This window comes from Microcebus murinus, chromosome 17, assembly GCF_040939455.1.
Source record: "Microcebus murinus isolate Inina chromosome 17, M.murinus_Inina_mat1.0, whole genome shotgun sequence".
Taxonomy (NCBI): Eukaryota; Metazoa; Chordata; class Mammalia; order Primates; family Cheirogaleidae; genus Microcebus; species Microcebus murinus.
Window position 1 is genome coordinate 7,949,582 of NC_134120.1, and position 250,050 is coordinate 8,199,631.

Here is a 250,050-nt window from a genome sequence, read left to right on the forward strand (position 1 = left end):
TTATATGACATGGGGAGTAGGAAAAGCATATAATATAGAAATTGAGGATATAACAGCAAGAAAAGCATCTGACATATTTAAGAGCGGCTATCTCTGAGGCATAAGCCTTTGAGTAAAATGAAATTTTATGAGGTCAAACACATTATAGTTTATAGCTTCTGAACTTTGTGTTTGCTTAAAAAGGACTTCTCTAAAATGGTGACCAAAATAAATCTCATTTTCTTATAATACTTTCACAGTTTACTTTTGTTTTCACTATTATCTCTTTAATCTGCAGTTTAATTTGTATGGTTTGGTGCTGATTTTTAAAAATTTTTATCTGATTGTATCTAATTTCACATATTTACTTATTTTTAATGTTACTAATTTAAATAAACTTAGATAGAGGGCTCACAAACTCATGCTCTCTCATGTTATTTAATTCCATTATGTTGTAATAAGGAAAACAAATAAAACTTAGTGTTTAATATTTTAGACACCATTTTATTAGTGTCTTAAATATCACAAATGTCATTGTCACCCATCCAAAATAGAATTTAGACAAATCAATACACACTTTTTATATTGTATTTTGTACTTTTTGTGGTTTTCATAAACTTTGAATTTTAAAAACATAAAAGCATCAGCAAATTTGTATTAACTAATCAATACCTAAGTGGACATATAGGAATAACATTTATTCCTATATGTCCGGCAGGTGGGGGGGAGGGGAGAGTATATACATACATAATGAGTGCAATGTGCACCAACTAGGGGGTGGACACGCTTGAAGCTCTGACTTGAGGGGGAAGGGGGAGCAAGAGCAAGATATGTAACCTTAACATTTGTACCCTCATAATATACTGAAAAAATAAAAAGTAAAAAATAAAAGAAAAACATAAAGGGACTTTCATGTGACAGGAATTAGTAATTCTTTCTAAATCAAAGGCATACTTATAGTCTTCAGTAAACTACTATACAAGTTCCTCACATGGATCAAGTGTCAGGAGAATAATGTATAGAAACCAGTGTTATTTATACCGTCTCTCTAGACCTCGTCCAATATTTGAGATTGGAACATTTGGCAACATTGACAAACCATGGCAATGCTACAGTTATTGATAGCCAAGCAAAAGAGGAGTACTGAAAGCAATCCTATCCTCAGTGACGCTTGGCAACAGAAAATGTACATTGCTATTATGAAAGCATTTGTGCTTTTCAATTCCGAAATTCCTGTTTTTAAATGTTACTTAACACTTTTTTTAAAATGCTCTTATAAATCTCTGGAAAAAGAAGCACTGAACTACCACAGCATGATTCAACACATTTGTTGACCTGTCTCCCAGTTGCTAAATATTTATAGTAACTATTGCTGCTTTTAGTGATGTTGAGATAAAGCATCAGCTTATAATAAGCATTACTGAGTTATTGGAGTCCCTGGAATTGTTTTCACTCCTACACTGTATGAAAAATAAGTACCACCATTCTTATACTTCCAGTAATTATCTCATCTGTTGTTACTAATATCTGTACAATGCCTAAGCTCAATATGGAGGGATAGTGGTATGCGTATATGTGTGTGTATTTTGTAGCCTTCAATAAACATTTTACAAATCCTTTTTCTAAATAATAAGTCACATTATGGAAACATTAACCCTATTTCATGATTGTAGGACTTGCCACTAAAATAAAGTATCAAAGTACTAAGTGCTCAATAGTTCAAGTAAAACAGTCATTTCTTAAATACGACATTTAAGATCAGAGAATTTAGTCCAAAATATATGTCACATCTAGAGTAATTAAGTTAATTAAGAATTTATGTAACAGAGCTGTATTCCCATTCAACCATAATATCCCCTGAACTACTACCCATCCATTCAGAGAGAATAAATAACAGACCTAAAAGCAAGCTAAAAGGAACTCATATAATCGGCTTTTATGGAACTGAATGAATAATATGTCTGAGAGGATAATGATGTGTTCATTCATAAAATTACAATTTATAGATCTGAATACCATCATCTCACTCTTTATCCTAACATATAGCTTAAGTTTAAAATGACATTTTTAAACTTTTACTTTTAAGTTATGTACTTCCACTTAGTCATCTCTTGCCACAGAGGACTGCTCAACATCTTTGAACAAAATTTTTTATGTTTGATATTAATAGTCAAATTGTAGCAACTATTAAGAGTAACAGAACCATAATTCCTTCTAATATATGCTTATGGAAAATATTCTGAAACCTATGCCTCATTGTCATTCTTGACATTCTTGTCATTCTTTTTCTTTTTTTTTTTTTTTTTTGAGACAGAGTCTCACTTTGCTGCCCAGGCTAGAGTGAGTGCCATGGCGTCAGCCTAGCTCACAGCAACTCCAAACTCCTGGGCTCAAGTGATCCTCCTGCCTCAGCCTCCCGAGAGGCTGGGACTACAGGCATGTGCCACCATGCCCGGCTAATTTTTTCTATATATATTAGTTGTCCAATTAATTCCTTTCTATTTTTGGTAGAAACGGGGTCTCACTCTTGCTCAGGCTGGTTTTGAACTCCTGACCTTGAGTGATCCTTCCGCCTCGGCCTCCCAGAGTGCTAGGGTTATAGGCGTGAGCCACGGCGCCCGGCCTCTTGTCATTCTTGAGATCTTATTTTCATTTTGGTGAGCAGAACTGGAAAGCATGGCCAATTTTAAATATTAAAGAAATACATACCAAATTAAGTAAATAAATTTTAAATGACTGATGAATTCATGGTCATTGGGAAATATTTTAAAATGTGCATTTCTCATATCTTTGCTGAATGTATTCTTTTAAACCTCATGAAACAATCATGAAACATATTGGCCTTCTTCAAAATGGCACAATTAGCATACACTAAATTATGACCGCAAGCTTATAATTATGACAAGTATTATCTCCAAGTTACAGGTGAGAAGACAGAAAATTTAAAAAATTGAACGATTTGCTTAAATGTCTTATGCATTTCTGAAGGTTTCCAAACTCTATCTTCTATAATTCTGGCAGGTTAGTAAAGTAGGGGCCTTTTCTAATCCTCAGATATGCATGGGACACTTAAGCAAATCAGGTACTCAGGGAAGCCACTGTTTCTTACCTGTAAAGTGGAGATGGCAATTTCTATCTCATAAAGCAGGTAGGATAGTGTCAGTCACACAGGGAAAAAATGAGATCCATTGTTAATATCATAGTGCGTCAGCAGTCTTTTCTTATACCGTTAGATTTTACTATGTGAGTTATTATTTCATATTTTTTCTAATAAATTACATTCTCTTCCTTTGGGATCATTTTTCATTTCCAATCCTCTTCTGACACAAAATAATTTAGAATTATAGATTTTCTGTTTCTCTGTTTCTTTATCCAGGTCATCAATGTGGCTACTGAATAGCTCACTTAGAACAAATCTCTTCCTACCGTTACTTGTTGCCACAGATTGGTGCTGGACCCAATAATTACAGTTCAAGTGGGACTCAGTATTATTTTCTCCCAATAGAATGTATTCAACTATAAGACACATTCCTCTTGTGAATAGATATTTACAAGTCCACATAAGAATATTACTAGATTTAATATAGAAATTATTTTCCTATTTAAACTTGCCAAATCATTATTGTGAAAATAATTATACAGATCTAGTAGAGTTTGCTTTTGAAAAAAGTCTCATTACTAGTTTCTTTGGTAAATACAGTGAATGTAAATGTATTGAGCACATCTTTAAAAGTTACTCTCTTTTAACCAGTGGAACTGTCCCCAACGAGATTAGGAATTTTCAAATTTCCATGCATCACTTATGTCTATAAATGAACAAAAAATTTAGCCTTCATTTGAAGATATAGAAACCAAATATTTGGAGGTGATTTCAGAAAATAGTACTAACTTTGCTACAATATATAATGAGGAGAAAATATTATGTTTTTTAAGAAACAGATCATAGGAGCAAGAGAAACATGAATTAAAATCACAAATAACCATTCCCATGCCTTCCACTCCATTTGGTATAATATACCCAAAATTATGTCATGTAAGGAAAGTTACACACCTACCAAGGCAAGAATGCTTTTGCGATTATCACCTTTTTCACATCAATCACAGAGTACATTTTTATTACTGGAGATAGGGTACAGGCTAGGTTAGTCCAGGACAGTGAAGGCCTTTCCATTTTGGATGAAAATATGCACAGTATATATGTTAGTTTTCACTAATTTTTAAAGTCTGTGTACTGATTCCTCTTTTGATATGGAGACAACAGTATTTTTTAACAGTTTGATTTAAAATCAACTAACACTTAATTTCTTTTATATTTTTTATTAACCTCTATAAGAGCTGCATAAAAGGATAGACATTACTGGAAACATAAGAATAAACAAAAGTGAACTTTTCTGTATATATTGCTTCAATTTTTACATCAACCTGTGGCATTTTGCAATAAAATATTAATTAAACTTTTCTAGTTGCAATATATATTCTTCACATTGATCAATATAAAATACCCTTAAGTTTCTATAATTCTATTTTGAAATGTGTATATTTGGAAGTTAGTTGATATAACAATTAAGTAGTTAACACAAAATGGTATTTTAAGAACATTATAAGAGGTTCTTTAAGGTGGTTATGAGTATTAATTCTTAATTCTGAGTGAAAGACAATGTTTCGATTCTAATTTCCTTTTATTCTGAGAGTTTTCCAACATATATAGTTCTAACTATTTCCTTAAAATGACAAATGAGAACATTTAAAGATATAAATTCAGCTGTTGAATTTGCCAGCTGATGTCTATAGTTTCGTATCACAATGCTGTGTACTGACATTTTTTAAGTCTAATATACAAGCGTCTACTGTGTAATGTCTAGATTGGTAGTATAAAATGAAGTTTTGTGGAAATGTAAGTAATTTTTTGAGATATTCCAATAAAATAAGAAAACCTATCCAGTGTTTAAAGTTTTAAATAGTCGAAATTGAGGGCAAGCATCATTACAATTTTAAAATTTTCTGTGAGGTATTTCCAAGATTTCTTTAAAGAGAGTATTTTCTTTATGCATAGAAATTTCATTTCCTAAATTTATTTGTTCTGAAGGAAATTATCTCTTGAAAAGTAGAATGAGATGAATAAACAAATATTTGTTGAATATTTATTAATGCCAGGTGCTTCATTTATTATTTCACTCAGTCTTTGGGGGAATATTATATAATTTTAATGTAAGTAGACTGCTCAAGGTCACAGAGATAAAAAATAACAAAGCTAATCTTCTGATTTAGCTAGAGAAATATGTGTAGAAGTAAAAGGCTATCAAAAACTTTTCTAAACAATCCATATGTTCTCATCAAACTAAAAGTCAATACAAGTTGCTAAAAAATGTAAGAGACCTACATATACATATCTGTATACTTCAAAAGTGTAAAATAGTTAATTTAATGTTGTGATTTTTACCAAAATTAAAAATTTTTTAAAATATATATCTATATCTATATATATATATAAATTAAGATGCCTCTGCTTCCCTAGTATTCCACAGACAGGATGTGTGAGAAAAGAGCTACTCGGCAGCCAACGTGGCCATTTCTTCTGAAGGAAGAATGTGTGGGAGGGTGAGCAGGGATCCAGAGGGTAAAGGGAGAATTCATTTTTACACTCTTGGAAACCAGTTGCCATTTAAGTAGCCCAGGAAGTAATACCGAACGATGACTAACTAAATGGAGGGAAAGGCCTAGGACACAGACATCCCAGCCAATGCAGACATATGATTGAAACCATCTTGGACATTCTAGCCCCAACTGAGCTCTCAGATGAATGCAGCCTCAAGAGTGATTCCAGCCAACAGCACAAGGAGCACACGAACCACCCTTTTGAAAACAGTAAACTTTCAGAATAAGAAATCATTGTTGTTCCCAACCATTAAGTTTTGGGTTAGTTTGTTACTCAGCAAGATACAACTGATACAACATTTTAGTTTCCAATATTTGGTATGAAAATCATTGAGGCAAAGATCTTTCTTAATCCATTATCTGTATAAACCAAATGTTCACTAAGCAACCTCATCCTTGAATGAGGATTAATCTTCTTCCAGTGTTTTCTTCTGTAATCTTGTCCACTTAACCTACCATGTCTCAATCTCCTCATCCAAATATGAGGATAATGATAGTCTCCATCATATATATCTTATTAATATTAAATTAGTCAATATACCTGAAGCATCTGGAATAATGCTTTGCTCATAGTAGAACTGTAACTGGTAGTTATCAAGAGCTGGTATTGAGATCAGAGAGGAGCTGCCTTATTTGCCTGTCACAATAGTTGAGCTCCAGAGTAGAAAAAGAATATGATGTAACATGACAATATAAAAACCCACTACTTTTTGGTTCTGAGATTGCAAGGCAAACTCATCTTTCAAGGAAGAGTCTCAATTTCCTTTTTATGTGCTTTGATCTGGAGATTGGTTATGTGCAAGAAATTGTTATAGAAGTTAAGTCAAGTGTTGAGGGATGGTGGCTGGGAGACTGTTTTCCACTTGTATTCGGGATCTGGAGAAGAAGATGCCTTGTAGGCTGGAAGGCCACATCCACTTGGGGCACAGCCACAGAAAAGCAGAGAAACATGGTCAGGCAGTGAGAGCTCTCTAATATTTAGCTTCTCAGATATGCACCCAGTGCTCATCTGGGGTTGTGGCTGAGATGAGACCACACCTGGGGCCCATCCTGAAGGCGCCAACTGGGTGAATCCCTCAGCCAGTGAGCTGATAGGGGATGTGATGAGAGAGAGGAGGTTACACCAGAAGTAGCTAAGATGGAGCCGGTTCAGCAAGATGAATGTCAAGCAAAGAGAAGGGAGTTCACATTTCAGCATCGGAACCCAGCAAGGGTACCAGTGACAAAATGGACTATATTACTACACAGACCAGCAAACACTCACCAATGTACATTCGAGGCCAGTCTTGGGCCAGTGGATGGCCTCTTTACCCCCAGTACTGAGAGCACCCTGTCCCCCATGATAGAGAAACAGGGACAAAAGTGGGGGCTCAGCAAACAACAAAGCATTTTACAAAGAGATTAATTTATCAGACAAAGTAATCTTTACTCAATAATGAATTCATAAGATTTCATTTTTCTTTATAGTCAATGAAGGAATGAAGAAAACTATAGACTGAGATAAATTTTGCAAATGAGTTTCATTTAGAAACAGCTATGTAACATTATATAATAATGTCTTTTTTAAGCAATTTTTTTACATTTAAAACAAAATTAAATACAAAGAAGTAAACTAATATATAAAAATGTTTTAAATAAATATTCATCTAAGTACAGTTTTATACTTTCCTTCATTCCTACCACACAAAGGGAAACCACAGCTTTATTTCAGCCTGATTTATACCTAGCTACTACTTCCTAATGCTGACAGTTTCTTGTATGATTTTGCTGCAGAAATGTCTACCCAGATAAAAGTCAAAAGCCCTCTAGTTTCTCAGAGATGTTTGTAGCTTTGCCTTAACTCCAATCTCAGGTGATCTATTACTTTTTCTAAAGATATTTGTATTAGTTAGAGTGCAGATCTTAGCTGTCCTTCAGTCTCTTTATAATACAAAACATTTTGTCTGACTCCTCTGCCCACCTCTGTTTTGTATCAAGCATTATATAAGAATTATAAAGGAATTATACAAGGAGTTTAGTTACCTCTCTAGAGTTATTTTTTCACACAACCTGCCACTTCCACTGCATAGAGAAAAAGCACATACACACCAGACTATCAATTACTTAACCAACCATTACTTTTACTTAAATGCAATAGTTCTCTTATCCACCACTTAGCAACTTGCATGGTTTATACTTACTTTTTTCTTGCAGATATAACTCTTTCAGCTTTTATGTGAAATGTATTCTGAAAACTCCTTTGTCTTTCAAAAATTTTACACCTTTTAGAGTAAAATTGTTTTTAAATGATATTTGAATTGTATTTACCATAACATGCAACATCTATTAGGCAAATAAATAAATAATAGAAACTAAGTAGACCATCAATTCAAGTATTGAGTATCTGTTTCTTTTATTAATATTCCTAGTTAGTGAAAATAATGTTGATGAAATTTAAGAAAATATGAAAGAAGAAAAGGATATCAAGATTTACTTACCTAAGGTCCCAATCTTGAATTCACCATATTTTGTGAAATAATTACCGGTTTTGTAAGTGCCTGAGTTCAAGCTCCAAGTTTTCATTTGTTTCTTTCTGTTCATCCAGATATCTCTGGAGCTTACGGATCTGATTCAGGGAATCATCAAGCTGAAAGCAAAGTAGAAAAATGCTCAAGTTAAGTTCAGGAGATCTATTGTACACCATAGTGACTACAGATAATAACAAAGTATCATATACTTGAAGATTGCTAATAGAGATTTTAAATGTTCTCAACACAAAAATATAAGTATGTGAAGTAATGCGTGTATTAAATAGCTTGATTTAGCCATTCTACAATGTATACATATATCACAACATCATGTTGTATATCATAAATATATGTAATTTTACTTAGTTTAAAAATGATACAATTTAAATAAATATGAGAACCTATGATATATAAGACACTTTTCCTATCTCCCATTGAATAAAAAAAGTCCTTAATGAGAAAAATATTGAAATGAATTAATCCTTTCAAAAACAAGGTTTATTATTTGTATGACAAATAGTTAATACTTATCAGTAGCTCATGTGTGAGATTCTTTTATATACATGTATGAATATATGGACATATCCATTTATTTTCAATAACAGAATAATTACATATTCAGTAATAAAATAATTACATATTCAGTAATAAAATAAACATCAAAGTGAACACTACAGTGTTTAACAAACTTTTTTCTATATGTCACTCTTCTCCAATTTTTAGCCTTGTCCCCTACCTATATAAGTCACTGTACTGTAACTTGTGTTTATTATTCCAGTGATACAGTGGTGGCCATGTGAATAAGACAGAGTGGGCAGGTTTGGAGAAATATTGTTACTAAATCGTCTCCAATTGTAATTTAATATGAGCAGCAACTTTGGGGTATCAAGGTAAAGCTGATTTTGGTTTTTAGAAATCTAAACTTATCTCTTAAGTTTTGCTTCCTTCAAAGTTGTTTATCTGCTAGTATTATCTGGTGTAAATTCACTCCTGTATTTAAAAATTTAAGTCTTTAATATATAGTTCAACAAATTATAATAACAATATTTTAAAATTTCCTTATTATGTGATTTTTGAAAAATACAATTTCCCATCATATTGCTTCTTCTTCTTTCATTTTTTTCCTCCATTATTTTCTTCCTTTGTTCTTTTCATATCTGGTTAGAAAATGTTATATGCCAAATGATTGATGCAGCTATAAATAAGTCAGATGAGGCCTTTGCTGCATTAGTTCTGACATTCAAGTTGAGGTGGTCGGAAGGTAGAGAAAATAAAACATAACTGGATGAGGTACTTTGTGATAAAGTGTAAGGAGAAAATATAGAGAATGGTGAAACAGGGACTGATCACCTGGCTTGGAAGTACTAAATTAAGTAGGGCTTCTTAAGCTGAGATTCTAATGACCAGACTGCAGGCATGCAGCAACCTGGAGGGCCCAGGAAATGGGGATTCCATTTTAAGTTGAATGGAAAGGTGTTAAGTATTAAACAAACCACTCTGTCTACAGACTGAAGAAGGGGGAGGTCAATAGTGGAAGCAGGAAGACTAAACAGTAAACCTTTGTAGAAATATAGGAAAAGATAATGGGAGTAGTAATCTAGAGTGAAAGAAATGGATATATAATATAGCAGGCAAATCTATATGCAATAAGCATATGTCATACTAACCATATGTCCTAGATATACTGTCAGGGTAACTATACTAGGTATTAATAAAGAATTATAAATAATGAAACAGAGTAAACCTGATAAAGAATTATGAGAACAGGACATCTGAGTAAGCTCAATGTAACTGATGCAAATTGAATACCTGCTGAATGCATACTAAAAGTAGGATGATATAGAACAGCAGAAGCTTTGTTCTGTATTAAGGGAGCTAAAATCCAGTTCAATATTCTCATTGGCTACCTGCATGCATTAGGGGATCTGTTTTGCTCAATAATAGAAACAGCTAATTCCATATTTATTTATAAATTTTCATGTTCCTTTGGGTTTTATTTTTTTTTTCTCCAACACTTTAGCCGGCTTTTCTCTCCTTCCTAATGGCAACAGTTAGGACTGGGACTGTTCAGGCATTTCCTTTTGCTGTACCTTTTGCAGTCCAGCCTCCAGCTTCCTCTCTGCGGTCTCTCAAATCCCTCCTACCTCACCCAGGTTCAGAGAATTATAATAGATTCAAAAGGATAGAGAGAATACTGATACTATTTTCTTTTAATGTACTTTAACCTGTTAGGGGAAGATTTTTTTAAAAAAAGTTTAATAACATAGCAGCCAGTCTTGAAAGACATATACACTAACTGAAACTAACATTTTAATATTATCAAATTGATCAAAACCGTAATCAGAGTCAAACTTACACAGAGAAAGTCATCACATTAAAAAAAACTACATCTAATCTAAAGATATAATTTTTAAATGTACCTCAAAGATTCAAAAATAAAAATATAAGAACTAAATATATATGTATATAATTTAATTTTGATTGGTGAATATTGATATAAAAATAAAATATACAGTATTAGTTTAATAGGAATAATGAAATGGATAATGCCACCAGATAGGCCTAATGGGATGAATAATAATAAAATATTAAGGGTAACTTTTTCATAAAGTTTTACAGTTCAAAAATAAACTTCAGTGTACATATATTATTCCTCATTTATTTAATAGAGAAGTTTATTTTCTGGTCAGTGAAATGAGAATACTTTATAATACAGCCTTCCCTCATAAAAGTTTTAAGATTTATCTAAAGGAGTAAATGAAGAAAAGTGAATTAAAATATAAGGAAGATAATTTAATGGCAAAAGTAAGTTAAGGCTGATTCCAGATTTGAAGGAAAAATTTCAGACAATTTTAGAATTAGAGACTAGATAAAATCTATACTATCATATTACCTAATATATAACTATTATCCTATGATTATTCAGTGCTATATTTTCCTATCCAAAGATGTGTTTCTGTTCCTAATAATAATTCTTTAAAACACAGACTAGTACGGCCGGGCGCTGTGGCTCACGCCTGTAATCCTAGCTCTTGGGAGGCCGAGGCGGGCGGATTGCTCGAGGTCAGGAGTTCAAAACCAGCCTGAGCAAGAGCGAGACCCCGTCTCTACTATAAATAGAAAGAAATTAATTGGCCAACTGATATATATATAAAAAATTAGCCGGGCATGGTGGCGCATGCCTGTAGTGCCAGCTACTCGGGGGGCTGAGGCAGAAGGATCACTCAAGCCCAGGAGTTTGAGGTTGCTGTGAGCTAGGCTGACGCCACGGCACTCACTCTAGCCTGGACAACAAAGTGAGACTCTGTCTCAAAAAAAAAAAAAAAAAAAAAAAAAAAAAAAAAAAACACAGACTAGTAGTAATGAATGGCAAAATATGTTTATTAAGTATTGCATAACTAAATTTCAAGTAAATAAAGTGGGAGAAAAAATATATAATCATGGATTCATGGCCAGTTCAGACATTACAACACATCAAAATATTAAAGAGTATGTAAGAAAGTCAGCAGTCTAACATTTTTGGCACCAGGGATTGGTTTCATGAAAGAAAATTTTTCCATGGACGGGGGTGAGGTGATGGTTTCAGGATGATTCAAGCTCATTACATTTATTGTGCACATTATTTATTTCCATTATTATTACATTGTAATATATAATAAAATAATTATACAACTCACCATAATGCAGAATCAGTAAGAGCCCTGAACTTGTTTTCTTGCAACTAGATGGTCCCATGTGGGGGTGATGGGAGACAGTGACACCCAAAGTGTGTTGCTTATGTCCAGTCTACTCGGAAATCTTGTTTTGTTTGCTGTCATAGCAGAAGACTCTGCTTTACAAAGATAAGATGTTGGAAATGGAAGCAGGCTTTTCAGTGCTTTTGTGGCAATCTCAGGATATTCTGCCTTGACTTTAATCCAGAACATATGGCGATTTCAAGTTTTCTCAAACATACTTTTAAGGCCACCTTAAAGATCACCTTGAAATCATTTGCTATCTCAAGCAGTTGATCCTCTTCTAGCAAGGACAAAATTGATTCACCTGGCTTATTCACAAATGGCTAGTAGATCCATTCCTTCCCAGTTCAGGGGTCTTTTGTGGTTGGGAAGTAATGCCCAAACACTTTTGAAAGCTGAGATAGGTGATTATGCACCAGCTGGGAAAAAGAAGGCCCTGGATCAGTATTTTTCAAAATCTCTGCTAATGTTTGAAACATGTCAAAAATCCCAATATTCACTCATTGCCCCATAATTCGAGTTTGGCTTTGAATGCAGCCACTTTATCTGCCGACTTGAACACAGTTATCATTCTCCCCTGAAGTGACAAATTGAGTTCACAGAAGCAGGTTGAATATGTCACACAAGTAAACAAGTTTTGTGACCCATTCTGTGTCACTGAAATGTGCTGCCAGTGCTGACTGTTTTTGTAAAAGAAATCTCTGGAGTGGCTCTCATAACTCAAAAACTGGCCAGTGATATACCTTTAGAAAGCCATCTCACTTCCTTATATAAGAGAAGACACGTGTGCTCTGTGTCCATCTTGTCACAGAACTGCACGAATAGATGTAAGTTAAGGGCATATACTTTAATGTGGTTGATGATTTTAATCACATCCTGCAAAACATTTAGTTCAGGTCACATTTTTCAGCTAGTTAGCATTTCTCTATGGATGACATACTGCATAGTAGACTCACATTCAGAAGTGACCTCCTTGACCCATGTAGTGAAACCAGAAAGCCAGCCAGTGAGGGCAGCCTGTCTGTCTGTGCGTATACTGATGTAAAAAGACCAATTCAGTTTTCCTGATATGTAGTCATGCAAAGACTTGAACAGTTTTACAGCTGTGGTGTTGATTGGCAGCAAAAGTGCACATAACATATCCTCATGCACATCCTGCACACCCTCCTGAAAAACATGTTACAAAAACTAGCATTGTTCCCTTGTTTCAACATTACCAATAGACTCATCCACCTCTCTAACAGTCATGCCTCAACATTCATCAATGTTGCTAGCTGAAAGAGGGACACGTGCCACCTTTTGAACTGCAGCCTCTCCTGAAAGTTCACAGCAAATGTTCTTAGCAGCAGGCAAGATCAACTCTTTACCAATAGTAAAGGGCTTCTTAGCTTTAGAAGTGTGGTTAACCAGTAAGAATGACGTTATTGGTGCAGCCATATCTGATGAAGTGGTGGCCTCCAATAATTGCTTCTGTTCTTTGTGTTCAAGTTTTTTTCTTTTGAAAAACTCCAAAGGCTTGTCTTTTTAATGCAGGGTGCTTGGTCTCCATGTGGTGAGCAGTTTTGAAGGTTTCATGGCTTCATTGGATAGCCGGTTGCCTAGTATTATATAAAATGTGCTAGAAAAATGTGAATCAACTGTTTCAATGAATGTAATTTAAGTAGGACTTGGTATTTTCTTTTAAATATAGCTTTCATTCTGTTGGCAGTTTTAGAGTCTTCTGCTGTCTCATCATTGAGTCTGTCTCCTTTTACAAAGAAGCTCTTCAGCAACGTTTGTTTTTTACTCATTTTTGCTAGGGTTAGCTTGGGCGCTTACCAAAGCTGTGACTGAGATAAGTGCACAATGCAGGAGAGGGACGCCGACAGAAAAGGTAAATAAAATAATGGGCAGGCCACACCTGGACTAAAATACTGTTGGATTCTGATTTAAAGCCTGCCACCAGAATCAGCTTAATTGTCACTTGCCACTCACTGATAGAATCTTGATATGAGTCTGCAAGCAATTGATTTATTATGGTCTCTCTGTGCAGTCAAACCTCTCTGCTAGTGATAGTCGGCATTTGCAGCCACTCCCCAGCACTAGCATCACCGCCTCAGCTCCACCGCAGATCAGGAGGCATTAGATTGTCATAAGGAGCCACAACCTAGATCCCTCCCATGCGTGGTTTACAGTAGGGTCCCACTCCTATGAGAATCCAATGCTGCTGCTGATCTGACAGGAGGCGGAGCTCAGGCCGTGATGCAAGCAATGGGGAGGGACTGTAAGTACAGATGAAACTTTGCTTGCTGGGATGCCACTCACATCCTGCTGTGTGACCTGGTTCCTAACAGGCCACAGACAGGTACTGGTCTGGCCCCAGGGTTAGGGACCACATGTTTAGATAATTACTAAACCCACACATGTAACTGATAAGAGTACAGTCATCTAATTAAAATAGCAACAAATATAAAACTGCAATATATTTTCTAAGGTTACTAAGAGTGATAGAAATAATCAGAGATGCAGAAAACTTACAATAAACCAAAGATGTCCATTTTGGTGTGGACACAGAAACAAGAACAGAAACAATGCACACATGTCCCAAATTGGTGAAATAATTAAAATAAGTAATAGTATACCTATGTGTTAAAATATTATGCAGTAAAGAAAACAATTTGAAAAAGTGTAGTTTACTATACAATGTTAAGAAAAGGAAGCTCTACAATTTCACATAGGATAGGAGCTAAGTATTGTAAAATATATACATGTAGTTCCCCTAAGGCATTTGCTTATCTATTTTCAATTAGATATTCTGGATCTAATAATTAGAAAATGAATTTTGCATGATGGAGGACATATACAGTTGCAACATGCGGTTCCCAAGCACGGGAAGCCCTCTGCTGGATAAAGCAACTGATAAGAGGAAGAGATCGGCCTTCATTTAATTAAAAAGTGTGGTATTATCAGTCATTGAGTCACTTAATGAAATTTAAAATTTATGGATATACACTTATGAAATAGCTAAAGAAATAATTGCCTCCATTTTCCATTGAAAGAAGTTTTATATAGTACCTTTAATCCATATTAATTAGGAATACAAGGACCATGTTGTTGCAGAATATGTGTATAGGTGTGTATGTATTAATAAACATATATAGAGAGTATGCAAATCAGTGGGTAAATGCATATATAGATGCACACATATAGAGATGGATATAAAATATGTGACTGCATAGACAAAGTTGAAAGGCAATAATAGGGTAAAAAGTTGGAGTTAGTGGAGGTTATCTCTGACAGGCAGGCTTAATGGGTATTTTTTATTTTCATCTTTACATTTGTTTTGCATAATTCATTTTAAATAAAGGTCATGTACTTTTTGGGATCAGGAAAAAATTTACAGCACTAAAATGATGAGGATGGTGAGAATATAAATTGGAGCAAATTTTTTAAGGCATTTTGAAATCAAAGTCATATCGAAAGTCCTAAAATATTCATGTTTTTATTCATCATGAATTGAAATGCATGAAAAATAATATCGGTAGCACATAAAAGCTCTTTTTGCACAAATATACTCCATTGTGATCATGAAAGTTCAAATTGACTTAAATGGTTACTGAGAGTATTATGTTTAATTATAGTCTGCAGACATTAAAATGGAAAATTGTGAAGACTTTAAAATGCTTATTTAGATTTCATAATGCCATTTTATGTTTTAAGTTGAGAAAAAAATCCTCAAAAAATTATGAATAATTTATGACATTTATTTAGTAGTATATATAAAAAGAAAATAAAAACAAAAATACTTCAAAATACAGATTGAGTTGACTGTATTATTATTGTTATTATTCATTTTGTTTAAATATTTTGATATTTTCTAAATCTTTGCCAAGCTCTTATAAAAGTTAAAATAAAAAAATAAATAACATTTAAATTAATTTTGAGGATATTTTATGAGCAATGGAAAGTGCCCAAGGTGTAATCCAGGTTTTTACAATCTCATCTGGTCCACCTGAAAGACCTGGCTAAAACTCAACTGTGACCATTTCAATGCACTTGACAAATTCATCAAGAGTCCCCGTTGCCTACAAGATCAATCTCAGTACATAAATCCTCCTCTAATTTTCTCTCTCCTATCACTTCCCATCAGGGTAATCTCAGGGTTTGTTGTCTTCTGAATTTTCCATAGTTCTCTGCACAAGCAGTGTAGATTTGCTGTTGGTAGTGGTGGCATTTGTTCTTTTTTTCTCTTCCCCCCCTCCCCAAGCCTTTGCTCATGTTCTCTCTTATTTTAGTAACATTTTGATGAATCGCCTTAGGATCTTTTTAAAATGCAAATGATGAATGAGTGGGGCTCAAGATTTTTGCATTTCAACAAGTTCCCAGTTAATACTGATGCTGCTAGTCCTGAAACACACCTGAAGTAGAAGTCAATACAATTGCCCTGGCCTGAGTGTGAGCCTTCTGATAGTGCCATAACTACATATTTATATGTATAAGACATGCACATATATACCTATATGATATATGACATATACATTATATATGTCATATATCATATAATTTATGCATATTATATACTATGATTTTATGTATAACACACATATATGTATATATAAACTTAATATGCCGCCTGTTTGGGCATCAGCCTCCATTCACTTTCACCTACTCAAGGACACACACAGCTTCATCAATATGCAGTGCTCTATCGTATATCATCTGGCTTCTTCCTCTATTTGATTATTCCCTTCAAGGATCTGTACTGACTGTTCCTTCTGCCTGGATTCTTCCTGCAACAGAAATCTGAATGATTCACTTTATCTTCTTTTATGTATTTACTAAAAGCTCAGGCCAGACACCATATTTAATACTGCCACTTGTCCTCAATGCATGAATTCTGAGATTTTCTTTCTAACAGTTGTATGATTTATATATTAATGTCCTCTGTCTCTCTCCACTGGCATGCAAATTCCATGCAGCAGGGATATTTGTTTTATTCATGTATGTACTTCAAGTTCCTGGAATAGTGTTTGCTTATTTAAGAAGAATAAAAGGATGCTGTATGGGCTAAAGCAACAGATGCCCTTCCACTGTTGTTAAAAGCCTTTGCCAAGCAAGTAGGCCATAATTTGAAAAATTTTATGTAAATAGTATCCTAAAGCTTTGCATATGCCAGATGAATCCAATTCAATATTTACTGTGAGTACAGAATAATTGCTTTGTTCCGATTGCTACTATAGTATGGCCCCAGGCAGTCTTCCTGATATCTGGGTAGATTCCCAAAAATTTATGACTCAAGAAAAATATACTCCAACTACATCGTAGGATCTGATCAAACAGACAATATAACAATGGCCTTTCTATAGTCTAAACCTTGGTGATATGGAGATAATTATTTAAGCTAAAAAGGTATTACAGTTATTAGAACATCTTAATTTCTGTAATTAAAAAGAAAAGAAAAATATAATAAAACAAAGAAAAGACTAGAAAAAATTCTGTTAGATACTATAGACTATGGGACATAAATCCCATTTTTATTGGAGTTATAAATCTTTATCTAAATCTCAAAGGAAATATTTGATAATCTGTTTTGATACATTAGCAATAGAACAGGCCCAATTTTTGTCATAGAACTTGAAGTGACAAGTTGAGCATCGGGGATTCTGGCAAGTGCTTTTAGACAATCTGCTCCCATTCTGCTCCAAGGCGCCCACAGTGGGGTGTCTTTATACTCTGTCCAGCTTAGAATTTGATTAAGGTAATGAGGAATGATGGCAAAAATTCAGATAAGTCTCCTATTCACAAATTCCCTAAACCCAGCTCATGTAATGCAGAGCCTCTGTAAGGAAGGAGCAGGGATGGATATTTGCTATCTTCAAATAATTAATACAGAATGAGTTTTGCACACATATTTATAATCAGAATTGAAATATTCTAAGCCACTTTTTCAAGGACTATATCTTAATAAACTCTTCAGTTGGGGAAAAAAATCAGTAAAATCAATGGGGACACTTTACTAAAATGTCTTGGTGATCTCAGGTGGAGAGTGGTGGGTTGCCTTTTGGGAAATTCACAAAGTATATAGTTTGTGTTACATGATTCTACATACTTTTCAATGTGACAATCAACTTCAGGTCCTCCAATATAATACATTTTTACTGCCTGTATGGAAATTATTGAATGATTTCAATTTAGTGAATTTATTATTTCCTGTGTCTTATAAACCCATGATGATTTATAAGATTTATCCAATTTAATTATTGACCTTCTTTCATATATACATATACCACTGAATTTCACATAGATTTCAAGGTTTTATAGAATTGGCTACTAAATATCTACTAAGAACTTTCTTTTTAAAATAAGTGGCATCATTGTCTACTAGATGATTGTTAAAATGTGGAAGAAATCTCAAACAAGCTAGCATTGGATAAACACATTGCTGAAATAATTTATTGACCTTTGAGGTCTATAAGCTATAACTTTTTTAATAAGCTATACTAACAATGCAATTGCTGTAGATATAGGGTTAATGAAGCTAATATGATGGTATCTCAGCTGAATCACTCGATCTCTGAATTAAATTCTTTAGAGCAAAAGGTATAATGTTTGCTTATAAGAGAATTGGTATAATTGAGTAATTCCATATGGATGACAAAGACTCAGATTTGAGAGAGTTCCATCTTAAAGATATTACATTTTTGGAAACAGTTTGGAGATAGTATTCTCTAATTGGCCCATTACAGTGATTGGGTTGATGAAAAACTATATTTCCAATATTTTGAACCAATTTTTTTTCCCAAAAGGCTTTATTGTCATACATGACAAAAAACCTAGAATAACCTTGCAAGTGGCTGCACTTTTGTGCCAGTATTCTTTTTTTATCTGAGAACACATGTGGATAAGACTGTGCTAAACTCAACATTCTTAACAACAACAGAAATGTAAGTATAAAAACAATCATACAAAAGAAGACTAAAGTTAGAGAACTTACATTTGCTGATTTCAATACTTAGTAAAAAAGCTATGGTAATCAAGACAATGTTTTACTGGCATAAGGATAGACATATATATATCAATGGAATAAAATTGTTCAAAGTCCAAAAAGAAACTCTTACATTTATGGTAATTGTTTTTTGGCCTGGGTACCAAGACATTTCAATGAGGAAATCATAATCTTTTAAGAAAATAGTTCTGGAATCTAAATATCCACAAGCAAAAGAATGAAGCTGAACCCCCACCATATACCATTCATTAAAGTTAACCCAAAAGAGGCCATAAACCTAACTGGAAGATGTAAAACTGTAAAACTCTTAGAAGAAAGCATAGGAGTACATATTTATGACATTGGATTGGACAACATACACAATGCCAAAAACACAAGCAACAAAAGAAAAAAAAGTAAAATTGGGCTTAATCAGAAATTTAAAGAAAGTTTTATGCTTCAATGAACACTATCAAGAAAGTGAACATACAGTCCACAGAAGGATAGTAATAAGAGAAAATATTTGCAGATCATGTCTCTGAGAAAGGACTTGTATCCAGAACAGATAAAAAACATAGCTCAATTATCAAAAGACAAAACAACTGAAGAATAAAGCAAAGGATGTCAATACGTATTTTTCTAAAGAAAATATACAAATGTCCAATTAGCACATATAAATATGCTGAACATCATTAATCATTAGGAAAATTCAAATCAAAATCACAAGAGATACCACTTCATACCAACGAAGATGGCAATTGTCAAAAAGATGGACTCTAACAAGTGTTGTTAAGAATGTGGAGAAATTGGAACCCTCAAACGCTGCTCATGAAAATGTAAAATGATACAGCCGCTTTGAAAAATAATTTAGCATTTCCTGAAAAGTCAAACATTCATAGAGTTACCATATGACCCAGCGATTCCAAGAGAAATAAAAACATAATCTACACAAAATAATGCCAAAATGTGGAAACAATCCAAATACCCATTAATTGATGAATAAAGAAACAAACGATGGTATATTCATAGAACAGGATATCATTTAGCCATACGGAGACTGAAGAATTGATCCGTGCTACATCATAGAAAAACTTTGAAAACATTATGCTAAGTAAATAATAGGTCACATATTCTATGATTTCATTTAAATAAAATGTCCAAAATAGGAAAATTTATAAAGGGAGAAAGTAGATGAGTGGCTGCCAAGTACTGGGACAAGGGGAGAACAGGGAATGTGTGCTAATGTGTATGGGGTACTTTTTTTGAGATGCTGACAATTTTTTAAAAATTAGATTGCGGTGATTGTTACACAACTCTATGATGATATTAAAAACTTTTGAATTCAACTGAACACTTAAAATGGGTAAATTTTATAGTATATGAATTAGATCTTCATAAAGCTATTAAAATAAATTTTAAAATAATATGACATGCACTTTCAGTTGCCATAATTTTTATTTATTAAGCCAAATCAAAATTAATTCTAGGGTATCTACAAAACATTAAGTTAATTGAACATATCCAGTGAAGTTCTTAATAATGTTGTCTTAAATAATTGTGTCACTTGAATCTATAACACGACATTGCTTTATCTCTCTACGATGAACTTTTGAAATCTTTAAAAATTGATTTGATAAATGGGCATTGATGCCTTAATAAGTCTAATAAGTATTGGCATTGCTTTAAATGTATTAACCTAGATACTCTTGTATGATTATTGATATTTATATACAAAGCATTCTATTAAGCAATTTATTCCAGCTCAAAGTTATTTTTCTTTTCTTTTTTTCCCTCTTTTTTTTTTAAATAAATTATGCCAGCTTTATGGCCAGTGAGAGTGAAACACTTGGCATCCTGAAATGCTAGTGCTTCTTAATTTATGCCTTGAGGGACTAATATTGAGTATTTTTTCCGGGTACCATAGCAACTGCGGAATCAAAGCCATGATATCATGTGGCAAATTTGCAGCTGAGAGAACACTTCAGCATCCCATTAGATCACTCGGGGTGGCAATATTATAACGGTTTATACAGCATCATCATGATAAGAGACATTTATCCAATTTTATTGAAATTAAAGACAACTATAGAGAATTTCTTTCAAAAGAGTAGAATATTGTGATCTATATGTGAGACAACAAAATGTTAAGGGCATTTAATTTGCAACCAATGTCTCTCAAGGGTTTTGATATGGAATGTTATTAAAACTGACTTCAAGTTGCTAAGTAATATGCTAATTATTTGTGTGGAGAATAACAATATTTTGTCCAACACCAAAAAAAGACAAAATATTGTCAAATAATTTTAATATTAATTTACATGACAGCAGCACTTGTATTTGATCATCACAAGATATACATATTTCCCACTTACCCCTCTTGGGATATGAATAGTAGAGAGCACTAATAAATCACCTAAGGAGACTAACATTCCTTCCTTCACCATTTTATCTTTGCTCGATTAACACACAACAGATGTCTGCTTTCAGAAGGAATCTTTTTCAGAGCACTGGGCTAACTGCCTCTTTGCCTTTGGACATTGGGATGAAATCCAGCATCATGAAACTCAATGAAAGAAATGGAATTGCCATTTTTGTCTCAAGTTTCAATTCGTTATCACACATTATGAACCACCAGGTTTAATCTCTCCAATAATGTTGGATCTAGGTACAAAAATCTAGTTATTTCTCCTTGCTATTTTAACCAAAATAAAAGAATATTGTAAAAAATTCAGTTATAAAAATGCAAATATTAAATGTGACTAAAATTATAAAATGTTATTAAAGGAATTTAAACTTTAAGAACAAGAGAATTCAGGGTAAACCTACTTGATTTTACTTATTATAACATGAGTTGGTAACTCTTTCTCATGGCTCTATACACTAGGAATTTAGCCCAGTTATTAAGAAACCACCTGCCACCACCATAGGCTGTCTGCACAGGTGACAGTCTACTAGTGAGTTAGAGAAATCTGCTTCTACAAAGGGTAGTGAAACTTCCGTAAAACACTAAAAATAGCAATTTTATTAAGAGCCACGTGATCTTCATCCAAAAACACAAAAACAAAGAAAAATCAGTATAAATGGAATCTATTATTAAAATAAAAAATAGTTATCCTAAATTAGAAAGAGAAATGATGTTGTAGCAAAATAAGTTCATGAAAAAAGTAGAAAAAAAAATTAAAAGGTCTCCACAAAGCTTCTTTATAAACAGATTACAAGAAATAATATAGTAAGATACACAATTATGTGAAGAAGAAATAAGCAACAGTTTTATGATTGGTTTACAAATCAAAGGACTAATATTTAATTTCCCACATAGAAAATGGAGGACATTATAATCTAATTTTTATTTCTTTTAAATTTAGAAGAGAATTCATAAGTCTCTAAAAAAGACTTACATGATCAGAAAGATAATATTAATAACAGGAAGAAATGTCTTCTTCTACAATACAAATACCTTTTCAAATTATAATTTTTAAAATGAAAAAAACACACACATGGAAAATTATATCATCCTGCATCCTCTCCTCATTCATGCTGACAAGACAAAGTCAGACAACTGATATTTAAATCACATTCCTTAAAGGAGAATTCCAATTTTGTATATACAGCAACTGATGAGAAAATAGTAAGTATTCTTTCAGTAGAGTATATTTCAAAATATTTCTTAACTTCCTTTTTCTTTGAAAGAAGACTCAGATCACTGCGTACAAACCATCTGTAAACAATTTTACCTGCAATTTTTGTAACTGTCAATGCAAAGTCAATATGGTGAAAAAGGCAATAACATATTAAAGTTATTATTATTATAAAGTAGTTTTGACCTATGGACTTCCAGAAGTATTCTCTGGGACCTCCAGAGGTGAGAACTACCGATTTGAAGAATGTTTTCCAAATGGAGTATATCTTATTGGATGAGCTCATAACATCATTACTTTATTTTGCATTTGGCCAAAAGTTTCTTGTAGCAGAATAAAAAATATTCTCACATATCTACATATACCTCCTCGGATATAGTTTACATATAAATGGGGAAGCACGCCATCCAACCTGATGAAGAATGGCTTCTTGTACTTATAACGATATGTGCTTTAAAAGATACTAATCTTGCAATACTGTTGTCTGATTCATCTAAGATTGTTGTAAATACTTTTGGAGAATTCTTCCACTGATAGTGCACAAGTTCTGACACATTTAGCCTCCAGATAAAGAACTCTGGATAAATGAATAAATGAAAGTAATCATGCATGTCTATAAATGCATATATATAAGTTAATGAAGTGGGAAATGAACTGGAAAAATTCCTGACTACTATTGGGGGTTGGGCAGAGTAATTGCTGCTGTCTTTACAACACATTTATTTTGCCCTCCACACACAGACCATCAAGTGAACACATTCTATGCAGAGACCAATGTGAAACTTTCTGCATCTATGTGGTGAGATAAAGATCACACACATCCTTGGAGTTCTAATTGTCCCCAAATTCTGGGAAATATAAATTCTTGTATCAAAATATTTAAATATATTAAAATGACCATGAATTTTTCATGTAAAATAAAGGAAATTCTAGTTTTTAGAAAAAGAACTGTGAACATCAAAAAAAATATTACATTAGCTAAGGACTACAATTCAGAATGTTCTGGGGTATTTGCTCACTCTTTGTAACTCAGGCAATTTTGTGAAAAATTGCCATTACTATAGATCACCAGTTACTCTACTTGCATAAGAAAATCCTATTTATTATGTACCTCAATTTTGGAATGCCATAATATTTTTCCTTTTGAAGATATTTTTTCTTCAAAGAAGACCCTATTCTTCAAACAGACTATAAAGCATTTAATTTTGTTTATTTAGTACTTAAAAGGAAATGCAGTTTGTTAGTATAAATACTGAAGTTAAGTGCTGTAACATTAGAGATGTTTGATTGACTATAAATTTAATAGATGCTTAGCATATAAGAATTTTAAGATAATTTATGTTCTAGAGCAATTTTAAATTTATTGAAAAATTGACAGAAAGGGAGAGTTCTCATGTACCTCCTCTGGCCCCATCGTCCTTGTTTCAGTTTTCTTCATTATTAATATTAACATTTTGCATTAAGGAAAAACAGACAAAAGATAATGGTGTCAAGAGCAAGGCTGACAGTAATAAGGGAGGTGATAAGTGGTTATATTTGGGAAATGCTTGAATATAAGGAACATAAGGATGTGAGAGTTGATTTAATATGGGGTGGGAAGAGAAAGAAGAATCAAAATTGAGCCAACTGTTTTCTTGAACAACTGAATAACTAGGAGCAACTTTAAAGATTTAAGTTTGGGAGTTTTCAGCATATAGATGGCATCTAAAGCCACAAGCTTAAAGATATTATCTTCAAGGTGCATGTAGATAGGCACAGAGGGGGTGGAAAAGTAGCTTTGGGGACTCTTTCACATATAGATTTGAAAACACAAAAAGAATCAACAACCACGTTGAGATCAAGAAGGTGGAACCCCAAGAAACACTGGTTTTCTAGCATCCTTGTGAGTGAATTCTTGTAAGAATGGAAGTGATTTACTGTGTGAAATTATTATGATACTTTGAGGATGAGAACCAAGAATAAAATATTGGCTTTGAAAATATGGAGAATATTTGTGACCATGACAACTTCTCTTTTGTCATGCAAAAAGACAGTAAAGAGGTGGTCACAATTCCACTGGTGTTATGAGAAAAAGAATGAAGGAAGTAAAGATAAGAAGTAAACAAATTTCTTTCAAGGATTTTGTTGTAAAATGAGGCAGTAAAATTTTACAGTAGCAGCAGTGGGAGTGGAACTAAAGAAAGTTGGTTTATCTTAAAGATTATATATATACACACATACACCCTCTCATATATACACATATATATATAAAATGTTTAGATGTATATATATATATATATATTAATACATACTTATGTATATATGTGTTTTATTTCTTTCTATGTATCTATGTCTAATCTACACCTATCTATATATGTCTGTGTATTTTTCGGCAAAAGTGAAGAGGCTGACTACAATAGGCACTCAGATATTTCATTCATAGATAGATCAGTAATGTAGGCAAAATATAATGGTGCCAACTGATCTAGGTAGTTTAACAGATGTGATTGTGGGAATGTGTGATGAATATTCTGTATTCTGTAATCCTGTATTTTTTGTTTTTTTTTTTTTTTACTTCTCAGTAAAATCAGAGGAAAGATTATTCAGCTGAGAGTCTGAAAGAATGAAGGATTATAGTCCTGAGGGGAGAGAAGAAATGAAATAGTCATTTAGAAGAGTTAATAAGCTGGAGGACTAAGAAGCCACTTGAGATGAGGTTGGTCATGAATTTAAGCCAGTCCTGTCACCATGGTGCTGGTTTTTCTATTGCTACATGCACCCACAGCTAAAGCCAAGGATTGCATTTAACCAGAGCTGGAGTTTTACAAATGAGTATCTGAAGAGATATATATGGAGCCAGGAAATGGAGGTATATGCAATGGAGTGATTACAATGTTAAACTATCACATTTATAATGCATAAGGAATGAAATTAGATATGGGAATGGATAAATGACAGTAAACAGGTGGTAGCATTAACAAAGCATATGCCCCAGTGGGTTGTAATCTTGCTACACTTAGGGTACTAAAGGGAGTTAGCTTATCTTATTAAAAATAAGAGATTATATTTGTTGAGTGGGGTACTTAATTTGAGAACTTAGAGAAATAGAGTAATTCATAAAGACGGTATCTACCAAATTGAATGTTTATAGCAGCACAATTCACAATTGCAAAGTTGTGGAAACAACCCAAGTGCCCATCAATTCATGAGTGGATTAATAAAATGTGGTATATGTACACCATGGAGTACTACTATTCAGCGTTAAGAAACAATGGTGATATAGCACCTCTTGTATTTTCCTGGATAGAGCTGGAATCCATTCTACTAAGTGAAGTATCTCAAGAATGGAAAAACAAACACCACATGTACTCACCAGCAAATTGGTATTAATGGGCATATAAGTGGACATATAGGAAAAACATTTATCGGGTATCAGGTGGGTGGGAGGGGGAGGAGAGGATGGGTATATACAAACACAATGAGTGAGATGTGCAATGTTTGGGGGATGGTCACGCTTAAAGCTCTGACTTGATGGGGGAGGGTGGGCATGGGCAATATACGTAACTTTAACATTTGTACCCCCATGATATGCTGAAATAAAAAGAAGACAGTATCTACCATATGACTTTGAGACTGGGTTGCTAAGGTGAAATGGAGGATAGATAATTGGCAGAGAAGAATTTGAGGAACAGAGTAAAGAGTACTGAAAGTTGTCTTTTTGGATATTGGAATCACCAAGTGGTCAGGGGTTGTTGAGGAGAATGGCAGTAAACCAGGTGCTAAAATCTCAAGGAATGATGGAAATTGATCAGAGATGTGTAAATGATGCAGGTAGGGTAGTGAATGCCATACATATAAGATGTTTAAGTATGTAAGATGTAAGTATGAGGGTGTATCTTTTATACATACACACACACAAATGCATAAATATGGGGAGGAAGAGATTGAGACAGAGAAAGAAAGAGAAGGACAAAGGTCTGGAGCAATGAGCAGACAATGCCCAATGAGCAGATGTAAGGACAACTGCCCTTCAGGCCCAGGGCACAGGGCCATTTGGGAAGATAGTCATTACGTGCGAGTTGGTAACCAGTCATATCACTGTACTGCCAAAAATACTTCTGTGATTTACTATTCCTTCCAAATAAGGTTTAAATTCCCTTATGGCTTTCAGGGCTTTGTGCTTCTGCCCTAAGTTCCTTTTTCAAATTCTCTCCCCACTAACCGCCACAATCTGCTACATTTCAGCTGTGCCAAATCTCATTCCCTTCTTGAAATTTACCAACTTCTTATTCATCTTTTAGCCTTAACAGATGCTCTTTCTTCTTCACTTCTTTTATTTCCTCTTGTCCTGGCTAAAAGCTAACTCGTATTTATCCTTAAATTCTCAGTTTCTTCCTCAGTTTCTTATGTTTCTTCTAAGAAGCTGCCTAGACTAAACTAGTTGTCCCTAGTTTGCCCTTTATAGTACTAAACCTACCTTGGGATATTTGCTTTTGCAATTGTTTTCTCAAATGGACCCTAAGGTCTGTGAAACCAGAGACCATGCATTCATTCAACACATATTTGGGAGTTTGTTAAGTGGAAGCTGCTGTTCTTAGCATTTTTGTATTATCATTATATCACCACTGCCTAATTAAGGACTTGGGCACAGTAATAAATCAGGACACTATATTCCTTCACTCAGAGTTTCACATGGAGGATGAATGACTACAATTCACTCATTGTTATTTTATGCAGCAGTCACTTGTTAAATAGTCACTCATAGCAATATCACAGGTATGCACTGCTCAAGGAAAAAGCAGTTCTGTATTTCTGACTATGAAATAGTTCTACTGTGAAGTAATTTTAATTTTCCTAAAACTTTAAAAAGGTTGTCTTCTCCATCACCATGTCAATAGTCTAAAATTTCACTGATGTCATAAGGCATAAAACTGAACATTAAACACGATTTTAAACTGACTGAGCTTTAAAGAAAAAATGCTAATATACCAAATGATTTGCACCTGGACATAGCATACAAGTCCATCAAAATGAATCTTGCCTTTGCATATGGAAAATTCTATTTCTACAAGGACACGTGTTGACATGATACAAATTGAGTGATTGAAAAACGAAACATATGTACTGATCTTATGCCAGTCAAGAAAATTGGGAAACGTGCTTTAGAGTGTTTTATGGCTTATTAGAAAAACCATTTTAATAAAGTCAATAAGCAGAGTTTCCATGGTTATGTATATAAAAATCACCCCCTGAGGTCATCAAAACCATCACTTTGCCTCAATTAATGGGTCCACCTCTAAGGAAGGTACACTGTTCTTAAGGATCTTAATGAACCCTGTTTAACATCTGTGAGGGGACATTACAAAACAGGCATCTGTGCAAAACTTGGTTTTTAAATCTTGGGCAAAATGGGTTTCTATTATATTAGCTCTGAATAACAGTCTTGAATAATAGTGTTAGAAGTGAAAATTGATCCTCATTTAATCCTACTCCCTCAATTTATGATGAGGAATCTGAGGAACAGAACGACTGAGTCATTTTTCCAACATTATCTAGCAAGGTGTGGGGGGGATTTTCTCAGGCCACTTTTCCACACCTCCCTCCTATGCTGTGTGCACTGTACATTTTTGTGTGTTCTCTATTTCTATAAATGTATTCTCCTTTCCTGGAATATAAGTTCTTAGAAAAATTGGGACTGTGGATATATTTTCCCTGCTGAACACAGAGGGGACAAAATAAAAGAAAAAACACAGCAGAAAAAATAAACATGACATAATTGTTTGGGGTCCATAGTGTCATCTCAGAGAGCTTTACTGAGTCTTAGGCTCTGCCTTATTCCTCTCTCCCCTACAGAACTATAATATTACATCTCCAACTCTGTTCTCTTGGGCTTTTCCTGACCTTAGTGAGGATGATGTTAAAGGGCCCATGCTCAGCACTCTGGGACTCATGTTGATCATCTAACTGACTTTATGTGGAGCCTCTGAATCATGACAACATCCTGCCTCCCAGCTTTGAGATGAGATTCCTCTTTTGATATGCTGTTTTTTTTGTTTTGTTTTTTTTTTTTGATATGCTGTTGGGTGTTCCAGTTCCTTTTCACCTGAGACCCTGAAGGAATCATAACAGTTATCTCCCTCAGAAGGATTTCTGCCTTAGGACCCATTAGATGACTGGTAGAGAGTTTTATAATGACAACAAGAATGGTACACACACTCCAAGGACTACCTGCTCCAGGATTCTCCAGAATCAGGCTCAGAACACACATTTTGGAGCTCTCTCCCATACACTGTTTACCAAAATGGTTTTGATGCAGATTTGAAATCCTGGCTCTGGTTTATCTCTATCCCAGAATATAGAACTAGTTCTGGATCTCAACTCTTACTGATGTCTGTAATTCTATTGTTGAATAGAGCTATGTCCAGGTATATTATGAAATATGATGGTCATATCTAGAGCATACAGGTCTGACATTCAATGCACTAATGTAACTACTAGAAAGTGGTTTCTTCCAATCAAATGTGCTATTACCAAGTAGTGACAGAAGTATATTTTCCCCTTTTCTGAGCTATTCATGTTCTTGAAACTGAGAACAACCAGAAATTTGATTGTGTTATTACATGTAACTCTCAACAAAAATAAAATATGGTCTGCTTGTTAAAAGCAATAAAATGTGTACATTTAATAAGAACATGGGTTTTCTATCTCTAGGAGATGACTCTAGAAGCAAATACACACATGTGTAGTAGTGTACCTGCTCTCAACACTGCCAAATCTTAACAGCACTGAACACTCATATCCATAGCAATTTTCTTTCTCAGCCTTAATATAGATGCCAAAGTCTCCCATGGCAACTTGCCTCTGAGCTCTGGATCAGATTACTTCCATTGTATTTCCTACCAAAGGACATCAGTCCCCTTTGCTTTCCAAAGTAGTCTTTTGTTCTGGTTTAAGATTTCTGCTAATGCCTTTGTCTAATTCTATTCTGTTTCTTTAAAGAAAATGAGTGCACATATGTTCTTTTGACAATTATATTAATTTATTCTAAGTCTCTGGGTCTTTTCTCTTTCTCTTTTCATACTATTACGATTTTTCCTTATTTATCAATGCCTGTTTTTCTGTACAAACCAGATTTGTACAGAACCCATTTACCTCAGTGGTATATGTAAGAAAGGATTAACGACTGAGGCCATTGAGTATGAAATCTCCAGTTTCCTAAGTTTGACAGTTGATATCTCTGACATTTCACTTTGACACTTCTTGCTTTATTTTTACTGTAAAGGTAAATCCTCAGTCTTGCAGAATGTTTGACTTGTGATTATCTTTCACATTTTTTTAGAGCAATTTTTGTGAAACAATGGATAAGTCAAAAATTCATGTTATTCTTGAATATGAGTTCCATTGTGGAATCAATGCAATGTGGAAAGCTCAAAAAATCAAAAAACTAGGAAGGATGTGGCTAATGGACACATAGAACATGGATGGTTTGAGAAGTTCTGTTACGGTGTTTTAATCTTGAAAATGAGCCATGTGGGCAACCTGAAACCAAGGTGAATAATGATGAGCTGAAAGCTGTAGTGGAAGCAAATCCATTCCAAACTACTGGTCAAGTAGCAGTAAGGTTTGATGTTACTAATCCAACAATATTGGAACATTTGAAAAAAATTGGCAAGGTAAAGAAACTGTATAGATGGATACCACATAAATTAAATGAGTGACAGGAGAGAAATTGTCTCAAAGCTTGCCTTTCTTTGCTGTCACGACATAAAGGCAAACCATTTCTACACCGTATTGCTACATATGATGAAAAATGGATACTTTTTGAAAATCACAAGCATTCAGCACAATGGTTGGATAACAATGAAGTGTCAGAACACAGTCCAAAACCAAATATTTATAAAAAAAAAGCTAATGGTGTCTGTTTGGTGGTCTAGGTCTGGTATCATCCACTACAGCTTCGTGAAATCTGATCTATCGATTATGGAGGATGTCTACCCAACATACTTCATAATCCAACACAGAAGTAAGGATCTTAAATAAAATTCTTCATTTTTAAATTTTAATTTGCAGGGAAAAGTAGTTAAATCCACATAATTATTATAATGGTATAAATAACATGATAATATATAAAAAAAGAGGTTTGTTTTCAACATATATTTCAACACCTGGGATGATATCATAACTCTTTCTCTCCAATCTGTGACAATGTTCATGTCATTTACTTATTTACACTATCGAATTTCAAGGCTGTGATAAGGCTTCCATGAGATAACAATGTGATTATATTAATATGTATTATCAATTATTACAACATTACTATAATAACTGCCATAATTATAGGCTTATAATAAAGATTAGATTAAATTTTATAACATATTATAACATTATTATATGTTAAATACTGGAATATTAAATTAAATGTGGTTATATAACAGAAAATATACATACTGTATATTAAATGCTGAACACTGGACTCAAGATCTAGTTAGATTAATTATGCATAATATTTCTCATTTTAAGATATCTTATTTCTTTACTTTCCTTAAAGGTTTCATTAAATCAACATATGTTTCAGTGATTAAAATTATGCAATCTCACAAATTATTCTTCATTTTTCAGATAAGGAAAGTGTAGCCCACTGAGACTAAATGACTATTCCAAGATCATACAACTAGTAAAGACATTGGTCAGAATTTACTTCCCAAGCTGACTCCATTTTTCTTAATCTTACCTAATATACCATACATGGTGTTGAAACTTTAGAAGCTAGATTGAGTTTATATTTTTCACCCACCTTTTCTAACACTGCTCATTTACAATCACGGATCAGAAAGATGATTACTTTTCAAAAAAATTTCCTGCTTTTCTATCTCTTTTCTCTAAGCATGGTTGTTAGGATCCTTTGGCATTGTGATTGTCCTCTAGTGGAAAGTAAAGCACTCGATGGTGTACAACCACCAGATTTTACCTCTCCACTCTCCCAGTGGCTGCCTCCTCCTCTCCACCCTAAGAGATAATGTTGCAACAAATACCCTGTACCTATCCCCTCATGGATCAGTGTGAAAATTTCCCTGTAATATGGGACCAGGAACAGGGTTATGATAAATCAAAATACATACACACAAAACAGAGGACATATTGTGAAAAACCAAATTTGTACAAAAAGATACCCCAAAACCAAATTTAAATGGCTTTACATGGAGGGAGGAGAATGGGAGTAGGATGTGAGGGTAAAAGGGAATACATAAATTAAGAGAATATATTTGCATGGGATAATGAATATGCCAAGAAATAACTCAACAGTGTGCCAATATTAATTCAACCCTGAAAAGAGAAAAAGAAAAGAAGGAAAGAAAAATAATTGCTTTTTGCTGAGTCATTATCATTTTTTTTTCTAATGTAATGAGGTCTCTGTCATTTCCATTATCTCTGGTGCCCATTCATATATGAATGGACAATAATATGTCTGAATGAGGAGAGGGAACAGAGTCACAGATATTCAAAAGAATATATATATGTGTATATATACGTGTGTGTGTATATATATATGTATATATATATATATACATATATATATATATATATATATATATATATATATATGTTAAAGGATGGTAGACTTTAAGCACTGCCTAGAGTTAGAGGGGAGGAAAAGCAACAGAAGATCACGGTCTAAATCTTTCCATATAACCTGCCCTTAAAACATTTTGATTGTACTCAGACTCATCTCAGGCTACATTTTCTACTCACATAAAACTCAAAAGTTTTAGCTGAAACTATGCCACGCTTGATGAGTTTGGATTTTCGTCAAGTTATGGGGGGGCAGAAGTACTGGACCGTGGAGGTGTTTGCCGAGAGTAATGAAGAACAAGAGCAAGATAAATGATTGCAGGAAAATGGTAACCTTCAAATTACCACTGAAGGGGAAAGGAAATTATTGGAATGATTTAGATGAAAAATTAATGGAAACTGAGTCGCTGGACTTCTGTTCACATTGTTCTTTTGCCTCTGATGTCTTCATTTTAGAGACGTCTGAAACATCACTAGTGAGTGTTGGTACTGATACTGACACAGGGCGCTCTGGTCCTCATCCATCTACTCCCGTCGGAGTTAATAATTAAAAATTTAAATATATAAAACAAATACTTGCAAACAGCCGTTGAGTGTTTGAAGGAAAAGGAGCACCACAAATTGTTTCTGCTGCATCCTATGAATACCCCATAATGACGTTTTATTTTGTTGCATTAAACCTTGCATATTTATGGTTGGATATCTCTCATTATATTAAAAACTTTTTCTTGGGAAGAAATCACATATATTCTAACATCTAACATAGAGGTTAGGAAGTAACGAGTATTAAACAAACTGGGCTGGTTTTTATACTTCGGTTATGGAGTCTGTGGTGATCTCATTAGCAACTATCTGTGTCCCTATGTGAACCTGCAGATGGCCTCTTTCTTTATTATTTCTTTTTAATTTTATGTGAAACTCTTACTTAGCACATATTTTTCATAGATAAATGTGAATTTCAGTCTAACACTATTCTCACAATCTTAAAATCAGCAGGGTGTAAATTAATGAGATTTTACCTAAATAGATTTAGGGCTATAAGAGAATGTCTGTGTCCTTCCAAATAAAGACTTCTTTAAAAAATGGATATTAATTTAGATAATTAATGTTCTGTTGGTTTAAACAAAGTGTCTCTCACATTCATCATCGCTGATGATATCAGAATTTTGAAAAGCTTCACATTTTTGACATCAGGAGGTATTAAAATATGAAGCCAGAATTAGCTAAGCTGTAATAATAAGGTGATAATTGCTAAGTGTAGAGCCATACCAACAATACATTTAGCAAAACACTAATGCTTTGAGTGTGAACCGACAGGGCACAATATTATCTTGTATCTTAGATTTTCCATCTGTTTAAGTGTTTTTTCACCTTTTGAATTTGTCTCAAAACTAGAAGACTTATTACATTAATTAATTTTGCATATTACAGTGTTAACAAGTACAGACTGCAATAACTAGTGGTTCTGACATTTGGCTATATGTTAGAATTGTTTGGGAAGCTTTTTAAAAGCACCCATACACAAGCCCTACCGCTAACAATTGAAGTGGATTTTCTGGAAGTAGGACTTGAGTATTAGTATTTTTTTTTTTGAATCTTTCAAAGTGGTACTGATGTACAGCTGGTTTGAAAAGCACTGTATTAGACTTTAATCTTTATACCAGGAATATATTTTATTTATCTCTATTCTTGCACCAGAATTGTGTGGAGCACCTACATCACTAAATCTTAGTTCAATGAAGAAAATAACAAATTTCTTAAAATAAGAATATCATCTTAAAGTTAGGTGATTTTGCCTCCCCTTACTTACTATAGAACTATTATTCTTTTAATTACTATACACTAACTCTCATCCAGTGCAGCTTTGTTTGTGAATTATGAGCATATAGCAGGTAGGAACTAGTTTACCGCTAATTTATACTTTTTTTAACACAAAATAGTTCACTGAATATTTTGAACATCTCTTATTTACAGAAGCTTATTTTTTAGACAGAGAGGACAAGTTAAGGGTAAATATGGAATTTTCACTAAGAGAAAAGATTTCATTTCACAAATCAATAAATATGATATGCTAAATTACCAGAATAAAAGGCAAAAAATAAATGATTATTTCAATATATTCAGGAAAAAAAGCCTTTGACAAAGTTTAAACCCATTCTCGATAATAAATCTAAACAAAATCAGTATATAAGAAACTTACCCCAGCACAATAAAGGCCGATTATGAAAAGTTGAAAACTATCATTATAATCAATGGGGAAAAACTGAAAACTTTTCTTCTAATATCTTCTACAAGACAAGGATGCCCACTCTCACCATTTCTATTCCATATAGCACTGGAAGTTTTAGCTAGAGCAATTAGACAAGGGAAAGGAGTAAAAGACATCTAAATACACATGACATGATCCAATATGTGGACAACTATAAGACTCTACCAAAACCATTTTTAAAAATAATGAATGAATTGGCTAAAGTTGCAGGGTACAAAATCAACAAAAAATCAGTATGGTTTCTCTGCACCAACAATGAAATACATGAAAAAGAAATCAAGAAAACAATCCCATTTACAATAACATTCAGAAGAATGGAACACTTAGAAATAAATTTAACTAAGGAAGTGAAAGACTTGTACATGGAAAACTATAAGACATTGATGAAAGAAATTGAAAAAGAGACAAATAAATGGAAAAAAATACCCAGGTTCATGAATTGAAAAAGTTAATATTGTTTAAATGTCCATACTACCCAAAGCTAACCTCCAGATTCAACACAACCTCTATCAAAATTCCAATAATATTTTTCAACAGAAATAGAAAAAAATCTAAAAATATGTATGGAGCCATAAAAGACTCCAAATAGTCAAGGTAATCTTAAATAGAAGAACAATGTTGGAGGCATTCCTGATTCCAATTATATTAAAAAATCTATAATACTCAAAACAGTATGATTTTGGCACAAACACACACACATAGACCAATGGAATTGATAGAGAGCCTAGAAATAAACCAATGCATATATGGTCATCTAATTTTAGAAAAGGGCACCAAAAATACAAAATGGGGAAATGATAGCCTCTTGAACAAATAGTGTTGGGAAAACTGGATATCTACATGAACATTTGTACCCCCATAATATGCTGAAATAAAAATAATAATAATAATAAAAAGAATGAAATTGGACACATCTTGCACTATATACAAAAATCAACTCAAAATAAATTAGACTTAGACATAAGATCTGAAATCATAAAACTATTAGAAGAAAACATAGGGAAAAAGCTTCTTGATATTGGTCTTGGCAATACATTTTTGGATAGGACACCCAAATCACAGGTAACAAAAGCAAACATAAACCATAAGAATTCTAGAAGAAAATGTTGGAAAAACTCTTCTAGCTATTTGTCCAGGCAAAGAATTTATGAAGCAGACTCCAATGGAAATCACAGGAACAACAAAAATTAATAAGTGAAAATTGATGAATTTAAAACATTTCTGCGCAGCTAAAGAAATAATCAACAGAGCAAATAGACACCCTACAAACTAGGTGCTGTACATGTTTCTGTTTCTAACAACTTTGCTTGCATTATTACACCTTGCATAGATTGCTTTTCATACCATATTTATTAAGGTGGTCAGTTATTTTGATATTTTAATATAGATATATAAATGACCCTGCACTATGGTAAAAAAAAGTCTCAATTAAATTTTGTCATTTTATGATGTAATATAAATTCACAGAAAGACTTTAGTAAAATGATGAGAAATGAATGTTTACCTTCTAACAAATATATTTTTAATTAGATTTTTTTGTAAATTTGCTTAAAAAAACAACTCACCAGAAAAAGGATTTTTAAAATTTGCTCATTTATTTATTCAGACCCTGGATTTTCTCCTATGGGCCCAGGAACATCTTATTTTCTCTACAGTACAGAGGATTAATATCTCATTTTCATTTATTTAAAATCTGTTGACTTGTGAGAGTTGAAAACTTTGTATTTGACAGTTCCAATTAAACGTTAATTGCAATTTGAAGAATTTGGTACTATAAAATTGAAAAGCTTAGCACTAAAACTGACATAATTTTCTTTGCTTCTCAATTAAAAGTCAAATTGTGGAAACGTTGACAGCTATTTAAAGCAAAATCTTATTGCCATGATGGATATTTTCGTTCTCACCCACCCAAACTAGTAATGGCCTCAGAAAAAATGACAAATTGACAACTGTAATCAAATAATCCAGATTACAATACCAGTATGAATCAATTGTGATCAATTGATTAGATTATAGGTGCAGAATATTGAGATATTTTGCATGTTGAACATATATTTTAATGAATCTATTTCTAGGCTTCAAATATGAACTATACCCAAATCCTTCCCTATGTGGAACTATGATTCCTAAAGATTCTGTTGGAAAGCAGTACAATTCCCTTTTGCCAAACAAGTCACAGGACTATGCTTGGAAACTACAGCAAAGGGTAGCAAATACTCACTCACATACACATGCTCATTCACAGAAAGTATGACATAGACCACTCTCTTGGCCACAAACTGCTTTTCTCCTTACTTCACTCAAAATTTTTCACCCCCGCCCCAAGGAAAATTACCCAAGCATAGCATTAGTCTCAAAGTTCAAGAATTTATGATAATCTCTATAGCAGATCTCAGTATGTTTTCTCTTGCCCCAGAGATCCAGTTACTAAAAAGGCAAGTAATTTACATACACCCTTCCCCCACACACATACTTGCCCAATTTACTATAGTGAAAGTAAGACAAAATTCCTATAAATATTTCCGTATAGAAAAGGGAGATAGAAAACATTAATGAAATCTAACTTGGCAGATGTTGCAAGGGGCACCTACATTGCACATGGGGTATGTTCCTTTATTTGGCCTGGGTTCTGCTCCCTAAAAGTAGTTGTATAAGGCTGGGCGTGATGGCTCACACCTGTAATCCTAGCACTCTAGGAGGCCAAGGCAGGAGGATTGCTTGAGGTCAGGAATTTGAGACCAGCCTGAGCAAGAGCGAGGCCCTGTCTCTATTAAAAATAGAAAGAAATTATCCAGACAACTAAAAATATATAGAAAAAAATTTAGCCAGGCATGGTGGTGCATGCCTGTAGTCCCAGCTACTAGGGAAGTTGAGACAAAAGGATTGCTTGAGCCCAGGAGTTTGAGGTTGCTGTTAGCTAGACTGATGCCATGGCACTCTAGCCCAGGCAACAGAGTAAGACTCTGTCTCAAAAAAGAAAAAAAAAAGGAGTTACATACCGTGTTTCCCTGAAAATAAGATCTAACCATAAAATAAGCCCTAGCAGGATTTCTAAGCATTTGCACAATATAAACCCTACCCCGAAAATAAGCCCTAGTGATGAGCGTGGCGGTGTATCTGCACAATCCATGCATTTTGTCGTGGAGCGGTAAAGAAGAGGAACAGCCATTCTCATCTGCCCCATGAGAGCTCTATTGCTTGACATGAGAGACTGGGGCCAATGGTTCTAAAGGAAATAGAGTTGCAAAAAATTCAGAATGGAATTCGGGGTTTGGAGAGTTATGATGATGTTCCAGAAGAAGACGACTTAACTATATTTGAATAAATGTAGATTTGTACCGTACTGAAAAAAAAAAAATAATACATCCCCTGAAAATAAGCCCTAAGGTGTCTTCTTGAGGAAAAATAAATATAAGACCCTAGCTTATTTTTGGGGAAACACGGTAGTCTGTAGTTTCTATGCTTCTTAGCTCTCTGGAAAGTCCTTCTTTTTTTAGTATATACTGTAGCCATATCTGAGTTTGTCAATGGAAAATATTCTCTTGCTGGGTGTTAGCCTGCTTAGCTGGCTTCATTCTCACCAGTTTGGAGGAACAAAGGATTATTTTGTACCTTGAAAAATTACTCTTGTTTAGCCCAGGCTAGAAGCTCATATGCCAATATAACTTTCACAAAAAAAGCTGTCTCTTTTTCTGTTTGATTCCAGTAAATTGCACAGGTTGATATTCACATCTGCTATTCTTTTAGAGGAATTCCTGTCTCTGAGCTACTTATAGTTACCTTGAATTGTGAGATGTTCCGGTAGAGGCACAATCTTACTCGTTTCTCCCTACACTTTCTTCAGCTTAAAAAATTTATAAGAAACTACCTTAATAGATGCAGAACTTTAATAACAAACTTGATGGAAATACTATTGATTTAGTTCTTGCCACAAAACTCAAGTTCAATTGACATTTATCATTCAAATCCAACCTCGGATTTATATTTTATCATTTGGAAATGAAAATCAGATACACCTTACAACCTGTAAGTTACAGAACTACTTTAATTTCTGTATTACCTTATACACCTCTTTGAAAAATCTATAATCCTTTTATTAGTTCACTTTTCTTTTTGGAATTTTTCAAATATAACAATAACAAACAAACAAAAAAACAGTTCTTATCATTTCACCTAAAAACCACAAGCTCATTATGTGCATTATCTGCCTTCCAAGGTATTACTGGACACTAATGTATAAGATGTTTCACCACTTCATGATATGGGTTTCTATCTATCATTCTGGCCTATAATACATTTTTTTACTACCTACTTCTGACACTGGAGATACATTTTAAGATGTGTTTTAGCTTCAACTAAGTTTGTCTTCCTTCCTTCCTTCCTTCCTTCCTTCCTTCCTTCCTTCCTTCCTTCCTTCCTTCCTTCCTTCCTTCCTTCCTTCCTTCCTTCCTTCCTCCCTCCCTTCCTCTCTCCCTCTCTTTCTCTCTTTCTCTCTTTCTTCTTCTTTCTCTCTTTCTCTCTTTCTCTCTTTCTCTCTTTCTCTCTTTCTCTCTTTCTCTCTTTCTCTCTTTCTCTCTTTCTCTCTTTCTCTCTTTTCTCTCTTTCTCTCTTTCTTTCTTTCTTTCTTTCTTTCTTTCTTTCTTTCTTTCTTTTTTTTTACAGTAAAAAAACAACTTCCAAGTACCAGTGGCTTACACTAATAATGGATATTGATTTTTACCTATGTGGACTTCATTGTGGTTCAACAAAGACCCTGCTCCATGTTTTCATCATTTCAGGATCCATGCTGAGAGAATAATGTATACTTTGGACATGCTGGCCTCAAGACATGAGACGTGATAGAAAAGACACATGGGAAAAGAGGCATGACAGCTCTGTGTTGGCTCTCAAAGCCTATGATGGCAACAGGAATGCATATCTTCTCTTCATAAGGCATTGGCGAAGCAAACATCATATGGCCAAGCCTGACACTGATGATGTGGGAAGTGTAATCCTACCAGAGGAGCAAATAATAGGGTCATCCTTATGATCACAGCTCATTTTTAAATCACTCAATTAGATTGTTGAATCAGGTCTTTGGACGCTAATACTTCATTAGCCCACAGACCTTAGGAGATATTACCATTTCCTTGCCACTTTTAGTCCAAAGTGATTTCTTAAAGCCTATATTGACAGAGGTTTATTCGTCACCTCCCCCCAACAAATATTGCCTGTAAAACTATTTACAGGAATAATGGCTATGATAAAACACAAACTTAAGAAGATTCTCTTGAGCCTTTGCATATCATTACAAAGTACATATATATCTTCACAGAAAGAGACATATTAAGGATAAAATGCCTGCCAACAAGATGGTATTAGTAACAGCAGAGGAAGATGTATAAGCCTCATTGATGGAATGATTCTGTTTTCATGTAGCGTTATTGGAAAAGAAAATCTCATCTGCTTGATTAGAATAGTTTTGATTAAAAACTAAATCTTAAAATGTAAAATGTGTTCTGTTATTAAATTACTCCATGGAAAAAATAATTCAGCTTTTTGTTTTGTTTTGTTTTAGATTTCCAACTGTTTGGCATTATATGGAAACAGTCTTTCAAATCAGGGAACTAATGCTTTTTGCCTCAAATTTGTTCAACAGGAGCAGATGTAGTTACTGGAACACCATCTGAAATTATGCTGCCATGTGGTGACAATCCCACAATCATACTGACATTTGAGACTGTGTTTCTTTCAAAAATATTATCTTTGTTGTTTGTAACTGCCAGTAAAATCACTCCACAGACACAGGTGTGCTATCTGGACATTATACTGAGATGTCTACTTTCCAGAAACATCTGAAATATTCCATAAACCACTAGCGAGTTGACCTTACACAACCAAATGAGATGCAGAAATTCTTCTGAACACCAGAGAGCACTGGGGAGAATACATACCACAACATAAAATCACAACATATATCATATTTCTCTGAGAAACATGCTTATATCAAAGCTTAAAACACCGAGCTTTAATGATCCTGTGCTCATATTTAAACGCACACATACACACAAACACATTCACACACAATGGACCATGCTGAAACATTGAAGCTATAAAGCACTTGTAAAAAAAATATCATAAATGTGCACGTTGTCTATGCAACCTTTTGGTTTTTTTCCTTAAAAATTTTAATTGGTTTTGGCCATAAAAATGTAAAGGCTTTTATCCCAGTGAATGCCATATGTTAATAAAGAAGAAAACGCCACATATGTGCTATAAAATGCTATTTTGAAGCTATGTAGCATGTGTTTCTGTATACAGTAGTACCTCATCTTCCTTTTGGTTGAGTCCCTGTTTCAGTTCTTCCACTCGTGATCTCAGTTTCTTTACTTCTGCCTCATCTTGAGCCGCACGATGGTTTGCGTGAGTCAGTTCTGCATTTGTTGTCTGGTATTGTCTGCTTAGTTTATAGTAGGCATGTTGAAGATTCAAGAGTTCCTTTCAAAAGAAAACAGAGATTCCATTATTTATAATCTACTTTGAAAGTCAGGAAATGGCAGCTTCTTTTGACAAAGGAGAAAAGCATGTTAGGAAGAATTCAGATATCATCCCTTTTATTTGGAACTCTGCATTGCTGTAATCAAATATTATGATTAGCATATAACTATAAATGAGAGATATGTTTGTGCATGGCTAAAAATGGCTAAAATATAAACTCTTTATGTTGTTGAGTCAATAATCCATTGTCCACCTCATGCAAAAGTACTTCATATGCATGCTTTCCAAAATAGGAAATCACAATCTACAAATGAAGAATAAAGTAAATATAATAAATGCAAAAAAGAGTTGTTCATCTACTAAGTCGGCACATGTATTAACCAGCAAATTGGTATCAACTGATCAACACATAAGTGTACATATAGGAATAACATCTATCAGGTGTCAGGCAGGTGGAGGGTAGAGAATGGGTATATACAAACATGAGTGTGATGTGCACCAACTGGGGGGATAGACGCGCTTGAAGCTCTGACTCTAGGGGGGAGGGGGAGCAAGGGAAATATATGTAGCCATAACATTTGTACCCCCATAATATGCTGAAAAACATAAATAATAAAAAAAAGTCAGTGCACTACCATGTTTCCCCGAAAACAAGATTTACCCATAAAGCCCTAGCAGGATTTCTAAGCATTTGCACAATATAAGCCCTATCCTGAAATTAAGACCTAGTTATGGGCGTGGCTATGCAGCATATCTGCACAACCCGTGCATTTTGTCCCAGAGTGGTAAAGATGGGCAGCAATTTTCATCTGCCCCATCATGACAGCTACTATCCCAGAGGTGACTGGAAAGGTGTGGGCAGCCCTACCAACAAGGTTGGCTCCCCCTGTCAGGTCCCAGCCATCCTGTGCATGCTGCAAGCTGAAGCTTTAAGGGGAAAATAACACATCCTCTGAAAATAAGCCCTAGGGTATCTTCTTGAGGAAAAATAAATATAAGACTCCATCTTATTTTCAGGGAAACACGATATATGCTTTCAATTATTTTTCCAGAGAAAAAAGGTTTTATGCTGCTGCAGTTATGTTGTCACCTGCTATCCTTTCAGAAACCACATGAATCTGGCTCAGAGACCTGGAGCAAGGGACCCATCATGTGGTAAATAAACAGATGAATCTGTCATAAAGTGATTGAACTGCAAGTCAATCTTGTTACAACACCTCACACATATGAATTAACAGATTACATTAATTGGCCTCAGATTATTAATGTTGTTTCTCATGTTTAGTTAAAATTTGCAGTGCAAAATTAATAGTACCGTCATTATAGAAAACATTTTTATTAAAAATATAAAGAAAAAAGTAAACTCTAGTACCTCCTAAAGTTACAATACTATAGGAAAACCCAAGGATACTTCTTTAATTTCCTGAAACATACTGTCAGAGTATTTTATATCTGAAAATCATAATGAATAGCACATGTTAAAAATGCATAGTTAAATTTTCTTAGGACGACTAGATAGACAATTGGAAACAGAATCTTTTTTCACATTTAAACCAATAGGAATCCTAATAATGATGACTCAGACATTAAAAAGTTTTTTAAAAGCCATAAAACATTGAAAAATATTGGAAGAAAAATTTGGACATATAGGGGTTTTTCTATAATTAAGTAGGGGAAGTTTTCCTAAGTTTGGTCCCAAATCCTGAGATCATAAAATGATCAATTGAATTATAATAAGTATACAATTTGTGTATATCAAATAAAACAGTACATCCTACACAGAAGATGTAACAGGAGACAAGTCCTTTATTATATGAAGCGTTATATCAAGTCCACATAAATTAACTGGATATATGAAAGAACAGAGTTCACAGGAAAGAGAATATCTCTTAAACATTGAAAGATATTCAACTTCATTTAAAATAAAGAAAAAAATTATGACAATTTATACAAAATTATAGAAATAGGGAACAGGGTAATGGCAGCCAGGAAGATAAGAGTGAAGTTGGAGGGGATCCAGAAGATGTGGGGTGTCTATATAAAGGCAACATCAGGGACCCTTGTTGTAATGCAAATGCTCCCTCTTTTGACTGTATAGAAGCCAATATCCTAGTTGTGCTACGGTGCAATAGGTTTGCAGGATGATGCCATTGGGGAAAACTGGGTAGAGGGTTCCCAGCTCTTTCTGCATTATCTCTTACAGCTGCATATGAATCTATAATTATCGAAAATAAAATACTTAAAAAAACACATCAAGATATTATTCTCATGTTTTCAAACTGGCAAAAGCTAAGTGTTATATTCTGTGGTAAAATGCAGAAAACCAGGGATTCACTCATGAAGAAATATTGGCAATACTCTTTTAGATTAAAAATGCATATCTACTCTGACCCAGCGGCTCTTTTACTAGGAATATATTCTACAAATATACGCATAGTTGCATGCAATGTTATGTGTGTAAGGATGTGTATTGCAGTGTTATTTTTGCTGTTGTTAATGAATGTTTAAAAACTAAATATCCATCGCATGAGGCTGATTAAATTTAAAAACAAGCCATTACATATGATATTGCAGTCTTTTGTACAGTGGTATGGAAATATTTCCAAACTAATCTACTATTTAAGGTAAAATGCAAAACCATGTGAAGTATATGGTATTATAGGAAAAAGAGTGATAGAAAGTGACTGTTGATATGACACAATTTCCTGATCCCTGTGACTCCCAGCACTCTGACTAGAACTCCTGAGGAGGTAGGATGAGGGTGTGGGCTGCAGGGCAGGCAGAGAAACTGCTGGTCATCACTCTTTGAAAGCCTGGAAGAGGAAGAAGGCCCGCCTCCCCACCCCCACCCCCACCTACCAGCCCCTGCCATGGACATCCAAAGAATGTTTGCCTCTTGGTATCTACTAAAACCCTGAGCACCAAATGAAGGGGAAAGTCTTGGCAGAGGTGTCCTACAAATCCCACACTCTCCCCTTTCATAGGAGTCAGAATCACAGCCATTGATATTTAAACCCGACTGATGCCAACAGGCAGCAGAGAATAGACGGATTTGCATTGGGCAGCTAGAGCCTGGGCACTCAAGCTGGCTGTCCGATGGGCTTGCCATGGTCATTCCCAGGAACACTGCAGTTTATGACAACATCGCAGTGTTTTGCTGAATTACATCACAAATCACATTTAAAATGCAAACAGATTCCTCATTTCTTCTCTTCAGAACACAATTTTTAAATGTCAAATTATATACCTCATTCTTTTACAAGGAAACATGTACTAGAGAACACAATTCTATTATTCAGAAAGACAATGGAACATTTAAAGAGAGATCTTTCTTGATCTGTCAAACATAAGTAAAAATTATGCTGCAAAAATAACACAGAGCCTAATGGAAAGGTTATAACTTTACAAAATGGTGGCTTTTTCTCAGGAAAAATGGTGGAATTATGCACCCAGTTTCAATTACTTAAATACTTTCGTGACTTAGCAAAATTATTTCTCAGTCAATGCTTTGTCATTAGGTTTGTAAAATTTACTTAAAGGGATTTAAAAGGAATTAAGTAAGCAAAAACCTTGAGATGCACATATAAAAAAGGGGGAAAAAAAGGAAAAGAAGGAAAGAAGGGAGAAATGAAAAAAAAAGAAAGTAAAGCACTGTTGTTTGGCAACACAGATTTTACCCTAATCATGGATCACCCTTCTAAGTAGAGCCCTAACATTCATACTGTAATGTCTGGCCATTTTCTCAGGGAAGGACAACTTATGCTCAGGTCTAGGAGGTAAATATTACTCAGTTTATTCTCATGAGTGTCAGAGTGTTAGCCAAGACAGCAGCAAGAGCAGCATTTGAGAACTTCATTCAAGACATACTAAATCTGAAACTCAGGGGCTGGAGGCCAGCAATCGTGGTTATAGCAAGCCCTTCAGATGTTTCTGATTCGGCTTAAAGTTTGAGACCATTGTATAAGCCAATTCCAGTAAGCTTTGCTCCTATCAGTGACTATTGTAGAGAGGTAGATGTAACATAGCTGAACAATGAGGCATGAGGAGAAGTCTCCTTGGGTGGGAAGAAATGTTCTAGAATTTTTGTCACTTAAAAATATGCAAAAAAAGATACATGTGTAGAGTTACAACTGCAATCTGAGCCGATAGGGGAGTCCTGCTTACACCTACGGTTGGAAGATCCTGGGTATTTCTTGTCATGTGAGAAAATACACCTAATTTTATCATAGCCAAGTATATCCTAATTATGTTCATAGGGTACCTATTAATAAAGAAGAAAACTGGATTTCTCATTAAGGAGAAAATCATATGTTTTCATTAATACAAAGTTATTTTATTTTATTTTATTTTATTACAAAATCAGCTTAAAATGAAAGGGATTGTGTTTGCCAGGTATACCTACTATGAAATAAATTCTTCACATACCTTTTCTCACTTAATCCACATGACAATTCTTTGGTGAAGGTAATATTTTCCCTAGTCAGTCTCAGAGATGCTATGCAAATTGCTTATCACCAACCTCACTGTAATTAATCCTATACTTTCATTTCATCAAAATGATATCACATGGCTGGATTTAATCTTGTTGTCAAGATTTATCTTCAAGATTTGATAAGTTCTTTGACATTTTGATTCATTAATTCACACCCTCTCTATTTTACTTTCAGGGGAAGAGATGAATTCTTTAATTCTCAAAGCTATGGCCTTTGCCGCTATCCATTCACTTTTTATTAATCTTGTGATAAGAAAATGATGGAAATGTCGCCACACACTCAATTCTTTCTTTCCATACATGTTACAGTAAATGATGATGGTACACAAGATCACACACTATAATTCCATGTATATGTTTGATACTATTATCTGGAACTTCAATATCCCCTGTAACTTGCTTGTAGATGTGCAATTGGAAGGCATCCAAAATGGATGTTAATTTGAAGAGTTTAAGGTTTGCAATTGAAAAGGGAATTAGGTAGATAGTAAAGATTTATATAGACCTTAGAGCAAGTTTATTCTAATATACTTTAATGGTAGAAATACATAATGATGAGATATATTTGTATTTTATTTTGGAAGAGAAAAGTTTGAACAGAAATTAAAATACGTATAAAAATATATAGTACTATAGATTATTTGTTAGCATGTAAATCTCTATAAATCCAAATCTATACAAATGAACAGTAAATATAATTCACAGTCCTTTTGTAAGTGGATCTGAATGATGATATCAGATCTTGATATAGAAAAGAAACACATATAATGTATTTGCATAGACATGTATTTGAAATAGTAACACAGCATTACTTTCTCAAATAGATTAACTCAGTTTCTACTGATATATTTGATGGAATGTTGTAAAATGTGTATATTGCTTATGAAGTGATTCACTAAATTATTCTCCTATAAGTAAGGATATTGCTTTCTACTTAAAATTAATTGTGTATCATATATATCCTGAGGCTTACATGATTTTGGTTGTAGCAAACTGACAAAACTAAACTACATTTTCTTATAACTTAAAATGATGTAATGAAAGGCTGGCAAATACAAATCAAATCACTTTATATGCATCTATCCGAAGGAAAAACAAAATGGAGGAATGTCCTGAATATAGGAAATTTAGAAGTATTATACATGTTACTTCTATCCACTCAGTATTTTAAAAATGCATAGAAATCAGAAGTTTCTGTATTTGTAATTTCACAGGTATATAATAATAGTGTACCAATTTGTAGATAACATGAAGTTCACAATATAATGTATGGTTCAATTATATTCAACAGATAAAACACCTTGGAAAATTGGAAATAAGTTACTCATAGTCTGTCGAAAGCCTTGGTATACTCCAGTTGCTCATAATAATGCTATCAATGAAGGCAGATTTTCTCTTCTCAAAAGTTGTCTTAGATACATTGGATTGCTATCACAATCAAATTCATCTAATTAAATACATAATAACTCATAATCCCATTCAAATTAAGCATATTATAAAAATATCTTGTACACCTACCTACTTTTTAAGGATAAGTATCACTATATCTAATTATTACCTCAGAAAATACAGAAATCAGAGGAACATATATCTTCACAAAGAATATATTCAATGTTATTCACAAATATATGTATGCTTCAGGGTGACATGATAGCTTTAAAATAAAAGCATTTTACTTAAGGTTCCTTTGGCTATTTGGGCTCTTTTCTGATTCCATACGAAGCATAGAATTATTTTTTCTAGTTCTGCAAAAAAATGTCATCAGCATTTTGATGGGGATTACATTGAGTCTGTAAATCACTTTGGGTAGTATGAACATTTGAAAAGTATTGATTCTGTTGATCTATGAGCATGATATATATTTTTCCATTTGTTTGCATCCTCTGCAATTTCCTTCCTCAGCAATTTGTAGTTCTCCTTGTAGAGATCCTTCACCTTATTGGTTCAATGTATTCCTAGGTATTTTATTTTCTTTGTTGCTATTGTGAAAGGTATTGAGTCTTTGATTTGATTTTCAGCTTGACTGCTGTTGGTGTATAGGAATGCTACTGATTTCTGCACATTGATTTTGTAACCTAAGATTTTGCTGAATTCATTTATCTTTTCCATTAGTCTCTTGGAAAAATCTTTGGGGTTTTCTAAATATAAGCCTATATTGTCAGCAAAGAGCAATAGTTTCCCCATTTGGATACCCTTGATTTCCTTATCTTGCCTGATTGCTCTGGCTAGGACTTCCAGCACTATGATGAATGAAAGTGGAGACAGGGGCACCCTCATCTTCTACCAGTTATAAGTGGAAATGCTTTCAACTTTTCTTCATTCAGTATGGTGTTGGTTGTGGGTTCATCATATAGTATTGAGATATATTCCATCTGTACCTTTTTTGTTAAGAGTTCTTTTTTAAAAACATTTATTTCAGAATATTATGAGGTTATAAATATTTTGGTTACATAAGTTGCTTTTCTATCATTTGAGTCAAAGTTATATGTGTGCCCATAACCCAGATAGTATCATAAAAGGTGATGAATTTGTCAAAGACTTTTTCTGCATCTATTGACATGATTACATGATCTTTGTTTTTGCTCCATTTATGTGGTGAATCACATTTCTGGATTTATGTATGTCGAACCATCTTTGTAGCCCTTGGATGAAGCTTATGTGGTTAGGGTGCATTATTTTTTTGATATGCTGGTGAATTGGGTTTCCTAGATTTTTTTTGATAATTTTTGCATCTATATTCATAAGGGATATTGGTCTATAGTTATTTGTCATTGTTCTATACTTTCCTGGCTGTGACAATCTGAAAATACCACAAACAATCATAATATCATTAAATAATAAAAGGATTATAAATTATAATAAATTAATAACAAAGTTTAAGAACATAAACAGCAGATTTGGAAAAAAGTAGAACTTTTTGAAGGTCAATGGATGAATGAAATACAAGCATAGATAATATTGAAGAGTAAATTATCCAATAGGTCAAAATTAAATTATACAGAATGAAGAAAAAAGTTCTGAAAAAAGCATAACATGATGGAAAGATTAACAGACAGATACTGAGGTCCAGACATCGATATTCAACAGACTATTTGATTTGTAAACTACAATGACATTTTGTAAGTGCACAACAGCCAGCCCTGAAGTCATAGTCACTACTTTCACCAATATTTCTTTGGCCACAACTCCTACATACGATCACCTATAAATAAAGAGTGACTGGGAAATTTACTGTATGTCCAGAAAATGAGGAATAGATTCAATATGCACCCACTAATTCTCTGGCAAAAGAACAATCAAATTATACTAGTAAGTATACAGAAAATATAAATTAAAAATTGAGAAATTTGATCAACCATAAAATATATGTGTAGATATAATGATGTGTCTCTATACCTCCCAAACAAGAGCCAATTAAAAAGAAACATATTCTCTTTTTAAGTAAACAATGGATATTTACAAAATTGACCATATACTTCACAAAGGAAGTGTCAACAAATTCCAAGTTTTCACTTCAACAAATTCAAAGAAATATAGATGACATTTGCAGTCAAGAAGCAATTAAAGTAGAACCCAATTTTTTCAACATAGTTTAAAAATTCTTCAGAAACTTAAATGAGTAAAAGGAAATAACAATGAAAAGTACAAACAAAAGTCCTACACATACACTGTGCAGTAGTCAGCTAGACTGGAATTTAGAAAATGATTTATAGCATTAGATATGTTTATTAAATAAAATAAAGATTGAAAATAAATGATTTAAACTAGCATGAAACATGAGGTATTGTAACAGAGTAGATTTTTTCAAAACCTAGAAGCACAAAAAATACTTATAAACTAATAAAAATAAAGAGAAAATGGTTCTTTAAAATTACATATGAATTTGGTAGTACACTAACATGATCATTAGAAAAAAAGACAGAAGGAAAAAGTAACTTATATGAGGAACAGTTAAAGATAGATATTTATAAAATGATTTGGGAATACTATTAAGTACATTATGTTAATATATACTAAGACATAAAAATGAACAATATTTTAGAGAAACATAACCTTAAAAATTGAACTGAGAAAGACTGGTAAACTAGAATCAGCAAATGACCATTTAAAAGTTGAACAAATGAGGCTTAGAAAACATTTTAGACAAGTTTTACCAAACTTTAGAGTAATAGAAAACTTACTCTTATTTAAATTATATCTATAACAATTATATTTAAAATGCACTTATTTTATATATAGCATATAAATATAAGATATAATGTTATAAATATTTATAGATATAGATATTTATATAGATATAAAATATTCATAAAGTTATATTTAAATATATCCCTAGCACAGTGTGGACATATGCTGTGGGAATGTCAATTTTCATAAACACTTGGCAGAACAATCTGATGACATCCATCAAATCTAAAGTGGTCCATACACAGTAGTTCTATTTACTGGAAATATAACCTAGAAAAATTCATTATGTTTTTTACAAGGATTTTCATATGGCATAGTTTGTAAATGAGTAAATATGTACACCTATCAATAGGGGATTGATAGATAAATTCACAAAGGTTTCTATAACATTTAAGGTGAATGAATTATATTCCTATTTATCAATATTCATATATCTATAAAATAATTTTAGCATAAAAAGCAAGTTGCAGAATTATATAGGAAAATATCAGTCATTTAAAATTTACATAAAGTAGAAATATATTGTCATGAATACACTAACATGTAGTAAAAGAGTAAAAACATACACATAAATAATATGTGTATAATAAATAATTCACCACTGTGCCTCTTCATTACAGAAGAAGAAAGGAATGAAACGGAAGGTGGTTATTTAGCTATAACTATAATTCTCTTAAAAATATATAAAGGATATGTGACAATCTGTCACTATAGTTAAATCTGGGCAGAGTATATTTTATAATTTTCTGTATTTCTAACTTTTTGAAATATCTCATTCTTTTTTAAATGATAAATTCAACCAAAACAGGGGTTTCAAAATTCACCTCAAAATTGTCTTCTACCTATTACTTACAGCTGTGGTTCTGACTCATGCTTGACTCCTTGCTTTTATGTTCCTCCCACATCCAATACTGGAAAAACCCTGCTGACCCTATCTTCGACATATTGGCAGAAAAAATATAGTGTTTGCAGAGCATATTCTCTCCATGTTCCCCCATCCCCGATGCCCCCTCTCTGTTCAAGGCACCAGGTTCTTTAAACTGGGCCACCCAGAGCTTCATCTCTATCCTAACTTCTCCCCTTTCCTATCTCCATACAGCAGCCCAAGTGAACTTTTGAAACACAATCAGATAATATTACCCCTGAGTAAAACTGTTCAATCATTTTCTATTATGACTGTGATGGCACCCAAACTCCTCAAGACCTATGAGACTCTGCACACTCTTGTTTCTGACACAGTTCACCTCCTCTCTGTCCTTCTCACTGGACTGAGCTCCTGGTGCTGTCCCAGCCTTGGGCATTGGCAACTCCACTGCCTGTCACTTTGCGCTGAGATCAACACTTGAACCCTTATTTATTTATTTTGTTGTATCTAAACTCTTACTAAAGTTTATCTGAACTCCTTGACTAAATAAACAATAGATGCACAAATAGATAAGATAATCATTAGATAAAGTGTTTCCCTTGCCAATTGTCTATCATATCTATCACATAACTTGTTTAACTTGCTCCATACCCTTTTACTACCATACTATCTTGCAACTTTATTACTTTATTTCTTTTTGTCTTTCTTCCATACTTACCTCACAGCCTACTATAATGCATATTTCATGCAAAGACAAGGACTTTTTCTGTCTTGTTCACTATTTATAATATAGTGATAAAGTTTTGACTGACTAACCAACCAACTGAATGAATGGATGAATGAAAGAATACAATGGACGAGTAGGAGTCAGCCAAGCTTTGGGTATAGGAAAAGCCTTCCAAGGAAGTGAACAGCATCAGGCTATGAAAAGAGGAAGCCCACAGAGTAGTCTTTGTTGAAAGCACAGCAAGAGATAGATTGAAGTGGAATCATATGCAGGTAAGATATTGACCTGGATGAGAGAGCCAGAACCAAACAGAGCAAGGAATACTGAAGGCATGTTACAGAGATTAACTTTTCCCTGAGGTCAGAAGAAAACTAAAGAGTTATCATCATAGCAATAATCAGAATGGACTTGTACTCTAGAAGGTCTCTTAGTCATAGCCAAGGTTCAAAATGTTGATTAGTCCCATCTCCAGAGATTCTGCTCTATGGGTATAGAAGGTGACATATGAATCATTATGTATTAAACATCCCCCATGTGATGCTATTATGGCAGCAAAGCCATTAGGCCCACTAGGCCCAAGTAAAAAGAAATGGAGGAGGCAGGAATGGCCATGTGGTGTCCAGAGAGAGGCTACCAAGGTCATTAAGAAATAACTTTGACCTTCCCCTGAGCTCACTGTCAATATATTTTTTTGTTTGAATTGGCTTAAAGGTAGTGGTCAGAATGGCAAACAGATATAAGACCATATTCCTTCACTATCTGTGTGAATGAAACAATGAGTGAGCATGATGAAGGTTTCCAGGGCCCTCTTCTCTTCTCTATAATGGAATCCAAAGGAAAGGTCCAAATTCCTTTCCCAGACAATTCTTTAGATTACGTAAATGTCTATGCATAGTGACTTCTGGTTATTTCCTTTTAGTCAGAGACCCAAATGAAAAGGAAAAGAAAAAGAAAAAAAAATCAATATATCCTAACTGGCAAAACTAATCCCTCTAGGTTGGTGTTCAAATGTACCTGGAAATGTTACAGAGAAAAATTATAGGGCCTAAGCAGCCAGATTATATTTATTTTTACATCGCTTTATATATGTGTTTCCATATGTATATATCTTGGGTATATCTCATATGTACCACATGAATAGATGTAAATTAATTCTTATAACGTAGGCTAAATAAAAATAACATATCTTTAGACTTGTTTTCTTTAATAGCATGCATTAATCACCAATTAAATCTACAAATAATATGGCTGGTTTTATAATAATAAAACCAGTAGGCAATACATTTTCATCTATTATAAAACATATCCTGACTGTGTGATATTTAAAGGTTACTAAAGAATTACAAATATGACTATTAATCCTACAGCTAAACCATAACTATAACAAACATAATTTAGTATTCATGCATCATTTTGTGTCTCTAGAGAACACACATATTTAGTTAAGCCATTAATGGTTAGTCATCCAAATTGTAGATGGAATCACAAGTTCTTTTTCTATTTTCCATGCCCGCCTGGGGTAGAGAAAGTGAGATAAGTGACTCATATGCAGTGGGGAATGCATTACTCCCACGCAGTTTTTCTTAAAGCCATGCACACTTAGCTAAATAATGCTTTATGACTAAAGTGTCCAACATTCTCTCTACCCACACTCAGAACCCTGTAATTCACAAAGCTACAAATGTTCAGAGAAAAATACTTTATTTTGTTGCTGAAAATGCTTAATTTTATTTGACAAATCAGGCTTTTACAAGTCCCCCTATATAGTCCCTTGTGTGTAAAAGTGGCTCTGCACAGAGTAAATTCTCCTGATAGATGAAGCTATTGCTTTTGCTCACAATTTGAGAGAAATAATAATTTAAGTAAAATATATTGAGTTTTGCAGACCTACTTTTACTTATGTAAGAGAAAGAGCATAAGGGCCAAAGTAGGAGCTAATAGGGAAGTGGTCAGAAAGGCAAATAGAAAGAAAACCATATTATGTGTTCATAAAAATTAGAAAGAAATAATCCAGAGGCCAAGGCCAAGGCCAAGGCCAGGGACGAGATATACAAAGAAAAGAAAATTCACAGGTGAAGGAATAAAATAATTTTAAAAATTAAAATATATTACTAAAATCATTGATAGAGAAGTGGTAAAAAAGACACTTTCATACACTAATGAAGGAAAATGTAAATTTTCATGACATGTTTGGGGGAGATGATGATTTACCAAAATTATTCAATGGTTCTTAAACCTTTTTTATAAAATACAAAGATATATACAAAGTTTTATGCTCCAAAATAGTGAGCATTACTTCTAACAATAAATATTGTAAGTAACCTCTATGATTAGACTGTTATTTAATAAGCTATAATTAATAATTATAATATATAATTATTATAATATATAATTACCTCTTACAATGAGACATTATAAACCTTTAAAACATGTAAGAAGAATTTTGATGACATAAAAATAATGAGTCCAATGATCAAACTACAAAGTTTCTGCACAGCCAAAGAAATAGTCATGAAAGTAAACAGACAACCTACAGAATGGGAGAAAATTTTTGCATCCTATGCATCCGATAAGGGACTGATAACTAGAATATACTTAGAACTCACGAAAATCAGGAAGAAAAAATCAAACAACCCCATTAAAAAGTGGGCAAAGGACTTGAACAGAAATTTTTCTAAAGAAGACAGAAACATGGCCAACAAACATATGAAAAAATGCTCAACATCTCTAATCATCAGGGAAATGCAAATCAAAACCACAATGAGATATCACTTAACCCCAGTGAGAATGGCCTCTATCAAAAAATCTCCAGGCCGGGCGCAGTGGCTCAAGCCTGTAATCCTAGCTCTCTGGGAGGCCGAGGCGGGCGGATTGCTCGAGGTCGGGAGTTCGAAACCAGCCTGAGCAAGAGCGAGACCCCGTCTCTACTATAAATAGAAAGAAACTAATTGGCCAACTAATATATATAGAAAAAATTAGCCGGGCATGGTGGCTCATGCCTGTAGTCCCAGCTACTTGGGAGGCTGAGACAGAAGGATCTCTTGAGCCCAGGAGTTTGAGGTTGCTGTGAGCTAGGCTGATGCCATGGCACTCACTCTAGCCTAGGCAACAAAGCGAGACTCTGTCTCAAAAAAAAAAAAAAAAAAATCTCCAAACAATAAATACTGGCGTGGTTGCGGAGAGAGAGGAACACTCCTACACTGCTGGTGGGACTGCAAACTAGTTCAACCTCTGTGGAAAGCAATATGGAAATACCTTAAAGCGATACAAGTGAATCTACCATTTGATCCAGCAATCCCATTGCTGGGCATCTACCCAAATGATCCAATGACACTCTACAAAAAAGACACCTGCACTCAAATGTTTATAGCAGCACAATTCATAATTGTAAGGCTGTGGAAACAGCCCAAGTGCCCATCAATCCAAGAATGGATTAATAAAATGTGGTATATGTATACCATGGAGTACTATTCAGCTCTAAGAAACAACGGTGATATAGCACATCTTATATTTTCCTGGTTAGAGCTGGAACCCATACTACTAAGTGAAGTATCCCAAGAATGGAAAAACAAGCACCAGATATATTCTCCAGCAAACTGGTATTAACTGAGTAGCACCTAAGTGGACACATAGGTATACAGTAATAGGGTATTGGGCAGGTGGGAGAGGAGAGGGGGGCGGGTATATACATACATAATGAGTGAGATGTGCACCATCTGGGGGATGGTCATGATGGAGACTCAGACTTTTGGGGGGAGGGGGGGAAATGGGCATTTATTGAAACCTCAAAATCTGTACCCCCATAATATGCCGAAATAAAATAAATAAATAAATAATGAGTCCAATGTAATGTGGAATAAAAAAGCAAATGGACAGTTGTATATACATAATTATTCCAGTTATGTATGGATATACTCTATGCACATACAAACACGCAAGAACAAGAACAAGATTTAGATACCTAAAATGCACAAAACTTAGGGCTTTTCATTTTGTCCGGCTTTACCTAAGATCTCAAATTAGGAGAATGGATTCTTGGTCTCTATACCTTCCTAAACAAGAAGGCACAACAAACATAAAGTGATGACCAGAAAAAAAATAAAAACGAGGGAGGACAGGGAAGTCCTGTTCCCTTTGTGCACCCCACACCAAGGGGTGCATATGCACAGGGAGACCTAAGAGGGGTGCATGTGCACAAGGAGACACTGGAAGAGCCTGTTTTCTGGGTCCTTGTGAATCTATGGGTTATCCAACAGCAGTCTACTTAGCTTCCCACCTCTTCCATTCTTGTATAAAGTCCCCTGTTTGTAGACTCAGGGTATTTTCTATTTACTTGACTAGACTCTGACTGATACAGAGTATATGTTTCATGAGGAAAGTGGTTTTCTCTTATTCATATTTATATCTCTGAGAAGAAGTATGTCAAAATTAAAATATAAACTGATGTTAAAAAGACCAAAAAGTGTTTCTTCCTATTGCATTGAATTCAAGCATTCCTAAAAATATTGTGCAATTTGTTATTAAGTAAATATCATCCTCAAAAACTTCACTCTTACACAAACTACCAAAATATACCATCATTTTTGACAGAGCACTTGCTTTGGAAACAAGATGGAGATTACAGGTATACAAATTGAGTGGACCTCTCAGTCTTTTATTTTCTGTTCAAATAAAACTTAGATATAGAACCACAAAGCTAACTGAGTTCTTTAACCTAATATAAGAAAGAGTATATATTATTCACAAACTCAGATTATCTCTACAACATAGGAACTAGACCCCTATTCATAGTATTAATTAAAATTTAATTCTCTAGATGGCATCCATATTCAGAAATCAATATCTATTACCTAATGAAATTATCAAAAGCATTATATAGGTCAACTTAACTAGTGCATTAAAATGCTCTCACAGAGAGTCTGGAAATATAAAACAGTTTAATGTGGGTGATAAATTAAGCCACATAAATAAATCCTTCAATGTGGAATATTTGAGTTTTTTCTCTCACTCTGTTGGCATTGAAGGCCAAAGTTAGGCAAATCATTAAAATACAATTGGAAAAATAAGTACCAGTTTGTCTACAACTAAACATATCCACATATCAAATTTATATGGGTCACCTGTTGTGCAAGGTGGGTCCAGCTTACTACAGAGCTAGTAATGAATTAAGCAGTGTGATATTACATGGGTTAAAAATAGGGTTTCTAGGGATAACAACTCAGTTAGAGAGCTTGGGTCATCAGAAAAAGAAAAAGCATAGATTTCACACGTTTCAAAGTCCCCATGGGAAAAAATGCCAGAGCTAGATGTTGCTCTGGAAGCTCTGCATGGCTTGTCTTCAAGTCAATTAACATGCCCCTCCCTACAGATCTACTCTTTAGGACCTGGCATTTTGAATTTATGCACTAGTTGCTTATACGAATAATCTGCAAATGCCTGGTGTCCAGAATTTGGAAAGCTTAAGGGCTGTGAGAAGACAGTGGCATGTTGGAATTAAGCTGTAGTGGCTCAGAAGAGAGCCAATTGTAAATTATTTTGTGAGCTTCTGTGTTACAAAAGTAACGCACTCCTGGCCTGGGAATGATTACTATAGATAAACAGAGTAGAGAAAAATCATAACTTTCCTGCATGGGGTATCTAGTCTAACCGCTGTTATTCATGTCAATTTTACCTATAGGAGTGGTGGCTATAAACTCTCTCCTTTAATGTTAAAACCTAGTAATTTAAATGATTTTAACATCTTCTGTCATTCCCCAATAAATGACCTTTAATGCTAAAAAAAATTCAGTAAAGATATTTTTTCTGAGTTTATTCACAAATAATAAATGCTTTCTCCTAGTAAATGGGGGTACCTTTAATAAACAAAGTTATTTTTTCAGACTTTGCACTTCAAGTTCTTAAAGGCCATGGTTGAACATAGTGGGCCATTATTGTATTGTTATATATGTAGTTGAGGAAAAAATCTAACCTATTTTATTACTGTCTTGTAAAATAATGAAATTTGAAAACATTTGCTTGAGTTCATATGTCCAACAAGTCCAGCATTCTGTGAATTTTATTGTTAGTTTATACAAGGTAAGGAAACTATCCCTGCAGTTGGATCAAACCATTTGGTCCATTAAGACCTCAATAAGCTGCCAAGTTACATTTTTTCCCGTATAATATTGTTTGGCATCTGCATTGATCAAATTAACTGGTCACTTGCCAAATGTCTACTTCACTTTGGCATACAGTTGAAGATTATGAGAGTAAGAAGATGATTTGCTAAATATCTGAAATTCACTAATATCTGAAAGAGTTCATATGTTTGTCCAAATTACATAAATTATGCTCAAAAATTAACCTAATCACCCCTCAGGATTCCTCTCAAACTAATACATACTTTCAATTATAGAAGGAAAATTATGCTTCTAAAAATAGATATTGAATAATATGAACACAAATAATCTGATGATAAAAGCATTCATTTTAAAACCAATATTTTATTTATGGTACAAATATTTATGGTTTGTGATGCTAACTAAAAAAATGTATGAATATATTTTAAACTTTCTATCCACAGAAAATTGTATGTACAATTTTGCAAGAAAATTATATATGAGATACATTACTTTATAAGATTAAGAAATGTTATTAAAATTTTGCTATAATATTTCACTAGGTTCTTAGCCATTTACCAAGTATTTTCATTGGCTCCTATTATCAAAACACTGCTTAATTTTTATGAAAGTAGGTTATAGTTTAGAAAGAAAGATAATATATATTCTAATGACTAAAGTACAATGAGGAAAGTGGACTGACATAGTAACAAAAACTGGAAACTATTTTCTGGTCATTCAGATATAATTGAAATGTAATCATTTAGTTTTTATTTTAAAAATGTTTCAAAATGTACTAAAATTTTCCTTGCAAGCAAGATTTATTCCCAATTCCCTTGTTCCTTTGATTCAGTTTCCTTCCTTCTATCCTTTCCTTTCAATGTAAAACATGAAACAAAACTCTGCCATCCAGTGATAACACTCTCCTTCCACAGCTGTCATTCCCTCTTATATTCCAAGCTACTGTTCTCTTCTGGACTGCCGCAACAGCCTACTTATAGAATGTATAATCTTGCCCACCTACAGTCAATTCTCAGCAAGGGTGACCCTTGCTCCTTCTAAAACATTAATCAGGTGGTGCACTACTCTGCTCAAAATTCACCATGCTCCTCCTTTCTCTCAAAGTAAAATCCAGCATCTTCATGATGACCTACAAGTTCCCAAATGACCTGATTGCCTGTCAACTCTTCGATCTCCTCCTCCACCACAATTGGCCTCATTGATGTTTCAGCCACAAAGCCTGCCATGCTAGTTCTCAAACATGTCCAGCCTGCTCTGCCATCTGGGCCTAGCTTGGTCCTTCCCTCTGGCCCAGATACCCACTTGGCTTGTTACCTGACCTCCTACCAATCTTTGCTCAGTATCACCTCCTCCATGAGACCTGGTGTGCCCACCCTATTTAACACTGTACACTTTGCTACCTGTGTTCTCCTAGCTGGCTCTCTATTTTATTTCTTTTTATAAAACAAAACAAAAAGTAACCTTTGTCAGGTATGTATTATACAGTTATGTATCAAGTTTAGTTTTTCTTGACTGACTACCTTTGCTAAAATATGAGCGGTTCCAGGGCAAAGATCTTTACCTGTTTTGTTTACTGATGTATCCAGAGACCTAGAGTGGTGCCCTAAGTAAGTATGTGTTGTATAAATGAATGAACCTATTTAAGTTTGCTGTATCATTCTGTGTTCAATGCAGGAAACTCTAGGTATCTTAACAAAAGGGATTTAATACAAGGAATTAAGTGCTTTTGAAATGTTTATGATTCTAGAGGAGAGAATTTCATCCTGGATCTCCAAGAATGGCACTGGCTGCTGCAGAATTTCCTCTGCCATACCAGGAAGGAGGGGTAGTCAAGGTATAACGAGGGATAGAAAACTGGAACCTGAGAAATGTATTAACTGCCCTTGATGGGCTGAAGTCCAGCTACTGCATTCTGGAATGAAATACCATCTCAGTAACAGTTGCCTCTTGAGCAAGAGGCTCCTTTGCCAACTAACGACAAAAACAAAACAGAGCAAAAACAAAACCACAGTGGGGGTCTCTGCTTCACTTCTGTATTCAAGTCTCAGGAATGTGCCTGTCATTGGTAGAACCTAACCAGCATCCACACCTCATGGGCAAGGAAGCCCAGACCATGGCTATCTAGGCTTTGCAGCCTCTATCATAAAGGAAAGGCATGGGGAAGGGGTGAAGGAGGGGGAGAGGAGAACAGAGGTGGAACCTGACAACCTACAGGAGCCACCACAATCTATTTCATCTGTGATTTTGCATACTTACTATAACCATGTCTTCATGAAAGTGAACAAATAAGTCTTCACAAATGTCCTTTTAAAGACTATGTAACAATTCATTATATAGTTTAGCCATTTACTATTCCTCTGCTGAAGGAAATTACATTTTATTCTGTCTTTATCTTTTCTGTATTCCATCATATATAGTATTCTCCAAAAAATTCTAATAAATATCATTTTCTTCATTTCATCCCACTTTAAGAGTGCTGTAGTTCCCCATAAAGTTGAGGCTAAAGGCACTAGCTTGGCTAGTTTGTATTCTTTTCTTTTTTTCTAATTGTCTTAAGCTTTTGTTTCATACTGTGAAATGAACTAGAGAGATTTTCATTTTATTCCAGAGTTTATATTTCTCCAGAATTACTAGACATACATATCATTATGATAATTTTCTTCAGAATATGCCAATCTGCATGCCTACTAGAATGTGCAACCCTACCACTGAATAGCACTATGAACACATTATAAACTTTTGATTTATTTATAAAGTATAACATAGATAAATGAAGTGCACAAAGACTACACTTTTTAAAAAAACTATTAAAATGTTGAACATGCTTGTGAACCCAACTCCTGTATCAAGTTACAGAATGTGGCCAGCACAGCAGAAGACATTAGCTTCACATGAGCTGCTATTCTGACCCCTGTCATTATAAGTCAGATGTGTTTGTTTTTGAATTTTCTAGAAATAAAATAACACTGTATATAATCTTTTGCATCTTCTTTTCTCATTCAACCTTATATATGTGAGATGTAGTCATGTTCTTGTATGTTTTGCTGTTATGTTTATAATTTCTATATAGTTTTCCATCCTAGAAATATATCATAACTAAATTAATGATATTGTTTATGAATTTTTATACTCTTTCTAGACCAACAGATTTTGTCTCTTATGAAAATTGTTGCTAACTTCTGCATCTTTTGAAATAATCATTTGATGAATACTTATCTTTTCTGATATGATTATTTAGAACTATTTTAATGTCTACTTCAAAAGTTTTATTGTAGGCCGGGCGCGGTGGCTCACGCCTGTAATCCTAGCACTCTGGGAGGCCGAGGCGGGCAGATTGCTCGAGGTCAGGAGTTCGAAACCAGCCTGAGCAAGAGCGAGACCCCATCTCTACTATAAATAGAAAGAAATTAATTGGCCAACTAATATATATATATATATAAAATTAGCCGGGCATGATGGCGCATGCCTGTAGTCCCAGCTACTCGGGAGGCTGAGGCAGAAGGATTGCTTGAGCCCAGGAGTTTGAGGTTGCTGTGAGCTAGGCTGACGCCACGGCACTCACTCTAGCCTGGGCAACAAAGTGAGACTCTGTCTCAAAAAGAAAAAAAAAAAAAGTTTTATTGTATAAATACTTGTGGTTAAATTTTGCCTGTGTAGGGCTTATATAAATTTGGATTGGGAAAATTATTGAGATTGTATTTGGAGGAATATTTGTGCTTATGATTGCCTTTTTTGTGTCCAATGACTTTATTCTTAGATCAAAGTAAACATTTTTATATATGGTTACAATTATAAATCTTAAGTATAAACCAATATATTTTAACACCTAAATCTTAGCCTACCTTGATTCCCTATTCTTTCATTTTCATGTTTCTTATCTTCATTAATTAATCTATCAAATATTAGATACTAATAATTATTTTTTATAATGGAGTTTAAAATTTATCTTTTACATTTGTGTCAATGTTCAACATATTGTATTTTTTTGTTGGAGCAACACAATTATCTCTATAGACAAAATATAGAAAAGAAATCAGTAATTATTAGACTAATGTCATAGTAGAAAAAGCTGCAGAAAGAATATATTAACCACAGAAGAGGTTGACATCTCCCTGAGAGTTCAATAGTCAATATGGTGAGCAGGGCTTGTCCCATAAAAATAGGATAATAACAATAGTATTGATATGAGCAAACATTTATTAAACAGTATGTGCTGGTATGACATTATGTGCTATAGTATGAGTCCAAGGATTGAGTTGTTAACTCTACATTATACTTCTGGCAGTGGACTAATTCAGAGATTTTTATAGGTAGGGAATAGACTAATAGATCGCAAGGCTTGGTTCTCAACAGCTTATAATTGTACACAACTGTGTCTGCAAGGTTATAGCTTTTAATACATCCATTTGGGCTGATCTAGACAAAACAAAGATTAATAGACTTTAAGACAGTCTGTTTTCACTGGATCTACAAATGATACTGCCCCTCAATGCTCATGTTTGAGTTTTATACTATTTCAAGGAGTCTATCTGCATCTATATTTTTATCCATACTAATTTTAATTTCCAAAGGCATATAGCTAATCACAATAGGGTCTAAAGAAAGCCATATTACTTTAATTCATTGATTTAAATGAAATCAAGTCATAATTCTCCCTTTCAAAAGTAACCATGTACATTAAGGGGTCAGTATTATAAATAGTGTCTTACATATTTCCACATCCAGAGTAAATTTGGCTTGTAATGTGATGATAAAATGCAATTTCTAAGCTATCAAAATTAATAAATATTTTAAATAAAAAGTGTTTTCAACTGTATGTGAAAGCAAATTAAGAATAAGTTGATAAATCCTAAGTAAAATAGTAGAAAACTGAATTCAGCAGCAAATTAAATGAATAATAAAACATGACTAAGAAGTGCTTATTCTAGGATGACAGAAATGTTTTGTTATTAGGAGACTATTCATATAATTCATCTCATAAATTGCTAAATGGAAAGGGAAAAAATAAACCTAAAACATTTCAATAAAAGCCCAAAGAGAATTTGATTAAAACTCAAAAATCTATTTTTAAAAAATAAAAATTCAATAAGTTACAATGAGCACGATACTCCACAGACTCACCTACGGTCTCCATAATTAATCATCATCATCATCATAGTTAATGGTAAAACATTGCACCACATCTATAAAATCAGGCAAAAGCTTAGGATGCCTGGTTTCTGTTCTTTTTCAAATTTAGTCTTATCATTTAAATTTTGGCCAAATCAACATTTTAAAGTATTTAAAAATTATAAATATTATAAATACGGGGACAGTATCATCATTCTTTGCATAGGAGTATAAACAAGCTAACCCCAAGAGTATACATTGAAAATATATGAAAACAACTCACGATTAATCTGTTTGTTTGTTACAAATAAACATATACAAACCAATATTATTTCTTATAATCCAGAATTGACCTGAGAGGAACTATAACATTAATAAAAAGAAGATCCAATTAATATTAGCAAAAAAATTATATAAAATATCTAAGAATAAACTGAATAGGGAATTTATAAGCTATATATGAAGAAAACAAAGGCAGTTTTCTAAAGTGATAAAAAGAAGATCTGAATAGTGCAGAAATATTCCTTATGATATAAACAATTATCACTGATATAAAAGGCCAATCTCTAAATTAATTCACAAATTTAATGCCATCCAAATCAAGTAGATAATAATGGGATTCTCTTTTGGAACATAGAACAATAATATGGAAAGTTTCTGGAAAATATAAGTGTAAGAAAAGAGCCAAGAAAATCTGGAAAAAAGAAATATTCTGATTATATTGTGTTAAAGTAACAATACTTAAAACCAAGTGGTGTCATGACAGAAATAGCCAAATAGATGATAAATTTAAAGAAGGCAAAAATCCAAAAACATGTCTAAATAGTCATAAGATTTATAGTCATCCATCGCTAATGAAAGTAAATTAATATAATTTTTGAGACAATATTGGTAATGCAATAGAATAAATAAAAATGTGGGCAACTTTAGACCTAGTGATTGCCAAAGTAATAATTAGGTATGTGCTAAGATAACCTAAATATCACGTCCTGGTCTTTATTTAAATGCATTATTCCATATGCTTTATAATGCATCTATTAAAATATTTTGCAGAAGAAAATTTAATAATTTTATAAAATATTATTTTCCCTATTTTTAATATTTTCCATATTTTCCAAAATTTCTACATGTATTCACATCACTTTATTAACAAAATAAGTACATTAATAGCTGTTTTAAGATAACCAATTACTATTTTGAGCATAATTAACTAATTTGCTAATACTAACACAAGATTTATGAAAATTCATTGGCTATATTTTAGTGAAATTTTGAACTAATTAGTCAAATAATTTGCAGTATGAATAAATAGGAATCTATCAATTACTTGAAACCTAAAATAAACTCAAGATAAAATATTTGGTTTTCTTAAACTTTGGTATAATTCTAGCAATAAAAAGAAAATGCCATTTTACTGGGAAAATGGAATTTTCTGTGGGTAATATCTCTTCAAAGCAAATTTCTCTGAAAAGCATTTATATTTCTATTGAATCTTACAAAGACAAAGCCTTAATTATTGCTATATGTACTAATAAAGGCTAAATATACAAGGAATTAGGGAAAATATTGATTGCAAAGGAATCTGAGGTTTTAAATGCTGGTCTACAAAGATTTTATGCAGATAAAAATTTTTTAAAAATAAAAGAGCCATTATCAGAGTGTGAGGTGTTATCTCTCTGTACATAATAGGTACAATGTTTGTAGAGAAATTTTCTCTACAGAGGCTCTTTTATTTTTTAAAATTTTTTATCTACATAAAATCTTTGTAGATCAGCCCCTAAGAACCTCAGATTCCTTTGCAATCAAGAATGTCTGAGATTGAGTGATTTATAAAGAACAGTTATTCTCTCATAATTCTGTAGGTTAGCTCAGGATGAAGGTGGTGGCAGATTAGGGCCTATCTCTCTACTTCCACAATGGCACACTGAGCACTAAAGAGAGGAACACTACATTCTCACATGGTAGAAGAGCAGAAGAGAGAGAAAGTCCACTCCCACAAGCCTTTTTTATAGCTTTAACCCATTCATGAGGGTGGAGCTCTCATGACCTAAATAGCTCCCATAAGGCCCCACCTCCCAATGCTATTGTGTTAGGGATTAAGTTTCAACATAAAATTTGGAGGGGAAAACACATTCAAACCAAAGCAAATAATTAAATCACTGCAAGTGCTAGCAAATATTAGCAAACTCACCAATGGTTTTTATTTCATTGCTTTATATTAACTTGAGTACTTTTTATATCATTCATAAAAAGAGTGGCTTAGCTTTTGCAAAGACTTGATGTTGCAGCAGTTAAGATACAATGTATTCAGTGTTTATGGATTTTACAGAACAGTGAAAAGCAAATCTATGACTATTTTGGATTAAAAATATAAATAATAAATAAAAATAATAGTTAGCATTTAAAATTTTAGTTCCATTGCAATCAGCATCTACACCATAGTTTTGAAGTCCCTTTTACTGAAAAATGTTCTTTGTGAAAAAAGTATACTTTTTGTGCAAAAGTAAAAGGGCTTAAAGAATCATAACATCATATATTTGTGATAACTAGCAATTTAATGTCTTGTTAAATAATAGTAAACATGCTTTTAATGATATTCTATATTAAAAAGAGTATTCATGACTGTTTCTAAGCATCATAAACTGATAGCAGTGCACTGTGCCCTTGGTTGCTAAGCTGCCTATTTATTATTTATTTCTTAGATTTAAATCAGAGACACTGCTGAACAAACAAGTATGACAGCTTTGGGAGTGCTGTAGGTCAACCTCAGTCAACTACATCCTAAAATGTCATGATTGTTGCAAAAACAAAAGTGATTTACTATTTTGTATTTAGAATTAGACAAAGTCCGAATCAATGATGTTGTTTGCTTTCAATTATATTGCCATTATATGACAAACACTAGAAGAGCTCTCTCTATCAAACAAGGAACTAAGTGAAATGCAATACTTAAATTACCAAGACATTCCATTAACTATGTGGTCAGGCTATTTAAGTATTAAGGACTCTCATGCATACTGCAGCAATATGCAAATTGACAAACAGACTGAATGATTTGAGTGTTTTACCACTAGACTATCTACAATTCAAATCTCACCAAAAGAACACTAGAAATCTACTGCCTACACAAGTGTCCTATCTAAATCAAAGTGTCCTATGATTAAATAATTCATGATTATTCTACATGAAATTGCAAATATATGTTCCTTTTCATTTACTATTACATATCCTCAGAAGTTCTCTATAAGCTTTAAACAAAGAGAAAACATTTTGACTGAAAATGTAAGAAAATTACACAAAGTAGAAAAATAGTACTTTAAAAAATAAGAGCAAAAATCACCATGGTATTGCTTTTTAGTTAAATTTGAATAGAATCATTAAAGAAGAATCAGTAAACTTTTCATCATTATTAAGTTCAGTTAAATTTCTAGTAGTACACATTATGTCAATCATACCTATTGTGTTTCTATGCAAAGTTCTAAAACCAAAGGCCAATTTATTGAAATCTATTAATTAATTTATTAAAAAATATTTACTGAGCACCTATGATATGTAAACTATCTGTTTGGATTTTATGGATCCTAAGAGATAACAAACTTTTCCCCAACAGTTTTGTACCACTTGAGATAGACAGATGTGAAGAGATAGAAATCAAAACATTACAGAGAATGCTGTTAGGCAGTCTGGTTTAGTTGCAGGGCAATAATGGATTCCCCAATATTTGCAGAAACACAGGAAGACACTTACAGTCAGACAAGTGTGTAATTATGCCCCTCAGCAACATGACTGAGAACTCTTGAGAGTTCTACAGGCCAACCAGCAAGATAAGGCAGGGCAGGGACACTGCCTTCCTGATTTCTGATGCCCAAACTATCCACCAGATAACTTTCTCCTCTTCTTCCATGGTTGAAGAAGCTTAAATGGAAACATGAAGCCAGGATGAATAGCCCTGATCCCAAACTCTAATGTTCTCTTTGAAGGAAAGAATTCTGGATACAATTCCAAAACCTAGTGCTTTGAATATTATTTTAAGTATTTACCTTCCAAACAACTATTCTGATATTTCTAGTGATTTTATTCTTGTGATTAAAGATATCTTTTTCATGCATGGTGCCTTGCCTTGGCCTCAGGCATTGGGCATTAAATTCACCCGGTATATTTGCCTGAGATAACATTCAGACATTGAAGGGAGCAGAGAAGGAGAGAGGAAAAGGGAGGAAAGTAAGAGGAAAACAATTTACAAACACTATGTTTTACCTTTTTCATTCTAACAGATCCAATTCAATGTAATTAAAATATATTTGAATAGATAAGTGTACAGTCTAGCATAGAAGTCAAGCACACAAATTAATAATTGTGACACATTATAATGCATGCTAAGTTATTAATAATTACTGGGTGCTCTGTGGGAGCATGAAAGAAAAACCTCAATCAAAACAGAGAAAGATACAAAAAGGTAAAAGCTTGTTGTTTGTTCTTTTAGTGTACTAGACAATTTTCTCTACTGAGATACAAAATGCCCGGTGGTTTGAAAAACGAAGAACATAATATTATCTCGTGATTTCCTTTTCACCTTACTTTCGGTGCACAGACAAGTTTTGTTTCACACTACATTCACAAAAATCATAGCAATCTCCAGAAAGAAGAGACCTAAAAAATCAGCAGGGGGTCATATAGTCTAATAATTGAAGTGAATCAAATGTTGAAGTATCGACATTTTTGTTCCTGAAGAAATAGGTATCTATATATAAGTGTAACTTCACTAGATAATTGCTAGGCAGGGAAGATAGAACAGATAAATGTGTAAAAGAGGAAAACTGTAAAAAGTTAGAACTGACATAAATCTGCAAAGTAACAATACATGACAAACAGGTGCACAATGCAACAGTAAAATGGAGAAGTGGTACTAAGCATATATAATTTGAAAATATTTTTGCAAGCACACTTAGGTCTACATGCCAGGAACAAAAATAAAAGTGGAAAAATTAGAGATAATCACAATGAATTTGATTAAAAGCTCATTAAGAATAAATTGTGATAAAGGGTATTTTAATATGATTAATTAATATTCCTAAGGACAGCTATCTCAAAAAATAATGATTTTATATTCTGAATACTTATTTCACATTGTTCTTGAGAATTGCTACCTTGACAGTAACCAAATACTTGTTTTCATATATTTATATGTAATATATGCATATATATATGCTACACAATAAAATCACATTTCATTATCCTTTATGTCAAATTATGAAACTGATGTTCATAGAAAAACAGTTTTCAACATAGCACCTAAACTCTAGAGTGCAAGCATTAGCCTTGTTACCTACTATCCAAAGTAGCACAGATTCCATGTATCATATTTAATTTATTGGAGTGTTTCAAGTTAGAAGACAATGTTATTCAAAAAATATTAATGGAAGAAGGTGGAGAAAGATGGCCAAATAGAATCTGGTGATTGTCCCCCCACTCCAGGAACACCAAAGTAAACAACTATCCACCTAAGAAATTACCTTCATGAGAATCAAAACCAGATGAGTGATCACAGTACCTGGTTTTAACATTATATCAAGGAAAAAGGCACTAAAAAGAGTGAGGAAAATAGTCTTATATTGCCTACACCACCTTTCTCCCATGCCCCAGAAGCCCTGTGGCAGCACCTGTAGGAAACAGAATCTGTGTGGTTGGGTGAGGGATGGAAAAGTGATTGCAGAACTTTGCCTTGGAACTCAGGACTGCTCTGTCACAGGGGCACATGACACAGGGCAGAATTCTTATACCATTTCTGGGCAGAAGGGAATCCTCTGCTCCAGAGGTAGACCCGAGTTCCGGTTATATATTATCAGAGCTAAAAAGGGAGTAATAGACCCCAATACAATAATCTCTGGAGACCTCACCATTCCACTTTCAGCACCAAACAGATCATCCAGACAGAAAATCAACAAAGAAACATTGGAGTTAATCTGCACTATAGACCAAATTGATCTAATAGATATTTACAGAATGTTTCATTCAACAGCTGCAGAATACATCTTCTTCTCATCAGCTCACGGGTCATTCTCAAACATAGACCATATGTTAGGCCATAAGACAAGTCTCAAATAATTAAAAAAACTGAAATCATACCAAGTATTTTCTTTGACAACAATGGAATGAAACTAGACATATATAACAAAGGAAATATTAGAAAGTATATAAACATATGGAAATTAAACAATATGCTCCTGAATGATCAGTAGGTGAATGAAGAGAGCACAAAGAAAGTTAAAAAAATTCTTGAAACAAGTAAAAATGAAAATATAACATATCAAAACCCATGGGATATACTTAAAGCAGCACTAAAGGGAAAGTTTACAGAAATAAATACCTACATCAAAAAAGTAGAAAAACTTCAAATAAACAACCTAATGATGCATCTTAAAGACTAGAAAAACAAGAGCAAACTAAACTCCAAATTAGTAGAAAAAAAGAAAAAATAAAGATCACAGTATAAATGAAATTGAAATTAATAAAAAAATACAAAAGATAAATGAAATGAAAAGTTGGTTTTTTGAAAAGATAAACAAAATAGACAAATCCTAGTCAGACTACAAAAGAAAAATAGGAAGACCCAAATAAAGTCAGAGATGAAAATGGGGACATTATAACTGCAAGCTGCAGTAATCATTATAATTATCATTAGAGACTACAATGAGCAACTATATGCAAATAAATTGGAAAACCTAGAAGAAATTGATAAATTTTTAGACACAACCTACCAAAATTGAACCAGGAAAGAATTCAAAACCTTGATAGATCAATATAACAAGATAGAAGCAGTAATAAAAAGTCTCTCATCAAAGAAAAGCCCAAGACCCAATAGATTTACTGTTCAATTCTACCAAGCATTCAGAGAAGAACTAATACCAATCCTACTCAAACTATTCCCCAAAATTCCCAAACGCATTCTATGAAGCCAGTATCTTCCTAATACCAAAATCAGACAAAGACATTGGAGAAACACTCCAAAACATTGGTCTGGGCAATATTTTTTTTGAGTAATACTTTAAAAACACAGGCAACCAAAGAAAAATTGTATAGACTGGATCACATCAAACTAAAAAGCTTCTGCACAGCAAAGGAAACATTCAACAAAGTAAAGAGACAACCCACAGAATGAGAAAAAATATTTTCAAACTATCCATTTGACAAGGGATTAATAGCTTGACTAAATAAGGAGCTAAAAAAACTCAATAGGGTGAAAAATCAAACAATCCAATTAAAAAAGTGGGCAAAGGATATGAATAGACATTTCTCAAAAGAAAACATACAAATGGCCAACATGTATGTGAAAAAATGTTCAACATCATTAGTCAGAGAAATGCAAATCAAAATTATAGTGAGATATCATCACACCATGATAAAAATGACTTTTATCAAAAAGAAGGCAATAACCAATGCTGGCAAGGATGTGGAGAAAGGGGAACCCTTGTACTGGGTTGATAGGAATGTAAGTTACTGCAACCACTATGTAGGACAGCATAGCGGTTCCTCAAAAAAGTAAAAGTAGAACTACCATATGTCCCAGCAATCTCACTCCTAGGTATATATTCAAAATAAAGGAAATAAGTATACAGAAAAGATATTTGCACTCCCATGTTTATTGCAGTGCTATTCACAATAGCCAAGGTTTGGAGTCAACTTAAGTGCCCATCAATGGATGAATGAATAAAGAAAATGTTGTACATGTATGCAATGGAATATTATTCACCCATAAAAATGAATGAAATCATGTCATTTGCAACAACATGGATGGAACTGGTGAACATCAAGGGAAATAATCCAAGCACAGAAAGAAAAATTTCACACGATCTCATTCATATGTGAGAACTAAGTATTAAAACAATTGATCTCATGAAAACAGAAAGTAGAATGATGATTACCAGAGGCTGCAAAGGGTAGTGGGGGAGGGGGAAAGTGGGGATGGTTAATGGCTGAAAAAATATAGTGATAAATGAACAATATTTGGTAGCATAACAAAGTGACTATGTCAACAATAAATTATGGTATGCTTTAAAATATTGAAATGAATGGAATTGGAATGGTCCTAACACAAAGAAATGATAAATACTTGGGGTGATGTAGATTGCAATTACCCTATTTGATTATTACACATTGTATCAAAACATGACATGAATCCTACAAATATACACAACTACCATATATCCATAATAATTAAAAATTTAAAAAATTAAAAATATTGATAAAGTGTATTGCATTTGAAAATAATATCAGTATATTTATTAGTTATTTATGTGCTAAAGTTTGTTCTAAGTTATTAATATATATGAAATCATCTAATTCTTCAAACAATCCTGATACTATCCTATAACCATTTTACAAAGGAAGAAACTGGGGGCAAAATAAGTTAAATGTTCTGAAGGACATGCTGCAAGTACATTGGAAAGATGAGATTAGAAATCAGTCAGAAGAAATAAAAGTAACTTATGCAATGGGTTAATGAAGACTGTATGGATATTTTTAAAGAGTAACATAAGAGTAGGTAATTCTCTAAACATATTATTTCTCCAAGTTTAGCATGAAATGGAAGAATCAGTTGTTTTTATAACAAGGTATGGGCAAATATTTTTAAATAAAGAATTATGCAAGATATAAAAACATGAATATTTATGCTACTTCTAATTTGTAGTAGTTCTTATTGTTTATATTTTGATTTATTTCTTCTAATACAAATAATATTAACTATAGTCTTTCCACAGGAAATGAGGGATATACAAAGAACTTGAAAGATAAAGAAATAAGTGTGGTTTAAAGATTTAATACTAATATTGTGTCTCTGTTTACTATTGAAATACAGCCCATTTATGATTTTCAGGGCAATAAATATGCTAAATACTTCTCATTTGCTAATATATTTTATGAAACTCTCTCATTCTGACAGCTTAAAAGGAACCTAAATTTATCATTCTCAAATTCAATAAGGAAAATAACCATGGCTGATGGATTTACATGATGTAAGATTTGCTGAAAAGTAATGAAATTATAATTCAAGGCTATATAATTTGTTCTTACCAGAATAAATATGTATATGTAATTACAAAATATTTTTACTCCAGGGCAACTAAATAATTTTAAAACCATTGATAATTTGGTCTGTAATATTTTCAATGATTACATACCTCTGAAATTCTTGATTAAAAATAAGGAGAAGGTCATTCATCAAAAAAAATGTCTTGTAATACAAATTGATAATGCAGCAAAAAAAAAAAGATCATAGTTTAGAATACAAGAACATTTTTTGTCAATCTATAAAGATGGCAGAAAAAATAAGCCCCTGAAAAATAACACCAAAAAATGAATTTTGTGGCACATATTTTATCACTTTGTATATATTATAGTAATTGTTACACATTATTTACTGTGTGAACAATTATTCTTTGAGCATCTACTCTGTACTAGGTCTGCTATAGTTATGAGCAAAATACAGAAATTGACTTTGCAGAACTTATGGTTGCCTATAGGATATCAGAAAATCAATGTGGAAAAAAAGAAAAAAGAGTAATATGCTAAACTAGATAGTTCAGGCGACTTTCCTGATGCAAAACTTCCAGAAAACTGCAAAAATGAAGCTTTGATTGCTGGGCTCATAGGAATTAAGAAAAAACTCCAGCTGTGGACAGGCAGTGGGGAAGCATGGAAAGACTGTGATGTCAAAGCTGATTGGGAGCCCTGCAACACAGCACGATAAACCGCAAGTCTGTTCTGAGTAGTGGAGGTGAGGGTGGGATGTCTGGATTAAGTCTGGTACCTGGATGGGGCTGGCCTTGTCCTAGCTCATTACCTTAGCATGGCTTGGTTTTTGGTAGTGAAAATGTGCATTCTCTCTAGCTGGCAGTAGACATTCCAACAATAGGTTTTCTACAAATCACAGTGATCTACAATGAACCCACAATCTACCTATACTGTTAGACTTTTTAATTTTTGCTAATCTAGCAAGTGTGAAAAGGTCTTGAATAGTCTTGAATATATTTCAGATAATCACTGATGTTAGGCATCTTTTCATGGGCTGATTATTAGAGTTGCATGTTCAATCATTTCACTTTCCAAAACACAATGAAAAGGCATTTATTATATGGATTATATAAATGTATTGGTAGCTCTAAGATATGAAAAATAAGTTTTGAATTAAGAATTTACACAAATTTCATGTATCTCTGAATACCAGATTACTGGACTTCAAGCTATAGTTCATAGCAGCATCAAAAATTTTCTAATGAAACTGTTTGTTTCAGGTTACATGCTCCTGTTGGCTAAAGGATTTTTTAATCCTGTGTAAGTTATACTACAATCTGTGATTAATAATCTTGAAGAAAATGAGGTGCTACCACTAAGAAAACAACAAATAGATGGTCTAAGCATGCCAAATAAAAAAACAGATAGTTTTGGATTGCTTATAAAAATATGTCCCCAGTATATGCTATTTATAAGAAATTCACTTTAAATATAAAGAAATAGCGTGAAAAAGAAAGGATGGAGAAAAAGTGTCATGTAAACACTAATCAAAAGAAAACTGAGTTTATCTACATTAACTTTATTCTATAGATAACATAGCTGGAAATCTGAAACAAAATCTAAACTCAAAACCAAGATTCAAGAAATAATTGAGAACTGCCAACCATGTAAAAGAAGCACCAAATCCAACAAAAACTTTTCTGTGCAAAGAAATAGAGCCAAAATAAAAGAAAACTTTCGTAACCTCAGAGAGATGAAAATAATTTTATATTTATAAAAAATTAAACTAGATTTTTGAAATTAGAATTTGGTCATTGATTAAAATAAAGTAATAGATGAGTTGAATAGCAAAATTGTCACAGCTGAAGAATAAATTTTCCCAATCAAAAATGATCCAGGAGCTATCCCAGAATATACTGTAAATTATAATTTAACAGGAAACACAAAATAAAATTTAAAAGAAACAGAGAGCATATCAAAAACTTTAAATATTTGAATCATTGGATTTCTGGAGGAAGTTACATGTGTGGTTATGCAATATGTAAAGCAATAGAGATGAAAAATTTCCAGACCTGAACACAGACATTATTTCTTGTTCTGAACAGATCCTCCAGGTACCAGATTTGACATCTCTGCCACAATATACTTGATGAAATTAGCTGTCCAGCAATACGTGAAAGATTATGGCTTAAGGAAGAACAGGAAGACATTTAGACATACATTTTACCACCCATGGTGATATTATCCATGAACATTATCTGGAAGAATTATTAGAAGATTTATTAAAATAAGCACAATGCATACATACATATATACATACTATAAAGAATGCAGGAGTGAACCATTGGATACAAAATTCCAGTCATCAGCAGAAAAACCATGATAACCCGCAGTAACATCTGAAGTTGTTAGATATTACCGCAACATTTGCCAGTTATTGGTTATAAAAATAATAATAATAAATTATCTAAGTAGGAGATGATCCCAATATGGAAAACTGCATAGAATGAATGGAAACAGGGAGGAAACATGGAATGGAAACAGGAATGGAAACATGTGAAAGTTGTCTTGATGTGTAAGGAATACATATTTTAATTAACCTGGGTAATAAAAGTAGACCTGTAAATAAATGTTAAATTTAAGGGTAAATAGCCTATAGAATAGATATAGGACATATTATTTGCCTATTTTTTTTTGTCTACTTTTCCTATCATTTATCTGGATGATTTACAGGAGTTTCCTGTTTAGTATAATATATAGGGACTTTTTCTCACTAACTTCAGATTTACAAATACATTCTCCCAATCCATGAATAACCTTATAACTTTTAATGAAGTGTCCTTCATCAAGCAGAAATCCATGATTTTTATTCAAACAGACCCATTTTTTCTTTTGATTTTTACTTTCAGTTTTAAGAAGTTCTTCTCCATTGCAAAGTTATAAACATATTCTCCTCCTAGATTTTAAAGCATTATGGTTTTGCTATTCATATATAAATCCACAATAAATCTGGATTTATCTTTATATATAGTACAACATATTTTTCTCCACACCATCTACTAAAGAAAGAATTGCTTCTTTCCCCATGTAAATTGGATTGCAACCTAAAAAATGCAATGTAATAAATGAATATATGAACACATAAATAAAAGAGTGAATCAATGTAGCAATGCCTTAAAAAACAGGAAGAATACTTTAGATTCTCTGGTAGAATAGGAAATGGGGAGTCATTAAAATGTCTTTGATTCAGGGAAAAACAATTCTAAAAACCCGCTGAGGCCATTGTGTAGCAATCATTAGAAGCAAGACTAGACTGCCACAGTGTATATGCCTGAATTACTGATGAAAATATAGTAGAAGTTTAGGTGATAGCTATCAGACATATTTAAAAGGAAAACATCAACAGAATTTGAATTTTATTTTCCTGCTTACTTGACTTTAAGCTCCATGAAGGCAATGTTTTTGTTTGATTTACTATGATACATATAATGCCTCACATAAGACCTCAATATAAGTGCTCAATATATAATTATGGAACATTAAGTGGAAAAATGGATGATTAAATAACAATTATTGCTCAATAAAAATTCTATCATTTTATGAATGTAACCAATTATATTAAAAGATAGTACAATAATAAGCAATATATTTTGAGTATGAAATAAAAGAAATTTTACTGCACTGAAAAGCATGGTTTGTCTGGAAATAGAAATATGGAGTGGATGTTGTATTGACATGTCAGTGAGTTACCCAACCAAAGGTATTCACTTCTTGGAGGGTTGCAGATAGAAGGTTCAGGTGAGTATAAGAGAACCAGACCCAATATACAGATTTCTAAGTTATCTATGTAGAATACAGAACTAAATTCAAAGGAGATTCCAGAGAGTAAATGAAACAATGCTTTATTTACTTTTGAAAACTAAATTGCAAAACTGAGAAAACATATTGCTGAAAATTAATTAAAAGGAAACTAAACTAAAGCAAATCAAAGGATTGAATATATGCCAGAACACTTAAAAATATTATGATTCTTTTTTAAAATTTTTTATTTCAGCATATTACGAGGGTACAAATGTTTAGGTTACATATACTGTCTTTGTCCCACCTGAGTCAGAGTTCCAAGCATGTCCATCCCCCATAGGGTGCACACCACACCCATTAGGTGTAAATAGACCCATCCACTCCTCCCCACCTGCCTGACAGCCAATGAATGTTACTACTATATTTATGAAGAAGACCCCAAAGGCAATCACAGCAACAACAAAAATAAAGAAATAGGACCTGATCAAATTAAAAAGCTTCTGCATAGCCAAGGAAACTATCATGAGAGCAAATAGACAACCTACAGAATGAGAGAAAATATTATGATTCTTATGACATTTCTAAATACCAATTTGGCTACTTTTTGAAAAGCAAGAACTAATTCTCCAGGATACATTAGCAAAAACATCTAGTGAAAGAAATGTTTGTGTAAGTCATATACTTCACATATAAAAATAATATCTGTAGGAAAATGTTCATAGATCCTATGCCTTATGAAATTTTAAAATAAAATAAATTTACAGAGTCCCACAGAGGATGAGTATATAAAAGCAAGTACAATTCTATTAAAATCCATAAACTATTATGTTACTTGGTATCTAATTGTACCTTTTGGAAAACTTAAATTTCCATAATGTTTCTACGAAATGCTATTTTATATGAGCATGCATATAACAACACAAGCACAGAATATTCAATATTTTTTAAAAGATGCAATATAATTTATAGATGGAGAAAGTATAAGATGAATTTCAAAACCTCTTTATGCTTATCAAATAACAATTCTTTTGGCAGACTAGCATGACTATTTTATAGGTGCATTCTAACATTTTACAATAAATGATATCCCTAAAATTTCCTATAAATTTATTAATGTACTAAAAAAATACTTTGCATATGAATATTCATAAGAATATTATTGTAAATCTATTTTGAAAGGAATTTAATGCTTTGTCTTACTACCAAAGGAATATACGAACATTTTACAATATCTAAGTTAGAAATTTTTTTTCACAATCCTATATTTCTTAGGAGTTTTGTTTGAAAATATAATGCTGGCTAAGCACAGTAACTCATGCCTATAATCCCAGCATTCTACGAGGCCGAGGTAGGAGGATCATTTGAGGTCAGCAGTTTTAGACCAGCCTGAGCAAGAGTGATAACCTGTCTCTACTAAAACTAGAAAAAACTAGCTGGGTGACTAAAAATAGAAAAAAAAAAATTAACCCAGCAGAGTGGTGCGCACCTGTAGTCCCAGCTCCTCAAGAGGCTGAGACAGGAAGATCACCTGAACCCAGGAGTGTGAGGTTGCTGTGAACTAGACTGACACAATGGCACTCTCTAGCCTGGGCAACAGAGTGAGGATCTGTCTCAAATTAAAATAAAATAAAATGCAAATAATTTTTGCCATGCTTATTTCCTTATTATTATGAATGATTCTGTATATAAATAAAACACTTTGGTATAAAAAATAATCAATTCCTTCATACATAAAGATTCTTCTGAGAAAACAAAATTTTGCATTTATCAAGAAAGCCTACATATGCCAATTTATTTAACCTATCCCTTTTAAGTTAACACTCTGGAAATGCTTCAAGAAATCAATTCAAAGTATGGGAACATTTCTCATTTAAATGAAAACTTAAAATGGAAAAATCTAAATAATTAAATAAAATGTCCATTATTTAATATATTCAACTATATGTTTCTGGGGCAGAAACATGGAAGGAAGGAGGAGTCAATCCTTACTAAGCAGCCAGTTATAACCCTTATATTCACTACAGGAAACTTACATTTGTAGCTCACTGTAACTAATAATACATAATATAATTTCTTTAAGTGTATGCCTAAATTTTTTAATTTTAGTAATATAAAAAAGATACTATCTTTAGCTCATAGTTTAAAAATACTTCTCATTGAGTTTAGATATATTTCCCCCATTATTCTTGGCAATGCATCCATCTCCTCAAGTACCTATAAAGCATTACAGATATAGAATCCATACTTCTTCTGAAATAACATGACAGTATTGAAAATAATACATTTAGCTCCATTATATAATAGCTCAAATTTACTGAGTATTATCTTTACAGAGACATAAATTTTCTATTTTCAAATAAGAAGACAATAATTCTAACCTGCCAATAGAGAGACAGGGTTAAAGTGGTTAAATACAATATATTGAGAGGAAATAGAATTTCTCGGAGCCTAAGAATTACAAATATATTAAGAGATTCAGCAGCAAGAAAAATAGACCTCCCTCGCATGAAGTTAGTAGTTCACCTTCAGTGTGGGCAAGGTCTGTAAGAGGTCATGGGCCAACCTTCCTAGTTATGTAAAATATTAAAGAAAGAAAGAAAGAAAACTAGTACTATTGCTTTCAGCATTGGAGGGGTACAGTGGATCCCAGTGAGTGGAGGGGTAGACAACTAGTAGAAATGGAGAGGCAAAAACACAAGGAATATTTTTCACTAGCACTTAATGCACTTAAGTACTCTGATACTGAAATACACTCCATTGACTTGCTTACATACACTTAAAAATGCAAAGTAAGCTCTTCTCTGCCCCTCATGCATTCTTTTGAACATATACAGATTTTCAAGTCTTCCTTAATTGAAGCATACCTCTGTGTATGGGTATCTATCTACAGTATTTTTATGCAGTGAACTTATTTTAAAATAATGTTGATTAATTGATCAACACCTATGTGCACATACAGTAGTAACACTTGTCAGGTGGTAGGCAGGTGGGGGTGATGGACACACTTGTAGCTCTGACTTGGCGGGGCAAAGGCAATATTTGTAACCTAAACATTTGTACTCCCATAATAGTCTGAAATTTAAAAAAAAAAAAAAAGGAATTTGTAAAGTAGCAGCAACATGTGCTTTAAAAGTAAGTTTCAAAGTCAACATTTCCTTAGTGACTTTTCTCATTCCTAATTCAAAGCTTTGTGCTATACGTATTGCTTTGCTTATGAAAAATAAGTGAGAGATACTTTGAAGGCCTTTGAATTTGTCTTTGCAGGAGGAATCTTGTGTTTAACATGAACTGACTTCAAGTAAAGATTCTGGAAAGTATTCTCTGAAGCAACAAAGGTGTCTCACAGTATTCACAAAGAAGATATAAAATCTTTGATCACTAATATTGCAATCTCCATAGATAAATTATAAGGGCTTTCTTTCATCAGCAACATTTGGAAATGCTGAGATTTAACAAACAGTTACCATGGTAGGCCAGATGGTAATTAAGGCAAAAAAAAAAATGCTGAAAAAATTTAAATTTCCGAATTCCTTAATCAGGCATGAATTTCAACAACTTATATGTCATGCTTATTTAAATGGCTCATTTGTTATTTGTGCTCACTCTCTTCCCACAGTGGCACTAATATGCAGAATCATAATGAGTTTTAGTCAGAAATATTTAATTTAAATTATTGTTTTTCACTATGTGAGTGCTGTTGGTGCAGGTTATTTAATGCTTCCAAATGTCAAGTTTTCCCTTTGTAAATCACACTATTAATAATATATCTACAGTGTGCTTCTATATTCATGAATACCTCCCAGCACAGAATATAGAAAATAATGTATTTCTGAAATTGTGATTTTCCTATTCTCCTTCCCTTTTTCCATTTCAACATTATTTCTGTATTATCAGAATGTAAATTTGACTCGGTGATAGCCCTCATGAGAACAAGAGGAAGAAATTAAGATTGGAATTTTAACCAGTTTTTTAAACTAAGTGTAAATATAGATGTACACATCACTTCAAAGTAATAATATTCAATCATGTTTAGGGCTGTAGCCATCATTGTCATTTGATAGTTTTCAGGCAAGGGGGAAAAGTGAGACAAAGCTGTGATAGTCGTTCTATTCTTTAACAGCTGGCACCATATTTCTGTGGATCAGCATTTCTCGTAGATGTTGTGTCACTCTTGTAAGTCAGCATATCATGTAGACTCTGTGTCACTGATGTTATTGTATTCAAGGGTTCGGCTGTTTCCATACTGAAAAGTGCATAAGAGACTGCAAATATTCAAGTCAGGAACACCGATGATGAGGCAATGCAATTATCATTCAGACATTAAGGAAAAAGCAATTCAATGAAAATCACTTGAGCATTTTAATGCCATGTAAATAGATTCAAATAATGCTCCAGAAGTTATAAAATAACCCTGAAAGCTAGTTTTGTCTTTAAAGCTTCAGGAAATCTCAATGATAATGATGGTAGATATTCACAGGAAAGTAAGTTTTCTTCAGGTGTCATCTGGTACTTCTACCCTCCTCCACATGTAATCTTTGAGTCTCCTAAAGAAGCATTGTTACATTCATTTAACTATTTCCACAATAGCAAGTGAAGGAATATAAAACAATTGTTAACAAAATAATAAATTCAATCTAAACAAAGCCTATAATAGATCCCAGAATAAGCTTTCTAAATGCTTATTTTTATCCTATTTCTTTATAAAACAGGATAATTGGTCATTTAAGCCAAAGTCAATTCCTAAATATAAATATGACTCCTCTTTAGAAAAAAGCTATTACTCAGTAACTAAAATTCTCCTTCCATCATGTAAAATGATGCATGGACAAACATGATATAATCTCTCTTGTTACAATTATTGTGGTAGCCACTAAAAAAACATTTGCTTTGAGCTCATGTGATTTTTCACATATTTTTCAGTGTAATGTTAGATTCATTCAAAATATTTGAAAGATATGAAGCATATAATGAAATTAATACTCACAAGCCCAACTACAAACTTAAGAACTAGAACATAACCAATACAGTTCCATCCACTTGTGTGCTTGTCTCATATCCCATCTGCTTTCTCATAGAGTAAACACAATATTGAATTTTATGCTTATCATCCTTAAGATTTTTTTCATTTAATTTTACTGTGGTAAAAACATTTAACATGAGATGTCTCTCAACAAATTTTCAAGTGTGCAATACAGTATTGTTTAACTATAAGCACAATGTTGTAGATAATATCTCTAGAAATTATTTATCCCGCATAATTGAAATTTTATTTTTCCTTCCCACCTTCCATGTGTCCCAGAGAACCACCACTCTACCCTCTGATTCTATAAATTCGACTATTTTAGATACCTCATATAAGTAGAATCAAGCAGTAGTTTCTTTCTGTGACTGGCTTATTTCACTCTGCATAGTGTCCTCAAAGTTCCTTCATGATGTTGCATATTACAGGATTTCCTTTTTTTTTTAAGGCTATAGTATTCCATTATGTATATATGCCACATTTTCTTTATCTAGTCATTCATCAATGAACGTTTACAGTATTTACATATCTTGGTCATTGTGAATAGTGCTGAAATAAACATGAGAGTGCTAATATCTCTTCAAGATCCACATTTCAATTATTTTGGATAAATGCCTAGAAGTGGGATTGCTGTATCAAGGCTAGATACATCACACTTCCTGATTTCAAAATGTTCCAAAGTTATAGTCATCAAACAGTATGATACTGTTATAAAAACAGACATACCGACCAATGAAACAGAATAGACAGCCCTGAAATAAATCTATGCACATACAATCAATAGATCTTTGACAAGGACACCAAGAACACACAGTGGGAAAATGATAATCTCTTCAATAAATGGTGTTGGAAAACCTGGATATTCACATGCAGAAGATTATCACACCATGCAGTAAAATTATGTTATATTACACACTAAAATCAACTCAAAATGGATGGAAAACTTAAATGTAAGACCTGAAACTACAAAATTCCTAGGAAAAAACATAGGGAAAATCTCTATAACATTGGTCTTGGCAATGATTTCATGGATATGACACTAAAAGCAAAGGCAACAAGAACAAAAATAGACAACTGGGACAACATTAGGGTATAGGAAGAGGATTAAATATGTAAAATAGAAATAAAATAACACAGGGACAAGATTTCTTAGTAGAAGGAAATTAGATACTTCTAATGGAGGGATTGTCTTCTGATAGGAAAATTATTCTTCTGCCATTGTAGCAAAAGACAAAAAAGAAAAAGAGATGCAATGATGTAATTATATCATAAAATAATGATTACATACTCATCTAAGGTATTTTGTTTCTTCTCTGAAATATAAAATAATGCCATATGCTTGTTCCTCAGATAAAACAAGGATCTTCCTATCTCATAATATTAGCTCTTGTTTTCTCTTCTACATGATACTTCACTTGCCTGGGTATCTGTGCGGATCACTCCCTCATTTCATTCATGTCTCTACACAAATGTTAGATGTTCTCCCTAAACACCCTATCCAAAAGGCACATTAGTCACTTTAATTGCTAATAATTTATTTTAATTTCCACGAGCTTATCATTATATAGCACGTTGATTATTTATCTGTAGACCACAATCTATATGAAAGAATAAACTGTTTTGTTCACAGTTACACCCAGCACCTAGAACCACCTGTGCATGTTCAGTAGGTATATTCAATAAACATTCATGGAAGAAAAGCTGCTGAGTCTGCTAGTAGTACACTGTTTCCCCGAAAATAAGACCTACCTATAAAATAAGCCCTAGTAGGATTTCTAAGCATTTGCACAATGTAAGCCCTACCCTGAAAATAAGACCTAGTGATGGGCATGGCTACGCAGCGTATCTGCACAACCCATGCATTTCGTGGCAGAGAGGTAAAGAAGACGAGCAGCCCTTCTCATCTGCCCCATCGTGACAGCTACTATCCCAGAGGTGACCAGAAACATGCCAGCAGCCCCACCAACAAGGTTGGCTCCCCCGTCAGGTCCCGGGCATCCTGTGTGTGCTGCAAGCTGAGGCCTTGAGGGGAAAATAACACATCCCCTGAAAATAAGCCCTAGGGTGTCTTCTTGAGGAAAAATAAATGTAAGACCCTGTCTTATTTTGGGGGAAACACGGTAGTATAGAAATGGAGGGAGGAGGAGAGAGAGTAAGCATGTTAGAGGCTTCAAAAGAGTTGAAAGAGTTTGAAATGAAAAGGTTGACAGAGAGTACCAAAGCTCTCATAAAGTGACCAGAGCTCCATTGTCCATCTCCCAGGCAATTTATGCACCCATCTGAGGACTCATGATGGTTTGGTGATCATGAATTTATAGTGGTGTCATCTTCTACCATAATTTCATTAATTTCTCCAAAAATACTGCAGTTATTTGGCTTGTCAGAATTTGAAGAAAAATGATATGAAAATGATAATAAAGATAGCATATTTTAGATGGCAAATAAAAGAAAAAGGTGATATTATTGAGCAATAAAAGATCCAGAATGAGTGCAAATTAAGTAGTCTTAAAAGAAGTTTTGAGTTTTAGTTAAAAGAGAGGGAAAAGATTGATATTCTATGTTTACAAAAACAGATATGAAGAAATTACCCTGTATGTTAACAGTGTGCTTTAATTCTAATTCTAATTTATTTTCATTATTGTTACCATGAAAACAAAGATGCTAATTTCTTTCATATTATGTGACCTATCAGAAGCCATAAAGTTCTAATTAGCCTGAACACACACTCACTCACACAGGTGCTAATTAATCAAAAATAAGTTAAAAACCTTTTCGCAAATGGAGTATATATACTGCAAAAGCATTTCAAACTATGGTAGTAATTATGATGCACAATATAGAAATATTTGGACTATTACAAAACTTGATCTAGCTAAGGCAATTACCATTTATGTTTGGCCTCTTTTACATAAGAAAAATCTTTTTTGTTTCCATTTCTTACTTTTGTACAACTCAATGCTGGATCAAACAGAAATACCAAATATCTCAAATATCTCGTACTAAAATAACCTGCTCTGAGGGGAAACACATTGCCAGAATAAAGAAAGGAATTGTATTTGAATTTTTATTTAAAAAAATAACAATTTGTCATATTTTTTTTCTGTTACAACAAAAGAAACTTTATTTAAAAATATTTTTTATAGACATGGGTGCTTGAAAAAGCTCTTTAGTTAACTGTGTATGGAAATGAAAAAATTAATAAATAACATTAGTATAACAGACCTCTAAACATTAATACATTGGCAAAACAAAATGGACTTAAAATGAAAATGAATCTTAAAGCTCTGCTATTCTCTGTAAGAATATTTACCTTCTGTTTTTCTTATTCTTTACAGGTGAGAATGATTAAATACTGCTAATATAAATTTTTTTATATTAATGACACATTTTTAAAATAGTCCATGAAAATCTCATCTAAGTGTTTGTTTTGTTTTCTTAACACTTACATACAAACTAGGACTCTTCATTCTGGAGAAAGCATCAAGTTCTCTCCAGCCCCACCCAGGCCAAGAATGTCAAAATCTTGAATAAGGAGGACTTTAAAAAGAATTGTTTCTCTCGCCCAAGTCTTTGATTAGTTAAAGGCAGGGGAAAACTGAGGAAAGGGTAAGAGATAAGTAAAATGTCATTATATAGAAAACTTTTTTCTTTTTTGTTAAAACCTATTAGGGTCACAATACTGAGGACAGGCTTCTGGTACGTGCTCCTTGCTGCCCTTCCCTGGGGAAAACCAGACCCTGCAGAGGGCAATAGCTGCTTAATGCTTTAAGTATGAAGACTTCAAGAGAAAGGAAAGCCACATCTGCTGAAAGGAGGCAGGAGGTCTAAACCAGTGCAGGATCCAGCAAAAAGAAGACAGACAAAGGAACCACCTCCCCTTCTCAGGGAGTCCATCCTATACTTCTCCATGTAGCTGGGTAATAACATGATCAGGAGGCTGGGATGCTGGAATGGTCCAGAGTATACCTGGAAACTGGGAACACACGTCTCTTCTTGCAAGAGACAAAGCATTCAACCTGATAACTAAGCTTCTGACTGGGAACCACCCAATGGTCCCAGAGTACAATACTTCCTTCTTTCAATGAAGCATCATGGCAGGGAAAAGGGACCACTGACACACTGTACCTGTGTGCCACCTCTCCAGTCACAGAAAGCACTCCTTTCTGTCCTCTAGACTCTAGGGACCAATGACACTCAAGGTAGAGGAGCTCAGACTCTGGTATTACCATATTAAGTCCTAAAATGCAGCCTGGGATACAGTGCTGCCTTAGAAAGGCACAAAACATTTGGCTTTTTTTTTTTCAGCGTGCTAAAAATTGTTTTGTTTTGAATAAAGGAAAAAGATATATAAGGTTAAAAATCCCGAGTCACCACAGCCAGAAAGCAGATGTAGGAGGTACCTCATAGCTGCCATGCCCCTACCACGTGTTTCAGCAGGAAGTCAGACTTTTCTTCCAAGGCCTAGAATGGTGCTGAGTAGGGTGGGTCAGGAGACACCCACTCTCACAGGCACTATAGCTCACTCACCCAGACAGCAGGACAGAGGCCATGGAAGAAAGCACGTGGCCTACAGACTCAGAAGTAGTTCTCTGCCTTTTTAGTTTTAAGACAGCCATGAGCATGGCTACCCTCACCCATAACAGGGTCAGAGGTGGCTGACACACTGGCAACCAGCACACCCACTTCTGGGCCGGAGCATGGAAATGGTGCAAGGCCTAAGGAGTTACACACAGCACGTATTGAGCAATACTCCTCTCCGGCCTCCCGTCTGGTTCAGGAGTTGAAGGAGAACTTGTGAGAAGCAGTGTGGAGAGCCTCTCTTGTTCATTTTTGGGACTGCGTTGGGATATGGGGCTAGGCAATCAGAACTCTGATCTGTTCTGCTGCCCAAACAGTAGGAGATCTGAGGTTGGCTTAGGCCTTTGCTCTGCATAAACACAGGGAGTGGTCAGCCACATTTTTCTCAAACACTGTAGTAGGGAAGGGGCAGCAAGATCTCCAAACAGCTGTTAGTCAACAGCTGGCCCTTTGACACTGTTTCCATCAGACTCTGAATGAATGCGCAGGGCTTGCACTTCCATCCCTGTCTTCCCATCTCTTACTCTTGTGCTACTTCCCCGAACCTAGAAACACACTGGTACTTCCCCTTGGAACCAACCTAGATTTCCTGGGACACTGTGAAGGCACATGGCACTGCTGTCCCTCTGCTCCTTAATTCGGGAGCCTAGACTAGAATATCAAATGCAAAGTCAGATGACCCACCCTCCCTCGTGTGTCTCAATGTGTATCTTTGGATTATTAGGTTACTTCTGTGTGTATCAAATGATTAGTAGCTTTTAAAAAGTTTTAAGTAAGGCAGTATGAAATGCCTTACAACTCAGGGCAGGACCTAGGATGAGAGAAATATAAAAGATTTAGGCAAGCAGAAGTGTTGTTTCTAAAAAAACAAAAAATAAAAGAATTAAAGTTTTAGCATAGGACTAAAATGAAAGCAACTGGCCAGGAAAGACACAAGTATCTTGGCTAGTTCTGAGTAAAAACTCTACTCTAAAAGGAAATCTACATTTAATTTCTATCCTGGCAACTGCTCTAACTATCGTATATCCTTGCTAGCGCTGGCAAAGTAGTTTCAGAGGGACCCAGGAAGGCTCGTCCAAGAACATTACTGCAAAGCTCCCCTCACATAGGGAGGGGCAAATGAGAGGGCGAGGAGGAAGGTATGGAAGAGACAGGCCCCGAGCCCACAGAATGAATGTATTTTCAGCATTAAAACCTGAAGAGAGGCCAGAAGCATGTAGGTAAGTGACTACAGTGGAATCTGTTATTAGATTCTGCTCTCTAAAGAACACGAAAGAAGGCTAAAGACCTGAGGTTGAATGGAGGCTAAGGAATGCCACCCAGGAACAGACTTGCTCCAGAACAGGACAGACTGGTCCTAAAGACGGAGGTAAGAAATCTTGGATGCCAAGACTGGTAATGGGAAGAAAAATAGGGAATAAGAATTTCCTCAATGTCCCAGACACACTCCCATGCCTGCCTTTCCACTCGCAAAAAAGCAGGACAATAGCAGCTCTACTTCTAGAGTAGAAGTCTTCTTAGGGGATCTATGGAATCTCTATTTTCTTCTCTGGGAAATTCCCCCTCCCCTAGCTGAAGGAGCCGCTGCTGCCCACACTGTGCCTGTCGTGTCTCTGCACTCCTTGGCAAGGCCGACTGGTCGGGGAGGACACCTAATCAACGTGCTGGGTTGAGTGTTTTCTTTCTCAAGAATATGAACTACGAGCAAATGGGAATCTGTTCATGGTAATCCCCAGAGTTGGAAGGTTGTGTGGACCTGAGGATCGGGGTGCTTATTTTGGGACCACACATGCTGATAAACACGCTATGAAGCAGGAGAAAAGAAAAGCACAGAGTTTTGCACCATGCAAGAACCCCTGTACTTCCCATCTTGGGTGCCATGAGATATCCTGCGTCCTTGACTTCTGCCCCCATCCCCCACCTTTTTGTAAGCTTTAATATTTCTGATTCTTGTATCCAAAGGATCCCTAACCAGGAAAGCCAAAACTCAACCTCAACCTTCTTCCACCCTTTTCTGTGCATTAAGTGGTTATATGCATTCCTAAAGAAAGATTGCTAGTGTAGATTGAGATCAAGTAGGAACAGTAATGGTTTATGCTGAGTTAGTGGAATACTTTAGATTGAACTTCTAAAGCTTTAAGGTCTAGCAGAATGATGTGTTGACACTATGCTTTAGGGTCTTTAAGCTCCCCACTCTGGGAGGTAAAGACATTTAGAGACCTGAATGAGTTCAATCTCTGTTACTGTTTGGCTCTTGGAAGACCAAACAATTGATTAAAGATCAGGACCCAAAGGCAGATGCCCACCCCTCCCCCACACTTCCAGCCCTTCTGAAATACAGAATTAGCTGCAAAGTTTGTTGAAGGATAGGAAAACAAATTCCAAATAGTATGGAAGATGATGACAGGTCCCAGAAGGACAGTAAGGAAACCTGCCCAACTGGGGGATCAGGGACACAAGCAGCTCAGTAAAAAAATCAAGGAAGGCACTCAACTGGAAAAGGGACTGTGGGCAGACACACAGCTCCAACATTTAATGCCCTACTGTGTGACTCTTGAGCCAACCAATCCCTCAACCCACTGAACAGATTCCACTGAGATACGTAACAATGGTGGGCACCCATGAGCTTTACACCAAGGAATCTCCCAGACACCATCAAAGCTATACGGAAGAGAGTCTTGGCCTGATTCTAATGAGGACAACTCTATAAAGAAAGGTAAGTCTATAAAACAGAGCTGTGAATAGAAATTGCACAATCTTATTGGGAAGAGTTATTTTAGGGTCAAATGCAAATGCAAGGACAGCCCAAGTAGAATCCCCCAGCATCAGTAAACTACAATGTGGTGGCAGGGAAGAACACAGCTAACATTTCTGGCACATGGTAATCACTCATAATCATCTGCTGAATGAACAAATTTGTCATATTTTAATACCTTTTAGTAAGACTCTAATTAAAAATTCCTGGCCAAAAAAGCTAAAATATGTCAAGCTCCCCTCTTGCAAAATGAGAAAAATAAAATGTGCTCAGATTTAGGGGATGAAACTAGCAGAGGAAAGGTTGAAAATTGGAAATTTCCTAGTACTTAAGAGAAAAAAAATCACATCAGCAAATATATCATACTTAATTTCCTGAATTTTATGTGGATAACATGTAACTGTTAAATGAACATATAGCAAAGAAACTAGAGATCCAGTTACTCACACTGGATCTATTACAAATTAAAGTATTGTAACCATCTCTTTCCTTCCATATCTTCATTTTTAAAATAAAAGGTTGAACTGGAAAGTAGCTCTCTAAAGTAACAACAGTATATGTGCAGCCGTTATATTTTGGCCTCCATATATAAGTACTGGGACTGTGGCCAACATAATTTTCAAATTTTGTTGAAAGTATCGAACATTAAATCTCTTTACTTCTTGTTATTCAAAGACTTGATCACCTATATCAAAAAATGTATGTAAATGATAGGCCATGAATTAAATGACACAGCTATTTGAGGAACTGTAGGCCACTATCACCCTCCTTTTTCTAAGGAGATGCAAAAACAGATTCTCCCAAGGTCATGGGAGAGAATAAATGCTTTACCTCCTGTAAAAGTGTCATAACCTATACTCAATTCTTAATTCAAATGGTTTTGAAAATCAATGTGAAGGCCTTGCTAATATTATGGTTATATAATATTGTGATTTTGTCCTAGAACATACATTATATATCAAAATATTCATTTCCCATGAAAACATTGCATCTTATATATTATAAGACCTTCGCTCATCCATGATGCCTCAATTGGGAATTATTATTGTAATAATTAAATGTAGAAATAATAATAGTGGTTTTGTCTAGATGGTAGAACTGTGAATGAGTTTTAGTTTTGTTTAAACATATTCTGATTTGTCTTTTGTTATAATTTTAGAATATGAAAAATAAATCTACAGAACAGCTACAAAGTACTTAATAGCAAAAGATACTTAAAAACAACCAAATGTTGTAGTATCAGCAATAACAGGCCCCAATATTAAAATTAAAAAGGACAATTCTTAGAGGGTCGTATCATAGGAACAAAGCATATGGATATGCTCTCCTAGGGATAAACAAGGACAAATTGCTTTACAGATGTCCTACAAGAGATTTTTCTTCAACATTTATGAGCAATACCTTGAGGTTACAATGTAACAGCATGCTTCAGTAACCACCACTATTAAAAACAGTTTCAGTCTATTATGTACTGGAAATCAACAAACTATAAAATATTCTGCCAACCAGCAAAATAAAGTCAGATCAAATCAACTAGGTAGCTGACTTATACGTGAGTATTTGTTGATTATGAAATTGAAATTGTCAGTAAGAAACTATTTTTCTATATCAAAGACAGGGATGGAGAAATGCAGATTTGTTTTAAAATGTTTAGTTACTCATGGTAAGAGAATAACATCTCAAATGACTTTGAAAATATTAATTTTGCAACTTGCATTTGATTAAGATGACATTTGTTTTCAATTAAATGAGGGTTTACAATGCAGACTATTTACTGATACTATTTGGCTCAGTAGTTACTGAGTAACTTTTCATAAAAAAGAAAGCAATTGTATTACATTTTCCCATGATATGTAAAAGAAAGGAGTAATTATGATTCATATATTTGTAAAAATCATATAAACAAATAAACATGTAAATATATCCGTGTATGGTGGGGCAGCTGGATGAACATGTATGGGGAGGGAAGAGACATTGAGAGAGAGAAAAAGAGAAACACGTTGGCATCTTTAGCATGTGTCTCACTATTTGCCAAAACCAAATCTTTCTGTAGCCAAGAAACCAAGAAAATATCTCTGACATTATCAGAGACATCTGGTAAAACGGAAATAACTAGGATTCACTAGCACAGTGACTCTTATAAAGGAGAATGACGGGAGAAAGGAGAATTCTGTTCTTTTTGAGGGCAACACTACAGGCTTTGGAGTCAGATATGGTTATTAAACTGAGGCTAGAATATGGCAGCTCAGTGATTATAGGCAATATTCCATCCTAGTACTCTAGTAATGCGTTGATACTGATCTCATATTTATTATTAATATTATTTGCTATGACCTGAATATTTGCCTCTGCCCCCCCACCAAATTCATATATTGAAACCTAATCACCAGTGTGAAGGTATTAGGAAGTGAGCTTTAGGAGTTGATAAGGTCATGAGGGCAGAGCCCTCATTAATGGGATTAGTGCCCTTATCAAAGAGACCCCAGGGAGCTGCCTTGCCCCTTCCAACATGTGAGGATACAAAAACATGACCACCTACAAACGAGGAAGCAGGCCCTCATCAGATATTAAATCTGCTAGCTCTTTGATCTTGGACTTCCCAACCTCCAAAAATGTGAGAAATAAATGTATGTTGTTTACAAGCTGTCTAGTATTTTGTTATAGAAGCCTGAACATGTTAAGATAGTATTAATATTAGATAACTGAATCTATATAAAGTACTAATTCAGTCACTGGTACTCAGTAAACTATTGGATGAACAACAGCTTTTATTGTGCATAACTCAAAATTTTCCATTTTGTTCAAATTTTTGAATGAATCTATATCATGCTAAAACATAAACATTTCCCCAAAATTGTTTAATTATTTATTCACAATAACTATAAAGTAAACATAAAAATGTGTTCTAACAGTGTATAAATAGTCAAGAGTTTAGAAAGGTATCATAATAAACATTCAGTAAAAGATTGAAATGTGATGATAAAATCATTTGTTTTCTCAAAATGTAAATAATATCTGCCCAGTAATACAACAGAGAGAACCCTCAATTAAAAGTTAACTTAATACATCAATTTTAATTCTATCAGAAACTATTTAATTTATTAAGAGGTACATGGACTCAAAGTTGAAATTCTAGCGAGTTTTATAGTATTTGGTACAAAAAGTCTGTGTCTATAAAATCAATACATCCACAACAGAAATTTAAATTAATTTCTGACTTATAAATTTATGCCTAGAAAATCATTTCGTGCCCATATAGATCACTCCACTATGATTGTATAATTATTATTTTAATCAATAGTAAATGAGCTTTTCCAGTATGAGCTGCCAAGTTTAGGGGTCTTCTTTGGCAAAAGGCAGACGATTAACAGGACATTATCCTTGCCTTGAAGAGCTCACAGATCAGTGGGAGAAAAGAAAGCATATAAACTATTTGATGCTCTATACAGTTTAAATAAAGACACATTACAAAAAGGAAATATGAAATAATTTTTCCTTTCATGAATCATCCTGTTGAATATAAAATACTGTTAAGTTTGTTATACTGGATTCTCAGAAAATGAATAGTTTCTCTGTATTTCAACTTATGTTATGAAAACATTTTGATGTATTTGCATCTAAGTCACTATCTCTTAGAAATATTTGTGCTTTCTAATCAATAGTGAAGGAATAAGTATTAATATGTCAATGTGGAACATTTGTTAAAATTAAAACTAACTTAAAGCAGTAACTTAATCTCACATTCGTCTCCATTTACTTTCAAATCCTATAGTTAACAAAGTGTCTTGCCACCTTGTAAATTAATGCAAGAAATAAATAGCAAAAGGGAATTACATTATAGCTAACAGATAAATTTTTAAAGTTTTTTTTTTTCTCATATACTGGTTATAGTACAGAAATGTTTTTGGAAACAATGAATTTAGCTCTCTAGATTTAAAAAAAATAAGTGGCATTATATTTGCCATTATAAAGGTTAATACATATTCTGTTTTAAACACAATGAATTTAGCCCTCTAGAATTTTTAAAAAAAATAAGTGGCATTATATTTGCCATTATAAAGGTTAATGCATAGTCTGTTTTAAATATGGGCTTACCCATAAAGCTCTTTTTCAGGTTTCTAAATGAAATAACAGTTAAGAAAATTCTTATATAATGAGGAATGTGATCACTCTACTGAGAATTCATTAACTCGTATATCACAAGCTTCTTTTTTGAAAATTTCAAGAGCAAATGAATACATAATCAAAGAATTAGTACGCATTTCATGTAATGGACTATGAAAAACTGTTGACGGTCATAAGATGATTTCCCATACATTTAATGTGATTCGTCAATGTAAAGAAACAGCTGGGCTTAAAGGTGGAGTTATTTGTGTAATCCTTTAGGTTATTGCTAAATAAACAAATAAAATAAATGTAAAACAAGTATGTTTCCTGCTTTACTTGTAATAAACTTGAAAAGCTAGAGTCATATATTTCCAAGAGACAGATATTGATTACAATTGTTTAATATCTGAAAACTTTCATATGTCAGACAAATATGCAAAAATTCATCATTATATATAGTTAGGCTGAAATATTTATGCTTCTTTGTAGTAGAATTATTATTCCATTATTTTTATTTCAAACATTACTAAATTTCCTTAGTATTATCTGATACGTCATCTCTATCTGTCTAGTTTCAAGAAAGACCTTACTATCTCAAAGTTGCAATACTGAAAAACTGGTGTTTGAATTTTTGACCTGGAAAGAATGAAAATCAAACTTACCAGATTATGTTAGAAATAATGTTGTCAATATGGTCACTGAATAAACAGATTTATTTTGTGGCAGGCAAAACCATACAGCAGAATTATCAAGCCTATATGCTCAAAGGATTCAGAATTAGTCATAGATTTATGTACTTTTGTGGAGTGAATTATCTAATAGTGCCACTTAATAAAAGGATAGTAAGAGTCTTCATGTTGAGTGCATTGGAGTAATTTTATTAGAATTATAATCTTTTGAAAAGAAAATGTAAAACATGGATAAGATGAGGAGATGTTTTACTTAAATGGAAAAACAAAGCTGTAATGTGCCTTAGGAATAATTATATGATTATAGTGCTATATGGAATTCATTCCATAAAGGAGAAATGTACTTATAATTCTCCATAATTTTTCAAAAAGTCACCGACAAGATCTACAAAGCTGCAGTACAGGTTATGTTAGAAGATGCTGACACAGAGATCCATACATCAGTTCAACAAACAGTTCAGGAAACATTCACTAAATACACATTTTGTGATAGGTACACATCTATGAATTAGAATTTAAAGATACTAGATAGTTAACAGAATGTCTTCCTCTTGTTCCTGGACCAACAGCTGGACTACATTTCCCAGAATCTCTTGCAGTTAGCTATCGTCATGTGACTGCATTTTAGCCAATGAATTTGAGTGGGAGTTTCCTACTATATCCATGCTTGGTCACAAAGCCCTCCTAAGGATACATTCCTATTTCTATCATCTTCTGCCAGATGCAAGCAAAAAAACAAGAACAAAGACCTAGAATAGTGTTTCTCAACACCCCTTCCCCCTTATTATCTTTCCCAAGGAGTCTTTTTAGACATCTTTTTTCCAAATCCTCCTTCCCCATAAAAATTTTAATATCATAGGTACACTGTATATCTGTTTACATACTGTGGTCATTTGGAGGACCACAAACTATTTTAACATCTAAAATTGTTTTCAGCCTCCCCACCATCAACACACAAAAATAGTCTTCATCCTCACATTGAGAATGCATGCCCTGCGAAATCATAAAACAACAAAATGTGGTCTCCTGGTCTAAGACTGCTATATGAGAACAATATTAATTTCAATTTATTGAGCCATTACACATTTTGGATCCAATATGTTTAGAAGTTTAGCCTATCCTAAGTACAAATGTCTTAAAGTGTATTTATATAACGTGCAATAAATGCCTTTCCTTCTTAGCTAGGGAATCCAACATTTAGACAAAATCAATAGTAGATGGCAAAGCCCTCATTTTATAATGGAAAACAAAACATAAATAATTTTTCCAGACAATAGAATAGTGACTTTCAGATCATATTTGCCTTGGATAAAACAAAATCTGACCACAATGTCATCATGCTGTAAGTTTATGTACTCAATTATAGAATTCCCTCCAAAACAAATATACGGGGTTGGTGGGGTCTGTAATGCTGAGCTTAATTATTACCTGGAACCTCATTATCTCACTGCCCTCAGAGTTGACTCCACAAACCATTCAGCACGTCATAATATATTCAAAGAGCAGATATTGCTTACTTTAAACACAGAGTAAATAAACATAGTAGTAAATATATTCTGCAATCCAAATAGTCTACTTTTGAGTTTGCACAAAAATGCAGAAGTCTATCCATATTAAATAAACTTAGAATCTTTCAAGTTCGCATTTACCATTAATTAGTTTTAGAATATAAAATGCAGCATTTAATTTAGGTTACATAAATGTAAAATAACAATTATTATTTTATAAATTTAAATTTAATTATGTTATAAACAATGAATACTTCTTGAATAAAAATTGTCCTCTGATAAATTTATTAAGTAATGAAATATTATATATTACTTCTTATTACTTTGGCCAGTTAAAATCTGTTATTAATGTTTTCCTCCAATTGTTTTAATTTTTGAAAAATGTAGATAACTGAATGTTCAGCTGAATTTTTTTCAATTAATGATAATTTATATCATGTTTTTAAATGGAGGAGAGGAGTGGCATATTTCCCAATTCATCTATTCTGGCTTCATGGGTGTGAAAAATATATTCAGCTCTAATGCATATGTTCCTGAAGGAAAAAATTATTGAAGAAAAATGTTTTTTGATTTTCTAAGTATACAAAAATGGTGTTAAATTAAGTATAAGAGAAATCTCTGCAAATAATTTGCATTATGACTAAGGAAACTGTGATAACCTAAAAAAACAAAATGTAAAATCTACCTTAAATTTTAAGATGTCTGCATTATTTCAATGTAAATAAACTAAATTTTCTGATAATGCCTCTAAATGGGGCATGTTATAAAAGTAAAATCAGAATGATTTGAGTGTTCTCTAATAGTTTAAATAAAGTAGACCTTTCAAATAAATCACTTGTTCATTTGGAAAAATGTGTGCATGTGTGCACGTAACTGCTATCATGACCTTGTGTTTGCTATAGGTTTCCTGACATTGCACCTTATTCCCATCTACTTTTAAGCAGTCTTTTCTAATACAATATTCCTAAGTAACCATAGAGCGATTTGTGATATATAGAATATTAAAGCAACCATCCTAAATGTTGATTCCTGGAAATTTTCAAAGGAAATTTTTACAAGCAGTGCTAACATTTTTTGATCCTCACATTTATTCAATTTGCCAGTTATGCAAATAACTGGCTTCGTGTAGTTTAAAATAGTTATTCCCCAGCAGAGATGGAGCAGAAGACCAGAGTCCATGACATAAGGAATTCAGCAGATCCTTAATTTCAGCCCCATTCTTACCTGGGCCATGTGTTTCTGCACAACCCAACCTGCACAACCAAATATTGCGCACCTGACTGTGTGTCATCCACTCATTACTTTTCTACGACGGTGCCATTCACTGAATTATTCTCCTTGTGCTACTTACTGTTAATGATATGTTGAAATATATCTATATATCATTTGATATATTGAAATATTACCAAATATATTGAAAGATTACCACATATTGAAATATTAAAAGAGTAAGTCAGTGACATTTGCCTCTGCTAGTATCCGGAGAACACCTGTAATAAAGAAGAGCCGACAAATATAGGTATACACATCTTGCATGCTTTTATCAAATAACTGTGAATCAGAGTATCTGGATCCTTTACAAATTGCATTGCCCTTTGTTTGCTTGTAAATATTTCCAGAAAGATCTATGTGATTATCAAAGTTCAGTCCCAGGAAACTTCTGGTGTTAGGGGAGAAATAAAAAAAACTGATGCTAGTATAGATGGCAATACAAATACTTTTACTTTTTATTCTTAGTATTGTGTGATAATTTACTATTTTCTCCTCACGATAATAAATTTTATCATAAAAATGTTAAAGATAGGGTAGATTTGGGGTTTCGAAATATATTACATATATTTACATATGTATATTACATATACATACACATAAATACATATAGTATGTGCATATATATATGTATAAGCCATACCATATTCCTCTTCTTCATATAACAAAGGTAAGTTCCAAGAATATTTTAGCAAATTAGTAAAAATTCATTGTCCAAGAAACACTTAAAAGTTATTGAGATGGTTAATGTTTGAAAATTAAGAATGAAATCAAGTCAGTGAAATGGCTGGACACACTAACTGCCAAGAAACTTTAAGCAAATTGAAAATGAGAATATTAAAATTCCACTTTAAATTTTGTACTGTTTTTAAGGTTTACCAGGCTCAGACCTCCTGTTGTTTCCGCCTCCCCAGTGGAGAAAGTGAAGCTGAGAGAGTGCAGCAGCAGCAGGGGCTGCCATAAACGCTGTTTTCTTTCCTCAGTAAAACCAATGCAAGGGCAGTCTTTTGGAAAACTGATGCTTTGCTAAAGTGGAAAACTCAGCAGAAGGATAAAATTTTTCCATTTCAGGTAGAAAATTCTATATAACCTTTCCATCCCTTTGGTCAAAATTGAAGATTTTAGTCTTAGGAGACACTGAAGGGTGAAATTAAGCCTTTACTAACTTTGACACTCCTGCTGTGTGGAATTTGGGAGAGAGGAAAGGCTTCTGTTAGGCCCCATTTTCTGCTCAAATTACTGAGAATTCTGCTCCAATCTAATAAAACTGATACTGAGTTTTCAACATCCTTTCCATGTCCTTTACAGGTATAAAATATATAAGTTATAACTCCTGACCTTTAGTTGTGATGATTTAAAGTTTATTTGATTCCAATCCTAAGTAACTCATTGGGCCCAAAGTCCTGACCAATCTTCCAGCCCATCTGCGTATCACCTCCATAACCACCACTGAAAAGCGGACCTGTTCTGCCACGCCCTCGTGACCTCCAGCCTATCCACCCTATAATTTCTCCACTACTTCTTTTATTATTGAGCTAAGATACCAAGACTCATCATTTCAACATTTCAACTTTCTTCCCCTACAATAATCTGTTGTTCCCCTTTATTCAAAATCCACCTGTTTAGAAAAACATCAGTTTAACTCTGCTCACCAGCATTAAAAAAATGCTCAAGTCTCTCTAATCAAAAAACAAAAACAAAAATCACCCTACTACCCAATTACAAGTATTATTGTATTTGTCATTTTTTTGAAAATCTCATAATCAAGTATCTTAAAAGAGTAGTTTATAACAGTTTCTTCCATTTCTTCTCCTTCTGCACCCATCTATCCCTATTCCACTCCCATCTGGTTTACTCTGCCTATTAATCCTCAGACAAGCTCTCACCAAGATCACCATCAACTTGCATATTATAAATCCAAAGAATATATTTTATTCATCATTTTATCTTTTGGCAGGGTTTGGCAGAAGCTACCACTTCCTTCTGCCTGGAATCCGTAGTTTCAACAAACATCACATTTGTCTGATTTCCTCCTATTCCTCTGGATGTCCCTCCTCAGCTTTCTCAGTTCTACCTTCTCTAATTAATCATCAAATATTATTGTATTTCTGTAGGATCGGTCTCAATCTCTTATTTGCTCTTCCTCCACTGTTAATTAACAGCCTTTCAGTTTCCCATAGGATTGTCACTTGTGAGTCTAATTTCTTAAATCTATACTTATAATCTAGAAGATGTTTCTGATGCCCAGATCCATTTAATGCTCAAATCTAGAACTTAATAACTGAAATGTTTTCACTCCAATAACTGAAATGATAGTGTCCAATCTTAAGGATAACAAGTTTTACTTAATTATCTGTTAATCCTCCTGAATGCTCTATAAAGTAGGCATAATTATTATCACCATTATATAAACGAGGAAACTGAAGCTTAGATAAAAAAGGTGCCCAGGATTACACTTAGCAGTTGGAGAAGTAAAAATTCATACTAAGTCACAAGTTTTAGTTATTAACTATTACCTAACTGCTCATTGAATATTGGCAAATTAGGTGTTTTGTGTGTTTCAAATCAAACCCACTTGAAAGTGATTTGATGGATTCTCCCTTTCTCCCACCAACACACAAACACTCCCTCTGCAAAAATCCATTGCATTTCCATTGTATATAATCTCATTTACTTCTGTAAAAAGTGCCACTTTCACACAGTCACATAAGCAACCCTCCCTTTCTTCTCTCCCTGAATACTCCTTGCTAGTCCTTCAGTTATCTGCAATTATGTAAGATCCCTCCCCTCCTGTGGGCTTTACAATGCATTAGGGTATTTTTGTCTTGGTTACTACCATATCCCCAGAGGCAAAGAGAGTATTATTTGACTTACAAAAAAAGTTTACTTGGGTGATGAACTAACTGTATTAACTATCTATCTTATATATGTAACATTATTGAAATTTTAAAACTACAAACCACTTGTCAATGTCATTTCTGAGAATTATTTGGTCACTTCTCAGGTAGAAAAATTTCAACAAATATGATATCATATAATGAGTAAAATAGACCAAGTATATGAAGACAGGAAATAGAGGAGTTAAAAACCATTGAGCATTAAGTCTAAACACTACTGGACAGAAACTAAATTTATTTCATTAACATAGTATTTTTGTGACTACCAGAGTACCCTCACATTATAGCTGTGATTAAGATACTTGTTAAATTAATAAATGCTTAAATAATTAAATGAAGTAACTTTAATGTGCTAAGAATTGTCAATGTGTTATATGCATATTATTTAATGCTCACAATATTCTTATGAAGACTTTTAATCAGGAATGTTGGACTTCATGATGTTAAAAAATTTATCCAGATTCTGGAACCAATCTACATTTGAACCTGAAGCCCACACTCTTTCTCCTGCGTCGTGCTACTTTCCACTACAACAGACTCCATTATCTTAGGCTCAAATATTTCCCAGTAATATAAACGAAGTTTCAAACAAACTCTAAGCGTTTTCTCACTGATTATATGAGCTTTGTATCAGGCCTTGGCTAAAGAATATCATCAGACATGTGAAAATCCTAAAGAATTAGCTAAAATATAGTATTTTCTTGATTCATTTATACCTAATTTTCCAATTTTTTGCTCAAGGTAATCGTTTGTAAATTTTAATTAGCAACAAATTTTCTGTATTCTACTTTAAATAAAGAGTAAAGAATAATGATGAACACAAATTAAGTTTGTTCAAACCCTGAAAGGAAAATTATTTTAAAAGTATCTTCAAAGGGATAAGTAAAAAAAACTCAATGCCACCAAAATATTCACTACATAATGAAACTTAATAATAATAAAAGCCATTTATGGAAACAATAGCAATAATAGTCACTTTGGAAATACTTTTAAATTGCCATTGATATTCACGACTTTTAATGTATGTGAATAATACTTAGACATCTCCTAACTTCACATCAATTGAACAATTATGTCTATTATAGTTGTTTCTAAAAGAGAATTATAGTCTATTTAGCTCCTACCTCTAAGATAATATCATTTTTTAATTTAAAAAGTAGATACCAAGAACAAGTCAAAGAAAAAAATGATAATAGAAAATTTCAACTCTTTCTTGTCTTAATGGATGTTTTATAAATCTTTATAGGTATTTGATCTCATAATCTTATTCATCATTGCTGGCACAAAAACATAATAGACATTTTAAAAGGCAGAAGTAGTAGTTAACATAAAATTGTAAATATTGAGATTGTATTTGATTAAACAGTTTAAAATATTTTTAAAATGTATTGATCTTTTCTCTTAATTACCTTTCCAGTTTACATTTTGACATTTATTTTCCTTGGCCTTTCATATTTAAAAATAATCTCTATTCCTCTAGCTATTTTTATGATATCCAATATTAAGAAAGGATCATGAAATATTCCTCTATCACTTTTCTTACTGAATGTTAGAAGAAGCCATCACCTATCAATCTTGGCTTATTTTCTTTCCATTCTTAATCCAATTTTAACAATATTTTACTAATTTATTATTCTTGCCAGAAGAAACTCTAAATTAATTTATAAATATAATATTGATTGCAATATTTCTGTCTTGAATGATTTGTTTATAAAAAGCAAAGAAATGTCAAATAAGTTGGTCTGTTATTAATTCTTTAAAAGTGTCTCATAAATTGTTTATAGATAATATGCTACCACAAAAAACTGTGTTATTAGAACTAGTGTATGTGTATTTGATGGTGTTCCTAATTCAGTGTTCATCAGCGGGCTTTGTGGCAGGTAGAATGATACTGATGTGTCTACTCATGGACCAGTGTGATATCTTCCCATAGAATACCTCAGAGTAGCATCTTCCTTCCAATTTTTAAAAATTAATACTGCTCATCTGAATTATTAATAATAGCCACACAAAAATATAAGATGAAATATAGGTTTTATTTTATATAGGATGAAAATAATTTCTGTCATGGCTTAAGAAAGCATTGACACACAGTAAGTAGATATTCGTGAAATAAGAATACAAACGTGTTACTAACCTTGCAAAAGAGGGTAGGCTTTATGGTCAAGAATGTCATGAATAGAAACAGAGATAAAGGAAGGCAAAACCAAATCCCTGACGTGGCACTCCTTTTTCTGACTTGCTGATGCCCCTTTTGAGCTTGCCATGGTTCTTGGCCCTTGCTGTATATTAGAACCACCCAGAGTGAGAGGTCAATAAAAAATGCTAATTCCACCAAAGCAGGCCAGATTGATTGAATTAGTTTCTCTGGGGAGTAGTATCTGAGTATATCTTACTAATCTCTCCAACAATTTTAATATGAAGCTAGAGTGGAGAACTAATGAAAAATACAGTTTTCATATATTTCTATGTATTTTACAATATAGAAAATATAGTTTTGTTAGAGAAGCTGTGAAGGGTGATAGGATAGGAAGATTTAATAGAATGCTTCTCTATAGCATTATCAGAGAACTATAATTGAGAACATTCGTCCTTCCTGATATTTCCATGCTTCCTCTATGAGTACCTTAGTGTTTAATATATAGAAGTGGTTCCTGAGGTGTGGTCTTTAGACCAGCAGCATTAGCATCACCTGGAAACTTGTTAGAACTATTTAGTCCACTGGACATCTGTCCAGTCAGCGAATCTGGGGGCAAGGAGTAGCAATTTCTGTTTTAACAAGCCCTTTGGGCGATTTGGGTAGCTCACTCAAACTTAAGAACCACTGGGTATAAGTGTTTGTACAATTCAGCTAAGCTAAGCGAAATCAAGAAAATAATCAATTTACTTCATGGTTGACCAGAGCCTTGAGTGAGAACTAGCACAGGCTTACATGCAGATAGCAGTGGGAGTCAAAGTCAGAGGGCAGTAGGTGGGCCTGCCAGTCAGAGCCCCTTCACCTGCCTGCCTCTCTGCCCAGGACGTAGGGATTTTATTTCCAGTTTGAAAAGGGAAGAGTCCAGAGTGTTTCAATGTTACTCTTTTGTTGACATCACCAACCAACCAAAGCTAGATATGCATGGCTGTATAAGGAAAAGGTGAGAAACAGATACCTAAAAATAGATCTGATGAGTGCTGAGAGGAAGCAGGGAGTGGAGACAGAGAGAGAGTGACTGTAACACAGGATCAAATATTTTAAGACAAATTACTATAAAATAGGTAATTCAGTAACTTCACTCCCAGGGGAATTCCTTGGTTGGCAATGATGGCACCTACAGCAACAAACATGGAACAAAACAAGCGCTGCATGGAAGTAGCTCTGGGACAAACAGCAAGTTTTGCTGCTGATCACAACAGATCCCTTGCAGTTAGCAAAGTAAAAGCATTTCCCCCAGGATCCACACCCAAGTGCAACCTCACCATGTCTCAGGATGGGACACAGTCTGTGTTAGAGACTACTCATGTGTGATACTGTTTTCTAGGCGATATAAAGACAATGAGCTTAATACAACTGTTACCAAGGTCCCCTTAAAGTCTTTTTAATTTCTGGTTTGCAGGAAGGCAACATGACTCAAACAGTGCTTTTCTTCATTTTTCAGTGCTAACTCATGTTGGAATGCAGGTTCCTTTACTTCCTGACTGTTACTCAACCTCAAAGGTGTTTTCGTTTCTCAACTATAAGATGAGGATGAGGAAAAAACCACCTCTGTACAAATTTTTGTAATTCCATGTTTGTACTGTACCTAGCACAAAGCATTGTACACACTACATGTGAAAGCTATTTTCTAATTTTTTTTTTTTTTTTGAGACAGAGTCTCGCCTTGTTGCCCAGGAGAGAGTGCCGTGGCATCAGCCTAGCTCACAGCAACCTCAAACTCCTGGGATCTAGCGATCCTACTGCCTCAGCCTCCAGAGTAGCTGGGACTACAGGCATGCGCCACCATGCCCGGCTGATTTTTTGTATATATATTAGTTGGCCAATTAATTTCTTTCTATTTATAGTAGAGACGGGGTCTTGCTCTTGCTCAGGCTGGTTTTGAACTCCTGACCTTGAGCGATCCACCTGCCCTGGCCTCCCAGAATGTTAGGATTATAGGCATGAGCTACCACGCCCGGCCATGAAAGCTATTTTCTTATTAAATAATAAATTGTTTAATATTATTTATAAAAATTAATTATTAACTAAAATAATAAAACTCATTTTAGCATCATATACACTTTGCAGTTTGCATGTGTATTTTATTATAGAGATAAAAATGCATATATAATTTTATATAGGTTGATTTATGTATTGCACAATAAATATGCATTTTATATACATGGAATACATATTTTTAAATCTGGAAAAATTATCTTGGGAGTCTAATAATGGTTAAATGATCCTCTAAGTTTTTATTAGAATAGAATGGGAAAAAAGAAAATACTCTGTGTGTCTTCATATATATTTTAATTTAACACTCTCTATTGGCCTTTATTTGGAGTAGAAGGCAGGATGGTATAAGGGGTAGAACATGGGGTTTTGAATCATACTGACTCATTCAATTTAATATATTGAGTATTTCTTGATTGTAAACCATCTGCAAAGGCAACAGAGATTGGAAGACTTAGTAATGTCAGGCTTGAGCAAATCACTAAACCTCTTTCTCAGCTTCCACAATTGTAAAATATCAATAATGAAATTTATATGACAAGATTATAGTTGCAATAAACCCATAGAGCCAATATAAGCAACTGGTTCATAGCAGGTGCTCAGTAAATAACTTATTCCCCCATGGGAACCTTGTTTGTGTCCCAGCTTCATATACCCTGACTCACCTGGCAGACAAAATGTCTGGGTGCAGGTGAGGGATAGGTTTAAGTAAATAGACCATGTGTTCATGGAGGAGCAACCTGGGAGAGCAGCAACCCCAGCACCTGAAGAGGAAACACTTGAGACTTCAGGTGGCATGGAGAGAGAGGGGTGATTAATATCAGCACCACAGCTTGGAAAAACAATCACCTGGTTCACCTGAGTTAAGCAGCAGAGGCAGCTGAAGATATGACTCACTGCAGTGTTTGTCTTTCCCATCTTGTTCCTACAAAAACATAAAAGCTATATGGGCACATCTTATTGTACTGTGCCTTATACTATCAACCATAGCTCATAAAGACAAACTTCCCTGTGCATGTATAGACACAAAAACTGAGACAACCTTATTTCATTCATACTGATGCAAATTCATGTTTCTGCGGGTCCCCAGTTGGCCTTGGGTTATGCTATGCATGGCTATTGAAGCTGCAAATATGTGGTGATTCTATTCATGTGAGCTTAAGCCAATCAATGTAATACTGACCCAAAGCAAGATCATCAACAAATCCTAAACTAGAGTAATCTGTGCCCTCACTAAGACAGCACAAGCCCTAGAAGTTCAGCAACCCTTGTATAGGTCGTAATAAATAATCAATAGGATACATCCTAGCTGAACAAGGAGGAGAATATATGGTCACCAATACTTCCTGTGTTGTCTGGATCAATACAGGGCAAGTGGAACAGTGCATATATACTATGAAAAAACAAGTGCAAATGTTTACATGAAATAAGACCCACTACTCCCCTTGGGGCTTAGCCTCAAGGACTAAGTAGAGTGAGTCCAGGATTCTGGGGTGCATGGCTAAGGTCAATAAGGCTGACTGGCCTTATCTTACTAATTGGAATTCTATTTATAATGGGACTAATCAAGATAGTATGAGACAAATCGAATGGCATTGGACCCAGCCACCATCAGAGAATCAAATCCAAGTCTCAGAGTAGTGGCCTTGTATTAGTTTTTGCTGTGGCAAATGATGACAAACAGTGATTTAAGCAAAATAAATTTATTTTAGGATTATGGAGGTTGGAGGTTTGACATAACTCTCATTTGGCTAAAATTGTATTTTTATAGGCTCTAGGAGAAATTTGCTTCTTTGATCATTCAAGTTGTTAAAAATTAGTCCCTTGCAGTTTTTAAGACTAAGGTCCTCATTTCCTTGGTGGCTGTCAGTTAAGCCTTTCTCAGCTTCTAGAAGCATCCTGAAATCCTTAGCTCATGCCCACTATCTCCATCTTCAAAGCCAGCAACCATCTTCACACAGCAATAGCAGATCAAGTCCTTCTTATTCTGCATCTCACTGACCAACTCTTCTGCCTTACTTTTCTACATTTAAGGACACTTGTGATTACACTGGCCCCGTGAAGATAATCTCCCTATTTCATGTCAACTGATTAGAGGCTTTAATTCCATCTGTGAACTCCTTTCATCATATAAAGTAACACATTCACAGGTTCCAATGACTAAGGTGTGGATATGTTTGGGAGCCATTAATCTGTCTACCATAGGCATAAACACTTCTAATAAGTGCCACGTCATTCATTTTTTTTAAAGGTAAGGTTTGTTTTAAGGTTGTTTCCCAATAAAAATAACTCTTTACAATGCTATGATAAAGTGGAAAATAATGACTTTAGTGGAGAATGTTCGGAATAAAAAGAGACAAAGATATAGAGCAAAATGTAGCACTTCTTAGGTAAATAAGTAATCTGCAAGTATTTTGCAGAGGATGTTAAAAACAAACATCCAAAATAACAATTTGATGCAGGCTTGATAATTAAAGAAACTGAGATTTTTCATTAGCATACACCAAGAATAATCTGAATTGATGGATAAAGTCCTTAATACAAAATAGAATGTACTTTAATCCCAGTGCAAGTAAATTTGGAGAGAGAGAAACAACAAAATCTAAAGTCACTAGGAAAGGTCATAACATGACAATTCCTTTAGCTACACTAGCTCTGTATAACAGCCAGATCCTTCCCAAGGAGTAGTCTGGAGGTTTATTTAGAAGATCACATGACTCTTTTCTCTGTGCCTTCCCCGCCATTTCCACAGCACATGAACTTTGCTGAGTGTGGCAGCTCCCCAGGCTCACCAGCAATTGCAGAATCCTGGAAATTCTATCACCACCCAGGGTATGGTAAGGCAGTGGATGCAGATTGGACAGCCCCAGAACCTATTCACTTCCAAATATCTCTCTCTCAGAGCCACAGCTCTCCCTTCAAGCTGAGACACTTAAAAAAGTGTCGGAGTGGAATAAAAAAAGAAAGAAAGATGGTGATGTTGTGAACAGTGGGAGGTTGACACACAATTCTGCTGTATCTGGATTCCTGATTTCAGAAAAAAATAATTATTTCAAAATTCCTGACTATACCATCTCTTTGCTTCCTACTGGTTTCTGATGAACAGAAATATTCCACATGGCTTGGGAAGCCAGCTGAGGCCAGTGCCTCTGCCCTTCCAGACTCAGCCTCACCATGTCTGCACTGCTCCTCTCTCCAAACATGCAGGGCTCCTTTCAGGAGCTTGGGCCCCCACTGATTACAAGGAATACCCGCCCCCAATTCAGCCCATTTGGGATGTGATGCTCTTACATCACTCTGTTCCATGTATCCATGTCCATTCATTTCTCTGATCTCAGTCTGAATCATTTCCCAGAAGGAAGCAATGCTGTGAATCTACTACTCTGTAGTATTGAACAGTGTCACCACTATAGGCTTATTTGTTGATAATTTGATTGGTTGTAGTCCTCTCCACTTGACTGTAACTCTCACGAGGACAGCAGTTACATTGCACATTTTGCCAACCCTATAGCCCCTATCTACACTGTGTATGCCTGAAACATCCCTCCACAGTTGTTCCAGATTCCTTCTAGTGTTCTCTACTGTAATTTGGAACATCTACATTTCCCCAAACCTCCTGTAGCAAGAGTTCCAGATAAGAGACAGCTCCAGATGCTGGAAAAGAGATGCACTCAGGCAAGGCCTGGGTTGGGAACTGATTGGAGTAGAAAGAGGCAACAGGAGTCAGAGGGCTGGCAGGCCTAATTCTGTGGGAAAGTTCCTCATTCCCAGGTCATAGGTAAGGTGTTGCCGTCATGGAGCCAGCAGATGGAACGGTGGCATCCTGAGCCCTGTATCTTCCTGCTGTTTCCCAGAGGGTACCCATTCTTTAGGCCCACCCGAGATAGTTCACAGGGAGTTACGCCAACATGACCAATGAGGACTTGGCTCCCCCAGGCCTTCCAAATCATCCAATTCCTGATATTTTATACATTTCTGTCATAGATCTATGCTCTCTTTTCTGCAACCTAACTCTGAGTGATTCATTGTTAAGGAAAGATTTGCTGAATATATTAATAAACAAATGAAAGAGTAGATGGTACCTGAAATTACATGAAATTTCTTCTACCTACAATAGATAAGATGAGATAACTTGCACCTTTTTAAAATATGTCTTCTTCTTTATTTGTTCATATGGTAGAAATGCATGGGAAATAAGTAAGGAGATGCACTGCAACATTCCCAAAATCATATTGCCTGTACATCATAGAAAAAAAATGAAAATCGTTTACCTCAGTTTGAAAAAAAAGCTTTATCCATACTTCCTTTACAACTACTGAAGCTAAAATCTGACTGAAATTGATTTTTTAAAATGGACTACATGCCTAATAAGCAAAATGTGGACAAGACAAATCTAATACAAAGAAAGAATGAGAGAGGCATTGCTCATACAGTACAAGTTAGGCTAAAAAGTAATAACTCATTCAAATAAAACTAGAAAACACTAAGATTCAACTAATTCACTGGAGAAAAGGACAAATTTGGTTTTTGAAAATTTGTGAACTCATATTTTATGTCTTTTTTTCTACATTGTATATATAGCCAAAGGGCAAAGTATAATTATGAGATATTCATTACTGTGAGCAAAAAACACTTCAACTATTAATACATCCATCCAAATTGTGCCAAATAAACCTTTTATTTGGAAAAAACTGAATTAATTCTGTCTGGCATAAGGTAAGGTAGAATAATTAATTTTAACTGGCTTAAGGTAGAATTATTCTTGCAATACAGACTCAGCCAATTAATTATTTGTCCATATGCTACTACTCTCCACACCTGCCTCACCTTGGCTTGGGAGACTTCTCACATTTCACTGCTCTTCCCAGACACCATCAAGGACAATGCCGCTAAACAGCCACCAACTTGTCTCCAGTGCAAAGAGAACCAGAGTTTCAAATATGAGAGCAGCAGATTAGAAAAAATACTTTATTTGTAATATCTATTTAAATATAGCTAGAAAGTATATAAAATATCCTTGAAAATATATTATCTGAGATTGCCATTAATAAAAGATGTGCATCACAATCATTGTCCTTTCTAAAGTTGCACAAACACACACACCACCACACTATTTAATAATGCCAAATCAGAACTACAATAAGAACCCATCTTGTATGGGTTCTTAAAAACCATGACTTAATTGAAACAAAGTATAATGAAACCAATTTTACCATAGGCTCATTGATATGAACAAGCTTTAAGTTCTTACAGCATATTTCTGGCCACAAAAACATCACCAAACTTCTAAATAAATACCCCAAACATTTCAAATATGAAACACTGAAATAAAGGTGAGCTATATAGACATTTAAGAAAGAGTAATAAAAACAAGGAAGATAATTATTTCCTCAATTTTTGATGAATCAGTTAGTGACAGTGGTCATACTGGTGGGGGTTTTAATGAAGGAATAAATGTTTACAAAGTGGAAATTGTAAAGAGCACCTCCTCCTACCATGCAGTTTGGAAACAATCACAAATATGGTGGGCTCGCTGAGTGCTTTTATAAGTCATAGTTTATTGCAATGCACCTACATGTCTATCCTATACTTTATGAATATTTATTTTACAATAATTTGTATTCATTCATTTATTTGTTTTCCAACCATCTTATTCCAGGTCAGAGTTGTGGGTGGCTGGAGCCTATCCTGACAGCTCAGGGCACCAGGCAGGAACCAAAAAAACACTGGCCAGGAAGCCCTTCCCTTGGAGGGAATGCTCACATACTCACCAGCACTCACGCAGACTAGGACAATTTAGACACACCAACAAACCTAACCTGCACAGCTTTAGGATGTAGGGGAGTAACCTGTGTAGACAAAGGGAGAGTATGCGAACTCCACACTCCACACAGTGACCCCATCCAGAAATCAATTTCTTTCTCATCAACTTTACAATAAAATGACATTATTCGAGGACCTGCTATAACCTAAAGTCATTTATAATTATTACAACGGGTATTATAATGTACATTGAAGACATTGGTGTTGACTTGTGGTTTTCCAAATTTTATTGCACATAAAATTCACCTATGTATTTGTTTTAAAACATATATACTCCTGGGTGCCAAGTTATATCCCTATTAATTCAGAATTTTAATTTTGGAAAGCTCCCTATCTGGTAGAGATAGGACCATGATCTGACTTTAAAAAACATCACTGTAGGAGATAAGAATATCTAATGAAAGCACACTGTCTCTATTTAAATTCATTCTTCTACTGGAAGCACATAGAATAATATGATTCAGAATAATAGAAGAGGAACTGAATGTGAAATACAAATGTGATTTATAATTACACTTTCTTTAACTTTATTGACTTCCTATTCACCTTGTGTTATAGTAGAACCACCCTCACATACACACAAAGGAACCATGTAATAGAAAATTAAATCAAAGTTGGTTAAAAAGCAAAGAGATGAATCTTGCTAGCTACTGATATATTGATGCTTCCTCTCCTCTGTTTTCCTATAATTTAGAGAGAATTAGAAAGGCTGCCAAATGCTGTGGGTATTTAAATACCATTAAATTAAGCATAATAAAATGAAGGAGAAACAGAAAGCAATGACCAGTAGCAGAGAAATATGAAATGAAAAATCTCTCAATTATGTCAAGAACATATTAAATTCAACTTTGTGAATTAAAAAGAAATAAATACAGAAGTGGAAAGAGTACACTAAGCTATATCAGAAGCCAATAGCCATTTTAATAAAAATAAACTGAAATTCTGAGGAAATATTACACTGTATTCATGAATCCAAATTAGTGACATTTATCTAAATTCCATAGCTCAATTTTGGAAAGCATAATAGGATTGTGGAATTTTGGGGTTGGAGGGATCTCAGCTATTTATTCCAAACTCTTCTTTCAAACATTATGAAATTGAAGTGCATTACAGAGTATTCCTTGGCCAAAATCACTCAAATATAAAGTATGGTTCTATGATAAGAGATTCATTCTTTTGTTTTCCAGCCTCTGGTCCCATTTCCCTGTTACATATAAGTTAAACCACACATTTGCAGTTTACTGCTTTTATTGGATAATAAAATAACAGCCAAAATGATGGTTGAAAAGTGTGTATACTGACAGCCCATTCAAGACACTGTCATCATATCAATAAGTTCATAGCAAATGGAAAGGCTAGATTCGAAGTTTTCAATTTCTATAGGGTGACAGATTCCACCTGAAGTGCTTGTTAAAACAGATTTCTAGGCCCCACATTTAAAGCTCCTGATTCAGTGGGTCAAGGGTGGAGCCTGAGAATTTGCATTTGCTGCTGCTGCTGGTTTAGACACCACATTTTGAGAAATAGGGGGCTAAATTGCTAGGTGAGTGCAAAGCATCATACAGAGCTTAAATGTTTTCAAACATGTTTTCCTTTATATCTAATTGTCTAAAGCATTAGTTCGGGAGTAGTGTTTTACTGATTATCAAAATATGATACTTTAATAAAGTTTTATTTTGAATAGAATCAGTTATCTGCTGCTTTTTTCTAACCTAGAACTGCCACTGTACAGAAGAATTAACTTGTAGAAGTCCTTCTCTCCAGGACCAAATCGTAAAATTGAACTTAATCAAGTAGACACATGAAGTAAGTAAATGAGATAAATGGACTGCTTTGTGCATGCAAAGAAAAATATAGTGAGTTTGGTTTATGTCATATTACAGTTCTTGTAGAGATTTACAAAATATTTTTTTCAGTTCAGTAACAGCTTTCACAGAACGAAAATGGTATTTAGTTAATATTGCTACGTAAATTTATGCTGACATTTTGGTTCTTAGAGCAAATTTTCATTTTTCATCTTCAAAAATCTCAAAATATTAACCATTGGCTCTCATGCCACAATGCCCATCCTGGCTCAAAGTGAACATAATGCCTGAAGAAGAAAGGGTTTTAAGGATGCCAAAGACAGCACTAAAAACAACATAATTTGGATGAAGAGACTATTATTAACTTCATGGTTGTTTTCAAAATTCTTGGGATTTTAGTACTAAGCATTAATTATTTATACAGTAGAATTGGTCTTGTTCTCCTACTTTACTACTAGGTAGTAGCAAACTTGCTCTTGGGGAGCCATATATTCCCTGTGCCTTCAGCATAAACCCCAACCTATGTCTATCAGTCCAGACACTCCTCATGACCCATGGTCGTCTTATATTTTCTATGGTCATTCCTAAAACTTTATAACTTTGGGGGACAGTATAAAATTACATCATTCTGTCATGCCTTAATAGGTCTTATTACCATGATGAACTAGATCTCAGGCAAGTTAATTTAATTCTAGTCATATGTCTGCCAATTCTGCTGTACTATCTAAAGATCCTAAGGAGAGTTACTATCCATTTCTATTTCCCTGTCTTTTAAATAAAACATTTTATAGAAAATAATCTACTTGCCAACATCCCCCCAAGGACTTTTTTCTGGGATTTTTGCAATTAGGTCTTATTTAATAAGTCAAAATAAAACACCAGATATTATATTTTGTAGACTTTGAGTCAGAATTTTTCTTCCACAATGTTATTTCCTATTGAAAAATATAATTAGTGACATCCCTTTACTGACAAAATCATTTGAGATACCTCCACATCTAACGTTTACTGAAATGTATATGCTTTTACCTTTTGACCTGAAATGTGTCAAAATACTTAGTGGAATCTGACTCCATAAATAACCAATCTTTTTTGGTAATCCTATATATAAGTGATTAGACCAGTAAATCTAGAACTTTAGTTAACATCTGGAAAAAATATAAATAACTGCATGAAAGGAAAATAGTAGTTTAGGATCTTTCTAAAAACAGCTCTTTCTAAAAAGAGCTTTTAAAAACAGATTCCATAATGTATTCCTACCTACAACTAATTGCTTTAATGTTTCTTTTGTTCATCTTTCCTTATTTGTTGATGTTTTTTACATTACAATTAATGTTGACAATTTAGTTTCATATAAATCAGGCATAGAAAACAACAAAAAATAACAAATTTCTCATTAAATTAGAAAGGATCTTTTCTTTTAAGTTGTTATTCTATTTTCATAATAAAACACTGTGGCCCAAGGAAAATTTTTCTCTAGTATGGCAGTCAATATATTAACTAATTTCTATTTCACAACAGCAAAAATGTATGTGATTATTGTTTATTCTTAAATTAACTAATGATTTTATGAGTAACAGTAGGATTTAGAAGAAGAATAATAAATGGAGAAAACAACCAATCCATAAATTTGCCCACTAAATCACTGAATGAAAAGAAAATATTTCTGAAGCCAAAGTTACTAAACAAAATAAGCATAATGCCATTCCCTGAATCTGGACCACTGTCAGTAATGCAGATTCATTAGGAATTGACTTTGATGGCTTTTCAACTTTTAGATTAATTCATCATTTTCCTGAGACACATCAATTATTGCTCTGTCACATTAGCTTTCGGAAAGTGACCCATTATGTGACCTGAATGAAGGTATTCCATTGCCAGAATGATTTAGGAAAACGAGCTTCCAAAACACTTCAACAGAGGAGTGCTGACTGCTTTAAGGGCCTTTACCCAAAAGAACACGAGCCACTTTTCCCAGTAACTTCATTTGAAAAAGTATTGTTTGCAATAGCAAATACATAGACTGCATATCAACAGAAGAATTAAGTCATTACAAAATGGAATCTAACATTTGTACCCCCATAATATGATGAAATAAAAAAAATAAAAATAAAATAAAATGAAAAGAATCTGTGCCATATGTGTTGGGTGAAGCAAATCAGCATTTCTATGACAGATATCATATAAAAAATAATAGCTGGGAACTGCAATTCTACTTTTCTCCATTATTACAAAATCAGGACTTGTCTTGATAAATATTAAGGTCTGTGTGTTTGTTCTCTTTGGTTTTCATGTCTTCTCCTTTTATAGTGGGTAGAAACCCCACTTGTCATTTCCCTTCCTCCCACATGTCTTCTCATATCTTTTCTCTGTCTTCCTGAACATTCAAAGACATGAACCAAAGGGAGAAAAGGGAGGGGTAAGAGCATAAGAAAGGATCAAGATTAAGAAGGTACCTACAGTTATTTTTCTTTTTCCCAAACCCTGGAGAAGATGTTTTTTCTTTAACTTAAGGATTATCCTTTTCCTTGAAACTCCTTTCTATCTGCACATCCCTTGCATGTTAATATTAGATATATCTTCATACTGACTTCTAAAGTATAGTTTTCTCCCTATTAATGCATCTATGAAAATTAATAATTCACTCTTAATTTTCTAATATTATGACTCATGTGGACAAATTATTGCTTATATTATACTACATATCCCTCCATTTTTTTTTTTACATTCGTTCCTTTCATCGTTTTTGAAAGCCTAGTGTGAGAAAGGAAGCATACTAGGTCATAGGGATATATCAGTTAGCAAAAGAGAGGCAATCCCTCATCAATCTCCTAGTTAAATGCATAGAGTTACTAAACAAATGATCTCACTAACAGCTAAGCAATTTCAAAAACTGCAAGAGCTATTTGATCTAGTCGGGTAGATCAGGAAATGATTTTCTAAAGAAGTAAAAAAAAATAAAGTCTAAAAAATAAAAGGGAACTGGGGAGGACAGTCACAGGCTTCATGAGAATGGTGCCACCAGGTATTCTCTTAGTTTTGAGCTTCATTAACTTTAGGCTGTTCTCACTAAACACTTGTAAAATAGTGTAGGATCAATTATAATCATTATTTCAATTTTAATTTTTAGTATAAATATCATCAATTATTTCCCATTTTTCTTTCGTTTATTTCACCCATATTAGAGGAGACATACTATATTAGAGATTCTTTTCAGTGTTAAAAATTCACTTAAACCTTTTAATCTTAATGTAAAACTTTCTTTATTTTTACCCACATTTTAAAAACCTCTCCTGAAGTAAATATTATGTAAAATGACTAACAAGCATTTTATGTTACATAAAATTATAAGTTTACCCATTTTAAATGACCTTCTAAAATATACTGAATTATGTTATATAGATATGCTATTCTACTAATGTATATTGTAAACTATAAGATGGATTTTCTAACAGCAACAGCTAACAATATATTAGTAGTTTCTTTCCACACCACAGTGTGACATGTACACCCCACTTTTGATAAGACTATAATTTTTAATACACAGATTTTTTAGCTACCTTGGTCTTATAAAAGAAAACTAAAAATGTTTTATAGCAAATAGTTCAGATTATTGAATCCAAATTTTCTGAGTATATGACAATTAAAAAAAATCTAATCATATTAATTATTCTAATATTTATATATCTGTATATTCATAAGTATAGGTGGATTTTTAAAAAGGGGTGGATAAAAAGGGTAGATGAAAATATACATTCTAACCATCAAGCATAACCAATATAATTTACTCGTGGCTGTAGAATCAGAGTTTCAAATGTAGCTTCATTTCTCCTCCTTAAAACATACACTGTGATTTACTGATGTTTTCACAAAGCTAGTTCTCAAACAATTTTTTCATCATTTAAAATACAGGCTTCAATCTGAGAGGAGCACTCAATACTGCCACTGAAGTTCTATTGTTTGATGTTGTTTTGTCAGTTATGCTGATGCCATGGAACCATGGAACAGTGCCACTATTTTCAAAAACATCCAAAAATAGAAGGATTTGCATGCAGAGGTTGTTCTAGAAAAGTCTATGATAGTGGTTTATGCTTTAAAAATAGTTACCACAGAGTGGTAATTTTCCAATCTGTCCACAAAAAGTTCAAGTGTACTACTGAATTTTTTTAAGTTGTAAAAGATTGATGTGCACATATCCTTAAACATAGTATATAAAAGCAAATACTAGGTGGAGATTCACGTTATTAGATCACTCACGTGAAGAATATTCTTTGTTTTTGGATTAATAGTGCAATTTAAAATTGAAAGCCATTTTCTTTAAAAATGTATTCCCTAAAACACTAAAGTCAAAAAAGCAAATGCAAAGCCATGTGAAAAGTCCTCCCTCCTTGAATAATAGGGATTTATACAAATTTTATTGAACAAGAAGATTACTAAATCTTAAGATGTTTTAAAAATCTATTGATGTGGGGATCTCTATGTGTAGCAGGTAGGTTTGTGTCTGCCATGAACAGTTGATAAATATGATTCACTGCAAGTGTCATGTGGTAAGAGATCTTACATTTCTTTTAGAGACTAATAATTGTGGAGCATTTTCAGCACCATCCCTTACCACCTATTTCCACTGCCTCAGTCATATATGGATTGTCCATACATATATAGACATGATACTCATATACGGTACTTATATACATATAAATGTGGTACTCATATGTGGTAACATATTTATTTGGTACTCATATATGGTACCTAAATACAAATATAGACATGATATTCATATATGGTACCTATAAACAAATATATATATGTGGTACTCAAATATGAGACCTATATACATATATATGTGGCACTCATATGTTGTACCTATGTATGCATATATATGTGGTAGTCATGTATAGTACCTATATACATATATGTGGTACTCATATATATATGTACACATGGTACTCATTCATATATGGTATTTATATATAAACAGATACGATACTCATATATGATACTTATATACATTTATTAATCCTTATTAAAGTAATGTTAAAACTACAATATGGTTTTGTTATTATGAACAAATCTAGATTATTTTCTGGACTTTGACATGTTCTATACACAGCTCTGATTCATTTGGTACTTGAGGGCATCAGAATCTTGACATTTTGAGATTCTGTGAGGGTCTCTATGGCACCAAAGATTTTGACCTACAGCTGTTCCATAGAAAGTAATTATTTGGGTTTCAGTAGTGATTCTGAATTATCAAAGAAAAGGGTAATAATCACCAACTCTACCCCATCATCAAAATATGATTTATACCTAAAGAATCCTATAGTCTTCTACCCAAAAAAAGCATACCACCTATTTGGTCAGATCTTCCAGAATCATCCCACTTTCCAAGTTCTGCCTAGTCCTAGGCAGAAGAACCATATAGATCTCAAAGAGCCCAGGTCTGGTCTTAGTGTACCCTGCTTATAGGTCATACCAATTAGTATATATGCTAGCTCCCAACAGGCCCAAATTAACCCTTGTTTTTCCTGATATATTTATATTATGATATTTTAATTTAATTGGAAAGGTGTCAAAATCAAATAAAGTGAATTACTTATTCATTGTTGTTCCCATTCCACTACATTCTTAGCAATCATCACAATGTTTTATTGATAATAATGTATGTGTTTGTCTTCCTATAAAGACTGTAAACCCATGCTGGGCAGAAATAATGATTCTTTAATCTTCACATTATCAGCATCCAGATCCATGACTGACAAAGAGAATAATATAAATAAATACTTGTCTTATTCAAAGAAATCAAATAGAAAGATGTATTTTTATAATCAAACTGGATTCCACAATTGAGGTAATTCTGTGCTTTTAGATGTAGAAAGCTCTAAAAAATGTTTTGTATGGATTTATCAGTTATATGTATGTCAGAATCAAACATGCTATTATAGATGGCTTATGAATCTGTATAATAGGAAATTATGATCACTGACTATAACATTTAACTTTAAATATTTGCATTGCCAAGTCATGAAACACTAATGCAATTAATCTTGCATTTGCAATAAATTCCTAGAATCACAAAATAATAAAGTGATATGGAATTCAATTTTTCTGTCCATTTAGATTCTAGAGCTCATATGAGTATAAATGACTTATATAACTAAAAATATGAACTTATCAAATCTACCTTTTCAAACTGTTACAGGAATTGAGGGAAAAACAGAATTGTGCATTAAGATGCTATATATACTTTAATGGAAAAAGTAGAACGATGTATATATTTTGCAGTGTACTGACACCTAACCACACAAATTATAACTATAAGTCAGCCAATAAAAGCACATTTAAGAATCTGTAAACTATTTATAAAAATAAAATTCCATCTACAGCATGGAATTAACTATGGTTTGAGGATAAGACACATACAAAACAGCCTAAATTTCCCGGAGTCAAATTTTGAATTTAATTCTAGTTTTAACAAGTGCCATTGCCTGTAAAAGCTGTTTGAAAAAAAAATGATGCATTTAATAGACTCAAAAATAATTGTTCTGAGACTACATAAAAAAGAACCAGAAGACAATGAGCCTCAGCTGAATTTGAATGTTTACACTGATACTTACCACAGTTACCAACAAATGTTTATTGTATAGCTGCTCAAATTAATGGAAAAATATGTTTATTGAAAATAAGATCAATTGCTTAGAAAAGGCTGAGACAGACCTATAACAGGAAACAAAACCCACAAAGGTCTCTTTCTCACTTCATTTTTTTTCCTTCCTTTTGTAAATATTGAAACTGAAGGTTTGTCATATTCTAACATGTTTAGCCCAAATTTGACACACTTTGTTACAGATGCATAAACAATATTATTTTGCGTCACAGTGGAACAAAGAGCAAGCTCTCCCAGTTATTAGCAAGTACAAAAGGAAATATTTAGATTTGGAGGTGTGTGAAAGTGAAGGGAGCATCCACCTAGATGCTGGGTAGGGAATATACAGTTAGAGAACACGTGCTCCAAGGAGCAACCGTACCTTGTTTTTCTCTTGCAGATCAATTTGTGAAATCTTGAAATCAGGATCTTGAGAGTTTTCACTTAATCCATCTTTCCTATCCAGGAGCTCTTCCATTTCTTTTACCCGGATCTTGAGCCTTCTATTTTCTCTCTCCAGACCTTGTTTTTCTGTTTCAAGTATTTCCCTCTTCTCCCACTCCAAGGCATTTTCAGCCTGCAATCTCTCTAGCTAAACACAGAAAGTACAAAAAATAAAAAAAATTAAAAAGCAGTATGTAATATTTGTAATTCTCCAAAGATAAGGCATCCAGCACACAGGTCCCATTAAGCAAGGTTCATGGAAATGTCTATTTATATAATTATAAAAAGAAAATTTCTATTTGTTTGAAAACTTCAGAACAACACAAAAGTTCTAAAGCCAGAACACATCCTAGATAAATATAACTTTCCTCTTGGTTCATGTGACTATCTCTGTAACCATGTGGACTATATTAATCAAATAAATATGTAGGTACAAAACTGCTGATTTTTTGGCAATAATACCCACTCTCAACTGGTGAACATGTATCAGTCGAAAAGACACAAAATCATTTCTAGGGAAATTTTGATTGGTTATAGTTCATTTATTCACTCACTCCTTTCTCTGGGGAAGAAAAAAACATATATATGTTTGTATATATCTCTTTGTCTTTCAGGTTCCAAGTACTGTGCACTATGCTAGCACTATGGGTAAAGACAAGTGAATATAATAGAATATAATACATTCCATGATTACACTATTATAAAATATAGTCAAATGCACAGGAGTGGGGGGCTGATTTGATTTTCAGGGAGTAGAGGTTAGTGAATCATGTCCCATAGGCCAAAATTGGCCTGCCTATTTTAGTATGTCCCATAGTATGTCCCATGGTTTTCACTTTTTAATGGTTAGAAGAAATCAAAGGAAGAATATTCTTTTAGGCACATTAACATTATATAAAATTCAAATTTGAATACCATAAATACAGGTGTAATGGAAAACAGTCATGCTCATTTGTTCACATGTTGTCTATGACTGCTTTCACACACAATGGCTGAGTTGCACTGTTGAGACAGAGACCATATGTCTAGGAAAACCCAAAATATTTCCTATGTGGTCCCTTACAAGAAGAGTTTGTTGACATCTGCTCTCGTCCTGTGGTTCTTAACCAAGGCTGCATGTTAGATTCACTTGGGGCAATACTATAATTACCAGTGACCAGAAGCCACCTTTAAAAGTTCTGATTTAATTGATTTAGGATAATGTTAATGTCTTCCTTGGTAAATTTTTATTATTTTAACTGTTTCTATATTTCATGTTTAAAAAGGCAATATCAAATATATTAATTTACTGTAGTTTTATTACATCTGAATATTTGCTCATTATTATAATGAGGTTAAATTATATTTGCCTGCTATGATTTTCTTTGTTGTTCTGGATATCATAGGTAGAAATGATTAGTCACTTATTAGCTCTGTAATGAATTCTAATTCAGAGCTATGAATTCTAATCCTGACTTCACCATTTAGTCTCTGGATAAATTTAGTCAGGTAACTTCATCTTCTTTTAAATGTGGACAATTTATTCTCTAATCTGATAGGGTTTTTGAGAAGTGAAATTAATCAAATGTATTGGAAAGTACTTTCCATAGTAATATACTACTTAGAGGAAAAATATTAAGATGGTAAAAATTTCAGGAAAAATTATATATGTATTTCTTTCTCTCATGTGTTTGGGCATATATATGCACACATGTCAAGTATTTATTGCACAAATCTGTGCAGTGAAGAAAGTTTTCACAATAGAAAAACTATCAGAATATAGTCCTGGTTCCATCAGTTACACATTGGCTAATTCTGAACAAGACACTTATTTTTCTATGTTGCTAAGTTTTCTTTTTGTTTTTCTTTCTTTTTTTTTATTTCAGCATATTATGGGGCTACAAATGTTAAGGTTACATATATTGCCCATGCCCCCTCCCCCCTCAAGTCAGAGCTTCAAATGTGACCATCCCCCACACATTGCACATCTCATTCATTGTTTTCTTAATAGTAAAATTAGCATGAGAACACCAGCACCACCAAATTTGTGGTATTGTAAAGACTGAATGAGACTAACTATTCAAAATGTTTTGTAAACTATATAAGATGGTTAGAATATGAGACATTTTAAAACTATTTGTTAAGGATAAAAACTGTAAATTACTTCTTTTTACATTATTGGTTTTAAATGGCTTGATTGCAATGTATTGTATAGTATTACACTGTTATAAAATATGTGTCTGTGACATTTTAAATTCTAAAAAAGTTCCAACACAGTCAGCATTAAGAAAAATATTGGGCTTCAATACTATCATTTGAAATGAATTTTGATATAAAAGTCTAAAAACTGCTTTTTCATATCCTTATAATTGTACCATTATTGTAGAAAATGTTCTGTTCCCGAATCTAAGAGATGTTCTGGCTTCTAAAATGCAGGAAACCAAAATTACATTCTTGGCATTAGACTTCATTTACCAATTAAATGTAATAAACTAAGAGATCAAATATTAGATGATGTGGTTTGACATTTGGGGTGCCTATTTGGGGATATAAGGTGAAAATAGTATTTTACAATCTAATTTAGAACATTACATTACTTTCATTGTTAAGATTAATGCTTAAACTTTCTATCATTGTATCACTTATCAGAATGAAAATAATAAAGTTGCAATAAAAAGTCAGCAACTTAGTGATGAAAAATTATTTTTAGGAGAGCAAATATATTTTTGGACAAAGACAAATATGATGTTATGTCAAGGCTTTGTAAAGTTGTAGGGTTTAAAAGAAATTGCTTGACTACTTTATAACAGATAATGGGTAGAACTAAAGTTTTAAACAAGTAGTAGATGGTGGGAATGAATAAAAGCTAAATCTTACATTTTTTTCATTTTCAGTAAACTTTTATTAAAGTATAACATGTGCACAAATAACGTGTTGAGTTTAAAGAATTTTCACAAACTAAACCTACTCATATAATCAGCACTACAGAAAGACCTTCTCATTTACTAGTAGACCCTCTCTTCCCACCTCCCCCTCTCAAGTGTAACCGCTATCCTCAAATCTAATGCCACATTCAATAAATGGTGCTGGGAAAACTGGATAGTCACATGTAGAACAGCACTGTTATTTCTCCACAGTAAGAGATGGTTGCCCATACTTTCCTGAGAACCTAATGTATTCCTGGTAAAAAGTCATATAAGTGATTTCCTATCCTTACAATAATTCAGCAAGTTTGTGTTATACATGAGGGAACTGGGGTTTCAAGAGTAGAAGAAACTCTCAAAGTGAGCAAGGATTCCAAGCCACGATTAATTCACCTGAAGTTCTGTGATCCCATTCCTGAATGCATCCCACCCACATCAAGTTAACAAGATGGTGGTAAATGTATGTATATCCTCTTGCAATATTAACTGTCACATTCTGAATCCATGGCATTGTATTCTAGCAAAGGTTTGTTTATGTTTTTGTTTGGTTTGATAGATTTTGGAGTTCTTCCTCCTCCTCCTCCTCCTCCTCCTCCTCTTCTTCTTCTTCTTCTTTCTGTCTCTCAGAAAATTCAGAAGAGAGGAAATTTCTGTAGAATCACATTCAAAAGTCTGGCAACTCAAATTTAAATGCGCTCATATTATTGATGTCACAACCTGGATCTTTTAACAGTCTTTTTCTAGAATGTCCTGGAATCACAAATAAGAATTGCAGGAACTCCCCCCTAAATGAAAGTCTATGTCCAATCTGTCCATAGTTAAATATAGCCCAGTGATAACTTAGTCCCTGTTTGACCAAAAGTCAACAGCACAATGAATGATTTTAGTAATATGCAATGCCACATACATTTTAGTTACTTTAATTTTTTATTTTAAATCTTTTGAGAATTTCTAAGACTACAAATTCCTTCACTATTTTGAAAGAAAATGTATGCCGATGTCATATGAGAGAAACCAAAATGCATATCTCAGATTGAATGTGAATCAAAAGCAATGTAAGCAATATTTTTAAAAATGTGTGTCTATGTCTAAATAAGTCAGTGTTGTATATTAGAATGGCAAGAGAAAGGGGACATATAAAGTTTTTGGTTATGCTCTGATAGAAAAAACTTACAGACCCCAGAAGTCAATGTGGGTATTTTAGACCCCTGATTTTGCAACAGCCAGGCACTGTCTCAAAAATTCTTAATGGTGTTACAAAATTTAATGCCCAAATATATTCTCCATTACAATGTAGAAGTCAATCATCATCTACACATACCCAAGGAACTATTAAGATAAAAATACAAATAAACATGATGCTTTTATCCCCAAAATAAGAAAATTGTTTCGTGTGTTATAGTACAACCAGAGAAATAGCTTTGAGCTAAAACTGAAACAGTAAAAAAGATGCTTTTCTGCAAGTCTCCTGCCAAACATTGATATGCTACAGTGGATTTCTTATAAACTCAGGAAAGTGTGACACTTTACAGAATGTGAGAAGTGAAATACAATGGAGCTCATAAATGTGCATCTTGTTTCAGCGATAATAGGAACCAGGGGTTTATATAAGGTATTTATAATAGAACTTAATTTTACCAGGCACTAACTACATCCTCAAGTGTACTCTATTACTAGGAAGAAACATGCAAATACAAAATACTTAACAAGATCTATTTTGGGAAAATGAATATAAGACTATTGTAATTAAGTATAAGGGGTAAGCACTCTGTTTCCAAAATTTCTCCTAAAAATGATTTAAAAAGTAAATAAATTCTCTTGGCACAAGAGTTGCCAGACAGGTCTTCTCAGAAATTTTGGCACCAGAGTTGCTAGACAGGTCTTTCTCAGAGGTTTTGATTGCTCTCTATCAAAAAAAATATAAAAGGTGCTGACACTGTCTAAAGCATGGTTTTCTGCTCAACTGAGACGATGACTTGTGAGAACCCATATGTTTGTTTTTTCTAAGGAATTAACAACCATTTTACTTACAAGTTATGTAAGTACTCTGATGGTTCAAATAAAATAGCAAGTTATATTTAATTATTAATATTGAATTGTAAGAAAGAAAAAAGTTTACAAAAATTTACAGGGAAAAATTCGTGGAAAAGAGATGGTAAAGTGAATTAGAGCCAGAGAATGATGCTAAAAGAAAGAATGAAATCATGGCAAACGTATTAATGAACACCTCCTAATTCATCACCTTGTACCTTACATCTGTGCTAAGAATGGTTTGGCATAACAATTTTATGTTTTAAATATGTTGCTTTTCTAATATCTGCTTTTTTGTAGGGAGAGTATTTTGCAAAAGAAATATATTAATTAACTCTTTCACAAAAGCATAGTGAAGAATAAAAATTAGTGTTTCTTGTTAATCCTAACAGAATTACACAAGAATTTTTAACATTAAAATTTGGTCATTTATAAAAAGCATTAATATTATAATTGAGCCAGTTAATTCCTTTCATTCATTTTTAATATAGAGTCAGCACTTTTTAATAGCTTCTCTATTCAGCAATAAGTTACACTAACAACTCTGTTGATAGATCAACTGCCCCTAAGTGTATGACTCTGCTTCTGGTCTCATATTACGTTATTTCTTTGTACTTCCTATCATTTCCTAAATACTACTGTGTTTGGTTAATATATATATATATATACATATATTTTTATTTGTTGGTGGTGGTGGTGGTGTAGACACATGCAATTGATCTTATATCCACCAATATCTCTAAACTCTTATGAATTATATTTTGTAGATTAACTTGTATTTTTATAAATAGATAATTACAACATTTTTATAATTGCAATTTGTATCTTTCTAATTCTGATAATTTTATTCATTTGTTTTCTTTTGTTGAACTGGCTGGGACCTGAAATACAATGTTAAATTAAAGTGATAGCATGCTTCTAATCATCATTACATAAAACATTTGTTCTAAAATTTTGCTACTCTCTATCAGGTTTTAACAGTTCACTTTTATTCCTAGTGTGCTAAAGTGTTTTTCCCTATAACCATGAATTGAATTTAAGCAAATGCTTTTTAAGCAAACTTTGACATAAGCATGTAATTGATTTTTGCTTTTGCTCTTTACTGTGGTGATTTACATAATGGATGTTCCAATACTTTAATATGCCTTCCATTTCTGTGACAAAGCAGTTTTTTAAAAAATTTACTAGATTTAGATTAATATTACTTCTATTTGATCAATATTTTTCCACTGAATTTATCTGTGAGATTGAGTGTAATTTTCCTTTCTTATATTGTCCTTCTTTGAGTGCAATATTAGAGTTAAACTAATACAGTGGAAAAAGTTGGAAAGTTCCTTTTCTTTTCTCTTCTTTGGAAGATTTTCTATAAAATTAGAATTATCTACCCCCAAAAGGTACAGCTTAACCATAAGCCATTCTGATCCCAGAGTTTCATTGCAAGATTTTTCATTTATTATTTTTAAGTTTAATTTATTTACTATTATTTCATTCAAGCTTTCTGTTTGTACAAGAGTCATATTGAGTAAGTTATATTTTTCTGGTCAATAATTCAGTTTGTGTGAGGTTTTACTCTTATTAACATAATCTCTTTGTAGTGTTATCTTTTTAAATCTCTGCTTTATCTAACGCTATGGCTCTTTTATTACTAGTATTTGCTTATTATACCTTCTTGATTAATTTGTCTAAATTTCATTTTAATTTTTTTTCAAAGAACAAAATTCTAGCTTTGCTATCTCTATGAAACTTTTTTTTTTTGTATGTTGTTAATTCCCAATATCATCATTCTTTTTATCTTCCTACATGGTTTGGATTTTTCCCGTTACCCTTTTACTGACATCTTAAGTAGAATATTAGATCATTAATTTATTTTGTTTTGGCTATTTTTATTATTCTGGGTGCTCCAAGAAGCAATTGTATAATGAGATTAAAAATGTAATAGACTTATTAGGAGGAAGACCTCTATGAGAAAATAGGAAGGGAGCCAGGGGAGACAGAGAGCACTCAAACTGTGATGTAGGCTTTGAATGAGGGAGAAATCAGCAGAGAAAGGGGGATGGGTTGAAGCCTCTGAGACTTCAGTGCAGTTTAAGCAAAGTTAGAGAAGGTCATTGAGTTCTTGAGTTAAAGTCAACAGCCAGAGGAATGTAACATCTCCCAGGAATAGGGAGGCCTCTCTTAGGCTGGGAGTGGCCTGTGGAAAGGAGTGTCTCATTTCTTAGATTTGAGAAGACAGAAGCTGGCATTCTTGGTTGGCAAACTCCCTGTAATTGAGATAAGAGAGGCACCATCTAATGCCAGACACAACTATTTCTAATACATATATTGATGTTATAAATATCCTTGAGCTGCATCCCTCAAGATCCCAGTGCTTTTATCTTTCAGGCTTAAATTGCATTAAATTTCTTTCTTTGACCCATGAGTTGCTTAGAGGGTCTGTTTTGAAATATCCAAATAAACCAGTTTCTTAAAGTAATATTTTTGTAATCAATACAAAAATAGGAGACTGTCTTTGGACAAAGAATAGTATCCTTAGAAAATTATATAGTTTAGAACATGACTACAGCCTAAATCTCAATCTCCCAACACAGCCTCTAAAGATCAAAAAATGAGAATAAATACAATTACTGGAATCTCATACCTACAAACATAATAAAGAGAGTTTGTCTAACAGAAACCTTGACTCATTATGAAGGAGGAGCAATAAATAACTGAGAGCAGCACAGTATTCTCTGGAGACCACGTGGGAGCAGAATCAGATGGGAGTTGTGCAGAAAAGAAAACATAAACCAGGGTGGACTTCCTGTAAGAGAAGTCTTATCATCCTAGGGAGGGAAATGCTGGAAACAGGCTCCAGACCTAGAGAATCAGAGTACAAGCTACTAAAAGAAATGTAACAAAAGAGCTTAGAAAGTACAAGGGATAATAGTTTTCAGTCTTGAGAGGCGGGTACCTCTTTTAGGTGACACAGGGTACCTCAAAAAGCAGGGGTGTCATTTGTACATTTCCTGAAATAGGAAAATAGGAAAGCAAGAAGGGCCCTGTGAAAGAATTATAATATTATTATATTAATATTATTATATTAAGGGCCCTGTGAAAGAATTATAATGCAGATTGATTTTATTCCTCTACCCAAAAGTTTCAATTAAAAAAAAAAAGAAAGTCCTTTCACTATATCAATAAAAGAGGGCACTGGTGAACTAAGAAATTAAATATGCAATTTATACTCTTCCTTCTTCCACCTCTCCCACAGAATGTGCCTGTTATCACTTAGTCCTACTGTTGTAAGAAAATCTTACCCAGTTGCTGTGGAGTGAATTGTGTCACTCCAAAATTCATATTTAGAAACCTTAACCTCCAGTGTGACCATATTGGGAGACAGAGCCCATAAGCAGGTAATAAACGTTTGATGAGGTCATAGGGTAGGACCTTAATTCAATAGGCCTTGTAAGAAGAAGAAGAGACATGAGAGATCTCTCTTTCCAAATGAGCACAGAAGAAAGACCACGTGAAGACAGAGAGAAAGCAGCCCTCTACAAGTCAGAAGAGGCCTTACCAGAAATTGAATTTGCCAGCACCTTGATCATAAATTTCCAGCCTGAAGAACTGTGAGAAAAGAAAATTTTATTGTTTAAGCCATTCGGACTATAGTATTTGGTTATGGCAGCCTGAGCAAACTAATATACCACTTTATCATGAACAGAGAAAGGAAGGCCACATCCATACAAAGCTACTGTAAGTAGAAAAGAAAATGAGAATCAAAACCTACCAGCTTCTGAAAATATTTGTCATAAAATCACCACAAGACAGAGAAAAACTATAATGTCACCTTCCAACATGAATTAAATTACATCAGAAAAAGGGAGGGGGGAAGTAGGCCTAATATTGGACACATATACACTAACTATATATCAAATTGATTACATAATCACAGAATATAGGGTTTTTTTCAAGTGACTTTTGAACACAGAACTCTGATTTAATATCCTGTGGGATAGTTTCTCAGAATAGAAAGGATTACACAGAAATTTTAAAGTTCACTTAAGAGGGTTATCATGGGTATTGATGGGTAGTGATACTGTTATAAGTTTGTAACAATTTTAGGTACATTTCAAGATAAAGCAAATAACCAGGTACAGTAACACTGTTCAAAAACAAATTTGTGGGGGAGGAATTGCAGGGACAATATATGTAACCCTAACAATATTTGTACCCCCATAATATGATAAAATAAAATAAAAAAAACAAATTTATAAGGGAAAAGAGATGAAAATTTAAAAATTGTTAAGAAAAATGAGACAATCACATTAAAAAATTGTTTACAGTTTTCTAAAGAATTACATTTATACCTACATTATAAACTAGCAATTCCATTCCTAGAGAAATAAATCCCACTCTCAAGATTAATAAAAATATGTCCACACAAAACAATTACATAAGAATATATTAACTTTAATAATTATAGTCAAAATCTGGAGGGGAAAACAAAACAAATGTCCGTAAACAGGAGAATAGAGACAAATTTAATTATATTCATATAATGGAATGCTAGTCCATTGTTACTTAATAAAAGAGAACAATCAATACATGAGACACTATGTATGAATCAAAAAAATAATATGAGCAAAAAAACAAGGATGACACCATAGAGTATTTATGGTATGTTCCCTTTGTATGAAGCTCTAGAACCAGCAACATTTATTTATGGTACCTTTGAGGCAAGGAATTGATCAGGAAGGGGTATGAGAACTTTTTTTGCAGGGGAATGTTCCACATCTTGATAAAAGTATGTGTTATACAGGTGCTTATATATTCCATGATGCATCACCCATTATCACTTAGTATCTGTGCATTAAACAGTATAAGTTATACCCTAGGTAAGAAAAGGTAATCAATAAATACTTAATGGTAAATGTAGATGAGAAATTAGAAATATAAATATAGTTTTATATCTCTGTCCACTGAAATGACATGGAAGAAATTACATTGCAATGGAAATGATGTGCCTAACACCTAAACTTTTCCAATAAGATAAACCAGGGATCTGTGAAGAAATGCTACTAATTATAGCAATTATAATCAGTTCATATAAAGATCATCATATGGGTGCCCAAATTATTGGATAAAAAGGTTTTGGAGGAATAAAAATGTATCCCATACAACACTTATTAATCTCAAGGGGAGCATTATATAGGAAAAAGTTGGCAGTTTACACCTTAACCAAATGATCATATTTAGCATCAGTAATAGTGGAACAATGTGGCATTGTGTTTCTCTTAATGTGAAGCATTAAGAAATCTATTTATAATATTTATATTATTCCAATTAAAAAATTAACTTGAGTATAATCTAGCTGTCAGTTAGTGGTTTTCAACCGGATGATTTTGACCCAAGGAGACATTTAGCAAATTCTGGAGACATTGTTGGTGGTCACATCTAAAGAGGTGCTACTGGCACCTAGTGGGTAGAGGTAAGGAGTACTGCTAAAGACCCTACAATGCACAGGACAGCACCCTACCGTATGTCAATAGCTCCAAGTTTGAGGCACCCTGTTCCAGGCCTACCTTCTTGTTTGTAGAAAATACATGACATAGAAAAATAAAGGATACCATTAACACTCAATTAGACATATACAGAATATGGCATATTCTACCAAAAACCAGACCTGATTGTTTAAAACATCAATTTTATAGGGAAATAATGGGAGAAGCTATTCTAGAGTAAAAGGTGATTAACAAGACATAACACTTGATGCCTTAATAAAACTAGATTGGATGCTGCTTTAAAACAATAGCTATAAAAGACATTCTTGGAAAAATGGTATCTGAATACTAATTAGATATTAATGATATTAATAATTTATTAATTTCTTCAGTTTGGCCGAGGCGGGTGGATTGCTCAAGGTCAGGAGTTCGAAACCAGCCTGAGCGAGACCCCGTCTCTACCAAAAATAGAAAGAAATTAATTGACCAACTAAAAATATATACATAAAAATTTAGCCGGGCATGGTGGTGCATGCCTGTAGTCCCAGCTACTCGGGAGGCTGAGGCAGTAGGATTGCTGAGCCCAGGAGTTTGAGGTTGCTGTGAGCTAGGCTGACGCCACGGCACTCACTCTAGCCTGGGCAACAAAGTGAGACTCTGTCTCAAAAAAAAAAAAAAAAAAAAGATGAAATACAGTGTTGAGTTTAACATTTATTGATGTTTAAAATATATATTTTTGAAGAACATATACAAAGAAAAGCAACATATTGCAATAGTTGCCTATGTAGGGAATGGTATGGGGGAGAGAGATGCAGAAAATAGAAAATGAATGAATGAATCAAGGAAGGAAAAAATGAGTGCAAAGAAGAGAGTAACTTTGTAGAGACCAATGGTGATAGTGTGCCATGAGCTAAGGCACATTACCTAAGCAAATGTTCTGGCCCTCTGGCAAAGAAACTGAAAGGGAGAGAAGAAAGAAATCTATTTTCTAGACATAATCAAACTAAGAAAGATGTATTAATATTTGTCCTAAAAAAATAGATCTACTGGATGTAGTTCTGATAGTTTAATGCCTTATGGTAAAATGCGAACAAAGACCCCATTACCACCATGCATATATAGAATCCATGCATCTTACTGATGGTGGATTGGGATGGGGTTGAAGGGGAAGCTTGGAACTTAAGGGGAACTGTTTAATGCTGTAGCTCTAGCACTTACATAATACAGAGGCAATGGTTATTATACAGATTTGGGACTTAATAGATTTTACTAAATGACTTGGAAGCCATAAAGAAAATGACAGACAAGATAAGGTCAGCCAATTTTCAAATCAAGGAATGCTGTTAAAGCCAGAAGTTGCCCATGACAGTGTTTAAAGAGGCTCTTACTTCCTGAATCCAGAGAGTAGACTGAGTATGCACAAGTCCAGGATTTGGTCCTATGTGGAACAGCCACAGAGAGACTGAACACTCAGTCTTTACAGGTCTCCTGTGTTAAGTCAGGGCCCTGAGAAGAAAGTAGTGGAACCCTGGAACCTGGGAAGAGCGTATTTGAGTAAATGCACCTGAACACCTGAAGCAATATCCCATTCCAGTGGAACTACAGAAATGAGTGTCCACCCTCAAAAATCATATAAATACAATTTGTATGGTGCTTAGAAACACCACAGGAATAGTGGCTGATGAAGGCCAATTATAAATGTAACCACATAGTAGTAGCCCAATCTCAGCCTCCCTTTCTGGATGTAATATCCTTAGTGGACCTTAAAGGTTGTGATGATATTCAAAATATCTTATTGGTCCTTTACATTAAAGACATCATGCTAAGTAGACTTGATGAACAGTAAGTGGCAAATGCTCTTTATGCCCTAATAAGTCATAGTTGTATCAGAAAGTAGGACATTTTCCATACACAGATGAAGGATTCTGTCACTCCAGTGAAATGTTTAGGGGCCCAATTTTCTGGAGCATACAGAATAATCACCTCTAAAGTAAAGGACAAGTTATAGCAGTAAGGAAAATGCAGGGTGCTTGGACAGCCTTTTTTTGGAGGCTGGTTATATAACACTTGGAAATAATTTCATGACCCATATATGGGGTGTCTTGAAGGTATAAAATTTTTAGTGGGGCACAGATAAAAATATGGCTATGGCAGCAGTTTCAAGCTGAAGGACAACATGTCCTGATACTCAAAGCACTTGACCAGCAAATCCAATAGTACTGGACTATGTGGTAAATAAGAATGCATTGTGGAGACTTTAGCAAGCCCCAATAGAAGAGTTACAAGACAGACCCCTAAGGTTCTTCAACAAGGATATGACATCTGTAGGACTGAACTATTTTTTATTTGCAAACCATCTTCTCATATGCTAAAATAAGCTCCTTCTAGAGAATGAGCTCCTGACCATGGAATATTAAGTGACTATGTGTCTGGAGCTGTCCATTATGATCTGAGTATTACACATCTACCAAGTTATAAAATTGAGCAGAGTTAATAGCAATTCTTCATAAAATGAAAATAATATATTTAGTATCATATTCAACAGGTCCAGAAAACACCCTTAAATAACACAGATGAATAGACTAAACCCTCCAGTTATGTATCTATGTTAAATGGATAGCCCACTCTCAGCTCACACCCATGGCTGGATAGGCAGTATCTTTCACTGAGCTAATATAAAGGGACAAGAACTCAGGTATGATCCATGAGTGGGTCATCTTGTTATGTTGTCAGGAACTGAAAAATGGATGCTGATTTATTACATGCCTACTCAGCAGTGGCCCTGAGGGACAGCAGTGAGAAGAAATCTTCCCGGTGCTTGGAGAAGTTACACTGGCCATTAGTGATGAATGAAGATATAAGTGGCCTGAGATGAGGATAGATACAAACCACAGGAACCAAATGAATCATTTTGTTGCTTCCAGTGGCCTTGACAGAGCAAGAACAAGAGACTAAAGACAAAGAGGTATGTGCAAGAGGCATGGGGATGCATATATGGGTAGGGGCATAAAAAGGGTGGATCTGTGACTTCCATATCATAGTCATTGAAGAGTTCCCATCACAGCACAAGAAGCATTTGGCAGCCAGATGGACAGGAAAATGCTTCCAGTGACTATAAGTCTCTTTGGTTTTCCACCAGTCTATGGCTTAAATAAGGGATCATAAATAGAGTTGTCATAGTTCTAGGGTTGAAAGCCATGCATGAATCTAATGGTATGGCCTTCCTCTAAGCAAAGCTCATCTAGCTCTTCTTCTGCTGAATGTCTGACCCATGAGTATCAGAACGGTTGCCTTTTGGTGACAAGTTCAATTCATCAGACCCTTTGTTCAGGAAGCAGCCCTTAGATTTCACTGGAATTGAAAGGGACCCTGCATGTAAGTCTGTCTTCTCTTTACTTGTCTCTGCCAGCATCATGATCCTACAATTACGGAGTATTTCATCACCAGAGGTTCCCGAAAAACATCACCTAAAGCCTAGGACACATTTGACAGCAAAGGAGGTAAAACAATGGGTGCATTACCAGTCCTCCAAATAACAAATCACATGTGAGCACCAAGCTGGATAATATGAGAATGGTTTGTTAAAGAACATCTAAGGTTTTCAACTTGATGGACACACTCAGCAGAGGTGGGACACTGTCCTCCAGGTTGTAGCATATACATTAGACCAACAGCCAATAATCAGGGCTGTGTCCCAGTACACTGAATATATGTATCCAGGAACCAATGGATGAAAGTAGGATGGGCTCTTTTCACCATCATTCCAAGTTCCCTGCTTGAAGAATTTTATTTTTCCTCTGGCATAGATAGATTATATTCTAGATAAAACATGCTTTTCCATTGTACACCGTAAATATGTAAAGATTTCAATGTGCTTCAAGGTTTTTATTCAGGTAGTAAGTTTAGAAATTTAGGATGCTGGACAAAAATATTGTTTTAGTTTCGAAAGTGATATTAAAGGGTGCACTAAAGTGCAGCTTTACATCTGTAGTTTAAATTTTCTCTTCTAGGAGAGAAAAAAAAATATCTCAAGTATGAGTCAGTTAAAAGGATCGATTACTCAAATATGTCAGTGAGCCAAAGTCCAACGTGAACATTTGTCCAAATTCAAAAACAAATGTCAATGCCTATGGATCGATTACATAAGAATCTTCAACTCATCTGACCTTTTTACTGAAAAGTTCTAAGACATTTATGGTAGAGGAAAGAATTTCCCAAACGATTTGATAAAGGTCAAAGTATACACTTGAGAGTCATTTGAAATTTAGTTTCCAATAATTATTTATGACCAGAATTAAAAAACATTCCTAAGGAAAATTTCAAGTGGTTCCTGTCTAGAGCCAGGCAAATGTCCTCTGAGTTCCCTAATATACTTGTCTTTACCTCAACTCTCGATCTCAAAGCTCCACTTCCCACCTCCTCACCCCCACAAAGTAGAATAGATGGGAGAAGGAAGAACCTCCTCCCCTCTCATGCTAGGTGTAGTCACAGTGACAAATGAAGGAAGTTAGAATGACAACTCTTTCTATTAAACTTGGATATAGCATATAAGATGAAAAACCTTCATGTAGGTCAGGATGTTTGACTCTCAGAAGAAGAGGAAATGTAGAGTAAGAATATAAGATGGTTATGACCTAAGGGCTAAAAAAACCCCAGTGGTCAGGATTGTGGGATAACCTTTATAAAAGTCACCGGTATCAAAAAAACAATAATATAGTATTCAACACCAAATATCAGGAAAATGACTAGCTCATGTGAACAGATTATTAAAGGAGCATAGAACCAGTTTGCTGGGATCATGTGAAACAAGTGAACATCAAACTAGATACAGGAAACAAACACCAGTACCAATAAGAAAGATAGTTGAAAGGATATGATGAAGAATTCCTTTGACCAATTAATATGGTTTCTATGTAGTGGCAGGATATAAATGTCATCCTTTTGAGATATATTATTAGCTACCTAATATTCTTTCTAGAACAAGAATTTCTATGTGGAAAATAATAAGTACATTCACTTAATTTAAAAAACAAGTATTGAACACATAAAATGATTCAAATATCCTTAAAATATATCAAGAATATATTCAAGCCTATTAAAGAATTTAAATTGTTACTCAAAGTCCAATTGAAGATTTTCTTTCATTTGCAAATTAATTTTGACAATAGGTTCAAGATCACTTTTTGGTTGTTGTTAATGTGAAAATAATTTATTTCCAAAATTAATAGATGCCTCTGTTGAAAATGTAATATTTGTATATAATTTTTAGAATCATTACATTTTTTTAAATGTGAAGATCCATCATCTCTAGACCCTAGATGAAGGTAACATAGTGTATTATTTGTGCTATCATATAACATTTTATCAATTGTAATGTCTAATATTAATTGACAATATTCAATAGGACAGGCACTATCCTAAGTTATTTGCCTAAATTATTTCTTTCACTCCTTGCCAGAGTTTATAAGACAGGTACTATTGTTCATGTATTCAGACAAGGAAATAGATGGGGAAGTTTCAGGTCACTGTTTGCTGATTCAATAACTTGATTAAAGTCAGGATACTAAAATAAACTTTTAAAAATACATGAATATCTGACTTTACTAAATATATTATTTACTAATACTATCAGCTAGAAGATACTGATGATGGCAATGGGAATGGCTATATGTAGTTATATCAATGCAAATTTGGCAAATAGATATTAATAACATGAAAATATTTTACATAAGAAGCTTGGAATTTTTCTTATAACAGGAGGCCATCTGCTCCCTACATATATTTTCTCTTTTTTAATAATAGAGTCACCTTGTGTTAGAAAAGTTGTATTGAAATTAGTATATGGATCCATGGCATGGAAATGGGAATAACATGTTTTGAAATTAGTTTAATGATACATTTCAAGCATCATAAGAATATCCATAGTCTTAGATACATTTTCTCATTTTTGTACAGAAATTCATTCAGAAGACCTAATTTCAAGTGTTATATATAAGATATGCATATTTTTTCAAGGGCATTTATGATAATGAATGACAGGAAACAGCCTAGTTGTCTGACAACAGTAGAGTTGATGGGATACGATGCCATTTAAAAAATTATAGCTGATGAAATTATATGAAACATTAAAAATTATATCAATGCTTAGCAGCATAGCAGGATTGGAAAACATACAGTCTGCTTTCAGGTCCCAGTTTCACCACAAACCAGATGGAAGATTAACTCTTTATACCTGGCAGATTGAACATAGACATTGCTGTCTGAGGATCTGGAGGGTCACATGTGGCCTTGAGGCTGCAGGTTTCCCAGCCCTGGATAGCCTTGCCCAGCTCCCACTGCCACCACTGTGAGGAGACCCAGGCAGAGCAATCTCCCGCAATGGCAGCCTCCATGGAGAGGTAATCTCCTGGGGCCCAACAGTGGCCTGGGGAGCAATGCACCCATCGATTCATGAATGGGTTAGATAGATAGATAGATAGATAGATAGATAGATAGATAGATAGACAGACAGACACACACACATACATACACACACACACACACACGTGCACACACACACACACATACCATGGAGTACAACTCAGCCATAAAAGGCATGAAATAATGTTTTTTGCAGCAACTTGGATAGAACTGGAGACCATTCTTCTAAATGAAGTATCTAAGAATGAAAAAACAAACACCACATGTGCTAACTAATAATTGGGAACTAAATGATGTGCACACAGGGCACAAAGAGATGTAAAGGACATTGAAAACCAAGAAGGAGGAGGGGGAGGGGAGTGAGGGATTAAAAACCTACCTATTGGGGTACAACAAATACTATTCTAGTAACAGGCATACTGAGAGCCCCAACTTAAGCATTATACCAGATCTATGTGACAAAAACATTTGTATCCCCTTAATATTTTGAAATAAAAAATACCCAGTGATAGTTAATATGAAAGAAAATCATATTTTAATAGATATTTATGCACTTCTATTATTTTTCAATATATAAGGTAAGGATGTACATATAGTAAATGCCTTTTCTTCTTCCTTTCTCTTTTGGCCTATTTGTTTTCCTTCTATGTCTGCTTACTTCCAAATGGTATCTTCCAATCTTTGGTTGATAAAATAATAGAGAAGCATAATTGTCTTGATTCAGCACCTGAGTTATTTTTTTAGTAAAGCAATTATTGTTGTGGTGATTTCTATTAATAAAACCTAAAATCAGAGATGCAAATAAGAACTGAGGAACATACCCCCTCCCTGGGCATTTGAATCATTGCCAACTACACAGAAAAAATTCATCATATTAAAGGACAATGCCAGAACATATGTGTTTTGAACTTGAATAGATAAATACTGAAAACAAAAACCAATATTATGTATAACTGACAAAAATAATTGTTCTATTAACACCTGTGACTATCATGAATCAAAATACATCAAGCAAAAACTTTTACTAATATGTACATTTATCAAAGCAATTTAATTAAAAACATTTTTCATTCAGGAGAATTTCTAATGATATTTGAGAGAAAAACTTAATCCATTAAAGAAATAACCCAATTCAATGGGAGATTTAGAGGGCATTGAATTTCTTCAATTAACTCCTTCAAGAAGAGTTAATTTAACTATCTTAATCCATTTGAGATGTTATAGCAAAATATCACAAACTGGGTAGCTTATAAACAATAAAAATTTATTTGTCACAGTTCTGGAGCCTGGAAGTCCAACATCAAAATGTCAGTAGATTTGGTGTCTGGTGAGTACCTGCTTCCTGGTTCATAGATGATAGGAGGGGTTAGCTAACTTTTTGGGGTCTCTTATATAAGGGTACTAATTTCATTTGCCCTCAGGATCTATTCACCTCCCCAAGGCCCCACCTCCTAACACCATCACCTTGGGTGTTAGGATTTCAACATATGAATTTTGGGGGAAGACACAAATATCCAGATCATAGAAGTGACCAATGTGTTTTGAACTCATCAAATGTAGTAAAATATGGAACACATCAAATCATATTTCAAAGAAATACAGACAGCTTTGTTTTCCCTCCATTTTGATTTGATTTTTTTCTTTCAACCTCATAAAAGGTTAAAATAGAAGGCTGTCTTCTTTTTGATATGTGCTTTATCTTCATCTCTCCCTTATTCAATCAATGCCCATTTGTTGAACACCTATTATGAGATAAGTGCTATTGCAGAATAAAGCTAAGAACTCTGCCATCTAAACTGATAAGCCCTTTCTTTAGCTAATACTGCCATATTCATATTAACCTGGGATTTTGAAAAAGAGAAGTATGTATAATTGCTCATTTAGCTCAAGGAATGAGTTTCCAGACAATCTCTGTTCATGTGAAAACATGTTTTCTAAGGCAAACTTTTTGAGGATAATAAGGGAAAAGTTCTAAATCAGTGACTTCTAGTGTAAAATAGAATATTTCTCTTTACTGGAAATTAGAATACATGTTAAACACAACTATACTCTAACAGTGTTAGTAAAGCAGTTTTTAATTTTATGCATTGAGAGTAATAATTGATATGATGACATGAAAGTGTAATTAGCATATTAGTACAAATTTAATAAGATTACTTGCGGCCCCCATGGAAGACATTAAACAGGAGCCTGGAAGAATTGTGCAGAACATATGGCCAAATGGTGAAAAATCAAAATCCAAATGTGTGTGTGTGTGTCCTAAAGAGGACAGGACCTAGAGAGCATCACACTAAAAGCCTTCCACAGCTGGAAGGCATCAAAGAAACACTAGGTGCCTTGAGGTTGGCACTAAAATGTGAAGAAGAGACTTGGGCTGATCCTAAGGCAAGCTAACATTTACAGTTTTAAGTAATACAGTTCCTTCTATTCCCACCCATATCACAATCTTCTTTGAACTATTCCCTATCAAATAGAAGACAGTAAGAAACTCACTTCCAAAGGAAATAAACCTCAGATTGTAATTAAATCATCAACCTAACTTAGAAAGATTTTGTGAAAACCTGGCTACCAGAAAAAGCTACTACTGATGGGATATCTAAAAAAAGGAGTTTTAAATACTTTATTCCAACCTACACAATTCAAAACTTTTTCAAAGAAATATGTTACTCAAGGCACCTGCTATTTCCTGGATAAATGATTATAGGCTTTCATCTGTTATTGAATTTCCTATTTATCAGATTTCTATAAATGCAGGATAAGTGACAATTTTAGTCTTGAATAATTGGAGTGTTTAGACTTGTATTTGTCTAACTGACCAGAAAGCATATCCATCTGTGACAGTTTCATTCTGAGTTTTCCCAGGCTGTTAATTTTCTCTAATGGTATACTCATATCAAATATCATTTTATAGATTCTGTTTCCTGAGTTTTGTCAATATGAGCACAGAATGTTTAAATCCATGTCACTAACAGACTTATGAATTAACCCGCTTGCAACCATCAATATCCTGTTTCAAAATCATATAACCATTTCTGACATATTCATAATATTCTCAGCAATCTAAATCTATTTTCTACAATGTGTAAAGTCAATAAGAGGTATTGAGATACAAGATATTTAAATCAATTCACATCAACACTTACTCTGTCAGTCTCAAAAATTTAGATTATGATGACACTGTATTTCTAATTATTCAATATCCTTCTAGTCAGGGATACTACTATTTAACTATGTCAGTAAACAAAATCTCTGGTGTTTTATTCAATATTCCTGACTAGGTCAAACATCCCCCTTCCCAAATCATGCTTATCTGCTATGTTGCTCCATACAGTTGAAATCAGACACTTACCTGTATGATTTCTGATGAATATCACATCCCTTCCCAAAGGCAGTTCTCTGAGGCTAAGTCCATTTCTAGGCTAAGTCCATTTCTACATCACATACCACTGAATTACCAGATCTTAGCACAGCAGGTACTATACAGTATTTGCAGAATTAAAGATTAAATTTATAATTGAAGAAAATATCTTGAAAATCAAATTTTCATTTTTAACACAAAACAAAAACATTTTCTGCCCTCTGCATTTTTCATCTTACCCTAAAAAACCTGGTGATGGATTGCTCCCAGTTAGACTACATCACTCTTCTGGTGAACAAAATATTCCCTACATCAACACACTCCCTAATATCTACAATCATGTAAGAAGGAAAGGGGAGATTTTTTACCCTGGGACTATAGGTGCATGTCATGAAACATGGCTAATTTTTCTATTTTTTAGTAGAGACAGGTTCTTGATGGTCTTGAACTCCTGAGCTCAAGCAATAGCCCTACCTCAGCCTCGCAGAGGGCTAGGATTACAGGAGTGAGCTAATACTGCATTCTCTCCCTGGATGACCTGCTTCCTTTTCATATAAAGTCCTTACCTTTTTACCTGTTCTCACATTTTACTTGGCTAACTGCTCTTCAGCTTAAACATCTCACTCTCTATATCTTCTGTTTGTATTCACATAGATCACCATGCTTCACCTATCAAAGCTGGTAACACACTGTCTCTAACTGTCTGGGTGGGTTGGTTGGTTTCCACCTGTGGCCATTACTATATCACTCTGTAGAATCCTCAGAGCTTAATCCCAGTGCCAAACACATGGGAGAAAGTTGATAAATATTTGTTGAATAAGCAATTGAGTTATATAATGAATAAACATGTAAACTACTTATTTTTGTTGTTGTTTGGTTTGGTTTCTTACTTCATTATTACTTCATTTTACCAATGCAGACAGAATTCAGTTAGCTCTCCCATGAAGAAAAGTCCTGTTCCTAAGCCCCTATCAATAACACAATATTTCTGGTGTCAAAAAAAATTTTGTAACAAAATGTTTATGTTTTATGTTGCATAAGCAAAATAAAAAGAACTACTTATATAATCACTAGTTAAATTTAACATTTTATCCATCTGGGCCTTTTGTTTTCAATTCAGAAGCAGCATTTTAAAAGTGACTAAATATAGACATTCTGAAAGTGAGGAAAAAAGATACCTTTGGTCCCTTAAGTTTCTATCATATTGTATTCATTTAGGATTAGGAAGAAAATTAAACCATTTTAAGAGCACTTTTACATTATATGGAAAGATTTTAATCCTAACAGAGTATCACAGACAATGTACTTTATTAAGGAAACATTAAGCTAGAGTCAAGAAAGCCTACTGTGGAAAATCATTAACATCAGAAAAGGAATCAGTGAAATGAGGGACTAGAATGTATCTTCAGGTTCTTTCCAGCTGTGAACTTTCAGTCTTTGTCCATATAATCCTCAAATATTCACTGCAGGGTCTAATAATGATGAGATATATACAAGATTCTAGGTGAATTCGGCAGGGGAAAATATTCTGCTTCTCTTGGAAAAATCTTACAGTCTAATTTTGGAGACAGATTAATCACATTAAAAGATGCATTCCCCCATCAAACATTTATTGGAAACTTACTTGGCACCAGAAATTGTGATAGATGCACTTGCTGTAAGACAGTATCCTTAAGAGCTTTATACTTGAGCAGAGGGGAAATACATAGATGTGGAAATATTCTGGAAAGTTTTATGGGATACTACAGAATTGCGTACAGTGTTACTAACATCTAAAAATCTGGATGGTCAGGCCAATATAGGATATCCTAAATGAAATTTGAATGGCAAGGGAGGAAACATGTATTTATTGAGTCCTACCATATGTAGTGTACAATTTTTAGTACTTTACATACATAAATGAATTACTCCTTTAGATAAGCTGTTAATTAAACACCATTTTGCAGATAGCCAAACATGAAAACGTATGTAATTGCTGGGAAGCCAGACACCAGATAGTGTCAGGATAACTTATACCCAGGTATTTTAGACCCCAAAGTGGTAAGAACATGAGGGATGCTTATGTTCAGATGAGTATGTAAAAGGTAAAACTTGGTATACATTTTGAAAGAGGATTAGGGTGTTCTAATTGAAATTTTATTTTGAGATAATTATAGATTCACAGGTAGTTGTAAAAAAGAAATAAATTCCATGTGCCTTTTACTCTGTTTATCTGAATGTTAACATCCTGAAACTCTAGTACAATACCATAACCAGACATCAACAATGATACAGTCAAAATGCAGAATGTTTCCATCACAACAGGATGCATCATGTTGCTGTTTTATAGCCACAGCATCCACCGCCTCCTGCATCCCTGCTAACAACTCATTACTTCTCCATTTCCCAATGTTGTCACTTCAAAATGTTACATAAATAGAATCATGGTCTATGTAGTCCTTTGGAATATTTTTCACTGTACATATTTCTCTGGAGATTCACCCAGATGGTTGCATGTATCAAGAGTTCATTCTATTTGTTTCTGAAGTGTGTTCCAAGGTATGGATTTAATAGCTTGTTTAATTGTTCATCCATTAAAAGTCATCAATGTTGTTTCCAATTTTCAGCATTTACAAATAAAATTACTCTAAAGATTCAACTACATGTTTTGTGTGAATGTAAGTTTCCACCTCTATGAAATAAATGTCCAGGAATCCAATTGTTTGATCATATGGTAGTTGTTATTTTGAAAACTGCAAACTATTTTTCAATGTCAATGTCATTGCACCATTTTACATTCCCTCTTGCAATAGGTGAGTGATCCAGTAGTTGTGCATCCTCACCAGCATTTAGTACTGTCGCTATTTTTATTTTAGTTGTTCTGATAGGCGTACAGTTATACTTCATCGAGGTTTTAATTTGCATTCTTCTAACAGGTAATACATTAAACATCTTTTCACATGCTTATTTGCTAGAAATAAATTCTGTTAGTTTTCCTTCATCTGAGAATGTCCTAAAGGATATTTTCACTAGATACAGGAATTTGAATTGACAGTTCTTTTAGAATTTGAACAATTGTGTGCTGCTTCTTTCTGGCCTGCACAGTTTCTGATGCAAAATGCACTGTCATTTGAATTGTTTTTTTCCTTATCGGTAAGGTGTAATTTTCTTCTGTCTTCTGTCAACATTTTTACCCTAATTTTCGATAAGTTTAAGTATGATGGTTCTTGATATGAATATTTTGGGGTTTATGCTGTTTGGAATTCACTAAATTTTTGACTGTAGATTTGATCCTTTTCTAAATTTTGGAAGTTTTCATTTTTTTTTTTTTAGTACTATCAGCAATGCACTATTTATCCTCTCAAACTGGCCTCCAATGATGTTAATGTAGCCCTTATGTTATCATCTCAGAGATCCCTAAGGCTATCTATTTTTTTTTTTGGTCCAGCCTACTTTCTTTGTGCCTTTCAGATGGGATAATTTTTAAATTTTCACTTGTGTTTTTCAGTTTTAACTTTTTCATTTGTTTCTTCTTTGTATTTTCTATTTATTTGCTGAGGTCATCTATTTTTTTAAAAAAGAGAATTCCTGTTTTTCCACTTATTTCATGTATGTTCACGATTGTTCATTGAAGCATTTTTATCATGGCCACTTTAAAATTCTTGCCAAATAACACATCTGTCATTTTAGTGTTGGCATCTATGGTCTTCTTTCATTCATTTCGAGATATTCTGGCTCTTGGTATGATGAGTAGTAATGTTCAGTTGTATACTGGATATTTTGGAAATTATGGGATGTAACCTGGATCTTACCAAACATTCTGTTTTACATGGGTTTCTCTCACCACCCTGCAAAGTGAAAGGGCAGCACTGCCTTGTTACTTCCCGGTATAGACAGAATCCAGGCTTCCCACTTGGTCTTTGCTAGCAGTTGTGGGGTTGGAGGCCACATGTTGTCTGTAATATTTGGCTGGATTCATGCATTATTGTACTAAAAGTTTTCCATCTTCCCTACTACTTTGGCAAGAGCAAGAAGACTTAGGTTGTATTTTTTGTTTTAGATTTTTTTATTTGTTTGTGTGTTTATCTGTGCCTTTTGGTGTTTTCAGGTTGCTGGCTTCTTCAGCTCTAGTTCTAGGAAATATGCAGCAAAAACCAAGAAAACTCACCACAGTGCCATTTCTTGATCCTCAAGTTCCCTTAAACTATGGGCTTTGGTTGATAATGATAATGATAATGTTAGTTCATCGGTTATAATAAACACATGACACTGAAGAGGGATGTTGGCTGTGAAGGAGTCTGTGGGGATGGAGGGAATATGTAGAAACTCTGTACTTTTTGTTCAATTTTGCTGTGAACCTAAAGCTGCACTAAAAAAAGGTGTATATATAAATGCCCTTAGCTTTTGAAAAGAGTTATAATAAACAGCCATATGTGCTTTCCTCTGTTTTTATCTTTAGCTGTTAAATAAGCTTTTATGCAACATGTTGTGCAATGCTTAATCAAAGATGCTTCTTAGAGCTGAGGGCTCAGAAAAAGTGGTACCTATTTGGATGGTTGGATTCCTCTTAGGAAACAAAAGAAAAAAGTCATTATATTTTCCCCTTTGACTTAGGAAGATTTGTTTTCAACAGATCAGCCTTTCTCATTATGGATCTCTTGATATGATCCCTGTCACCCCAACACCCTTTTATATGACTTGTAGAAAAGCTGTCAAGGGATGGCACTGATGCAATGAGGAGCAGCACAGGGAAGGTATAACTCTCCTGAACAGCTTAGCCGAAACTCCCAATATTAGAGCACTCTGTTCCTTGAGGTGTGTAATCTTTTTAAAAATCTTGTATAATGACTATTGTTACTATTACTATCATTTCAATCTGTTAACTGAGACACAGGGAGGCTTTAAACATTGACCAGAATAAAGTAATCATTAAATGATGGAGCCACTTGCAAAATCTATGCACTTCTCATTGCACTACATTCATCAATATTTTATACAGTTTGATGTCAGTTCAGAATTTGAAGAATTATAAAAGGAAGAAAACACTTAATACAAATTACCATTGTCTCAGTCTCTATTTTCACTAATTTTTTCCACTTCCTAAATTGTTCTTACATATTTGTATCAAAAGCATTCTTTCAGAATTATCTGTTACAAAATAAATGATTTGTGGTTTTCCAGTTTTTTGAGACAAGTTCTTGTCATGTTGCTCAGACTGGAGTGTAGTAACAGAATCACAGTTCACCACAACCTCATGCTCCTGGGCTCAAGCAATACTCCTGCCTCAGCCTCCTGAGTAGCTGGGACTCCCGTCATGTGCCACCATGCTCAGCTAATTTTTTTTAAAAAAAAGTTTTTAGAGACAGAGTCTCTCTATGTTGCCTAAGCTGACCTCAAACTCCTGGCCTCAACAGATCCCCCCCTCCTCAGCATCTAAAAGTGCTGGGGTTACATGTGGCCTATGCCCAGCCAATTTTCCATTTTTAATGCAGTCACACAATTTTCTATGAGTACAAATAATTCAATAATCCTTCTATTTCTAAGGACAATAATTCCTTCTTTATCTACAGGACAAGAAGAACATTCAGAGTTTATAAATTTGTAAAAATTCATTTTTTGGTGGTGGTGGTAGAAGTAGAAAATAGATGTACTTGGCATACCTAAGAAATAAATTAACTACGACAAAAGTAAATGTATTCTATCTCTCACTGTTGCTAGCTGACAATAGCAGTGTTAATTCCACCAGAAACCTCCTACCACATATTAATGTTTTGTATGTCATTGGTTCTGAAAATAAATTAACATACCCTATCCAGCAGCTGGTTGAACTTTTAATAAATATTTACTTACAGTAAGATTTGCATTGGCTCCAAGGTGGTTTTATAGTCAAATATTTTATCTTTTTAATATTCAAATAATTCAGATCTAGTTATGAGCCAATAGCATTCCACAGCATTTTAAATCATATATGAGCTTATTACATTATCAACAGCATTCACCTTCATAAAGTAATCAAAAGTGCCTCAGTTATACTGCTTAGAATAGTATTAATATATCATTTAATGATCATCAGGTATGTTCTAGTATGTATTGCAATCTTTATCCAATATCTTACCTCCGTTCTTAATTCATAAATCACTCTATCCTTGCTGTTTTGAGATTTAGATTCTTCCTTTATATCTCCTGATATTTCTTCCATTTCATTTTCATGTTGATTTTGAAGAATGTCAGACTGTAAAAAGAAATTAAAACTATAATCACATGATTCCACAAAGGCTCATTCCAGGAAAATTTACATTAATCTTCCAGTTCACTTTAGGTCTTCTTTCTTTTGGTTTTGTTTTTTCCATGTGGATTCTGGCACGTTTTGTTGTTGATGTGGTAGTTATTGTAGTTGAACCATTTATCCTTATATTTGTAGTTTAAAAATCCTAAGTTATTAGAAAAGAAAATCAGCAAATCTCTGTCAATTCCAGTTCAACAAATGAAAAATGGGCAAAACTCAGTTACCTCCACAGACTCCTAAACAATTAACCAATTGGCTTGTAAACTAATCCAATTAATATTGATCTTTTAGTCCTAAATATTAAACATTAGTACTTCAGTATTCCTTGTAATTCTACTTATGTTTATTTTCTGTGAAGTATAAATAATATATTGATTATAATAAAGACAAACGTGGGCAGTGTAAAGAAAGTACATATATAATGCTTGGGCTGGTGAAATATACGTAGAATATCTACGAAAGTTGCCAATAAATTGCCATAGGAAACTACTGAAGAAAAATTTAGGAAGGTTAGAAAAACCCTATTAATTCAAACTATTTCTCTACAGTTTTTCTTATAGTTAGAAGTGTTCATCAGAATCATGAAATTTGATAAATATATAAAATGTGTAGTTGCACATACATACGCTATTTTGCTTTAATAACATCTATTTTTTCTAAACTAGGTAGGTAAATATTGCTGTCATTCATATTACATAATTTGTATGTAATCCTATGATAAATTAGAATATAATTTATTTTTTTACTACATCAACTATTTAAATATAAAAAATAATACTACTCAAAATATTGCTATTGTTAGTAGTAATATTAAGCATGTGCTTGTCTTCAGGAACTGAACTTGATATATATTGCCTTAGTTAATGCTAGTAGTAATCCTATGGGTTAGGTTTTATCATTATTATCCTTACTATACAGAAAAGCGAATCATATTTTTAAAATGCTTAAGCAACTTTCCCAAATTCACAAAGATAATAACTGGAGGAAGCAAATTTTAAGAATGCTCCTACCAAATTAATTACCTGAGTGCTAAACCAATATTGCCTCTGTAAAGCTAAAGGCCATTGAAATAACTCTCTGAAAGGCAATAAGCTGATAGATACTAGAGGACACATATAGAAAATGCCATAGCCCAAACATACTAGAAATGGACTCCAGTGGGGGTAGGAGCTGATTTCCCAACTAACTAAGAGGTCCCATGCTCAGAGTGGGCAACATGGAGAGAGTACACAGAAGACAAGACTGAGAACAAAAAGTAAAACCACAGACGATGTCTTTAAAAGTCTGTCTATTCCTGTTCAACTCATTATCATGTAAGTTAAATAGAGACAGTACGGTGTTGATCCCTGGCTAAAATGTTTTACAACGTCACTTTGCTAAAGAACATAGTGAATAAAAAGAGTGAAATGAAAGCACCAGGTTTTGTTCTGGGTTCAGCAAAGGAAAATCCAATTTATCCTGGTTGCTGGATGCCTTATCTTCACTTCTGAAATCTTGGTCAGTAATCTATAGGGAAATCAATCGGTCCATGAACCCTGCCATTGTCAATGGAACTCTCCATGCACTGTACCACTCAAAAGGGACAGGAGGCAATAAAGCAAACAGCAAAAGAAATCCCCTCCAAACACCTAAAACAATTCCATTTTCATTCATCGTTGTGAGTGAAAAATCCAAGGATCTCTGGACGTATGAGGAATCTGAGAACATGAAAAAGAAAACAAAAAGGACTGGCTAAGGCCAAGATTAACAGACAGAATGTCTGCTAGGGGAAAGAAAAAAAAAATAGGGAAGAAAAGGTGCAATGTAAGATATGAAAAAGAATATTTTAAAAACAGTACCACAATTACGAACTTCAAGACAAAATGAAAACATATTGCACTCACAAATTAAGGGCGAAGAAATTCCAAAATTTCAAAGAATATAAAAGGATTGTCCTCTAGAAAAGTTTAAAATTCTTCTTTTAGAAAAATTAACTGGAAAAATTGGCAGGTAGAATTGAATGTTGAAGTGTTCTGAAGTATAGTCCTGTACATTTTCTCTTCGTGCATTCATTCCCTTGTACAGCTCACATGTACCCATGGCATTGCACACTGATCAAAAGACTGACAATTTTTCAAAGTATGTCTCCAGCCTGTAGTTCTCTGGACTCTGGATGCTCACCTCCAGCTTCCTACTTATCACCTCTGCGGGCATCCCAAACTCAGCACATTGGAAAACCAAATTCAAAACTTCTGCAAACCTGTTTCTCCATTAGTCTTTGTCACCTCAATAATTACGAACTCCATCCTTCTCCCAAATATTGGCTATGTTAACTCCTTTATTTCTCTCACATGACACATACAAAGTAAAAGACAATCAATTCAGCTTGCCCTCCATGATATATAATAAATCCAACTACTTCTCTCTACTTCTGCCACTATTATCCTAATCAAAACACACCATGATTTCTCACTTCAGGCATTTGAATAGCCTCCATCCTCTTTGTTTCTACATGTGGCCCTGTACTCTCTTCTCAAAACAGCAACCAAAAAAGCTTCTTGGAAAACAATTCAGATTATGTACTTTTTCTGTTCAAATCCCTTCAGTAGCTTCCCAAAACATTCAGGGTGTAAGTCAAAATCCTGACCATTCACTTGGTTGGTCCTATAACCTTCTAGCCCTCAACTCTTATTCCTGGCCCTAATTCTACCCCAGCCCCTATGCCCTCTCAGTTTGCTGTACACTATAGGTGTGAAAAAGTCAAATTAAAAATAATAAATGAAATAATGTATAGCAAAAGCAATTAAAACAATATAGCTGGGAAAACTGAATAACAGATAAATGAAACAACTATGCTTTCTCTTTAAAAAAATTGAATTATAAAATATTATACTTTGGACTCAAAATAACCTTAATTGTCCCACTTGCATTTTAAACTTTCAGTTTAGATTAATGGAGTTATAACGAAAATCTATTTAGCAGCTGAAAAGTTGAAAGCAGTGAGCTTACAGATACTAAAGATGACTAATTTAGCAAAATTATGAATGTCATTCACAAATGATATATCACATTCGTTGAGTTGAAAGTGACAGAAATAGGAGGTACCTGATGAAGTGAATGAGTCAGCATTAGAAAGCATTTCCAAGTTCATGTCCTTTTATTTAATATTTATTTCATGTATTCTCTCATAAGGCTTTTTTTCCTGAGGTTGCACCATAATATAATTCCAAAACTACTCTTTTAAAAGCCTCTTTCATACTGCAGTATTTATGAAAAGTCAAACCAGGCAACTTGCCATATCTCTGATTTCAGAAATATCTGCCATATTTTGCTTCTGGAAAATTATCAACATTACATATAAATATGCATTCTACATTCAGATAAGCACGAATGAAAAATCTGAAGATGATATCTAAGAAAGAAAGATATTGTGTAACATATAAATAAAAATATTTTCTTATTGGCCGGGCGCGGTGGCTCACGCCTGTAATCCTAGCTCTCTGGGAGCCCGAGGCGGGCGGATTGCTCGAGGTCAGGAGTTCGAAACTAGCCTGAGCAACAGCGAGACCCCGTCTCTACTATAAATAGAAAGAAATTAATTGGCCAACTAATATATATACAAAAAATTAGCCGGGCATGGTGGTGCATGCCTGTAGTTCCAGCTACTTGGGAGGCTGAGGCAGGAGGATCACTTGAGCCCAGGAGTTTGAGGTTGCTGTGAGCTAGGCTGACGCCACGGCACTCACTCTAGCCTGGGCAACAAAGCGAGACTCTGTCTCAAAAAAAAAAAAAAAAAAAATATTTTCTTATTTATTCTGATGTGGTAGGAAAAGAAATAACAACTACCGAAGGGCACAAAAATATAATCTAATATACCCTGTTATTTTCATTTGTCCTTACATTTCATCCTTCAAAATGATCTAAAAAGATTAAGTAGTTAATGCTGATGACAAAGTTCTGTTCTTTGTGAAATAATGTGTTGAATATTTATGTCCATGTTATTAACAAAACAGCATAATTCAATTTTCTGTGAACATCAAACCCACCTTTTCTCCTATAACTCTCAACAAATTATCTTGGAACTTCCTTCAGAGAAAAATAAAATCTTTGCATAGTAAAGACATCCAACTTCCCATAACAAAACACACAAATTTGCATGCATCTATACAAATCTTTTTTTAATGTTAAATAATTAAAAAATATCTTCTAGAGCCAAAGTCTAATCACTCCACTTGTGCTCAGGATTTCATACTTTTGAGATACTTGGCAAACTCATTTTAAGAATTGCTCCTCCCCTGTATATTTAAGTTTTCTTGGTTTCTCTTCTATTATGACTGCTGAATGCTTTCCATTTAGGTTGGGAATGAGGTAGTGTGAGAGATCAGGTATAGAAGACACTCTTTTTTTCCTGTCTTGAAGTTTCCATTCCAGCCCTTTGTTTCCTGTTACCATCAAGTGCCTTGAAAGAGTTGCTGCATTCGCCTTTTCATACTCCCTTCTCATTCACTCCTCCACGGGCTTCCGATACCACCATTCCCTAGACCTTCTAATACACAATATCCAGCTCTGCTCTTGCTTGGATCCTTGGCAGAATTCTACATATCAAAGTTGACAATGCCCTTATGCAAAGACTGCCTTCCTGGAACTTAAGCAAAGAAAGGTTTCCCTGCTTCCTTCCTTCTCAGATTTCCGTGCATGTTTCCCATCTATCTACCTTGCCAGGTGCCAATACTCGATGCCCCAACCTAGGGTCATCCCATTCACTCCATGGCTTCAGCCACCATCTCTTTGCTCATTGTTCAAATCTCTTTTCTATACTCACAAATCCAAAATCCTACCAAACATTTCCATCTCAACCTCAACTTATTCAGAATTGAATCCATTGGTTTTTCCCCTTAAGTATTTTTTTCTTTTTTTCTTTTTGCTAACGTGTCCTCTTGGTGAATGGTGCCTGACTGATACTGTCAGCAATCTGTAACTTCACCTTCTCTGCCACCTCCCTTGCATTTGCAGCACTCAATTAATCACCACGCATTGCCATTTGTTTCATCTGAATGTTTCTCAACTCTCCACATCTCTCCTCCCTAACCAAGCGTAGGACACCCAACTATTTCCTTCTGGATTACCATGACAGACTTATAACAGTTTCCTCCTCACTCTCATTCCACTACCCAATCTGTTCTTCACACTTAAGTTTGAATTATATTTTGAAATTTTCATCAAATTGACCCTGTTCAATGCATTTCAATGGCTCCTTCCATTGCTCACACATTTTTAATTTGGCTTCTGGTATAAGTATTGAATATCAATTAGTTCAGGGCATAAGACTAAGTGTTTAATAGTTAGGTTCTGGGAACAATATCACATTCTTATGAAAGGTGAGGAATGTAAAAAGGAAATGTGCCCAAATAGAAGGACACTCAAATGCAGTGGGCCCAGAGATAACTAACAGCAAGGTTAATTTCAAATAATTTGAATTAATTATAAATGCACAGAAGTCTTCAAATAGACTGAGAAGTCACAGAGAAGCATTTCATGATTTAGATCATTGCTTCAAAAACATTGGCAAAAATCCTTCCAAGTAGATTTTACCTAATTCCCTCCCTTAACCTTCAAAAAACATTAAGAAAGACATTAAAAAATGCTTACCTTTGATAAATGAAAATTTTATTGCGTCCCTCAGATCAAAAAATAAGGACACCAAATAACTTATCATGATATTTAAAGATATTAAAGAGGTATTTAAACTCTTTTGCTTTCTTGCTGATGCATGCTTTGCATTTTTAAAGTTTGTCTTAAAAGAGTTTATTTATTTAGATTCAAAAATGAAATTTCTAGTGAATTTCAAATCTTGACACTTTAAATAAAACAGTTCCATTATGCTTAGCTCGTAAGCAATGATATATAAAAACTACAGAAATTTGATATTCACTATCAACTATTTTAAACATTTATATTGTTATTTATTTCTCAAATTTTTATTTCTATTCCATTGCCTCCAGATTATCATACTCTTAACATGTAAAATGTTTATACTTGAAAATATTTCACTCTATACTATGCAATAAAAATGTGTATATAAAATATGTATTTATATATTATGGTTACAAAGCTCCAAATTTTTAAAAATTTTCTTTTGAATTGAATTATCTTTGTCATTCCTGTGGGTACAAAGTTGTTTAAAAACAAGACAAGATAATAATATGAATAATCATTTACTGGAAATTCATCTCTTAATGAGATGGATAAATGGATTTTTTGCAATTAATTTGTGTGTCCCTGGATGAAATTACATATTGATAGAAGGATATAAGAATTATCAATTTCATTTTTCTCTTTAATGTAGGTATTGAGAAAATTGATCATATATGTTAGAAACGGAAGATGTTTTGTTACAACAGTCATCGTGTTTTCATAAATATTCTTCTAAATATATATGTCAAAGCCACATTTTGATTTAATATAAAAATTTTTATTTTATTATCTATAAACTGGTAGGTCCTATTCCAAAATTCTTATGAAAAGGAAAAGTAGAAACAACCTGAGATGCCAAAGATTTTTTGACCCATTGATTAGTTGCTTTCTCAACACCAATATTGCAAAATATTTCTTTGTTTGATGTTCCCAAGTATTTCCCACTCTGGCAAAATGCTTCAAAATAATACTGGGAATAGGAGTTGGGTATGCCCTTCATTTGAAAAGTAGATGAAAGGTAATATGGGAAAGTAAAACTTGTTTGCAAAGTACTTTCTTAGGCAGATTAATTTATGAAAGACCATATGTGGAAAGTGAGAATCTGGGATTGAAAGCCATATAACTATTCCTGTGGGGAATTGTGTGAAGATGGCAGCGGTATGGTGGTGGCAATTATTTTAATGTCTGCAAATCTCTCCACAAAAACAGGTAGAGCAATGAGGTTAACAAAACAAAAAACCTACAGATGTCCATAACAAAGTTAAGTGAAAAGTTTGCCCTAGGAACCCTAAGATAGGACTGGGTTAAGATAATCCACTGACACTTCCAGAATTTCAGGTTATCAGCATCTGTTTGGGAAAATTAAAGGGAAGGAACAGGACCTGACAGCATGAGAAGCATGACATTGACAATGAACATTCCCAGGCAAGTGTATCAGGCCAATGTGAATACAGTAGATGAAAGTAGGAGAGTTTACACATTCTGATCTATGAGTTAATGCAAGAGGCCCATGTAGTAAATTCTGAAGAACTAGAACAATTTGAATACGATATACTCTCAAAAACAAAGCAGAGAGAAAAACAAAAAATAAATCTTTCAAGAGCACATCTTTACGCTGAGAGGAAAATGCTGAGGTTAGAATCCATATGGAGAGGAAGTGTGGCAATATAGGCAGAGAAAGGAAATAATCCAGATAAAAGTAGGGGATGAGGCAGAACCAGGCGTTTTAGGAAAAAACAAGGCCATAATTTTGGACATTTTATAAAAATATTAAGAACATTAAGCTCCAGAGAAGTGAAGCTAGAAAAATGTTTCTTGATTCAGTATATTTTTATTCTAAGTACAAAAATAATTAAATTCATGCAATAATGAGTAACAAAAAAGGATCATTGTTGAATCATATATGATTTTATTATAACACAAAAGGATAAAGAATAATGTTCTAATGGACAGTGAAACTATGCTATAGAGATAATGAAACCTTCTAGAAATACATGCCCACTACAGAAAAAGAAAAATAAGAACCAAATTTTTCAAGATGAACTAAACAAAATTAATAAAATAATAAATACTATGAAAGCAACAAAACCAAGAATTAGAAAAATGTAATAGTACTCAGGAAAGACTTAGAAATAAAAGAAAAATCATTCACTTTGTCAGGTTTTATTTTCATGAAAAATGAAAAAGTAGGCAACAATAGGATATCAATCTAAATATGTTAACTGAGCTGAGTTTCCTTGAAAATCTTAGAGTGGTTCTCTCTGGGTGACCTTTCTCATTTTGCTCTTTGTACTTTTCTGTCTCCCCTACATTAAAAAGAGAATAAAAAGGCAAAGAAAAAAAAATTGTTTCTGAATAGCTAGACGGAGCACATGAGTAAATTAATGCAATAGATAATGCCTTGAGTGAAGGTAAAAACAAATAAAATGTTAAAAACCCAAAATAATGAAGATAAAAGATTAAAAATTATTTCAGAATCTGTGACAGATAGAAGAGAAAGGCGAAGATAATTCAACATATTTATAATGTTTCCCAGTTTTTTCCACTGAAACAGCCTAAAATAATGATCATCTCAGTAGCAATGCACATATTTGTGTACAGATTGTGGTCCTGAGCTATTTCCCACTAAAAGAACCCTATACACTAAAGAAATGGCTTATTTCAAGTCTAAAGTAGGATAAGCCTTGTATATCATAAAGTAGGGAAACTATAAAAGATTACTAGGATTGTGTCAATTGTACTCAGCAGACAATATAAAGAGGTCTCTGCTCTCTAAATATGGTAACTTTTGAATATTAGTAAGTATAGTAACTGTAATAGATTGAAACATATCCAATAGGTTTAAATTCATGTATTCATATAATTATACTATAATAAAAAAGAAAAAATGTATCAATATTGAATAATGTTGGGGGATGGTAGTGATCCAAATCACTATTTTGCTAATCGGTAAAAAAAAAAGGGGGGGGGAGGGAATCGGGAATCTATCATGTGTCATTACTTTAATGAATGAAATATTATATGAGATGAATTTCTCTTTATTTCAATATTCCAACTAATATGCAGGTATAAATGAATTGGAATTTTGCAGTTCCTAATTAACCTATGGTTCTAGACAATGAGTATCAGTTTGCTAATCCCACAAAAAAATAACCATGTATCATGTACTTCTAGTGGAAAAACACACTGACATCTAGGGGAAAGTCTTGAAACTGAATCAAACCAAGCTCCTTAAATCCAACTCCCATCTTCTAGGAAATACAGAGGACAGAATAAGATATAGAACCATACACAGTATAGGAAGCAATCTATATAGTCCAAAGAAACTACAGGATAAATGACCTGATTTCTTTAATAAATAAATTATAAGAAGAAAAAAAGAAAAAGAAAGAGCTATGAAGGAAAATGTATATATTAAAATACACTTGAAAAAGATATATCCAATCAACATGTCTGAACTTTTATTTGATTTTTGATTCAAATAAATAAATGGTGATAAACATCACAATATTTATTAGAAAACTAGAAATCTGAACCCTGAGTATTAGATTTTAGTAGATTTTTTTTTTTTTTTTTTTTGAGACAGAGTCTCGCTTTGTTGCCCAGGCTAGAGTGAGTGCCGTGGCGTCAGCCTAGCTCACAGCAACCTCAAACTCCTGGGCTCAAGCGATCCTCCTGCCTCAGCCTCCCGAGTAGCTGGGACTACAGGCATGTGCCACCATGCCCGGCTAATTTTTTTTTATATATATATATCAGTTGGCCAATTAGTTTCTTTCTATTTATAGTAGAGATGGGGTCTCGCTCTTGCTCAGGCTGGTTTTGAACTCCTGACCTTGAGCAATCCACCCGCCTCGGCCTCCCAAGAGCTAGGATTACAGGCGTGAGCCACAGCGCCCGGCCTATTTTTTAATACTTTAGGTTTAAGATGTTCTTATATTAAACAATAAAGAGTCCTTGTTTTGAGGTATATGCAGAAATGCTTCCAGACAGAACAATATGAGATAAAAATGTGGATGGTGATGCTATGAATAGAAATGACTGGCCAAGAGATGATAATTGTTAAACATGGCTGGTAGAGACACTGGGGCTCATTATAGTTCTTTCTATTTTTGTGTATGGTTAAGATTTCCCATAATAAAATGTTTAAAAAATAATAATTCCCCTGCTTATAAACTCTATGGCCTATCTCAGTGTATGAGCATATTTGAAGAGTAGCCCAGTATAAAGATTCCTGATTTATCTTAAAGCACAAGATCTGTTAATCTACAGCCTTTTTTTCTGTTAGCAATTCACTAATAGAACTGTCATCTCTTAAATACATTATTACTCTTTTAAATAGAACTATGTAACATACATGTAATAAGATGCTGACTTTTTTTCTTCTACATCTGGTTATGGGGTGTACATAAAAATGGATGCTAGTTCATTCAATAGTTGAACTATCAAATCATAAATTAAACATAAAAATATCAAAAATAATACATCTCTATTGTGTCCATTAGAAATTATTCCAATGGTCATTTTGAATAAGTACTGCCACTTTGTAAGACTGACTCAATTGCATTAAAGTGAAGTTTCAGTACTTGTTTCAATAATCCAAGGTTATATGTTTTAGCTGATAGCTGATTTTTGTTCACAGAGTCACTGAAAGGCCAGGGAGAAGCCAATTAGAATCCAAAAGAATTATTTATTATTCTCAACAGCTTTATCCACAAGGTTATAAAAGGGTATCATATGGTCAATAGAGAATTAATCATAAGTTGAAGGAAACTTTGATCTGAGAGATTTAATTTATATTTTATCAAGAAGTTATCTAGCATATAGATATCTAGCATATAGTTATCTAGCATATATCAGATAAAATAATATAATAAGGGAATACAATAAGATGTCATTTTTTATGTCATTACTTATCAATCTGTATAATATATATTTTAGAGAGGGAGATAATTATACAAAGTTGTTCAATCAGTTAGAAAGAAGTTATTTTGTTAAATTATTGACAAACATCAATCTTCCAAAAGTGAATCACATACTTTCATTTCATTTTTAATCTGGAAATATGGCCATTTTCCCCTTAAATATTGAGTTATTCATTTCTAACAACTTCAGCTACTAAATTACAACAAATAAATTTATTTCTTAGTCACAGGCTTCAAATAAAATTTCTAATATTTTGATAAAAGAATAACAACAGAATGGTCCAAAGGTGCTTACTGAGAAAGAATCAAGAATCCTGTTTTCTACATGTGGTCCAAATGATTCTGTTCTATGAATTTAGGCAAGTCAGAATTTCTAGGCCTCAAGTTTACTTTCTAGGAAAATGGATGAGACTTTATTCCAAGTAACTCTCCAAAGTACTATGAATATGAGAAATTGAAATGATGTCTCTTGATAAATTAGTAGTAGGAAGAATGATTAACAGTTTAGAAACCATGTAAAAAATAAAATGTCACACAAGAGGAGGTAATGAAATTTGTTCCCCAATTCAGAAAAAGAATATGTTTTAATAAAAAATAACTATTATTTCAAAAGAAGTTATCATAACTAACCAAAACATTCACAAAATACATTTGTAAAATATTAATGTATTCTATATAAAAAGTAACTTTTTAAAAAGTCATATTTAATGGAAAACAAGATGGAAAACCTTACTTCTAAATATGATCAATCGATACTGACTGCTAGCTAAGGTGAAGTGACAGGGGCCAAATTTGCCAACCTGAAACAGCTAACAAGGACAAAATATAGAAAACAATTGTAAAGACACTGAATATCAGGCAATCTTTGAGAAATGGGACACAAATAAAAAAAGACTTAAAATTGATTAGCTCACTGGCTGGAAGTTTTTAGCCCACAAAACACGGAGGGGAAGGCAAGGTGTTCTCCCAGAAGGGATGGGGCTGGGAGTCCAAGGGGACTGAGGCTCAGAGCTTGCAAGGAAGAGTCCATAAGAGAGAGAACCTGGAGGGCTGCAGAGTACACAGCAGAGTGGTGATCAGAGCATAGTTGTAAGAGAAATAACATCCAAAAGAATTAAAAGAAACAATCTCCAGGATTCACACAAGGCCAGTAGCAATCATCCCTATTCCCCACAGCCAGAGTGGAAAACCTCATAATTCACAGTCCATTAGGTAAAGTATTCCATCCAAATGGTTTTGTCTTAGTACTCAGTAGGTAAAATAGCCCTAAACTAAATGCTACTCTGGTCTCATCTAACAATACTTAAAAGCTTCAAGACACAAAGGATATGTTTTCAAATAACAGAACTAGGTCTCAGAATGAAGCTGGAGAATAATTATGGAAATATGAAAATATGCAGCACCCAACAAGGTAAAATTCATAATGACAGAAATTTAATCAAAAATCACATGTCATGCTAACGAATAGGAAAACATGACTCATAATGAGGAGAAAAATCAATTTAAACTGGCACAGAAATAACACTGATGATAAAATTAGTGCTGCAGTGACCCAGAAGGCCTTAAAGTTCTCCCTAGCTTGAAGAAACTGTAGACAGGTTTATTTGAGACCACAGGCCCTTCACTTCCTTTTTCTTGAATCATTTATTTGCTTTTTAAAATAAATAAATCTTTTAATTGCAAATTCCTTCTGTGCTCCTTTAAACAGCATTTTTTTCCAGGCTTCTTGCCAACTTTATAATTCAGAAACATCTTTCCCAAAGACCTGAAAAGTATCTCCTTAAAATTTAAACATTAAGGAGATACTGACTCTAATTCCTCCTCCTCTCTATGCAAGCTAGGAGCCTAACTTCAATGGGTGCCAATTAGCAAAAACAGACGGCCTAATCACAGTAGATAACATATGAAAACTTAGGTATGTCTCCAAGTGATTGATATATCTCATTGATCAAAACTCCCTTCCTAAAATCCTCCAGTACTTTCCAATAACTCACTCCAGTGAGACTTCACTGGGTGCCAATGAGCAAACAGTGGGACAACTTCAAGCCACCTAATATACTATAATTAGAGTTCTTGACAAAGAGAAGGGATGATATATATTTGAAAAATATAATGACCACAAATTTTCCAAATTTAATAAAAATATAAACCTACAGATCTAAGCATTTCAACAAACCTCAAGCACAAGAAATATGAGGACTATACTAATGAACATAAAAATCAGATTGCCTAAAACCGATGACAAAGACAAAGCATCTTAAAAGCAGCCAGAGGAATATTTACGTGCACATTAAGGGTAAATCTTTAGGTATGGTGAGTAAAATATGATAGGCCAAAAAGAGTACCAAGTATATGATTCCATTTTTATACAATTCTAGAAAATGTAAACTAATCTATAGTGACAGGAAGTAGATCAGTGGCTATACCATGTACAGACATCACAGGTAACAGGATGTGATTAAAATGCCTTCAAGTCTATGGCAATATGTTTCTTTCCAGAACTGAGAGGACTTCCTGAGAAAAGGGAGTAGGATCCTAAATAGATTAACCTGAAACCTGAGAAGATTAAATTTTCTGCAGTGGATTAGCATCAGAGCATTTATCAGACCTTAAACTGAGCTACAGAAAAATAACAGACCAAAAATAAAATCACCCATGTATAATGATACATATGCAACATTGTTTATTGAAGGATTGTTCACAGGGTCAAAAGAGATAATGTGCATCATTAGGGAAATAATTAAATAGATTGTGGAACCATAACACTGTGGAACATCCTGTGGTCATTAAAAAACATGAATTTGCACTGCTCCAATTGCCTTAGAGGTTTGTCTATGAGATATTGAGTAAGCAAATAAAGTCATAGAATAACATTTATAATATAAGCCAGTATACAAAAATTACAAAATACCATAGGTGCATGTACATATTTATCTTTAGATATGCACACATAGAAGTATGTAAGTATATAGTTATAAACAGATATCTATATATGGTTTTATATATAAAGATATAAGAAGATAAAGGACCTTGAGTAAGTAATGTAAGATAAATAGAACGGGAATAAAAGCAAAAATGTATATGCAAAAATAAACTTGACATTAAAGTTAAAAATAATGTAGGTAATATATACATTTATGTAAATTTTATGTTTATATGTGCATGTAATTATTTAAAAAGAAAATACAAAAACAGAAATAAAGGATGGATTGTTTCTTAAACAAAAGATGAAAATACGTATCTAACACACAATGATCAGCTAGTTTTGTTCTAATCCCTGGTTCATTTCTCAATAAAAGCTTTTAGACTGTGGAATAATGCTTCCATGGAGACAGAGATAAGCTGCTCTGCTCTGCATACTCAAGGGAAAACATTCCCTCAGTGCAATAGGAAACTTTTCAACCTTCTACTTGCAAAGAGGAATATGGGCTCATTAATCTCTCAAATAACCAACAATAAGTGCAATACTTTAAAACTGTAGTCCCCAACCCCCTGGCTGAGAACTGGTATTGGTCAGTGGCCTTCTAGGGGGGCTGCACAGCAGGAGGTTAGTAGTGGTCAAGCGAGCAAAGCTTCATCTGCATTTACAGCTTTTCCCCATTGCTGGCATCACTTCCTGAGCTCTGCCTCCTCCGCATCCATCCCTGGAAAAATTGTCTTCCATGAAACTAGTCCATGGTGCCAAAAAGATTGGATACTGCTGCTTTAAAAGACTTCAAAACACTCTTTTCCAAATATTTACATTAAGTAAGGTTGTATAGAAGAAGATAGGTCCAAAGACATAATATATATCTGAAAATATATATGTATTCCCATACAAGCATTCTTTATTTTCATCCCTAATAAATATTTTAATCAATCACAACTATGAAAACAATAAAGTATTCATGTTATTGTGATTTTAGAAAAATACCATGTAGAAGCATCTTCAAGAAATATTTTTGAAAGTGATATCATTTGAATTTATTACTTAAAAACTTTTTAAAGTCACAAAAAATTCTTTTATAAGTTTGCTCCCCTTCCCCCTCCATAGCTCTGAAACCTTCAAAGAAGTTGGAATTAGAGGATATCAAAGTTATTGAGAGAAAAAACATATTTCAGATTTTTGCCTATAGATAAACAGCTTTAAAAGGATTAGCATTATTTAATTCTTAATTAAATATTGCACAAAGCTGCACATAATTACTATAGTATAAAACTAGGGAAAATCAAATAATCATGTTTGAATATATTTTGCTGAAGCTAAAGTATATAATTTAACCTTATCAAGTAAAAAATTAGTGCCAATTGTGGTCACAATGAAAGAAGATCTTACATTTCTGCAAAGCCTTGAAAATTGAAATGTTGTCTTTTATTTTCTGACTCAATCCTTCTCATCAAACATGAGACAATAGATAGTATTTCTGCCAAAATCAAAGTTTTCATTTAAGGAAGAAAATATTTTAAAAAATTTATTTCTTGCCTCAGACATGACTTACACACATCTGAATGTTAGTACTTTTCGTATGGAAAAGAGAAATTACACCTAATATTTTTTATCTAAATAAGATTTTCATTTAAAAAATCAGCATAATGTTTATGTTCTTTATTGAGTTGTAGCAGATAAAAGTACTAAGATAGCAGATTACAGAAATACCTCTGATAATATCCATGAAGTGAAAGAAGCCAGTCAAAAAATTCCATTTATATGAAATGCCCAGAATAGGTAAATGTATAGTGTACAATTATTAAAGGGTAATCTAAGACTGTGGTACTGGGCTTTTTTCTTGGGCTGGTAAAAATATTATAAAATTGATTATGGTAATAGTTACACAACTCTGTAAATATGGTAAAAATTACTGTTATATACTTTAGTGATGGATTGTCTAGAATGTGAATTTTTCTATGTGTGAATTACATTTCAATGCATCTGTTAAAATATGTAAAGAGCAACGGTCATTTTAGTCAAAATGATAACAGCAATATGCCTTCCGACAATTTTAAATCTCAGATAACTTGTGTTTGGAGCATTCTTAATCAATCTGAACCGCAACAGGAGCTTTCACCTCTTGCAGATGATGCTGCTTACATTTTATGTAAATAAGTTACTCCCAGAAACATTCCATCCTACATGATTTTCCACTAATTGGGTGACTTGAAATTTGTTAATACATTCATTAACTCTCTCTTAACGCATGGCATTCTTGAAATCTTTTTGGAATGAGACTCTCACTGACCCATACAAATCTTTCCCACAACCAAATAGCTGAAAAAATTTCACTTTTGTGGGGGGGAGACATTATGCCTTTTTGTATGAAGAATGCAGATATGTAGAATCAACAATAGCCATCTATGTAGTGAAAAAAAAGTCATAATAATGGTAAATAGGCCAAAAGTAAGTATTCTCAAATCATTAGCAATTTACCCTTCAATGTCCTAAAGCATTCCTTATCCACCCCCAGTAAGCCCACCTGCAAGTATCTACTGATCACTTGTCACTGTGTCAGCCCCTGAGGTAGTGGAAGAGCCCAGAAAAATTTTGAAAAGTAATTGTTTCTACCCTCAAGATGATTCACTGTTGGGGACAAGCAGGCATGATTACGTCGCTTAGGCAAACAGGCATGTGTTAAGAGTGTGAGTGCTCATGGGAACTGCATGTACTGGGTAACTGCTCCATAGAGATGAAAGCCGCCTAGCGGAGTGGGGTCCTGGAGCTTGAACTAAGGGAAGACAAGACAGAAAATGAACTAAGGTTCTATGGAGCCTGAATTTTTTACAATTGTGGAACAAAGAAAAATTAAATAAAAGTATATATTTATTTAGAATAAATAAATAAAAGTAATATTTAGAATGAGAAAATAGAAGAAAATATTTCTTAAGAATGAAAAAACACAACTACTCACAAATTTTGGAAAGCTGACAAATATCATAAAAAGTAATGAAATACAGAAAAACAATAAATGTTCTAGCAATCACTACATGGTAACTGATACTTTTTCCTCCATTTTTGACTGTATATACTTTGACCAACTTTTTTTTTTTCTTAAGACTAGACAAGTGCAGTAGTGAGAAGGAGAAAAGAGTAGAACAAGGAGTTTCATCTGTAGCAGACCTATGAACAATCCATTGAGATAACTCACTACCTTTGGACCAGCCATTGATCAACTTTTAATATGACAGTGACCTTGTAACACTATTTTTCATAGAGAGTACTTAGTCTTTCTTCCAGAATAGTTGATCATTTTTTTGCAAATAAAATTGGGATAAATAAGCTCACAACATAACATACAAGCCTATTTCTTGTTTGAAATATTGTCTTTTTATTCTGTTTTTGTTGCTTTTTATTTTTTTTTTGTTTGTTTTATTTCAATTCCCTGAATGTTTTTACCATTATGTATGTTCTCTCATTCAAAAGAATTAAGATATCTCTGCTCACTGAAGCATGGTACATTTCCATCGCTGTTTTCATGCTATTTAGTGCCTAAATAACATTATTTCAGGATACATTAGTGAACTATACACATAGAAATTGTTTTATATTTTAGTTTTTATCTGTCCTAAGCAAATTTTTAAAAATATTTATTGTTGAGTTTGTAAGCATATCTTTTGGAAGTGATTATTTTTCTTCAAAGGATGTGCGTGGTTATGACATGCTAATGCTAACATCCATTAACCAAAATAGGCCATCCTTTAAGTTAAGATAGTATAATCTGGGAGAATTAGAGAGGCTGTCATGATTTATATTGTATTTGGTTCAGATATTCTAACAAGGAAAAGGAATGCTAGTCATTTTCCAACCAGTATTCCTCATGTAATCAATTTTATCTCATTATGTACAAACATGTCCCATCTAAACTTCAACATACTATGAAGTCCTATTCCTAGGTTCTTTGCCCTTAAATTATATATTTGGAAAAAAGGGGGGGGATGTTTATGTTTATAGAGTAAAATGTGATACATAATGTATTTGAAAACAATAGCCAATTTCAAATTTATCACTCCAAATGTTTTTATATCATAGAGATAGAAGTTTTAAAATGAGATAATACACATATCTGTTTTCAAACTGACTTTTCACTCTCTGGTATATAATCAATACCTTTGGTGCCCATACAGGGAAGCAGGAGGAACTGGGCATATCCTCAGAGAAAAGAAAAGAAGGCAAGTGACCTGGTCTAATCTCTATTTCAAAATGAAAACTGGTCCTCCAAGAAAACACAGTAGGCCATTTACTAAGAGAAGGATACATAAGGATATGTATGGAGTGGTCTTAATTGAATGTCCCTGTAAAAGGATTTCTGATAAGGAAAAAAAAAAACAGAAACTTTAAATTTATGTGGAATAGATCACTGGAAAATATCCCATCACCTGTGATATAAAATAAAGATGTTTCATAGACCAAATGCTTCCTATCATGTGAGACATTTTCATTAGTGAAGTAATTACTTGCATAACTCATTTTGATACTTCACCCTTTATTTCTTTTCAGTCTACTCTTCTTATTATTCTCAAACTATTAACTTGTATAAATTAATTAAATATTAGTTGGTTTTAAATATTAACTATCTTAAATTTTAAAATATTATTTATTGCTTAACATAGACCTAACTTTTTTTATAATTTAATGTTTCTACAAGTAAATTATAACTTGACTAATTTTCTTTCATAATTCTTATAATAGTCTTAGAGTTAAGTAAGTCATCTCAGTGTTCTGAGGGTTACCTTGACAATGTCTATAAATTATCCACTAGTAGTTTAATTAATTGTGACTTATGTAATTTCGTGCTTATATTATTCTTAATTACATTTCCCATTTCTTTGGGAAAGTGATATTGGTGAGAAGCACACATTCTGCAATCTTTCTCAAAAATATAGGACATAGAGTGAAAGAGTCCCATGTGAAAAAACAAAATTTCTACCAGTCCAGCTCAACTGTGTGGATGTCAGTCAAGTTGTTAATATGAGGATTCAGGATTAAGAAGCCCATTCTCTTAAATATGAGCCAAAGTCTTTGGCTCATATATATTTATCAATATTGATAAATATATATTGATAATATATTGATATATACTATCAATATATTGGCTCAAATATATTTATCAATAATAATGAAAGTAATATTTCAATTCATGCAGTCTTTTTTTATTTTTATTTTTTTGAGACAGAGTCTCATTCTATTGCCTAGGCTAGAGTGCCATGGCAACAGCCTAGCTCACAGCAACCTCAAACTCCTGGGCTCAAGCAATCCCTCTGCTTCAGCCTTCCGAGTAGCTGGGACTACAGGCATGCACCACCATGCCCGGCTAATTATTTCTATATATTCTTAGTTGTACAGATAATTTCTTTCTATTTTTAGTAGAGACAGGGTCTCGCTCTTGCTCAGGCTAGTCTCGAACTCCTGAGCTCAAACAATCCACCCGCCTCGGCCTCCCAGAGTGCATGCATTCTTAATAACATATATGAATAAATATTCCTATATTATATAATATATTGGCTTCTGCAACAGAAACTAGATGCTTGCCAAATCCATTTTATGTTTCTTTTTGGTATATAGCTTAAATACGTGTTTCAACTTTCCTGACAATAGGTATTGCTATGCAAATGAGTACTCATCTGTGAATTATAAGTGGAAATACTGTATACTCCCATGCCTAGTCCATATAAGTCAGTCCTATGTGATCCTCCTTTTTCTCTTTTTTCTAATCTCTAGTCAGATGCACAGTTTCTAGCTGCATGACCTCTGAGAACCTAGGGGATGGCAGAGTCACTGGATAGAAGGAAAAAGCTGCCCTCCAAATACAGGTAGGGACAGTACATGAGTCAAAACTAATAATCTATTGAGTATAATTACTGGAATTTTGGTATTGCTTGTTAGCAGTTAAGGTAGAAAAGAGTGATATCATCATTGGGCATCCATGGAATTATCAGCATCTATTGGTGTAGCCAGGTGAACTTGGATTTCCTTGGACTTACAAATTACTTGGAAGGCAGCTATACTTTAAATAAAAGAGAAGCCATTGAGGTGTTTCAAGGAAGGGGGTAATATGATGCAATCTAATGTTTTAGAAGTATCACCCTGGTTGGTGGATAGAGAATGAGTTCAAACAGGTCAATAGTGGTTGTGAAGAGACCTGGAAGGAGAAGGCAAAGTAAGAGCTTATGATGGTTCTGCCTGGGGAAGTTGCAGAGATGGAAAGGAATGGGAAGAGATACATTGTGAAGTAGATTTGAGAAGATACATTAATGTTTTTAGTCACTTCTATTGAACAATTTCTTTAAGCTCCAAGAATAGCAATGAAAGACAGTGTTTCAAAGTAACCTTTGAGCTCAACTGCATTAATATTCTACTATACATCTATTTCTTTTTTTTTTTTTTTTTTTTTTTGAGACAGAGTCTCGCTTTGTTGCCCAGGCTAGAGTGAGTGCCGTGGCGTCAGCCTCGCTCACAGCAACCTCAAACTCCTGGGCTCAAGCGATCCTCCTGCCTCAGCCTCCCAAGTAGCTGGGACTACAGGCATTCGCCACCATGCCCGGCTAATTTTTTGTATATATTAGTTGGCCAATTAATTTCTTTCTATTTATAGTAGAGACGGGGTCTCGCTCTTGCTCAGGCTGGTTTCGAACTCCTGACCTCGAGCAATCCGCCCACCTCGGCCTCCCAGAGAGCTAGGATTACAGGCGTGAGCCACCGCGCCCGGCTATACATCTATTTCTAATAAGTGTCTTCAAGGACTGGTCTTGATGTGTACAGAACAGCTTCCATATCACATACCTTTTTGAAAAATAAGGGATAGGTATAGAATTTTAGCTACCTATACTAGTAATTCTAATCTTCTATTTTCACTAAATCATAAAAGGTGTTTTGAGGTTCTTGAAATAAGACTTCAGTGTAAGCTATAAGTACCATAAAGGAGTCCCACAATGCCTGTGTCTCCATAAATATGAATATTTATCTATAAACATTTATAAAACAACAATATAAACTACTAGGCATATTGTTATGATCACAAGAAGATAGTTCTTTAGAAAACCATAAAAAGACACCACGTAAAATCATATCATTTTCAAGGAAAAATTTTTCATCTAGAAACTAATTTTTAGATGTTAGCAGTATTCTCACATATGGCAAAGGATCTCTTCCATCAGAGAAAGAATTAGAGTTATTGATTTTTAAACTGAATTACAAAAATTATTTGCAGTCAGTGTTTCTTACATGAATATTTTATCCTCTAGACTATGAAATTTCATGGAAATTTTCATTTCAGCACACTCAGAATTCAAAATCTCATTCTAAATCAATATGTACAGGCTCCCAATGAAAAAGATGAATAACTATTAAATTCAGCATGGGAACAGCATTTGGGGTATAATTACCTTGACTATGCATTCTCTTGGTTATATTTTAAACAGTAAGATTTTACAATTAAATTCTTACCTTGTCTCCTCTCTAAATGTCAGTAATTTAAGAATGATTTCCTTCTAAAGCATTCCAGACTTTCAAATACATTTTTAAAAATCTAGGTCTATTTAATAAAGCACGTCTGTTTCTAACCCTAACAATTGCTAATCTTTCCATCAGCAGTCCTTAGGCAGACATTTATTTGCCTTTTAACAGTTTTAGGCATCTCCAAAAGAATTATACTTGTATTCAAACATTTTTAGATATGAAGAGCTGCACTGAATGCAAAGGTCATTATCAGAATTTTTGAGAAGGCAAGTAAGAAAGGGTAATTTATATGAAGTTTCAAAGGCTGTGCTCTGGCACATATTTTTCTGATTGTCATTCAACTGTAGGGGGACTTTGAATACTTTACACTTATATTTATCCTACAATGCCATTTCTAAATGTAGTTTAAAATTCTTGTGTGTTATAATTCAATATAAAAGCAATTAAATGAATAATGTATAAATAATTTCATGTGACTAAGTATTTTTATTTTTTCATTCCTAAACATTTTTCAATATTTCATCATATTTTACAAAAATAATTTAACATATGTACATACTACATTTCCTTAAAAAATTCCTAAGAACATAATAAAGGTCTTATTAGGAAGTAAAAAGAAAAAAAATTAAATAATCCTATATAAAACTTCAAATAGTATTTTTTATCTTTATAACTTTTTGTTGTATACAAAACAATTCTTTTTACATTCATTGTCATTCATTGTTCAGCTTTGCAATTCATCTAATTGCAACATACACTCAAAATTTAAGTAGACAAATTTTCCACAATTCTGAGATTTCTTCCCTCTCAAAATCCTATCATCATTTTATCTAGCAAAAGCATCATATATAGCTAAGTATATATTTCTGTATGGTCATCAAATGCAGACCTAACTTACACTGAATAAAGCCACATTTGTTTTATTTTTTCTCTCACTTATGTAATTTTGTTAAGCAATTTAGAATGGAGATTTTCAGATCTGCTACCAAAAAATCATCTTTGAACAGAAAACATTAAACATTTTTCAACATACATATTGCTTTGTAAACCACTCAAAAGTATGACTTTTTCTCAAAACATTTGCTACATAAATGTTACTTGAATAAAAAGGCTTATAAAACAAAGAGTAACATTACCAAGTCTGTACTGCACACTAGTGGCAAGAAATAGTGAATGCATGTGTTTTTTTTTAAATTTTAATTTAAGACTAATTTCATCTTAAATATTAGCTTTCTCAGTCAAATTTAGAACCCCTTATATTACAGAATATATACACATGTGCTCTAAACATAATATGATTTTTGTGTCACGAAATATTTTCCAGTATATATTAATTTATTGTGAATGTTCACTCCACTCAGAGAAAGGTACTTATGCCTATAAATATTGTGAATCCATATACACATGTATGTGTGTATGTGTGTGTGTATATATATATATGTATATTGCACACACACCCACTAAATGTTAACTCATTTGAAAGTAGTGTGTCATTATTTTTGCCCCTTATTTTTCTTTTCTTTACTCATTACTCTTTCCCACATACCTACTTGGTACAATGGTTTCATAAACAGAATATGTAAAATTAATATTATTTAAATAATAAACATTAATAAATCATTGAAATGGGAAGGGTTCATGACAGCATTTTATTGATGAAAATGCCAAAGAAAAGTATAAAGGCAAGTGGCTGATCCTGGAAAATATGATGTCAATATGAAAAGAACTTAAATACACTTGAAATAAATTGCTATTTTTAGACTATTCACGAAAGAATAAGATAAAATTGCTTATGATTACATGTCTTGATATCATAAAGCATTTTTGGCACTCCCCTCAAATGGCCTAGAGTGGATAATTAATTGAGCCATGTAGTTGATCATTAACCACTTCACTATCAATATGTACACCAAAACATCATCTGTACACCTTATTTATATATAATTAAATTGAAAACAAATAAAGACTAACATAAAACCACAAAAATTTGTTATTTGGAATGAAATTTCTTATGGTCTGAATTTGACTAAATCTACTATTGGCATGTGATTTCAAATATTCCTCTTACAGAGAAAATTCACTTTTTAACCTCCCTTCCTTATGTCTGTTGAATTTTTTGGGCCTTCTGCCCACTATCTTACATATCCAAAGAAAGAAAATCCTGGTTTCATTTTTCCTTTATATCATATGTCCTCATACCTCTTTCACATTTTGTGGCTTCAATTCTTTTAGTTCTTCATACTTCCATTTCCACAGAGACAAAGCTGACTCTAGTCGTTCTACTTCTTTTTCCAAAGCTGTGCGCATTCTAAATCATTTAAGAAATAAAAGACAGGAAAGTAGACTTATAATTCTAAAATAATTTTAGGAATGAATATAATTTTATATTTTTTATTTTTCTAATTTGTGATATTTGTATATAATTATAATGAGAGAAAACATTTTCTAACTTATTAAAAATTACAACTATTCTATTGTAACTAATTACAATAGACTAAACCTGGTTTAGTCTATTACTGTTCTATGAATTAACTTTGTTGTAGATTAAATATGTTTAATTTGGTTTTTGCCAGTATTAATATTCTGCCTTATTTCTCTTTATTTATTAATTTATTTATTGAGACAGAGTTTCACTCTGTTGCCTGGGAAAGAGTGCTGTGGCATCAGCCTAGCTCACAGCAACCTCCAACTCCTGGGCTCAAGCAATCCTCCTGCCTCAGCCTCCTGAGTAGCTGGGACTACAGGCATGTGCCACCATGTCCAGCTAATTTTTTTCTGTATATTTTTAGTTGGCCAATTAATTTCTTTCTATTTTTAGTAGAGACAAGGTCTTGCTCTTGCTCGGGCTGGTTTCAAACTCCTGACCTTGAGTGATCCGCCCGCATCGCCTCCCAGAGTATTAGGATTGCAAGCGTGAGCCACTGAGCCCAGCCTGCCTGATTTCTCTTATGCGTGTCATTCACTCTCAATTTCTCTCATTTATAGTATTTCCTCGCATAGGAGGACATGTATGTTTCTGATTTTAACATGGTTTTTATCCATCTTCATATTTTGACTATATAAAAATAGAGAATCCTTTGAGATGACACAGAATTCCAAGGAGACCACCTAATGATTAAAAAGTCAGTCGTCTATTGGTGATAAAAAACATTTTTAAATTATTTTCGATTTTGTTTTAATAAAGCAGTTTCAGCGGGGTCTTTATTTAAATTATTTAAATATTATAAAATAATTAAAATTAATTTCTCCATTTGTAGAACTAGCAACAGCACTAGAAGTAAAATTTGGTCCTCTAATATCTCAACCACTGAATTTTTTCCCCCCACAATGGTCATTAGAGTGAGTCACTGAAAATAATTATTTTATATCCGGTTGTAGTTAGCATATATAGACCTTTCTAATTCGCCTATCCTTATCTATGCGGTAGATTAGATTACTGTCAAGAAATACTAGTCTTATCACTCTATTTCTATGGACAGAGTTGATATCTTCATCCCTAGATTTTAGGCTTTAACAACAGGGTATTAGCAGATGTGACAGAAGCAGAAGTTTAAAGACAAATTGTGTGTCTGGACTCCAGCTAAATAAATTCAGACTGTTATAAGACATTGAGATTGTGGGATTATTAGTTACAGCCTTATTATACTTATGATCAACTAATATGCACACACAAATCTATTTTAGTAATGATAAATGTCACTAGAAAGGTCTTAGAAACACATTCACAGAGGTAGAGAATGCATGCAGAATCAAAATTGAATGCCACATACATATTTATAAGAAATATGACTCTTCCTTGTAGCAATATTATGAGAATAATCCAAAACAGTGTTAGGCTGTAAATATATTAGTTTAATCCAATCAAATGGATAAGGAGCCTATTAAAAAGTTATATAATTATATTTGCATGAATCAAGCCATAAAATTGAGAGAAGATATAAAAGAATTAGTTAGAGCTTAGCTTAACCTCAGAAGAATTAGGTTGCAACAAAAATGGTACAAAGTATCATTTATAGGACAGTGATTTGTAATCCCTTATTAACACAGCAAATATATTAAACAAAATTAACAAACAAAAGGTTCAACATGAAAGTGTAGGTCTTATGAGCATTGCATATGAATGTATATACCTTCAGAAGAAAAACCCCAGCCAAAATTTCTGATGGATAAGCAAACTTGCCAACTGATGACACCTAAGTTGCTTATCATAATATAAATTTCATCCTAAGTAGCTGTGTTTTGGATGTGAAGAGAATAGAATTAAGTATAGTATTAATATCCAAATTGCCAAATATTAATAATTTCTTGTTAAATTTTGAAGTATATGTACAAACCATCATACATTGAAATAGGTTGCATATCTGACATTTGAGTACTTTTTAAGCATATTAGAATATTTAAAAAATATTGAGTATTGACTTAGATTTGTGAACTTAGGTTGAAAAATATAATAAAATTGTAATAAGTTTGTAACTTTATTAGAATGTTTAAGAATCAACATATTTATCATTTTAATTTATTAGATTTATCTGAGAAGAACTTGGGAATATTTTGTCAGTAACTGAAAAACATAAAGCAAATAGAATGTGCTAAATTAATAAAAGAATTTTATTAAAGGTTTTAAATAACTACATTTATGTAAAGGAGCAAACATTGATAAACTTTCCTCCTGAGATTAATTTTGATAATTATTTTATTTATAAATAGAATGATAAAAAATTATGCTTGATAAGTTTAATATAATTTTTAATTTACAAATTCAAAATGACACATGTTAAAAAATCAAATATCTGCTTTTGATATTATACTTTAATCAAATGGTAATTTAAAAACTCAAAATAAACTCAAATGTTTCAAAGTAATAAAAGCTCACATTACTATAAAAATGATTTATGATTACTGGAGAATAAATGTGGATCCTCTAAAATGTCATCAAAATTATTGGGGTAATCTATTCTTTCAGGATTTTATAAATAATTCAAGAAGATGATTTTAAACTATATATTAAACTTATTAAATTTTAATTTTGGTTACATGTAAATAATCTATAATCTAGGCATAATTATATCTTTAGATTATATCTAGATATAGAATAATATTCAAAACCAGTTCATCAATAAAAATAATACAATTTTGCCAAAGTAAATTAAAATGAATAGATAATAATTTGTATTACTATTTAAGGAAAATTTTAAAAGATTAAAAACAAAAAATGAGGCAAATTAGTAACTTTTCAAAGATAGTAATATATACATCTTAAATAAAATAACTGATATGTATTAGTTTTGTGAAAGAAAATCATGCATTTTTATTATGTAAAAAGTTGCAATTTGATCAGGATCATGAGAAAACAAGCAATTCATAAAAACGTATTTAATGAATACGTGATACTTGAATTTTTTTTAGTATGGCCCCATCAAAAATTTTGTGACTCTGTGTAAGCAAACATTAAGAACATTGCACATCTAAATTTGTGCAGCAGAGGGCACTCTATAAATCTTTAATTTTCTGGTTTAAACAATTTATTTTGTCAGAGAGATTTTCATACTTGATTACATCTATAGTTAAATTTGTAATTGAAATGTATACTATTGTCAGACAATTGGCCTACAAGAAGGCAAAAGAAAACCTAATATTTACAGTAAAGTATATTGCATATTTCACATACACATTCTTTCTAAGAACAAAATTCTTTTCTCTAATATGATGATATAACATTTTAGAACTCATACTGCTAAAGTATATAAAATTAGCAGGATCTAAAAGATAAACCATAAACAAAAATTTTTATGGAAAGGTGTGGTTATATTTTTATGCAATTCTTTGATACTTTGTTAACTATCATGATCCCATAATAATAGGAAGTTAATGTTGGCTATTTAGACAAAAATATTACTCAAATATTTCTCAGAGATGAAAGGTCCTGAAATGTTAATACCTAGAAATAAATATGAACCACATTTGAACTGTAGGAAATTTCACTGAACAATATTGTCAGCATTTTCTGAAAGGGTCTATTATCAAAATGTTTTTGTCAAATCAAAATAATATATCCATTTTTCTAATGGTCCAAATTTAGAGTTAGTATTGAATTGTTAACAATAAAATTTTTACAAACATACTTTTAATAAGCAACATTTTAATACACACTTTGGAAATACACTCCCAACTATTTGTGATTATATCTTTTAGCACTAGGTGTTCTTAGTTGCAAAGCCATATATTGTTAATTTAATTTAAAAAGAGATGTATTTTAAAAATACCATTATGCTGGCAGATCTCCAAGAGGGCCACAGAACAATGCTTGGAGATGAAACATCCAGGGACAAGACCTACTCTCTTGCCGTAAACCTGGCCCTGTGAAGCCCTCACTGCCTGTAGGCTTCCTGCCTGTTGCCTATTTTCTTACCTAGTGTCAGTTATATACTCAGCAAGTAAATATATTCAAATTAGCTCATTTGAATTGGAAAAAGTACTAACACCTCAAAAAACTTCTAGGAGATCTCTAAGGAACACGTGCAGCCAGAAATACCAATGATAAAACCATAGAAATCTTCCCATGAGCACATCATTATAGCCACCATTAAAGTGCAAATATCACAGCAGGACCTCAGTATCACTAGTTTGAGACAATGCGTGATGTTACTAGGGATCAGAGGGCACAGTACCTTTGGAAAGGAGATGTAGCTACTGCAGCTGCCTCCCTTTTCACCAGGATGAATTCTAGGTGTTCTCCACTTCCTTGGAGCATTAGCTTGGGCTTAAAAGTCCAGATGGTAACATCTAATTAGCTGTTCCTGGGTAAAGTGTCTGCATCCTCATTGCAAGGGATACTGTGGTAGAGACCTACTAGCATTTTTACAACCTATTCAGAGATGTAGATGCTGTCTCATTAGATAGTAGGTTGCCCAAGCCCCAAATAGATACTGGACAGTCAAAACATGGTAAAGGTTTAGTGAACATTGCATTAATGACAGTGAGCTAATAAGTATAGGAGGCCTGACTTTTTATATTTAACCACATTAAATGATATTAACCAGATTTCCATGTGAATTTATTCATTGTGTCAATTGAGAAATATATTCATGAAATATAAATCTCCCTCATATCTATATAAATTATACTAATCTTTGAAGCATTTTCGGTTTGCTGCACCTTCTCACCAGGATTTTAAATCTCATTTTATTAAAAAAAATCAGCATTAATGAAGAAAAGCAAAATAATTAGAGCATACAAATTTTCTTATGTAGAAAATAAATTAGGTGGCACGTGGTGGCTCACGCTTATAATCCTGGGACTTTGGGAGACTGAGGAGGGAGGATCCCTTGAGGCCAGAAGTCTGAGACCAGCCTGAGAAACCGCGAGACCCCATTTCTACTAACAATAGAAAAAATTAGCTGGATGCAGTAGTGCGCCTATAGTCCCAGCTACTTGGGAGGCTGAGGCAAAAGGATTGCTTGAGCCCAGGAGTTTGAGGTTGCTGTGAGCTAGGCTGACACCATGTCACTCTAGCCCGGGTTACAGAGCAAGACTCTGTCTCAAAAAAAAAAAAAAAAAAAAAAAAAAAAAGGAAAAGAAAAAGAAAAAGAAAAAAGAAAATATGATAACATGGAAAGGGAGGACTGAAGCTCAGCTTAAATAACAAAAAGTAAGCATATTATAAGGGACACAGGTGCTATTTACAGGAGAATTTGAAAACTGAATCTAAATGTTAAAACAGTTCATTGATAATTCATCAGCAATATATAAATTCTCAGTATACAAGAAGCTTTCATATACCAGATGATTAGTTCTAAAACTGAACAGTACTCAGAATGCAAATAAAACAAAGTTTAGTTTAGTTGCTGAAGAGGTTCTAGTTAGAAACAATGGTAAAAATGAGCCCCTAAGTTTCCCAAGCTGATTTTTGTGCACTAATCAAGAGAATTTTCCCACTAGATGGGAACATAGAAAAAACTGCATTCACATCTCAACTCAAGCCACCCACTTGCTGTGATACTGGGAGGAAGAATTTAAAAGATCTGCCAGACTTATAGTAATAGTATATACTATATTCTTGGGAAACATTCTTTTGTGATAGAAAAAAACAGTGCAATTTTTTGCCTCACGGGGATTGCTCGCAAATGTTGATTCATGGACGCATGTACCATGACTCATACATCCATGAGATTGTTTCCTTAAAGAGGAAAGGCGACAAAGCCAAATGGAAGGCTCCTTTTCCCTCTTACTCTTTGGCCTGTCTATGGTTCAGATACTGAAGTTGCTGAGAATTAGAGAATTTACTTACTCTGAGGATTGTTCATTACTCTAAGGAAGTCAAAATGTTGTGCACATGTGTATGAGTGTGTGAAGATGGCATATGCATTAAACTGGCACCTTAGGATAGGAAAATTTACATCTAGGAAAAAGCAGCTTCACATCACTCCTCTTACACTACATCAGTGAAGTAGCACCGTGAGTGAGCTTGAAAGAAGTCCATGACAACCAAAGAGGTAGATCCCCCCAGAAATAAAAACAGAAGATTAGAACATGAGTGAGACCTATAGGTTTACATAAAACTTACTGGTAATGTGTGTACAAACCTCAAAAAATTCAATTTTATTCTCTTTTCTACTAATGTTGATTGCCTCTGTTAGGAATTTATACTTGGTGATAGAATAGTAAGTATTTACTCTGTACGTGGAATCTTGCATTATATCACAATCTATTTAATATGGTGAAGTACAGACAAAGAATGTGAAGAAGGGAATTGGTGGCGTTTATAAATTTCAGAGGGACTAATGGGAAACTTATGGCTGTCAGAAAATGAATGGCAAATAAAGAGCTCACAGTATTTGTGAAAACCTATATTTCTATATTTATCCCTTTTTCAGTACATTGAAACCAGGGAAATTAAAACCACTATGTAATATGTACTTACATTTACATATTGTGTTACATATCCCTACGTATTCCCCTTGATTTTCTTTTTTCTTTTCGTTAGATACAGGGTCTCACTCTGTTGCCTAGGCTGGAGTGCAATGGCATGATCATAGCTCACTGCAGCCTGGAACTCCTGAGTTAAGCGATCCTCCTGCCTCAGCCTCTCCAGTGGCTGGGATTACAGGACCACCATGCCTGCTTTGCTTTTCTGATTCTGCCCATTAAGAGTTTTATAATTAAAGAGATGGAGAAAATAATTATGATTAGATTTTGGGACCACATTTTAAAGTGCATTGAATATTCCACATTGTGCTAATAATTTTTTAAGCTAATATCAAAGAAGAAAAACATATGTATTGAGTGATTATATTACCAGCCCCTTTCCAAGACATTATTTGTGTTTGATCCTTACAAGAATTCTGTGAAGAAGTCCATGGATGATTTCATTTTGGAAAGATAGCTGGCAAAAGAAAGATAGTTGACCTCATCCTGCATGCCCTTATTATTAAAATGATTTGACACTCCTCCCATTGATAGTGCCCTTCTCTCCCTTGACCTTGATCAGCCTTCCCCAATAAGTGGGTCAGATATGATGCTATGGACTTCTGAGGCACAAGCATTAAAATGCCAGGTATTTCACTCTGCGCTCTTAAGATGTTCACTTGCAGCCCAGCCACTATACTATGAGGATGCTAAGCAGACACCTGGATAGATCACACACAAGTGTTGCAACTGAGATCCCAGATGAAACAAGATCAACTGCCAGATATAAGAGTAAGGCTTCAGATAATCCCACCCCACCCCCAGCTGTCCAGGAACCCCCAGCCTTGGAGCCATCCCAGCTGAAAACACATATGAACGATAAGCTGTCCATGCCAAGCCCAGCTCAAGATTCATGAACAGAATACATGGTGGTGGTGGTTGTTTTAACAACCATTGTTTGAGAAACTTTGTTATGAAACAATATATAACTGGAACATAACATCACTACCCCTATTTTCACAAAGAGGCAACAGCCAGTATCACTTAGCTAGAATGTGTCAGAACAAAAAACGAAAATGAATATCCAGGTCACTTAGACAGAAGCCTAGTGCTCTTTCCACTATACCACCATGGTCCCTGTCTAGGGCAGCTTTTCCTGGAATCAATACCTCACAAGTTTTGAATTGTCTGTTATTAAAATTAACATATTTATTCATTTTTAATTGACTGACCAAAGTCCAAGAATGCTGTAAAAATTAGATAATACACTTGATATTTTAACTGTATACATTAAGAATTAAAATACAATTATAGTGACTCTACCAGAGATGATGAGAATATGGTTACAATAAAAGTCAATTTAAAAGAATGATAAAGACTAACAAGTTATTATATAAATTGCTTTTCAAAATTCAAAATATGTATATATATATCAAATTGATTTCTTTAATTCTTAAAAGTTAATGACTAAATGTGGTAAAATACATTATCAAATGGTCCATTTATCAATCTTAACAATTTTAAGAGGTCTGAAACTCAGACTTGGTTAAGGGAGACAATGATTAACACTTACTCTCTTTCCTTCCATAAGACTTTTTGGAATTCATCCAAATGCACCTGCAAAGCTGAAATTTCAGTTACTTCATTTTCCAAAGGCAGATTTATTGCTTGCAGTCTCAGCCCAGGTTTCATTACACCATGTCCAGAACCATCATTCTTGAATAAATCAACACAATCTAGATTGGGTTTCATCTCTTTACTTAATTTTAATGGATCAACAACCACTCCTTCTTCCTGAAAAACAAAACAAAACAATCATTGTTGAATACTTAAATATATCAGGAGAAAAGTCATACAGAAAATACATTTTCAAAAGGAAATAAGTGTTATGACACAGCATCAAATCCGTATTTGTATTTTCTCGTCAGAGTGTTATATGGCAAAACTAACTTGCATTCTCCTTCAAACTTATTTTTTTCTATGTTCTACCTTATTAAAACAAAATACATTTCTCAAAAGGTCTGCTTTAACTTTTAGTCTGTTTTCCTAATCACAGCTAACAATAAACATGCATAAACTTGAACATGTGCAAAGAATTTTTTTAATGTTGATGAATTCCTCCTTAAAGTTTCTTTTGTCACAAGACACTTGCAAGTTTCAAAGTAAACCTAACTGATTATTTTTTAACATTCTTTGGAAGACAAGGTTTTTCAGGAAGCTCTTGAATATTTTCACGAGCTTGATTCTTGTTTTATTTTAGTTCACTAGTCAAATCTCAAATAGAATTTAATGGGGCATTTTAATAAATATGGGCATCAATTACCAGAGCAGCACACTGCCTCAAAAATTTTACAGCACAATTCAAAAACTGCACTAAACTCATACTATTGATATTTGTCTATAATTTACATTTGCCCTGATTCATGGGTTTTAAATGAAATAAGGCCAAGTTCAAATAAAATCTCAATGAATAGTCAAGTTCAAGTAAAATCTCAATGATATTTCATTTTTCCTATTTTTTTAATAATATGCAGATGCTGGGTTAACTAGCACGATTCATCTCTTAATTCCCTCAAGAATTAGAATTGCAATTATCTATACCATTGTGAAAAACAATAAAACAAGACATCTGTTTTTCTCCATGGAAAATACTATGGTCAGACAAGCTATACAAATGCAAGTATCTTTCTCACTATGCCCACAGTTGGCAAAGAAATAAAATAATATGGTCAAAATAAACTGGTCAAAATAAAAAAAAGAAAATCTGATTAAAGCTTCTTCAACAGGTAACACTTATTTTGCTACCATCAGAAGAAATTTCCTATGTTTATTCCCAAATGAAGAAATGTTTAATATATATCTACAATATATAATTTGTTCTTGACAATAATGATACAAAGATATTTCAGATGAAATGCCAAGATCTTGAGAATTTCCTAGCATCATACATGTGAAGAGAATCCTTCATTTTCTCAAATACAGTCTGGTGACTTATAATAATTACAAAAGTTTTGTGCATTCAAACACAAAACTGCATTCAAACACATACATTAACAAAATGGAATTTTGAGAATACATATAATTTTCCCAGAAAAGGACTAATAGTCTAAATGATCATGTTAAAAATTAAAAAACAAAAAACTTAGAAGGCCAAATAAGCAGAAGTAATCATGTTACTGTAATCTTTATATATTTTTTATTTATAGTGGAATCTATTTATAGTAATACCTACCACAAATTCTATACATTATAAAAAGGTTTAAAATTTTAGATGGAATTATAGAGGTGCAAGATATTAACTAATATGTATTTAGAGATGGAAGTAAGTAGACAGAGTTAACAATACAAGCTGATGCTATGATAAGAGGAAAGGTGAGTTTCTAACATTTCCTGAGGTATGTTGCCTGAGTTGTTAATAGTATTTACCAAATGGAGAAGGAGGAGGAGGAGGAGAAGGAGAAGGAGTGTTTTATTGATGAGTAAGTGCACAAACTGGTAGAGTAAATAAAATTGTTAAAAAGTCTTTTTTGTGCAGAAGTCTCAGAAACTTCAAGATTCAAATTACGCCAAGGAATTCCAAGAATGGATCATGTGAAGCATTTCCTAAAGGTACTTGCCTATAGTACCCATTTTATAAAGAGTTAATTGTGAGGCCCGAGTCCCTAACCTTCAGAAATATTCAAACTACTATATGGATCATTTATAATTTTGACACAAGGAGGTAATGGAAAGAAATATTTCTAAATATTTTCTTAACACACAAAAATTCTGGGTTCATTTTTGCTACAAAATCACTGATATAGTCTGAAATTGTGTCTCCCCAAAATTCATTTTTTGAAGTCCTAACCCCTAGTACCTCAGAATGTGACTGTTATTGGAGATAGGGTCTTTAGAGATGAGACTGAGTTAAATTGGAGTCATTATGATGCTGAGTGATAGTGTCCTTATAAGAAGAGGAAATTAGGGCACAGACATGCACACAAGGAAAAGACAACATGAAGATGCAGGGAAAACACAGCCACCTATGGGGCAAGGAGAGAAGCCTAGGAAGAAACCAACCCTGTGACACCGTGGCCCTATACTTCTAGCTTCTACAACTGTGAGAAAATAAATTACTGTCACTTAAGCCACCCAGATGGTGGTACTTTGTTATGTCAGCCCCAGCAGATGAATACAGTCACCATTGGGTTTGTCCCTGTCCCTTTCATCCCCATCACTATATATGGCATGACATTCAAAAATGCATATAATCTCTGGGTTCCTCAGTGGATTTTTTCCTTACCATGTTATTTGTGATTTCTTTTGTAGGAAATTGTATTTTTACCAAACTCCCTCTGATAGACTCGCACATTTGTGAATTAAGTAGAAATTGGTCTCTATGTTCAAAAGAGTCTTCTACAAAACTAGGAAGTTTCAGGTCCTGGGTAACTTTAGCTTCTAATGCCTCTTTTTGAGGTGGCAAACTTTGCTTTTTTTTCAGTGTACTCAATTCTTTCATTGTCATCTCTAATTTTATTCTGAGTTGTCTTCCTTCCTCCCTGGCACTGTTCCTTTCGGCTCGAACTTTGCTCCATTTTTCTCTCCAATTGGCAGTGCAGTCTGACCACCACCGCATAGTCTTTTCCATCTGAGCGGCTCTGGCCTTGACCTCTTTAAGTTCTCGCAGGCGAAGTTCTTCACAAATATCCCATTCGTTGGTGTTACATGAGCGAGCACAGAAATTGTGGGCAGCATGAGATTGTAGCCCATAAAGTGAGAAACAGGAATTACAGGTATTCCTGGGGGCTGAGGAAGGTGCTACCATGTCACAGTGTGGTTTCATGGATGAATGCTGCATCTGAAAGATTTGTGTTTCCTCAATTAATCTACGAATGGAATCCAAATTCATATTTATCTTTTAAGGCCTAAGAAAAGACAAAAGAGAATAATTGCACACTTGAATTTCCTTGCAGTTATAATAGCAAGACCAACATTTAAAAAGAAAAGTTGATAAAAACAATGCATCTTTTAATATTCCATATTTTATTTTCCAGTATTACTAGAAATATGGAGAAATTTATGCACTTTAATTATCCTCAAAGAAACAGACATTGCCCATATTAAATTTTACCAAACAAATAAAAATAAAGATATAAACATGCAATTGGAGATAGAATATGACACAAATAATTTATTTCAACAAGTCCAATTCCGCATTGTAACACGGTCCACTTCAAAACAAAGCTTGAAATATTTATTGTCCCCTAACTACATAACGGTTTTCTTTTTCTCTGCCAACTAAATTCTGATTTGTTCAGGTAGAATGAGAAATCTATTAATCTCTGGGAGAATAAATCACTACTCCAATCTCAGAGGCTAAATCATGATTAGTGTACATCTTCTATAATGACTTCCGTCTATTGACTATTCACAAATCTCAAGGCAGGCATATAGCCTGTTTGTAGCTGATGAGATGTGAGGTGAAGTGTTCTGGGAAGGTTTCCTATCTAGAAAATAAGAGAAGATCAGAATGAGAAACCATCTTTCCTCTACCTTCTTTCTGTTTGAACAAAGACATGGTTCTGAAAGAAGGCGAGTATAACAGCCATCTCCTAACATTTAAAATGGTGAAACAGAAAGATGAAAAGACCCTGACTAAACTTCTGCATGAAGAATGCATACCTCTGATTTCTTTGCTATGTAAGTAGGATTATCTGTATTTATTTAAGCTATGATGGTTGAGTTTTCTGTTACCTGCAGTCAAAAGCCCATCTAACTAATAGATGAATTAATGTCCTACTATGGCTAATATTGTGATAAGCTCTAAAATTAAGTATGAAGGAGATGGTCCTTATATTCAAAGATTTTACAGTCTAGAGGATGAGACAAGCACACATAAATTTAAAACTATATTTTAATAAATATATTTATTCAATATTTTTCTTAGTACATATTATATGTCAAGTCAGATTCTTGGGGTATGTTCAAGGTAACTTAAGGAATTCTGCTAAAGACTCAATATTCAAATAGGTATGTTGAGGATATAGCAAGAAGAATCTTTCCGTTAAAATAACTGCTTAAAACATGTACATTAATTTTCAAATTAATAAACTTCCATGATTGTATAAGATTACCCATTTTTATCCTCAGATATGGTTTTCTGGTGCAAATAATCTTAGATGATATTTTATGTTCATGATATTAATTCCTCTCAGTTTTTTCATTTGCTTTTATGTAGTTACAGATCATAAACTTCCTCCTTATGACCCATTTATTTAATCAACTGAATGGGTTTCATTATACTAACTAACTTACAAGATAAGTCTTTATTCATTGGGAAAAATAAGACTGTGTAATATTTTTAAAATACTACATAATTAAAAGACTTTATAATATTAAACTTAATTAATATTAATTTTTACTTATGCAAAAAACATATTTTAACAAGTGTTCTGTATATGTGCCAAAGCAATTCACTCATTATTACAATACTTATTATAATGATATAGACTCATGGTTGTAATTATTTTTGTTAGCTTTGGTATATGTCCAATCATGTTTGAATTAGTGCTGATCTGGAATAATTGTTCCCTTCATTTACTGTAATTCAGAGAGCAATAATAATATAACTGACTAAATTCCAAGACCAACATAAAAAAAGAACAAAGGAACTCTTAATTAGGAACACACCATATATATATATATATATATATATATATATATATACACACACACACATAAATATACATATATACATATTCACTATTCACTATTTAATGATATTTCTTTGGGTTGGAATTCCAAAATGAAAACAGCAAATTTAATTCAATATATTAAATTTATCCTTGCCAGTTTGCAAAATAAATCAGTATCATAAAATTGTAGTGTCTTTAAAATGTCTCATTAACTTTTATTTCACTAGTGTTTTGAAGACTCTATAATTGAATTCTGGTACATTGAGATCTTGCCTACCAATTAACTATGTATTTTTTCACATCTTACTAAATAAAAATGAGTTGGGTTTAATCATTCAGTCCTTGAATTTGGATAGTATTTCCTGTTCTAAAAAGTTTTCTCAAGCAAGGATAACTTGCTTGAGATTGGGATAGTTAATACACATATATATTTATTAAAGTATTCATTTTCCCTATACATACATGTGCACTATTTGTGTTTTTATCTTAGACAACGGAGAAAATATTTTCCAGTGGTTGCAGCACAAGGCCATTGATATATTAGAAAATATTTAATGCTGTTGACTCTTTGGTTTCTTGTATTGATTTTTGTGTTATAAAAATACTCATACAATCAGGCTACCATGATTCCTGGGAATAATTTTTAATGTAGTACATAACAAAGTAAACAAAAGGTAAAGGGTCAACTATATATATATATATATATATATATATATATATATATAATGTTACTTAACACGTTATTTCTTGCCAAAGAGGAGCAGACATGTGTAGGATGGTAGGCTTCAGACTGTCTTGGTTCAAGTTCTGACTCTGCCACCTTTTAGACAGATGATCTTGGATAAATTACATAAACTGCCTTTGACTCAATATCTTTATTTATAAAAGGTGACAAAAACAGCATATACTTTGTTGAGTTCTTATGACTATTAAATGAAAAAAATGCCTGCAGATTGTCTAGCCCAGGCTATCTAGTAGGTAACACAAAAGTTTCTCTTAAGTTATACAAATCATTAGCATATCACCTAGACTATTGTACTACTTATTTTTTTTTCAGTTTCTTTTCTCTTATTTGAAAGAGAAATAGTGTCCTTAAAAAATGGGGAGAATATAATGAAAAATTAGATTTACAAAAGTGCTCTGAATTTCATGTAATAAAGATACAGTCTCAATTTCTAAATAATATTAATATAAATCAGTGGAAGCCTCGGTACTATTATTTTCCTCTCCTTATGATACAGAAACTAGGGTGTAAGGCTCTAAAGAATCAAGCCAACCAGTTTGGGAATCAAGTAAATCTGAATTACAGCCATTGCTTCCCAGTCTTCTAGATTATTTCAGAAATAAATTTGGTGTACTTCAATTTTGGATATTTTTATACTAAAATATCTCCTATTAAATCACACAATTAGTCAACTGGTTCTGACATTGTCCTTTGAGTTCGTTCATTCAATCTCCTCATCACAGCTTAAAGAAACTGTAAGCTCTGGGGCCTGTCTGTCCCTCTGGCCTCTTCCTCTCTGTCATTCCAACTTCATGTCCCAAGCTTCTTCGGTCACCATGAGTGGAGTGTGCCTGCTCCTGGCATAACCTTACCTCCACATTTTCCTTTGTGCAATGATTGCTATGCAGCAGCACCTGCCCCTCCCTCCCCATTCCCACCCTTCCCTGGCTTCTCATCCTTCAGGTGGCAGCTTATACTTTCCTGCTAATGGCACCTGTGACCCGACTCTCCTACATCCTTTCAAGGACCTTTATCAGAGAGGATTACCCTACCATTGGCCTACTGTGAAAGTGAACAAAATTGACATCACTTCTGCCATCCTGGGATTTTGCTAATAATCATAAACAATAAATCAAACTAGCAATCACAAATTTTATCAAAGTCTTTGAAAGAAGCAAAGAGTGCATTGTGATCCAAAACACCCCTATTTACTTAGCAAAGTCCCAAGTGACATTTTATGTATATGCTGAAGAATGAACTGAGGCAGAAAGAAAAGCATTTTTGGCAGAAGTTACACTATCATGGCAGGATAAAATAGAATCTAAAAATATTTTTGTTTTATTGTTAACATTATTGTTTTCCCTTAGCCTATAGAAAATGCATGCTACATGAAACTTTTTGGATTTTTTTCTCCTAAGAGGCATAGGATCTCTAATGTATACACAACATTAACAACAAAAGCCATAAGGGATGAGAAAATATGTTAATGTAAATTTAAAACACAATGCTAAGAAACAATTGTTATTATTGTTAGGATGCCATCCATATATTCTGATAACTAAGAGAGAAGAAAGGATTAGTTTTTAGTATTCAAAAAAGAAAAATATCATATTGCATTATAAAATGTGGCCTGTCAAACATGCACAAATGATTAATATAAAAACATGGGTTTAAAGTACAAAAAATGTATTTTGGGGGGAATGTTTTGCAAGAAAGCACAGAATATTAAATATAAAGACTAAAGTTGTGCCAAGATAAATGAAACCATCACAGCGAACAGCCATATGGTGTCACATGTTTGTAGTTCAAGTTTTGCTCATGGTTAAATATTACATTTTAAAAATCCTTACACTGTGGCAAATTATATGGACAGTTATAGTCTATGCTTGTGGATGCAAATGAGAGAATTTTGAAATTGTATAGAGGCAGGAAATAATTGCACAAAGCAGACAAATTAATAATATAAAATAAATTTGAACAAGTTGCCAATGATTTAAACCTTAGATATTTTACTTTCCAAAAGCATTGCAGTATAAAACGTAAACACTCTAAAACATATATTTATATTAGCCAAGAGTCATCATAAAATTATACATTGCATGATCTTATCAGATAGAAACTGTGTTCATTTTAAAGAATTGACATAGAATTTATATAGTAAGCACTGCCTTTTGTTAGAGGAGTCTTCATTGTTTCCTATCTCTTTAACCTCTTACTATTTACTAATATTTTTGAAACAATGTGTCACTGTGTTTTCAAATCAATATGATGCCTTTCTTTTAGGCTAGGTTTCCAGTAAAATTATTTGTGAATAAAATACTCAGAAAAAGAATATGTTTCTAAGATAATATTCAATGATTTAAAAAATCTCCATTTCTTTTAAAACATATTATTCCAGAATAATCTCTCCACATGGTAACTTGATATTATTACAATGTTTTCTATGCTTTAAAAAGCATTTAAAATTACATTATAATAATAAGCTTTTGGGTCAGACATGGAAAGTGACCAGTTTGACCTCTCTGGAATATGAATAAAGGGATAAAGAGAAATCCAAAATCTATAATCCGTTTTATAAAGTGTCAATGCATCATTTGTAATCAGTCTTGGAAAAATAAAATTCCTGTTTTCTGGCAAGCTGATCATCTTGAAGCCTTTATAGTGCTTTGCCTGCCAAGTACAAATATAGGTTCAGACAATTTAGAATTTCTTGGTGGATACATTATTTAACTATTCTTATGTAGTATTTGGGTTGCCAAACAGGTTCAAGAAAGTCCTGCTTTAAAATATTGCTGAAATTTCTTACCAGTGTACAAATTGTGAGACATAAAGATATTTTATCTAAGATTTGAGTTTAGCAGGATAAGTATATTTCTCCTAATAACATATATAATATTTATGCTACTTATTACCTATTTGTATGGAAACCTGACACTTGTTGAATTCATCAGCATTTTTAACTATTTATATTCATTTCAAGGTTTCAGTGAGCAAAACCACAAACTATCCCAATTTTCATATACAATCTAATCCAACTTAATAGTGCCAAATAAATAAGCCAAAATATTTCTTGAGACCTTAAGCCAAAAATGAAATTAGTATTAGCTGTGCTGGAAGTATAGAGCCCCAGTGAATCTTATTTTTATGTAAGAATACCCTTAGCACTATTTCCAGGTGGCTAGCAGGCAGAGTGCACACTTTATTGAAATGAACACTGCACAAGGTTGGTAATGGCAAAAATTCAATCCTTTTCCAAAGTTAGACAGGTGATTCTGAGTCTGGAATTTACATCAGTATGTAAACCCTATCTCGTATAACCTCATTACAGATCAAAAATTACTATAAACTGTTTCCATCAAAATTAGTTAAAAAGAAATTAAAATAAGAGCACATAGCAAACAACTTGAAGTTATAATTATTAATTTATATAGTGAGTAGATCACTCTATGAAATAATTCCTATCATAGTTCCACTACAAACTGGAGGTGAAGGGGGGGTTTATACTGTCTAATATAAGGGATTTTTTTTCTCCTGCTTGTTTATTTGTCTAATTTAAAGGCTATAATTCATTAAAATTATAGATTTTCTTTAATATAGAATTCATCACCAATCCCCAATATTTATGTGCATTTCAAGGTTCCTGGGAACAAAACCACAAACTATCCCCAATTTTTCTATGCATTCCTTAGCAAAATTTCTAAACCATTTTTACCTTATTCACACTTATTCTTAAAGAATGTATGAGGCTAAGTCAGAAGTTCTTCACAGATCTGGTTATAGTTTCTGGTGGACAAGAGAAAGCTTTTATGTTAGTATGATTCAGTAATATTTTCTCACACCCATTTGATGGAATGTGCATAGCTGTCAAACTACTCTGTTAGCTGACTGGAAAGTTTTCTCAGGCTTAATAAGAGTGCAGCTCAAAGATCGTCATATTTAGGCCACTTTAAATATTTTCCATCAAAACAAAATTTATTCTTACAATCTATTTCATTTTGCCAACAGTGCATTCTTCGCATTAACAATCCAAATTGGCTAAACTATATCCCACATCAAAAAACTACAAGAAAATATTGGATTCAGAGGCAGATATTTCATAAGGTATTTAGACTTTTGTGAGCTATACCTGTGCCTATTTCCAAATACTTTGCTGCAGTCACCACAGTCCTTACTAAAGCCAAAATTATTTATATAAAAGCATATGTGACACTGTTTATTAAAGTTTATTTCTTACGTATGATTTAGAATTTAATTTTCAGTGTAAATAGCAATGGCCATATTGGTGCCAAAGAATAAAATTTACCCTTTCAAATACAAACTACATCTCAAAAGAAGTATTTTAAAAGCCCAGCTCCCCCAAATCACAAGATTACTGATTAATCAAATGCTATAGAGAGCATCTAGATAAGATGAAGCAAGTTTGGAAAAGAGAAAGATCAGGAAGCTATACCACTCCTATCCAGACTTCAAGAGTAGGGAAGCCAGAAAAGCAACTTTTCAAATATAATATCTAAGAAGTTGTGTAAGATTGTCATCCCTGTAGTATTGGTCGAGTAGAGCAATATTTTTAAATTATAGAAGTTAATATTTAATTTCTTTATTTGGTATATTCATCAGACACTACCATGATAGAACATATTTAAACATGAGTTTATTTTGCTCTTTTTTTTTTACAATTTCTTGAAGCAGGAACTTAGATTATCATTTTGAGAACTTTCCTTATTTTTTTATTTTTTATTTTTTTTAGAAAAAGTCTCTCTCTATTGCCCAGGCTGGAGTATAGTGATGTGATCACAGCTCCCTGCAGCCTTGGACTCCTGGGCTCAAGCAAAACTCCTGCCTCAGCCTCCTGAGTAGCTGAGACTACAGGCACACACCACCATGCTTACCTAATTTATTTTAATTTTTTGTAGATACGAAGTCTTGCTATGTTGCCCATGCTTGTCTTGAACTCCTGGCCTCAGGTTATCCTCCTGCCTCAGTATCCCAAAATGCTGGGATTACAGGCACTAGCCACCTCGCCCAGCTGAGAACTTTTCTCATTTTTAATATAAGAGGTTAGTGCATAAATTTCCTTCTCTTCACTGCTTTAGCTGCCTCCCAAATATTTGATATGTTACAGTACTTTCATTTCATTCAATTCTGTATACTTTTATTTTCTTTGAAAATTCTTCATTGAACCATGGATTATTTAGACATGTGTTATCTAATTTCTACTTCTTTGGGAATATTTCTGTAGTATTTCTATTTTTGATTTCTAGTTTGATTCCATTATAGTCAGGGAAGATACTCTATCTGATTTCAATTCTTTTAAATTTGTTAAAGGTTGTTCTTGACATAGGATATGATTTATGTTGCTGAATGTTGTATGTAAAAATATATGTATTCTGCACTTGTATGGTGGAATGTTCCATACATGACCCTTAGATCCTATTTGTTGACTATGTTGTCCAGATTTTCTATAACTGTTGATTTTATGTCTAGTCATTTTATCAGTTGTTGATAGAGATTGTTGATGTCCCCAACTACAATTTTTTGATTTGCCTATTTCCCTTTTCAGCTCTTTCAGTTTTTGCTTCATGTGTTTAGAAACTGTATAGCTTGATGTGTACTCATTTAGAGATTATCATGTCTTCCTGGTGTATTGATCCTTTTATCATAATGAAATTTCTCTTTGTCTTAGGTATGTAGTATTAGTGTTTTTTCATTTTTTTTGCTTTGAAGTAACATCACACATATTAATGTAACCACATAATTATTTTTAAAAATCTAATCTTTGCATGGTATATTTTTTCCATTCTTTTATTTTCCATTATTTTATTTGTAGTGGATGGGAATTTTGATTGATAATTTGAGAAAGTGAGTTTCTTGTTAAGTTTCTTATTAATAGCATATAATTTGTCCATGGTCTTTTTGTTTGTTTAGTTTGGTTTGTTTTACCCATCCTGTCAATCTCTGGCTTCTGATTGGTATATTTATGCCATTTATTATTGGTGTGTGAGAACTTATGTGCCATTTTATGACTTGTTTTGTTTCCTCTGTTTCTCATGTTGTCTTTTTTCTTTTCTTTTGTTTTTTTGCTTTCCTGTTTGTTACTTAAATATTTTTTGGCTTCCACTTGGCTTATATATGTAACATGTTTTTTAGTCCATCATTTTGTGTACTACAGTTTTCATACCAGTTGCTCTGAGAATCAAAATATACCAATGTGACATTGTAGTCTACTGAATTAACATTTCATCACTTCAAATGAAGTATGGAAAACCTAGTTCTATTTAGGTCATTTTGTCTGTTCCATCCTTAAATATCACTTTCTTACATATAAAATGATTATATAATTATTTCAACTATCAACTATGATTTATAAAATGGATGAGGGGAAAGATACTGTATTATATGTATTCATACTTCTATTTGATCTTTCACAATTTTTGGTGCTTCAAGATTCCTTCTTTAAATATTTTGTTTCTTTTTATAGAATTTCCATTCCATTAGCCAGTTAATAACAGAATCTTTTAGTTATTCTTCATCTGGCATCTTTATTTTTCCCTTCATTTCTGAAGAATAGTTTCACAAGGTATATAATTTGCACTCAATAATTTTTTGCCTTTCAACATTTAAAAATGTGCAACCTCCTTGTGGCTTTCATGGCTTCAGGTGAGAAATTTGCTATTACTGAAATTGATGTTCCAAGTGTTGGCATTTTATATTAGAAGTTCAGCATTGGTTATGCAGTAACATAAATATTATGGCACATAAGTCTTTCATTTTTACTCTTATCCTTAAATTTCAAACATAGATAAAAGTATATAACAATTAATGTGATCAATCAGGTGGTAATAAATGCCATCAAAAGCAAGATTATGGCCATGACTTCAAGCCACATAACTATGTTTTGTTCTATCCTTGAAATGCTTACTTTATCTCAGGATGATTGCATAAAATGGTAAAGCAAAGAAGTTCAAATTGTTTTCTTCCAATGTGTGTGAATACTAACCTTTGTATTAATAAAAATAAGTGTAATAGACAAATCTCTAAAATGTCACTGTCTGTTAGTATTCACAAACTTGTCTAATTCTTTTCCTCTCAGTAAGGGTTTGCCCTAGTGACCTGCTTCTAATGAATATAATTTGTAAAAGTTCACTTCTAAATTTAAGTTATAAAAAAAAAAAGACATTTCCATCTTGCTAGCACTTTCTCTATTGCCCCCTCTTTTGGTTACTCTGATAAACCCAAGAGCCATGTCACAAACTATCATGTGGAGAAGTCCACATGGCAAGGAACAGAGGAAGCCCTCTGGCCAACAGCTCCTAATAATTAAATCCTGCCCACAACCACCTGGAGGAAAATCCAAGTTTAGTTTTAAGACCACTGCAGCTCTGACACCTTAACTGTGGCCCTGTGATTGATACAGAACCAGAGGAAAAGCCACAACTCGATTCCCAACCCACACGAACTATGAGACAATAAATGTTGCCTGTAGAACACTACATTTTTGTTGTAGTTTGTTATATAACAATACAAAAAAGCAATACATGATTATTAAATCACTTCCTCAAATTATCAATTAACATTGTGATCTGTCACAATTTAGTCTAACATCATAAAAACCTGTAAGCATTTAAGAAATAATATGTTGCCAGTTGCAACATCTGTAATCCTAGCACTTTGGGAGGCCAAGACAGGGGCATGCTTGAGGCTAGAAGTTTGAGACCAGCCTGGGCAATAAAACGAGACCCTGTTTCCACAAAAAGTAATTTTTAAAAAATCATCTGGGAGTTGTAGCAGGAGCCTATAGTCCTAGTTACTATGGGAAGTTGAGGTGGGGGGGATTTCTGGAGCCCAGGAGTTTGAGTTTACAGTGAACTATGATCAGGGGACCACTGAACTCTAGCCTGAGAGACAAAGTGAGACCTCAGCTCTTTAAAAAAAGAAAGAAAGAAAATGTTAAAATTTACCAATTAAACCAATTAAAGTTGGGCTGGGATCAATGTGAAAGTTAAATGAGATCAATTGAAGAAATAGAATAAGACAGTAAATCTCAATACAAATGCCAGTCACAGAATTAAGAGGAAATGCATTTTATGATGTATCTTCAGATAATATCAAAATGTAAAGTGTCTGTGGCACTAAAGATATGATGTAGTCAAGAAAATAAATGTAAGAAATATCATAGTATTTTGTTTAAATTAGATATCTTGGCATAAGATAAAATCGGCTGGTATTTTGAGAGCCATTGGAACAACGGATAGCTACCTATGACATTAGCTTATGGAAAAAATATTATGTAACTAACTGAAAAAGGAAGAAAGACATCACAAACGAAGGAGATGAGATATGTAATCCAGATGTCAGAAAATTTGCAAAATTTTATTTTTGTTTTGTTTTCCTTCTTATAATTTAATTAAAATCCAAGTAAAACTTCCCAAAGTCTACAGAGAACTTCAATTTATTAATCACTGTTGTAAAATTGTAATAATTGTCTGACAGGAAAGGAAATTTTGTTTACAACTTACTTTAAAATAGCTTAAAGACTGCAGTCTCCACAAAGAATATGAATTATCAGAAAAATCCATTTTTAATCTCCATTGATATTTGAGAAATCAAAACCCAGTAAGAGAGAAATGTTCTGGGTTTTCATTAGTATATGTTGACGAAGCGATAGTAACAGGAAATATAAATTGACACTCAACAATATCTTTAACAACTTAAAATTAGAAAATGAGAACAGTGTACATATTCATTTTTCTAAAATGTTTCTCGAAACCACATGACTATAATTTGAAGCTGCTATACTTGATAGTGCATTTAATTCACTGCACATGATTTTCCTCTCTAGGGGTACATATAGAGGAACATGCTAATTTTTACATCTTGATACTTTATAGAGTAATTTATTGAAAAGCATTTTATAGTTAAAATGCAAGATATTATTTTGCCTTTGGAAGAATAAAAACTGTCAAGAAATTATTTAGATGTTTTTTTCCCATTTTAGAATGCCAAGTACAATAGTGTGAGAAAAACTTTCTATTCAAACAGCACCTGAAGTTTAGTAGTGCTTATTTTGGACATATAAAGTAGCATTAAGTTCTTGAAGTTCTTCGGTTTTATCAAAGTTAGTTCTCTTTAATATGAAGATAAATCATTTTAATGCTTATTGATTAACATATTTTATAATATTTGCCTTTATATAAAAATAATTTCTCCAAATCAAATGATAGATAAACTGAACTGTTTGGTATCCCACAATGAAATCTGGGGACAGAGGGAAAGAGAGAGAGAGAGAGAGAGAAAATTATCAGGCAGTTTCCTAAACATTTCTCATAATTCCTTCTCCCTAGAGCCTAAGAGGTATATCAGTATTTATCTTTCTATGCCTCTATATTTTATATTTATTCTAAGTGTATGTGTGTAAGAGAGTGTGTATGTAAGAGATACAAAAATTTTCAGATCAGCAAATCTGAATTATAATCATTTTTATTATTATAAGTGATTATTTTAAATTGTAATTTCCCAGAGACTTTTGCCTAATGAAAAAAATTTCCAAATTTTATAATATCATGCTAGTCTGACTGTTTCGTATTATTCAAATAAAGACTAATGCAAATGTCATTTTTCTGGCTGTATTTTTCCAAATAAATCTATGTTAGGAACGTAATTAAAAATTATGCTTTTTAAATTCCAGATTTGAAACTAAAGTACCAGTTTGACATGTTAAACATTTATCCATTTACATCTATAATATTTTGGGTTTTTTTTCTTGTTTATTTATTTTTATTTCACCATATTATGGAGGTACAAATGTTGTTAAGGTTACATATATTGCCCTTGCCTCCCCTCCCACCTTGAGTCAGATCTTCAAGCGTGTCCATACCCCAGGTGGTGCGCATCTTACTCATTATGTAAGTATATACCCATCCCCTTTCCCACTCCCACCTGCCCAACGTCCGATAAATGTTTTTTTGTTTTTTGACATTTTGGTTACATTTTATATCTTTGCCTCTAAGAACTCCATAATTCTAAGAAAACTATAATAGTTTTTGTAATATTTAAAATTGAATCCAATTTCATAGTTTTACAAGTTTTTGGAACAAAGGGACACTTGGCCTAGCACATTTAGTAAAACTCCTGGACTTATTATGTCCCAGATGATGAATAAAAATTTTGATACTCTTTGGGTTGTTTCCTAAGGGAATTTTAAAATTATTTTTTCATATTTTACTTTTCCCTACAGTAACATTAAATGGTGTGAATATCCTTTACTCAAAATGTTTTGTGTTTTTAAATTTAAAATAATTTACTGACTTTTCTCCCAAGGAAATTTAAGAAAACTTTGCTTATTTGTAGAAAGAAAGAAAGAAAGAAAGAAAGAAAGAAAGAAAGAAAGAAAGAAAGAAAAGAAGAGGGAAAGAGGGAGGGAAGAAAGGAAAGAAGAAAAAAGAGAGAGAAACACATGTGTATATTATTCTGTGCCTGTATTTGGTATAGTTTCATATTTCATGAGCTAACTTTCCAGATAGAACAAAACTCAGTATTTTTCATTATTGAGAAGAACTTTGAAGACTCATAGTTTATATTTGAGTCCAATAAAGAATTTAGGAAAGACATTGTAACAGTGTGCCCCAACAACAGTTAATATAAAATAGTAACTAAAATATTATGTTTATGAAATTAATTTATGAAAGATAAGTTTATAAAATATAGCATCCTGGAAAATGCAAATTTAAATATCTTTGCCAGCAAGTAGAAAATGATGAGAAAAATGTACTGATTTTAAGACAAGCAGCTAATATTTATTTTTATGCATTGCTATTAAGGGCCTAGTGAGGCTTATATATCATCAGTGTTTCTTTTCTTTAACTTAAATATGTAGTATTTGTGCCAGATTCTCATGTAATGTGAAGGAAATGAATTTGCTTCCAGATTGCCAAACTCCCTTACTTTGGGATTTCTTCTACAAAATATAGAAAATGAACCACACTGGGCAGCCTTTTATCATCATTTACAGCATTCTCACCAGAGAGAATTAGATGTAAGTTCAAACAAAAGAAAGGAAATTGGGTGGTCTATCTATTTGTGACTACTAGCTTCCTCGGGAAGCCTTCATAATCCTTTTTTAGACTTGGTGCCCTTTCTGTGATCTCTGAGCACTGTTACCCCTCCTTTACAAATGTTTAACAGAGTTTGGTTTATGTTTTAGAATTATTTGATTTCTCTATTTTCTGCACCAACCATACTGTGAAGTGAATGTAGGTGAGGACCCATGTTTGTTTCTGCTCACCATTCCATCAATAGGGGCTAGCACAATGTCTGTGTTAGAGTAATAAATAAATATTTATCACATGAACAAATGAAAAATGAATGAATGTGAGATATTTAAGAAAAAAAGAGTCTATAAAACCTAGCAAAGATTATTTATGAAGAATTTAGAAATAACCTATTTCAGACCAGGAAAAAATGATATCAATTTTTCACAAACTTTTCCAGGTAAAAGAAAAAGCGAATGCATCTCAACTCATTTTATAAGGTCAAAAAATTCTTGATAACAAAACTTTATTAGGACTTTATGACAAATCTCTCCCATTATAATATATATAAAAACCCTAACAGAAATATTAGCAAGAAAAATCCAGTAATTAAAAAGATTAATGTCTCATAAAATTTATATATTAATTCATAATATAACTTTGGTTTAGCATTTGATTATCATTGCAATTTATTTAGTAAAATATATTAATGAAATAAATAGAATCATCTCAATAGATGAATAAAATGCATTTGATAAAAATCAAGAAGTTTACAATTTTAAAAGGTACCAAACTAAAAATAGAAGGGAAAATAATTGATGTGATAACAATTTATTGCAGAAAACCTAAATAATCCTTAATGGTGATTATTGATAACTTTCCCCCTGAAATTAGTAACTATAAAGAAGTGACTGCTAATACTAGCACTGTTTAGTATTATACAAGAGGAGAGGCCTAACCTCTAAAATATGACAAGAAAAAGAAATAAAAATAGAGATCAAAAGAAAGAAAATTCTCATTTTGTACAATATTATAGTGTAAGTAGAAATTTAAATCAATTCACAAACCACTAGAACTAATATGTGGTTTTTAGTAAAGTCACTAGATATGAAGTAAATATATACAAGTATGTGTATTTTTACATTTTAGAAATAAATATTTATACCAAAAATATTGAATTTTAAAATACAATACAATTTTATCATGGTATCATATGTATCAAAATAGCTATAGCTATAACAGAAGATGAGTAAACTTACATTTTATAAGCCACAATATATTATTATAAGAAACTAAAGAGCATCTAAATAAATGAAAGAATATATCATGTCTTTATGGCTTATAAAGCTCAAAATTGTAAAATGACACTTGTGCCCTGATCAACCTATGTATTCAATAATCCCAGTTAAAACTTCAGAAGTTTATTTTGTGGAAATTGAGAAGTTGATTCTAACATCCATTTGGAAATGCCAAGAGTCAAAAAAAAAAAAAAAAAAGGAAAAAAGAAAAGAAAAAGCCAAGAAAAACTTTAAAAAGTAACAAAGTTATAAGAATTTTATTAATGAATATGAAAATGGTAAAAAGCTATAATAATTAAGACAAGAAGTTATTGGCACAAGAGTAGACAAATAGATCAATGGAAAAGAATCCAGAGACCAAACATAGACCCACATCTCTGTGGATTGGATTTATGACAGTTCAGTGTGGGGAATTATTTTTCTCTTTTTCAAATAAAGGTGATACCTCAATCATGTATTTATATGGAACTAAATGTTACAACACCTTATTAAAAATTCAGTCCCAAATAGAATGTTCACCCAAAATTATAAGATAAAACAATAAATCATCTGGATGGTAACTAATAAAAATCATTCATTACATTGCAGTAAACAAAGATTTTATAAACAGGATACCAAACATTAAGGTATCAAACATTCATTCATCAACCATGAATTAAGATATTTATCAACAGAACTTTATTAAACCTAAAAATTTCTGTTTGTGAGAAAGCATTATCAACAGAATGAAGTGCAAATCATAGCCTAGAAGAAGGTATTAACCATACACATATCCACTGAGTACTTATAAAGTCAAAAGTTGACAAGAAAAAGTCAACAGCATGATTTTTAAATAAAATGCTAAAAGACTTGAGAATGTACTTCATGAATGACAACATTCACATAGTCACTAATCATGTGGAATGTTCTTACATCATCAGCTATCAAGGAATTGCAAATTAAAACCACAATGGAAAACCACTACCCATAAGAATTATCATAGCAACATTATTTCTAATAGCTCAAAATTGAATGAATCCATTGTCTATAAACTAAAAATGGATGTATAAGTTTTGTCATAGTTACCATGTAACAATAACAATGAATGAACTGTTGCTACAGATGGGTGAATCTCATAAACAAAATGCTAAATTGAAAGAATTTGGCACAAAATAATATGTTCTGTATGATCTCATTTATAACAAACTCAAAAAGATTAAAACCTACTCATGGTAGAATCAGAATAGTGTTTACCTTTGAATAGAGTGGTAATGACAGGCAGAAGGTATGAAGGAAGCTTCTAGAATGCTAACAAGTTTCTATTATTTGATCTAGGTGGTGGCTACATGGGTGTATTCTTTTAAACAAGTCATTGAGCTGTATATGTTTCAATTTATTCACTTTAGGTGAAGCCATCAACATTGAATCTCATCATTTAAATAACCAGAAAACAGCCAATTGCTAGGCACTGTCTTACAAATACTATTCTCTATTCAGATATCTAGCTGTCAAGAAACTCTCAGATTAAGCAGGAGAATAGACATGATAAACAGAATATTACCACGATATAGTAATGTGTGCTCCCATGGAGGTACAAAGAGACCACAAGGGAGTATGAGAAGAAAAATGTTCCTCTGCTTGGTGGCTGAGAAGATATCATTAAAGAATAAGAACTTTTCAGTCACACACAAGAGCATAATAGCATGAACTGAGTCTATGAATTTCATAGTTTTCAGCAAACTATACATTAATCAGCTCTACTTGAAAGGAAATATGTTCCTCCAAAGGACAATATTTGTACAAATTCAATGAATCTTATTTAATTGTGGTGAAATAGTTTAGTTTATTATGGAGATTTTCAATGGGCATAAAATTTTTAAAATTTCCAGTAAATTCACTGTTTAATTACAATAAAATAAAGGAGGAAATTGTACATGTAACATATATAATTAAAATTTTAGCTTTTTTTCTCTAATCTTTTTTCTCTAATACAAGGAAACTTATCATCAAATACTAGTTGATTCATGTTTTAATTATTCAACCACACAAATTAAATTCTCTAGATATTTACTTGTCTTAGAAATCAATACTCATTAAAACAATTATGTTCAGATTATCAGAATGTCATTATCAAATATACCTCTTCTTAATGTAAATGAGGCATGAGTCTTAGCAAACAAATGATTTGTAAGCCCTTTTAACAAGTTTCATGATAGAGTAACCAATTTACACACACACACACACACATCCACCCCCCATGATCATTTTCTTGATGAGATCATCATTCAAAGTTATCTTTCTTGCATTTATAAAAATGTTTAATTTAAACATGTAACCAAAAAGATTCTCTGAGCCTGCTTCAAAATAGTGGACAATAACAACACAAAGATAATTGCTGGACTTGAGGGAAAAGAAAAGAAAATCCAACTTCTTCCTCTATCCTCTTTGAACACATTTCCATTTGCAAAAAGTTGGGACTTATAAAAACAGAATCAAGATAATTATTTTGCTATTCAAATGTCAACATGGAAAATGCAAGAAAGTACAACATATTTTAGAAGAAGGCTAAATTCAAATGTTGAGTTCCTCTTGTTAAATTTGTTTGTGAAAGCCAAATCTACTTTAAAATTTCTAATAATATTTGGCAACATAAAAGATCTTACCTCAGAGTCCCAGGTGTCCCACTGAGTTCTATTGCATAAAATCTAGAAAACAAACCCATACTCAAATGCATTTTATACTTTAAAATAAATTGTATATTGTAAGTCAAAAGAATTCTCAGACAAATATAATCATGTGAATCAAATATTTTATAAAAGTAATAATAAATTGAAATAAAAATAGAGAAATACATATAACATTTTATAAAAGTAGTTCTTCTACTAGTAAAAAAAAAAAAGGAAGATAACAGAATTTTTTTATTTTGGGTTTGACCACCTTGGGACTTTTCTGGCTTGATTACAACTTACTGTTTTCTTTCTCTCTTGATGTAAAACAATAGAGCAGGCAAAAGCATGTTATGTTAATCATAACAGAAGTTTGCTTGAGGACAGAAACATTGTGTTTCCTGTTTTATCATACATTAAGGTAGACAAACTGATCCTTACCCTATTCAATGTTGCTTTTAGCCATTGTTATTGATTTTTAAATAGTCAGTAGCTGTGTAAGAGAAATTTTCTGCAAGATCTTTTGTTTCCTTAAAAAGTGAAAAGGAAATAGGGAGAAGAGCATAGTGAAAAGGGATTTGATTTAACTTTGGACCAGGTGTGTGACCTTGGGGAAGTTAACTTTTCCCAGACTCAGTTTTAACAACAAAACTATAGTGATTTCACCTACCTTGTGAGAATACACAGCTATCGTACACACACACACAGACACACACACACCCCAGGCACAATGTAGACATTCAATAAATGGTAGCTATCATTTTACTATCCTTTTTTACTACATAAAATTCCCTTTCTGCACATGATGAATTTGTGGCTGAAATTAAAATACAAAGCATAAAACCACTGTTCACACATTTCTGATTACTAGTACCAAATCTTCAGTGAAGGTAACTGAAGAAGAATCATCAGCTCTTTGAACAATTTATTGTGTTTTCTACTTCTCCTTAGGACAGTAAAAAATCTGCTACTATGAAATCTGGGGAAATGAGATTAATAAAATTTAGAAAGTGAAGTACCTACAGATAAAGAATGAGATATGAGAACCATCCCACTATTCCCATGAAAAGCTATGGGAACAATGCAATGAAAAATTGAAATAAACAACTCAAACTGATTTTTCCTTGGTTGCTGTCCAAATAGAATGCACATTTCACAGGGCCCATATAAATAGAGGCAAGTTGCTTTATTATTCTGCTCCAGTCCTGTCATCAACTCTTAGCTTACAGTTATAGGACTGGAATACAAAGCTAGATAAAAAAAAAAATAGATTTGTGCCTATAAAAAGACAGAGGAAAAATAAGTTGGTGCAGAAATTATTTGAAAACGTTTGAAAACAAGAATAGGGTTTTGTGTATGTGCATGTGTGTGTGTGTATGTGTATGTGTGTTGTAAACAGGGATGTAGGGAGGATAATGAGAAAAATAATGCATCTACACTGTTTCCTGGTCAGTTTGTTTCTTTTTCATCTCTGATCCCATGCTTTGGTTAATTACTTTATTCTATATTTATTACACTGCATAATACTTTTAATGTATATGTTTCTTCACCAGTCTATGAGCTTCTTGGGGACAGAACTTACATCTTATTTATCTTTGTCTACGCAGTGATAAGAACATAGAGAACATTCAGTTAACGAATCTGGAGAGAATTAAAACTGTGATTTGATTAAAATACTTTACAACTGCCACAATGGATATGCATGCAGTCGTGTTTATGCCTGTACGTTGGGACATAAGAGGTGAATCTTATTCCATCCATTTGAAATTCTCAGGCTTGTTGGAGATGAAAATATATCTGTTCTCTCTGTGTTTGTGTGTATGGGTATATGAGTGAATATGTGTGTAAACCAAAGAAATGAAGGAAAAGATGAGGGAGTTAATTTGAAAATGATCAGTTACTAGTAATATTTTAGAACTGTGATGAAAGAAGTTTTATCTTTTAATGACTTAAAGCCTCAGACTCATCATAACAAAGGCATGTTTATCATCACACGATCATATAAACCCACGTGAAATATTAACACTTCCTGCCTCATCATAGAGTAGTAAAGAATTACTGTTTATGTTACAGTGCAAAACAATCTGCATTTTGTTTATTAATATTCTGTTGAAAACAATTTTACTTGAAAAGCTAGTGTATCAAAACTTTAGCAATGATATTGATGTGTATCAGAAAAACAAATATAATTATTCTAATGTTTCTGGAGTGTTCATTTTCCTTATTAATGTTAGTATTTTGCCTTTAATTTTATAAACACATAATATAATTTTGTTTTCTTTTCAGCTACCTTTAATTGCAAATGAAATATTTTAGGAAACATGCTCATTGCTACTCTTTCTACTTAAAATACTTCTGGGACCATTTACATTTTTCAAAATGCAGGTACTCCTATTGATATTTTTTATAGCTTCTATAATATGATATTCACCATATCATTTATTGCAGTCTTTAAAATTTTTTAGAGAATCAAAAGAAATGTTTAAATACAAAAAAATTATAATATTTTAATCTTTAATTTTCCTCTGAAAATAATATGATTATACATAATACACCTTAGGTAATGTCTGAATAGTATTGGCCTTTGCATGAAGAATTAACCCATATTTCTGGTACAAAGTCCTACGATAATGCTTCTATGAAAGGAGAAGTATTAATTACCCAAGTGCCTTCAGATTGTCTCTTGACAAAACCAGTTTATTTCAATTTAAATGGCTTATTTATTGAGACAAATGCTCTAAATTGAACAAATATTTTTGGCTAACAGTGCCCAAAGTCTGTTACTAAGAGAAAAGCCTAGAAAAAAGTGATTAATTGGTAAACAATAATTTGCACAGCTTGAAAAAAATTCCACCCTTCAAAAAAAGCATTGAAAAAATGTTTTTCACTGCTTTCCTAGAAATTTAAATAAAGTAAATACTCACTTTGTTTTTTAAAAGGAAAGCATGAATTTTGCTGCTTCAAGGAGCTTAAGGGAAACCCCTTTATATTTCTCATTGTATAAAAGATTATTTTTTCCTCCTTTTTTCCCTACTAATGAAAGGCACCACCATCTTTTCAGTTTGCATAAGCCAGCAATTTTGACTTCTCTTACTAAATATTCTTCATAATCTTCTATATCCAATCATTACCAAATCCTGTTCATTTTAACATTAAAAAGCTTTTATTTACATTCACTTTTCTCCATCTTACCCACCTTAGTCCAAATACTATCATATACTACCAAATACTACTCCTAGAGTACTGAAATAGATTTCCAGCCTCTCTCCCTCTCAATATTGTTCTCCACTCCACAACCAGAGAGATATTTTTATGTTTTTAATTTGATTATTGCACCTTTGCTGAAACCAGGGCAATTACTTTTCCATTATTCTTAGGCTTACATCCAAACTCCTTATCACAACTACACCAGTCTTCCCTCCTGGCCTTCCCTCTTCTAGCTTCCCCTCTCCTGGCCTCCCATTCCCTCCCCTCTTCTCTCTAACTTCCCCCTCCTCCATCCTCCCCTCCCATCCTCTTTCTTGGCTTTACATTTCCTGCCCTCCCCTCCTCCTCCCCTTTTCTCTTCCTCTCCAAGCTTCCTCTGCCTGGATTACCTGGATATCCCACTCCTCGTTCTAGCAGAGCTTGAATCTAGCAGAGCTTGAACCAAAATAATTCAACTTCCTTAGGGGGTCAGTCCTCTATTCCTATATGTTAATTCTTCAGAAGACTATTGCTTCCATGAAAACTGTAGAAGCATCAACTTAAACTAAAATATGTGTGCTCACATTTTAAAAATAGAAAATGCTCGATATATTCATTAGGGTTTTGATCTCTCTTTCTGCCTTTTTGTATTTTGCCTTATCTTGATTTATTCAAAAACATCAACTTGTGAGCTAAAATAAAATCTTAAGCTTCCCATCTGACTGAAGAGACCCCCTTTTGGCCAAGGGCACCCCAGAAATATCCTAAAGCTGAATGGCTGGCCATGCAAAGGGAAGTCAGACATGTCTTTCCATGCCCTCTTTCCCCTTTTGGAGTTATTATTTTTTTTTTTTGTAACAGTGAGATACAAAATCATGAACAAGCTGAAGGCCATGTAAGACAAAGGTTAAACAGCACCTGCAGGTCATCAATTCACTTAACAGATCTCTTGTGGCTGGGTGTATGTCCAGTGGCTTGTCTATAATTAGCAGACTTCCTTATCTTCACTTAAAATATTCTAGGCCTTCAGACAAAGCTTTATGTCTTTAATCAATTACAAATCAAAGAATCTTTAAATCCACCTATAACCTATCATCCCTTACTTTGAGATGTCCTGCCTTTTCAGCCCAAACCAATATAAGCCTTCCATGTATTGATTTATGACTTTAGGTGTAATTTCTATCTCCCTAAAATGTATAAAACCAAACTGTAACCAAACCAGGGCAAGACCACTTGTTAAAGAATTCTTGGGCATGGCTCTCTGGGCCATAATCACACATATTCAGCTCAGAATAAACCCCTTTAAATTATTTTACAGAGTTTAGGTTCGTTTCCATTGACAAACCTACTGAGTTCTCACTGTCTGAAAGACATAACTTCTGTTACAGAGGCCTTTAATGCTAATCTACAGAGAGACAATTCAAATTCACTATTGTTTTCTTAAAATGCTTTTCTATTACTTGAACTGAACCATGACATGAAAGTTGTTTCCTATGGCTTTATAGTGACCAAAATCTAGTAATCACATATAACCACAGTTTCTAAATGATTACAATGGCCAAGGACTTAAAAGTTAACTTTTCTCTGAAGGAGATGAGAATTAAATTTTGTCACAAAAAACATTTCAAAAAATTTAACACCTTTCATAAAGTAGAATTTTCAAAACAGAATCTCACTAAAAATCACTATCCTAAAAAACTCAGCCCTGTGGGGGAAGAAAATCACTAAATTTGCATGTAACAGAAGAGAGTCAACTTCATTCAGAAATTATTCAAAAGTGATGCAGAGTAAGATACGCTAATAATAGAGATTTTATTTTCTAGATTATTCAGGCAGATTAGAGGAACTTTTTCCTGAATTTTTCTAATGATATTGTAGAATTAAAAAACATGTTGGTGTTTTCTTGTTGTCGTTGTTGTATTTTTATTTTAATCAGGTATAAGTTGTATGTGTGAAACATAGCAACATTTGAACAGGGCTTACCACCTCTGAGTGTATTTATGCAAACAATTGTCCATTTTATGAAAGTGCTTTAGTGAGGGTGACAATGAACTTCTTTAGTTAAAAAAATAAAGAAAAGAATCAAATCTATCTGAAAAATATTTTTTTATAAAACAACTGCTCACTATCTCTTTCCAAATTTTTTGGTCTTATTAGGTTTTGTTTGTTTTTTGTCTTTCTCTAACCAACATCACCTGTACATAATGCAATCTGTACGTAATGTTAATCTATTCAAAGATTAACACTGTCTTCCAAATCTACCTCTAAATCTAAATTTTACTGAAAAATCATTATACAAGCTAAATTAAACATAACTAAAAGCAAGAAGTGGTAAAATAGAGTCATTTAAGATTTTTAAAGTACCTGTTGCTATATTTCCTTTTGTCTTTACTTCTATTGCCATCCAGTTTAGAGTTTTAAAAACAGTTCACCAACTCAGGTGAAATAAAAGCATAATAAAAGACACATAAACCAGCAAAAGCATGTAAAACAATGCATTTTGATGACCATTTTATTAAAAACATACACTCATATATACAATGAATGTTACTCATTTCTGCAAGTTGTTAAAGCAGGATAAGAATAAATATTTCTTAGTTTTTAGACCTTGAATTAATTCATGTAGTCATTCAAAAAATATTTATCAGATTTCTACTTTGTGTCCGGCACTCAATTCTAGGGGTTGAAAATGTACCAGTTCATAAATAAATTTAAATATCATGTCATTACAGATGAAATCTGATTCACAGAAATTCAAGTATATGTTTTAAAAAAAAAGTTTTCAAAAGATTCATTTGTAACAAGTTATCTAGATGCTCATACTTTTTAATGGAACTCAAATTATGTTATGAATGATTCAAAACATAGGTTTTTTAACATGATGGAAAAAACTAGAAAAAATACAATTCCATAAACTATAACACAAACTTAAACCTTAGTTTTAGAGTTTAACACTCCTGATTACTCTCCCAAATATAAATATTTACATGTTCAACTCTTCTTCCTTAATGGAAAATGAAGTAATTCTGGGATGAGAGTAAACTAAACTTTCTAAAATCTCTCAAAATATTTTAGACAGGAAAGCCAGCTGCCTCCACCTGCTCATGACAATGTGTTCAAAGTGCAATACTATAGGAGCTCATTTATGTCCTTGAATACGTTAGTCCTTGAATTATAGACTTAGTCCTTGAATTATATGCCTTTTATAATTAAATAATGTAATTGCAGAGGATATTGTAGAAATAAAATTATTAGTGAATATGATAATTTCTGAGTTGCATAATTATGTTTTTTTCTTAAAATACATGACTAATCTACCTTGAAATCACAAGGCTACCTACCTCTGAATAGGAATAGCATAGGTTTCAGAAAATATATTATACCTCTTGTGACATAAATAACAACATACAAAAGAAATATGTAAAATTGATTTTATGTGTAAATAAAGTGATATTCATTTGTGTATTATACAATAAAGATATTAAACCAATCATTTTCTGTTCCTAAGGAGCAGATTAATACTCAGAAAAAAATGAAATAAAAAGGTATAGAAAAGCAGGAAAAAAACCAATGGAATTATTCAAAACCAAATGTTTTTGTATTATATAACAAAAGATCAGAAATCATCTCACCACAAATTATCAGAACAGCAGCTAGCATTATGTTGATGTTTACACAAAATGTTGACTTCTTTGTCTCAGTCACTATAATTAGGTTTATAGCATCACTATATTTCTATGAATTTTTCTAGGATAATAATACATGCTTGTTCTAATGTTTTAAATCTTTTAATTTAAGGTCGTATAAAATACGATATTTCATTTGGAAATTCAAAATATGATGGGTGTACAATATGTAAGCTTTTTCTTATAATAATGAGATCCAAAATGTTGACTTCACTGGAAAAGTTTCATCTGTTAGACTTTGTAAGCTTAAGAAGGAAGAGACATGGAATCTTGGAAAACATAATTGTTAGATCTTGATTTGAAAATTAGTGTTTAAATGCTAGTGAAACTTTTTCCTAGTTTTAATCCCTGCCCAAACTTTCTCCATTTTAGCCAAAATGAATTATATTTTGTTTAGACATAGAATCCCCCAACTTTCCAATCATCTTTTTATGTGTTAATGTTTCTGGGTTTTGTCCTTGGACATAGGAGAAAATAGTACTAAAGAGAAAACCAATTTAACTATAAAGCAGAGTTCTTAACGTAATTGCCAATTGATCTGTAATCAGTTTTCATTTGTTCCTTTTATTTTGGCATAGTTGTTTTATTTCCTTAATAAAGATAAGGAAAGGAATTAGACTAAAAATGTCAAAATAATAGGAAATGAACAGCCAGTGTTTATATTTCTCAAAAGATCTGACTTTTCAGTCCCTGAAATAGAAAATGTAAGCCATGAACGAGAAAAGCTGCAGAGTTGAGGCCAGATTAAACTCCTAATTTTTGAAAACTTTCTTTGTTTTTATTTAGCCTCCCTATGATATAAATATTTTCTTTTCTTTAACTCTTTCCCAAGTAATTCCTCTAATGCCATATTTTAAGTCTTCCTTAAAAGCTCTCTTTGCTTTTTGTCTTAAATCTCTCATGTTTTCCCAGATTTGCATTTCCCAGATATTTCATTTAATTTATTAAAAGAAAAATCCCAAGAATTGTGAGGATTCCTAGATTGGGTTTCCACATTTTCATCATTGCTTGCTTTCATACCTACTAGCTTTTCTTATATTATTAGGATTTTTAGAATTATAGCAAGAAGAGAACATATTGGTACTAGTTATTCCTATGGTTACCATATTTTACATACTTCTCAGTATCGAAATAGCCTAAATATGTGAACATGACAACATCAGAATGGTATAGTGGAACCCAGAGAATACTGGTTCAGAACACCTGGGGTGAAGTCTGTTCCTTGGTACAATCATTCAAATTCATATGTGTTTACTTACAATAAGGAGATAAGTATGCCTTAAATATGATTTATGGTTGCTATAAGAATATTTTGTAGCTGTTTATATTTAGGAGGATTACACCTATCCAGTATGGTAGTCATCTACCAGATGCAGTTAGTGAACATTTGAAATGAGGGTAACCTGAATTGAGATGCTCTTTAAATATGAATTTGACATAATACAATAAGTAAGAGTATAACATATCTCATTAATAATTTTATATTTGCCACATTGTGGAATTATTAAAATTAATTTCACATTTATTTTTAAACTATTTTAATGTTGCTACTTTAAATTATAAATGTTACTTGTTATATTTCTATTGGAGAGCACAGCTCTAGAGCATCCAAAAAAATTTGGGTAGTTTTCCTTTTCACAAAGAATTTTACAGAAATAGAAAACGATGTTCTGATTTTTTAAAACATGCTCAGAAAGTTTTGGCAATATTTCTGCCTCTATCATATAAAGGTTTCCTAAATATACTTCAAATGAAAATGATTAGTAATAGATTACTTGTAATTATATTCCTGAAAAAATATTCTACCGATAATGAAAATACACACCAAAGTAACTGTGCTTGCCATTCAAATATAAGTGCTTGTACTACTCTCATTCTCTGCCACGTGGCCACATAATGCAGAAGAGGAGATGTGCAATAGTTATACCAAAATAAAGTGAACATTATCCAAAAAATTAAATATATCTGCTCAGTATTTAAGCTTTGAGAAGTCCCTTTAAAATATATTTAAAGTTATTTAGACAACATGGGAAAAATGATTATTAAATTTAAACATATATATAATTGTTAAAATATCAGTGTATTGTAAATCAAAGTCCAAGAATAATATCACTAATTCAATGTTTCCTGAACATTATTAATAAATATAATTTTATTTTATTTTATCCAATACTTTGGCAAAGTAATAGGTATCTAGAAAAATAGTGGGCTTACAATTGTTAGATGTCAAAAATTCTATGTCTTGATCTTATCTGTACCTGAAGACTGTTCTATCATACAGTTTGTAAGACCAATAAAATCACCATATAAACAGAGAGAAGGTAAGTGGATGAGATGACTGGCATAATGGTGTCTTGGTATGGGAATGAGTTTAACATTTATTTACTAAAACCAATTGTATTAATTGGTTATGTAGAGGAGGGGTTGAATGTGTTTTCAGGGACAAAAACTTAATTTAATGTCCAAAATATTTTCACATATAGTATTCTTCCCATATTTCCACGTCTCAGCTTCTATTTATTCTAATAATCTTATCTCTCTCACCCACTGGCTGGTTATTTACCTAGATGCCATTTTCATACTAGCATTTCTTCCCCATATCAATGATAAGCACCTCTCTGAATACCTTTTCCTATTGCCTTTCTTTGACACAACTTGGACTTCTTCTCAATTGACTCTTTTGCCTTTTGGTATCCACCCTGCCTTCCCTATTCTCTGCTCCACTTTTAACAAATTGCTCTCAGCTAACATGTCATTTTTTCCACCTTACTTGCTTAGACAACTCTAATGTTAGTGAATTCCAACTATCTGCTTTCTCATATCTGTACCCGAGCACATGATCATACTTAGAAAAAAACACATCCTTTGCTCTCTGGTCCTACTTCAAATTCTTGACTCTTTACTTCAAGTGAACCCTTAATACTACCAAGTAAACCTTACCATATTTTTCTGATCAATTCACTACTCATTCTACCGAACAAGTCCAAATATATTTTGTCTTCAAATTTTTCCTATCTTCCTCAACTCTTTCATATCTGTTGATGAGCTTGTTTTCTGTTTCACTTAGAAAAGTGAAATAATCTAAAGACAATTGCCATACACTGGTTCTACCATGCCTATCAGTCTCATGGATCTACACGGACTCTGCCAATCTCTATGGAGGGGTTGTCCATGCTCATAAAACCAAACTTCCTGTTTGTGTGCTCCATCTAGCCCCTATAAGCTGCTCAGGGACTTGGCTCCTGCAAATAGAGTTCTCTCTTTCCTATTTAATCAGTTTATACCTCTCTCTTAGATTATTACCATCAGCAAATGCACAGCTATAATACATCCAATCTTAAAATAGAGATCTTAATTCCCACCCAGCAGTTGTCCCATTTCTCTAGCATTTTTTAAATAACAAAAACATTTAAAAGACATTTTCATGTTTCCCACTCACTCTTGAAGTCACGGTATCATATTCCACCCCAGTTCTCTACAAAAACAGAAGATTAATGACTTCTACATTGTTAAATTTAATTAATGGTTAATTCCAGGTCTGAAATTCCTATTTTGCTTGACCAATCAATAGCATTTTATGTGATTATCCATTTCATCTTTCCAGAATCACTCACTTACTTGCCTTCTGAGAAATTCCTCTCTCATAGTTGTCCTCCTATCTCACTGGTTGCTGCTCCTCATTCTGTCTCAGCTTCACACCTCTGACTGTGGAAGTGTCCTGGCAATGAGCCTTCAGACCAGTGGTAATTGCTCCAGGTGAACTCATCAAGTCCCTTGCCTTTACATCCATTAATTTTATGATATTTTCTAAAATTCTCTCTCTGGACTCATGTATACAGCTGCCCACTTACCATCATGTCTTGGACATCTAATTAGCATCTCAAATTTCCTATGTTCAAAGCAAACTCTTGACGGCCCTCTCACACCTAAACCTGCTCCGCCACAGTCTTCCCTGTGTCAGTAAATCAATATTTCATTCCTCCACTTTCTCAGATGAAATTTAAGGATCATCCTTGATTCCTCTCTTTTTTCACACTGCATATAATTGTTGTTGGAAACTCTGTCAGCTCTGGCAGGAAATATGAAATATGGCATATCTATAATTTCAACTCCATCTCTAGTATCTATTCCAAACCCCCTTATCTCTTACCTAGAATTTGCATTTTACCTGGCTTCCCCGCTTCTACCTTTTCCCTATATCAATCTATTCTCCAAAGCACACCTTGCAGGATTCTTTGAAAACTCAACTGATATTTACAATATTTCTAGGACCCCAACACTTGAATGGCTTCCCATCAGACTTAGAATAAAAGAGAAAATAGTGGCTATAATCTGTGAAATTCTCATGATCTGAATACAGACTGCTTCTCCAAGATCTTCCTCAGTATCCAAGATTTACAGACCTCAAGCTCCTACAGCACTTTACTTCTACAGATTTAAAGCAGACACTATGATATGATGCATTATAAATTCTGCAATGAGCATCTGCTTTTTATTCAATCCTAAGGACATCTCTGTCTTAAGCCACCAAAAAAAAATCCTTCTGTCAGAATTTCAACACCAAATATCTTCGTCTTTACTACACATAACAGCAATTCTTAGGAAAATTATTAAATATAAATCAATCTAGATAATATGTATATAATAGTATTAATAATCCTCTGCAAAGCTATGGCTTTAATTAAAAGGCTTTGAGCACAATCCATCCTTTCTTTGCTAGCTAATTTCTTCCAATATAATAATCAGTTTTTCTTTTTACAACCAAGGTCTCAAGTTCACACTTAGCATCTACAATTGAGCATCTACAATGGGTCAGGGCATTGAGGACTGGGTAATAGGTATACAAAATGTCTCCTATGGAATATGGTCTTAGAATACAGCCTAGATCGGTTTAATAAAAATAAAATGTCATAAAATCAGTGACCAATCTTTGCATTTCAACTATCTTCATCTGTTTCAGTGTATAACAAAAAGGTATACCTCCAGTAAAGCTTACTTAAATGATAGTATGCTTATAAAATACTAATTAGTATATTTATAAAATGATAGCATGGACATTATGGTAGATAGATGGATAGATAGATCCAAAAAACTCATTATTATAACATAAACTAGATCGCTTATTTCATTGAAAGCACTGAAAATAACAAAGAATAAAATGAATGCTATTCCAGATACTACTCATATTCTACTTTGAGATGAAGTATAATTATGTGATTAAAGTATGGATATATGGGGAAAAAAGTGTTAATAAATAGTTTCTACTACTTTCACTATGAATATATTGTATTCAACATTACTCATTAGCAACATAAATTTTATATATACTTTTCACCTGTTGAAATATAACTGGTATGATGCTTTTCTTTGATAATAATTTAGTCTTTCTATAGTTTTAAAAGGAAGAATTCATTGATATCACATATCAAAAAGAAACAGATAGCCAATGTGTACCAATATGGTTTCCAGGCACCTCACATAATTCATCTGTAAGTAATATTAAATGAAAATCAGTGATGAAATTTCCTCTAGGAACCCAAAACATATCTTCTCTGAATACAGCATTTAAAAAAATAAAGAGAAAGAAAAGCAGAAGTGTTGAATATGAGAACAGCCAATTCAAATGTAAAAACTACTTCTTATTTGCAGTATCAATCTCTTCTCTCTATTCCCAAAGAAAAGAGTGGACCACCTGATAGAATTGTGATTAGTTTGGATCTATAGACCATTGGAATTGATCTTTGAATTGTTGTCTCATTGCTTCCTCTTGAATCCTACTACTCCACTGCCCATTTCAAACCATTCTTTTTAAATTCCTCCAGATTCACATTCCTAAAATACCAAGGCAGCATAGTGGAAATAGCTCTGGAGAGAGGAAGACATTGTTTGAAAATATTGTTCCAGCACTAACTACATCTGTGGTTTTAATAATTCATTGAATATTTCTAAACATCAGGTTCCTTCATGTGTAAAATAAAGATAACATGTAAAATAAGGTTCATTTTATTGCACAGCTATCACAATTTTAGGCATGAATATAAATCATCTTGCACACAGGAAATACTGTTAGTGTTGGCAGAATGATGATGATGATGATGGTCATGATAAAAAGAGGCACAAATACTCCCTCTTTTCTCAGAAACTTGCAGTTGCCACAATTGTATGATATATAAAGACAAAATTACTCTGTGTGAGTTTTATGATGTTTCGCAAATTTGTCCTGCCCTACCTATTCAGCACAATGTCTCTCATTTAAAAAGGTGTATTTTTTCTGCTCCAATCAGGCAAATTACTAACCATCATTCTCTGCTATATGCTAATTCCTGCCTCAAAACTCTTTGTGCCAATTACTTCTACAAAGTAGAATATTCCTCTTGCTTTCGGCAAATATCCAAGTTTGCCAATTTTTCAAGATAGCCCAGGAGGTTGAACCTCTTTTTCAAAGATTCCTGAATTCCTCTAGCACTAACATCCCTGCTAAAAAGGAAATTTTTAAAGGTCTTGGCATTATGGAAGAATTCAACTGACCTTGTAAAATCAGCATAAGAGAAATTATACTTCTTCAAATAAAGGTAGCCTGAGATTATTTTTCATATTTTTAAGAGTTATAGTCATTGACTTTGATTCTAATAATTAGATGAAACACTGATAAGTTATTTTGAAGCCACACCCATATGAGGCCCAAGAAGCTATGTCCCAGTGATCAAAGTAATTATTGCATCCTGTGATAACACATGAAGAATGTAAAAGAGAGACAATGAAATTATCTATTATTTCACAAAAATATATGTTTTGGGAAATGAAATAATTCACATAAAGTCTTTTATTAAATCTATTCAAACAGGTCACACAAAACTTACACAAATATTATATCACTAATTTGTCAAAATTCCTTTCTTATTTAATGTTTTCATGAAAACAAAAAAGTTAGAATTCAAGGGTATTTTACATATAAATAGGAATATTTATTGATAATAAAATGATTTATTAACAACAAAATATTTACTCAAAAGTTGTAATAACACCCTTTTTCACACACAAAAAAAAGATTAGCAAACATGTACTTAAATGATTTTAGAAAACAGAAAAACTGGTATTGATGTAAATAAGAATATCAAGAAATATTATGTATTTCCATGTCACATATTACTACATATTTCTAATTGTATTTTTTGCTTTAGGAATATATTCCTTATATTTATATTTAATAGACTTATCCACTTGACATTCATTTGATAATTAATCTTTCCAGAAAACATAAGCAAATACTTCCCAATGGTTTGCAGATTTTCTTTTACAGTCTTGTAATTTATTTCTATATAGTTAAACATCAATTTTCTTTGTATTATGTACAAAATTGTATTAGTTTATTCTGTGTCTCTATCTCCTCCACACTATGTAGGTAACTTATGTAAAGAAATCAATATTAATGCTCACTTTGAAGTATACTTTTCTGTTAACAATGACAGGAATTCAGCATTATAACTCACAAAATGAAAAGAACTCAAAGTCCATAAGGCATAGATATGAGGATTTGCATAACAATTTCACTTTTTTACTGTAAAAATATAGATTACTTCAAACACAATAACTAAGTCATATTCATTTGAAACTACAAAACAAAGTTTTAATATCAATATATTCTATTACTGTCTAAATTTAGAGTTGAAATTCTTACCTGAGTTTTGTTTAGTATACAGTTATTTTTTTTTTTTAAGACAGGAAATGTGTGACAAGTTGTCAGGAAAAATAAAACTCACAGTGGAAAAAAATAGAAAGGGAAGGGAAGAAATCAAGTCCACTTTAAAAAGAAACTTCATATCCTTCTGCTTCCCAGACCTACAGTAGTTTTGCTCTGCATCTTGTAAGCAACTGTCTTTTTCTTTTCTCCGAGAACAACACATGCTCTGCCCCAGCAGGAAAGTATAAAAATTAAATAGAAAACCACAAGGTTATTAAACACTCTTACCCTCCGGGCTTGCTGGGCTGCTCTAGCGTCTCAGTTGCAGCCACATGTATAAACAACAGAATTTCCTGCACCCTTTTCTCATCTGTACAGCTCTGGGTTCCTGGCCAACAGGATTACTTCCAGCATTAAGGGCATTCTACACTAACTCAAAAAGGATTCCCATTGGTTGTGAAGCTTTATCAAAACCAATACCACAACACCGTCTTCGGATCACAAGTGAGCTAACCAAAATAAAATCATTTTTAATGTCCCCTAAGTATGATTATCCAATGCCTTCCATATAACCCACTTGAAACTGTGTACTACAAGTGAGAAGAAAGTAAACACCCACACCTTCATCCACAAGTATACTTAATGTTTAATAATAATAGTATAACTTGAAATAATAATAGAAAAAACTAAAATGCCAAGGAAATAAAAATAACTAGTAAAACATTTTTCCATCAAATATTTAAAGGCAAATTATCCTACAGATCACAGGAACAATAGAAAATATCATTTGTCCAATCTAATTTGTACTAGATTGCCACTGAAAAGGAAAAGAAATCACATTTAATACAATATTTGAGTATACAAATCATGAAGTAAAAGCTGAATGTCAAAATCCTTGATCTCAGTCACACTGGCAGGAATTGTGAGCTGCAGTCTCCAGAGCCCCCAGTGAGAGCTTGCTTGCCCCTTTCCCTGGGGAAATTGAAAATGGAATAGCTTTCCAGTGACATGACTCAGCTGTCAGGAAGTGTTCTGATGAAGGGATGGTGGCAGACCACATAAAAGAGAGCTTCTCTAGTTGAAACTAACAACAGAAAATGCTCAAAGAAAAAGGGCAGAGGTAACAGAATAAACATGCTCTTTGTAAGTAGCACAAAAAAACAGCATTTGAAAGTTCGGGAGTAACTGTCTTCAGATTATTTTATTCTTCACCCTTCTTTAATTTGGAGGCTTATTATTGGTTCAACATCAGTTTTACTGTCTATTTCAACTGAACATTCTTTCCTTTTACTTCCTGACGTCATGGAAAGGTGATCATCCTCTTGTATATAAAGCCTACCAACCCTTTTCAGCTAAACTTAATCATGATTTTTCTCTCCTCTGTCTTTAAACTTTCCCTGTTGTCTGGAATTTCCCCTCAAGATGTTAAACACCATAAATTCTTTAGTCAATTTCACCTATGCCAATGAATTTTAAAACATATATTTTTTAATTATTATGAGTATATATTAGTTGTATATCTTTATAGGGCACATGTGACATTTTGATACAGGAATACAATGTGAATTAATCAAATCATGGTATCCATCACCTCAGGCATTTAACATTTCTTTGTGTTAGAAACATTCCAATCCCACTCTTTTTGATATTTTAAAAGTATATCCAACTTATTATTGCTTACAATCACTTTATTGTGATATCAAATATTCTTCATTCTAATTATCTAACTATATTTTGTACCCATTAACCACTCCCATTTTATCCCCCCTCCCTGCTACACTTCCCAGCCTCTACTAACTGTCATTCTACTCTCTGTTTCCATGAAATAAATTGTTTTTAATATTTAGCTCCCACATATGAGTGAGAACATCCTAGATTTGTCTTTCTGTGCTTGGCTTATGTCACTTAACATAATGTTTTCCAGTTCCATCCACATTGCCACAAGTGACAGGATTTCATTCTTTTTATGGTTATACAATATTCATTTGTATACATGTACCACAATTTTTTTTATCAATTTATCTCTTGATGGACACTTAGGTTAATTCCAATCCTGGCTACTGTGAATAGTCCTGCAATAAACATGGGAGTGAAGTTATCTTTTCAATATACTGAATTCCCCTCCTTTGGACATATACCCAACAGTGGGATTGCTGGGTTATATAGTAGTTGTATTTTTAGTGTTTTGAGGAACCTCCATACTGTTTTCCATAGTGGTTGCACTAATTTACATTCCTACCAATCATGTATAAGGGTTCCCCTTTCTCCACATCCTTGCCAGCATTCATTATTACCTGTCTTTTTGATAAAAGCTATGTTAACTGGGGCAGAATGATATCTCATTGTAGTTTTGATTTGCATTTCTCTGATGACTAATGATGTTGAGCATTTTTTCATATACCTAATAGCCATTTAAATGTCTTCTTTTGAGAAATGTTTATTCAGATCTTTATCCATTTTTAATCAGATTATTTGATTTTTTTCTTATATATTCTACCTATTAATCCTTTGTCAGATGGGTGGTTTGCAAATATTTTCTCCCATTCAGTGTGTTATCTCTATACTTCATTGATTGTTTCCTTTGATATGCAAAAGCTTTTTAGCTTGATGTGATCACATTTGCTCAATTTTGTTTTGGTTGCTTGTGCTATGGGGTTATTACTTAGGAAGTCCTTGCCCAGACCAATGTCCTGAAGTGTTTCCCCAATGTTTTCTTTCAGTAGTTTCAAAGTTTCAGGTCTTAGATTTAAGTTTTTAATCCATTTTAATTTGATTTTTGCATATGGTGAGAGATAAGGGTCTACATTCTTCCGCATATGGATATTTTGTTTTCCCAGCACCATTTATTGAAGAGACTATCCTTTCCTCACTGTATGTTCTTGTCATCCTTGTCAAAGAACATATGAAGAACTGTATGGGCGGATTTATTTCTGGGTCCTCTATTTTGTTCTGTTGGTCTATGTGTATTTTTATGCCAGTACGATGATGTTTTAATTACCACAGCTTTGGAGAATAATTTGAAGTCAGGTAATGTGATTCCTCCAGTTTTGTTCTTTTTGCTCAGGATGACTTTGGCTATTCTGTGTCTTTTGTGGTTCCATAGAAATTTTAGGATTATTTCTGTGAAGAATGTCACTGGTAATTTGAGGGTCTCCATTCTAATTGAGGGGTACATTGACACCATGGTTTCTAATACACCTGTGCATGCATACCTTCACTATTTTAACACTCCATATCCCATAACAATCACTGGAGGCATAAGAAAAATAGATGAGAAAATTCAACCTTGGGGTTTTCATAATTTGTTGGCAAGGTTACAATATTTTAAGCCACTCAGCACACATCACTGGGGGCTATTTTTTTTTTTTTGGCATAATCCAATTTCATTCTATATACTAGGTTTTCCCTATGGATTCTGATGTTTACCTATCCAGTACCATTTTCTACCTTCCTCCCTACAAAAAATATTTGTTATTTTTGTTTGGAGCAACAATATGGTCAATTAAAAAAAAAGTCTATGTTACCAAGCCTCCCATACAAATATATTTGGCTTTGTGGCACAGTTTTACCAAAGAAGGTGGAAGTTTAGGGAGCATTTTTAGAAAAGTTTTATCTGCCTTATGTAGATGCCAGTCCATTTCACTTCTTTTCTCCTGTTGCTTTTTTGAATATAGAAGGCTAGAGACAGAGAAGCCATCCTTAAATGATCTTGAGCCCCTGAGTTCATGACTCCAATGGAAGTCACTTACTGCAGAAAAACCCAGGGGTATGATTGGCCTCCAGTGGGCTTTCCGTGATGGAAAAGAGACTTAATATGGTTCAACCACTGTCATCAGGTTTCCCCTGTGGTCTTATTTATTAGATTGGGAACCTCAGGCCAATGGAAAATTGTAATAGTATCTCACTGGAGAAACAATGAGAAATAAATATTAACCAAAACTGATTTTATTCTAGACCTTTATCACCTAATTGGGAGATCCAGAAGAAATCATGAAACTGAAAACTCCCACAGCAACAATCACCCAATTTTACATCTATCTCTCACTATCTCAGTGAGGGGATTCCTGATTCCCACAGAAAGAGTTAATGCTACAGCCAAAAACCTTTGTAAAGTACTCATGTACTTATTTACATGTCTGTTTCCTCAACAAACCATGAATTTCTTAGATAATATTGTATGTGTCTTCGAATTTTCTCCAAATAAGCAAATAATGGGTAAGTGAATGAAAGCATAAATGGGTGAATGGATGTTCCATAAAAAAGCATCAAAGAAAATTAAAATAATGAGACTATCTCAGAATTTGACAAGTTGCAGAGAAAGTAAATTATAAGGCTTACCTTTAAACATTGAAAAAGTGTATGGTGATTTAAAATTTCTCCTAATTTTTTTTTACTTTTATAAATTAAAAGAACTAATATTGTCAACATCATACACATATATGCCTATCATTGACAAAGTAATATATATATATATATATATATATATATATATGCCAATGAAGTAAGAGAAATAGAATTTTCTATGGACCTTAGTAACAATTTGAATTCAGTTATATTTCCAAATCTTAACTGCTACAACTTTAATGGCTTTAGTAATATTTGCAGAATTATTCTAAAACAACATGTAACTGTGTCAGTAAGTGAAAAATTTCTTGTCAGGAAGTCAATTTAGGTTTTGATTGAAATACACTAGGTGAGTGGTAATCACAGATTGGAAGCATGCATTCATGAAATCACTGAGTACAGGTGTGACGTTACAAATGCACCCTTCATTAATCAAGAGAGAACAGCTGGGAAGCAACCATCTTTTATTAAACTAAGTTGCTACCCACATATATCAGTAACATAAATCTAATGATAATATGTGAATCTTATTGTAGTGTTATAGTAAATAATATTTTCTTCCTTCTCACTATTATAAAAATATGAATTTTTGCCTCTTAATATCCAGAATTTCTTTACAAACACAATGTGTGTTTTCTTTGAAATGTCTAAGGTGTCACACAAAACCAACTATATTCATATCTTGTCAATTAAAGAAAAAGTTAAGAGAAAATATTTAAGAAAAATAAGTCTAATCTACAATATCTAACACTCTGAAAAAAGAAGAGATATTGGTGCTAGAAGACCTAAGTTCTAGCATCAATTGTGTGTGCTTAGAGAGTTACATCTATGAGCTTCAGTTCATTCATTTATAAAAAGGAAAGATTCTGAAGGTTAAGAGGTAATCAATACATACTGCTTAAAACAGTACCTCATCCCAGAATAAATTAAAGTTATCATTATTAGTAATGATTGTTAAGAGTAGTTATGTTGACCTAATCAAATCTATCAAAATATTTTTAAAGCAATTTTTTCTATTCTATAATAATTATGATCATTAAATATAGGCATAGACAGTTTGATGATGTAACTTACTTTTCTACCTAAGTTGAAGCTTCATAATTGTGGTCTTGTTTTAGCACCCAACACTTAGGCTCTGACCAAAACAATTCGACATCTTACTTATAGTAAAAATATGAGTTAATCTTGTGAGACTTTAAACATTTTAGGAACTTTCCTTAGGAATATTTAATTAAGAGAAAGTGGCCTAAAAATAAATACTTTCTTTTAAAACTATCAGATATATTTTATACAATTAGGATTAAAATTTTAACCATTGGATTTTGATTGAGCTCTTAGCACAAATAAATGGTTAACTGTTCTTTCCTTGGTTAATAATGTTACATTGTTACCAAAGGATGTACTTGACTTTTTGGAAGGATCCCTCAAACTCAGCACTGTTAACATTTGGACTGGAGAATGCTTTGTCATGTGAGGCTGTCTTGTGCATTGAAGGGTGTTCAGCAGCATCCCTGGCCCCTACCCACGAGTTACCAGTAGCACATCCAACTGAGACAACTAAAAGTGTTTCTAGACATTGCCAAATGTCCCCTGAGGGGCAAAATCACCATCAGTTGAGATCCACTGTTCAGAGTGATGGAGTGGTGGAAAGATGAGACTACAATATGGCTCAGCTCTGCTAATAACTAGCTGTCAGCTTTGTGACCTTGAGTAAAGCGACTCCGCCATTCCAAGCCTTGTTTTCCCATATACATAGTCAGGAAATTAGACTAGATAATATTGAAAGTTTATCATTCAAAAACATTAAGTGCCTTAAAAACTCTCTGTCATTCTCACTCACCCCCCAACATTTCTATTACAGGGAAGTAGTCTGACAGTGTTATAATTAATTTTTCAAAGGAACTTCCACTCTACAATTACCACATACACAGAAATGAAAAAAAAAAGGCTTCCCCTTGATACATCTATAATAAATCAATATGGCTCAGCACTGTTTTTTCTCAAAAGAACTCAACATCACTATAATGATGAAAAGTGCTTTTACCACTCAGGAACGATATTAAATTACAATTCAATTTGACCTCACTGAGGAAAGACTGTCTATACACTAACAATGTAGAATATAACTTAACAAAAATATTAATTTCAGTAAGTTGATTTGGAAAATATATCTAATTTCCAAATCTTTAAACTATAACCATTTGGACATCCCTTACTAAATAATGACCTTCAAGACAGAACTAATCCATCTCAATGCAAAATTGTTCTGATTAATATTAATAAATATTCTTGGCAGCAATATTAAACTACTACTTGTTAAGGTTTATGGATGAATTTTCTCCACATGGCATGAATTCTCTTTCATTCCCTTGCAAATGCATTGTTGTTGTTTTTTTTTCTGATCTCTCCTTTTGATTTCTCACAAAAAATTACACTCAGTGAAAGGAAAACATGTCATTTCCTTATATTATAAGTGGTTGTCATTTTTTGGTCATATTTCCCACCTACAAACAAAACACAATACAATTTCCCCAAACAAAAATATGTTATAGCATAATCTACTGCATTAAAGAAAATTTGAACCAAGTCCTAAGAAATCTAGGTTTATTTTGACCCCAGCATGTTGCTTATGTTAGACCATATAATTAACTTTACTGAAGGAGAATTTAGGAAACAAAAATATATATATGTAGAAAATTATTATTTTTCATATAAGGATCTAAGTAATGGTTTAATGGTAAGCCATACCTTTAATAAAACAATATCAAGGTTATTATAAGGTCTGAATTCCTAAAATACTGCATTTGATTAGCCTTTAAGTTATTTGTACCATGTGTTATTATCACAACATTAACCAGATTTGGAATCTCTTAATAAATACTGAAAATTTAGAGAATATTCAAGATAAATTAATGCAGTTCAAGAATTTAAAAATTCTTATAAATGAGACAGAACAAAAATCATAATTTGACAAAGCACTTCTAGAATTGTTATAACGTTTCCTTTTGAGAAAGAGTAAAACACAGAATTTAGTTCTGAGTATCATTTTTTAAACATGAAACAGGAATTTCAAAAAATTCTATTAATAATTGTTATCAGACTTCAGTTAAATATAATGGGCTCCACATAGTATATATGTTTTTGTGTCCTGATATCCTATTTCTCATAACATGAAAGTACTGCTGCTATTATCCTAAAAATAAACCCATACAGTGCTGAGATCAAGAAAGAGTGCTTACATCAGACAAGATATTTTGGGAAATTTCTAAACACTAAAAGTGTACTGGAGAGGATGACAGGGAAACCAAAGCAGGAGAAACTACAACACACATGTAAAACAGAAGGCTGCTGCAAAGGTAAAAGTTAATCTTCCAGAGCACCTGGGAGAATATGCAAGCACAGAGAAAACCCAAACCAACGTGGTATTTACCATCAGGATTATCAATGTGCTATCCACCCAACCACAGGACTTGTGATGCATCTTCTATCTCCACTCAGACACACAGCAACTGCTTAGAAGACAGTTTGGTGCCTAAAAGAGCGACTTTTAGATAAAGCAGATCATTGCTCTGAGAAGGGTTTCTAACATGAACATAAGGGATAGGGAAAGACATATAAGAAAGCTTTAAGAAACTTCAAGACTACAAGAAATACTGAAGAATAAAGGAAAGAGACCCCTACTCAAAGTGAAACACACTAATGGAATCCACTCAACAATAAAAGACTTTCTTAACTTTTAGATTTAGGCACACATAGAACCTGGTTACCTGCTCTCTACCCACACAGCACAATGGGAAACCTGTCTGAAAACAGGTTTTGCCTCCTTCACAAACCAGGGGTCCAGTCCAGAGCCAAGTCTGCTGGGTAAATACATGTACCCATTACACTAACCTCCACTGGGCACCAGTTACCTCATCTGCAAAATGAGGCCATTATACTGCTGGAAGGATGATTCTGAATCTGCAAAATAGAATCCAGAATCTGGTACATAGTAAGCACTCATTAAGTGGCAGGTATAATAATAATAGCAGATTCAAATATACTGAAAAATAATGGCCTCATATACAGTTGAATTTTGGGGTTTTCAAGCTAATTCATCAACGCTGTAATTAAAATATAGTCCTTGTCTTTTAGGAACAGTGTTGAATATTTTTACTAATTTATAAAAGTCATGCTTTGCATGGTATCCTAAACATGAAAAAGTGAATGATAGTTTATATTCCAAACATTTAACAGGAACAAATTTCCCTCAGGATTTTATTTAATTCTGGTTAATCAATACTGCTTAATTCAATTCTCTTTTATCTCCAACTATTGAAAATTAAAGAGTTAAAATGGCATCTCTGAACAGTGGGAAAGGAATATACCTCTGGTCCAGATCAAGAATGACTGAGAATATTAAAATTCTAATGCAACAGCAACAAATATGAAAAAATCATCCATTTAGATTAAAAATATATGTAGTACCATTAGCTAAAAAAACAAAGGTACTAATATTTCCATTGCATATCTCTCTTTACCCAGACATAACTTACATTAACTTTAAAAACTTCTGGGAGAGAAGAGAAAAAGAAATCAAAGTTCATAATTTTCAAATTTGTAAAGATCATTTTATTTCAGTATATTTATTGGAGTATATTTCCACCCAGTAAGAACATAGAAATGCAGATGTTGATTTTCTTCGTGCATTTTAATATGCATTAACTCAACAAAAATTAAAACTTTTTGGTGATAAGCCCAATAAAAAATGTATAATTTCATCCAAATTATAGAAGTAAAAAAACAAAAATATGCCAAAATTGGGTCTATAAACATTATTAAACATCTTTCTAAAAGAATTCTATGATGATAGTGCAGTTGGTAAGATAATATAAGAAGACTACAATTGTTACTTCAGATAAAAATTGCATTCCTATTCATTGAAATCTGAGAAAATTTAAATTTCTGGTTAAGTAATAGAAATTGTTGCTTTGGTATTTATAATCTTTACCTATTGATTTCTAGAAGCCCTCAAAATATGCCACTATTATTATATTCATAATATATTTTAGATCTTAAAAAATTGAAAATAATGTGTATTATCACTTCAATTAATCTACAAAGGCTCAGAAATATATATTGTTTTAAAAACTTTTAAAATACTTATAACCCAATGATTTTGTCTTCAATTTATTCTCCAAATCATTAGACAAGCCAAACTCAGATAAGCTCTAGGCAATTCTAAAAAAACAAAATAATAATCACATTTTAATATTTTGACAGCATGGTAAAAATTAACCTAAGAAATTATTTACCACATTGAATTTCAAAATGTTGCAATGGAGAAATCCTTTCTTATAAGGATTTAAAAAACTATATATTACACAGAAGTTATGTATGTCAAAAGTGAAACTTTGCCTGTTAATGCTTGGAGGAGAGTTTGGATATCTGCCCACTTGGAAACTTTCCTCACATCTAATTTCCTCCAACAATGGCCCTTGGAGATCATCCATAGAATCCCCAGACTCTAAGGAGCTCTTTGGAAAACAACTAAAATAATAAAATCATTATTTTACAGAAATCTTGACTTCAGCAAGGAAATATTCTATGTCCAAATTTCTTTCAGTCCACCCACTCGTTCTTCTCTTATTAATTTTCTGAGAACTTAAATATTTTTTGTTTAAAATTAACATTTATTACATAAGTCACAGATGTTTATTTTAAAGAGATCAGGGAATATAAATAAGCACAAAGAAGACTACCACCTATGGTCTCCATGATCAACTAATAATGAAGGCATTTTGTTTTATACCTTTCATGAAATTGTTAGCTTATTACTATAGGTAATACCTACACAGAGAGATAAGTTATGCTTATCTATGCTCATTGGTTGCAAGATGTACTTATCCTGAATACCTAAAACTTTTACTGATGTGGTAGGGTTTTTCTATCACCCTTGGTAGAGCATTTGTCTTAGCAAGGCCTCCAACAGACAAGCCACCTCTTGCTCCCGTGGTATGATTACCATTTTGTCATTGTTCTGACACTGATTCAGGTCTCTTCAGACCATAGTTTGACAAAGGATGGATGAGTTAATATAGACCTTTGCTAAGACTGTCCATTCCTAGTGAATGTAAAATGTTTCTGATGCAAGTAACATCAGTGAAAATGGTGGAGCAATGAACTCTGGGGCTCAGAAACACTGAAAAGATTGATAAAAAATATCATGCTACAACATTGAAGAAGCTTGAAAACATTATAAGTTAAAGTCAGTCAAACAAGACAACATATTGTGTGATTCCATTTGAATGAAACTGTATTTATATGAAATGTCCTGAATATATAGAAATATATATAAACAGATACTATATATCTGTTAAATATATATCTGTTTATATATATTTAACAGATATAAACAGATAATACAAATATATAGAAACAGAAAACAGATTATTGTTTGCCTGCATTTGATGTTGCAGAAAAGTGGGGAGTGACTGCTAAGGGGTGCAGAGTTTCTGCCTTGGTTTTCTTTTACCTTAGCTCATATAAATATTCTAAAACTGATTGTGATGATGGCTGCACAACTCTGTGAATATACAAAAAAATTATTGAATTATACATTTTAAATGGGTGAATTACATGGCCTGTGAGTTATAGCATAGTAAAACTTTTCCTGTGAAAACTTACACATGAAAACACTCATGTGTAAGGTAGCAAGATTGCCTAAGTTATCAGAGCTCTTATAATCAATAGCAAGGCTCTATAGAATTACTAATATAATTCATCTCTATAGTCAGCTATGTTTTATACCGCTTTTTTCCTTCCCTCACTGCATGATTTTCTGCTTCTCTATTTTAGTGGTCTCCAAACATTTTTGATTATACAACCATTATCAAATCATTTTTATAATAGTATAAACTCACAATATAAGTGAATGTATGTATTGATTCATAAAATATATTCATGTGCTACTGGGCCAATATGTGATACCCATTATTGAATTGCTATGAAAATACAAATTTAAGTACAGTGAGATTTTAAAAGATAAATAAATTTTCATTATTTCCTTTAGACTTTTCAATTGTCTTAAGCAATTCAGCCACACAGTATGTAGAAAAGATATAATTCCCAGCATGCTCTGCTACTAGATTTCCTACTGTTATATTCCCTTAATTTTTTTTTTCTTTTGAGGGCTATACATTTCATAATTTCCTGATGTACTGCCAGTTCATGCACCTATGTAAAGACAATTTTTGTGTATGCACAAAAATTTCCTGCAGGAGTAAATTTTTGGCAATTTTTATTCTTTGTTTCCCAAGGTACTGGGGAATAAGGGCAAGCATTTGGTAAACTTTGTCATCCTCATAGAAAACCCCTGAGGATGGCTGTCCAGTTCTCTGGGTGCTGTATGTCATTAAATAGGAATGCATAGTCTTCTTACTATTATTTAAAGTAATCTGTAGGCAAATTTAGAGTAAGTCAGGTGCTGAGGCTCATTTTTCACATACCCACCCTATCTATTTTATAATGGTAAATTCTTGAAAATATTGCCACTAGGTTTTCTGAGTTTTTATTTTGCTATTTTCTTGAGTTTTCTCCTTTTCCATCACTGGAGTGAGAAACTTGGAAAGGATACATTGAAGGCTATAACTAGAAATGATTCTGACCAGAAGTCATGACTATTTCTTTATAGTTATACTTTCCTTAGTCTGAATTCCTTCAGAGCAGTTCCCATGCCCTCTTCACCTTTTCATTCCAAGTTCCCAGAACATGAGCTTGATAAGTATTTGATTTACAATAAACATATGATTTATTCAATCACTTAGGCATTAGGGATTTAGATATTTTTAACATAAACATATTCCTATTAATTGAGTGACTTTGGGGAAGGTTTCCCAAGTCACTGTGATTTGGTCTTTGCATGTTAAAAAAAATAGGTTTGGCCTGATGGTTTTCATAATTTTGTTCATCTCTGAATCAGCAATGTCTGATGAGAGAGCAAACTAAACCTGGGTATGCCTTATACCAAATGGCATGGAGGCTACTCAGGTATAAACACAACATTGTCAAAGGTAAGAAAGAGCATTTCTGGCTATCAGATTTATACAGAAATGGTAGATATTCAATATGTACAAATAAAGAGTAAATTGGTAGATGAAAAAGAAATGATCATCCTTAGAAAAAACTGAATAATGTTATATTTGGAAATTTCATCAAGAAACTTCCTGTGCTGACAAATAGAGATTTGGGGCCCAGTAACCAGTAACTTTCACCATTAATAAAAAGAAATATTCTACCACAGTTAGGAATGTGGGGAGGGGAAAAGTTGATTGTCCTTAAAGGAGTCCCAAGTACACCAAACTATCATAAAGTTGTTTTTTCTTCTCTTAGATTGCATTGGTTAGTCTTGGGGTATATCTCTCATCTCTTGGCCTGAAAGTGCTACCTCACTTTTTAAACATATGGATCAGTCATGTAATTGATACCATTATGCAAGTTCTGTAGTTTCTAAACTAATTTGTAATCTAGTACCTGTAACATGCCAGCAAGTGATAATTTAGTACTGAGAATCTTCATTTTAAAGATCAAATAAATTTTTTATTTAATTTATTGCCATATGCCTATCAACCTTGAATCTTTCTTTTGTCCCTTGAGTATTAGACAATTGCAATATTGTGTTTGACATATTTAGGAAACTGTTCTTAGTTTTTGTTGTTTGTCTGTTCACTTCCAAGCAAGGTATTCTTAAATCTGCTTAATTTGAGGCACATAACATTGCGAGTCCTTTATTTGGATACTTTACCCTAACTTTAATATTCTATACAATATAGAATAGTTTTCTTTTCCTGGCAGCATGGTGACACAAATACCCCTTCAGGCCTTCATTCCTACCAATGAAATGGTTTTAAGAAGCTACAATTAAAAAGAAAAAGAAACTAGAAAAAAATGAATAAATGTTTTTGTTGAACTGTAAAGAAACTGAGAACTATTAGACCAAACATGCAGTGAAAGTTAGAAATCAAGGAGAAAAATAGTACTAAAGTCAGATTTCATCTTGAGAGTATTTGCCTAAAATTGATAACTTTGATCCTCCATTTTGAGGATTGGAAATATTCCCTGAAAATCGGGAAACACAAGCTAGACCTGTTAGGAGTTTGCAGCTCTACTTCATGCTACCTGCTTAGTCTAAAAATTCTCAGCAAATTTATTTTTAAATAGTTCCGAGCTGAAAATTCCCCCATGAAACTGAAGAAAATAAATTCAGCCAAAATCTCAAACAGTTGCTACCAATTAAGTTCTGAGAAAAATGATCTGCACACATACATACACACACACACACACACACACACACACACACACACACACGGCACAATACATGAGTCCTACACAGGATGTAATGAGTGAAATGAAAGAGAAAAAATAGAGTATATTAAAAACTACAAAGTTTTTACAAAGTTTTACAAACTCTAATACCTTATGTATTAGAGTTATTTGAGACAGACCAAAAAGAATTATTTTCAATGTATAGCAATCTCTTAGTTTTTAAATAAAGAGAAATTCTAAATATAAAAAATAAATGATTGAAATTTTAAAAATTCATTGGAAGTTGTTAACGAGGAGATTATACTTAGCTAAGGTTACAATTAATAAATTTGAAAACAGAAGCCAAATAAAAATTTGAATCCAGAATTCACTCCACAGATAAAAGAGATGGAAATTATGAAATAGAGATGAGGAAATACATAGGATGATGTGTAAATATAAAACATACATCTAATCACGATTCCCAAAAAAGGACACAGAAAGAATGGGGAGAGTAAATAATCAAAAATATATTACAATGGAATTAGAGTTTCATCACTCTGTTTATCAATAACTAATAATGAATTCAGGAAATAGTTGTCAATGGCTATTAACCTCACATAATGATAGTGACCCAGTTTTTATATGTCTCCTGATGGAGGTACCAACACTTCTTGTACAGTATTCTTGACAAAAACAACAACAACAAAAACCTAAATAAGATCAAACTTCTAAATCTAGCATTAAGTTTATAAGAAATACAAAGAGAATAAATTAAATTCTATACTAAGTTATAACAATAAATAAATTTCAAAGGAAAAGAGAGACCTAATGATTAAAAGAGAGAAAATATATATCAACCAAATACAATGTATGGGTCGTATATAAATCTGTTTCTAACTAAACATCTTAAAAACGACCTCACATATAATAAAGGGAATTTGGCACTATCTAGCAAAATTAAATATACCTATTAGCTTTTGATGTAGTGGTATTGCCACCTTTACAAATATTAAATAGATACTAAAAATAAGTATGTTTTTTGGTCTGGTGAAAAGACAAAAGGATATATAATAAGACCACTAATTGCAAGAATAATTGAAAAAGAATACATCAGAAATAGCACAAATATCTGTCAATATTAGAATGAATAAATAAATAGTAAAATATCAACACAACAATGTCCAGTTATAAAAAGGAATGAGGGATATTTCCATACAGGACTAGAAAGTGATATCTAGAATACAGAGTGAAAAAAACAAGCAAAAAATAGAAAAAAAATATAGTATACTATAATTTCTTCAGAAAAGACAATATATGAATATATATAAATATATATAGTATATAGTTTAATATATTTAATGTATAATTTATCAAACTGAAGTGATAAACAATAATATTTAAAGAGAAAGTCCACATTTTTACAAATGTTTTTTCTCTTGAGCATAAGCAAGATTTAAATTTGGGGCAAAATTCATGACAATTAATATAAATATTTGACTAGAATAATTATGACATTATTATTGTTTTAATTGTTCAAGAAAAAGAGTGAATGTTTGGAGAAGGGGATAATAGTCAAAAGTCAGTGCTAAACTAATGTGAAAATCGGCTATGCCATATTGATATTTTGCCACACAAATGTTATTAATAATAAATATCAGTCAACATCAAACATGTATACTTCTCAGACAACTATTTTTTAAAATTATGGAATATTTTTACATCTAGAAATCTTCACCCTTAATGATAGCCAGTAAGTAATATATTATGCCTTGCATTTTATAAACTTGAAAACATAGCTTTTATGAAAAATAAAAATTGTATGTGATCTCAAATGAAATTGTTTTGAGCAGAGAAGCTAAAAACAATCATTTAAGTACTAATTTACAGTTAATAAAAATTTATATTGAGTGCTACAGAGCAAGGGATTTTAGTCATTTAATTTTTTATAAATTCCAGTAGGTAAAATAAATAAAAATGTTATGAAAAAAATTAAGATGTAGAAGATTAACTTTTAAAATTTTTATTTTGGATAAGTTTTATCTTCTCTTTACCATGTGTGAAGTAAACTAACTTGTTGGATGCTGCAGGACATATCAAATTAACCTTCCGTTTCTCCTGGGCTCCTCTCCCATGTTTCTAATATTTCACTCCAACTCATTGTTATAACTTTTGGAGTGCAAATTATTTACAGCTGTAGACATTTCCAACAGAAGAAACTCAATCTGATTCCTTTGTCTTGACTTTTTTTTTTTCCTAGTTTTGAAGAAGTTGCTTCCAAGAATGAAAATATATCTCTTTGGAAGAAATCCTTATAGCTAATGATATATTTTTGAATGCATGCTGATATTGATGCAGCCCTTTTTTTTCACTTTTCAACTTTTCTTTTATATTCCAATTTCCATGGTTCATGTCCCAGGAATCAAAACTTGGTAAAATTCATTTGTCCTTTTTCCACTTATCAGAAAGCTTTAACTCCCTTTTGCAGACTCATGTTGGTTCTCTGGCTCTCTCTCTTTTCATATTTTTCATCTCCTTTATATTCCTTCAGCCTGAATTTTTTCTGTTAAACTATAGAGACCTCTGGGAATGTGTGCCAGCTAACTCTCCCAAAGAAAATATGAAAGCTATTCTTTTAATTAGTCTGTTTAGAATAATGGAGGAACATCTGGCTATACTCCACCATTAACATTCCTCCTTTCATTGAGCTACACAAGTTATTTCTAAATTTCCATTTAGAAATAAACATGAAACTAGTATTTTGATTATTATATAATTTATCAAGAGATAGTATATATCAATGAATAATTGTTTAAACTCATTAAATTGTTCAGCTCTATTTTGCAAAATTAAGAGCTAAAATTATCAAGTTTCTTAGGAGTACAGATTTTGCCCAAACCTGTAAAGTTCAAAGCAAAATGGAAAGTTGGCCATGGAGCTTATAGAGAGAGCCAAGCCAGACAGTTTGGGTCAAAAAGTAAAAATTTCACCCAGGCTTCACTATTAGAAGTTACTCACAGCTGCAGATAATTTGTACTCCACACATTCTAAGAATATAGTGCTGAGTATGATTTTGTCCTAATTATCTGGTTTGGCTGCCTACGCTACCAGCTTTCAGGATTTTTTCCAACTTTCCATTTCACCTTGTGCTGGCAATGAAACAAGATTTCAGTAAAATAAATTAATTTGAGTGCACAAATCTTCATTCTGTTGAATGGTACTAGATTGTGTACAAGGCCCTGGCAAGCTCTGATTTTGCTCAACAATCCCAGGTGTGCAAACATGGGATGGAGAACTCTTGGATCTTTGGCTGATATCATGGGAGAATGTGATTCTGCTCTTCATTATATTTGATTTTGCACACTCCATTACATTTATCACTCATCTTGAAAATGTACAGAACTGCAACAATAAATATTTTTTAAAACTGCACGATGAACAATTATTCTAAAACAGTTTGAAACAGAAGATACACATTTACCTCAGGTATATACCATAGAGTACTACTTAGCCACAAAAAATAGTGGTAGTCTAGCACTTCTTGTATTATGCTGGATAGAGCTGGAGCCCATTCTACTAAGTGAAGTATCACAAGAATGGAAAAACAAGTACCACATGTACTCACCATCAAATTAGTATTAACTGATCAACACTTATGTACACATATAGTAGTAACATTCATTGGGTGTCAGGCAGGTGGAGGGGAGAGGAGGTGATGGATATATTCACACCTAATGGGTACAGTGTGCACCTTCTGGAGGATGGACACACTTGAAGCTCTGAGTTAGGTGTAACAAAGGCAATATATGTAACCTAAATATTTGTACCCCCTGTAATATGCTGAAATAAAAATATAAATAAATAAAATTATTATCTTCCAAAGGCCTCCCCTACCAATACCACCCCATATTAGGAGTTAAGGCTTTAACATATGAGTTTGGGGAAGACACAAACTTTCAGTCCATAATGCTACAACAAAATGAACTTTTGAGCTTCAACAAATTAACAGCAAAACAGAAACAGAATGCAAAGTTTTACATAACAATGGATTTTAGCCTGGTACAGATTATATCCTGCTAGTAAGAGATAAGACAGTCTTGAAAGTTATTTCAAGGAGCATATTACATTTCTATTTCTATAATTTTATCAAACATAATATGGATTTTAATTTAATATCTCTGTTTTAACATTCTTACCCATCAAAGAGGAAAAAAACAGTATTTATCTCTGCCAATCCAGTCAGTATTATGTAGAATAATAAAACAATGCATGTATTAGATTTTACAAAAGAACAAATACAAAAGTTCAAAATATTATCATTTTCTTTTAATTCTCAAACCCATCATTTTGCTGTATATCTGAGCTATCATCCTTTGACTAACCATTCCCATGAACATGTCAGTTTCTCTTGAGGCCCCCATGACAAACCAGTAAGACTCACACCTTTTGATTTCTTTCGAAATATATTTCTCAACTGGCTAAACAAAGTATCCAAAGCGAAAAGATAAGGAAAGGAGGCACCGCAACTTACTCCGGCTCAGAACAGTACTTGGAAGTTCATGTGCTGTGTGATCTGCTGCCAGTTACTTCAGATTTGAAAGGCAGCACCTCATTAAGGGCTAACGATGGTTTTCTATGGATTTTGTGGACTAGGTGTTAATATAAAGAACACTTAAGCTCTGTCCACCCATTGCCAACCTATTGTCCTAATCTACATTGGATGTGGGTAAGAATTTCAACTTCTTAAAGCTACACATTCCTAAAGAATTTTTGAAAGATTAAAAACTATAAGACTTTGTTCTTAGGGAATCATGCATGTACATATCACTTGGTTACATGCAGATACTTTACTTTGCTTGAATTTGAATAATGTAGTCCTGACAGTACTTTTATTATACATAACTTTGTCTGCAGATGACTGTAGAACCAGAAGTGGCTTAATTTATAATCTTGCTTCCCTGTCCTAGGAGTTATTTAAGTACCTACCACTATTTTATTGCATTATTTTAAGAAAATACAAAGATAAATTTTATATTTAAAAATAACCGTATGCATTGTAAAACTAGGAATCAAAATAATTGGCTCCTCAAATTGCTGCCAAAATATATCTCTGATTAATCCTTTCCTTGATGAGTAAATATATTTTAAAAACTTTTTTAAAGCAAAGTGTTGTCCAATCCACCCTTCAGGTTTTTTTGTTTTTTTGTTTGTTTTTTTTTTTGTTTTGCTAACCAGCTGAAACTGCTACGTTCTTAATAAATACAGCATTCCATATAGTGATTACATATGTACATCTCATTAGCAATATGAGAGTCATGCATGTGCATCAGGTGAGACTAAAAAACTGAAAAATGGATAAAGTATTAGTTACATCAGAATAACTCTAAGAATCACATATGTTACATGAACTAGTTAATAGATATTAATAGAACATAGTTAATAGAACATAGGTAATAGAACATTAATGACCTGACCATGAAGCATCATGACACATGTTTTTTTCCACTTTTTCCAATGTTAATTAATTTTCCTTCTTGCTAAATGTCACTGATGTATATAATGGTACTAGTAAATGTACAGAATGATTCTAAAAGGAAACAGATTATGTCAATTTAAAAATCACTATAGGGCTCTTGGCTTGAGTATATTTTTTTATTGTATCATTGCCAAACAGATTTTAGGCTAAAAAGTATTGAGGGATATTTTCAAATTTAGTTATAATAAAGTATTTACACCAAAACAATAATAAATGTAAGGCAAATATTTTTTTCATAAATATTTGAAAGACAAAAAGCTATAAGAGATATGTTAGCCTTCTTTACAAGAGTCTTTACAAATAATTGAGAATTTCCTAGCCTGGTGCCTTATGTACCTAAGTAAATATTTTTGTTTTATGTTTTTGTTTTTATGATAAATGGCTATTATGGAATAAATAACTTTGGAATTTAAATCAGAATACAAGTTCACTCTGCTCTATACTAATTGGTAACCTTGAAAAAATGTGTTATTATCTCTGAGCCTAAGTTTTTTATCTGAAAAATTGGATGTCATGCATACTTTCCTCATAGAGTAGTTACACAGATAAACTGGAATAATCCAGGTGAAAAACTACAAGTTTCAATTGTAGTGCACTCCGATAGAGTAATTAAGCATAATGTTATTATTAGTAGTAATAGTAGTATTCTATGAGGCATCTGGAATAAATTCCATAGGAAGGTGGTAGACAGAAGGGAAATATTAGAAAGGAAATGGCAGCAAGAAACTTTGCTGGTTGGAGAAAAGAGTGTAATGGATCAAATTTCAAAGAGTATTTAAGATCAATGGCTTTTGAATGTGAGATTTTGAATCTAAGCCCAGCTCTGATCTTCCTTATCTGTTTGATCTTGAGCAAATTATCTGTTTCTTAGTATTAAAAAGTGAGGGCAATAGCATTCTAATGAAGATATAAAGATTGAAAGCAATGTTTGTGAACACTTCCATGCAGTACTTAGGCACATGACATTCAACAAAGGGTAATTATTATATGCTCATAAGGGGAAAAGACTACTTTATTCAGACAGTTACTCTATTATTACACTTACATGGAAGTCTAAAGTTTAACACGAGGAAAGATAAGCTAAGTTTTAGTATTGTGTTGAGAAATACTAGTAGTGTTATATTTTTTACAGTTACTGAGTATACGGGGAGACAATCGACCTCACTCCTCTGTGTTGGTATGTCCTAGTATTCTCAGGACAGAAAATCTTTAACTGTTCAGATTAGATTGTCATGCTATTATTCAGGAAGCATCATGTTGTTTCGTTCTTAATTGTAAGAATACAAAGACTCTTTTTTGCCAATAGACAGAATATATCTATTGTGCTTGAACTCCATCATCCTTTCCTCTAGGGAGGAATGTGAAAAGGACACAACAGAGAAAAGGGGGCAACTACGGAGGGCCATAACAAGTCCATCCAGCTTCTTTTACAAATAAACTTAAACATAGTAAGTGCCCTTTCCTGTGCCTACCTTACAGTTTATATCTAAGAGTGGTTATGTCACAGCAACTGTCAATGCAGTTGTATGAAAGACAAGGAGATGATTCAATAAAAACAAGGGTTTCCCATGTTTACAATGTAGTAACCATGAATACCCCTGGTATTCTAATTTAAAGCTCATAGTCTAATTTAAACTCAACCACATTGCAGGTAGTGAAGGTGTGAATTTTGTATACTAATATTACTTCCTTATTTTATTTTTCTTTTCATTTGTCTCAGGCTACTTTACTTAGTTTAAGTAACTATTATTTTAAGGAGGTATTACATGTAAATAGTTTAAAATCAATCAATGTTAATGGCTGTTAGAAGATTAAAACTCGGAGGTAGAAATTAGTGTGCAGGAGGTTTATTATGAAGTGCACTTGGGATCAATACCTATGAAATGGAGGGGAAGTAGAATTTGGCAGAGGGAGAAATTGAAGTGCAATGCCCCAGTCTACCCCAAAACGAGTTCTGGCATTGACATAGTCCTTCAGAGTTGAGGTGAAGCGATGATACCTTTATATCCCCTCAATAATCAGTCTTTTGATTCAGCCTGTCCCTGGAACTCAGGGCTAGGCAGTTTTCTTCAGCAAATGCAATCCTCAAACATAGCTGGTGCCTGAGGGCTAAGTTTCTATAGAACTTTCCAGAAGCTGTGGCATCAGGGTAGACAGCATGAATGCTCCCTAGGTCTACTGTCCAGCTACCTCCTGAGGCTTCCCTAAGTCTCTGGTATATTTTTCTCTTTCCTCTCTTGGTTACTCCCACATTTGGGCAAAATATACCTTCTAGAGAAGGGAAAAATAAAAGTAAATGAAGGCTTTACAAATCTAAAACATCTTTAGTCTATTCTAACTCCTGATGGACACATTAGATGTGTGTGGAATTCTAGACTTAGCATCATCTTCCAAAAATTTAAGGTATTATTCCATTGTCTTTTGGCCTCCAATAAGTCTGTTTAGAAGTCTGATGTCATTCTTAATCTCTGTCCTTTGATATGTGTCTGTCACTTGTTTCTTCCACCTCTTCTTTCTTTGCCCACTAGAAGCTGTTAGGTTCTTCTACTGATGCTGGTAAACCAATATATCATGGTGTCTTGGTAGGCCTTTATCTCCATTCTTTGAGTTGAACAGTTGGTGAGTCATTTAAATTTGGAAACACATGTCTTTCAGTTCCTAGGAAATGTCCTTGATTATTTATTAAAGACATCCTTTTTTCTGTTATCTCAGTTAGCAGCTCTAGAAGTCTTATTTTTTAAGATGTTAGACATCCCAGACTAGTAATAAATTTTTTTTCCAATATTTTTCATACATTTTTTCTTTTTTTGTTATACTTTGTAAGTTTTCCTAAATATTATTTTCAATCCTTCTCTTGAACTTTTCATATTTGGTTCCATAGTTTTAATTTCTAAGAGCTCTTCTTCAAACTGGAGTGTATCTTTTGTTTTGACATCTTTTTGTTTTTTTCTTATTCAAAAAGATTATCTCATATTTCTTTTTGATTTTTAGTTTATTTGCTTCAGTTTTCTTCTCTCTTCATAGACTTTGCTTTCTTCGAGTTGCTGTCTTTCTATTTGTTTGTTTTGGTCATTTGTTACCAGATTTTTATGGCCTACTTAGTACCAGTCAGCAACTTTCATATTCAATTTTTTTGGTGGATATTATTTATTTATTTTTAATTTATGATTGACACATAATTGTACATATTTATTGAATATACCATGTTTTTATACACATATAAATTGTGTGATGATCAATTCAGAGTAATTAGCATATCCATTCCCTTAAACGTTTATCATTTCTTTCTTTCTTTTTTTTTTTTTATTGGGGTGGGAAGGAGTTTGGCATCTAAAGAACTATCAGGTCTTAAACAGACTTTCAAATAACCCATCTACCTCATCTCCATAAAACAAGTATTAATCTTCCTGGGTCCCAGCAAGAAGCCTGAAGCTATTTCTCAAAATGATAATAGTTACTTATAAAAATTAATTTTAAAGTCATGACTTAGTTTTAAATCTGTAGTTGTCAAGGCCATTTTTCTCCTACCAAGGCTTATCACAGGCTCCATTTAGCATTCTAATCTTCCCCAGATATCTCTAGCACCACTGCGTCTGTGGGGGCCATAACCACCAAGGCACAGTGATGGTTACTTTATAGATTATACCAGGTACAGAGGCTTTCTCTCTTTGTGGGAATCACTGGGATTTATATGATAGAGTTTTCCAGCATGCTATCCTTATATAGATTGATTTAAACAGTCTATTGCCACTCTTTTGAGTACTAATAAAAATATCTGAAATGATACTGATTCTTATAGCACCATAATCCTGTTTAATTGGACAATTTTAAGATCATATCTTGTTTGTTAAAGTGATATCCTAATTGAAACCAAACCAAATTCTTTTTTCTTGATTTGCCTTCAGCTTTGAGTATCAGAATCAATTCTGTTCACCTTGAATAAAAGGGAAATTTATTTGATGGATGTTGATGCTTCTGGAATCTAAGGAAAATGGGGGACTGGCTTGGAACATATGGAGGACTCAGACATCACCATAGAGCCAAGAAGTAGGGGGTGCAAAGACCACCTTTAGTACAAAGTCTGTGTAACATAGCTAACACTGTTGTTGCTGTTGATGAATCCTAACCACTTTTATGTCTTTCTGCTATTTGGTCAAGAGCAAGAATTCCAGTTTGGAGCTTGTCCAGGCACAAATCATCTATTCATTTATTCATTTGCTGACTTCAGAGTCAGAGTGATGCATAGGATAATGCTTCCTCTTCAGAACAATAAATGTACACAATAACAAATTCCTCTAAAATAGAAGATTAGATTAAAAGCTATATAGCAAAAAGAGAAATGCCAATTGAAATCATATTCATGTTATTGTTTTATTTTTTAAAATTTAATTAAATAATATCCAATATATAATTTGTGTGGAAATAAATACAGCATAATACAATAGAAGGAAAAAGGAAATATTAATACCAGAAACACTTAATATGAAGCAATAATTTTACTCATTTAATATAATTTTTCTTCACACCAGCAAATATGTTAAAAAATAACATTATCTGCTTTTTAAGAGAAACTTCCACCTGCGTGACCTGATCATTACATATAATTTTGCCCAATAAAATTATTCCTCCTTTCCCCACTCTGCAGTTTGGGGTCAATTGCAACAGCTGTTTTAGATTAATTCTATTTTTAAAATAATTTTACCAAGAGAAATGAGTCATTTCATCTCCTAAGAATTCCTTAGAGAGGGAAGAATGTCAACAGTCACACATAAAATCATAGCTTTCACTGGAAATTACAATCTCACTGAAGACAATAAGGCTATTTTCTTCATCCAAGCTAATACCACATTCTCATTATGTAAGCAAGCATGGAATGTTCTTTAAAAAGCCAAGGATAAGGAGAAAAAATTTTCAGGGCATAATGCAAGTATAATACAACAGGAATTATTCCAGTTGAAGGGCCATAAGCAGATTTTCTGGTAATAGTTAATTTTTTTTCAATGGAAGGGGCACAATTTTAGGTAGAGAAGTTGTAGAAAGGCCACTTTAAGGAGTCAACATTGGAGCAGACTTGATCACCAATTAGTTCTCATTAGCACTCAGTGCACTCTAATGGAAAGGTTATACGAACATGCAAGGACATGCTCATACACATTTTAGATACAGCATTCTGAGCTGTGCAATGCTGCATTAACAAGACATGCACATAACTTGGCCTCTGAAATACTGGGGACATCTATCTGACTTGTCCCTTACTATTGTGTTGACTTCTCTGGCTTCGGAGTTTTCTTTGGAGGTAATACTTGGATACTTTTTTCATTTCTTTCTTGACAATTGTTAGTGGTACCAAATATAGCTGGTAAGTTATGTAGCATACTGCAAATCTCCAGGCAGAGCCATTTAGACATACAGCCTACATTGGGCATGGCACTTTTTACTTTTTAGAAGTTTTCAACTAGCATTGCCTACCATCTGTGTTAGATCTGGTCATCTCTCTTATTGAATCAATGTTGGCAATTTGAATTTTAAAACCTTACTGAAATTTGCAAATTTACTAGAATTAATAGAGTATTACGTTCTCTTAAAGAATTTTTAAATCTGTTATCTACTGTTACATTGCCTTTCTTATTTCAATTTGTATGTGTGTGTGTTTTCTTTTTCTTGACACAATATTTCAGGGAACCATGTATTTTATTGTTTTAGGGATTTTGCTATATTTCTTTTAGAAGCTATTAAATACTATTAGATTAATTTACTATTGATTTATTTTATTTATCTAGATAAATTCAACTGTTTTTAATGTCTTAAGTAATTTTACTCTTCATCTTCATTTTCTATTTCCCATATTATTTTCTCTTATTTCTTTGCCTGAATTGATTTGACTAAAAAATATTCATTAAAAACCTTTCCTGAACCATATATGATAATTTGCTTGATATTTTATTGCTTAATAATGTTTAATGCTTAAATGTTTAAAAATAATACTATTTAAAGTTTTGCATTTATTGCTATTTAAATATTTAGCTAAATCCTATGTATTTTTATATTTAGAATTATTATATTTTCCTATTTCTTACAGTGATAATTGAATAATTGATTTATTCTACAGTGCATTAGTTATTTAAAACTGAATGTGAAATATTTCAAGTGATTGAGTTTTATATGAAAGTTTGACATTAATACTTAGTTTTATTTCAGAGGTAGTTGTAAAATATTTATACCTAGAATTGCTACATAGAGTACAGGAAATTTGATAGTGATAAATGCTGATAAATGAATTATAAATGTTATACATCTGAAATTCAGTTCTAACTGAATTTTATTTTGATTTGCTAAATATAGCAACCCCATATACTATTTCTATTATTTGTAAGTTAAAGATTCTTATTGGTCTTCTCAATGATTGGTTCTTATAATTTTTACATGGCTATTTGTAAGAAAATTGAATTCCCAAACATTAGGTTCAAATTTGATTTATGTTCACTAATATAATTTCTATCAATATTTTTCAAATATTAGTTTTCTCTTAAATATATCATGGATAAGTATATGGATATGTTACATCTACTGTTTCAATTACTTTTCTCACAAATGTGTGGCAGTTTTTGCTATACATCTTTCATGCTATGTGAACCAAAATAGGTTTGTAATTTTCACATTGGTACTTTACATTGCTTTTTAAATGTAAAATATCCCTTTAAATGTAAAATATTACTTTTCTTGTAATAAAATTATTTAGAGAGGAAGACAAATATTTTTCATGTTTATAGAAATGGGGATTACCTTCTTTTGAAGCATGAAATTTTTCATAGACTCCATGACTGTTCTCTGTTTAGTCACAACTTTTCAGGGCTTGAGTTGGCTCTGTCAGAGATCAACATGAAGCCCTGCCCACATCAGTCACAGCAGGACCACCTCTATCTCCAACCCAGAGGCCCAGCAGTCTAAGGTAAATCATGATGGATCTAGATTCTCCTGAAAACTGTAGCCAGGAGTTTAGTTCCTACAATAGATATAAAGGTTTCCTCAGAAAATCCCATCCCATAAGCCTATTCCTCTGCTTGTGGTAGTTCTTTGAAGGAGAGCAGGTTTGAGGCTTTCTCCACTTCTATATCCTTCATAGTTTTCTAAATTCAATGTCTGTAAGGTACTTGCATTTTTCAATCAATTCAGGACACAGAATAGAGGAAAAACCTAAGAGGTAGATTACCTGATTGTCTCCATCTTATTCCATTCAGGTTGCTAAAACAGAGTACAAGAGCCTGGGTAGCTTAATAACAACAGAAGTTTATTTCTCACAGTTCTAGAGGCTGGGAAGTCCAAAGTCAAAGATTCAGTGTCCAATGAGGACATTACATTAATAATCCCATTACAAAGTGGGCAAAGGACAGGAATAGACACTTTTCAAAAGAAGACAAGCAAATAGCCAAAAAGCATATGGAAAAAAGCCCAACATCACTAATCATATAAGAAATGCAAATTAAAACCACAAGACACCCTCTTACACCAGTCAGAGTTACTATTATTAAAAAGACAAAAAATAACAGATGTTGGCAAGGATACAGAGAAAAGGGTATGCTTACACTGTTAGTGGGGTTGTAAATTAGTACAACCTTATGAAAAACAGTATAGAGATTTCTCAAAGAACTAAAAATAGAACTACCATTCAATCTACCAATCCTACTACTGGGTATCTACCCAAAGGAAAAGACTTCCTTATTCATAGACTTCCGTCTCCTACCTGTGTCCTCACATAGAGGAAGGAGGTTGGGACCTTTCTTAGGCCTATTTTTATGAGGACACAAATCCCATTCATAAAAGTTCTACTTTCATGATCTAATTACCTACCCATGGCCCCACCTCCTGATACCATCACATTGGGTTTGGTATTTCGTTTATTATTATTATTATTTTAAAAAGCACTTTTTTGCACAAATTTATGGGGTATGTGTGTCATTTGTTACAAGCATAGATTGAGTAGTGATCAAGTCAGAGATTTTAGGGTAGCCATCACGCAAATAAGGTACATTGTGCCCATTAACTAATTTCTTATCATTCTCTCTCTTCACCACCTCACACTTCCGAATATCCATTATCTATCATTCCACTTTCTGCATCCAGGTATACACATTTTTTATCACCCTCTCATGAGTGAGAACATGTGTTATTTGACTTTCTCTGCCTGACTTGTTTCACTTAAAATAATGGCCCCCAGATCCATCCATATTGCTGCAAAAGACATGATTTCATTCTTTTTTTATGGCCAAATAGTATTCCATTGTATAAATATTCCACATTTGTATTCAATCATTGGGTGATGAACCCTTAGTTTGATTCCATATCTTTGATATTGTTAACTGTGCTGTGATGAACAAGTATCTTTTTGATATGTTGATTTCTTTTCCTTTGGGTAGATACCCAGTAGTAGGATTGGTAGATTGAATGGTAGTTCTATTTTTAGTTCTTTGAGAAATCTCTATACTGTTTTTCATAAGGTTGTACTAATTTACAACCCCACTAACAGTGTAAGCATACCCTTTTCTCTGTATCCTTGCCAACATCTGTTATTTTTTGTCTTTTTAATAATAGTAACTCTGACTGGTGTAAGAGGGTGTCTTGTGGTTTTAATTTGCATTTCTTATATGATTAGTGATGTTGGGCTTTTTTCCATATGCTTTTTGGCTATTTGCTTGTCTTCTTTTGAAAAGTGTCTATTCCTGTCCTTTGCCCACTTTGTAATGGGATTATTAGATGTTTTTGTTGTCATTGAGTTGTTTGAGCTCCTTGTATATTCTGGACATTAGTTCCCTGTCAGATTAATAGTTTGCAAATATTTTCTCCCATTATACAGTTGGTTCACTCTATAGATTATTTCTTTCACTGTGAAAAAGCTTTTTAGTTTGTGTAATTTGTCTATTTTTGGTTTTGCTGCCTGTGCTTTTGAGGTCTTAGTCATAAATTTTTTGCTTACATCAATGTCCAGAAGAATTTTCCCTAGGTTTTTTTTCCTAGTATTTTTACAGTTTTAGGTCCTATGTTTAAGTCTTTAATCCATCTTGAGTTGATTTTTGTATATGGTGACAGATAAGAGTCCAGTTGCATTCTCCTGCATGTGGCAATTTAATTTGACCAGAACCAGTTATTGAAAAGGGTGTCCTTTCCCTGATACATATTCTTGTTGGCTGTATCACAGACCAAGTGGCTATAAATATGTGGCTTTATTTCGGGATTCTCTATTTGCTCTATTGGTCTATATTTCTATTTTAGTATCAGTATTTCAACTTATGAGTTTTGGGGAGACACAAACATTCAGGCCATAACAGTCTCCTCAGCTCATCTTTGTTTCCAGTCCCTTCCCCTCAATTTCTTGACTGGTTATGGCGCTTAACTCATCACTTTTGTCTGCCCATCCATGACTCAGAAAAGGGATTTTTATGTCACTTTTATGTGGCCTTGTTCAATCCAGTCAGATTCATACTAAATTTAGCAGCAATTTCTCTGGTTCTCTAAAATGCAAAATATACCCACCTATTACTGATTTCCAGTGACATGCAGAATTTTTGTTTTCTTTGCTAATCTGCTGGCTGCTTGAATAAGACTTCCAAAGACAGAGAGGGAGTTGTCTATGTTCAATCCATTTTGTCAAAAGTTTTTCTGTTGTTATCATTGTCATCATCATTTTGGCAGTAAGCCTTCTCAAATCATTTGTAGAATAAACAGTTTACACCCAACTAAACAATAACTCTTCCAAAAAATATTTAAAAATAAATTTTATATATGTTTTTCTGTTTTCCAAATTAAGGTACTGCTACACAGTAGCATTAACAGGTTTATCTACAATCAAAAGGATTTAAGGAGGAGAGAGGAATTGAATTTTAACCAAAGTTTGCATATAAACTATGACCTAGTGCTTAAAAAACAAAACAGAATATTTGAATCATGTTCAAAATTTAAAAAGTAATTCACTATTTTTTTATAAAGCTTAGGGATGCAGATATTAATATAAACCATGTATAAAGAGAACTCTATATTTCTTATCTTTGTGTATATGGTGAATGTATGTTGTGTGTGAAGGGGTATGTGTATGTGTCAGTGTGAGTGTACATATGTGTAGAGGTGGTTATTTGAGACTGTGTGTTAACTGGTACTTATCTCTCAACTTCTTACCTCCCAGACTGGAAATACTCAAGTTCTTACACAAGATCATCAGAAGAAAATGAAGATCTAGCCTTTCCTTTAATCAGGAAAACACACCCACAAAGCCTTAAAAATGCCCAGTTGGATAATTTTAAAGAAAATATTTCTTACATACAAAAAGTGTAAACACTAATATAATGAATACCCAGGTACTCACTAATCATTTAAGAAATAAAAAATGACTACTACTATATTGATCCACACTACGCATTCTTATCCCATCACCCTCCCTCTGTGCTCTTCTCTCCCTACCACTTCGCTAGTGATGACCATTATCCTGAAATTGGAATTTGTCATTTCTATGCATGTCATTATACTTCTACAACATAAATAATTTGCCAGTTAGTGTTTCATCACAAAAAAACAGACTGTGCTCTAGGTAGGCTGAAAAAGGGATTTATTAATTTACTTGCAAAATAGGAAAGGCTAAAGAACTAGGCTTTAGGCTATGCTTCCAGGAATGACTCCATAACATATTGCCTGCACAGCGTTTGGGGAATCTGCTATCACTGCTGCCAGAAGTTGCTGATACAGGACGTTGCTACCACCACTGCTGATTAAAGAACTGCAAATTACTCAACTGGGAAAACAGCTGTATGAAGCTGCCAAATTAGGAAATTTCTGCCACCACTGCTTACTGCAAAACTGCCAGTTAGCATAACAAAGGCCTAGCACTCAGCCTGTTGCCCGTTTGTTCATGTTATAGATTCTACATTCAGAAAGTCTAGTCTTATCACAGTGCAGGATTTTTTCCCCTATACAACTAGGGAAACCTTCAGTCATACCTGCAACTCCAGTTCAGGCAATCAGATAAAGGGTTAATATCCAAAATATACGAGGGACTTCTACAACTCAATAGCAAAAAACAAAACAAAACAATTTAAAAACGGGAAAACTACTTAAATAGAAATTTCTCAAAAGACATACAAATAGCCATCAGGTATATGAAAATGTGCTCAATATCACTAATAACCACAGAAAGGCATATCAAAACCACAATGAGAAATCACCCACCTCACCTCACATCACCTCACTATGATCAAAATCCAAAAAGATAACAATGTTGGTGAGGATATGGAGAAATTGGAACCCTTGTACATCATTGGAAATTTAAAATGATATGACCACTATGGAAAACACTATAGGGGTTCCTCAAAAAATTAAAAATATTATAGAACCACCATATGCTCCAGCAATCCCATTGCTGTGTATATATGTAAAAGAATTAAAATCAGGATGTTGAAGAGATATCTGTACTTCCATGTTCATTGCAGCATTGTTCACCATAGCTGACATGTGGAAACAACCTTATGTCCATTGACAGATGAATAATTAAAGAAAACATGGTATATACATACAAAGGAGTATTTCTATAATCAGCCTTGAAAAAGAAGAAAATCATGCCAAAGAAAATGAATGAACTTGGAGGAAATTATCCTAAGTGAAATAAAAAAGTCACAAAAGGAGAAATACTATGTGATTTCACTTACATGAAGTTATCTAAAATAGTCAAACTCATACAAGTGGAAAGTAGAATGGTTGCCAGGGAAAGGTGAGGGAAGGAAAAATAGGGAATTGCTGTTGAATATGTACAAGGTTTCAGTTATGCAAGATGAATAAGTTCTAGAGATCATCCGTAAAACACAGCACCTATGGTTAACAATAATGTATTGTGCACTTAAAAAATATATGGAGAAGATATGAGCCAGGAGAATATAATGTTAAGTGAAATGAGTCAGGAACAGAAAGACAATTGCCACATATTCTCACTTAAATGTGGGAGCTAAAAAAAAGTTGATCTCATAGAAGGAGTACAATACTGTTTACTAAAGGAAGAGAAAGAGTGAGAGGGGCAGGGAGAAGATAGTTAATAGATGTAAAATTACAGCTGGATATAAGGAATGAGATCTAGTACTCCATAGCATTGTAGGATGACTACAGTTAATAATAATTAGTTGTATATCTTCAAATAGCCAGAAGAAAGAATTTTGAATATTCTCAACACACAAAAAATAATAGATGTTTGATGTGATGGATATGCTACCTACCCTGAATTGATCATTACATATTGTATACATATGCTGAAATATCACTTTGTACCCATAAATATGTACAATTATTATATGTCACTTAAAAACAAATAAGTGAATAAATGAATAAGTAAATACAGAAGACAGATTTTATGTCACTTGTTCTTACCATAAAAGGGGAGGAAGTATGAGGTGATGGATGAGTTTATTACCTTGAATATGGTGATGATTTTATGGGTATATTCATATGTCTAAACTTACTAAGTTGTATATATTAAATGTATGCAGTTTTTATATCAATTATATTGCAATAAATTTGTTAATATTTTTTTAAAAGATTAGCTAGTAATGATATAAAATATGTATGGCTAAAGAGAAAAAAAAACACAAGCAACTAATTTAGGGGGAAATATTTGTAGCACTGGGGTATAAAACCTAACACTCAAAAGGAGAATTTCAGGAGCAAATTTTTGCCTGTAGAGATAAATGTTAGAGATTATATTTTCCTTAAGATGAAAGAAGATATGGGACTATTGCTAGCTCTGAAGCCATTATATCACTTTCATCAAGAACTCTATGACTAGTGATTCTGTGCAATCTCAGTATGATTTGGATTATGAAAAAAGCATATTACCTTGAGTAACAAACTGTTTAAGATTTCTTTCTGAGAAAAAGTTAATAAATCTTCTAATGACCCTTTGAAATTTCTTTTTGGTAAAAGAGGATTCCCAGCTGAAAATACTTGAACTGTCTTTGTTAGTAATCTACAAAAGTTTTATCATCTCCTCACATGATGGATTGTATTCAGAAATAGGTAAAGTAAGAGAAACTCTAAGGGCCCAGTAATTATACAAAGTTCAGTTCTTTTGAAAGAAGCTCTTAATGTGGTAGTAATATATTGAAAGATTGGTTTCAGGCATACATCTGGAGTCTATTTCTAAAGATTAGGATAAGATGTCATGCATTGTATATATATTTTTAATTTGCTATAAGTTAGTAATAACATTAAAGGTCTACTCTGCCTGTAGTTAGATAATTCACATGACAATGTAAATCTTATGATTGAGTGTCTGATATAAATACAGAGGAATTTTCTTGGCATCTTAAGGAAGCCCAATAAATGGTACCCTTCATCCCCACCTGAGTTCTGAATGTCATAAAAATTAGGTTAGAAAAGAACCCATTGGACGACATGGATGGTCCTGGAGAACATTATATTAAATGAAATAAACCAGCAACAGAAAGATAAATACTCATGAGGAAGCTAAAAATAATGATCTCATAGAAGTAGAATAGCCGTTACTAGAAGCTGGGAAGTGAGAGAGAATAAGAGAAGTTGGTTAATGGGTACAAAGGAATTAAAGGGAATAAGTTATAGCATTCAATAGCACAGTAGGGTGACTATAAAGTTAAACAAACTTTATAGTATATTTCAAAATAGCTAGAAGAGAGGATTTTGAATGTTCTCAGTGCAGGATGATAATTTTTGTGTTAGTAGACATGATAATAACCCCAATTTGATCATTATACATGATATGTATTGAACCATCATATGTACCTAATATGTACCATATATACATAAATATGTTTAATTATTATGTGTCAATTAAAAATAATTTTAAAAATAAAGTGAGGCTGTGGGAGGACAAAAACATCATTATTATCCATAAACTAAGTTGTAAGAGGTATTATAAAATGTGCAGGATGGAGGAATAACCTCCCTAGCTGACTCACAGATTTAGTCCTAGTCACAGAAGAAGCTAAACATCACATGCTTTCCCTATATGACCTGGGTCCCCTAAGTATATGGCATGGCCAACTGAAGCAAAGAATGTGTGTTCTCTATGGCTAGCTGGCTCCGAGGAGGAAAGCAGAAGGATGTGAGCTGAACCAAACACATCCTGTTTCTTCTCAAATTTCCAACTGCATCGTTTGCACTGCCTTCCCTCCCTGCCTCTTTGGAGAATGACTGAGAAGGTAAAGAGACAAGGAATGTTTAAGGAAAGACTCTCCTCCACCTTCTCCTAGTAAGGAAGACTAGGTCTGCCCCAACATTGCTCAGCTTTTCATTCTCTTAGCTCATTGGGCTAAACCCATGATCTGAGGAAAGAAACCCAATGCAATCAGGTTGTCCAACATCAGCGTTGATTGGATTACATCCTCAGTGCTAACTACTACTCTTTTGGATGGACTTCTAAGACCATGCTCTGGTTATATTTGCTGCATAAATAATTACTCAAAACAAAGGAGTGCACAACAATGATTTTTTTAATGCTCATAGGATGAAACAATGTGGATGTCTTGTCTCTGCTGTACCATCTCTGGGGCATTGGCCAGAGTCATTTGACAGCTGAGGGTAACTGGATAGCTGGGGAATCAATTGGAGGCATCTTCATGCACTTGTCTGGTGATTGATCTAGGTGGTTGAATCTGTCAGATGGATCCTCAACTACTGCTATCCGCTGGAGCACCTACACATCGTCACTCCATGTGGTTGGACTTCTTACCTAGCAACTTACCTAGAGCTCTAAAACAAGTGTCCCAAGAGAACCAGGAGGAAGCTGTATGGTCTTTTCTAATCTAGCCTGAGAAGCTAAGTACTTCACTTCTGCTGTAGTCTATGCTTTACAAGCAAGTCAATGAAAGGGACCAAATTCAAGGTAAAACACATAATACCCCAACTCTTACAAGAGGAGTATCAAAGAATTTTCAGAAATGTTTTAAAATCTCCATAATACAATAGTTGTTAGTGTTAATTTTTTTTCCTATAAGGATTTGAAACTAGTATGAACAATACATTAATTAGCTCCACCAAAACTGAAAATTATTTCTGTTTCATTTCCTATGCAAACTATGTTCAGTTAAGAATTTCAACAAGGCATATCAGAAGATCCTCAGTGAGATTAAATGATAACAATAAGAAATCCAAATAAGTTGTCTAAAGATGCTACAATAATACAATAAAATCCCAACTACACAAAAAACATCCCATACATTGAATATAGTTTCTTATTAATAATATTTCCAGGAATAAATTAAATGAAAATTCTAAAAGTGTTCAAGTCCAAAAACGTAAAAATCCAAAGGAATTAATATCCAAAATAAAAATTAATTTCTCCCCAATTTCCTTTTCTGCCCACTCTCAGCTAAAAATTGTTTTTAATAGATTTGAGGTTCTTTCAGCAGCTGCAGGCTGGCAAATTGCTCAAATGAAATGACTAAAGTTTCCTCAGACCTCAAACTTTTTGTTAATTTAGTCCCAAGTCTTCCATCAGCCTCTGCAAAGGATTTGCAAATTCAGATATTTAAAAGGAAAAGATTCCACAGAGCTTACTCCTGAAAGGCTTTTGTTTAAAGGCAACAGCTAGATCCATTTAGAGAAAGAGAATGGAGTGTAGGTGAGCATTTGAGGGTTTGAAAGACATCCCAGTGCTAACTCCCCAGGGTCCTTATTCACACACTAATGTGCTTTGTGGATTGAACCACCAAAATGTGTACAATGAATCTAAGCTTTCAGAGAGCTCAAGACAAAAAGAAGTTCTAGGTGAGGTTTTTAATGTACCTCTGATCTGTACTCAGGTCAGGTTGTTAACCATTATGCCAGTTGGAAATCATAAGTTTAAAAACTGGCCCTAAGGGTGAGAATTTAAACAGAACATTATAAATTCCATTACTCTTATCCTGGCCAGGAGTTAAAACCAGGCATCCAGGCATCCCCAGAAATAAAGCTAGAGCTATTACAGACCAGTTGTAAATTATCTTATAGTGTCTTTTATAAAGAATTCAAAGATCATCACTACACTGTCTCTATACCCAGTAAATTTAGAAAACAAATCAATCTACAGCCCCTAATGAAGTTAATTAAGCAAAATTTTGTTCTTATTACCTAGTGATGGTAAAAAAAAAAAAAAAAAAAAAAAAAAAAAACAACAAATCATGGCAGAAACAATGGCATTGAGAGAAGGAGGTAAATGGAGAAACTTACTGCTTTCAGCTTTACCAGACATCCATCATATTGTGCTAGTGGTCCATGAACAATTCACTTAACAATTCACTTCTCATAGAAAGAGAAATTAGCTAATGAGAAGTTATGTCTGCCATTACGTTTACCTTATATCTGAGTTTTAATCACTTCTGATAAGAGAGTGGCATATGAAACTTAATAGCCTATCGTGGGTTAAATTATGTCTCCCAAAAAGATATGTTGAAATTCCAACCGCTGGTATGTGAGCTTATTTGGAAATAGGGTCTTTGCGGAAGTAATTAAGATGTAAGTTAAGATGAGATCATATTGGAGTAGGGTGGGCCTTTAATTAAATATGTCTGGGATCCTTATAGGAGGAGGATAAGAGACACAGAGACAGACACACAAGGAGACAGAGACAGAGACTGGAGTGATGCTTCTCTAAGCCAAGTATGCCAAGGATTGCCAGCCATCATCAGAAGCTAGAAAGGAGACATGAAACCCATTCTTCCTCAGAGCCTTGAGATGGAATCAACCTGGCAGGCACATTCATATCAGATGTCCAGCCTCCAAAACTGTGACGCAGTAAATTTCTGTCATTTTAAGCCATCTAGTTGGCGGAAATTTATTACAGCAGCCCCAGGAAACTAATGCACAATCTGCCTCCATTTTTTGATGTTTGACCACTGACAAGCTTTAATCCTCACCTCTCCCTATTTCCTTTCTACTGTATATCTGGGAAAGTTGATAAAAATGTCCAGGTGCTCCCTCCATTGGTACCAGTGGGAATTTTCAAACTACCTGCAGAAACCCTCAGCCCAGTCCCATCCACTGTCACAGTAAAAACCTCAGTCCAGTCTGCTTTCCTTGTTCTCTCAAACCACTTTTGGACCTGCTAGGGAGCCACCATGTTCTCATCAGAAAGCCTTATTATGCTACTAATAAATCTTTTATGCCTTCTTGGGGTGTGTGTGTGTGGGGGGGGAGTGTCATCAGTCTTAACATCTGAGCCCAATTTTAGGTAAGGAATCTTTCTCTTTCTTCAGGATGGCCAAACATGGAATATATTTGCCATATTGCAAAGCTGATAAATTTTCAACATAGGCAATCATATTCTTGAGTCTTATTTGTGGCATAATTCTATCCCATTCAGCATATTCAAAGTTCTTCATTTTCCTTTCCTCTTACAGACCCATGTTTCAGCTATGCCAGTGTTACATTGAGAGTGGGCTCTGTTTGGTGACAGCAACATCCAGTTTGTGAAGAGAAAATATAGTCCCCGGCTCAATCATGCCTATTCAGAAAAGTTGCATCTCATTGGCTCAGCACAAGCATGCTTGCAAAAGCTATCTTGATCTCTGACCTGCCCTAAACAACCTGATTGAAGTTGTCCATAAGTGCAAACTTGATAGCAATGGCAAATCACCTGTGAGTAAAGCTTTCATAAGCCCCAGTCACTGGCCTAGGTTAAAGCTACTTGTGATGTATGTAAGGCACAATGCCATATGCCCATATGTAATTCCTAGTGCCTGTGTTATGTATCTATATAAAGGGCTACCAGAGGAGTGGCTCATAGACTGGCCCCAACACAAATTCTCCAACTTGTTACAAATTTTCACTCTTTTACTTTATTTCTCAATATTCCCAGTACATACACCAGTCATTGAGGTCTGTGAGCAATTTTCTTCCCTTCTCAGTGCTGAGCAAACTGATATATAAGGTACTTCTAAAGCAAGCAGAAGTCAGTATTACTTAGAAGTCAGTATTACTCAATTACTTTATATATACTTAAACACTTTATAAGTACACACACACCCACACACACACACTCAAGTGTTTTTTTATTATTGACACAGGCAGAAATGAGGCTTAGATCAGTGTGAGGGGCCAAGAGGCTTGAGGCAGTTTTAGACACACTTATCCGTCTCGCCATAGACAGTGTGGATCACTGCAGATCACTCCACCACCTCTGATTCCAACAACAGCCAGGACTCCCACTGTTCCACTGACAGATTTTCCTCGTGCAAAAACTAAGGTTTCACCAACAGCCTATTCTATAATATGTCAATCTGACATTAATGGTAGCAATCACATGAATGATCTAATTATGGTAAAGTAACAATCATACAAAACCAAAACAAAACCTTATGTGAGTTGTAAATTTTTCATATAGAAACTATCAGAGGAAATTTAAGTTTTAGGATAATTTTTATTTTATTTACAACTTGATGAAACAAAGACTTTGTGACTACTTTGAAAGTAAGATCAATGTTGGAAAATTCTTTTCTATAAGATTACAGCACACACTCATTTTATCAGTACTGAAGAAATTCTAGAGAATCATATAACTTACATAAGTCGTTCTCGCCTGAGCTCGTTTGGCCCCCACTTGGCAATATTTGGAGACATTTTTGGTTTTCTTCACTGGTGTGGGTGCAGCTGGAATCTAGTGGGTAAAAGCTAGGGATGCTTTAAACATCCTCAGGACACCTCCTTGCAGCAAAGAACCATCTGGCCCAATATGTCAATGGTGCTGAGGGTGAAAAATCCTACCTTAAGAGATACCAAGAGAATGTGTGTCAATATATATTTAACAATTGCATTTGTAATTAATATTTTTAGAACATCATTTAATTGAGCATATGTCACACTGGTAATGCTACCACAATCCAATTTTCTTGTGACAACAAGGGCTGCTTGTTCTGAGTACAGCACACAAGAAAGCTCTGTGGCAGTTCTAGGCTGTGTGGCAGCAATCTTGCTGCTTGGGCATATTTCTAGAAGTGTCTTTAGCAGAGACAGATACCATGTGAAGCCTTGGGTAAGCTACAGCAGGAGAGTTGTACCTAGACCTCTAAGGTTTAGAACAAGCCATGTCATCTGCAACAAAGTACTAAATGGAGCATTTGTAAAGCAGTTCCTAATACTCTACTGGGTCATAGCAGAGTCTGAGCATCTGACTGTGGGTCATCAAGTCTCCACAGATAAAAATACTCATCATGTGTACTCTCAGATACACCAAGTCAAAGGTGGGCCTAGCTATAATCCACAGTAAAGCAGACTGGGTACACCCAGTATCAAACATGAGCAGGTCCGTAGGTCACAAGTAAGTTGCATGAGCTGATGGACTGTACTCTCATGTCACCTGCCATTGGTGAACATATACCTTTCCTTCACCTCACACCTGTAGCCTCATGGCAGCAGAGGGTGGGTGGGCAAAAGCAAAGGCAAATAAAGAAAGCTCCAGCTTTGTCCATGAATGAGTCTGCTAGGAATTTGGGTACACACCAAACATGAATGGCTGCTTCTCTGTAGTCCAATGGACAGAGATTCAGGTAACATATCTGGCCATCCACTTTGTGTGGAAAGAGATGTGGCTTGAGGTAAGGGTACACCATGGGTAATGCTGAATTGTTGGGCAGAGGCCTGGAAAGAACAAGATTGCTATGTTGGATTCAAAGCGGTTTGGGGAGAGGCAAGTGGATGAGATGCATGGGAGAAGGCATGAGAGTTAAAACAAAGTGCAAATATCTTTCTAAAACATGTTAATGCCCGCCAGAAGCATCTGCTGCCAAAGAGACACCCATCAAGCAAGTAGACAAGATGATTTTGCTTGGTGCCCTCTCTTCGAAAAAAAAAAAAAACGTAAATGTTAGTCAGGTTCTGTCCTCAGTTGACCCAGTGTTTATGTGATGTGTTCATATGGAGTAGCCACAATGCCAGAGATGGAAACTATCAATGGGCCCAATAGCACAAGATTCCTCTTGTCAAAAGTGACTTCGCTATAGCTGCTGCCAAATGTCTGTCACACCGTCATCAGGGACCAATGCGGATACTATCTCCCAGAAGGTCTGTATCAGCTAGTAGCTGCTGAAAAACTGGTCATATCAGATCCCTTCCATTCTTCCAACTAATATGTAATCTTGGACAGGATAGACACATATTCCAAGTTAGCACCTGCCTTTCCTGTCTGTAGTATTTCAGCAAGTACTATTACCAAAAACTCAAAGAATTTCTACACTATTAGGATCCTGCATAACAGCACCTCATTCCCAGGAATCCATTGTACAGCAAAGGAGGTAAAGCAGTGGGCATATGACCAAGAAATCTCTTAGTCCTACCACCTCCCACAGTATGCAGAACCATGAAATGTGATAAAATAGTGCTTTGTAAATGCAGTGAGTCATGAGCTTAAATGTGACACCCTGCAAGGGGATGGAGTACTATCCTTCAATATGCAATATATACTTAAATGGCCATTACATGGTGCTGAGTCCTTAATATGTGAAATATATGTGTCTAATGCAGACAACTGGAAGCAGCAACTCATTATCATTCACATTCAGGGAATTGATACTTTCCATGTGCACAACTTTAGACTCTGTGGGTGTAGAGTTCTGGTTGGGGACCACTGCTCTATAGTGTGCCCTTGGATATGGTCTTCATTAGCTGCACGTGACTGTTGAGCATGTGAAATGAGATATGCTGTTCACACACTGGATCTCAGATTTGGTACATAGGAAGAACATAAGATATCTCATCAATATGTTTAACATTGATATATGCTTAAATGACAATA

At 33.3% G+C, this 250,050-nt stretch overlaps 1 protein-coding gene across 1 annotated transcript; it reads right to left on the reverse strand.

Moving 5' to 3' along the window:
• Window positions 1-8,107: 8,107 nt before the first annotated feature.
• CCDC102B (coiled-coil domain containing 102B) lies at window positions 8,108-210,537 on the reverse strand. Its single transcript, XM_020282138.2, has 8 exons — window positions 210,407-210,537; window positions 177,480-178,101; window positions 174,771-174,991; window positions 166,493-166,601; window positions 143,102-143,218; window positions 116,754-116,963; window positions 40,605-40,775; window positions 8,108-8,260 (listed from the first exon to the last, which is right to left on the reverse strand). Exons 2-8 carry the CDS (start codon window positions 178,083-178,085, stop codon window positions 8,153-8,155), a joined length of 1,542 nt encoding a protein of 513 aa, XP_020137727.2. The 5' UTR covers window positions 178,086-178,101; window positions 210,407-210,537; the 3' UTR covers window positions 8,108-8,152.
• Window positions 210,538-250,050: the final 39,513 nt, after the last annotated feature.

Coding starts and splice junctions, on each gene's coding strand:
- CCDC102B (XM_020282138.2), bottom strand. CDS start 178,085: ATGAATTTGGATTCCATTCGTAGATTAATTGAGGAAACACAAATCTTT. Junction 166,602..174,770: donor GTCTTATGGAAGGAAAGAGA/GTAAGTGTTAAT, acceptor TAAATGATTTAG/AATGCGCACAGCTTTGGAAA. Junction 40,776..116,753: donor ATCTGCAAGAGAAAAACAAG/GTACGGTTGCTC, acceptor TTCTTTTGAAAG/GAACTCTTGAATCTTCAACA.